Source organism: Coregonus lavaretus, assembly GCF_964263955.1.
Source record: "Coregonus lavaretus genome assembly, chromosome: 15".
Lineage (NCBI taxonomy): Eukaryota > Metazoa > Chordata > Actinopteri > Salmoniformes > Salmonidae > Coregonus > Coregonus lavaretus.
The window spans coordinates 10,239,438-10,527,795 of record NC_140002.1 but is presented as its reverse complement, the minus strand read 5'-3'; the positions used below and the strand labels follow the sequence as shown (position 1 = coordinate 10,527,795).

The following is a 288,358-nucleotide window of genomic DNA, read 5'->3' as shown; positions in this document are numbered from 1 at the left end:
CAGGTTCGCAGCATCATTACACATCATTAAACACACTGCTGATTACCTCGTGCCGTCACCTCGTTTGCATAATAACACATCTAATTATTCACTAAAGTCCTTCCCTCCTGTCCTCTCCGATTCTCATTTGCCTCATTGCCATGTGTTAATTAGGAACTAACTTATGGCCTGGTGGCACTTGTCCGCGAGTGTTGACAGGACATGAAAGCAATCTTGTCGACAGTTGACAGGATCATGGAAAGACGAGGGGGACTTTGGCAGGTCCCGAATCAAGGACCGCCTCAGACCTATTTATGGAAAATGCGCATTTAAGCCAATTATGCACTGCGCCAAATTTAATTAAATTGTTGACAACTATCTGTTATTATGCTATCAGCGAGGCCCCGAGACAAAGGTATCTTGTGATGGAACGGGGGACTTAGCTACTTTTGGCAATGTGACATTTTTTTATCTAGCTTCTTGTGAGATTGGAAATTCAATATATTGTGATGGAAGCGGGAAAGCTTGCAATATGAATACCCCAGAACATCCAGTTCGGTCTGAACGATTGCCTGTCAGTTTGAAATGGGGAATATTTCATGAAACGAGGCATGTAACTGTGTAGAACGTGGTATGATGCCGTGCATGCAGAGGTGCACGTATTTCCATGTGAGCAGCTCTTGACTGATGTTATTTAATTCCAAATGATGGGTACTACCATCTCACTGTCGAGGAGTGGTGGGAAGCCGAGATTTCCCTTCTCCCCTGCGACTGCTCTATTTGTTTATCTTTGCTGCCTGCAGTCTGGCATCCGATCTATCAAAAGTACACATCTCAGGGATTGCTTCCATCACTCAACCTTGTCTAGAGCTGATCTGAATACAGCTATCTCACCAGAAGTGATTTCTCAGATGAGGGAAACCGTAGCCAGAAAAAAAGATAAAGGATCCTTTTCAGGTTTCAGAACATCAAGGACGGAAGTCTTTCATATTGAAATCATGAAAGACACCCTGACATTTTATTTGTCCCTTTGTGGCTTAATATATGAAATAAAGCTTAAACATCCCAATGTATTGTTGGATCATTGCAAACAGCACAAAGGACTGTATGTAGGTACTGTGCAATATTGTATACCTTCACTGTATTTGTAATTCTACCTTCAGTCTGCAGTCCCACTCAGAAACCCTTAAAGCAAAACACAAAATATCCTGGAAAATCCAGGAGAAAAAATTGTTGTGTGAGGCAGTAAGCATTATACAAGGTCTTTCCGACCCAAAAGCAAGAGAGGCGGATAATATATGGCCCCTCTCCATTAAAACAGCACGATTCACAGTTAGCCTGAATTAATTCATCATGCTGCAGGGTCCTGATCTAAATGCAATTTGTTTTGAGCGGGTAATGTTCCTTGGTGAACATTCATCACTGTAGATTTCAGCACAAGTTTGTTTAGCTCTTTTAGGAACTTCATATTTCATCTGGCAGTATATATAACAGGCTTGGCTTAACATTAAGAGAAATAACTCCTAGCCGTTATCATTGATTAAGCTGATACAAATACAGTAACGCCTCACCAATGTCCACAGTGGCATAAAAGGAAAAAAGACTGATTACCTGGGAGAGGAATGTTTTCCTGTGATGTGCTCAGAGCTTTGAAGTGTATGGTTTTTATCACCGTCTGTGAGCGAGTTGCTTCTTTGTAACGATGACTTTTACATTTGTCTCCCTTCCTCATAATAAGACAAATAGGCCTTCCGTTTGGCTTTGTATAATCCATTGGATAGGCTCCGGAACCGTTCCAGAACTATTCCAAAGATAGATTATGGTCTCTTGAGTTGAACTTGGAATTTGGGCAATAAGTAGTATGGCATTTCAGGATCATGAGGAGACTTGACATTTGAATTTATCATCCTGACATCGAACAATGCATCTTATTACTTGAGTAGGCTATATTTGCCAGGTCTCATAGTATTATCGCTCAACCACGCTAGAGTTCAGGGAGGTTCAGCCCAAGAGAAAGTTATAGGGTGGTCGGAGGCCGCATCGGATTCCGTGGGAGCCTACATAAACGTTGACATTTCTTTAAACGAAGTGACCTATGTATGGTCGTTGGCGATGACAAATTGATTTAGCCCATATGATCCCATGGAAGGTTGAAAGTAAAGGAGTGCTAATACATTCTCTCTGGGGAGGAATTGTCTCTGCGTTACTTATGACCTCCAGAGTGCTTCCTGTAGCTTCAGACTATTTAAAGTCATACTGTTGGGGTAAGCTGTTCATTGGCGTTGTCTCTCTTCCTGCACTTATGATAGGTTGAATTTTTACATTAGATCAGATATATACTGAACAAAAATATAAACTCAACATGCAACAATTTCAACGATTTTACAGAGTTACAGTTCATATAAGGAAATCAGTCAATTGAAATAAATAAATTAGGCCCCAATCTATGGTTTTCACATAACTGGGCAGGGGCACAGCCGGGGGTGGGTCATGGTGACATGATGATCGATGCTTGAATGCCATTTGACAAATACAAACATTCTCGCTCTTATCCATAATAATCTCATCATGTAGATAGCGAACCCACATAGCCTACCCGCACTGTATATGCCAGCTTTTGGCTAGAGCGCAGGTGCCAAGACCAGAGTAGTCACATTTGCTATTTAACACAACAGTTTTTGTGACAAAACTATCGGTATATAGATTTTTATTCGGTAAATGAAAACTTAGTGCACACAAAATGTAGTTTTTTGCTTATGTCATCATGCACTGATTTTGATCCGCAACAAGTCCATTTGGTGAAAACATACCACTGCAGATTCTAGAATATTCGCATGAAAATCTGTCAATAATTGGATGGAAACCTAGCTACTAATTCAATGATTTGCTATCCATTTATTTACCGTAATGTTGGTTGAAACATTGTCATTTCAATATAAAACATGGGCAATGTTACAGTTTGACACTGTTCACATGCGTTCTGGAACATTAAGGGACTACTGGGACTTGTCATTGTCCAATAAAAATGTTCATTTTGTTTGTGTAATTTTTTTCCAAGTTTTTTGCACCAATGAACCGGTGGTGATCTTTTACATGGTGAAGAACAGGAAGCCACTAAAGCCTGTAACCTCCAGGTAGATGCATGTAGGCCACACCTCCCACCTCCAACTCAAGGACAACTGCATTAGATTTATACTCATAACCACCAGCAAACTCATAATCATATGAGCAGTGGTGTAAAGTACTTAAGTCGTTTTTTTGTCTATCTGTACTTTACTTTAATATTTATATTTTGGACAACTTTTACTCCACTACATTCCTAAAGAAAATAATGTACTTTTTACTCCATACATTTTCCTTGACACCCAAAAGTACTCATTACATTTTGAATGCTTAGCAGGACAGGAAAATGTTCCAATTCACGCACTTAAGAGAACATCCCTGGTCATCCCTACTGCCTCTGATCTGGCGGGCTCACTAAACACAAATGCTTTGTTTGTGTTTTTTTTATTTGTATGGATAGCCAGGGGCATACCCTAGCTATCCGTAAATAAATAAAAATAAGAAAATGGTGCCGTCTGGTTTGCTTAATATAAGGAATTTGAAATGATTTATACTTTTACTTTTGATACTTAAGTATATTTAAAACTAAATACTTTTAGACTTTTACTCAAGTAGTATTTTACTGGATGACTTTCACTTTTACTTGAGTCATTTTCTATTTAGGTATCTTTACTTTTACTCAAGTATGACAATTGGGTACTTTTTCCACCACTGCACATGAGAACATTACACTCTGGTCATTCTTGTACAATATCACAACCATTACATCTCTACCACTGGACTTGCAAGCAGTGAATCTGAAGTGTAGTAGCAGCCTCTCACTGGTGTGGTGAAGATACCTGCCTGAAGAAAAACAACAAATAATGTGTGTAAATGCTTGTGACAGTCTTCAAATGTCTCATTGCCGTTTTACTAACTCAAAAGTGTTCCCAGGCCAGATCTGCTCTAAGGGCAAAATTAATTTTAATGGCCTTATGAAAGGTTGGGCTTTATGAAAGGTTGACCAAGTCCCATGGACCCAGCTATACTGGAGTGGAAGCATTATTAATGGTAGAGGTAAAGCAGAGCATTGTTTGGCATTAGTCTAGAGGGAACAGAGGTATTTTCATTATGTCTGCATCCCAAATGGCACCCTATTCCCTATATAGTGCACTACTTTTGACGAGGGCCCATAGGGCTCTCGTCAAAAGTAGTGAACTATATAGGGAGCTATTTGAGACTCACTTTATGTGTAGCCATAAATACAACTCTTCAATCTCAATACGTTTAGCGGCACATCAGTATGTTTGCTCTCTGGTGATTACATCTAGATTAATGAATAAAATCTTTGGGATTTTCAGTTCATTACTCTGGTGAATGTCATTGTGAGGTAGGCAAACATTTGAGAGGTCTTCTATTGGCCCCTGAACATGTAATGTATTGCTCTAGCTGCATTGCCATTCCAGTTCTGTTTATAGTACCGGTAATTTGTTCTTTTTGTTCACTCTTTATGGTCAATCTCTAGGCACTTCTTGTAAATCAAAAGGCACAATTTGTCTTCCTGGATAAGGCAAACAATAAAAGGTAAATTGGTTGCTAGGCTGAAGCATGGCGCCACTTGAATCCAGATTAGTTACATATACACAGAGATTACTCTTGACACCTGCACATAATGTTGAGCCCAACAGGCAGTCTGGTGGCATTTCCAAATGCTCTCCTGAAGTCTTTGGATTCTGCCAGATGGCAACATTAAAATAACATAAATCCTCTTAACCACTCAATTACCTGTAAGCTACTGGCTTGAGGTATGTTTAGTGTGTGTGTGTGTGTGTGTGTGCGTACGTACGGAGGTCTAATTTCAACTACCTTCATCCAGACTCAATTTTCATGTTCTATTGCACATCAGCAAACAGATCAAATCAAGGCCCGGTAGGTAACGCGTTTACAGAGCATTCAATTCCACTGTCACAAGGAAAGTGAAGTGGGGTAGAAAAACAAACTACCGCCTTCACAGCAAATCTACTTATTCAGAAGGACGACGCAGAGCGCCAGTCGCTTGGCTCGCAATGTCTACAGAGGGTTCCATTACCTGAGGAGCGAGATTAAATGATGGATGCACTCAAGAAGGAGGGCCAGTAACATTTTAATAAGAGTTTAGAAATCCAGGAGTAGCTCTCAGGGAGAGGCCTTGCTCAGGGGAGAATGACCTCTTAAAGATAGTGGCTGCCAACTCCAACTGCAGCAGCTCACTACTTTGCCAAGAAGCAAAGTTCAATTTCTAAAAGCCCATGACGCATTTATAAATGCCCGGCCACTTATAGTGTGTAGACCTCATATTAGCTCTCCATCTCCCTCCCTCCCTTCTCTTTCTCCCTCATTTTCTTCACTCCTCGGTTTTGTGGCTAATAGCTTCATTAAAGCGAGGATCAATAAGTTAATTTCATTCACTGCACACATCTCTGAGTATTAATGGCTTAGTCTGGGCTATGACGGGAGCAGCTGTTTTAGAGATTCTAACCCGTCTGCTAAGCCCTGGTTAAAGGGTAGCACTCCTTCCCCCACAGTGGGGTTCGGTTTCCCACAATTACACAACACCGCTCTGTTGTGATTTAGGGGGTGAATGAGGGTAGAACAATGCATTGGCTCTTGGCCTCTTATGAACTACAACTGTGTGATGACCCAGTAGCAGAAGAAGCAGTCTGGGTTTATTCTGTGGCTAGGAGTCCCTGAGAAAGTATTGGAGAATGGATGGAAGGGGGCACACACTGATTATAAAAACAACCACAATTTTGGCTTCCAGAATACTTGAGAGGAAATGAAAGAATGTACATATTTTCATGTCATCTTTGGATGTATAGCTTGGTCAAATACATGGGGGAAGACAGTGGAGTTATATTATCTTGACAAGATCGACCAACCTTCTAAAAGACGCAATACCAACTAAGGCTACTATACAGTTGAAATATACAAGCGACTCGGGACGAAAGCACCAGCTCCCGAGTTTTCACCCATATGGCCGACAAGCAATTTACAGTGCCTTCAGAAAGTATTCACACTGCTGTGTATAGACCCATAAGTTTAATAAATTGTGACAATAAAATAATAACACAATTTATAAGCAATATAATGGCAAAAATCTTACAAGACTTGATACATATCAATCAAACAGGGTTTATTACAAATAGACACTTACAAACAAATACAAGAACATGTTTCAGTTTAATACAATATGCAAAAAAACGAGATATAGATTTATCAATAATGGCTGTTGATGCTGAAAAGGCTTTCGACCATCTTGAATGGCCTTTTCTATATCAAAACTTTGGAATCTTTCAACTTTCCAGCCGAAATAATACATTTAATAAGAATGTTGTATAAATGCCCTAAAGCAAAAATATACACAAATAATACATTATCTGATGAAATTGCTTTAGAAAGGGGCACAAGACATAGATGTCCCCTCTCCCCCCTCATGTTTGCACTGGCAATGAACCGTTTGCAGAAAGAATTAGACAGGACCAAAACTTAACAGGCATCAGTATTTTATACTTAATCCAGTTTAAGCTAATGCATAGTATTGATTATACAAGAGACAAAATTCACAAATTCTACAGCACAACGGCAGAGTTATGTCATAAGTGTAAAACTAATAATGACTCAATAATCCATGCTTTCTGGAATGGAAGTTGTGGGCGGAGCTAGAAAGTTGGCTGCCAGAAGTATTACAATATAAACATACTTTTAATCCATCTGTCTGCATATTTCAAGACATGGCATAAGGGGGTGTAGTGAGATACCCGATGGGTTGGACGATTCTCTTCTCATCACTTATCTTGAAAAAACGTATACTAAAAAGTTGGAAATCAATCAATCCACCATCATTAACACAATGGAAAAATCGAATGCTTTATTATTTAAATATTGAAAGTGCGTGGGCTACGGAGAGAAACAAAATGGTGAAGTTTCAGGCCATGTGGCAGAAAGTGATGCGGGCGCTGGAGATGGGGGTGTGTGCTAGTGGGTCTGGGCAGGTGTGATGTAGTTGATGTTGTATGATGTTGTCGTTTGTATGTTTTGTATTCTTTATAAAAGATAAAAAGGCCAGTGGAAAGGCCAGTGACAAAAATCTCAATTTAATCCATTTTAAATTCAGGCTGTAACACAACAAAATGTGGAAAAAGTCAAGGGGTGTGAATACTTTCTGAAGGCACTGTATTGTACACTGTACTGATTCATGGTCCCCCATGTCTGTCCATTAAACATTTACTTGAATAGGCAGCAATAGGCAGCAATAAGGATAGGCAGCAATAAGTATAGGACAGAGCAAACTGTCGGTTGAGCCAGACAATTCCAGAGACGACATATCAAACCAGTGGAAACAGCAGACAAGGAGGATATAAAGTAGAATTATGCATGTGCAATAATGAATGCAGTCATAAAGTTAGAATATTAATTGCTTGAATACAGAGACAATCTCAAGGTGACCCCACTCCAACTCATTCTAATTCCATGATTAAAGGTAGACTCAGTGAAATGACGTTACCATGAGCAGCACCACAGATATTGAGATGAGCGAGATGCAAGACTTTGCTCTTACACAGTCACACACAGTATCTGCGCATGTGCACTGGTTCGCTTCACGCTGTTAGAGCGCGGTAGCCAGGGCACCAAAACAGTGAAATTGACTCCCTAGGCTGTTTACGTTCTGCATCTACGTCACTTTCTGCATCTACATTCTCCTTTTTGCTCTACGACCTCCACAAGTGTCAGGTGACTCGTCTGAAGTCGGTACAGCCGATCTGCCCACTTCTGTCTGTAGCATCCGAACCGTTTGGGCTACACACTAATTTGACCCCTCTGTGCAAAACTGAGACTCTCACGACCATGTACATGTCGGTTGCCCTGTCTTACAAGACTCGTCTGAATGTCCCCCGGTACTAGTTGAAAACATTTATGGAAGTATATATGGAGACTGTTTAATGCCAAAAATATGGGGTTAAATACAGTGCCTTGCAAAAGTATTCAACCCCCTTGGCGTTTTTACTATTTTGTTGCATTACAACCTGTAATTTAAATGGATTTTTATTTGGATTTCATGTAATGGACATACACAAAATAGTCCAAATTGGTGAAATGAAATGAAAAAAATTACTTGTTTCAAAAAATTCAAAATAATAAATAACGGAAAAGTGGTGCGTGCATATGTATTCACCCCCTTTGCTATGAAGCCCCTAAATAAGATCTGGTGCAACCAATTACCTTCAGAAGTCACATAATTAGTTAAATAAAGTCCACCTGTGTGCAATCTAAGTGTCACATGATCTGTCACACGATCTCAGTATATATACACCTGTTCTGAAAGGACCCAGAGTCTGCAACACCACTAAGCAAGGGGCACCACCAAGCAAGCGGCACCATGAAGACCAAGGAGCTCTCCAAACAGGTCAGGGACAAAGTTGTAAAGAAGTACAGATCAGGGTTGGGTTATAAAAAAATATCAGAAACTTTGAACATCCCACGGAGCACCATTAAATCCATTATTAAAAAATGCAAAGAATATGGCACCACAACAAACCTGCCAAGAGAGGGCCGCCCACCAAAACTCACGGACCAGGCAAGGAGGGCATTAATCAGAGGCAACAAAGATACCAAAGATAACCCTGAAGGAGCTGCAAAGCTCCACAGCGGGGATTGGAGTATCTGTCCATAGGACCACTTTAACCCGTACACTCCACAGAGCTGAGTTTTACAGAAGAGTGGCCAGAAAAAAGCCATTGCTTAAAGAAAAAAATAAGCAAACATGTTTGGGGTTCGCCAAAAGGCATGTGGGAGACTCCCCAAATATATGGAAGAAGGTACTCTGGTCAGATGAGACTAAAATTGAGCTTTTTGGCCATAAAGGAAAATGCTATGTCCGGCGCAAACCCAACACCTCTCATCACCCCGAGAACACCATCCCCACAGCGAAGCATGGTGGTGGCAGCGTCATGCTGTGGGGATGTTTTTCATCAGCAGGGACTGGGAAACTGGTCAGAATTGAAGGAATGATGGATGGCGCTAAATACAGGGAAATTATTGAGGGAAACCTGTTTCAGTCTTCCAGAGATTTGAGACTGGGACAGAGGTTCACCTTCCAGCAGGACAATGACCCTAAGCATATTGGTAAAGCAACACTTGAGTGGTTTAAGGGGAAACATTTAAATGTCTTGGAATGGCCTAGTCAAAGCCCAGACCTCAATCCAATTGAGAATCTGTGGTATGAATAGTTATGCACGCTCAAGTTTTCTTGTTTGTTTCACAATAAAAAATATTTTGCATCGTCAAAGTGGTAGGCATGTTGTGTAAATCAAATGATACAAACCCCCCAAAAATCAATTTTAATTACAGGTTGTAAAGCAACAAAATAGGAAAAATGCCAAGGGGGGTGAATACTTTTTCATGCCACTGTACATGTAAAAAAAATATATATATATCATGTTTCCTGATCTTTCTTATATCTCTCAGATATAGGAGAGACACTTTAGAACAAACTTTTTGCGGGACTATCTGTTGTTCCATGTAGTGAATCTGTTATGCGTTGGTATTGGCTAATAGCAGTAAGGCCAAAACTATTATTTCATAAAATTATTTTTTTATATATTGTTTTTTTATACTTCAAGGGGTCTTAAAATTCTAAATCAAATAGCTAAATGATCCTTGCTATGACCTTCTTAAAACAATTCCATATAGCTTAGTAGAACCCCCCCTTAGACAGGGCTCAGACTCTGATGGGTTAACATTGTTTTCTCAAACATCCCAATGGATGTCAGCATTATGTTCACATTTTAGTCATATAGCAGACGCATACATTTTTGTACTATAATAGTTTTTTGTACTCGTCCCCCATGGGAATCAAACCCACAACCCTGGCATTGCAAGCACCATGCTCTACCAACTGAGCCACATGGGACGTTCAAATGTATTTTTCATCTGACTACCCCCATTCAAACAGGCTAAGTAGAAATTCCATCTTTGTCTGGGGAAGAGGAGCAAATGATATGATGAGCGATTGCAAACATATCTAAATGGCTGTTACCCTGGGTCCCAGCCCTGTATTGTAATTCATTCCAACATCGCCGAGGTAAATATGTGTGATAATGAGTTCAATGCGCCAATATTTGGAGGGAGACCAAATGTCTGTTTGCAGAGATGTTTGAAATCCAATCCAACAGCTATTCAAACTTTATTCTCTTCCCAAAACTCACGTATGAATTACGGGCCTTTCTCTTCTTTCTGAAGCATCGCTTGTGTGTTGGTTAAAGCTGATCTAGGTCTAATTTATGTAAACTTTTAGCGTTCTTTCTACCCCTCTTTGCTTACCCAGTGTTGTGCCTTATTAGCCACTCTCTGGGGACATGGGGTTCCAAGGACGGAGGGATTCGAAGCATTCATTACATTGATATCAAAGCTAAAGTGGGCAGTGCTCTGTTGAAGTGTTGTGCTGAGAGGAATGGGTAAACTCTCTGTTACCCAGTCTTCTCCAACCAGCCTACAGGGACAGGGAGAGGGAGAGAGTAAGAGAGACAGACAGACAGACAGACAGACAGACAGACAGACAGACAGACAGACAGACAGACAGACAGACAGACAGACAGACAGACAGACAGACAGACAGACAGACAGACAGACAGACAGACAGACAGACAGACAGACAGACAGACAGACAGACAGACAGACAGACAGACAGACAGACAGACAGACAGACAGACAGACAGACAGACAGACAGACAGACAGACAAACAGAGAGACCGAGGGAGAAAGGGGAATGTAAAGTCTGTGCTGTCCATACTTCCCGGAGGCTACAGACACAGAGAGAGAAAGAGGAGAGAAAGAAGGACAGAACGAGAGAGAAAGAAAAAGAGAGAGAAAACATTTTGATGGAGATATGGTTTCTTTGACCCTCAAAACGTAGGTGGACTTGAAACTGTGCTGAAAGGAGCCGGGGGCCTCAAGACAGGATATGATGAGAGGATCTGAGTCAAGGTCTTGGAGCTGTCAGAGTGAGGCGCGACAAGGCTCGGAGGAGATGAAACTCTGCTGTCGCAGCGTAATGTGTTTAGACAGGGACAGATGTGATGCCGGTCACCAGAGATTCAGTGACTTTAGTTGTTTGTGGTGCACATTGGCTCGTTGGAGAGCGTTCCTAGTACAATATGCTCTAGTTTAGAGCTGGTGATGGGGTCACGGACTCCAACACAACTCACTTGAATTGGGCTTCTATGTGTGACCACTTACACTTGATCATAAATGTCATGAATAAACAATTTTATAAGTTATAAATGCTAATGAATTGTAATGCTTATGTTTATAAATGTTTATATATGTTTGAATGTTTATAAATAATGCTTTTTTAAATGTACACCATTAACCAATATTTTCTTAATGCAGCTTCGTGAAAGTGATTAGCGTTACCAGTGCACCTATTGGTCTTGGTCCTTTGAGATTTTAAATGGCACATTCAGTAGCTTTTCTTGCCCTGTGGTAGCAGAATAAAGTCTACACTATTTAGATCCTCCAGTCATAAAACTCAAACTTCAATCAGGAAGCTAAATAATGATAACTCAGGTTAAAGACTGAATTATAAGATATATGCATCAGGTTTTCCATGCACAGCAGGGTGAGTAATGATCCAGTTGTGTCTTGTGGAAAATACATACTCCCCTAGACCCATCATACTAAACACATCGGCCGTGTAGCGAGAATCGAGAATAATTTAGGCAAAGTGAAATGTTTGACAGCAGAGGAGCTTGAATATCCTAACTGTCTTCGCTTGCTCCACAGAGTTGCCTTAACCTCACTAAAGCAATGTATTTTACCTTGTAATGAATCAATGAATTCCTTACATTGCCTAGCAACTCTCCAACCTTAACAGCTTTCTTACCATTGACATTCAGGTGTGTGCATTTCAGGAAAAAATCTATGTTATAGTACTCTGAGGTTCATGCCACAATTGCAAAGGTCTGCGAACCATGTCAAGAGCGCAAGTTCAAAGAGGGCACAGTTTCTGGTCTGACTACACCACCAAAGCAGAACACACCAAACTAAAGTGCCTAGATTGAAGCCACTGAGGCAGTGGAGTATACTTGATGGTACTAACGTTAAATCAAATCAAATCAAATCAAATTTTATTGGTCACATGCGCCGAATACAACAGGTGCAGACATTACAGTGAAATGCTTACTTACAGCCCTTAACCAACAGTGCATTTATTTTTAACAAAAAAAGTAAAAATAAAACAACAACAAAAAAAAGTGTTGAGAAAAAAAAGAGCAGAAGTAAAATAAAGTGACAGTAGGGAGGCTATATATACAGGGGGGTACCGTTGCAGAGTCAATGTGCGGGGGCACCGGCTAGTTGAGGTAGTTGAGGTAATATGTACATGTGGGTAGAGTTAAAGTGACTATGCATAAATAATTAACAGAGTAGCAGCAGCGTAAAAAGGATGGGGTGGGGGGGCAGTGCAAATAGTCCGGGTAGCCATGATTAGCTGTTCAGGAGTCTTATGGCTTGGGGGTAGAAGCTGTTGAGAAGTCTTTTGGACCTAGACTTGGCACTCCGGTACCGCTTGCCGTGCGGTAGCAGAGAGAACAGTCTATGACTAGGGTGGCTGGAGTCTTTGACAATTTTGAGGGCCTTCCTCTGACACCGCCTGGTATAGAGGTCCTGGATGGCAGGAAGCTTGGCCCCAGTGATGTACTGGGCCGTACGCACTACCCTCTGTAGTGCCTTGCGGTCGGAGGCCAAGCAGTTGCCATACCAGGCGGTGATGCAACCAGTCAGGATGCTCTCGATGGAGCAGCTGTAGAATTTTTTGAGGATCTGAGGACCCATGCCAAATCTTTTCAGTCTCCTGAGGGGGAATAGGCTTTGTCGTGCCCTCTTCACGACTGTCTTGGTGTGTTTGGACCATGATAGTTCGTTGGTGATGTGGACACCAAGGAACTTGAAGCTCTCAACCTGTTCCACTACAGCCCCGTCGATGAGAATGGGGGCGTGCTCAGTCCTCTTTTTTTTTCCTGTAGTCCACAATCATCTCCTTTGTCTTGGTCACGTTGAGGGAGAGGTTGTTGTCCTGGCACCACACGGCCAGGTCTCTGACCTCCTCCCTATAGGCTGTCTCATCGTTGTCGGTGATCAGGCCTACCACTGTTGTGTCGTCGGCAAACTTAATGATGGTGTTGGAGTCGTGCCTGGCCATGCAGTCATGGGTGAACAGAGAGTACAGGAGGGGACTGAGCACGCACCCCTGAGGGGCCCCCGTGTTGAGGATCAGTGTGGCAGATGTGTTGTTACCTACCCTTACCACCTGGGGGCGGCCCGTCAGGAAGTCCAGGATCCAGTTGCAGAGGGAGGTGTTTAGTCCCAGGATCCTTAGCTTAGTGATGAGCTTAGAGGGCACTATGGTGTTGAATGCTGAGCTGTAGTCAATGAATAGCATTCTCACGTACGTGTTCCTCTTGTCCAGGTGGGAAAGGGCAGTGTGGAGTGCAATAGAGACTGCATCATCTGTGGATCTGTTGGGGCGGTATGCAAATTGGAGTGGGTCTAGGGTTTCTGGGATAATGCTGTTGATGTGAGCCATGACCAGCCTTTCAAAGCACTTCATGGCTACAGACGTCAGTGCTACGGGTCGGTAGTCATTTAGGCAGGTTATCTTAGAGTCCTTGGGCACGGGGACTATGGTGGTCTGCTTGAAACATGTTGGTATTACAGACTCAGTCAGGGACATGTTGAAAATGTCAGTGAAGACACTTGCCAGTTGGTCAGCACATGCTCGGAGTACACGTCCTGGTAATCCGTCTGGCCCTGCGGCCTTGTGAATGTTGACCTGCTTAAAAGTCTTACTCACATCGGCTACGGAGAGCATGATCACATAGTCATCCGGAACAGCTGGTGCTCTCATGCATGCTTCAGTGTTGCTTGCCTCGAAGCGAGCATAGAAGTGGTTTAGCTCGTCTGGTAGGCTTGTGTCACTGGGCAGCTCGCGGCTGTGCTTCCCTTTGTAGTCTGTAATAGTTTTCAAGCCCTGCCACATCCGACGAGCGTCAGAGCCAGTGTAGTACGATTCAATCTTAGTCCTGTATTGACTCTTTGCCTGTTTGATGGTTCGTCGGAGGTCATAGCAGGATTTCTTATAAGCGTCCGGGTTAGAGTCCCGTTCCTTGAAAGCGGCAGCTCTACCCTTTAGCTCAGTGCGGATGTTTCCTGTAATCCATGGCTTCTGGTTGGGGTATGTACGTACGGTCCCTGTGGGGACGACATCATCGATGCACTTATTGATGAAGCCAGTGACTGATGTGGTGTACTCCTCAATGCTGTCTGAAGAATCCCGGAACATGTTCCAGTCTGTGCTAGCAAAACAGTCCTGTAGCTTAACATACGTTAGTGTTGCTAGCTGTGAATGCAGCATTCCATTCAATGCTTGGAACATGACAACTTAATATTCTAAACCATAAGATACTTTGTTTTTCAACAAATACCAGCAATACCAAGTCTTCTACACTCAAATTCACCAAGGGTTAAATATAATAGGCATTTCTTCAAACAAGAGGTATAAGCCTATATACAGTTCTTTGAGTTTGACACATTTTGTCACATAGGTGACATGAAATACATGCTCCATGGGGGCTATGCAAATCAAATGTCATGCCATGATGCATGTACGTTGAGGCTATGCAAATATCGGAGGAAGAAAAGCTCCCTATTTTATGACTGGAAGCCTTTGCGAACATATGAAAAGTATGCATTATAAATAATGCATCACAAATAAAAAGGAAATCCAGATCAAATCCCTGTAGGATAAGTGATGTCCCAAAACCTTGATTTGAGACTAGAAAAGGGAGACATGTCCATCATGTCACATGGCACACGGTCACTTTATGGTGTCTATATGCATCTGCAAACATTGGTTGTTAAAATGATTCACCAATGTTTGCTCTCATGTCTGCTTTTAGTTATTTTAAGGTTTTAAAGTTGTGGTAACGCACGCATACATCAATATTGTATATCCTTTCCTTAACAACACGACACGGGCACTTTGCACCATGTTATCTAAAGTAGTAACATCAAATCCAGCATCTCAGAGGAAAATAGAATATAGAATAGCATATAGCACAAGACATGTTCTCTCACCAATGCATTTGTGTGGGTTGAGGTGTGGTATGGGAGTATGGTATGCTTTTTTTGGGGGGTTGAATGGCGCCACGCCACATTTGACTCAAAAAGCCATTTGATATCACATCATAGTCAAGGTCTTGTGTAAAATCTCCTAGGCATTTGGATAAAAATGTATCTTTCCAGCACTTTTAAAATAAGATTTGATTCAATATCATAACAGTGAAAAAAAATTATCCAGAAAATCACAGATTATTTTATAGTGCTATTCTTTTTCCTAGATTTGTCACAGTAATGTGTGGTTCTGCCACAAACAGAATAATTTACAATAAAGGTTTGTAACACGTTACAATAAGGTTACATACATTAGTTAACATGAGTAAATTATTAACAAATACATTGACTAAGCATGTACAATACTTGGGCAGAATTTTTTAATAATAATGAAGTAATTATAATGTAGAATTAGTTAATAGTTAACAAACGAAATGGTGCATAATAACATGAATTAGCATTATTTGTGTATTAGTTAACATGAACTAATGATTCTCAACTACATTGACAACACATGGACAAGACTTATTTAGAATGTGTTAATAGTAAACGCAATGCAATCTCCAAAGGAAACACCTTACCTGGTCATAACTGCAGCCCCGTGTAGCTCAGTTGGTAGACCATGGCGCTTGCAATGCCAGGGTTGTGGGTTTCTTTCCCACGGGGGGCCAGTATGAAAAAAAATAAAAGAATGTATGCACTCACTAACTGTAAGTCGCTCTGAATAAGAGCGTCTGCTAAATGACTAAAATGTAAATGTAAAATGTAACAGAGATAATTATGGTGTTTGGGGCTGTCTGTGGTGCCTTCTGTAGATGACGGAATGTGTTGCCATTTAAATTATGGCATATTTTGCCATATGTTAACTGTCAGTCAAACTGTGCAAAAGTGAAACCGAAACTAACCTACATGGTTAAGTTTAGGTATTAATTCAGAGTGGTTTAGATAAAGGCTAAAGCTGCAATATGTGACTTTTTGGGCGACCCGACCAAATTCACATAGAAATGTGAGTTACAGATCTGTCATTCTCATTGAAAGCAAGTCTAAGAAGCAGTAGATATGTTCTATGTGAGCCATTTCAATGCTACCTGTTTTTAAGTTAAGTTTTTGCTTCTTTTACTTTTGGTTTTGTACACCAGATTCAAACAGCTGAAAATACAATATTTTTGGTTATGGAAAATATATTTCACAGCAGTTTAGATGGTACAATACACTATACTTGCTTGTTTTGTCACATAAACTGAAGTTAGGCGAACTATTCGAATTTTAGCAACCAGGAAATGGCAGAGCAATTTCTGCATAGTGCATCTTTTAAGAGTTGGGATAGTGTTAAAACAGAAAAACAAAAATTATAAAACAAGTGCCTAGCACTGGGATTGAACCTGTGGTCCTCTGAGCTGTAGTTTACAGCAATCAGAGAACTCAATTTATGGTGGGGAAAAATTAACATCAAATGATCAAAGCAAAATTCAGTGAATGATAACCAAAGTTATGCCCTTAATCAAGAGGGGCTGCCTCAATATTTAGTTTAAATGGATTGTAATCAGCATTTAAATCTTAACTGTGGAACGAGTAGGCATTAAAACATTTTCATGATCATTTTAGTTTGCATAAAAACGCTGCTCCGCTCTAATTCAATTTTATTTCATGACTCACGAGGCCTTAAAGCATTTCCCTTTCATTGCTGCCTATTTAGCCAATTATGTTGGATTTGTGACTTCTTTAACCTTAACTTACCTGCGTTTACATAAACATGTCTCAGAGAGCATTGCGGTGCCCAAAGAGTATGAGGTTCGCGCCAAGCATTTCAAGTATCTCGCGTCCCACAACAACAGACAGCTCTCAAATGTTGTAGAGCTTGAGATTGAGTTTCATTAACTGAATCTACATTTGGAGGGTACTCAACCCAAGTGCAGAGGAGGAATGATTCTGACACTGAAGTACAGGCTTTGCACATGGAGAACCATGACCTTGCAAATAAAGTTAACTTCAGACACAGAAAAGTATTTTGTCTGTAGTTTATTCAACATCAATTTGGAAAGCAAAGACTGAGGAGAAAAGACCGAAGGAGTCTCAATTGACCATAGCTAATGTTACAGGTCATATGCAATGCAAACAGCCCCAATCACATTAGACGAAGCACTTGTCAGGCATGGGAGATAGTCTTTGCACTTGAGATTTCTATGGAGCTATCCTAGTGTGTACGTCCCCACCATCTGTAGACAAAGACAGTCTCAAGACAATGCCCAAATGACACGTTTTTAAAATCCCCCCATCATGTAATTTTACTGCCAGACTTACAAGTACAGCACTCTCCAATTGAAATAAACTTGACTCCAACAATGCCTCTGCAGAACATTTAAATCTGAAACGGCCAATGCCACATGGGATGCACATAATATGTATATCAGTGTCAATGCAATATACAAGACCTTATTAGGTGGAATCATATCACATTATCTCATCCTTGAGATGAAATTGCACACACTGAATCTTGGAACAATCACTTTGGAGCTTGCATTGCATGCAAAATGTATTTTTCCTAACTTCTCTTGTTTTGACACACACGCCTACACTTGTCAGAGACTGTTCTCACCCTGAATCAGATTGAGGTAATGAGCATTGCAAAGAATGTTACGGGATAGGCTTACCAGTTGTTAGGGAGGATAGTGAGCTTCTCTAGAGAGAAAACATTGAGTGCCTGTTTAAGAGCGCTGGTCTCTGTAACCATGGTGACATTAGTTTCTCAAAGTGGAAACATTGGAGTTGGCGGAGACATCGCTCACCTAATTCTCTGAGTTCAGATAATTAAATAGAGTGCAGCCGGATTGGAAATGGTTCATGGTTTCGCAAAATGAGTTTACTTCTTTATTGGGCTTGAGTCAACATAATTGTTTGGAGAGAGCGTGCACAGGAGGTTACTTCCAGTCTAAATAGGAATCATAATTACTGTATCTCCCCCCCCATAGGGCGCTGGTCAAAAGTAGTGCACTATATGGGGAATAGGGTGCCTTTTGGGACAAACCCTTACAAAGTAAAACACGTCAAATTTTCACATGTATTCAATTTAGAGTTCACATGAAAACACCACCTTTTCACATGTGAGGAAAATAACATGTTTTCACCTCACTTGTGAATTGCAGTTTCACATGTTAAATGTGGAATTGCAAGTTCACATGTGAAAAACAATCACATGTAAAAATCTAATTTGCAGTTTCATTTGTGAAAAACTTTCACATTTTATTGTTTTTCACGTGAACTTGCAATTCCACGTGAAAGTGAGATTTTCACATGTCCGAAAACGACATGTTTTTTTAACGTAATTTTGTCATGTTTTTGGGGGGTCAGGGAAGCCACTGTATACTTCCTCTTGCTCTCCATAGAAACTAATAAGAGATAGAAGTCAGTTCATCCATAGGAGGTCATATTCTACCACTGAATTCTTCTTCCCACCACAATGAATGGCCTCTGTATGTATTTTCATGTTAAAGGGGATAGTAGTATTTTATTAGGATCCCCATTAGCTGTTGTGAAAGCAGCACCTACTCTTACTGGGGTCCACACAAAAAATGAAACATGACAAGCAAGTGATGTTTAGGGAAAGAGCAATGTAAAATTCCATTAGGGGGAAAAGAAACACGAAAATACATTAACATCCTTGAGAATCCAAGTACTCTGCATTATGAGTGGGAAAGCTATGTATTTGTGCACGGTTAGGTTAACGCACGTGTAACCGAGGTGTTTGATTTGTGATGATAAATGGCTGAATGATATCACTCACCGCTGATTCATCGCTGCGTGTCCCGGTACAGAGAGATGAGGTTCTGAAATCAATACCCTCCTAACAACCAAATGAGCAAAAATGTTGGGCAACTCGTTTGTCACCGTGGGCCTCCCCTTAATGAACCGCTCAAACACAAGTAGCGTTCCGCCCGTGAGTAAAACGCAGGTAAAGAAAGGAGCCTGATGAGAAATTAGGAGAGTCATAGTTCCTCCTCAACAGGCCTGATTGGATTTTCAGTATATTTTCGGGTCCCCGGTTGAAGCTTGTCGGCCATGTCGGCCATGTCGTCTCTGTCCCGCTGTGACCCTGTGTGTGGTCGAGCCAGAGAGACTCACAGTCCTTTTGCCTGGAGATGCAACGGTCCCGGCTCAGTGTCCACTGTTGATTTGCTGTCTCTTGGCAGCAGCACTGACTATTGGCAGGGAGTCTGAATTTGTCTCTCCTCGTTTGCTGTGTGGAGAGAGAAGCAAGACGGCATCTGCAGGAAAGGTCATGGCCACATCAGAGCAGGAGAAACCAAGTGTGTAATACAGGGCTATATACTGCATTTCGTCAAAAAATATGTTGTTTTGTATGGTTGTATCGTTCTATTTATGGATGTTAGACAACTGGGGCTTCAAAATGGCAGGTACACATCTCACTGAAGAGATGACCTAGCTATATAGTAGTATAGAGCCACTTAAGTTATTATCTTTGCTACTATGAGCAAGAAGTAAAAGATGCAAAGGGTTAAGTGACTGAACAGGTCAGGGTTATTCAGAGTTGGGCAGACATAAAGATAGAATTCAATCAAGTGGGTCATTGACTCAAGCCCGTTAGTGATCTAACCATGATGCCTTATCAGTAACCCTGTCCCCAACCATTTTCTACATACAGTGAGGGAAAAAAGTATTTGATCCCCTGCTGATTTTGTACGTTTGCCCACTGACAAAGACATGATCAGTCTATAATTTTAATGGTAGGTTTATTTGAACAGTGAGAGACAGAATAACAACAACAAAAATCCAGAAAAACGCATGTCAAAAATGCTATAAATTGATTTGCATTTTAATGAGGGAAATAAGTATTTGACCCCTCTGCAAAACATGACTTAGTACTTGGTGGCAAAACCCTTGTTGGCAATCACAGAGGTCAGACGTTTCTTGTAGTTGGCCACCAGGTTTGCACACATCTCAGGAGGGATTTTGTTCCACTCCTCTTTGCAGATCTTCTCCAAGTCATTAAGGTTTCGAGGCTGACGTTTGGCAACTCGAACCTTCAGCTCCCTCCACAGATTTTCTATGGGATTAAGGTCTGGAGACTGGCTAGGCCACTCCAGGACCTTAATGTGCTTCTTCTTGAGCTACTCCTTTGTTGCCTTGGCCGTGTGTTTTGGGTCATTGTCATGCTGGAATACCCATCCACGACCCATTTTCAATGCCCTGGCTGAGGGAAGGAGGTTCTCACCCAAGATTTGACGGTACATGGCCCCATCCATCGTCCCTTTGATGCGGTGAAGTTGTCCTGTCCCCTTAGCAGAAAAACACCCCCAAAGCATAATGTTTCCACCTCCATGTTTGACGGTGGGGATGGTGTTCTTGGGGTCATAGGCAGCATTCCTCCTCCTCCAAACACGGCGAGGAGGAGGAATGCTGTGTGGTGTCGAGACAACGATGCTGATATGCTGTGTAGACAAGAAATCCGCGGACACTACTTGATTATAAAGGTTTATTATATCAAAGGTTCCAGCGTCAATTTACAGATTTCTGCAGAAATCCGGAGAACAACTAACCCAATCTAAAAAGTATTATTCTCCCAGTCCTTTGTTGAAAACTTGATATGTATATCCTATGTAACATAAGATGGGTGTTTTGAATAGACCAATCCCTGGCTTCCATATATCCAAGTCTCCTCTGTTTCAGGGGGCCCCTATAGTAATGCTTTCCAGATGTTTCAGCAAGGCAAAGTAAAGTTCATCTAACACACCATTTGCAAACGTCAGCCAAAATTATAAACTGTTCAGATACTACATATTTCCCCCCTTCGAGACTAATTAAGTCTAGAAAACAAAAAGAATAGGATTATGACAAATAACAATTTTTCTTCTTGAGTAACTTTAGCAATAAAACAACATTTATGGAGAGTAAACACATTTTTATATAGACACATTTTTGTGGAGTGTAAACAAATTGTTATGGAGTGTAAGAGCGAAAAACCTGTCTGGCAGCTTTCATTCCAAATATCCATCAATCAATCAAGACAGGAAAATTCTCTCACGGCCCCTCTGCCCCAGGCGACCACCTAAGTACTCCAGATCAATTTATAAATCTTTATCAATGCTTTTTAAGCTATGATGCAATTGAATACACATGAAAACCTCAGAAAACAAAATACAATCAAAAATGTCCACATTCAGGCTGGTCGACCCATCGGACCCTCTTGTGGATTCTCTCTGTCCCTGCCTAGACCCAATATCCCTAAGCATCCACGAAAAAAACTAAAACATCTGAGGTCCCCACATGTACCTAACAACAGAAAACATCATTCTTAAAAAAAATTATACAGAAAGAATATGACACAAATTATGTATTACACATGCAAATATGTATATACAGTGGGGAGATAAAGTATTTGATACACTGCCGATTTTGCAGGTTTTCCTACTTACAAAGCATGTAGAGGTCTGTAATTTTTATCATAGGTACACTTCAACTGTGAGAGACGGAATCTAAAACATTGTATGATTTTTAAGTAATTAATTTGCATTTTATTGCATGACATAAGTATTTGATCACCTACCAACCAGTAAGAATTCCGGCTCTCACAGACCTGTTAGTTTTTCTTTAAGAAGCCCTCCTGTTCTCCACTCATTACCTGTATTAACTGCACCTGTTTGAACTCGTTACCTGTATAAAAGACACCTGTCCACACACTCAATCAAACATACACCAACCTCTCCACAATGGCCAAGACCAGAGAGCTGTGTAAGGACATCAGGGATAAAATTGTAGACCTGCACAAGGCTGGGATGGGCTACAGGACAATAGGCAAGCAGCTTGGTGAGAAGGCAACAACTGTTGGCGCAATTATTAGAAAATGGAAGAAGTTCAAGATGACAGTCAATCACCCTCGGTCTGGGGCTCCATGCAAGATCTCACCTCGTGGGGCATCAATGATCAGGAGGAAGGTGAGGGATCAGCCCAGAACTACATGGCAGGACCTGGTCAATGACCTGAAGAGAGCTGGGACCACAGTCTCAAAGAAATCCATTAGTAACACACTACGCCGTCATGGATTAAAATCCTGCAGTGCACGCAAGATCCCCCTGCTCAAGCCAGTGCATGTCCAGGCCTGTCTGAAGTTTGCCAATGACCATCTGGATGATCCAGAGGAGGAATGGGAGAAGGTCATGTGGTCTGATGAGACAAAAATAGAGCTTTTTGGTCTAAACTCCACTCGCCGTGTTTGGAGGAAGAAGAAGTATGAGTACTACCCCAAGAACACCATCCCAACTGTGAAGCATGGAGGTGGAAACATCATTCTTTGGGGATGCTTTTCTGCAAAGGGGACAGGACGACTGCACCGTATTGAGGGGAGGATGGATGGGGCCATGTATCGCGAGATCTTGGCCAACAACCTCCTTCCCTCAGTAAGAGCATTGAAGATGGGTCGTGGCTGGGTCTTCCAGCATGACAACGACCCGAAACACACAGCCAGGGCAACTAAGGACTGGCTCCGTAAGAAGCATCTCAAGGTCCTGGAGTGGCCTAGCCAGTCTCCAGACCTGAACCCAATAGAAAATCTTTGGAGGGAGCTGAAAGTCCGTATTGCCCAGCGACAGCCCCGAAACCTGAAGGATCAGAGAAGGTCTGTATGGAGGAGTGGGCCAAAATCCCTGCTGCAGTGTGTGCAAACCTGGTCAAGACCTACAGGAAAAGTATGATCTCTGTAATTGCAAAAAAAGGTTTCTGTACCAAATATTAAGTTCTGCTTTTCTGATGTATCAAATACTTATGTCATGCAATAAAATGCAAATTAATTACTTACAAATCATACAATGTGATTTTCTGGATTTTTGCTTTAGATTCCATCTCTCACAGTTGAAGTGTACCTATGATAAAAAATTACAGACCTCTACATGCTTTGTAAGTAGGAAAACCTGCAAAATTGGCAGTGTATCAAATACTTGTTCTCCCCACTGTAAATCATTGCAAACACTGGTATGTAGTCCACTACACTGCATCTCCTCAGCAGTGTCGACTTTCAATGTAACGTCGATGATGGAATCTGAACATTTCCACACCTTCCTTGTTCCACTTCCTCCAGTCCATTCATATTGTCCATGTTTGAGTATTTGAATCCCACTCTACACATTCCCCCATATGCTTCTGGAAGAAAAGAAAACACCAACCAGTATCTTTTGCAAAAGAACACATGCAAATTAAAACATCAATATCAAAAATAATATAAGAATGATATATAAAATGAATCACATTCAATTTCCCCCCTTTGATTCATAAGAAAATACTAAATATCACAATAATATGTAAAGAAATGTGAAAAATGATCGGATATTCAAAATTTTCTAGAGTTACTTCAACCCTAGTTTTCCTAACATTTTGGTCTGACTTTTTTATCCCCAATTTTTGAAAAATCAATTTCACTGATTTATCCACAAAACTCTTTCCCATTTTCTGAGGATATTAAATCGGGAAATCCCCACCTGCTTATGACTTTTTTACACAAAAACTTGGCAACCGATTGAGCGTCTTTTCGCTTGGTTGGACAGGCCTCCGGCCATCGTGAAAATCTATCTTTTCCCTTCAACTGGTTTTATCATATCAACAAAATCGATAACCAACTCACACATAGGACCTCTTGGTGTAGGAATGTGACCAGGAAGAACAGTCACACCCCTGCGAACATTATTTTTCAGACAGATTGTGCACCTGCCTATGACATAGTCAACCTTTTCAAGCAAATATGGTTCCCAAAAACCATATTCCTTTGTGATCTTTCTCCTAACCTCCCCCTTGCAACATTAGTTAACCCATGTGCTTCCTAAATCATCAGACCTAATAGGTCTAGAGTCGCTACTATCAACCCCTCATGGTTTCTCCAAAGACCAGTAGCATCTTTGACGGCACCTTGGTCTAGCCATAACTGTTTGTCGATCGTAGAAGCAGCTTCCTGCATCAAAATCACATCCTTAAGCGTAATTTTGTCTTCCAAGTCCACTCCATGAGTGACCAGAAAAACCTTGCCCAATTTGTCCGCTCCTGTGACGGCTTTTGCAGCTTCATCAGCAGCTTTGTTCCCTTGTGTGACTTTTGACACATCGGTTTTATGAGCTGCACACTTAGCTATCGCTATCTCTTTAGGCTTCATCATAGCATGCAACAATTTCATTATTTGCGCATGATGTTGTATTGGAGAACCATCCGTTTTCTTAAACCCTCTACCTTTCCACACTGCTCCAAACAAATGACATACACTATGTGCATATACTGAATCAGTATATATCGTCACTCGCTTTCCTTCTGCTAATAAACACGCTTCTGTTAGCCCCACAAGTTCAGCAAGTTGTGCAGACGCAGGCTGTGGTATTACTTCAGCCTTTTCAACAACAAATCCAGTTCCTTGGGCTTTAACTACTGCATAGCCAGCACACAATTTATCTCCCACACGATAACAAAATCCTTCAATTTGTGGTTCAATCCCTTGGATTGCTTCATCTTTCAATGGATACTGATTCTTCCAAGGAGGACTGGCTCCTGGTCGAAGTTCAACTTTCACCGGTTGGGCTGATTTCACAAGTCCAATATCGGTACTGTGTTGAGACCACAAACATTCTGGAACTTGTTGCAACATCTCCTCTTTCATAGGGTCTGAATCCATCTTCGCACTGCAAATAGATTCATGTGTCATCCGTACTGCTTGTGGCTGTCCTTGTCCTTGAGCCGAAATCATGATTTTGAGAAATCGCTGATCTTCATTCCTCCAAATCACCAAATTCTCTTTCATCGGTACAAAAACAGCTTTCTCTGCTTCATTTCTCCTATTTGCTTCTGCTCATAGCCTTCAGAAACCAACAAGGTCACATGTGGAACACTCTTCTCAATCTCAAATTCTTTATCTAGATAATCGTCTGTGTTTATCTTCATAGCTGCTCCTTGTGGTCCTAAAATTATGCAACATGAGCTGAGTTGAACTTTCTTTGGTTGATGACTCAACCATTCCTCTGAGTTTGATTGGGCAGCATTCTTGAAATACTTGAGCGTACAATGAAATGGATATTCTGGAAGCCTCGCACCTGGCATGTTTGCCACAATGAATTTCTCCCATATCTTAGCCTGCTTCAAAAAATCTGCACTGAGATTTCCAATCCAAAATACTGAAGAAGAATCCATCTCTGTCGTCATCAACAATTGGTAAACCTTTTCTTTTGGCACTTCTACCAGACAGCCGTCTGGCGTACATTTTATTGAACAGTTCAATCTACACAATGCATCTCTTCCCAACAATGCAATAGGTGTATGTTCCGATACCAGTATGGGTATTGTAATTTTCTGATTTTTATAGCAGAGCTCAATTGGTTCCGTAAGAGGAATCAGCTGTTTCACTCCCTCAAATCCGATTGTCCTAATTAGTTGATTGGACATGGGAAGATGTGTAGCATCTTCAGGCCGAACACAGGTGAAAGCAGCTCCGCTATCCGCCATCACCTCCAATGGTCGGTTGTTTACTTTCACCTCAATTGTTGGATCTTTTTCCGGTCCTGACGCTACCAGCTGACACCCCCCTTTCGGTTCTTCTGGGCACCTCTAGAATCCTTGCTCAGGGCCCCTATAAGGGTTCACCGGTCCTCCAGATGATCTTGACTGGCCCCTGTATCTTCCTCTGAAATTCCCTCTGGTGTTTCCAGAATGTTGTCAGGATGCACATTTGATGGAAACGTATCTTTCAGTGCTCTCCACAGCTGATTTCTACTTGCAGCTAACAACTCAGGATCATTCACCGCAGTCCCCACATATCGATGAAGTGCAGCTCTCTGAAAAATGTCTTCCAGACCTGGAATCCCAAGGAGATTAGCCAAAAGTATCTTAATGTCTCCTATGTCAGACTGTGTTCCCACCGTAATTTCTTCCAACTTTGAAATCCAAGGATATGCTCCATCTTGAAGAGTAGGCAGCTTCTGAAGTATATCTGACATATCGGTATTCTGCAAAGGCTTATACTCCAGGTTCTGTCCTCAAATTATCACTGGCATCATCTTCTTACTTGTGTTCCCTTTTCTTGGCCTCAATATGTACAGTGGGGAAAAAAAGTATTTAGTCAGCCACCAATTGTGCAAGTTCTCCCACTTAAAAAGATGAGAGAGGCCTGTAATTTTCATCATAGGTACACGTCAACTATGACAGACAAATTGAGAAAAGAAATCCAGAAAATCACATTGTAGGAATTTTTATGAATTTATTTGCAAATTATGGTGGAAAATAAGTATTTGGTCACCTACAAACAAGCAAGATTTCTGGCTCTCACAGACCTGTAACCTCTTCTTTAAGAGGCTCCTCTGTCCTCCACTCGTTACCTGTATTAATGGCACCTGTTTGAACTTGTTATCAGTATAAAAGACACCTGTCCACAACCTCAAACAGTCACACTCCAAACTCCACTATGGCCAAGACCAACGAGCTGTCAAAGGACACCAGAAACTAAATTGTAGACCTGCACCAGGCTAGGAAGACTGAATCTGCAATAGGTAAGCAGCTTGGTTTGAAGAAATCAACTGTGGGAGCAATTATTAGGAAATGGAAGACATGCAAGACCACTGATAATCTCCCTCGATCTGGGGCTCCACGCAAGATCTCACCCCATGGGGTCAAAATGATCACAAGAACGGTGAGCAAAAATCCCAGAACCACACGGGGGGACCTAGTGAATGACCTGCAGAGAGCTGGGACCAAAGTAACAAAGCCTACCATCAGTAACACACTACGCCGCCAGGGACTCAAATCCTGCAGTGCCAGACGTGTCCCCCTGCTTAACCCAGTACATGTCCATGCCAGTCTGAAGTTTGCTAGAGTGCATTTGGATGATCCAGAAGAGGATTGGGAGAATGTCATATGGTCAGATGAAACCAAAATAGAACTTTTTGGTAAAAACTCAACTCGTCGTGTTTGGAGGACAAAGAATGCTGAGTTGCATCCAAAGAACACCATACCTACTGTGAAGCATGGGGGTGGAAACATCATGCTTTGGGGCTGTTTTTCTGCAAAGGGACCAGGACGACTGATCCGTGTAAAGGAAAGAATGAATGGGGTCATGTATCGTGAGATTTTGAGTGAAAACCTCCTTCCATCAGCAAGGGCATTGAAGATGAAACGTGGCTGGGTCTTTCATCATGACAATGATCCCAAACACACCGCCCGGGCAACGAAGGAGTGGCTTCGTAAGAAGCATTTCAAGGTCCTGGACTGGCCTAGCCAGTCTCCAGATCTCAACCCCATAGAAAATCTTTGGAGGGAGTTGAAAGTCCGTGTTGCCCAGCGACAGCCCCAAAACATCACTGCTCTAGAGGAGATCTGCATGGAGGAATGGGCCAAAATACCAGCAACAGTGTGTGAAAACCTTGTGAAGACTTACAGAAAACGTTTGACCTGTGTCATTGCCAACAAAGGGTATATAACAAAGTATTGAGAAACTTTTGTTATTGACCAAATACTTATTTTCCACCATAATTTGCAAATAAATTCATTATAAATCCTACAATGTGATTTTCTGGATTTTTTTTCTCATTTTGTCTGTCATAGTTGACGTGTACCTATGATGAAAATTACAGGCCTCTCTCATCTTTTTAAGTGGGAGAACTTGCACAATTGGTGGCTGACTAAATACTTTTTTTCCCCACTGTATTTCCTCTCCAATTTTTGAGATTCTTTTTTCAGCAGTTTTTCCTTCTGTATCTTCAGCTTCGTGAGTTGTTCTTCCAATCCTCTTACTTCTTCTAAATTATTCGCCTTATCCAAGCATGATATGCATCGATCTATATCTCTTTCTATTTCTTCTGTGCTAGTCATTGTAGAATAAAATCCTCTTGAACATGAAGCACCTTTAATCTCCAAATCTTCATCGCTGTCTTCATCTTGACTTTCATCAGAGCTCGGATCTCTTGTATACTTCTCCTTCCAACTTCCATCACCCCTTCTTTCCGCTCTGGCCAACCTCTGTCTGATCACAGGGTCATATCTACCCATGATCTCTTCTGAATCACTCTGATCATCATCATCATCATCTTCAAATTCCATCCTCCTGAACCTCACTCTACCCTTAGTTTCCAGACATGTCGTTTTCTTCTTACTTTTGGAGTTTGGATTCATCTTTATGGTCGTTTTCTGCTTGTCCTCTCTCTTTTATTAGTTCATCTTCATCTCTGATGCAATAATCACCCTCCTGAATGATCATTGGAAGCTGAAGATAGACGTCCTTAAACTCTACTTCTTCCTCGTAAGGCGGGGGCCTCTTTGCTGAATCCGTATGTGAGAAAGGTGTATTGACTTATGCCATTAGTTTTTCTGTTACCTTCGCCTCTTTTGCCATTTTCTCTATACCTCTGTCTCTTTAAAAAAAAAGTTTTTATATCTTTTATCAGTTTTTGTCAATGTCAGGCCAACGTTTATTCCATTTTCCAGATATTCTTGCAATACCATTAACTAATGGATTACTATTTTGCACTACATCAACAGGAGTAATTACTTTCATAGTTTTGATGTCCTTTTTCCCCATTGTAACAACTCTTTTATATTCCTTTATTGTGAATTATTGTATTATTATTATTATTTTAAACTAATTAATTTGTAAACCAAAAAATACTTTAAGCTATGTAGCTTATCATTCACTCCTATTTCTTTTTTTTTTTTTATTATTATAAATTTCTTAATTAATATATATATATTTTTAATTAATTATTATATATATATATATATATATATATATATATATATATATATATATATATATATATATATATATATATACAGTGGGGGAAAAAAGTATTTAGTCAGCCACCAATTGTGCAAGTTCTCCCACTTAAAAAGATGAGAGAGGCCTGTAATTTTCATCATAGGTTCACGTCAACTATGACAGACAAAATGAGGAAAAAAAATCCAGAAAATCACATTGTAGGATTTTTAATGAATTTATTTGCAAATTATGGTGGAAAATAAGTATTTGGTCAATAACAAAAGTTTCTCAATACTTTGTTATATACCTTTTGTTGGCAATGACACAGGTCAAACCTTTTCTGTAAGTCTTCACAAGGTTTTCACACACTGTTGCTGGTATTTTGGCCCATTCCTCCATGCAGATCTCCTCTAGAGCAGTGATGTTTTGGGGCTGTCGCTGGGCAACACGGACTTTCAACTCCCTCCAAAGATTTTCTATGGGGTTGAGATCTGGAGACTGGCTAGGCCACTCCAGGACCTTGAAATGCTTCTTACGAAGCCACTCCTTCGTTGCCCGGGCGGTGTGTTTGGGATCATTGTCATGCTGAAAGACCCAGCCACGTTTCATCTTCAATGCCCTTGCTGATGGAAGGAGGTTTTCACTCAAAATCTCACGATACATGGCCCCATTCATTCTTTCCTTTTCACGGATCAGTCGTCCTGGTCCCTTTGCAGAAAAACAGCCCCAAAGCATGATGTTTCCACCCCCATGCTTCACAGTAGGTATGGTGTTCTTTGGATGCAACTCAGCATTCTTTGTCCTCCAATCACGACGAGTTGAGTTTTTACCAAAAAGTTATATTTTGGTTTCTTCTGACCATATGACATTCTCTCAATCCTCTTCTGGATCATCCAAATGCACTCTAGCAAACTTCAGACGGGCCTGGACATGTACTGGCTTAAGCAGGGGGACACGTCTGGCACTGCAGAATTTGAGTCCCTGGCGTCGTAGTGTGTTACTGATGGTAGGCTTTGTTACTTTGGTCCCAGCTCTCTACAGGTCATTCACTAGGTCCCCCCGTGTGGTTCTGGGATTTTTGCTCACCGTTCTTGTGATCATTTTGACCCCACGGGGTGAGATCTTGCGTGGAGCCCCAGATCGAGGGAGATTATCAGTGGTCTTGTATGTCTTCCATTTCCTAATAATTGCTCCCACAGTTGATTTCTTCAAACCAAGCTGCTTACCTTTTGCAGATTCAGTCTTCCCAGCCTGGTGGAGGTCTACAATTTTGTTTCTGGTGTCCTTTGACAGCTCTTTGGTCTTGGCCATAGTGGAGTTTGGAGTGTGACTGTTTGAGGTTGTGGACAGGTGTATTTTATACTGATAACAAGTTCAAACAGGTGCCATTAATACAGGTAACAAGTGGAGGACAGAGGAGCCTCTTAAAGAAGAAGTTACAGGTCTGTGAGAGCCATAAATCTTGCTTGTTTGTAGGTGACCAAATACTTATTTTCCACCATAATTTGCAAATCAATTCATTAAAAATCCTACAATGTGATTTTCTGGATTTTCTTTTCTCAATTTGTCTGTCATAGTTGACGTGTACCTATGATGAAAATTACAGGCCTCTCTCATCTTTTTAAGTGGGAGAACTTGCACAATTGGTGGCTGACTAAATACTTTTTTTCCCCACTGTATATATATTTTTTTATTCTACCAAGTTATTGATTAGTGGCAATCTTACCACATCCGATCAGGAAAAGGAAAGGGAACTAGTCAACTTCAGAGCAATCAAAAAAGAAAGACCTGCAATCCAGCAACACTACAGCACCCACAAACCAATTGCTTAATAAGCACCCAATCACTTTAATTTTACAGAATATTCTCAGTGCTGGATTTCCAACACAACTCTAATCAAAACAACTCATGCACAAAAAACCCTAATGTGCAATTCTCAATTACATCAATTGATCAGTCTGTTGCCAAGTCCCTGTCAAATGGTCACAACATGAAATATTCTATGCATACACAATGTATCTATTATATCCTGTAAGGGAAAGATAGAGGATAGAACAGTACTGGCCTTAATTGGACTGGATCCGGGGCAGCACACGCTGTCGCGTGACGCACTGGTCAGCACCTCCTCTCTCTCTGTCTCCTCCTTCTCGTTTTTCACATCACAGAAGAACAAAAGAAACAGACAAGAATTTAGTTATTTTTTATTTTTTATTTTTTTATCCGTCAACATAACTCTTATTTATAAATTAAATGGATCTCAATGAAATAGTTTCATAATTAAGCAACAGCCACTTAACAAACATAATACTTTATCCGTGTGTACTCAAAGTCTCCCCCTTTATTTTTTTCAGCTCTAAGTCTGCGTATCATAGCACACTCACTCCGCGCAACTCTAAATTCCTAAAATACCACACATGCGCAGCTCATTCACCAGTGCGATTTCATGGTGAGAGGAGCTCCCGCAAGCAACTTTTCTCTAAGTCAAACAGCAGACAGACCAGCTGTCCCTCCGTTTTTTTCCAACACAGACAAACAGTAACACTGAACAAAACGCACAAACCAACACAAAACATAGAACACAAATCCTACTTAGAAGTTTCTTAACTTTATTATCTTCACTTTTTCTACTCTAATCTGCAGATTTATAGTTATTTTCTTATCCATTACAAATCATCTCTATACAATCATAACGTCCTCCCGGGGGGCTCATAGTTTTTTAACAATGTTTAAAACGTTCTCTCAAATGGAGACTCATAAGGTTTTAACCGTAACGTCCTCCCGGGGGGCTCATATATTTTTAACAATTCTGGAAACGTTCTCTCAAATGGAGACTCATAAGGTTTTAACCGTAATTAACATATTTCCTTACAAAAAACTAAAACCCCTGTTCTCAACCAAAACATATATATGTATATATCTCTAACATAAATATTATCATAGCATGAGTTGACACACAGCTGGAACACAGCAGAGACCTTCCCATGTACACACATGCATAGGCTCTCTTTGTCTCACACACACACACATAAACTCCTCCTCCAAACACGGCGAGTTGAGTTGATGCCAAAGAGCTCGATTTTGGTCTCATCTGACCACAACACTTTCATCCAGTTCTCCTCTGAATCATTCAGATGTTCATTGGCAAACTTCAGACGGGCCTGTATATGTGCTTTCTTGAGCAGGGGGACCTTGCGGGCGCTGCAGGATTTCAGTTCTTCACGGCGTAGTGTGTTACCAATTGTTTTCTTGGTGACTATGGTCCCAGCTGCCTTGAGATCATTGACAAGATCCTCCCGTGTAGTTCTGGGCTGATTCCTCACCGTTCTCATGATCATTGCAACTCCACGAGGTGAGATCTTGCATGGAGCCCCAGGCCGAGGGAGATTGACAGTTCTTTTGTGCTTCTTCCATTTGCGAATAATCGCACCAACTGTTGTCACCTTCTCACCAAGCTGCTTGGCGATGGTCTTGTAGCCCATTCCAGCCTTGTGTAGGTCTACAATCTTGTCCCTGACATCCTTGGAGAGCTCTTTGGTCTTGGCCATGGTGGAGAGTTTGGAAGCTGATTGATTGATTGCTTCTGTGGACAGGTGTCTTTTATACAGGTAACAAGCCCTTTAAGCGTGTGCTCCTAATCTCAGCTCATTACCTGTATAAAAGACACCTGGGAGCCAGAAATCTTTCTGATTGAGAGGGGGTCAAATACTTATTTCCCTCATTAAAATGAAAATCAATTTATAACATTTTTGACATGCGTTCTTCTGGATTTTTTTGTTGTTATTCTGTCTCTCACTGTTCAAATAAACCTACCATTAAAATTATAGACTGATCATTTCTTTGTCAGTGGGCAAACATACAAAATCAGCAGGGGATCAAATACTTTTTTCCCTCACTGTAATAAGCAATTTATTTCAGGGGCATATTACCAGTTTTAATCAGAAAGTTCATGTCACAAATGTAGCTCTTCAATCAGTGGGGTTAACCTCTATCCTTATGCTTTTCATATTTTTATATATGGATATATGTCAGCCTTTTTACGTAACACCGTAACTGCATTAGAACTGTCAACACAAGTTTTGATGAAGTCCAACAATAATTATTACAAAAGGACATTTCTCTCTACCACCAAGAGGGGTGCCTCTAAAATGTTTTGCCCGCGAGGTGGGGGGTCCCCCAACCAAATCTCGCTTAAGGCCCCTAAAACGCTAGAAATGGCCCTGTTCACACACCTAATGTCTGCTACATTATTTCCCGAGATGTATTGATACAAAAACATTTGTGATTGCCAACAACAACATGAAATTGTACTTTCAGGGAAGACAGTCCCTACTCCATGGGTCGACAACAGGCTGCCAGCGTGCCAAAACTGCCTTGTGAGTGATTTTTTTTGGCCCTACAAAGATTTTAGTTTGGGATTTTTAAAGAAAAAATACTAAAATCACCAGGAATTGTTTATTTAGGAACTCTGTTCAAGTATTCCCACGAATAAAAAACAATACCTATGTGATTGTGTCTCAATGTAATCAAGGTATGAAATAATTGTCATTTTCAAATACAATCTCTTTTTGGGCTTAGTTGTGGTCAATTTGCAATATATTATGATAATTATGTTCCGCCCCCCCGACCATCCGCTCCAACAAAAATCGGCCTGTGGCAGAATCTAGTTTCCTACCCCTGCCCTAGTCTATGTGGATGGCAGTCGATTTGACTTGTGTTTGACTCACTGATGCACCATGTCTATTTTTAATGAGTGGAAACCCTAAAGCTTCCTGTATTTGCATATTTCCTATATTTGCATACAGATTGTTGCACTTTTTCGCAAGAGATTTTTATTACATAACGCTGAAAGCCTCAGACGGGAACTTCTGCCATCAGCAATATGACTGACTCCCAAATTGCACACTATTCAAGCCCTTTGAGATTCTATGAAAAGCACTATAGAATTGTAATAAATTATTATTATTGTTATTATTATTATTATTATTCAAAATGTAGTCCACAACTACCCTATGGGCCCTGGTCGAAAGTAGTGCACTACATAAGGACAACATGTAGTATATATGGAATATGGTGCCATTTGGGACCCAACCTTTGACCCGGAAACCATAATGCTGCAAACTGCCATCATTAATGAGAATTTTTAACCGCAATGTTTTAATGCAGTCCGAGTCATATTACTTGTGAGTTTGATGTGGGTTACTCCATCATGTTTGATGATGGTTTTAATCATGTTTTTAATGTATGTCTTCTGAGGCAATCAAATCTCACTCCGCAGCCACCAGCTAGATACTCTAATGTGCTATCCATCATTGCAGTGCAGATATCTAAATAATGTTTCTATCCACCAGCCATCTGTCCATTCATCCATTTTGTTTGATCATTTGGAAATAAGGGGAAAACACAAAACAGATTGACTATTTCTATTATGAGCACCTAATTTATTCAGATTCTGTCTAGTTATTCTACATTAAACTTCACCAGAAACAAAGAGAGAGAAGAGTAAAATCAACTTTAAACAGTTATTTGAAATGCAAAGCATATGTCCGATACTAATTTATTAGTGGATGAGCATCAGACCTCAATCAAGCTCAATCAATTGCAGCTAAAGTAGGCCTATTAAAAAAAATACGAAGGCCATTTGAACTCAGGTCTGATATGCACAAAAGCTTAAAGAAAACCACAAACATATGACCAGTTGTGGTATTCATTCTGTAGTTACAGGAGTTCTATTTTTATTAAACCATCATTGGGGCACCGGCTATCATCACAGCAAACTGGGGACATTTATCACAATATTTCACCTCCCTGCTCGCCCCTCCAAAGGTCCTGCTCTGGCTCCCTATTTCCCACATTAAAGCAGAAAGACAAGTTAATGCCCCTGCCAAGGATGTCTGGGAAAGGAAGGTTTCCGTACAATTTGAAGATGCCAAGGATCGATAGATGATTTGATGGATGACTCAAAACAGAGGAAGGTCTAGCTTATTACTCTTCAGGGGCCACTCATTGGAGATGAGGCTTTGTATTTGGGATTGACCTACTTATTACCACTGTGGTGGATCAGAAAGACAGAATAAAAAAATAATAAAGGACAAAGCATTTACAGTATGCTATAGTAAGAAACATAAAACTTAAGAAAACTATTGTATTGGTCCATTGCCCCAGAAAAGCTTAATCAAGCCCAGATAAAGTATTTGAAATTATTTCACATAGTATATGAACCCAGGTCAGGTAGGCTTTGCAGGCATTACCCATGGATTATCGTGAATAACCAACACCTATTAACAATTAGCATCCAGGATCCAAACTACCTGTTTTATAAGTGGACATTTTCTCCTCATATAGGGCCCAAATGTAGTATTTTGGGAAATCTGAGACATATTACAGAAACTCAGGTAAACCGTAAACTATACACAAGGCTTTCACGTAATGTGTAAATGTCAAACTCTCTACTCTGCTAATTGAATGAATTCTGCTCAGCTGCACTCAAATGAGCAGCCGAGACCCAATGCATCTGACTGTAGTAATGAGCTGACAGTGGTGGCAAAGAGAGGCACATTGATTCCATTTTGTGCTCGAGACAGGTGGATGTAGCTAGCCTGAGAGAGTTGTGAACACTGCTTGCCCATTTGGTTGAGTAGTGAGTCAACACTTATACAGATGAAACATGACACTGATGGATAATGCCAAAGTGGCCCAGCCAGCGAGAATGCTTAGTCATGTGGGAAGGTCCTTGGGTTTGTTGACTTGACATAAAAATATGACTCAACAGAATGCTGAGGCTACTTATCAATGGCGGTCCTCATATGGTTATGGGAGTCATTCGTCTGCCTTATTTATGACCCTGGATGCCTTCTAGGCCCTTCTAGTCTTTTTACCTTGACTCATCCTCACCATGTACCTTGGTGGGCATCGATTCTTGAGATTTTCGAGAGACAAATTGATTTAGATGGGAAAATTGAAGACAGAAAAAGAGAAGCAAAAGCTCCAAATTATTGGGCTCATAAAATATAGAAAGAGAGACTGGAACATTAGTGTGTGATTTTGTGGTCTCCAGCTAGGATCTCTATGCCAGAGCTCTAACTGACTTTGTATACAGTGCAGACTACTGTCTGCCTCACCACAACTACTTGAAATGGTAGTTGTGGTGTTTTTTAATTTTAATTTTTTATTTTATTTCACCTTTATTTAACCAGGTAAGCCAGTTGAGAACAAGTTCTCATTTACAACTGCGACCTGGCCAAGATAAAGCAAAGCAGTGCGATAAAAACAACAACAACACAGAGTTACATATGGGATAAACAAAACGTACAGTCAAAAACACAATAGAAAATCTATATACAGTGTGTGCAAATGTAGTAAGTTATGGAGGTAAGGCAATAAATAGGCCATAGTGCAAAATCATTACAATTTAGTATTAACACTGGAGTGATAGATGTGCAAAAGATGATGTGCAAATAGAGATACTGGGGTGCAAATGAGCAAAATAAATAACAATATGGGGATGAGGTAGTTGGGTGGGCTAATTACAGATGGCGTGTGTACAGGTGCAGTGATCGGTAAGCTGCTCTGACAACTGATGCTTAAAGTTAGTGAGGGAGATAATAGTCTCCAGCTTCAGAGATTTTTGCCGTTTGTTCCAGTCATTGGCAGCAGAGAACTGGAAGGAATGGCGGCCAAAGGAGATCTTGGCTTTGGGGATGACCAGTGAGATATACCTGCTGGAGCGCATACTACGGGTGGGTGTTGCTATGGTGACCAATGAGCTAAGATAAGGCGGGGACTTGCCTAGCAGTGATTTATAGATGACCTGGAGCCAGTGGGTTTGGCAACGAATATGTAGTGAGGGCCAGCCAACGAGAGCGTACAGGTCACAATGGTGGGTAGTATATGGGGCTTTGGTGACAAAACAGATGGCACTGTGATAGACTACATCCAATTTGCTGAGTAGAGTGTTGGAGGCTATTTTGTAAATGACATCGCCGAAGTCAAGGATCGGTAGGATAGTCAGTTTTACGAGGGCATGTTTGGCAGCATGAGTGAAGGAGGCTTTGTTGCGAAATAGGAAGCCGATTCTAGATTTAACTTGGGATTGGAGATGCTTAATGTGAGTCTGGAAGGAGAGTTTACGGTCTAACCAGACACCTAGGTATTTGTAGTTGTCCACATACTCTAAGTCAGACCCGCCGAGAGTAGTGATTCTAGTAGGACGGGCGGGTGCAAGCAGCGTTCGATTGAAGAGCATGCATTTACTTTTACTAGCGTTTAAGAGCAGTTGGAGGCTACGGAAGGAGTGTTGTATGGCATTGAAGCTCGTTTGGAGGTTTGTTAACACAGTGTCCAATGAAGGGCCAGATGTATACAAAATGGTGTCGTTTGCGTAGAGGTGGATCTGAGAGTCACCAGCAGCAAGAGCGACATCATTGACATACACAGAGAATAGAGTCGGCCCGAGAATTGAACCCTGTGGCACCCCCATAGAGACTGCCAGAGGTCCAGACAACAGGCGCTCCGATTTGACACATTGAACTCTATCTGAGAAGTAGTTGGTGAACTAGGCGAGGCAGTCATTTGAGAAACCAAGGCTATTTAGTCTGCCAATAAGAATGCGGTGATTGACAGAGTCGAAAGCCTTGGCCAGGTCGATGAAGACGTCTGCACAGTACTGTTTTTTATCGATCGCGGTTATAATATTGTTTAGGACCTTGAGCGTGGCTGAGGTGCACCCATGACCAGCTCGGAAACCAGATTGCATAGCGGAGAAGGTACGGTGGGATTCGAAATGGTCGGTGATCTGTTTGTTAACTCGGCTTTCAAATACTTTCGAAAGGCAGGGCAGGATGGATATAGGTCTGTAACAGTTTGGATCTAGAGTGTCACCCTCTTTGAAGAGGGGGATGACCGCGGCAGCTTTCCAATCTCTGGGGATCTCAGACGATACCAAAGAGAGGTTGAACAGGCTAGTAATAGGGGTTGCGACAATTTCTGCGGCTAATTTTAGAAAGAAAGGGTCCAGATTGTCTAGCCCAGCTGATTTGTAAGGGTCCAGATTTTGCAGCTCTTTCAGAACATCAGCTGTCTGAATTTGGGTGAAGGGGAAGCGGGGGGGGGGGGGGGGGGGGGGCAAGTTGCAGCTGATGGTGCAGAGCTGGTGGAAAGCATGGCCAGTCGTAGCTAAATGCTTGTTGAAATAGCCTCAGTGCAGTGGGCAGCTGGGAGGAGGTGCTCTTATTCTCCATGGACTTTACAGTGTCCCAAAACTTTTTGGAGTTAGTGCTACAGGATGCACATTTCTGATTGAAAAAGCTAGCCTTTGCTTTCCTAACTGATTGTGTATATTGGTTCCTGACTTCCCTGAAAAGTTGCATATCGCTGGGGCTATTCGATGCTAATGCAGTACGCCACAGGATGTTTTTGTGCTGGTCAAGGGCAGTCAAGTCTGAGGTGAACCAGGGGCTATATCTGTTCTTAGTTCTGAATTTTTTGAATGGGGCATGCTTATTTAAGATGGAGAGGAAATCACTTTTAAAGAACAACCAGGCATCCTCTACTGACGGAATGAGGTCAATATCCATCCAGGATACCTGGGCCAGGTCAATTAGAAAGGCCTGCTCGCTAAAGTGTTTTAGGGAGTGTTTGACAGTGATGAGGGGTGGTCGTTTGACCGCGGACCCATTACGGACGCAGGTAATGAGGCAGTGATCGCTGAGATCCTGGTTGAAGACAGCGGAGGTGTATTTAAAGGGTAAATTAGTCAGGATGATATCTATGAGGGTGCCGATGTTTACTGATTTAGGGTTGTACCTGGTAGGTTCCTTGATAATTTGTGTGAGATTGAGGGCATCTAGTTTAGATTGTAGGACGGCCGGGGTGTTAAGCATATCCCAGTTTAGGTCACCAAGCAGTACAAACTCTGAGGATAGATGGGGGGCAATGTCCAGGGCACAGCTGGGGGCTGAGAGGGGTCTGTAGCAAGCGGCAACAGTGAGAGACTTATTTCTGGAAAGGTGGATTTTTAGAAGTAGAAGCTCAAACTGTTTGGGCACAGACCTAGATAGTATGATAGAGCTCTGCAGGCTATCTCTACAGTAGATTGCAACTCCGCCCCCTTTGGCAGTTCTATCTAGACGGAAAATGTTGTAGTTGGGGATGGACATTTCTGAATTTTTGGTGGCCTTCCTAAGCCAAGATTCAGACACTGCTAGAACATCAGGGTTGGCGGAGTGTGCTAACGCAGTGAATAACTCAAACTTAGGGAAGAGGCTTCTGATGTTAACATGCAAGAAACCAAGGCTTTTACGGTTACAGAAGTCAACAAATGATAGCGCTTGGGGAGTAGGAGTGATACTGGGGGCTACAGGGCCTGGGTTAACCTCTACATCACCAGAGGAACAGAGGAGGAATAGAATAAGTATACTGCTAAAGGCTTTAAGAACTGGTCTTCTAGTGCGTTGGGTACAGAGAATAAAAGGGGCAGATTTCCGGGCATTGTAGAATAGATTCAGGGCATTATGTACAGACAAGGATATGGAAGGATATAAGTACAGTGGAGGTAAACCTAAGCGTTGGGTAACGATGAAAGAGATAGCATCACTGGAGGCACCGATTGAGCCGGTCTCCGCGTGTATGGGGGGTGGGACAATGGAGCTATCTGAGGCAGGTTGAGCGGGACTGGGGGCTCTACAGTGAAATAGTACAATAAGAACTAACCGAAACAGCAATAAGCAAGGCATATTGACATGGGAGAGCGGCATAAAGCAATCACAGGTGTTATTCGAGAGAGCTAAGACAACAGCTGGTAATATCGACGAAAGTTTGGGCTGAGGCTAAACAGATCAACAGGATGGGGTACCGTATAAAGGAACAGTCCAGCAGGCATCAGCTGTATAGCTGAGTGATCATAAGGTCCAGTGAACAGCAATCGGTGAGTCCGGGAGCAGTTCGGTGGCTGCTACGGCACAGGCGAGCAGGAGGCACGGCAATTGATTGCGTGTGCTAGCGGGCCGGGGCTAGCAGATTGACAGTATTGACATTAAAGCTAAAGTTTAGGATTTGTACATCTGCTTAATAACATGGTTACAACTGGTACATCAGCTTCATAACATGGTAACAACTATCATGTGGAGGTCGTGGACTGTCTATGAAAGTTGAGAGGGGTTACATTTAATTAGCCCCATCCCTCAGCTGCATACTTAAATAAGTGGTGGGCAGCTGATTTGCTGTTTTTCGAATCAAAGACTGTAGCTTTAAGACATCAGTGTTGTAATGCAGTAAATATTTCTGCTATTACATTAATTGTTGTATATTATACAATTATTATAAAAATGTATAACAATTTCCCATGAATGGAGAGCACAATTAATCCTCTGACGTGTTTTTGTCATGAAGTTTCAGTAATGTCCTCTTATATGAAACGGGAGAAAAACAAACCATTCTTCTTTCATATCTATTAAAATAATAATAATAAAAACGTGAAATATAGAGAGACAGAGGACATTATAACATTCTTTAATTAGGATAGGGGAAAACCTTGAGTCAGCATTAAGATCCCATCTTAGACAGATACTGTATGTGCCTCAGGGCGAAGCGAAGTTACCATCATCCCAGCTTTTCATTTTAACTACAGACAACAAACAGCATAGATGTTTCCTAATAAGATAGGTTCTCATCCCAGACTTATGAAAATGTTCATGGGAATGCTGAACCTGAGAGGATTCTGTCTTGTGGGCCACAGTATCTGTATATATATTGGAGAAGCTGGAGACTCATAGGGCAGGGGTTCTCAAACCTCTCCTCAGGGACCCCCAGCCATTCCATGTATTTGAACTATTCCACAGCTAGCACACCTGATTCAAATAGTCAACTAATCATCAAACCCTTGACTAGGAGAATCAGGTGAGTTAGTTCAGGGCTACAACAAAACTGTGAAACGTCTGGTGGTCCCCAAGGAGAGGTTTGTGAACCACTGTCATAGGGTATTTAATGACCGCAAGGCCCTTAAAGATGGCCCAGTCCATCACCGGGGCCATGCTCCCACCCATACAGGACATCTACTCAAAGCGGTACCTGAGGAAGACCTGCAACATCATCAAGGACCCCACACACCCCAGTCACGAACTATTCACTCCCTTACCGTCAGGCATACAGTATCCGAGCATTGGGTCTTGGACCACCAGGATCAGAGACAGTTTCTACCCACAAGCCATCAGAATGCTGAACACATTAACTGGACTGACCATCTGCACTGACTCTCCGCACCTTAGCACACATGCACTCACTCACACACACACACTTACATATACTGTACATTCATGCTATACACACATCACGACTGCTGCTACTAGACTTTTATTTATTATTGCTTTATACTGCACAATATAAAACATTTTGCGCTCCAAATCCCCTTCCCCCGACATGTGTAAATATTGTACTGTAAATAGTTGAGTGAGTAGCTAGCAATGAGAAGATTTTCCAGATAACAGTCTAAAAAACACTTGAGGCTAAATAAATCTGATTCGACCATTGAGACACAAGTTACATGGCCAGGAATCAGATTTGTATCTGATTTCAAACCACCTTTGAATGTGATTTGAATCTGACTTGAAAATATCCAATTCCATGTGCTTTCTGGCTCTTCAGACTGCAGGAAAAATAATTGGATATCACTTCAAACTGCCAGTGTGAACAAGGCTTATGAAGCCTGATAAGAGAGGCTATATACTTGGCTTGCGAAAGTATTCACCCCCCTTGGCATTTTTCCTATTTTGTTGCCTTACAACCTGGAATTAAAATGGATTTTTGGGGGGTTTGTATCATTTGATTTACACAACATGCCTACCACTTTGAAGATGCAAAATATGTTTTATTGTGAAACAAACAAGAAATAAGACAAAAAAACAGAAAACTTGAGCGTGCATAACTATTCACCCCCCAAAGTCAATACTTTGTAGAGCCACCTTTTGCAGCAATTACAGCTGCAAGTCTCTTGGGGTGTGTCTCTATAAGCTTGGCACATCTAGCCACTGGGATTTTTACCCATTCTTCAAGGCAAAACTGCTCCAGTTCCTTCAAGTTGGATGGGTTCCACTGGTGTACAGCAATCTTTAAGTCATTCCACAGATTCTCAATTGGATTGAGGTCTGGGCTTTGACTAAGCCATTCCAAGACATTTAAATGTTTCCCTTTAAACAACTCGAGTGTTGCTTTAGCAGTATACTTAGGGTCATTGTCCTGCTGGAAGGTGAACCTCAGTCCCAGTCTCAAATCTCTGGAAGACTGAAACAGGTTTCCCTCAATAATTTCCCTGTATTTAGCGCCATCCATCATTCCTTCAATTCTGACTAGTTTCCCAGTCCCTGCCGATGAAAAACATCCCCACAGCATGATGCTGCCACCACCATGCTTCACTGTGGGGATGGTGTTCTCGGGGTGATGAGAGCTGTTGGGTTTGCGCCAGACATAGCGTTTTCCTTGATGGCTAAAAAGCTCAATTTTAGTCTCATCTGACCAGAGTACCTTCTTCCATATGTTTGGGGAGTCTCCCACATGGCTTTTGGCGAACACCAAACGTGTTTGCTTATTCTTTTCTTTAAGCAATGGCTTTTTTTCTGGCCACTCTTCCGTAAAGCCCAGCTCTGTGGAGTGTACGGCTTAAAGTGGTCCTTTGGACAGATAATCCAATCTCCGCTGTGGAGCTTTGCAGCTCCTTCAGGGTTATCTTTGGTATCTTTGTTGCCTCTCTGATTAATGCCCTCCTTGCCTGGTCCGTGAGTTTTGGTGGGCGGCCCTTTCTTGGCAGGTTTGTTGTGATGCCATATTATTTTCATTTTTTAAGTAATGGATTTAATGGTGCTCCGTGGGATGTTCAAAGTTTATGATATTTTGTCCCTGACCTGTTTGGAGAGCTCCATGGTCTTCATGGTGCCGCTTGCTTGGTGGTTCCCCTTGCTTAGTGGTGTTGCAGACTCTGGGGCCTTTCAGAACAGGTGTATATATACTGAGATCATGTGACAGATCATGTGACACTTAGATTGCACACAGGTGGACTTTATTTAACTAATTATGTGACTTCTGAAGGTAATTGGTTGCACCAGATCTTATTTAGGGGCTTCATAGTAAAGGGGGTGAATACATGTGCACACACCACTTTTCCGTTATTTCTTTTTTAGAATTTTTTGAAACAAGTAATTTTTTTCATTTCACTTCACCAATTGGACTATTTTGTGTATGTCCATTACATGAAATCCAAATTAAAATAATTTTAAATTACAGGTTGCAATGCAACAAAATAGGAAAAAAGCCAAGGGGGATACTTTTGCACTGTATTTATGTTGCATGTACAGTATTACAAACCAAATCACATTTTATTCGTCACATGCGCCAAATACAATAACAGGTGTAGACTTCACCTTAAAAATGCTTACTTATGAGCCCTTTCCCAACAATGCAGAGTTAAAAAGTAAGACAATTGACTGCATGGCGGCACACTGACGCAGGAGGATCCTGCTCTCCAACTGGCTGCATGCCCTAATGGATGGCGCTGCCTACCTGTGAGCTACGTGGGAGAACTGTGCTACCAGCTACTGTTTGTGTGTGTGTGTGTGTGACTTTTTCTGTCAGTGTGACAATGGAACCAAAGGAGGCCTTTGTAGCCATTTGGCCTGTTCATTGTATAACAGTTTATTATGTTACTTCATTGTAATATTGTTAATTGCTATATCCAGATATTGTATTTTAATTACTAATCATTCCTCTTTATTATGTAATTTCAGAAGATTACACACACACACATTTAGAACCCCCACTGAATATAATTGTCAGTAAACATCATAACTGGAACTGGAGTTGCTGACATCTTTCTTACCGAAGATTGAGGCCAGCTTTTGTATGACTAGCAAAATGTACAAGTGGTCCTTGGAGTAGCCAAATTAGTACATCAGCTGCGCGATGGCATACTCCAGTTATTATGATGGACAACAACAGCCAACACAGAGTCCCCGTCCCAGCAGGGCCCGGCAGGTCCCGACACATCTGGAGGACTATGTGTTGAGCTTCCCTCCACATCACGATGTTCCACCAGCAATGATGGAGCCATCCTACATGACTACAACAGAGGCATCACTCCCCAGCCAGGGGACCTGCATCAACTATTCAACTCCCCAGATCCAGAAGAAAGAACACAAGGACAAGATATGGCGACGCATGGAGACATGCATTATAGACATGAGCAAGCAGATGAAGGAACTCTCAGTTGTTATGGGTAACACAGCATGAGTGCCCTACCCCCACTACACATATCTCAGCAGCCCATGCCAATACCCCTCAATACAGCAGCCTCCTTCACCTGGAGCCTATCCCCATCCAAGCCCAAACACAGCCCAATTCACTCCCCAGTGAGAAATCTTACTGCTGCACAAGTTGAGCTGACAGCTAGTTCCAGCTCCTCAGCCGGAGCCCCAGCCAATCAAGCATGTCCGGCCAGCATCACCGATTAGGCCACCTCCAGGTCTAGGTCTAGGTCCAGCTCAGCCTTCCCAGACACCTCCATGTCCTGTACCACAGCCCCTAGACCCAGCGCAGCCTGCCCAGTCACCTCAGTACGGGCCACAGCCAGCTCCACAACCCAGACCACAACGAGCCCCTCAACCTGGGCCACAACTAGCTCTACAGCCACAGGCTCCTGCACCATAGCCTGTGCCACTGTCTCCCTATCCAGTGCCTCCTCCTGCACCCAGCATGATGGACATGGCCATTGCGTCACACTACAGTATACCCAAGCTTAAACTCACCATCTTTAGCTCCGGCTACTGCTAGCTGTGTGGAAGAGGCCACAAGCCAGAGGATTGTACCATTAAGAAATCCTGTCTAGCCTGTGGTGAGTTGCACCTGACTATTCTACACGACATGGCCATGACACAGAGCCAAGCCCAGACTGTCGGCACACTCACCACTAGCATTCACCTTAACCAGTCCAGCCACTCAGGTCGAGTCCTGCTGAAGTCATCCCAGTCCGACTCTGGAACAACACAAAGTCAGTTGAAACCTTCGCCCTACTGGATGGTGGTTCAGAGAGAACCGTCATTTTGCCGGAGGTGGCCCACCAACTCTGTCTACAGGGACCACAAGAGAAGTTGCCCTACAAACAATACAGCAGGACATCGTCCAGCTCAAGGACTCAACCGTGACTTTCCAAATAGCAGCATATCTAAGGCTTTCACAGCGGACAAACCATCTCTAGCTGAGCAGTCCTGTCCAGCTGCTGCTCTGAAGCGCCGATATAGCCAACTGAGAGGACTCCTACTCCAAACCTTTGATAGGGCCAGTCCCGGCCTTCTGATAGGCTCAAACAACACGCACTAAAATCACTCCTACTCAGCCTGTGTGCCCGGGCCCACTAGAGAGTCCCGTCGCAGTGTGCACTGCACTGGGATGGGCCGTCCAAGGCACTACCGACCACCTCCATGACTCAAGCCCTGAGCACCGGCCTCCTCCAAGATGCACCACTGCACTACCTCCGGGTTCCTCCAAGCCTGAGGACTCCAGTGCTGCAGTAAGTGGGCCCACATTCTGCGACATCATAGTAGTGGTACCAGACCCCAGCTACAAGACCAGCCAGCAGTGCCGTCATCGGGCACCTTCATCCTCTGTTCCTCCCCAGCGTCTGCCTAAGGCAGGCAGGAGACAGCAACACCCACGCAGACAGTGTGGACTCCTCCCACTTAATCCCAGACTTCCTAACACTGTTGCTGATGGGGCAGCCGAGTTTGGGAACAAGTCCTCCCCACACAGAGGAACTGTTTATCACAGCCCTTACTTATACCTGACCAGCTCTTGCGTTGGTTGAGTTAACCATGTACAGCCCCCCAGAATTCTGCAGGGACTTTAAGTTAAATTCCAAATACGTATTTGGGGGCAGCTATACAATATTCCCTGCCATTCTGGTTTATACTTCACTCACCTGTTTCTGGCGGCCATTTGCATATTCTCCAGTCAGAACCTGCCCGAACTTGTTCAGTGCAGCAGCGCATTTCCCCCTGGTGCCCACATTGCTTTGGTTGTTTCCTTACCGATAACTTTGTACACATGTGCGTTCATGCAACAGTAAGTACTTCATCATAATGCATATTTCCTTGTTGTATTTTGTGTTATGTTGTTTCTACTTTAGCAATACTTTATGGTATTTTTGCTGGTGGCCTCATGCCAACCAACTGGTACATGTACAGTATGGAGAATATGTAGGCTGTGTTCTTTATTATAAACCGGGTCGTTTGAGTCGTGAATGCTGATTGGCTGAAAGTCATGGTATATCAGACCGTATACCACAGGTATGACACAAAGTTACTTTTACATTTACATTTTACGTCGTTTAGCAGACGCACTTATCCAGAGCGACTTACAGTTACATTACATTATTTTATTTTTCATACTGGCCCCCCGTGGGAATTGAACCCACAACCCTGGCGTTGCAAACGCCATGCTCTACCAACTGAGCTACATCCCTGCCGGCCATTCCCTCCCCTACCCTGGACGACGCAGGGCCAATTATGCGCCGCCCCATGGGTCTCCCGGTCGCGGCCGGCTACGACAGAGTTCTAATTACGTTGGTAACCTGTTTACATAATAACAATAAGGCACCTCGGAGGTTTGTGGTATATAGCCAATATACCACGGCTAAGGGCTGTATCTAGGCACTCCACGTTGCGTTGTGCCCAAGAACAACCCTTGCCTTGGTATATTGGCCATATACCACACCCCCTCAGGCCTTATTGCTTAATAATAACTGTGGACACGCAAGGTACCAATTTCATATCCTTTATGGTATCCTTTTCCGTTCATGTGCTTATGTACAGTCCCCAACTAGTTCTCTAGCTATAATCTGTATGCTAGTGACTACGGAGAATTGCTAGCTTGCTAGCTTGTACTGGTAAGACTGCCTCTTCTGAAGTTGCCATGATGGCCCTTTGGCCTGTGTAGCCATCTGGCGTGTTCATTGTATAGCTCTGCCCTGCCCCCTTGTGGAGCTTTCCAGTTACTGTTTCCTATGTAAAGCATTTGCGCATTTATATCTGTCAGTGGCAATGCGATTTATTTACTGTTATAGCAGTTTATTATGTTACTTCACTGTAATATTGTTCATTGCTATATCCTGATATTGTATTTTAATTACTAATCATACACACACATTTAGAACCCCCGGTGAATATAATTGTCCTTAAACATAACTGGAGTTGCTGACATCTTAACGAAGATTGAGGCCATCTTTTGTATGACTACCAACATTTAGTGACGGTACGCTCCTTTACAACGTCCAATATTCACTGCAACTGTTTCAAATACAAACAACTGTCTTTCAAATAGAACTTTCACTATCCATTTATCAATGAGGAGGTTCACACATGGCAGCCCAGCCAGTGAAATAGCCTAAATATAGTCATTTGCAGTCCGGACTTGGGTCAGTACAGTTGTAATGGAGTGTCCTTCCCTCAGCCAAGGCAAGGATTTGAATTGCTAATGCTGAAGTAGAGAACCTCATATGCCGCTGCCAGCGTGATTTGTGCTGCTGCGTCTCTTTATAACCACTTACTCCTCATGCATAACACGGCCGTGGAAAGAAAACCGATTAGTATTAATTAGGGTTTCAAAATTCCAGGAATTTTCTATAAATTCGGTTGGAGGATTGCCGCGTTCAAACCAACTAAGAACTCGGATTCCCGGAAACCTCCAACCAGGATTTCTGGAAAACCAGGGAATTTATTTAAAGTTCAAGGAATTTTACAACCCTAGTATAAATGTTTATCTCGAAAGTTTGGGGCTATGATGATAGGGTGGCAGCGTCAATTAATTGGCGCAACAAACAAGAATGGAGGTGACAGAAAAGACTGAAAGATTGAAAAACACCATAGAAACAGCATAGTTCATGATTCATTTGAAGTGAAAAGAAGCCCATCCAGATTCTCTAATCATTTTTTTCAATGACTCATATTCAGCCAAAGGGAAGACATTCTGATGATACGGGTATTCAACAACGGTCTATTTATATTTGCAAACGTGTAGCGGCAACAACGATACATGGAATGGTATCCATGATAATCTGAGCAGCATGTTGCATCTTTGATGTAAGGGAGGGAATGCATCTCATTGCTGGTATATTTCAGTCTTTGATACAATGCTGCCCTCTACAGAAGAAGTAGGACCACATCACATACTACAGTTTCAATTCAGAGAAAACAAGATTCACATAGGTCTATTCAAGATAGTTTGCATGTTCGAAACACAATAACTGCCGCAATAGTGACATATGCAGTTAGTCAGGACCACAATACCAAGGGTTGTGTCATGGTCATCGTGTGTCCTGTTACTAATGTCGCGTTCAAAACAACTGAGAACTCGGAAAAATACGAGGTCAAATAATGTCAGTGATCTTCAGGTCGGAGCTCTAGAAAGAGGCCCGAGTTGGAATACCGTTCAAATCAAATTTTCCCAGTCGGAGCTCGTTCACTGTTGTTTTGAACGCGGCATAAACATACTAGTCATTTTACGAATATAAGTCTACTCGCCATGTCTGATTACCTTTTCCATAACCTGTCTGAATGTATGCGTTTAACATGAAAAGGCAAGCAAGCTCACTGATTGCTTGCCTATCACTCACACCTGTGCGCAATCATCACTTACCAGAACCTGACCCAGTTGCTGCTGGACTCTAGGGATGGGATTTGTAATGTAGCCTTGGCACGAACTCCTTTCCTAACACCTCAAAGTAAAATTAATTATTTTCAACCGATTGCTAAAGAATAAGAACCAAAGATCATTTCATTTTCTTTAATGAAATTATGCTAATCAACACTACAAACAAATGAGTAAGATGGGATTCATTTATCAGTTCTTTATTGCGGAGAACATTTTCAATATGCTTGCATACACCTGAATACTGAGTAAAATGTCACCTAACTGGATGTTGGACAGAAGAGCAGTGGAATTGGACGATCTAGGTTAATATAGCCTAAGCATGCCAAAAAAGAAAAATCAGGACTGGTCTTGATGGCTATGCTATTTTGACCTGATTGTCAGAGTAAAAGTGAATTGACCTGGGGTAATGTCATTTATTCTTCTGTTTTTAAACTTCTAGGGCAAAGCTGAGTGGTAGGCCTATACTACGATTGAAGCTAGATCTACTCAAGGTTTTATAAGGGTCTTTTCACACTTGGTCTCCCCCTTTCAACCAATTTTTGTGAAATCGTGCAGTTCGCTTAATTTGTGCAGTGTGAACACTCAAAGGATCTCAGACCCCTCAAAAGAGCACCCGAAGAGAATCAAACACACCATCGAGAGGTGGTAAAAGTTTGGTTCGCTTGAATTCCACAGGCTGGTTCCCTTTTTTAGGGCAATGCGAACACATAGTTAGCCTCAAGTTAGACTGCCCCAGAGCTGGTTAGTTCTTAAGGATTCATTGCCATAGAAATTAACCTGGCTCAAAGATGAGCCACTTTTGTGGTACCGGTTATCCCGAGTTGACCAATGTTAACTGGCTAACTCCTCAAACCACATACTTAGTATTCGGCTCAGGTCAACAGTCCATGTAAGCTTTCCAAAAAATGCACAAATGCTTCCAAAGTTTGAGGATATCTCCATACCTCTAAGTGGGTGTAGCAAAGCATCAGGGTCTGCTAAATGACGTAAATGTATTCATAAAGCATCTCAGAGTTGGAGGGCTGATCCAAGATAGGTTTTGCCTTAGATCATTACATTTAAGTCATTTAGCAGACGCTCTTATCCAGAGCAACTTACAAATTGAATAAGATTATAGGCAGGGAGAACCTGATCTATATCAGCACTGCTACTTTGAATACAGGCCCAGCTTAGTCTGCATTAAGCGTGACAACTCCACTTGTTTCCCATCAAATTAGGTGAAACAAAAAATATGATTACAAATGGTTAAATTATAAATGCAGAAACAAAGGCAAACAGAAGTTTCTCTTCCGGGTTATGCTTCTTAATGAACTGGCATTTACGGACATATTTACGTTCCTTTACAGTGCTTTCATTACTGACAAATATGAAAATGACCAATTAAACAGACCCCCCCTCCCCCATTATAACACAATTAAGCAGGTACTCACTTTGCTACCATTTTGTATAGTATTTAATGTCTGTGTATACAGTGAGTTGCCTAAGTAGGACCTACATTGCTTTTCAACAGAAATATCACTAAAGTATTTGCATAATTTACCAATTTGAAAAACAAAATTCAACCACAGACATTAACCTGGTAATTACTAAAAGTGTTAATTAAATGCACTATCAAAACTAGTGCTCCCGACATCTGTTCCCCGCCAGAGCTGCCACTTTTCATGGAGCATGTCAAAAGAGGTGTGGACACATCAGGCTGCTCCAAAAGAAAAGCACAATGCTTTTTTCAAGGTAAGGGTTCTGTCTAAAATGGCACCCTATTCCCTACATAGTGCAGTACTTTTGACCAGAACCCTATGGGCCCTGGTCAAAAGTAGTGAACTATATAGGGAACAGGTGACTAAACCAAGAGCTGGTGGAGCGCTACTACAGCAAAAAAAGTCCACGACAAACCCCACATTATCAGTATGTGCAGTATTCTGCACACCGCACTTTGACATACTATCTGCTTCGCATTGAGTACTTAATAAGACCAACAACAAAAAATACCACATCCAAGTGGGAATGTGAATATGTTTGCTATGTTGAAGTAGTGACATTACGAGGAAACTGATTCAGGGTCAGTTTCACAGTCCAGAGTTTGACGCTCCTCCCTGGCTGGGGCCCTCCTGTTTGACCAGGCAGTCGGCGGTCACCCCCTGAGAGGACAGCTCGGACAGCACATTGTCCAGATAGTTGGGGTCCGGGTAGCCGTGGCCTGACACGTTGGACATCATCTCCGTCTTGTGGTGGATCTCGTTCCACACCACTGTGTCAGGCTCGCCCGTGGTGCTAGACGTGCCCACTGTGAAGATGAGGCGCCGTGTCCACGCTACCTTCAGCAGCTCAAGTACCTGACATGAAATAAAAAATGAAATTCGAGATGACATGCTCTGCATATTTATGATGTTTTAGATCTTCCTGAAATTAAATCCATAGAAAGGTCCTTTGGGGAAAGGATGGTTGGCATACCTTTGAAGTCTGTATCCAAAATGATGATTGAGAAATTGATTGAATTGGGACATTTTGGCATTACCCTGGCCTTATTTAAGACACTACAATTACGTAGACGCTACAAAGCCTGTCTTGGAGTCATTTGAAACCTTAACATGTCATCTGAAATATGAGTACTGTTTAGATTAAGAATAACAATTTATTTACATTAATTTATGGATAATTAAAAATACATCTAAAAAATACCCCTATTGATTGTAAATTCTTACACATTTAATGAGAACTAAAATATGTGCAACTAGAAAATATTGTAATTTGACGATCCCCAACTATCCCCATAGATATCCAACAGCAAACTAACTTTGCCAAGGTCGCACACTGGCTGAAGCTTATTGGTGCTAGCTAGACCTACTTCAGAATCACCTTTATTGTATATTTATTTACACATCCCTAGAATGACTTGGTCAAATGGTGCTGCTAGCATAAGACAATATAGAGACAGAATACAGACAGGAATTTATATGAAGTGTAGATATATTATTGAAAAAATAATTGTGAACGTAGAACTAAGACATTCAGTTATAAAATAAATAACTTTCCTTTAAGTTAGTCTGCATTGTCTATATGTTATGGTAGAGGTATGTGCATTTGATTTCACATTGACAGGGAGGAGATCAGATATAGAAATGGATTTCCTTTGCAAATATATTGTGATGCATTATCAATATACCCACCATAAACACTTACCTCATACTGTACAGTAAATAAGCATTTAATAAATTAAGCCAACAGAACAATTTTGAGTAGCAGATTTGGTCGCAACGAGTGGCAAATCAAATTGGTAATGAGGAATTGGCACATTACATTCAAGGAAGACGTGTCACTTAAATCTCACACTCAGTGTGTTTTGACTGAAACTGCTTAAATCAGACTTCCTAGACTGTTTTGAGCACATACGAGGATTGCGTAAGCAGAGCGGAGTCCGGGGCCATGTTCGGAAGAAAGTGGACTGAAACAGGGATGAACTACGTGCTTACCTTTCTGCCCTTGTCGTTGTCTGGGAGGAAGCAGAAGCGAGGGAAGCCTCTACAGGTGTATGGCTGCCCCGCGTTAGGGTGCTCTGGACCCTGGAGAGAGAAATAATATTTAGTCATTTATCCAGAGCGATTTACAGTCAATGTTTCATCTAAGCTGCGCAAGTGCGTGCAGTAGCCCCGGGTAGAACAGAGAAGCACAAGATTGAGTGAAGTTCAATGTTCTAGAGTTTTCCCTGTTAGTTAACACTATCAAGGTTTCCCTTTACTGTGGCAATTGTGATCGAAGCAACGCAATAGCCATTTTCAACGCAACATACCGAAACAAAACGAACTATGCAAGAGATTGTTGTAGGCAGAACGCATCGGAGTAGGATTATATTGCCCACGACTCAGCCCATACTCTACAAAAACCAGTACGGCATAACCAATCAGAGCTGCCGCAGGCCTATATGCAAATAGACCATTGCCAAATATGGATGTGCCATTTACTTTGAAATGGACTGTGTTTACAACTGACTATCCTACCGATCCTTGACTTCGGCGATGTCATTTACAAAATAGCCTCCAACACTCTACTCAGCAAATTGGATGTAGTCTATCACAGTGCCATCCGTTTTGTGACCAAAGCCCCATATACTACCCACCACTGTGACCTGTACGCTCTTGTTGGCTGGTCCTCACTACATATTCGTCGCCAAACCCACTGGCTCCAGGCCATCTATAAATCACTGCTAGGCAAGTCCCCGCCTTATCTTAGCTCATTGGTCACCATAGCAACACCCACCCGTAGTCTGCGCTCCAGCAGGTATATCTCACTGGTCATCCCCAAAGCAAACACCTCCTTTGGCCGCCATTCCTTCCAGTTCTCTGCTGCCAATGACTGGAACGAACTGCAAAAATCTCTGAAGCTGGAGACTGATCTACCTCACTCACTTTAAGCATCAGTTGTCAGAGCAGCTTACCGATCACTGCACCTGTACACAGCCCTTCTGAAATTAGCCCACTCAACTACCTCATCCCCATATTGTTATTTATTTTGCTCATTTGCACCCCAGTATCTCTATTCGCACATCATCTCTTGCACATCTAGCATTCCAGTGTTAATACTAATTGTAATTATTTTGCACTATGGCCTATTTATTGCCTTACCTCCATAATTTGCTACATTTGAACACACCGTATATATATTTTCTGTTCTATTTTTGACTTCATGTTTTGTTTTACCCCATATGTAACTCTGTTGTTTTTAATCGCACTGCTTTGCTTTATCTTGGCCAGGTCGCAGTTGTAAATGAGAACTTGTTCTCAACTGGCTTACCTGGTTAAATAAATAAAAACTATTTAAACAGCTGTGGTCGTGAGTAGATGAGCTTGTTTTGAGATCAAAGAGAGAGCTGTATGTACCACGTGTGCACATTTTGTTCATATCCTTTGCTAGTTAGTGAGTCATTAGCCCAGTTTTAGATAATTTATAGTCAGCAATAGGGGAGTGATTGCTTCCTACAAGAGCACAAAACGTGTACATTTCTAGACATCTTTGAAAAGGGAGTCAGGTAAAGAGCTTTTTTTTGTCTTAAAGGGGCAGTGTTGTATTTTGAGACAGATGAGAATACTGACATGAGGAGAAGGCACAGGTCCAATCCCTTGTCTGTATCTTTTGGCCCTTGTGAATCTGAAAGGTATGGTTTCAGTCAGAAAGAACCGCCAGAGTGGTAAGCCTTGTTTTTGTTACTGCTTCGCTGGGGCAAAAGCCTGCACCCACACCTGCCCTGGCAGGGGTAAGATAAGCCCACCCCAGACTCCGTGTGTTAATGAGTGAGTGAGTCTACCTGTATCCCAGGGGGTATGCTGTAAATTATCTGGATAGTTCCACAGTCTGGGTGGCCGGGGAGGGACTGGGCGATACTATAGATCTCCATCTTGCCCTTGGGCTGGGTCCCAGTCTTCTCGCCGTAGATCGTCTTGCATGAGGGGCACTGGAGGCTGCCATCCTGGAACAGAGTCAGAACCGCAGACTTTCATTAAAAATAACCAAAAGGCCCACGTTAGTGACTGTTTACACGCAAATGATAAAGAATCAAGTTGACAAATTGACCGTTTATTAAGTACTAGTACCGGGTCGGACCCACCATTGCCTCCAGAACAGCCGGAATTCGTCGGGGCATAGATTCTACTAGATATGGCGTTCAAACGTTTCACAATTGGTAACAAGGGACCTAACGTGAGCCAGGAAAACATTCCTCATACCATTACACCACCGCCATGGACTCTTGCTGCTTATGCCAAATCCTGCATAAAGCAACAAGAACCAGGATTAAATCGGTACAGGCTATGTTTTTCCACTCCTCAATTGTCCAGTGTTGGTGATCACATGCCCACTGGAGCTGCTTCTTGTTTTTAGCTGATAGGAGTGGAACCCGGTGTGGTCTGCTGTAATCGCCCATCCGTGACAAGGACCAACGAGTTGTGTGTTCCGAGATGCCGTTCTGCACACCACTGTTATACTGCGCAGTTATTTGCCTGTTTGTGGCCTGCCTGTTAGCTTGCACGATTCTTGCCATTCTCCTTTGACCTCTCATTAATGAGCCGTTTCCACCCACAGGACTGCTGCTGACTGGATGTTTTTTGTTTGTCTCACCATTCTCTGTAAACCCTAGACACTGTCATGCGTGAAAAGCCCAGGAGGCCGGACTTTTGAGATACTGGAACCGGCACCCCTGACGATCATACCATGCTCAGAGTTGCTTAGGTCACATGTTTTGCCCATTCTAACGTTCAACCGAACAGTAACTGAATGCCTCGATGCCTGCTTTATATAGCAAGCAACAGCCACGTGACCATAAACTAAAATGTTAGCCTGATTTCACCATATGTGATATTGTTTATTATGATATGTTGTGGGTAACACTTAACTTTTAGCCTGCAGGTATAATGCTTCAATACTGTAACTATTCCCCAGGTCTTTTTTTGTTTGTTTAAATGAGAATGTGTTCTCAATCAACTTATCTGGTCAAATAAATAGCATGTACAAGCCTTTATAGTCCTTATTATAAGGCTTATTTTACATTAACGTCTCTATGTAGGACAATATGTGGGCTCATGTTGTCCAGGCCACCCATTGAATTACATTTTATTAGGATCTCTGTGGCGCCCACCTTGGTTCCATTGTTGTACATGGCCAGCATGCAGAGCATGTGCAAGGTGTGTCCACACTTGGTGAACTTGCCCACGGCGCCGGGCGGGATGGACTTGGCTCCCTCGGACACCACAGCATAATCCGACGGACACGACAGCCGGTCCATACAGATGATGCAGTCCTGAAACCACAGGGAGGATATATATATATATATATTCAGGGGTGAAAGTATATTTAATTTATTCCCGTTACAGACCTACGTGTACTTGACATTTTTTTAATGGTCCTAAAAGTAAAGATTAAGGGTCGAGTTTAATGTGGGATAAACACAACCAGTCATGTCATCAGTTCGTCAAAAACAAAAAATCACTTCAAAAGACTCCTGTAGGCTACCTGCGCACGTTCGTCCACTCAAATAATTCAAGCATCCAAACATTGCACTGTGCACCCGCCACAAAACATCAAAAAGTGTAGGCCTAATGACATTCAGCGATTGTCATTAGGCCTTCACTTGTAGCCTGCCTTGGCAAAATGTCTGTGTTCTCTTCGAACCACACCGCATTGGAGTCCATTCACACATTTTTCATGTGGTAATAAAAAAATGAGGGTGTAATAGCCTACATTTTTCCTGGCATCTTAGTTATTATTGTGATCATTTTCCGGTACTGCGTACCCCCACTATTTCACTTGCCGGGAATCTGTACTGGGCCATACCTACTTTCACCCCAGGATATGTTATACATGTAATTACAAGATAAGAATTACAGGATCTGTATATGATATTATATCATGACTCTATAAATTGATGTTGGGATGACTTGGGGATATGGATGGAGTATTGTTTATATTTGTATACAAAACTGCAGTTGGCTTGCTCAAACTGCTTTAGAAATAGGTCTTCATTTTAGAGCAATCATATTTCTTTCAAATTGCACCTTCTTTGCAAAATAAAATGTTTCTTCAATACAAATAAAATTAAGAGTGGTTTTGTATAAAAATCACCTGTGTCATATGAATGTACCATCTTCATGAAATGTTTTCAAATGTCTGAGAAACTACAGTGAGGGAAAAAGTATTTGATCCCCGGCTGATTTTGTACGTTTGCCCACTGACAAAGAAATGATCAGTCTATAATTGTAATGGTAGGTTTATTTGAACAGTGAGAGACAGAATAACAACAAAATCCAGAAAAACGCATGTCAAAAATGTTATAAATTGATTTGCATTTTAAATGAGGGAAATAAGTATTTGAACCCCTCTCAATCAGAAAGATTTCTGGCTTCCAGGTGTCTTTTATACAGGTAACGAGCTGAGATTAGGAGCACACTCTTAAAGGGAGTGCTCCTAATCTCAGCTTGTTACCTGTATAAAAGACACCTGTCCACAGAAGCAATCAATCAGATTCCAACTCTCCACCATGGCCAAGACCAAAGAGCTCTCCAAGGATGTCAGGGACAAGATTGTACACCTACACAAGGCTGGAATGGGCTACAAGACCATCGCCAAGCAGCTTGGTGAGAAGGTGACAACAGTTGGTGCGATTATTCGCAAATGGAAGAAACACAAAATAACTGTCAATCTCCTTCGGCCTGGGGCTCCATGCAAGATCTCACCTCGTGGAGTTGCAATGATCATGAGAACGGTGAGGAATATCCCCAGAACTACATGGGAGGATCTTGTCAATGATCTCAAGGCAGCTGGGACCATAGTCACCAAGAAAACAATTGGTAACACACTACGCCGTGAAGGACTGAAATCCTGCAGCGCCCGCAAGGTCCCCCTGCTCAAGAAAGCACATATACAGGGCCGTCTGAAGTTTGCCAGTGAACATCTGAATGATTCAAAGGAGAACTGGGTGAAAGTGTTGTGGTCAGATGAGACCAAAATCGAGGTCTTTGGTATCAACTCAACTCGCCGTGTTTGTTGGAGGAGGAATGCTGCCTATGACCCCAAGAACACCATCCCCACCGTCAAACATGGAGGTGGAAACATTATGCTTTTGGGGTGTATTTCTGCTAAGGGGACAGGACAACTTCACCACATCAAAAGGGACGATGGACGGGGCCATGAACCGTCAAACCTTGGGTGAGAACCTCCTTCCCTCAGCCAGGGCATTGAAAATGGGTCGTGGATGGGTATTCCAGCATGACAACGACCCAAAACACACAGCCAAGGCAACAAAGGAGTGGCTCAAGAATAAGCACATTAAGGTCCTGGAGTGGCCTAGCCAGTCTCCAGACCTTAATCCCATAGAAAATCCGTGGAGGGAGCTGAAGGTTCGAGTTGCCAAGCGTCAGCCTCAAAACCTTAATGCCTTGGAGAAGATCTGCAAAGAGGAGTGGGACAAAATCCCTCCTGAGATGTGTGCAAACCTGGTGGCCAACTACAAGAAACGTCTGACCTCTGATTGCCAACAAGGGTTTTGCCACCAAGTACTAAGTCATGTTTTGCAGAGGGGTCAAATACTTATTTCCCTCATTAAAATGAAAATGAATTTATAACATTTCTGACATGCGTTTTTCTGGGTTTTTTTATTTATTCTGTCTCTCACTGTTCAAATAAACCTACCATTAAAATTATAGAATGATCATGTCTTTGTCAGTGGGCAAATGTACAAAATCAGCAGGGGATCAAATACTTTTTCCCCCTCACTGTATATGCAAACAAAAGCAGGTATAGTTTATTTCATGTTTACAGTGATTTCCAAAGTATCAGAATGGGGAAACATGACTGATTGTTCTGCAAGAGCCCTTCTTCAGTGATTGTTAAGTAAAAAGAGGGCGGGGAGAAGTTTTCCTAGGTACAGCTCTAAGGGAAACCTAACAGTAACCATTATGGAAAATGCAAAACTGACCGAAGATCAGCGTCTAGGGGCAACTTCACCCTACCCCAATAGAAAGAAGCGAGGGAGGAGGGGGTCTTTGACATTGAAATGCATACCTCGTCTTGAGCAGAGGCCACTTCCTCCATGTAGCGGTGAATGACATCCTCTGGTTTCTGGGCTGGGGCTGAGGGGACAGCAGACAATGAACAGAGTTGGAGAGAAACCCACCAGACTAAAACCACACTCAGGCCCTCAATATACAGACCGGACACACTATAAACAGTTAGGAGGGATTATAATAAGATCAATTGTATGGAAAATGTAGTCTCTAGTATTGCTTTTTTAATCAATTTCAGTGGATGAAATGGTGGTAGCCTAGTTGTTTTGCAGTTTGCTATTGTACACATTATGTTCACAAAAATTATTGGCTAGATTTTATAGCATAGTTCATCCTAAAACATTTTAACTGACACTACACTTTTTGTTATATTTTATATTTCTGCAGAAATGACCGACTCATCCTGCAGATGGAGCCTACACACTTCACTGCAGCTCAAACTTTAGGCCGGCTTCGTTGGCAAATCTGTACCACGCAAAAGCACTGCTCGAAGATGTAACATGAGTCGACAGATTGAGGCACACAGTATTAATGCATGACAGTTATGGATGAATGGAGAGAAGAGGGTTAGAGATTGACACTTATCTTCCAATGTGCCAATAGCACCCTCTTCCTTCGTTAGGGGCTGTGGTGTCCCAAATGCCACCCTATTCACTACATAGGGCTCTATTCAAAAGTAGTGCACTATGGGCCCTGGTCAAAAGTAGTGCACTATGGGGAATAGGGTGCCATTTGGGATGCAACTTCATTGTTAGATTTGTGAGTATCAGTCTGTTCTGGAACAGCTGCAGAGTAGGTCAGCAAATCAGTGTTGAGTTCAGGGGTTCTGTTTTGAGCTGCAACCTTTGTAAATGTAACCAAACTGGATCACAAAAAGCAAGATTAGGGCCTAGTTCTGAAAGAAACACACCAATGTTTGTTAGCTAATGAATACTGTATCGACTGCCAAGCAACATCACAACACTGATTTGTGGATATGATATGAATGAGTCACAGATTGGCAAATTATTCGTAGAGACAAGCGAGCGATGGAATACGATAAAAGAGCGAGGACACGTAAGAGGAAAAATAAAAGGAAGCTATACAAACCTGCAGAAAATCTAAACACTGCCTTTGATGCCATTCAGTTTGAGGACATTTTGAAGGACACAGTATTTGATTTTCAAGAATAAGTTTGATATTTGTACAACTTATTGATAGATGGTTCCTTACCCTGAAAGTAGTGTATGAGCCAGGAGAAAATGTAATCGATGGTTCGGGTTTCTTTAAACAGCCACTACAAAAAACTCTGCCAATTTTAGACACAGCTAGCTGAAAGTCAATGGGAGTGATAGGGACACCGTGCAATGTCCATGTTTTTTGCCAAATCACCTTTAAGTAAAGTCAAACCAAATCCAGTAGATTTCAGTTGCCCCAATCCCTCCCATTGATTCTAAGTATTGTGTATTGAATAGTGAGAGCCTAAAACTGAGAGAGAATATTAATTACTGCCTCAGATGTCACCAAAGTTTCACAAGGCAGGCATTCGTTTTTAAACACAAGGGACATTTTCTTTTTAATTGAACATACATAACAAGCCCAAGTATTCCAACTTTGGGATTTGGGACGACAACAATGGAAAGCATTGGATGTGACGAAGCACAGAGCTGGATGCAGGCCAATGGGGAGTTGGTGGGGGAAGGTGGCGTAGCTACCTGTCCTGTGCTGCCTCTTTGCCCTCCTAACCGAGCTGCTGCTGTGAGTTTTGGAGCCTGCGGGCCTGCTGGTGCTGCTGGGGGGAGGAGGAGCGGAAGAGGGATGTGGGAGGGGGGCACTCGTGAAGCGCACGCCGAGTCCCACTGCTGACATCAAAATGGAGGCCATGCCTGGAGTGGGAGGCCCCGGGGAGACATGCAGAGGGGGTGGGGTCGGGGGGGGAGAAACCAAACAGATGAGACATGGTGGATAAAGCAGTGCGTGACTGGGGGGGGGACCTACTCAGGGACAAGAGGGCATTGTATTGGGAAGTTTGGTAGGCTTCCAGCCCCATCCTGCTTGGTACAGATAGATACAATTGGATTCAGGAATAAGAAGAAGTCATCTGGATTTAGGGTTTGTAAAGACAATGTGTTGGACTAATATTTGGCAGTAATACATGTGGGCTGATATGTACTGCAATAACCGCACTGCTCTAATTGATTTCCTTTTAAAAAGCCCTATTGTTAGGTTCTGCCTCAATACTACATGGTATTGTATATATTAATATTTTACACAGTTATTTAATGATATGTAAAAATTAAAAAAGGAATATCAGCACAAATATGTCAAAGGAAAATCTTCAGAAAATGTCAAATTCACTTTACATTAGCCCTCCACAAAACATTTCAGCTAAAGCCCAACAAATATGTTCCTCACTGCTCAACACGACCCCTTGAACAGTCACTAACAAAAGAAGCTGAATTGCTGTCGGTATTGGTCAAACACACACAGATATTATCAATCTGACAGTCTCCATTGCTAGCCTATCTGCTGGCTCAATGGGATAGTCCACTTTTTTGTAAAGTTTTAGCATAAAAAGCTAAACTGCTAGCTAAGAGATTCTGGACGTTCCTAAATAACCAGCTAACAAATAAATAAAAAACGGTTTGGATGAAATGACAACACCCTAGGTGTAATGAAAATTCGCTAGGCTACAAATATATAAAGTGAACTGGGCCTCCTGGGGGGAGGAGGAGCGGAGGAGGGATGCAGGAGGGGGGCACTCGTGAAGTGCAAGCCGAGTCCCACTGCTGACATCAAAATGGAGGCCATGCCTGGAGTGGGAGGCCCCGGGGAGACATGCAGAGGGGGTGGGGGAGAAACCAAACTGATGAGACATGGTAGATAAAGCAGTGCGTGACTCAGGGGGACCTACTCAGGGACAAGAGGGCATTGTATTGGGAAGTTTGGTAGGCTTCCAGCCCCATCCTGCTTGGTACAGATAGACTTTCTGAATCCAATGTTATCTAAGGCACTGCATTGCAGTGCTAGAGGCGCAGCAGTCTAAGGCACTGCATCACAGTGCTAGAGGTGCCACTACAGACCCTGGTTCGATCCTGGGCTGCATCACAACCGGCTGTGATCGGGAGTCCCATAGGACGGCGCACAATTGGCCCATCGTCGTTCGGGTTAGGGGAGCTTTACGTGGCTCATCGCGCCCTAGCGACTCCTAGTGGCAGGCCGGGCGCCTGCAGGCTGACCTCGTCGTCAGGCGAACGGTGTTTCCTCCAACACATTGGTGCGGCTGGCTTCCGGGTAAAGCGGGCAGGTGTTAAGAAGCGCGGTTTGGCGGGTCATGTTTCGGGGGACGCATGACTCGTCCTTCGCCTCCCAAGACCGTTGGGGAGTTGCAGCGATGAGACAAGATTGAAATTGGGGAGAAAATACATTTAAATTAAAGCGAACTAGCCCCTTTTCACTAAGCCCCCAAACCCCTGAGACTACCTTGGCAAATAAACGCCATCATGGGCTGGGCAAACGACCAGAGCAAAACAGGGCCTGGTCTGTGGAGATTATGTACAGCGATAAACTGAGGTGCTAGGCTAGCTGTCCAGAGAGTCACAAATGACTTTCCCACCACCGACAGGAGCTATGGTCATTGCCATGAAATCAAAGGAGTTCTCTGCTTTAATGACTGATCAACAAAAGGTGTGCCTCTGAAATCTGTCAGGTCTATGAGATAAGCTAACTAAACCACACGGTTGCTGAACAGTGCTGTCAAATGTGTAGACCATTTCTGGTGTATCAGCCATCTTTGTTAAGACTTTAGCTTGCCATAGGCCACACATTTGGCTGAAACAAAGTAAGCTTACTAACATTGATTTTATAACCACCAAGAACAACAATGCTTTATCCAAACAGCTAGAATTCACATTGATGGTGACTGAAAAGAATCCAGGTAGTACCACCATGGTGGATGTTTGGATCAACTGTTTGGGACTGCTTTACCTGCAAGGGCTGAGCTCACACTGGTGGATCCATTCCGTTGCAGAGGGATGGCGGGGACACTGCAGCAGAGGAAACAGGAAAACAGACAATGAATCCATACACACCATTGCAGAAGCAATCAATTGAGAAACTGATGTGGTCGGTTCTCTGAAAGTTTGAAATCACTCTAGATCAGGGGTCTCCAACCTTTTCTAGCAGGAGAGCTACTTTTAAAAAAAATATATATATATATATATATATCTCTCAAATAGTCACACATTCTTCCTCTCCCCTGCAACTCGTCGCTGGGTCCTTAGTTGTTTAACCATTATTTTACCAGGTATATTGATAGAAAACACACTAAGGGGGACCATATAAAAATCAGCCCCAAATTCTGTTTAATATTTTCCCAGTTTCATTTTTCCGTGGTTTTAAGTTTTTCACTCAGAATTACAATTGTTCATAGAGAAAAAACTAAATTGGATGTTCTGAGTCCATGTCGATGCTTAAATCACATCAGAAGACCATTTTTTAGGTGGTAGAAAACTAACAAATTTAGATTGAGTGCAATTCCCCTTTCAATTGTGCATCTAATGAGTGAGGAATGTGCCGTCTAATGTGCCGGTCTAGCGATGGTTCTGTACTGTTGCTGCTCATTTCATGGCAAAGTGTGCAAATAACAAATAAGAGATACAAATGATATACTTCTGCCAGGCAAGCCTACTTTGCAGTTAACAATTAATTGAGAAGGTTTTGGGGAAAATAATAAATAATAAAAAGCATCTGTCAACCCACAAGACGGTTATCACATCAACTGGCTACACACAGAGTGATAGACAAATGTGCGCACAACACAGACAGACGGGCAATATTACAGGAAATGTATTGGCAGATATTGTGTTAGGTTTGGCTTTTTAAGCCAATAGTGGCCAAAAGAGTTGTGGAAAAGTTGCATTGATTAGAAAGTAACTGGGAACTTGCGGTGTCTGATACTTGTGAGATTTGTTTATGACAGTATGCGGCATGCTACTCATATGTGGGCTGCGAGCTAGAGGTAGCTTGCGATTGACCTGTTGGAGACCCTAGATACTGCAGAATCTTTCCACTATATCTCCTATTTTGAACAGTTCTGTGCCCTGAAGCTGCAAGTTTACATGAGTAAATCAATCACGATTCTAAAACGTGTTGTTTTGCTGCCATCTCAAACTAACTAAACAGCAAGACAGAGGGAGTACAAATGGCCTTACTCTTGATAAATGATGGATGGGGAGCTAGCATGGCCTTGCTAAAACAGGCCTGCCTTGGTTCAGAGTTTAACCTGGCTTATGATCCCTAAAATCAGGCATTCCTGCGGTTCACTGTGCAGTATCTTTCCTCCTGGTTTCCTTTACTGTCATGTTCTGCTGACGCCTCTGTTCAGCAGAGCCCAAGAGAGTGGAGCAAAAGCTGAGACAAGCTCTGCTGGCAGTATTCCAGAACACACGCAGAGAGGGCCTACCGCAGTTATGCACATCCAGTGTGTCAGATACTTTTCGGTGTGCTTTTTCTCCAAGTTGATAAGGCTTTGGAGTACAATGTGAATGTTACAGTATGTTCAACATTGCTCCATGCTGCCATCTTTTTCTCACTCAAGTTATTTTAGCGCTGTGTGGCATCAGGGCTGTGACGAAGCTTTCAAAAATAGTGCCACTAAGGTATTCTTTAAAACAAAAATGCAATTTAACTGTCACAAGAATGACATACCGGTACTAGTATGCACACTTTCTTCCCCGTGCTTTGTTCGTCACAAGGAGTGACAGCCTAGGCCTACTACTACCAGGAACCACATGGTGACACAACAATGAGAGGAAGTGTGTGAGATGCACCAGTTGATGTAATGTTACCCTTTCAACATCAGCTGGCTTTTTGACCGAGCAGAGCTTTGGGTCCCAAATCTGGTTTCCTATCCACTGCAAAACAATTCCGCGTAACCCCCACTTCCTCTTTAGTGGACATCAATAAAATATCTTATCCTGCCGTTTTCAGGCAGTGTTTTTGAAGTGTTCAGATTTGGGACTCTATGACAAATTGTAACCCCAAACTATACCAATGTGTCAATTAGCTCAACATAAAATGATACAACATACATAAATCTGTTCAAAACAACAATTTGGTCTAAGTCTGCGTTTACACAGACAGTCCAATTCTGATCTTTGCCACTAATTGGTCTTTTGACCAATCAGATCAGTAATAATTGGGCAAAATATCAGAATTGGTCTGCCTGTGTAAACGCAGCCTTAATGTAATTCAGAGCCCCTACCAGTAGGCTATGCCTTACTCAACACAGAGTTACTCAAGAATGTAGTATAAATGGATAGGCTGCTAAATGAGCCGACAATTACTTTTCAAACAAAACCAGCCTACCTTAAGCCATTGGCACTGGTGGGGTAGGACAGTGGAGTTCCAGGGAACTGACTAGCGGAGGTTGACGGGGGCCAAGGGCCACCCCACGCCATGCCCCCCACAGAAAGAGGCCTCCTGGGGTAGGGCGAGTACACCGAGGTGGGGTGAGCTCCAGCCGCCCTGCTGGGGCCCTGGAAGCTGGGCAGGCTCAGCTGGCCAGAGGAGAAGGAGTGGCGTGAGCGGCTGGGCATGGGGCCAGTGCAACTGTGGCTCAGACACTGGTGGCAGGAGCAGGCCGGGCCCGAGTGGATGACGGAGGCGCCAGACGCTAGCGGGTAGGGGAAGTTACCCTGCCGTCGGACCTGCCGCCTGAAGCCTGTGGCCTTGTTGACCTGGGCCAGCGCTGTGAGGTCCACTATGTAGTTATAGCCATGTGAGGCCATGTCCGCCGTGGCCTGCCGTGCCAGGTAGCTGTGTTCTAGTAGGATAGAAGTGCGAGTCTCGTATGGAGTCCATCCTCCTTCGTCATTCGCCCATTCCCAATATACTCCGCTACCCAAGCCTGAGGACTGGGCAAACAATTGGCGGCGTACAGACCGCGTTTTCCCTGGAAAGAGAAGAACACAGTGAATTCATACTGTACTCATGAGGCAAATGTGTTTTGCACAGAAAATCATGCAATAGACATCACACAGTGAATGGCAAACAGTTTATTATAGTAGTAGCTAGTGGTGTAGTTCATAGTGTCAGCTAAACATACCACACATCCTGTGCTATTGAGATAAGATTTCCTGCTGTTTTTCTCCCTTTTCCTCGCCACGTTTGTATCACAGGCTGCAGGTGTCAAAGGACATTTGGACTTCTCCAATAATCCCCACTTTCCAACCAAGATACTTGGCTGTATGACTGCCTAATATCATGTCTGGATCACATTCCAGTTAGCCAGGTAACGTTAGCTAGCCAGCCAACTAGTGACCCAAAGAAAACGTTGACATTGCAGGAAAATAGGCTGTTCCCTATAGATGTTAGCAAGATAAGTAATGCGATTATCTTTCGTTCACGGAGGCCAACAGCTGACCACAACAGCTAGCTAGCTAACGATGCGCTAGCTAGGGCACAACAAAGCCCGAAAGCTTCATTTGAGTTTTAATAGCTAGCTAGCTACATCACACACGGTGCAGTGCCAGTGGCTTAATTCCCTTACCTGTATCTTGGCGGAACTGGTTCAAGCTTGGTATGTCTATGAGATAAGGCGACAAGCTGGGGTCTGATTGTCCGAGGCTGATGCTGGTGGTGCCAGGACCCCCACCTCTGTGTCCCCGCGGAGAGGAGAAGTATTGTTCGATGTAGCCGCTCACCTGGCCGCTGTATGGTCGCCAGGAGCCAAGATCATCCTGCCATTCCCATACAACGACCATAGGCTGAGATTGTCCAGGTGCTCCCAAGGTCGGTGTAGAGATAGAGGGTCCATTTCTAGACCCATTTATCCCCACACAGGAGCTAGAGGCAGTGGCCATATCTTCCAGCTAGTAGCGATACGTCAAATTCAGTAAACGAAACGATAGCAAAAGCTGATGCTAGCTAATTCAGCTAACGTAGCAAGCTAGGTTAAGTAGCTATGTTAAGTCAGATGGACAAAACACGTTAACACTTCGCCAAACTACAGGACACCTTGCCAGCTACCCTATCAATAAATTGTAGCTATCAACCCTAGTTAAGTAGCTAACGTTACGCTATCAAAACATCTTCAGTTTACAAGCTGTAGCTAAAGTTAGCTAAACTAGCCAGCACGGCTAGCTTGGATTATTAAAATGCCCCATTTTTACAAGACGACTGATTCGAGATCAGGCTGCAAACATTCAAGCAAACTGTTTAAAAGCATTTTGGCAAACCTTGCGAAGCAATTAATCATTAGATGAGGAAATATATTGAGCTATGCTAGTTTGCTAATCATGCATTGCATTCCAACCAACTCAAACTGGCTAGCTACTAAACCAGCGATACACCAAGCTGTCTGAACAATCGTTGCTTAGCAAATGACGACATGTGAACATCATCGTATTTTTAAAGGTCCAATGCAGCCGTTTTTATCTCAATATCAATTCATTTCTGGGTAACGATTAAGTAACTTACTGTTATTGTTTTCAATTAAATTGATCAAAAAGATACATTTCTCAAGCAATAATTTAGCTAGGACTGTCTGGGAGTGGTCAGAGTGGCAGAAAGGTTTCGAACTCTCTTTCTTATTGGTCTATTAGCTAATTAACTGCCTGGTGATGTCACTACACAGGCCAAAACTCCATCCAACCAAAACAGGCTGAAATTTCATGTGGTCTTTTCAAACAGCTCTTAACACTAAAAGGGCATTATCATAATTTCACAATATTATTTCAACCTCAGTGTGGAAATATATATAAAACAAATTATGTTTTTGACTGCACTGGAGTGGTCTTAATAACTCTCAGTTGTCAAAATGGTCCTTTCAAACCTCAATCATTACATAATTTCATTTCTCTATGATACCATGACATTATGAAGGACACAATAATACGAAAGTAGTAGGTTTAAACTTTCTTTAGAATATATTTTTTAAAACTTGCATTCATAACACACAAAGTCACTGCAGTCCAATAAAAAGTGCAAGGCAACACATTTTATTTCAAAGGCCTAAATGGCATTAAGGTACAGCATATAAATACTGGTGAATCCAGAGACAGCTGTTACAGGATCACACAGACCATTCTTTCTTTAACACACATTACATTCATGTTGACTTAAAGATACATTTTACTTAGCACAGATGTGCTACAAACATAAAAGCCTAGCTGAGAAAATCTCAACTCCACGTACAAGTACTCAGCTAAAGAAAAGCTGTGACGAGTTTTACAAAATATGAAAATTTGTCTTAGATATAGTGCTATCACCTTGGGTTATTCCTATCACGGAGAATACCGGTATGCACACCTGAAGGCGAACATATTTCAGTTGATATACTTTGAGTTACATACAGTAGTAGTTAGTATTGTATTGTAGAGACATTTGATTCAGTACTTAGATTACTGAACATTTTAATTTACATCCCTGCACATGATGTTTGTTTTTTAATCTTCAAAATAAATAAATAAATAAATCATACAAACAAATATCTGAATGTTGTAAAGCCAGATTTATCCAAGACATTTGTGCTGTAGTTACACCCCATAACAAAAGTCTATGTTGGATCAGACAAAAATAGCCTAAAATGGTGAATACTTCAATGATTGTAAGTTCCATAAACTTAGTGCCATAACATAACCCCAGTTGGTTAGAATGACTTTTCTTTTGTAGAGCATTTTGAAAAAGGTGTATCAAGAAAGCACAATCAGGACTGTGGGGGAGAGCAACTGTATATAAACACTAGATTTCCGATGCAATGTATTGGCCAATGAGAGGCTTTGAAGCCACCGATCGGCCATATTGGTACACACCTCAGAAGAAGCAGTCCTTAATAGGTATTCAGTATTTCAATTAAAATGTTTAAAGGACAAAATTACATGTATTTAAGTATTTATTTTGTTGTTGTAGTGGGGACAGTAACAATTGTTCTCTCAAAAAATTATACTTTAAGGAAAATGTCTTTCTATATTTTGTTTAGCTCACATAATATAATTTAAAAGTATGCATTAAGGTGTCTGTAATAGAATAAACATGGGAAAAACGAATGTAGACATTCATAAATGCATTTATATCGCTTCCAAAATCTTTTTTACAATGGTGGGGGAGTAGTAAAATGGAGGCGCAATGGCTTCAAAACAGCGCCCCCTGTCAGTCATCTAGTGTATATAAATCATTGAAGGAAACAAAATCAAAGAAAGCACTTATCTTGCAACAAATTATGCACAGATTCTATTGTTCCTCCTCACATTTCCACCCAAGCCACCATTTAAAAACACATATCCAAACCTATATTTTCAATCAGTCAGTAAAGTTTTTAAGCAACAGCACTCGGGCAAAGCTGAAACTTGGCGATGCGATTATAAGTATTGGTTTGATAAAGTCCTCTCATTATATCCTCTTCCTGTAGCAGAGTATCTGTTTTCTTCTCTTCTAGTATTTCACCTTTCCAGGGACTTGCCCATTCACTCCACTGTAGTCCACCATGTACATGGGCCATTGCTAAAAGGAGACAGAGACAAAGCAAAAGGAGGATAAATTAGAGAGAGCATGAGGGAGGGGAGATCAGTTATAATGTTGCAGAAGCAAGTATTATGTATTTTTGATAATGAAAGGGATAGGGGGATACCTAGTCAGTTGTTCAACTTAATGCATTCAACTGAAATGTGTCTTCCGCATTTAATGAATCAGAGAGGTGCGGAGGGCTGCCTTAATCGACATCCACGTCTTCAGAGCCTGGGGAACCGTGGGTTAACTGCCTTGCTCAGGGGCAGAACGACAGATTTTTACCTTGTCAGGTCGGGGATTCGATCCAGCAACCTTTCGGTTACTGGCCCAACGCTCCTACCCGCCAGGCAACAATAACCACAAAATACTGTACAACAAACTGTTATATAATAGCTTTGTTATTAGTACCACGTACCATCACTGGAATCTGATTGGTTGATACCCCTGACTCGGAGGGTAAGGACACTCGGCTGCTCTCCAGGACTCTTTTGCGCTTGCGTCGATTGGTAGAAACCTCTTTCCCTTCTTAACCCACAAAAACAACACAGCCGTTTTGAACGTACTTCTAAAGCACGTGTCCTTATGGACCGCATTACTTTAAAAAAAAAAGAAATTGTCTACTGTAGAACAATCCTTACCTGTGTTACATGTTTGGGTGCATATTTCCGCAAAAGGCCTGTAGTAAAGAAAATTAATTAAAATAGGAATTTCAGTTCTGTAGATGGACAGAGAAGGGAGCCTGGCTTTTGCCCAAGAGTGAGTCTCCCTACTAGAATTTGAACTCGTACAGTTCTTCCATGTCCTTCTTTCACATTTTAGGCTTTTAATCCACAATCTGGGATATTTCTACAAACTCCAGATTGACACAATTATTACAATGACAAAGACACTCACTGTAGCTGGCTCTTGATGTTGATGGTGATATCATCTCGGGCTTGAAGGATCTTTTCCAGGCGGATTATGTCGTAAGTGTTGGGATTTCGGAAGGGAATATCATCCGGAAGGCCACTAACTTCAACAGAGTCGGGACTGGCACGGATCAGCTTGTATGGGACTATGACAGAGCGGTCCAGGCCCAGAGCGTCACCTGAACATGAAGCTATTCAGTCAGTTTGGGCCGGATCTTAACTCCCAATAAGTTAGAATTTTCACTAAGTTATGCATTGATGTCAATGGGAGACTAAGTGAATATTTAACTTATGTGTGCCCTGTAGCTCAGTTGGTAGAGCATGGCGCTTGCAATGCCAGGGTTGTGGGTTCGTTTCCCACGGGGGGCCAGTATGAAAATGTACGCACTCACTAACTGTAAGTCGCTCTGGATAAGAGCGTCTGCTAAATGACTAAAATGTAAATGTGTAAATTGGGATTTACCCCTTTAGGAATAAATCACTAGCTGTTAATACTTTAGGTCTATTTTTTTTTACTAAGGCTTATATAGACAAAGCAAACTGTACAAATGGAGGATATACACTGACCATATTTCTGGTTGAAGAGTTCTTTCACTTGCTCGCGGAGGATCACTTTCTCCCCCATGCGGTTGACCTCCTCGTCATCTGTCGGTTCAGAAGGAGAGGAGTCAAACAGAATTTGTGGGGACAGTTTAGCAGATTTTACAGTGCCTTCAGAAAGTATTTACACCCCTTGACTTTTTCCACATTTTGTTGTGTTACAGCCTAGTTTAAAATTGATTAAATTGAGATTTTTGGGCATTGGCCTACACACAATACCCCATGATGTCAAAGTGGAATGATGTTTTCATTTTTTTAAACCAATTACTTAAAAATGTATAGCTGACAGTGGTGTAAAGTACTCAAGTAAAAATACCTTAAAGTACTACTTAAGTCGTTTTTTTGTGTATCTGTACTTTATTTTACTATTTATATTTTTGACAACTTCTCCTGTTACTCCACTACATTCCTAAAGAAGATAATGTACTTTTTACTCCATACATTTTCCCTTACACCCAAAAGTACTCATTACATTTAGAATGCTTAGCAGGACAAGAAAATGGTCCAATTCACGCACTTATCAAGAGAACATCCCTGGTCATCCCTACAGCCTCTGATCTGGCGGACTCAGTAAACACAGATGCTTGATGTCTGAGTGTTGGAGTGTGCCCCTGGCTATCCGTAAATTAAAATAACAAGAAAATCATGCAGTCTGATTTGCTTAATATAAGGAATATGAAATGATTTATACTTGTACTTTTACTTTTGATACGTAAGTATATTTTAGCAATTACACTTACTTTTGATACTTAAGTATATTTAAAACCAAATACTTTTAGACTTTTACTCAGGTAATATTTTATTGTGTGATTTTCACTTTTACTTGAGTCATTTTCTATTAAGGTATCTTTACTTTTACTCAACTATGACAATTGGGTACTTTTTCCACCACTGATAGCTGAAATGTCTTGAGTCAATAAGTATTCAACCCCCTTGTTATGGCAAGCCTAAATAAGTTCAGGAGTAAACATTTGCTTAACAAGTCACATAATAAGTTGCATGGACTCACTCTGTGTTCAAAAATAGTGTTTAACATGATTTTTCAATGACTACCTCATCTCTGTACCTCACACATACAATTATCAGTAAGGTCCCTGGGTCAAGCAGTGAATTTCAAACACAGATTCAACTACAAAGACCAGGGAGGTTTTCCAATGCCTCGCAAAGTAGGGCACCTATTGGTAGATGGGTAAAAAAAAAAAAAAAAAAAAAAAAAAAAAAAAAACAGACATTGAATATCCCTTTGAGCATGGTGAAGTTATTAATTACACTTCTGATGGTGCATCAATAAACCCAGTCACTACGAAGATACAGGCGTCCTTCCTAACTCAGTTGCCGGAGAGGAAGGAAACAGCTCAGGGATTTCAGCATGAGGCCAATGGTGACTTTAAAACAGTTACAGAGTTTAATGGCTGTGATAGGAGAAAACTGAGGATGGATCAACAACATTGTAGTTACTCCACAATACTAACTTAATGTCAGTGGTGTAAAGTACTTAAGTAAAAATACTTTAAAGTACTACTTAAGTAGTTTTTGGGGGTATCTGTACTTTAATTTACTATTTATATTTTTTGACAACTTTTACTTTTACTTCACTACATTCCTAAAGAAAATAATGTACTTTTTACTCCATACATTTTCCCTGACACCCAAAAGTACTCGGTACATTTTAAATGCTTAGCAGGACAGAAAATGGTCCAATTCACACACTTATCAAGAGAACATCTCTGGTCATCCCTACTGCCTCTGATGTGGCAGACTCACTAAACACAAATGCTTTATTTGTAAATTATGTCTGAGTGTTGGAGTGTGCCCCTGGCTATCCATACATTTAACAAACAAGACAATTGTGCCATCTGGTTTGCTTAATATAAGGAATTTTAAATTATTCATACTTTTACTTTTGATACTTAAGTATATTTTAGCAATTACATTTACTTTTAATACTTAAGTATATTAAAAACCAAATACTTTTACTCAAGTAGTATTTTACTGGGTGACTTTCACTTTTACTTGAGTCATTTTCTATGAAGGTATCTTTACTTTTACTCAAGTATGACAATTGGGTACTTTTTCCACTACTGCCTAATTTACAGAGTGAAAAGAAGGAAGCCTGTACAGAATACAAATATTCAAAAACATGCATCCTGTTTGCAAGAAGGCACTAAAGTAATACTGCAGATAATGTGGCAAAGCAATTCACTTTTTGTCCTGAATACAAAGTGTTATGTTCAGGGCAAATCCAATACAACACATTACTGAGTACCACTCTCCATATTTTCAAGCATAGTGGTGGCTGCATCATGTTATGAGTATGCTTGTAATCGTTAAGGACTAGGGAGTTTTTCCAGGATAAAAAAAAAAATGGAATGGAGCTAAGCACAGGCAAAATCCTAGAGGAAAACCTGGTTCAGTCTACTTTCCACCAGACACTGGGAGATGAATTCACCTTTCAGCAGGACAATACCTTAAAACACAAGGCCAAATCTACACTGGAGTTACTTACCAAGAAGACAGTGAATGTTCCTGAGTGGCCGACTTACAGTTTTGACTTAAATCTACTTGAAAATCTATGGCAAGACCTGAAAATGGTTGTCTAGCAATGATCAACAACCAATTTGAGCTTGAAGAATAAAAAAAGAAAATGTTGCACAATCTAGGTGTGGAAAGCGCTTAGCGACTGACTCATAAAGACTCGCAGCTGTAATCGCTGCCAAAGGTGATTATTGACTCAGGGGTGTGAATACTTATGTAACTAGCGCCTAACAGTGCAGTAAATGTCAAGTACACAAATAATAAATAATCAAAAATTAGAAACAAAAAATCAAGAATGTCAGAACTAATCAAATTAACAACCCAAATAACACTATCAGTAATCCAAATGCAATATATGCGTATATACATATTTATAAAATAAATATACAGTGGGGGAAAAAAGTATTTAGTCAGCCACCAATTGTACAAGTTCTCCCACTTAAAAAGATGAGAGAGGCCTGTAATTTTCATCATAGGTACACGTCAACTATGACAGACAAAATGAGCATTTTTTTCTCTCCAGAAAATCACATTGTAGGATTTTTAATGAATTTATTTGCAAATTATGGTGGAAAATAAGTATTTGGTCAATAACAAAAGTTTCTCAATACTTTGTTATATACCCTTTGTTGGCAATGACACAGGTCAAACGTTTTCTGTAAGTCTTCACAAGGTTTTCACACACTGTTGCTGGTATTTTGGCCCATTCCTCCATGCAGATCTCCTCTAGAGCAGTGATGTTTTGGGGCTGTCGCTGGGCAACACGGACTTTCAACTCCCTCAAAAGATTTTCTATGGGGTTGAGATCTGGAAACTGGCTAGGCCACTCCTGGACCTTGAAATGCTTCTTACGAAGCCACTCCTTCGTTGCCCAGGCGGTGTGTTTGGGATCATTGTCATGCTGGAAGACCCAGCCACGTTTCATCTTCAATGCCCTTGCTGATGGAAGGAGGTTTTCACTCAAAATCTCACGATACATGGCCCCATTCATTCTTTCCTTTACACGGATCAGTCGTCCTGGTCCCTTTGCAGAAAAACAGCCCCAAAGCATGATGTTTCCACCCCCATGCTTCACAGTAGGTATGGTGTTCTTTGGATGCAACTCAGCATTCTTTGTCCTCCAAACACGACGAGTTGAGTTTTTACCAAAAAGTTATATTTTGGTTTCATCTGACATTCTCCCAATCCTCTTCTGGATCATCCAAATGCACTCTAGCAAACTTCAGACGGGCCTGGACATGTACTGGCTTAAGCAGGGGGACACGTCTGGCACTGCAGGATTTGAGTCCCTGGCGGCGTAGTGTGTTACTGCGTAGTGTGTTATTTGGTCCCAGCTCTTTGCAGGTCATTCACTAGGTCCCCCCGTGTGGTTCTGGGATTTTTGCTCACCGTTCTTGTGATCATTTTGACCCCACGGGGTGAGATCTTGCGTGGAGCCCCAGATCGAGGGAGATTATCAGTGGTCTTGTATGTCTTCCATTTCCTAATAATTGCTCCCACAGTTGATTTCTTCAAACCAAGCTGCTTACCTATTGCAGATTCAGTCTTCCCAGCCTGGTGCAGGTCTACAATTTTGTTTCTGGTGTCCTTTGACAGCTCTTTGGTCTTGGCCATTGTGGAGTTTGGAGTGTGACTGTTTGAGGTTGTGGACAGGTGTCTTTTATACTGATAACAAGTTCAAACAGGTGCCATTAATACAGGTAACAGGTGGAGGACAGATGAGCCTCTTAAAGAAGAAGTTACAGGTCTGTGAGAGCCAGAAATGTTGCTAGTTTGTAGGTGACCAAATACTTATTTTCCACCATAATTTGCAAATAAATTCATTAAAAATCCTACAATGTGATTTCCTGGATTTTTTCCCCTCAATTTGTCTGTCATAGTTGACGTGTACCTATGATGAAAATTACAGGCCTCTCATCTTTTTAAGTGGGAGAACATGCACAATTGGTGGCTGACTAAATACTTTTTTCCCCCACTGTATGTATGCAGTGATAAGTGCACTGTATACTTTATTTTTGCTTGCTCTGGGCATCTGCATGCTCCTATTTAATGGATGCAATCATGACAGTTTCAAAACCAAGTATTCTTACAGCTGTTACAGGCTTTGGTTTTTCCATTTATGTTTTGGGTTTGGACTTCAGCACGTATAGCTCGTTAGCACATAGGGCGCACCAATTGGTGTCACATCGTTGGTCAGTATGTGTTACACCTGTGCTGGTTGCCATCTGGTTAGTGGGAAGGTGTTTCACCTGTGCTGGCCCAGGTGCTATTTAAGAGTGGCTGCCCCAGAGCTCTAGTTGTCTTGATAGATGCGGAGGGTTAACACCTTTAGTTGGCTCTTCGTGTTTTGATTTCTAGACAAACAATCCTTTAGCGCTCACGGTGGGTGTCTTTCAAGTTCCAGTTGTTGTTGCTAGTCAACTTTTAGTGGACACCCCCATGAGTGTCTTTCAGAACCCCTCTTAAAACCCCACCTGTTTTGTTTTGGTTGTTGGTCAGATGCTGTTGGTTGTTAGTTCCCCCTTCTGTTTGAGCAACATATTTGGTTTTCTTGCTGGGGAACGTAACAAAACTTAACACACCATCAAAATGAACAGGCAACACAATTACAATGCTCACCACTTATTGAGGCGTAGGCCTTCTTCAATAAAGTGATCCGACGAGGTGCTAAGAGGGAGACAAATTTAATGTAATTTTTATATTATTACTACACTAGTAATATAAAACAAAGTTGGGCCTGAAACAAGATATCTCCTATCAAATCATGCTCTTTAATAGAAAATTCAGAAATATGAATTGAATATCCCATAAATATAGTGTTACCTGGTTTAGGGATGAGTCCTTGGAAAGGTCTGCAAGAGACAAACAAAGATGGAATCTTAACATCAGTAAACCAACTACCAGGGAGAAAAGAAAAGTAGCAGTATTTTGTCCCGAGGGTCGGTAGTTGAGTAGCCCTGCCGTATGCCTTATTTTCACAACCCCATGAAAAGGTGAAGGAAAACTACCCACCTGGTGATGGTGAAGCAGATCTTGTCAGCCACCGCCAAGATCCTCTCCAGGTTTTGCGAGCCAAAGGTACAGGGTTTCCTGAAAGGGATGCCAGGGGGCAGGCCCTCGATGATCACCGAGCCCGGGTTGCTCTTGATCCTCTTGTAAGGCACCTGGACTGGGTATTTGATGCCAAGTGCCTCCCCATACTTCCTGTTGAACAGGTCCTGGACCTGCTCTCTCAGGGTGTTGGCAATGTCAATCCTGGACAGCTTGGCCTCTAAGCTATCTGTCAACAGAACCATATGACGATATCAGATGAATGGATTAGTTTAATTTATTTCATAATATACACATTTGCAACATTTGGTATTTTTTGTATTTTATTAGGATCTCCATTAGCTGTTACAAAAGCAGCAGCTACTCTTCCTGGGGTCCACACAAAACATGAAACATGACATAATACAGAACATTAATAGACAGAACTACATAAAAAAATAAAAAAAGGCAAACGTAGCCTACATATCAATACATACACACAAACTATCTAGGTCAAATAGGGGAGCAGCGTTGTGCCGTGAGGTGTTGCTTTATCTGTTTTTTGAAACCAGGTCAGCTGCAGCTTAACTAGGTCTTTCCTTGCAGCACTCGACCGGACAATAATCAAGATAAGACTAAACTAGAGGTTGCAGAACTTGCTTTTTGGAATGTGGTGTCAAAAAAGCAGAGCATCTCTTTATTACGGACAGACCTCTCCCCATCTTTACAACCATTGAATCTATATGTTTTGACCATGACCGTTTACAATCTAAGGTAACGCCAAGTAATTTAGTCTCTTCAACTTGTTCAACAGCCACACCATTCATTACCAGATTCAGCTGAGGTCTAGAACTTAGGGAATGATTTGTACCCAATACAATGCTCTTAGTTTTAGAGATGTTCAGGACCTGTTTGTTTACTAGCCACCCATTCCAAAACAGACAACAACTCTTTGTTAAGGGTTTCAGTGACTTTATTAGCTGTGGTTGCTGTTGTGTATATGGTTGAATCATCAGCATACATGGACACACATGCTTTGTTTAATGCAAGCAGCAGGTCATTGGTAAAAATAGAAAAGAGTAGAGGGCCTAGAGAGCTGCCCTGCGGTAAACCACACTTTACATGTTTGACATTAGAGAAGCTTCCATTAAAGAAAACCATTTGAGTTCTATTAGATAGATAGCTCTGAATCCATGATATGGCAGAGGTTGAAAAGCCATAACACATACGTTTTTTCAACAACAGGTTATGGTAAATAATATCAAAGGCTGCACTGAAAAAATAAAAAAACAGTACAGCTCCCACAATCTTCTTCTTATCAATTTCTTTCAACCAATCAGTCATTTGTGTCAGTGCAGTATATGTTGAGTGCCCTTCTCTATAAGCATTCTGAAAGTCTGTTGTTAATTTGTTTACAGAGAAATAGCATTGTATTTGGTAAAACACAATTATTTCCAACAGTTTGCTAAGAGCTGGCAGCAAACTTATACAGTGGGGCAAAAAGTATTTAGTCAGCCACCAATTGTGCAAGTTCTCCCACTTAAAAAGATGAGAGAGGCCTGTAATTTTCATCATAGGTACACGTCAACTATGACAGACAAATGGAGAAAAAAAAATCCCGAAAATCACACTGTAGGATTTGTAATGAATTTATTAGCAAATTATGGTGGAAAATAGGTATTTGGTCACCTACAAACAAGAAAGATTTCTGGCTCTCACAGACCTGTAACTTCTTCTTTAAGAGGCTCCTCTGTCCTCCACTCGTTACCTGTATTAATGGCACCTGTTTGAACTTGTTATCAGTATAAAAGACACCTGTCCACAACCTCAAACAGTCACACTCCAAACTCCACTATGGCCAAGACCAAAGAGCTGTCAAAGGACACCAGAAACAAAATTGTAGACCTGCACCAGGCTGGGAAGACTGAATCTGCAATAGGTAAGCAGCTTGGTTTGAAGAAATCAACTGTGGGAGCAATTATTAGGAAATGGAAGACATACAAGACCACTGATAATCTCCCTCGATCTGGGGCTCCACGCAAGATCTCACCCCGTGGGGTCAAAATGATCACAAGAACAGTGAGCAAAAATCCCAGAACCACACGGGGGGACCTAGTGAATGACCTGCAGAGAGCTGGGACCAAAGTAACAAAGCCTACCATCAGTAACACACTACGCCGCCAGGGACTCAAATCCAGACGTGTCCCCCTGCTTAAGCCAGTACATGTCCAGGCCCGTCTGAAGTTTGCTAGAGTGCATTTGGATGATCCAGAAGAGGATTGGGAGAATCTCATATGGTCAGATGAAACCAAAATATAACTTTTTGGTAAAAACTCAACTCGTCGTGTTTGGAGGACAAAGAATGCTGAGTTGCATCCAAAGAACACCATACCTACTGTGAAGCATGGGGGTGGAAACATCATGCTTTGGGGCTGTTTTTCTGCAAAGGGACCAGGACGACTGATCCGTGTAAAGGAAAGAATGAATGGGGCCATGTATCGTGAGATTTTGAGTGAAAACCTCCTTCCATCAGCAAGGGCATTGAAGATTAAACGTGGCTGGGTCTTTCAGCATGACAATGATCCCAAACACACCGCCCGGGCAACGAAGGAGTGGCTTCGTAAGAAGCATTTCAAGGTCCCGGAGTGGCCTAGCCAGTCTCCAGATCTCAACCCCATAGAAAATCTTTGGAGGGAGTTGAAAGTCCGTGTTGCCCAGCGACAGCCCCAAAACATCACTGCTCTAGAGGAGATCTGCATGGAGGAATGGGCCAAAATACCAGCAACAGTGTGTGAAAACCTTGTGAAGACTTACAGAAAACGTTTGACCTGTGTCATTGCCAACAAAGGGTATATAACAAAGTATTGAGAAACTTTTGTTATTGACCAAATACTTATTTTCCACCATTATTTGCAAATAAATTCATTAAAAATCATACAATGTGATTTTCTGGAAATTTTTTCCTCATTTTGTCTGTCATAGTTGACGTGTACCTATGATGAAAATTACAGGCCTCTCTCATCTTTTTAAGTGGGAGAACTTGCACAATTGGTGGCTGACTAAATACTTTTTTTCCCCACTGTAGGTCTGCTGTTAGAACCGAGAACATTTTACAAAATTCAAACTTGCAATGCTTTTCTTTCATTATTCGTTTTTTTTATGCATGAATACGATGGCTCACTGTTCGTTGTTGGCATTTCCTGCCTAAGTTTGCCCACTTTGCCAATGAAGTAATCATTAAAATAATTGGCAATATCAAATGGTTTTGTGATGATTTGATAAAAGATGGAGTTGAATTTGTCTTTCTGCCCATAATTTCATTTATATCACTGATCTTGGCTTCATAATACAATATATGTTTTGTTGTTGTTGAGTTTAGTCACATAATTTCTCAATTTGCAGTAAGTCAGCCAGTCAGATGTGCAGCCAAATGTATTAGCCACTCCTTTTGCCCCATCTCTTTCAACCATACAGTTTTTTAATTCCTCATCAATCCATGGAGCCTTAACAGTTCTAACAGTCAATTTCTTAACAGGTACATGTTTATCAATAATTGGAAGAAGCAATTTCATAAATTCATCAAGTGCAGCATCTGGATGCTCCTTATTAATCACATCAGACCAACAAATATTTTTTATATCATCCACATAAGAGTCACAGCAAAATCTTTTACACTATTTTAGGCCCAGCTTTTGGAACTTTGGCTTTCCTGGATATAGCCACAATAGTATGATCACTGCATCCAATGGGTACAGATACAGCATTAGAACAAAGTTCTACAGTATTAGTAAAAATGTCATCAACACATGTGGATGATCTTGTTCCTGTAGTGTTTGTAAACACCCTGGTAGGTTGATTAATAACCTGAACCAGATTGCAGGCACTGGTTACAGTGAGAAGCTTCCTCTTGAGCGGACAGCTTGATGAAAATCAGTCAATATTCAGGTCCCCAAGAAAGTAGACCTCTCTGTTTACATCACATACACTATCAAGCATTTCACACATATTATTTAGATACTGACTGTTAGCACTTGGTGGCCTATAGCATTTGTCTCTTCTATAGATAGCTTGAAGCTGATTTGCAGCATACAAATAGCACTTCTCATTTTTTAGAAAAAGTGAACAAGCAAGAGGAAAAACAAATCCTAACCAGGACTCCATAGGTACTCCACTAAGGATTGCTCAAAGTATAGGAGGGCAAAGTAATGTACTGATATTGACTCAAGTATTTGGTCTCCCTATTACCTGAGAAGCCTGGTCTTTTCGATTCAGCCCCTGCATCTTCTGTCAAAGCATCTTTGGAGTCGAGGTCTATGGAAAAGAAAATCAGCAGAGTTGTCTAAACTTGCAGTGAATACTGCCAGTTCACCAGACCTATCTAAAAGCCACATTGAAAAAGATGTAATCCGAACCACTGGTTCAACCGTGGAATTACCAGTTAATTCTAATTAATTACAGCATTAATAATATGTAATTACAGAGTAAATTGTAATTCTATGGGCTCAACACTTGTAGGCTAAGGGTTGCTTGAAGAGGGCCTAAAGGACACAGTGGAGAACATTAAGGTCAAGATAAAACATTTAATCATAAGCAATTTCAAAATGATTTGGCTGCTGTACCCTGGGAGCTGATTTATCTAGAGGATGATTTAAATCAAGCTACAGAATGTCTTATTTGCTCACTGGGGTAATGGACCATCATGCCCCAGTAAGAAAGAGTACAGTTGGGGATCGTCCATCTCCATGGACTGATGATGAACTGGGTGAGGCATTTTCTCAAAGAAATATGGCAAAAGTCTTAGCAGCCAAATCTAAACTAGAAATTGATTAACATAATTATAGAACACTATGTAATTATGCAGTTAAATTAAATCGTAATAACTTTATTTTTACAACAATGCTTTTATTGATTGTAAAAATGATTCAAAAATGGTATGGAATACAGTTAAGGGCTTACTTGGTAAATCTATCTCATCATGCCCATCTAGTGTGGAGGTTGACGGGAGAACAATAACAAAATCAGCTGATATTGCCAATCATTTTGCTGATTTTTTTTTACAAAGAAAATCTATTTACTGAGCGATAATGTAAACACCCATTCTTCCAAACAAGCTATTGTCCAATAGATTGATGATCATATTATGAGCAAAAAACCCTGCTCTTTTCACATCAAATCAAATTTTATTTGTCACATGCGCCGAATACAACAGGTGTAGACCTTACCGTGAAATGCTTACTTACAAGCCCTTAACCAACAATGCAGTTCAAGAAATAGAGTTAAGAAAATATTTACTAAAGAAACTAAAGTAAAAAATAAAAAGTAACACAATAAAATTACATAACAATAACGAGGCTATATACAGGGGGTTCCGGTACCAAGTCAATGTACGGGGGTAGAGGTTAGTTGAGGTAGTTTGTACATGTAGGTTTGGGTAAAGTGACTATGCATAGATAATGGGCGGCAGGTAGCTTAGTGGTTAAGAGCGTTGTGCCAGTAACCGAAAGGTCGCTGGTTCTAATCCCCGAGCCGACTAGGTGAAAAATCTGTCGATGTGCCCTTGAACAAGGCGGGGGGGAGTCAATGTAAATAGTCCAGGTGGCCTACAAATGGTGTCAGTAGAGGAGGTGTTAAACCTATTGAAGTCATTACAAAATGGTAAATCTACAGCTTATGATCTTATGGAAAAAATTTTACTTCGCTATGCTTCTCCCCAGATTGCAGCTCCACTGAAATACATATTTAATTGGTCACTGGAAAAGGGGACATTTCCAAATGTATGGAAGCATGCTAAACTGTGTCCAATCCCGAAAGATAGCAAAGAACCCATTACTGTATTGAATACTCAGGGAGAAAAATATGTAGATTCACGCGCAGAGCGCGGCAGGTGTTTATTTCGCCTTCGCAAAAGGCAGGAATCGTGGTCACAGGCAGGCAATGGTCATGCAAACAGGCAGGAGAATCAAAAACTAGGACTGAAGGCTATAACTGCTTTTCACAAACGAGCTATGGATAATGGCAGGTTTGTGGGTTTACTATTTTTAGATTTTAGTGCAGCATTTGATTTAGTGGATCATTAAATTATTTTGACAAAATAATTGCATTATGGGATTAAGGAGGCAGCATTGAATTAGGTACAGTCATATCTAACAGACAGGAAACAGTCCACCTACTGTATATCAATGGGTCATTTTCTTCCCCTCATGCTTTAGACTGTGGAATACCGCAGGGCAGCTGCCTTGGGCCACTTCTTTACTTAATATATACCAACAACCTTCCTTATGCCTTATCTGAAACTCAAGCTACTATATTTGCAGATTATACTACAATTTATACAGCAAGACAATCGGTTCAACAGGTACAGCAAGCTCTACAAGTAGATCTGGGAAATATCAAGGAGTGGGTTTGCCAGAACAAACTTGTTTTGAACACCAAGAAAACCAAGCTTATGTTGGTCTGTTCCACCAGGAAAAGGCCAGAACAGCATGGGATACAATTAAGTATTGGGGGAGTATAAATTGAGGAAGTGGCAGAAACCAAACTACTAGGGGTGCAGCTAGACAACTGCTTATCATGGTCATCTCAAATAACTAATATATGTAAAAAATAAATAAAACTGCATGTATGATCAAAAGGATAGCTAAATATTTACCGGGAAAGATTCTTAAACAACCCATGCATTAATTGGGAGTCAGGTGAACTACTGTTCTGTGGTCTGGGGAAATGCATCAGCAAGTGAAATTAGGAGGCTGCTGAGTGCACAGAACAAAGCAGCAAGGATTGTTTTAAGGTGGAGATATGGTTCTTCTGTTGTAGTCATGCACAATGCTCTTGGTTGGTCATCAATCAACAAGATAATTGGAAAAAAAACATGCTTATTTTATTTCACATTGTACACCATTTAAAACGGCCAAACTCCATTCACAACAGTATTCAGTTGGTAAGAGACAGACATTCAGTAAATACTATGAATAGATTGTCCAGACAGAATGAATGTGTTATCCAGACAGAAAAGAGAAATAGGCAAAATAACATTTTGATTCAGAGCAATAAAGAAATTGAATAATTTATCTGAGTAAACCAGAAACCTTTCAATATATAAATTCAAACAATACTTTAGAACCATTTAAATCTAACAAATTGGAAGGTTGTGCAGGACTATGGTAGATGAAGGAATCAATTGTTAGAGAATTGATTTGGTCAATATGTCAGTGTATTATGTCTGTTTGTAACAGTGTGTTATATGTGAAAATGTGATCGTATTATGAATTGTATTTTAATGTTTAAGGACTCTTGGAAGATTAGTCCAAATGAGGACTAAAAGAGATCCTTATAAAATAAAATGGCTGGGCTCATTTACACTTCAGGAATGAACCGACATTTAACTAGTTTTGTTTCTAAACTTACTTACTGTTTTTAATGGTAAAACATTCTACTAATTGTGATATAATAATTAAATCAGCTGGCAAAATGGAATGAAGATGTATTTACCTGAATCACAGGCCAGGAAAGGAGGCGGCTCTAGCTTCACTTGATCCGTTAAAAGTTCTGGCCTGGATAGGAAACCACAACAACACATGGTTAGAACTTCATAAAGAAAGAGAAACCTGTACACAATATGCTGCTGTTGTCCTTTATTCCTGCACCAACATATACAACGTTTCACCTATATCCTCTTCATACAACAATAATACACAGACTAAGGCCATGTTCCAGGCTGACTACATTTTAGATGCCTTCCATATCTCACAACGCCTGGACAGGTGTTGAACATATCAGTTAACCACATCATATTATATAGCAGTCTGATGCCGACTGCACAGTCGATGACGCAACCGTTGGTTGATGTAATACAACGTCAGCAATGTAGTCAGCCTGGAACGTAGTCAGCCTGTAACAACGTCAACAATGTAGTCAGCCTGGAACGTCAACAATGTAGTCAGCCTGGAACGTAGTCAACCTGTAACAACGTCAACAATGTAGTCAGCCTGGACCGTAGTCAGCCTGTAACAACGTCAACAATGTAGTCAGCCTGGACCGTAGTCAGCCTGTAACAACGTCAACAATGTAGTCAGTCTGGAACGTAGTCAGCCTGTAACAACGTCAACAATGTAGTCAGCCTGGAACGTAGTCAGCCTGTAACAACGTCAACAATGTAGTCAGCCTGGAACGTAGTCAGCCTGTAACAACGTCAACAATGTAGTCAGCCTGGAACGTGACCAAGACCTTGGGTGCGTCACAATGATCCCTCCTTCCTCCTGATGTGTGCACTCGTTCACTACTCCCCACAAATGTAAAAGCATTGGATTGGTGTAGGCATTAGCTTGGGGGTTCCCATATACCAGTCACTTCCTTTCATTTCATTTTCATTTACGTCATTTAGCAGACGCTCTTATCCAGAGCGACTTACAAATTGGTGCATTCACCTTATAGCCAGTGGGATAACCTTTCAAATCAATGAAGGGACGTGAACAAGTGCAAGCTTCCGGAGAAAGGAGAGATTATTGGGATGCACCCCTTGATTGACTTGCAGAGGTTCTCCCCCCCATGTGACAATGTATGATCTCTGACCTTTTGATGACAAACTGAATCTGACTGCCGACGGCCAGGATCTTGCGCAGCTTGGCTGCTCCGAAACAGTTGGGCCTGCGGAAAGCCACACCCTCCGGTAGCCCTGTGACACACAGCTCCTCTGGGTACATCTGAAACTTGGAGTAGGGCACCTTTGCAGGTTCAGGTAGTCCAAGGGCCTCGGCTACAGAAAGACAAGGAGAGAAAGAAAGGGTGGGATGGAAAATGGAGAGAGGAATACAGGTGAATTATTTTATGCAAAAGACTTTGCGGTTTAGTACTTAACTATTCCCAGGATAGTCAAATTGATTTTTAGGAGAATCATTGCTTTCTCTGTGACACCTTAAAAAGGCTAGAAAATGACGTGGCTGTGTAGAAACGGTTGATTAAGTCTGTGTAATTTATGATTTAGTGCTTGAGTCAGTTGCTCTTGCTTGGCCAGAGTCTGAACATTGAGCGTGCAGGTAAGTGCATTGGGCAACTTACCGTACTTAGTGCTGAATATGCTTTCCACTTGCCTCCGAAGCTGGAGGATCATTTCACCTATGTCCTCAGCGAGATTTCCTGTCACGAAAAATGCAAATGAAGGGAAATGTTTATGAGGGTTTCATTCAGAGCTGAAGGAAAGAACATGATTAGTGAATGTGTAAAAGTTACAGATTCCAACTGCAGTCTGAATCAACAATGGGGCCTGAAAGGTTAAAACAGTTGAACTAAGCTAATGAGGCATTTACACTGAACAAAAACATAAACGCAACAATTTAAATTTACTACAGTTCATATAAGGAAATCAGTCAATTGAAATAGATTTATTAGGCCTTCATTTATGGATTTCACATAACTGAGAATACAGATATGCATCTGTTGGTCACAGATACCTTTTTTTTTTAAAGGTAGGGGCGTGGATCAGAAAACCAGTCAGTATTTGGTGTGACCACCATTTGCATCATGCAGCGCGACATCTCCTTCGCATAGAGTTTATCAGGCTGTTGATTGAGGCCTGTGGAATGTTGTCCCACTCCTCTTCAATGGCTGTGCGAAGTTGCTAGATATTGGCGGGAACTGGAACACGCTGTCGTACACGTCGATACAGAGCATCCCAAACATGCTCAATGGATGACATGTCTGGTGAGTATACAGCCCATGGAAGAACTGGGACATTTTCAGCTTCCAGGAATTGTGTACCGATCCGTGCGACATGGGGCCGTGCATTATCATACCGAAACATGAGGTGATGGCAGCGGAAGAATGGCACGACAATGGGCCTCAGGATCTCGTCACAGTATCTATGTCCATTCAAATTGCCATCGATAAAATGCAATTGTGTTTGTTGTCCGTAGCTTATGCCTGCCCATACCATAACCCCACCGCTACCATGGGGCACTCGTTGACATCAGCAAACAACTCGCCCACACGACACCATACACGCTGTCTGCCATCTGCCCCCTATAGTTGAAACCAGGATTAATTGTGAAGAGCACACTTTACCAGCGTGCCAGTGGCCATCGAATGTGAGCATTTGCCCACTGATGTTGGTTAAGACCCTAGTGAGTACGACAAGCATGCAGATGTGCTTCCCTGAGACGGTTTCTGACAGTTTGTGCAGAAATTCTTCGGTTTTGCAAACCCAGTTTCATCAGCTGTCCGGGTGGCTGGTCTCAGACGATTCCGCAGGTGAAGAAGCCAGATGTGGAGGTCCTGAGCTGGCGTGTTTACACGTGGTCTGCGGTTGTGAGGCCGGTTTGACGTACTGCCAAATTCTCTAAAACGACGTTGGAAGCGGCTTATGGTAGAAAAATGAACATTCGATTCTCTGGCGACAGCTCTGATGGACATTCCTGCAGTCAGCATGCCAATTGCGCACTCCCTCAAAACTTGAGACATCTGTGGCATTGTGTTGTGTGACAAAACTGCACATTTTAGAGTGGCCTTTTATTGTCCCCAGCACAAGGTGCACCTGTGTAATGGTCATGCTGTTTAAGCAGCTTCTTGTAATGCCACACCTGTCAGGTGGATGAATTATCTTTGCAAATGAGAAATGCTCACTAACAGGGACGTAAACAAATTTGTGCACAACATTTTAGAGAAATGTTTTTTTTTGTGTATGGAACATTTCTGGGATCTTTTATTTCAGCTCATGAAACATGGGACCAACACTGTTGCATTTATATTTTTGTTCAGTATATAAATTACATTAATCCAGAATCAATTGGAAAGTGGAAAATAAATTATGTAACCATCACAGATAACACCTTTTAAAAATCAATCATTTGAAATGGATGTTAGGCTTTGTCTATTGTAAGCCTACAGTGCATCCAACTGATAGATCTTAGGGAGAGGTTGTCCATCCTACTGTACCTTCAGAAGATCTTCGGAGGCCTTGGGAAGCTGGTTTAGGTGACAGTGCTTCAGTTTAAAGGAAGAGGGCAAAGAGGTGAGTAGGGTTGACAAGTTTCAAAGGTTTCACATAACTACTTTCAGTTCAGGCTACTGTATGTCGAGCCAAAATAGACTGTTTTTGAATGAGACAAAGCCCAAACTACAGTAGAACCTCAAAGATACAAACCTCAGAATTACAGACTGACCGATCAACCAAACCGGCAATATCAAACCAGGAGGACATGTATTAAATGCAAAAACAACACACTTCTGTAGGCTACAGACAAACGTAAATGTTGCTTATGCGCTAAAAACACATCTACAGTATCTGGTTAAATATTAGAAAACACATGTAAATACGCAATCAATTTTTTCTCAAGGGCTTTAAGTGAATTTTTAAGTTTCGAACATTTCAGTTTTTCAGAATGACCACTATTTCCAAGCTGTTCGTATCGCTGAGTTCATACGGTAGCTCATTCATTCTTGTTTTATGATTGAGTTTTTAAAAAAAGAGTACTACCAACTTCCAAAGTATGACTTCACATGTGCCATGGTGATAGGATGTTATCTGTATCTGTCTAGCATGACAATTGTGCATATTCATTGATAATAACTCAAAGATAATCTTATACATAATTTGTTTGTTACATATCTGGTAAAATGCTGTAGAAAAAATGGCATGATATTTAAATAAACACTGAAATCTAGTGTATATTTTCTGCACTTACCCGCGTTTTCTTCCTTCATGATCATTGATGGAAAAGAAAACTTTAACATAACATCAAAGCAACCAAATAAAACAATCTAGACTAGAGGTTAGTGTGGACACTTGAGTACCATTCCTTTTCTTTCATCTTCTCTACGAATCTTCAAATATTGAATAACTGGGTTATAACTCTAGCCTGGTGCCAGATCTGTTTGTTTTTGACAATGAGTGACAAGGAGTTGACGTGATAGCACAAACAGACTGGCACTCAGGCTAGTATATCTCTACAACTATAGCACAACTAAGAATTGAGGTTAAGAAAGAGAGTGGTCCTTTGTAGCTCAGTTGGTGGTAGAGCATGGCGCTTGTAACGCCAGGGTAGTGGGTTCGATTCCCAGGACCACCCATATGTAAAATGTATGCATGCATGACTAAGTCGCTTTGGATAAAAGGCATATATTATTATTATAGCATGTAGTGTACTCAAGTGTTCTAAGTTACCTCGTGCTACTAAACTACAATCAGGGCTTGGGGAAGGGTGTCTAGGCTGTGGGTGACTAGGGTAAGGGACATAATTATCTGTCTACTAAGCTGGGTGTTTAGGTGTCTTAAGGGGACTCTAGACAAATCACAGGACTGGTAGAGACAGGGAGCAGAAGAAACAGGCTAATTCTATAAAGGGTTGGGCTGAAAGGGGTTGAGACGAGAAGGTGTGTATGGTGCATATACTGTACAACCAAACCTGAGACAGAGTCCAGATGAAAAACATATCGCTTTAGAGAAACTCACAAACTGGACACAATAAACCCAGTTTTGGTAAATGCTCCAATTAAATAAATTAATACATTGAGGGTTGCTATTGCAGTGTTCTTACGAATAACATTTAGACTAGAAAACTGAAACTGCTCTGGATGTTTTGCAAAATGGTGTCATATGTTCCAATCCCAGTAAACAGATTTGATGGTGACCAATCTTTCTTTAAGCATGTTTTGTGGGAAAACAGGCTTGACTGTGAAAACTGTGTTTAATCCGAGGTATTGCTTATGGACAACAGCTCAAATATCCACCATCCATCAGATTCTAAAATCAAAATGACACATCCAATGATGAAAGCCAAATTAATATACCATCAAAAAGAAGATAAAAAAGAATAAATCAAACTGATGGACAGTGTGTCCAGAGCAGGGAGCCTATTACTTACTTACAGTGTGTTACAGGTTTGGCAGAGACTCTGTGGGTGGGAGGTGGGGCGTAAGGGGTGATACTGGGTACTAGTGACTCGGGGTGGAGTACGAAGTGTGAGAGGGGGGCAAAGAGGCAGGGAGAGGGGAGTATCTGTGAAAAGTGGTTTCATACGTGTGCTGGTAAACTAGCTCCCTAACAGAGGGAGAGAGCTTGTTGGCAGTGGTGGACCCAGGGTGGCGCCGGGCCTGGGCTGTCCTGATGCAGCCGTGAGGTGGAGGAGACGTGGACGGAAGGCGAGGCTGCAGTTACCTGCGTGGGTCTCCAGGGGGCGGCGGGGAGCAGCCTGGGCCGGGGTGGCCACCACCACTGCTGCTGCTGCAGCCGGGTCAGCATGAGGCTCACTCGGCTCCTCCACTGAAACACTGGCATCTGGGGGAGGAGAGACAACACATTGTTAGGGTACTGGGTGTCTTAGGGACAGACAGCACATTGTTAGGCTACTAGGTATCAAGACAGAGTCACCTGAGGGAGGACAGACAGTACCAGCCTGGTCCCAGATCTATTTGTGCTCTTGCCAACTCCACTGCTGTCATTGTCATGCCAAACATATTTGGCATGACAGTGAGCGACAAGGAGTTGTCATGACAGCACAATCAGACTGGCACTCGGGGTAAGACTGGGTTATGGTAAAAAGCTAGAGTACTGGGCACCGGGGCAGGTTAACAGAAAGCAACTGTAGAGACAAATTCGGGGAGGGGTGAGAGTATAGGGTCAGGCAGGCTACAGAGTGGACCTTAGGGACATAGCAGGTAAGGGGAACTATTAGAGGTCATTGTAAAGAGGAAATAACATGCGTCAGGATCACAGCAGGTGCATGCATGCACACACACACACACACGTCCTAGCCCACACAGTCAAATCCAGCGGTATTGGATTCCTGCTAGCACGCCGCCTCTACTGCCTCTCAAAACACGACTCGCAACTCCCCAGATTTAATCTGGTTTAACAGCTAAAGCTATTTCAAAGGTAATATAATGACAAAGGTGCACCACTTACCTGGTACAGTCACCTGGATGATTTCCCCATCTGGGGGCTCCGTTTTTATCTTTTTCAAGGGAATACAATCTCCCGAAGGCCCTAAAGGGGTAAGAGTAAAAACAGTTAATATGGCAAGATCCCAAATGGAACCCTATTCCCTATATAGTGCATTACTTTTGATCAGGGCCCATAGAGCTCTGGTCAAAGGTAGTGTACTATATATGGAATAGGGTGCCATTTGGGACATAACCAGATCTTCCTGACAGAAAGTGTGACATTTGAAATGCATCTATAAAAATCCAATGTCACACATTCTGGGAGGAAGATCTGTTCATTTTCAGACGGTTTAAGTTTTTCCTTTGCGATTCCCAAGGGGTTAAAGAGTGGATATTGATGTTAGACTACCGTAGAAAGGAGTGCCAACTTCAGTGTTCATGTCTTGGGTTCGCATTACAGTATTACTATAGTAGGCCATAGCATTGCCTTGTAGCTTACCTGTTCCGAAGTCAGCCAATGGACTCACACAAGAGCTTGTGGATCTAAAAAGGAAAACAAATCCTTTGAATGCACAACTTCGAATTATGACATCAAAATTAACTGGCATAGATAAATTGTGGTGTGTGTGACTTATTGTGATAAGTCAGGGTATGGCCTTCCATTACAAGTGCTGGACACATAGCATTTACTGAATGGATCTATCAATATATCAAAATGGGTTGAAAGGGTTGTTTGTATTGTCTTCTGATCTAATTGTCTTTTATATCTCTGGATGCAGATTGGGTGAGACAGGTGAGGAACAGATTTCAAATAACATATTGTGTCACTACACCCTCTACATTACTGACTGAGGCCTAGGTGTTGCATACAAACCTGCTGCTGTGAGGATTGGTGACCAGCTCCAGTGCAGCTGATTGGACCCGGAGATTGTCAGGGAAACCGTCCTCGGAGGTGGAGCCTATGTCATGCTTGCCCTCTTCCTTGGCCACCTTACCAGCAGCTTTGTGAAACAACGTAACAGAATCAAATCAATCGATCAGATTACCCATGATGTACAGCAAGCTATTACAGCTAAACATACATGATATCAAAAGAACAAGGACATGGCATTGCTAAATGGCATGCTAAGGGCTTCTTTGGATATACATCAACAATGCATGATGAAAAAAATACTCATAAACTGGGTGGTTCGAGCCCTGGATGCTGATTGGCTGAAAGCCGTGGTATATCAGACCGTATACCACAGGTATGACCAAAAATGACTTTTTACTGTTCTAATTACGTTGGTAACCAGTTTATAATAGCAATAAGGCACCTTGGGGGTTTGTGGTATATGGCCAATATACCACGGCTAACGGCTGTATCCAGGCACTCCGCGTTGCGTCGTGCATAAGAACAGTCCTTAGCCGTGGTATATTGGCCATATACCACACCCCCTCGTGCCGTATTGCTTAAGTGTACTCTAAGTATTACCTGTGAAAATCCTTTCGTCAAACATTCTGGAATGAGAACAGAGAGGGTTGTTATTGTTAATCAATGTGATTATTGACATTGGTCACAGTCAAGTAGAAAGGGCCCCTGTAGTAAACTGTTGGTGAACAACAGTGCACACGTCAACAAGGGAACGAGATCAAACAGACATCGCTGCACGGTCTGCAGGGTTCATGTCTGGGCCATCTTGAATAAACAACAATAACAACAACAAATATCAACAACAACACCAGGAGTGTATGGCTCTTAGATAAAAATCTAATCTTCAATCTGCTCGAATTGTATTAACATTAATGACATGCCCATGTCGCATTATGCATGGGCTATGCGCTGATGGCGGTGTTGACTCAAACTAAGCCTGTCGCCCCAATCTAAATGTATTTCATCACGGGTTGAACAACAGCGAGATGTTGGCTCAATATGCCAGAGAGCAGGGGGCACCATACCGTGTGGTTCAGGCGGTGGTTACCAGTCAGCGGGGCATTGTCTATTGGAGGAGGGCAGGGAATTTAACCAACAGATGGCCTGGGTTGACACTTCTCCCTTCGTTGATTCAGTTTTCAAAATAGGAAATTATAGATAGATGACAGACGCTGTGTTAGCTCATCAAACAGTGATTCTCCTTAAACAGGGTCGTTTTCATTAGGGCATGTTTCTTACTGGACATCTGGAGTAGTAGTAGTTCTTCCCTGTTTCAGTCAGTTTTTTTCATTTAGTGCCTTATGACGAAACCCTGGTATGATGTGTTATGCAGCCCTGATATGGGTTCCCTATACACAAAAGTGCAATCTCTTATTTCTGGAGGGAAGAATGAGAGACTTCGCCGACTGATCTCAGATCGTCTTTACCTTTTGACTACAAAGCGGACCCCATGGCGCTCCTCCAGGATGCATTTGAGTTTGGGCACTCCGTAGGTGCAGGGCCTCTTGAAGGGGATGTTGTCTGGGATGCCGATGATTTCCACGGCCTCTGGGTCGCAGGCTATCTTCCGGTACGGCACTGGAACCATGTGGTCCAAGCCCAGGGCCTCCGCTGAAAATACAGGGGTTGTTAGAAATCATTGATGGACTTCAATCATGTGACCCTACAATACTGTCTTAATAAGGATGTACTGAATGGATGGATGGGTGGGTGGGTGTGGATAGATTTATAAGCAGTCATGACAGCTGAAAACAGACTAAACACAATCATTCTATAGTAAAGAAATGACTTGTGAAAAAAAGTGTTGAGAAAATGACAAATTGTATAAGGGACATTTTCCCAGAGAATCTCCATTGGACGTGCTTTTTGGACTAGGACTAACCTTAATATGGGTCTGGGAAAACGGAAAGGTTTTAAAACCCTACACGATTTTATCAGCTAATGCCCTACAATAGGAAACCATGCTGAGAAAGAGCGGTTGACCATCTCACCATAGCGACTGTTGAACAGGATCTGCACACATTCTCTCAGTGTGTTAATGTCCTCAGTATCTCGAATGAACAAGTCCCATTTTTCTGTTGAGCACAAAAGAGAATAACGTAAACATACAAATGTGTGTAAAAAAACAGATAATAAAAATAAACTAAGTTTTTCCACATGTATACTAACAGGGTTTTTTCTGGCTTTAAAGGGGGCTTAGGTGGTGGGCATCAGGGTTGGGGTCAATTCCTATTTAATCTGAATTTCCAATTAAATTATTTAATTCACTCATGAAGTGGAGGATTTATGTTGAATTCCATTCGAATTTCAACAATCTTCAAGTTATGGTATGTAATTGGAATTAGACTGTTTGCACTGGAATTCAATTGAATTGTAAAAAATGTAATCTTTGGAATTCAATTGGAATTGAATATTTGTACATTTCCCAGTTAATGGAATGAATGCACTTAGTATCACAAATTGTCTGCATGATCTGTTTTAGGTAATTTCAACTTGTATTCCTATATTTCAAGTATAGCTAGGCTGTATGAACAGTGACATGATCAGCCTGACCGCCTAAGGAAATTGTATTTGAATTTGTTGGGGATAATATTGAATTGGGAATTACATTTTTGGAATTTACCTAACATTGGAATGGAATTTACAGGTAAAGGGAATTGAATTAGAATTGCATTTGTGGAATTAACCATGTCAGGGGGCAGGGCACTGGGTGCAATATGCCTGTGAGCGTGGCACGGGCTGAATTCAGTATTCACTGAGGTCCAAGGGGCCTTACTCCAAATTGGGTATAGAGTACCACAGTAAGAGTCATAATACCCATAAAACCTAGCGGTCAAACAGGAAAATGGTTCCAATCGTTTTTCCACCATTCATTTTTATCACAGGGGATTTTAGAAACACTTAAAATAAGGGCTGTGTTTTGTGTAGGCTTACACTGGCGTGACGATTTGATACCCATGTAAATCTCTCTAGGACAAGGTGACTTTTACATTTACATTTTAGTCATTTAGCAGACGCTCTTATCCAGAGCGACTTACAGTTAGTGAATACATTATTATTATTTTATTTTTTTAATACTGGCCCCCCGTGGGAATCGAACCCACAACCCTGCCGTTGCAAACGCCATCAACTGAGCTACATCCCTGCCGGCCATTCCCTCCCCTACCCTGGACGACGCTGGGCCAATTGTGCGCCGCCCATGAGTCTCCCGGTCGCGGCCGGCTGCGACAGAGCCTGGATTCGAACCAGGATCTCTAGTGGCACAGTTAGCACTGCGCCACTCAGACTTTTATCAATATATTCACCTGTATTTACCCCCCCCCCAAAATGAAAAGCTAATTAGCTGCTAATGTGGCTATCATAAAGAACTACAAATGCCATGATGATCTGGACGAGACTGCAGAAGAGGCAAAGGTAAGAATCTCTGGATTAGCTATCTGTTAGCTAAATGTAGTAATGAATAAATTGGCTAAATTTCTTTAAAATTGATAATTCTGTGAACTGTCTTGTGCAAGTTTTAAATTGACACAATACCTGTTAGCAAAGGTGTCAGCTAGAGATGACGTGCAGGAGCTTGCAGGGATTTGTAGTTTTGCATGATGTCTACTTTGACGCTAATTAGCATTGTCGAATCAGAGTAAATAGAGTCAAATATATTGATAAAAGTCACCTTGTCCGAGAGAGATTTACATGGTTATCAAAACGTCACGCCAGGCAGGGTAAGACAACACGAAACACAGCCCTTATTGTAAGTGTTTCTAAAATCCCCTATGGGTAAAATGAATGGTGGAAAAACGATTGGAACCATTTCCCTGGTTGACTGCTAGGTTTTATAGGTATTATGACACCTCCACTGTGAGGCTCTATAATGCCTCACTGCCAAATTCTCCCCGACTGTATAGCTTTTATTTTGGTGATTGTTAGTTCTCAAAGACTACATTATATTAAAATGTATTGGTCCATTATCTTTTCTATATACTTTCTACCTGGCTTTAGTTGTTTAAATACTGAATGCGTTCATTATTACACTGTATGGCTTTTTTTTTTAAGTCTTAGGCAGCCCCCCCAATAATTTACTATGCAGAAAAAACCCTGACAAAGTTGTATGAAAACATTGAAACTGCATTAAGAATATTGTGCACATTCTGTATTGACTCTTGGGTACCAGTCTTTCTGATTTAAAGGTAGAGTTGGGCCGACTTCCACAACAACTAAGATTAGGAGGTCGTGAAGCACACCCGTACACATTTGCAGATACTCTGTGTGAGTGTCTTGCATCACTCTAATCTGCAATATCTGCGTTTCATCTTGCTGCTCGTGGCAACGTCATATCACCGAGTCTCAGTTTGACCAAAGAAATGTAAAGTTTCAGCAGAAACGTTAAGTGCTTTCAAAATCAAACAATAACCTTTTATTACAGTACAACAACATGATAGTGTTTTTTAATTAGAAGCAGTCAGGTAATCAGGCTAAGGGGTTATGATGCTAAACCAAGGTCTTGACTCTCTGCGGTGACTGAATATCTCATGGAGTTTTTTCACAGGCACCAGACGTGGAGAGCAAAGGTGTCCTGGCCTTGGGCCTGCTCACTCAGACTGACTCAATCTGCCCCAGTGAACAAGCATATCACTCTACACATACCTGATTACCAAATACGCTACACCTTTTGAATTTCATGATGGAACAAAAATATAAACGCAACATGCAACAATTTCAAAGATTTTACTGAGTTACAGTTCATAGAAGGAAATCAGTCAATTGAAATAATTGAAATAAATAAATTAGGCCCTAATCTATGGATTTCACATGACTGGGCAGGAGTGCAGCCATGGGTGGGCCTGGGAATATGCCCTCCCACTTGGGAGGCAGATCCACCCACTGGAGAGCCAATCAGAATGAGTTTTCCCCCAGAAAAGGGCTTTATTACAGACAGAAATACTCCTCAGCATTTGTGCACAACATTTTAGAGAAATAAGCTTTTTGTGCATATGGAACATTTCTGGGATCTTTTATTTCACTTTACATGTTGCATTTATATTTTTGTTCAGTATAGTTTCATTTATGTAAGATCAGAAAAATGATGTCAAATGTAAAAAATAATGAAGTTAAAGTAAAAAATGAAATAGTAGTCATTTCTCCACCATGTCATACAACATGACAGTATTGCATTATTTACTCTGCTCTGAAGCATATGGGAATGCAGCATTTGAATTCGGGCCTTACAAAGGAGAGGAGTCTATAACATGGGGTAAAATCCATTGGTTGATTGATATGATTGTTGACATACCCCTCCCCTTTAATAAACTGCATTGTGGGATTCAGAGGAAAAAATAGCAGATAAGTGAGCTGACAAGTCATTCTCTTAGACTGAGTCTGTACCCAGATCTACAGAATATACATTGTCTGGCAGGGGGGTGAGGTGAACTCCCTAAAGACTGAACCCTGTTCCACACTATTGAGCTGAGCCAAACTGAGCCAAGCCAAGCTGTACCGGTTACACAACCACCATAGTTGCTGGAACCATGAACAATGTGAATGTAAAATATCAGAGCCGGCACAGACGGTTTGGGTCAAAACGATAGGCCTACAGGTGTGTGTCTATCTGTGTCCAGTCCCAGTTCAAGCCTACCTGACTTCTCATGTACAATGGAAAACAGGAGGCGCTTGGAGACGTGGATGCTGGGAGGGCTCTGGCCCAACTCCCCTTGGAGTCCTATCCACTCACCTGAACAGACAAAATGTCAGAAATTAAACATTGATAAACATCATACTCACGCTTTCACAGTCGAGCAAATCTTGAAAAATCTAAATCCCATAATCGAAAGAGATTCTCTATCAAATAAGTTATGTGAAATGACAGCCAGTAGTACAACCACTTACAAAAATGACAGGGAGAATAGTAACCACTCCCCTGCCAAATGAATGAAATCACAGACAATAATTAATGCGTAAAAAAGTGACTCAAAATGGTGAAGGGCTTGTCAGAAGTAACCTGGATATCCATCAACTGCTACCTCAGCAACAACTTGTTCCTGTGGGGTCACATATCTCTTACCATTTTCGGAACTGTCCTTGGCGGCCGTCCCTTTCTCCGCCCCTGCCGCCCAGGCCCCCAGGCGGTCTTTACCCAGGTTAAAGAGGGACGTGGGCTTGAGGTCCAGCTTGCCGTCGGGGTGTGGCTGGGAGGACATGGGCATTCCGTACAGGAAGCTGGAGAGCATGGAGTTGCTGGCTGAGACTGAAGCAGTGGACATTTCCTGGGCTGTGGCGGCAGGCTTGGAGGCCGGGCCGTGGTTGGCTAGGCTCTTGGTGGCGCCCGAGGAGGAGTTGTGGTTGCTGGCGCTTGACTTAGCCTCGCGCGAGGGCTCCTCTGTTGCTCTATAAACAGATGAAGAAGGTAACAGGAGAAGATAAATCTGTGTGTCCATGTGAAACCTAATTATGACACACCAATAGCAACTTGTCACAATGTGCCTTATTCTTGGCTATGTTCAAAAGTAATCTAGAATCAGGTCTCCTCCTATCGCCTAACCATGAAGTCAACAACAAGACCTGCCCTGTATCAATCCTAATTATGCTGCACACTTCTGCCATTTATGCATGGGAACAAGTCACGTAAGCGATTATATGTACGTTATGGAGTACTGTATGGAGTCTGGTCACCTTTTGACAGTGAAGTGGATGCGGTTGCTCTGCTCAAGGATCTTCATCAAGGTCTTGGTGTCATACTCGGCAGGTTTCCTCAGGGCGATCCCCTCAGGCAGGCCGTGCGCCACCACAGAGCTGGGGTCCTTCAGGATCCACTCATAAGGCACAGGGACCAGGCTACTCTTCCCAACGGCCTCGCCTGGAAAATCATCACATACATACAGCATATCAAATGACTAATGACTTGCTTTCAGTTGTGAGAAGGTAGAAATGAGAAAAGGACATGTCAAATGATTGACACATAGACACTGTAAAAATCAACATTCAATCACGTCTGAAATTTGATTTCAGTTATGAGAAGATTGAAATTAGAACTTTAAATGAGAAATTATAAATAATTCAGACGGCGCAGACCTATACAAATGATATATTTGTTTGGTGCGTTATGTTGAAGCCCTTACTGTAAAGCACACTGAAGACTTCCTCCACCATTTTCCTCAAGACAAAGATGTTAGAGTGGGCGTCTGTTGAGGCCCTCTGTTTGCCGTGCCTGCCCTCTTTGCCATGCTTGCTTGATTCATTTTCCTGGACTTTGACATGGGCATTCACTGTGGTCAGCCCTTGTAGACAGGGCATCTCTGAAAGAGTCAAGCATGAGAAACTTTTGGGATATATTTCTACTTTTCACCCTGTAGGTTTCACTCAAGGAAATTCTGGTTCTCACTTGCTTTAGAAGAAGTAACACTCTGGATAAGAGCATCTACCAAATGACTCAAATGTAAATGTAAAACTAAAGATCGTCTTATTTAATTCCAAACCTTAATAGGCTCAGATAAAAACTATGTTCAGCTCCAAAACAACAGCAGGATCTGTGAGCAAAATGTAGTTGCATTTTTGATCCAAGTGAAAAATCTAGCCTAATCGTTAACCTGATTCATTTATTTTGCCCAGTACACAAGGAAGCACTCACTGCAAAACTTGTGGAAGTCTGTTTGTATTTCCCTCCGTGAGTTGAGGAAGACTCTTCCCTTCTCTGTTCCCACGGTGATCACGCTGTCCTCGTGCACGGTGACGCAAGCCACCTCGGCGTTGAGCTTTGACATGGCTGTGCACTGGAACACAGGTTAAAGACAAGGTCATAGGTAATCCACCTAACGGTCAGTGAATAAAGTCAAAGATTTGCTATTGCGACTGTGAAGCTCAGGGTACACTTATTCATTCAACATTTAGCCTATCATCCTATACACAGGTTGGTTGTTTAGCAACAAAACCGTTGCGTGCGCAACTATGTGGCAAAACAGACGGGTCTGGCTTAGATTGTTGACAACATGTAAACTATATTTCTTCTCCAATGTTTATTGAAAACATAAATAAATGTGCACAGTGAGCATTTGTTGTCTCTCAAATACATAATTGCAGTTTTTGGTTAGCTAGCGATTTTTTTTGCCATATTATAGGGTGTCGTGAAAACGCACTTTGGTGTTGAAATTTTACTTCCATATGTAGTAATAAAATATATTTTAACCAAGGGAAATATGATTATTCATGTCCTGAATCATTCAGTGGGGTCTTTCTCTAACATATCATTAATATTATATTCAAAAAGTCGAATTTCGTAACCTAATACATCCGATAATAAGCACCGAACTCTTGACACAGCGGTGCATGTTTCTCGTAACAACGTTTGAGGATTTTACATTTTGTGGTCGTCTTCAAAGTTCCGCGGGTCACAAAAAGCTAGCATGATACAAGCTGAATTAAATGTAATAGGCTTTGAAAATAAAATAAAAGCTGGGTATACGCTCAGCGCTCCGTTGAAATTGCACAGAGATACGCTTGTTTTTGTGAGATATCTTCGAAAAATAACAGGAATTTAAAATGAATACGAAAAGCGTATGCTAAAATATCTCAATCGATAGCCATCTTACCTATATTGTTTTATGTCCTGCGGATTCGAGAAGAAAGATGACGAGTTCAACAGGAAAGTCAGCCTGTCAGGTAGCCAGTAGCATTAATTCTTGCACCGAATCCAGCCTAGCTGACGCAATGCAATATACCTGATTTTAGACCACTTTTTTTTCACTGGCCTCTATTCTTTAAGTCACCCTAATTCTGGTCATCCTACAATGGTAAAAACTCAAATAACTTTTGAATGGATTGTGATAGAGACATGGGGTTTGGACCATTGGTTTTCTTAGAGGATTATCTACACAATTAGATAATTTTACCCATTGGTCAAAATATGCGTTTTTGAAGAACAAGATAAAACTAGCTGAAACGAGCCACCTACGATTCCCCACATGGCAGCTTCTTGTCATTGTTGCTAGCTATCTGGCCATCTAGAATCACAACAACACAGACTTCTGCCCCATTGAAGCGTGCACATCGTTTTCGTGACGTTGTTTAGCTAACCCAGCTATTCAATTACTCTTCTTCCGGCTTCCTCAGTGGTTCACTTCACAATGTTTTCTAAGGTCAATTTGTTTTTGTAAGGATTTTTGTAAGGAGTACTAAGACTTACTAATCAATCTTTCATATGGTTTTCCGTGGCCAAATTAATAATGTGTGTGATTTGTCATACCACTGAGTCCAGCGCAGACACTAGGCTGGTGAGGATCTCCTGTCTGGCTGACACCTGTGGGACCCGCAGCTCAGCCCGGGAGTTTGTTCTTATCCCGTCACATTCCGACTTCCTCATCTGCGCCATTCCTCCACTTAGGGGACACAAAACAGAGAGCAAAGTTGAGTAATCAAGAAGATGAACCGAAACGGTCATTTGTGTGTGTCTGTGTAATATTCAATAAATGTGTATGGCGTCTCATCTGCATTCCACCAGTCGCTTATGGGAGCAGGGTGAAGTTGCCCATGACATTGATCTTGGGTCAGTTTTGCATTTTCCCTACTGATGGTTAAGGTTAGGATTGGGGAGGGGAACCTGATCCTAGATCTGTACCCAGGGGAAACTTCACCCTGGAGCTCGGTCTGAGTAAGACACTGAACAAGAATGATTAAGTTTTAACCCCGTCTGCAGAAAAGGAGGATGTGTATACATGGCATGTCCTGCCATTTAAGATAGCTAAAGCCTACAAATTAATGAGCAGTAATCAAATGCACATGACATTGATCTGGAGGGAATAAGGTGTCACTCTGCCATTCATTGCTTCAATACAACAACAACTAGCCCATTTTGTGTGATTCTGACAACAGGGTTAGGCTGCATTTTGAATTGTGATGAAACATGGCGGTTGGAGGGGGGAAGGGGTGTCATTGGGTTGGAGGGGGGAGGTTTCTTCACATTAAGAGGCTTTAAAAGTGCCGGTAATACCCTCCATGTTATGCTAATGCCCAAATCTGTCACAGACGTGAAAGTACCTAATTACGATAAGCCTTTGTCAGCCAGTTAAAGCTAGCTCAGATTATTTATTTTAATCCCTTCATCCTTAACTTGCTCTCCTTAGATGGCAAATAAATTCTGTTTGCCCCCCCCATTGGGCCTAATTTAAATGTCATTTGGAAAAAGGACGGCCGTGTAGGAGCGAACTTGTAATTAGCCTATTTGCAGGGGAATAACCTAACATTTTAATCACAAACATGTCAGCTGGCCACTACACACTCCGTGTCAATACAAAGTCAAGGAAAGATAGGGTAAATAAAAGAGGGCGGGAAAGAGTGGGGCATAAAAATAATAAAATCGCAATCCTAATTCCAGACCCTGCGTTCTCATGGCAACTGCAATCCGTCTCCTTGGAAACTAATCTTGAGGCATTTGAACAATGCAGCTCTGGCCTTTAATCTCTTCAGACACTGGGAGGCATTATCCTAGCCTCCGGGCAGCCCCAAACCACAGACTCAACACAGAGAGAGAGAGAGAGACTCAGCCCCCTCAAACGATTACGCCACTGAAATAGATGGCCTCTATCACTCCTATCTCTCTAACAAAAAATGAGACAAGGGGGCACCATCATTTTGTTAGCAGCCAGAGAATGCCACCACCAGTTAACTCAAAGGATGACATTTGTGGCTGCCAGTGGTTTGGCTACTTCAAATGCAATGTCACAAGCACAAACGTCAAAACAAAGAGCATAGACAATGACAAAAGCCACTGATGTTGACATTGAAAAATGCAAATGAACGAATATGGTTCCAGTTCAGCTACTAGAAGTCAACACAAATAACCTATTTATGTAAGTGCATGTGACTGAAAGATCTTAAGGTTTATTGCTTTGGTCATTTACAATATGTATATATAGGAATACAAAAAGGCTATTCTAAATAAAACTTTGCAGACTTTGACCATTGGCAAGGTTAAAACAAAAACAATGAAACTGGTTGCAATAGTAGCTTATCTCTACTTACAGCCAGTCATTTCAGACTGTAGGCTAAACATAGGCCCAAAATGCAATGATACCAACAGGCTACAGTACTTAAAATGTGTTGCCTGTGCCTTGATTGTAAGATGAATTAGCCTAGACCTAAGAAACAAAAGGAACCACAACAGTATGGCTACACTTCAGAACACTTCCGTGGTATGTGAGTACACCCTGATCTTAAAATGATACAACTCTGCTCTGGCTGCCATGCTTAAATGCTCCAGCTAATGACATCCTAAGTCCTAACCCATTTGAGTCTCCCCTGAGGAAGCCGGCACTGTTATTTTTTTCATGCCAAGCAAACCTCTCCAGGCTACAGGGGACAGAGCTTATCCTTTAGTTGTTGAATAATTGCCCAAGCGGTATTTAGCTAGAGATATTAGGCTACAATGTTCTCAGAAGAAGGGGTATCGTGGTTTTCTGAGCTGATTTTGCACTAAGAGGCTTGTGGCGCTCACTGCCATTGATACACAATACTTTGCTAATACCCCTTAAAAAGCCATTCTGGTCACAGACCTTTTGAAGACCACAACTGCATCTAAATCGTTGGGCTCAGTGCTGATCATTTACTTTTAATTGCATTGAACTCTGGGCATGCCAGGCATGATCCCAGAGGCTATAGGCCAGGGCTGCCCAACCCTCTTCCTGGAGATCTACTATCCTGTAGGTTTTCAGTCCAACCCTAATTTAGCGTATCTGATTCAGCTAGTTAAGTTCTTGTTGAACAGCTAATAAGTAGAATCAGGTGTGTTAAATTAGGGTTGGACTGAAAACCCACAGGATGGTAGATCTCCAGGAAGAGGGTTGGGCAGCCCTGCTGTATGCCTGCTAAACTGTATACATGCATCAGCTAGGCTATTATGCCTGCGTTGTGGGATAGGCCGAGCCATGAGAACATGTCCTCTGGTTGGGAGATCCAGCTAGTTCTGGAACAGTTCAACTACATGGAACGGCTTCAAACCTCTCCTCGGGGACCCCCAGTTGTTCCATGTAGTTGAACTATTCCAGAACTAGCACACCTGATTCAATTTATTAACTAGCCTAATCATCAAGCCCTTAAATACTTGAGTCTCCCCGAGGAAGCCGGCACTGTTATTTTTTTCATGCCAAGCAAACCTCTCCAGGCTACAGAGCTTATCCTTTAGTTGTTGAATAATTGCCCAAGCGGTATTTAGCTAGAGATATTAGGATACAATGTTCTCAGAAGAAGGGGTATTGTGGTTTTCTGAGCTGATTTTGCACTAAGAGGCTTGTGGCGCTTGCTGCCATTGATACACGATACTTTGCTAATACCTCTTAAAAAGCCATTCCAGTCACAGACCTTTTGACGACTACAACTGCATCTAAATCGTTGGGCTCAGTGCTGATCATTGACTTTTAATTGCATTGAACTCTGGGCATGCCAGGCATGATCCCAGAGGCTGTAGGCCTACTTAGCTGTATACATGCATCAGCTAGGCTATTATGCCGGCGTTGTGGGATAGGCCGAGCCATGAGAACGTCTCCTCTGGTTGGGCAATCCAGCTAGTTCTGGAACAGTACAACTACATGGAACGACTTGGGGTCCCCGTGGAGATGTTTGAAGCCATTCCATGTTGTTGAACTATTCCAGAACTAGCATACCTGACTCAATTCGTCAACTAGCCTAATCATCAAGCCCTTAACTTCAATCAGGTGTGCTAGTTCAGGGCTACAACAAAATTGTGAAACGTCCCGCAGTCCCCGAGGATAGGTTTGAGAAAGTCTGGCCTAGACATAGCCAGGGGTGTCAAACTCATTCCAAGGAGGACTGAATGTCTGCAGGTTTTTGGTTTTTCCTTTCAATTAAGACCTACACAACTAGGTGAGGGGAGTTCCTTCCTAATTAGTGACCTTAATTCATCAATCAAGTACAAGGGTGGAGTGAAAACCTGCAGATACTCGGCCCTCCATGGAATGAGTTAAGCTATGTCACGTGTCAATCTAGATTAATTTTACCCAATAAATTACTGGGAGGTTATACATATGGAGTGTGCGACTCTCTTTGTTTTTATAGCTTACAGTTTATTCACTGTTAGCCAGCACCTCTACTCTAAATAATTTTCTCTGGGTGTGTGCCAGCTCATGCTTTTTATTAGTCAATCTAGATTAATGACAGTAAGTATGCCTGCAATTCAACTAGCTAGGGCTAGGCTACATGAGGTGAAATAAAATATTGGGATCATTCAAAAATAGGAAAAATAATAATCCTAATAATTGAAATGGACCTGTGGCTTTCACAAAATACATTTAAAATCAGTTACTTTGTTGCAGACTTTAGGTTAATTATTTGAAGTGACAACCTGTAGTGGGGTGAAGATCTAGCCAAAACATTTTGTCCAGAAGGTATGCTCTCCTAGTTGAAATGTCCATATATGCAATTGCACCTCAGTGAGCTTCAATTGAAATGGTTTAAAAACGTACCTCAATCCAGGGATAGGAGGTGACGCTGTACTCCTAATAATCCCACAACAATTTATGGCAAATCGAGAAGATTGAAATACTGCTCGTTTTTTATAAACTTGCTTTTCCGTCAGCATGCTAGGCTATAGCTAATTTTAAAGCAGCTCATTTGATTTCATGAAAAATCATGAAAGAAAGCTACCTAGCTAATTAGTGGTGCAGTTACCTCCCAAGTGGCGCAGTGGTCTAAGGCACTGCATCGCTGTGCCACTAGAGATCCTGATTCAAATCCAGGCTCTGTCGTAGCCGGCCGTGACCGGGAGACCCATGGGGCGACGCACAATTGGCCCAGCGTCGTCCAGGGTAGGGGAGGGAATGGCCGGCATGTAGCTCAGTTGGTAGAGCATGGCGTTTGCAACGCCAGGGTTGTGGGTTCAATTCCCACGGGGGGCCAGTATGAAAAAATATAAATAAATAATGTATGCACTCACTAACTGTAAGTCGCTCTGGATAAGAGCGTCTGCTAAATGACGTAAATGTAAAATGTGACACTATAGTTGGGGTGAGTATCTGCCGGAAGTGTTGTGGAATTAAATGGGCTGCATTTGCATTAGCTACCTAGAATGAGGACGACAAAAGCAGTTTAAAAATAAATTGCAGTATTTCAATATTCTCCATTTGCTGTAAATTGTTGTGGCATAATTAAGAGTACAGCAACACCTTCCATCCCTGGATTGAGGTAAATGTTCATACCATTCCACTTCAAGTTCACAGAGGTGCAAATATTGGCATATGGTTATTTTAACTATGGTTATTTTAACTAGGAGAGCATACTTTCTAGTAAATGTTTTGGATAGTGAAAATCATTAGTGCACGTGCATAGGCTAGGTGTGTGATACAAATAAATAAAACAATTACTAAGTGTTACAAATGTTGAAGTTTGTATCTCGTTTTTAAATCAGTGGCAGTGGTCAGCTCCCATGGGGGAAAAACTTGGTGGACAAGATCCACAAAAATGTTTTTATTTTAGCGTGCAATTTAAATTGTATTTGATAAAGCTCCTAGCTAGCTACCTTCCTATCACCTACTGGATAATTAGTAGGCTATATGGAGTTACCCTTGTAACATTTACTGAGACAGCATGGGGATTGGCTACTGTCGCTAGCTGCCTTTCTATACGTCTCAGGTAATGTCAGAAGACCTTGCATGCACTGGGATGTGGCTCTTAGGTTTAGTCATTTAGCAGGTAAACTGCATTTGAAGCTTGGCTCTTGGGTAAACAGCATGTGAAGCTTGTTTCACATGAATTTCAGTGATGTGTTCATGACATGAAAGTTAGCTAGTTAAAGTAGTTCGCTACTAGCTGCACGCCCAACTCCAGATTAGCTAGCTAGCTACATTCATTGGTGAGGTTTGCACCCTGACTGTGTGTAGCTAAAAGTAGAACGCAAAAGAGTTACGTTAGCTAGCTAAATGAGATCGGAAAGACCAAACCACTGATAAAAGCAATATCTTTGGTAAAACGGAGCATGACAGTTGTGAAAGCGTTTTTCAACCAACAATGAATGTGGTCTGGCTAACTGCCGTTAGTTAACTAGATCATTTTGACAAGATTGAACAAAACGCTTGCTGCTGAGTCTAATTTAATTAACTAGTTACTGTAGCTAGCTAAACTAGCAAGCTTCCACCAAAGTAAAATGGTTGGCATCCTCTTGAATAAGGTCTTAATGTATCCTCAACAAACTGTAATATGCCAACTGCAGGCAACAAAAAAAATGACCGGAGGGCTGCTAGCTAAATTAGCTAGGTAGCTTTCTTTCTTGCTAACGTTAGCTATCAAGCTAGCTACGTTTAGCCAAAACAAGACTCCTCGTATCAGTCTGCAGAATTTAGTTGCACAGTTGGCTCGCTGTGAATATAACGCTGTAACGTTACACATATCAAGTGCACATTTTAGCTAACTACATAAATGTAAATGAGCCCATACCATTTGTTTGCATCTAGCTAGATATATAGCTAAAGAAATCGCGAGATGATTCAATCGACGAATTAGCTAGCTAGCCACAATAACGGGTTAGCTAACTGGCCCATCTCCTCCCCCAGAATTATAATCTGTAATTTCACAATTTGTACAGTCATGAAGTCACGTGCTCACAAAAAACACGGTTTTATGTTCGAAGTTCATAAATATTACAAAATCATGAGGCATACCTTACCAAAAACAACGTTTAAATGTCGTTATGATGTCAATCCCGTAATAGGGTTATTCCCCGTTTAATCCAACCGCAACTGTAGAATTCCCATCTAAAATGTAGCATTATCGTGTTTTCGAAACCTTGTGATCTGAAGCATTATTGCACAAAATCGCTTGCAAAACGTTATTGCCGAGATTATTTGTCCATTTTCCCCGTTTCTTTTTCTTTTCTTTAACAGTGGAGTATGTCCCCTTTCCCCTTTCTTTGTTCTGTAATCCAGTAAAATTGAAAGTCATTCGCCTCCGCTAATCCCAGCCCAACTCAACAACAGCATCTATTGGCTGTAATTTACATATAGGATTAAGCAACCTCTGGGAAACCATGGGGGGGAAACTCGTCCGGAGAGGGACGTGATGCGACAAACAGGATATTTCACTTTTCAGATTTAAACCTGTGTGGTAAAAACATACAAACAAATATCCCACTCAGCATTAAACATTTGACTAAATAGCCCTACAAAACATTTAGACTGGACTGCACCAAAATTAGTCTTACAACGAATTTATTAATATAATAATAATAATAATAATAATAATATTTATTATAATGCACAATGTATTAATTGCCAGGTTAATAATGTTGGTGCATTTTTGGAATTGACTCTCTACTATAGTGAAAAAGGGAACACCTAAATAATGCATTATGATAACAATACAATACCTCTGTATGATATCAAGAGTTGAATTGTGAACTATTTTGGTCAGCCACCTGAGCAGTGCCATAACTGTCCCTATGCATGTGATCCTGCTGGCTTTATTGGTTACATTGGCCAAGTGCATAAATCATGAATAGCAGTTTACTTTGCCCCTAGTGTTTGAGAGCAGAATTTTTCTCTATCTGGTCCCACTTGTAGAAATACATTTCTGAAAACCTTCAAACCATTTGTTGCTACACATTTTTACCCCCCTCACTTCACAGCCTCTATTTTGGAAAATGTTCCATGAATGATATACATCACTTCCACAAGTAAGCCAAATTATTTACACATTAGTCAGCAGTGGGAGCTTAGTGTAGCTATCTATAGCCTATTTATTGCCTTACCTCCATAACTTGCTACATTTGCACACACTGTATATATATTTTCTGTTGTATTTCTGACTTTATGTTTTTTACCCCATATGTAACTCTGTGTTGTTTTTATTGCACTACTTTGCTTTATCTTGGCCAGGTCGCAGTTATAAATGAGAACCTGTTCTCAACTGGCTTACCTGGTTAAATAAAGGTGAAATAAAATAAAAATAAAGTGTTCGGTGTGTGTTAATGTGCATGTGCAGCCAGATTTATTTGTGAGTGATTGTCCTTAAAGGTAAATAAGTGTTCAATAAAGGCCTAACAAAACATCAGAAAATACCATAAAATGTCCACTTTAAATAAAACACCACAATCCTTTTCCCACATTGTTAATATTTAATGACTGAATCTCAGAAATCATTACAGCAATCAAGGGTATGAAGTGTTTCCCATCTGAAAAAAGGCAATATACATTATCCAATGACAGTTTGTAGCTTCAGTTTCGCTGAGCGAGGGCCAGCCCAACACTTTGTTCATGCAATGTCAATCCCAAATCTTACATTCCACATTACTCACATCAAGATAATGTTCTCCCAAAAACAGTCTGCATTTCAAATGGCACCATATTCCTTATAGAGTGCACTACTTTTGACCAGAGCCATAGGGCTCTGGTCAAAAGTAGTGCACTCTATAGGGAATAGGGTGCCATTTGAGACGCAACCAGAATATCAACCAATATCCCGTAAATACAGTAATGGACTACACTTAGAATCTCCCTGTTGGCTTGTTAAATGGAGATAATATCATTTGGAAGACCGTAATGTATCAATTCTGTACATTGTGATTAGGATTTGTTTAAACGTCATCCAGATGTGTGTTCTCCAACCAAGGGAGGGAGCAGATACAGTAGGTTTGCGTCATAAATGGCACTATATTCCCTCTTTATTTCACTACTTTTGACCAGGGTCCATAGGGCTCTGGTCAGAGGTTGTGCACTATATTGGGAACAGGGTGCCATTTGGGATACAACCAAGAACATTCCATTGTTTGGCTTGTGCTCCAAACAGCCCTTGAGTGGGCTACTCTAATCAAAGGACAAAGTGATCCCAAGGCATGGTCAAATGTTTTTAGATAAATGATCAACAATAAGAAGTTAATACTGGTATTTTTTAAACCCCTGTTTACGCAAACACTACAAAGTGGTGCGGTTTCCCACTATCTAGTGAAGCCATAGTGGAATTAATGGATAACTCAGTTCAAATTAGTGAACCATTAAACTGATAGCTATTTGGTGCACATACAGTGCAGAGTTGGATTGGTTCAGTTGGCTAAATACACGTTTACAGTATGCACAGGTTCAGATAATGTAGCTATATTCACAACATCAGCCAAAATCCAGCAGCATAACCGTTTCATTCACGTTCGCTACAGAACAAGTGTCCTTGAACATAGAGGAGCTTGAGCAAATTGTTCTGAATGTCACTGGCCAAATCGAATCAGCTACAGTACTCTAAGAAGGATCAAAAGCAGTGTGGCAAATAAATAACAAAAAGTGGTGGATTGTGGCCAAATTCTTCTTCTTTGCTTTCAATCAGACACCAGAGTCATTTCATCCTCTGGAGTCACAATTCATAATTCACGAAAGAGTTTCTCATGATCGTAGGGTCATGAACTCTAATAAACTACCATAAAAGGTTATCCTATGTCCAATACCATCCTTGGAGGTAGTCTGCTGGGTAGGTATCAGTTTTCAAAAGTCGTACCGATAATTATTCACCTTCACGTCCATTTTACAGTATCTTAGATCTGTTTTAAGATTGGCTAATGGGAGATTTTATTTTTTGCAACAGATTAAATGTACATATTGAGATAGTCATTGTTTTGGTAGTAACTGTAAACAGAAAATGGTGTCTGGAGTCCAATGGAGTGCTAGTCCCAAGTCTTAACGTCGTATTTACTTATTTTTCTTTTAAAATGTAGCTCTGCATTTCCCCAATTCAAGATGGGCTCTTCTTCTCCAATATTAGTGTTGTTCCTGGGGAGGAAGCCATGAAATTAAATAAGAAAAAGTTCAAATAATATATCAAATACATATCAGTCAGAATATTAATTTAGGGCACAGACGAAATGGAGATTCTCTATTGAGCATGCTTTTAAGTCTAGAACGGGTAGGCAACCCTGTTCCTGGAGTGCCGCAGGTACTGCAGGATTTTGTTCCAACTAGGCACTACGCCTGACCAACTGAGCTAATTGATCAGTTCAGTGATTGCCTAAATTCAACACAACTGGTCTTCTAGGCCGGTTAAATCAAAAACATGAAGTGCTTGCGGCACTCCAGGACCAGGGTTGCCTACCCCTGGTCTAGAACTAGGCTTTATCTGTGTTCGGTAAACCAGCCATTAATGTTGTATTTATGTAACTCATTGTGGGAATGGCAATAAAGAATTAAAAAGTGCAGCATGCATTCAGTAAACCTCTAGACAGTGAGTCTATATTTAACTGATCTATGGAGTTAAGATAAATGTAATTGATGTGACATATAACATGCGTGATTGATATAGGAGGTGTGGTATATGGCCAATATACCAAGGCTAAGGGCTGTTCTTATGCACAACGCAACACGGAATGCCTGTTGGATACAGCCCTTAGCCGTGGTATATTGGCCATATACCACAAACCCCTGAGGTGCCTTATTGCTATTACAAACTGGTTACCAATGTAATTAGAGCAGTCAAAATAAATGTTTTGTCATACCTGTGGCTGTCAGCCAATCAGCATTCAGGGCTCAAACCACCCAGTTTATAATGTCTGATATACCACGGCTTTCAGCCAATCAGCATCCAGGACCCAACCTACCCAGTTTATAATTATGAATTAATACCTACATCTTGAGTAAAGGAAGAATCCTGTTGATGAATCCCATTGGCTGAATTTGCACCACCATGCACCTGAAAGATAATCATGAAAGAAAACAGCTTGTCAAGCTACCATTTTTATGTCTGTGTACAGTAAGAAGGAAGTTAGTTTCGCGAGCCAATGCTAACTAGCGTTAGCAATTGCGCTAGCGCTAGTTAGCAACTTCCTTGCCAAAGTCCCGGAGTATCCGTTAAAATATCACTAAAACCATGTATTTACGGATTTTACGTTTTAGTTACAAAAGGCAGGTACAGTGTTATTACATTGTTGTTAGTTAGTACTTTGTTACATGGTACATACACTGATACTTGTTTGCTGTAATGTTTTTTTAATTTGCCAATCAAACTCAGTTGCAGGTACTGCACACACATTGCAGCAATTGCCAAAACCAGAATGCGACTGCTGGTAAGATTTCTTGACTTAATTCATTTTTGCCAACACATAGCTAACCTTTGTTTAACCAGCTAAACAGCTGCTATTAGCAAAAATGTGTTTGGAGTTACCATTCTATCTAATAGGCTATGTTATAGTTTACACTTCCTCTTCCAATTATAATGTGGGGAGGTCAAATAATAATAAAAAATTATCTACCAAATCTATTCAATTTAAAATGTTGATTATTTATCCTTGCCATTCAATTGATGATAAGAAAATACATGTATAACATATATTTTTTGCTAACATATGATGGTGCGGTTTGCCTGGGCAGGGGTCCCTAGGCAAGAAAAGGTTGAAGCTGCCTGAAGTCGACTCTTTTTCATAATGGCCACTATCAACAAAATCAGTCCTAGGAAAGGCAAAACAAGTACTAGCTAGAGCTGGTCCTGTGCTTGTTTACCTGGGTCTTGTCTGGGTGCGTGCGCATGGCTTGCACCAGCTGGTCCACTTCCTGGTTGTGCTCCAGGGCTCCCCTCAGGGCCTCCTCGGTGCTCAGGAGCCGCTGGCGCAGACGGGTCACCTCCGAGTCCAGGGCCGACGGGTCCAGCATAGAGTAGCGGCGGTGGTCTGGGGACGAGCCCCTCTCCCTGCCCTGAGAACACACACATAATAATAATAATAATATGCCATTTAGCAGACACTTTTATCCAAAGCGACTTACAGTCATGCGTGCATACATTCATCACATGTAGGAATCAACTGGGTGTTCATTCGGCACCAAAAGAAAGAAAACGGATTGAAACAGGAAGGGGCTATCTTGACTTTTATAATGTGCCCTAATGAACACTGTTTAGTTATTCAAGCCCTTCCTGGAAAAATGTGGAGGGCTACATCTATCATTGCTAGATCTGCCTTTAGTATAAATACAGAGTCAAACATTTAAAAAATCATTTAGGATACAGACAAGAATGAAACAATAGCCATGTACTGTATCCACTTCTATTAAGAAACATGAAACGATTAAAATCTTAATCAAGTAGACTTTTCTACTGCTAGACAAGCTTTCATCTGTGTGTGAACAGAAAACACAACATACTGGGTCATATTTATTAGTGCACACCGTAGCAAAACGTTTTGCAACTGAAAACGTTTTGCAGCGAAAACAAGTGTTCCTCACGGTTTCAGCATGTTTACTTCCATTTGGTTACGAGTGAATAACCCTGGGTTGATGGACACATGATGTGATTCAAGACGGGCGGAACCAGCAATGTGATTGACATCTCCCAGCCCCCCCTCCCCTCTCACCAGCAGGAGCAGTTTGTCTCTCAGGGTCTTGATGTCATCCTGGAGTTTCTGCTCCTTCATCCTCCACTCTGCCTTGTGCACCTCTCGGCTCAGGTCTCGGTCCAGGCCAGGCGAGTGGCGAGGGGAGTCCAGCAGTAACACCCTCAGCTCGTTCAGACTCCTGAAACAAGAGGACGATACAGTAAAGAATACCGTTAAGATTTACCCTTGCCTTTCTGATTCAGGGTAGCTGGTCCCAGACCTGATTGTGCTCTTGCCAACTCCAATGCTGTCATTAGCATGACAATTCCATAAGTAGTTGGGAGGGGGGCAGAAAGAGACTGGCACCCAGGCTAGATTCAGAGTTGTTTCATCATCAATGACCCAAACCTATTGAAGATACATGGAACATGCTTTATTGAGCTGTGCTAATAAAACCTTGTATATACAGTACCACTCAAAAGTTTGGACACACCTACTCATTCCAGGGTTTTTCTTTCTTTTTATAATTTTATACATTGTAGAATAGTGAAGACATCAAAACTATGAAATAACACACATGGAATCATGTAGTAACCAAAAAAGTGTTCAACAAATCAAAATATATTTTACATTTGAGAATCTTCAAAGTATCCACCCTTTGCCTTGATGACAGCTTTGCACACTGTTGGCATTCTCTCAACCAGCTTCATGAGGTAGTCACCTGGAATGCATTTCAATTAACAGATGTGCCTTCTTAAAAGTTAATTTGTGGAATTTCTTAACTTCTTAATGCGTTTGAGCCAATCAGTTGTGTTGTGACAAGGTAGGGGTGGTATACAGAAGATAGACCTATTTGGTAGAAGACCAAGTCCATATCATGGCAAGAACAGCTCAAATAAGCAAAAGAGAAACGACTGTCCATCATTACTTTAAGACATGAAGGTCAGTCAATACGGAACATTTCAAGGACTTTGAAAGCTTCTTCAAGTGCAGTCGCAAAAACCATCAAGCGCCATGATGAAACTGTCTCTCATGAGGACCGCCACAGGAATGGAAGACCCAGAGTTACCTCTGCTGCAGAGGATTAGTTCATTAGAGTTACCAGCCTCAGAAATTGCAGCCCAAATAAATGCTTCACAGAGTTCAAGTAACAGACACATCTCAACATCAAATGTTCAGAGGGGACTGTGTGACTCAGGCCTTCATGGTCAAATTGCTGCAAAGAAACCACTACTAAAGGACACCAATAAGAAGAAGAGACCTGCTTGGGCCAAGAAACACGAGCAATGGATATTAGACCGGTGGAAATGTGTCCAGATTTGAGAATTTTCGTTCCAACCTTAGTGTCTTAGTGAAACGCGGTGTGGGTGAACGGATGATCTCTGCATGTGTAGTTCCCACCGTAAAGCATGGAGGAGGAGGTGTTATGGTGTGGGCGTGCTTTGCTGGTGACACTGTCTGTGATTTATTTAGAATTCAAGGCACACTTAACCAGCATGGCTATCACAGTATTCTTCAACGATACGCCATCCCATCTGGTTTGGGCTTAGTGGCACTATCATTTGTTTTTCCACAGGACAATGACCCAACACACCTCCAGGCTGTGCAAGGGCTATTTTACTAAGAAGGAGAGTGATGGAGTGCTGCATCAGATGACTTGGCCTCCACAATCCCCCGACCTCAACCAAATTGAGATGGTTTGGGATGAGTTGGACTGCAGAGTGAAGGAAAAGCAGCCAACACGTGCTCAGCATATGTGGGAACTCCTTCAAGACTGTTGGAAAAGCATTCCAGGTGAAGCTGGTCCCCAAGAACACAGTGGCCTCCATCATTCTTAAATGGAAGTAGTTTGGACCACCAAGACTTCCTACAGCTGGCCGCCCAGCCAAACTGAGCAATCGGGGAAGAAGGGCCTTGGTCAGGGAGGTGACCAAGAACCCGATTCTCACTCTGACAGAGCTCCAGAGTTCCTCTGTGAAGATGGGAGAACCTTCCAGAAGGACAACCATCTCTGCAGCACTCCACCAATCAGGCCTTTATGGTACAGTGGCCAGACGGAAGCTACTCCTCAGTAAAAGGCACATGAAAGACCACTTGGAGTTTGCCAAAAGACACCTAAAAGCATGAGAAACAAGATTCTCTGGTCGGACAAAACCAAGATTGAACTCTTTGGCCTGAATGCCAAGCGTCACGTCTGGAGGAAACCTGGCACCATCCCTACGGTGAAGCATGGTGATGGCAGCATCATGCTATGGGGATGTTTTTCAGCGGCACGGACTCTGAGACGAAGGTTCACCTTCCAACAGGACAACGACCCTAAGCACACAGCCAAGACATCGCAGGAGTGGCTTCAGGACAAGTCTCTGAAAGTCCTTGAGTGGCCCAGCCAGAGCCCGGACTTGAACCCGATTGAACATCTCTGGAGAGACCTGAAAATAGCTGTGCAGCAACGCTCCCCATCCAACCTGACAGAGCTTGAGAGGATCTGCAGAGAAGAATGGGAGAAACTCCCCAAATACAGGTGTGCCAAGCTTGTAGCGTCATACCCAAGAAGACTCGAGGCTGTAATCGCTGCCAAAGGTGCTTCAACAAATGTATCCTGAGGGGATCCTGAGTGGCGCAGCAGTCTAAGGCACCGCAGTGCTAGAGGCGTCACTACAGACCCGGGTTCGATCCTTGGCTGCATCACAACAGGCCGTGATCGGGAGTCCCATAGGGCGGAGCACAATTGGCCCAGCATCGTCCGGGTTAGGGGAGGGTTTGGCCAGGGTAGGCCGTCATTGTAAATAAGAAATAGTTAAATAAATGAATATTTATTTCAGTTTTTTTTATATACAGTGGGGAAAAAAAGTATTTAGTCAGCCACCAACTGTGCAAGTTCTCCCACTTAAAAAGATGAGAGAGGCCTGTAATTTTCATCATAGGTACACGTCAACAATGACAGACAAATTGAGAAAATAATATCCAGAAAATCACATTGTAGGATATTTTATGAATTTATTTGCAAATTATGGTGGAAAATAAGTATTTGGTCACCTACAAACAAGCAACATTTCTGGCTCTCACAGACCTGTAACTTCTTCTTTAAGAGGCTCCTCTGTCCTCCACTCGTTACCTGTATTAATGGCACCTGTTTGAACTTGTTATCAGTATAAAAGACACCTGTCCACAACCTCAAACAGTCACACTCCAAACTCCACTATGGCCAAGACCAAAGAGCTGTCAAAGGACACCAGAAACTAATTTGTAGACCTGCACCAGGCTGGGAAGACTGAATCTGCAATAGGTAAGCAGCTTGGTTTGAAGAAATCAACTGTGGGAGCAATTATTAGGAAATGGAAGACATACAAGACCACTGATAATCTCCCTCGATCTGGGGCTCCACGCAAGATCTCACCCCGTGGGGTCAAAATGATCACAAGAACGGTGAGCAAAAATCCCAGAACCACACGGGGGGACCTAGTGAATGACCTGCAGAGAGCTGGGACCAAAGTAACAAAGCCTACCATCAGTAACACACTACGCCGCCAGGGACTCAAATCCTGCAGTGCCAGACGTGTCCCCCTGCTTAAGCCAGTACATGTCCAGGCCCGTCTGAAGTTTGCTAGAGTGCATTTGGATGATCCAGAAGAGGATTGGGAGAATGTCATATGGTCAGATGAAACCAAAATATAACTTTTTGGTAAAAACTCAACTCGTCGTGTTTGGAGGACAAAGAATGCTGAGTTGCATCCAAAGAACACCATACCTACTGTGAAGCATGGGGGTGGAAACATCATGCTTTGGGGCTGTTTTTCTGCAAAGGGACCAGGACGACTGATCCGTGTAAAGGAAAGAATGAATGGGGCCATGTATCGTGAGATTTTGAGTGAAAACCTCCTTCCATCAGCAAGGGCATTGAAGATGAAACGTGGCTGGGTCTTTCAGCATGACAATGATCCCAAACACACCGCCCGGGCAACGAAGGAGTGGCTTCGTAAGAAGCATTTCAAGGTCCTGGAGTGGCCTAGCCAGTCTCCAGATCTCAACCCCATAGAAAATCTTTGGAGGGAGTTAAAAGTCTGTGTTGCCCAGCGACAGCCCCAAAACATCACTGCTCTAGAGGAGATCTGCATGGAGGAATGGGCAAAAATACCAGCAACAGTGTGTGAAAACCTTGTGAAGACTTACAGAAAACGTTTGACCTGTGTCATTGCCAACAAAGGGTATATAATAAAGTATTGAGAAACTTTTGTTATTGACCAAATACTTATTTTCCACCATAATTTGCAAATAAATTCATTAAAAATCCTTCAATGTGATTTTCTGGAGAAAAAAAATCTCATTTTGTCTGTCATAGTTGACGTGTACCTATGATGAAAATTACAGGCCTCTCTCATCTTTTTAAGTGGGAGAACTTGCACAATTGGTGGCTGACTAAATACTTTACTTCCTTATACATTTGCAAAATATTCTAAAAACCTGTTTTTGCTTTGTCATTATGGGGTATTGTGTGTAGATTGATAGGGGGGTAAAAACAATTTAATCAATTTTAGAATAAGGCTGTAACGTAACAAAATGTGGAAAAAGTCAAGGGGTCTTAATACTTTCCGAATGCACTTTGTGTGTGTGTATATATATATATATATATATATATATATATATATTATATAAACCACCGGTCAAAAGTTTTAGTACACCTAGTCATTCAAGGGTTTTTCTTTATTTTTTACTATTTTCTACATTGTGGAATAATAGTGAAGACATCGAAACTATGAAATAACACATGGAATCATGTAGTAACCAGAAAAGTGTTAAACAAATCTAAATATATTTCATATTTGAGATTCTTCTAATAGCCACCCTTTGCCTTGATGACAGCTATGCACACTCTTGGCATTCTCTCAACCAGCTTCATGAGGAATGCTTTTCCAACAGTCTTGAAGGAGTTCCCACCTATGCTGAGCACTTGTTGGCTGCTTTTCCTTCACTCTGCGGTCCGACTCATCCCAAACCATCTCAATTTGGTTGAGGTCGGGGGATTGTGGAAGCCAGGTCATCTGATGCAGCACTCCATCACTCTCCTTCTTGGTAAAAAAAGCCCTTACACAGCCTGGGTCATTGTCTTGTTGACAAACAAATGATAGTCCCACTAACCCCAAACCAGATGGGATGGTGTATCGCTGCAGAATGCTATGGTAGCCATGCTGGTTAAGTGTGTCTTGAATTCTAAATAAATCACAGACAGTGTCACCAGCAATGCACCCCCACACCATAACGCCTCCTCCTCCACGCTTTACGGTGGGAAATACACATGCAGAGATCATCCGTTCACCCACACCGCGTCTCACAAAAACACGGCGGTTGGAACCAAAAATCTCAAATTTGGACTCATCAGACCAAAGGATAGATTTCCACCGGTCTAATGTCCATTGCTCGTGTTTCTTGCCCAAGCAGCAAGTCTATTCTTCTTATTGGTGTCCTTTAGTAGTGGTTTCTTTGCAGCAATTCGACCATGAAGGCCTGATTCACACAATCTCTTCTGAACAGTTGATGTTGAGATGTGTCTGTGACTTGAACTCTGTGAAGCATTTATTTGGGCTGCAATTTCTGAGGCTGGTAACTCTAATGAACTTATCCTCTGCAGCAGAGGTAACTCTGGGTCTTCCGTTCCTGTGGCGGTCCTCATAAGAGCCAGTTTCATCATAGCGTTTGATTGTTTTTGTGACTGCACTTGAAGAAACTTTCAAAGTTCTTGAAATGTTCCGTATTGTCTGACCTTCATGTCTTAAAGTAATGATGGACTGTAATTTCTCTTTGCTTATTTAGCTGTTCTTGCCATAGTATGGACTTGGTCTTTTACCAAATAGGGCTATCTTCTGTATACCCCCCCCCCCCCCCCCCCTACCTTGTCACAACACAACTGACTGGCTCAAACGCATTAAGAAGGAAAGAAATTCCACAAATTAACTTTTAAGAAGGCACATCTGTTAATTGAAATGCATTCCAGGTGACTACCTCATGAAGCTGGTTGAGAGAATGCCAAGAGTGTGCAAAGCTGTCATCAAGGCAAAGGGTGGCTGCTTTGAAAAATCTAAAATATATTTTGATTTGTTTAACACCTTTTTGGTTACTACATGATTCCATACGTGTTATTTCATAGTTTTGATGTCTTCACTATTATTCTACCATGTAGAAAATAGTACAAATAAAGAAAACCCCATTAATGAGTAGGTGTTCTAAAACATTTGACCGGTAGTGTATATATTACGCACTATGCCCTTCAGCACTCGGCAGTCCCGTTCTGTGAGCTTGTGTGGCCTACCACTTCGCGGCCGAGCCGTTGTTGCTCACCACTTCGCGGCCGAGCCGTTGTTGCTCCTAGACGTTTCCACTTCACAATAACAGCACTTACAGTTGACCAGGGCAGCTTTAGCAGGGCAGAAACTTGACAAACTGACTTGTTGGAAAGGTGAAATGTTGATAGTCACTGAGCTCTTCAGTAAGGCCATTCTACAATGTTTGTCTATGGTAATTGCATGGCTGTGTGCTCGATTTTATACATCTGTCAGCAACAGGTGTGGCTGAAATAGCCGAATCCACAAATCCTTTGTTTGTATACAAGCTCACAGAAAGGGACTGCCGAGTGCTGAAGTGCGTAGCGTGTAAAAGTCGTCTGTCCTCGGTTGCAACACTCAATACTGAGTTCCAAACTGGCTCTGGAAGCAACGTCAGCACAAAAACTGTTCGTCAGGAGCTTCATGAAATGGGTTTCCATGGCTGAGAAGCCACACACAAGCCATGGCCAAGCTTTGGCTGGAGTGGTGTAAAGCTCGCGCCATTGGACTCTGGAGCAGTGGAAACGCGTTCTCTGAAGTGATGAATCACGCTGCACCATCTGGCAGTCCGACAGATGAATTTGGGTTTGGCGGATGCCAGGAGAACGCTACCTGCCCCAATGCATAGTGCCAACTGCAAAGTTTGGTGGAGGAGGAATAATGGTCTGGGGCTGTTTTTCATGGTTCAGGCTAGGCCCCTTAGTTCCAGTGAAGGGAAATCTTAACGCTACAGATATATATTATTTTTTCTCCATGAAAGTTCAGGTGACACGGTCAAATACTGCAAACTTAGGTGACCGAAGAGTCACTGAGGTACCTCATGTTGTGTTATTGTCCTTTCAATGAATTTTTGCTTATATTTCCAGGCCTAAGTTTCCTAAGCGCTGTGCATAATCTCCCTAAACACCTTAGAGTAATGGAACACTTTACAGTAACATAGCATTCTCAGCCTTGACAGTGCATTGATTTGAAGGGTGAAAAGGCCTTTTGGCCCTACTTTTAATCAGGCTAATTGTCTCCATTACATTAACAGCTTTTAACCTAAGTGGGTTGATCCTCATAAAACAGATGTCTAGTGTACATCTAGTGACTGCATATCAAAATTACGAGTTGCGACTGTTTTGTCAGTCTTTGAAAATGCAAGATTCTCGCATAAAATATTGTATATGTAAAGAGTCGGGGCGGTTTCACATGCTTTATCAAACATCTCATCTCCTTCAGAGGAATGTAAGTTATCTCTTGTAGCAGTGGGTGGGCTGCTGTGAAAAGTCTGCGCTGTGGTGTTTTTTTTTCTCTCTCTCTCTGTCAAATTACCTCTCCTTCTTCAGTAACTCCTGGCTAATGACGACCAGCTGTCCCGATGCATCATGGGACTTCTTGGTCATGGACTCGAGGTCGGCCTCCAGGCGCATCTTCTCCTTGACCAGGGTGTCGGCCTTCTTCTCACCTGAGCGAACTTTGCCCTCCAAGGCTGGTGGACCAAGACAGGTTGGAGAAGGATTTAGTTAAATGTTTAGTTTGGACCAACCAGTGCTGCAGTGTCGGAGCTTTCAAAAAGGGATATATATATATTCAGTCGCCAGTCTGTGACATTTTTTATTTGTTATTATTTTTCAGAGCTTGTTTCATTATTATTTAATTTAAAAAGTTTCATATTTCAGGGCATTAATTTTTTTCCATGCAATATGTTTGAGAGAACATTCAATCTCAGGCAACCAAATACTTACTGTACATGTAGTTGATAGAGAGTGAATGTGTCGTATTTGTCAAGACATTTATAGAGTGCAAAATATCATAAATAGAAAAGAGATTACATACGCACAGAGCAGGTGCTGGATATCAAAGAATGTTAAAGGGATACTTGCGGATTTTGGCAATGAGGCCTTTTATCTACTTCCTCAGAGTCCGATGAACTTGTAGATACCATTTTCATGTCTCTGTGTCCAGTATGAAGGAAGTTGGAGGTAGTTTTGCGAGCCAATGCTAACTAGCGTTAGCACAATGACTGGAAGTCTATGAGTATCTTGCGCATTGCCAAAATCTCGAAATATCCCTTTAAATAAAATGTGAAAATATACTCCAGACACTGCATTCTATGCTCCAATGGGAATTTATTTGACAATGTTTGGACCACTCAGGTCTTCATCAGTCATAGCAGCATAATTTACCAGTTATCTGTGATTTGAGGGCATCAACCTGGGACGTGAGAGTGGAGACCTCTTTTTCTCTTTTGGTCAGATTCTCCATAGTTTCTGAAAGAAATGTGAAACCACCATTGGTCAAAAACCTTGGAATCTAACTATGCAATGTCCTCAAAGTACAATCAAAAGCCTACAGAGGTCTGACATTTGAAATACTTTACTATAACACAGGTTTGACTTAACAGTCTTTAAACCATTCTCATTTACATACAAATATGTGTACAGTAACAACACAACTTAATTAACTAGGTTAACATTTACGATACCTTCAACATTCTGTTTTAGCTTAATCTTCTCCTCCGAAATGTCATTACTTTCTATAACCTGAGAGGGAGGCAGAATGGGGAGTTAAAAGGCAAATCCATTACAACTCAGTGCTTCATTTGTTTATTGAGGGCAAAGATGTGGAAACACACAAGGAACTAGAAAAGCATGGATATCATGTGGAAGTGATATTATTTGCATGTGTAAAGAGTGTTTCTAGAAAGTTCTTTCTAATACTATCTGTGAAAAGTAGCTAGCATTAGATCACATGAATAGGGGCTTTAGTTCCACTCTAAACGCAATCGTAGTTCATTTTATAGTTGGGTCAAAGGACTCTAATCTCATATGGACCACAGCATAGCATCTACAACTAATGCTACCACAGCTATCCCCTGGAGGACTCACGTTGGCGTCCTGTGGCATGTGGTGGTCATCCTGCACCGCCTGCAGTCGGTTCTCAGTCACCCTCAGCTTCTCCTGCAGGCTGTGGAGCTCGGCCCGGCTATGGGCCTCAGCCTTCTGCAGGGCCTCATAGTCCACCATCTTCTTCTCAGCCAGCTCAAGGCGCTCCCGGAGCTCATCCTGGGCCCCGTCCTGCTCTTCCTGCAGCCTCTCCACCTCGCCCACCCTCAGCTGGGCCTTCTGGAGCTCCTCCCGGGCCTCTCTCAACTCCAGGGTCAGCTGGTTGTTCCTGGCCTCCGTCTGGGCCTGGTTCTTCCCGTTCTGGCTGCTCTCGCCCAGCTGGTCCTTGGCGTCTTGCAGGCGGTAGCGCAGATCCTCACGTTCCTTGGCCAGCACAGCCGCCTCGATCTCGTGCCTGGCCTTGAGGTTCTCCAGCTCCAGCTGGTGCTCCATGCGCAGGCTCTCCAGGGTGGTCCTCAGCTCCTGAGGGTCCTGCTCTTGGCCCTCGGCCGAGCCGTTCTGGCTGGACAGCGAGGTCTTCAGGTCCTCCAGAGAGTGCTGGTGGTCATTGACCAGGGTGTCCAGCTTGACCTTGAGGAGTGGAGGGGATAAGTGATTATTAATACTAAAATACAGACCCATGCACGCACAAAGAGTAAAAGAGATGGAGAGCGAGAGAGGACAAATTGTTGGTGTGAGGAAGGTGAAAGATTACATTTTAATATAAAAATTAATTCTGAGAACAGTGCCTCTCACCTTCCAGTTGTCCATCATCTCCATGTTCTCTGTGGTGGCCTGCTGGACTCTCTGCTTCAGCTCGATGATCTCTTGGCTCTGTTTGTCCACCGTGGCTTTCAGTCTGTCTGTCTCCTCCTGGCCCGCCGCCACTGCCGCCTCGTACTTCTCCCTCAGCTGGCTGCTGTCCTTGTGGTGCTCACGACCTGCCGTCAGGAGCTGCTCCCGGAGCAGGAACGTCTCCGACTGGGCCACCGGCCCCTGGGTGGAGTACCCGTCCTCGGCCTTGTTGGGGTGGGAGTCTGGGTCCCGGAGCTGGACCTGGAGCTCCTCGATCTCAGCCCGCCGCAGGGACAGCTCCTCCTCCAGCTGCATTACGCGGCTCTTCTCCTCAACCGTGCTTTGCTGCGGAGGGAGAGGGAGAGAGCCCTTCATTGCCGTAACGTGGTTTGAGTCATCAACAAAACAGGGGTGTCATTCCCGTAAAGTGGTGATGTCATTCCAGGATGACACCATTCAAGCATAAATCGTTCTGATAAAATGCTTGAATAGAGCATGCATGCCAAAGGAAAAGAGGCATATTGAGAATCATATGAGCGTACAAGCTGGGCCAAATTAAATCCCTTGGTTTGAGAAAATCCTCTGCTCACAGACGTAAAAAAACAAGTAGCGCTTTTAAATTAGCAAGTGCAGTGCAACCTATGAGATGAAGTCTGTAAGGAAAATGAAAGGGAAAGCAATCCATTCTCTGCAGGTTTGTCACTCTAGAAGCCAGGCAGAAGCACAAAGCCCATAGCAAACCCCAGACATAACACTACACATAGATAGGCAATCACTAGGAGCACACATAGCAATTAAAGTGTGACATTTACAAACATCCAATTAAAATGACTGAACTCCATGTTTGACCGAGCAGACCTGATGACACGCAGTGCATAGTATGTTAATGCAGAACATTGAGAGAAACGCAACTCTACAGTTGATCGGTTTCTAGGAAAAGGAGTTAACAGAAAGTTCTCTAATAGCATTCAGACAATAATTAAGTCCAAGAAAAAGGCAAGATTGACTGCGCAAGATCGACGTCGTCAACAATAGACAACTGAGAATCAAACAGTTTAGATAGCTTAGCAGAGGAGCAGAGCCGAACGAAATGACGAGTCCATTTTGTTTCACCTTGGTTCTCTTATCCAACCTCAAGGGTGCCGCATCAAGTCTGCGTCTTCCCTGTAGGTAAAAGCAGTATATTTGTAGCTCTATATAACATTCATGACCCAACTGTGCTGTCTAAGTACTTAGCCTTGTGTCTCACCACAAAACGATTGTGTAACTATACACTCAGTGGCCAGTTTATTAGGTACACCCATCTATACTGAACAAAAATATAAACTGTTGGTCCCATGTTTCATGAGCTGAAATAACATATCCCAGAAATGTTCCATAAGCACAAAAAGCTTATTTCTCTCAAATGTTGTGTACTGAGCATTTCTCCTTTGCCAAGATAATCCATCCACCTGCCAGGTGTGGCATATCAAGAAGCTGATTAAACATCATGATCATTACACAGGTGCACCTTGTGCTTGGGACAATAAAAGGCCACTCTAAAATGTGCAGTTTTGTCACACAACACAATGCCACAGATGTCTCAAGTTTTACGGGAGCATGCAATTGGCATGCTGACTGCAGGAATATCCACCAGAGCTGTTGCCAGAGAATGTTATGTTCATTTCTCTACCATAAGCCGCCTCCAACGTCATTTTAGAGAATTTGGCAGTACGTCCAACCGGCCTCACAACCACAGACCATGTGTAACCAGCCACCCGGACAGCTGATGAAACAGAGGACTATTTCTGTCTGTAATAAAGCCCTTTTGGGAAAAACTAATTCTGATTGGCTGGGCCTGGCTCCCCAGTGGGTGGGCCTGTTCCCCAAGTGGGTAGGCCTAAGCCCTCCCAGGTCCACCCATGGCTGCGCCCCTGCCCAGTCATGTGAAATCCATAGATTAGGGCCTAATAAATGTATTTAAATTGACTGATTTCCTTATATAAAATAGTTGAAATTGTTGCATGTTGCGTTTACATTTTTGTTCAGTAGAGTACCGGGTCGGACCCCCCTTTGCCTCCAGAACAGCCTGAATTCTTCGGGGCATGGAAACGTTGGTCTCAAGGGACCTAATGTGTGCCAGGAAAACATTCCCCACACCATTACACCAGTCATCTGCTGCAATAGCCCATCTGTGACAAGGACCGATGAGTTGTGGGTTCCGAGATGCCGCTCTACACACCACTGTTGTACTGTGACGTTATTTGCCCGTTTGTGGCCCGCCTGTTAGCTTACACGATTCTTGCCATTCTCCTTCGACCTCTCATCAACGAGCGGTTTTCATCCACAGGACTGCTGCTGACTGGATGGTTTTTGTTTGTTGCACCATTCTCGGTAAACCCTAGACGGTGTTGTGCGTTTAAAGGCCGGCCGTTTCTGAGATACTGGAACCGGCGTGCCTGGCAACAACAATCATACTATGCTCAAAGTCGCTTAGGTCACTTGTTTTGCTCATTCTAACGTTCAATCGAACAGTAACTGAATGCCTCGATGCCTGTCTGCTTGCTTTATATAGCAAGCCACGGCCATGTGACTCACTTTCTGTAGGAGCGAACCATGAACAGGGTGTACCTAATAAATTGGCCATCAGCAGAACTCAATCGAAGTGTGACATTTGTGCTAATTCTAATATTATGCCACCAATCTAACTTCCTTGTAAACTAACGCAAAATGATGACCTCAACAGTGGAAGCGACGCTGACTACAGCTGACAACCGCTCCAGCAGTGCAACCCGAGAACTCCAACAAGATTTTGCAAGTGAGCAGCAAAAGGAATGAGGAGAAAGTGATCGCTGCAGATGAGTTGAAAACTCGACTCCGGCTGAGACTACAACCAGGGCCGAGTGAGTGGTCTCCAACACTCTACAGCTGATGGGAAACAGAGTGGGAGTGGGGCTGAGAGCCAAGAGAGATTAGATAGAGGCTGTGTCTCAGGCACCCTATTCCCTATAGAGTGCACTGCTTTTGACCAGGGCCCATATGGCTCTGGTCAAAAGTAGTCCACTATAGGGAATAGGGTGCCATTTGAGACACAGCCAGAGAGATAGGGAGTGGTTTTCCCATTACGATGACTCACGCTGCGATAGCAGAAAAATGTTAACATAATTTGAGCAATAGAGACCCAGAGGACAATTCAATTAGGGGGATTTACCAGAGTTGAATAATACAGATCTAGTATTCCACAATTTATATACATCTATCATCATGTCGTTTCTCAATTCTTATACCAGAATGTATGTTCATTCATTCATTAAATAATAGATTCAGTTAACACCTATGTAATTTGTTTCTCTCAACATGAAACCTAATGTCATGTTCTAAGCATCTGTACAGAACATCCTTGGCATCCTTGCTACATAAATCAGGGCAATGGCACCACATTCTGATTGTAGTCTATGCCGTTTGATGACATAACTGACATTGTATTTTCTGTATGAGTGACTGTGAGTTTGGAGACCTTTGGAGACAGGTGCTGGACAGGAATGACAAGGACTTGTGTTCAAGTCCCACTGCAACCAAAACAAAATATGCAATGGAGAAGCGCAAAGTAAAATGGATACAGGCAGGCGCTCTAGGCTGGGCTAGCAATTCCAGTTACCCGCTTCACCTCTAATTCTTTGTGAAGCTTTTCTGCTCTCGACTTTTCGAGGAACAGATTCTGCTCAAGCTGCCGAATACGGGCATGCTCCAATTTCGTCTGAGTCTACAGAGAGGGAGAGAGAAAGGAGAGAGACAGGAGGTGGAAAAAAAGACTCAGAAGGACAGAAACCTGTACAGGTTGAAGAGACGTGTGAAATACACGTCACATGGGATTCTCTGTAACAGCAGTCAACAGATTGAAGGATGAGACATTTTACAGACAGAAACACTGAAAATGTGAAACGTCCCTCTGTCTGTCTTTCTTCACTTACTGTTCGACTCGCTATATGTTTGGCACAGCCATTTGGTCACTCTAACATAACTGAGCATAATAGTGTTGTTACAAGCCTACTACTCTTTAATTAATAGCTTTCACATTACACTATAGGAAAAGTCAAATTGGATCACTTTTGCCAAAGTAATCTTATAAACACACATTCTCATCCCTTCAAAACACATTTATCAAATTGTTTATCTAAGCTTTTTACCAAACCGTAGATAAATACCTCAAGGTCTCCTTTGGTGATGGACTCCTCCTCCACTCTGAACTGAAGGTCTTCCACTTTCCTGTAATAACACGCCGGCCACTAGGTGTCAGGGAAGTCCCACAGAAGAGCATCACAACCAGACAAAGGCTCTCATCCAAAGCAATTTCCAGTACAGTGACTGCATACATTTTTGGCATGCATATTTGAGCCCTGTAGGAATTCAACCCACGACCTTGGCTTTGCTAGTGCCACACTCTTACCAACTGAGCCACAGGAACACACCTGGGTCAAATATACAGTACCAGTCAAAAGTTTCGACACACCTACTCATTCAAGGGTTTTTCTTTATTTTTACTATTTTCTACATTGTGGAATAATAGTGAAGACATCAAAACTATGAAATAACACATATGGAATCAATTTGAGATTATTCTAATAGCCACCCTTTGCCTTGATGACAGCTATGCACACTCTTGGCATTCTCTCAACCAGCTTCATGAGGAATGCTTTTCCAACAGTCTTGAAGGAGTTCCCACATATGCTGAGCACTTGTTGGCTGCTTTTCCTTCACTCTGCGGTCCAACTCATCCCAAACCATCTCAATTGGGTTGAGGTCGGGTGATTGTGGAGGCCAGGTCATCTGATGCAGCACTCCATCACTCTCTTTCTTGGTCACATAGCCCTTACACAGCCTGGAGGTCTGTTGGGTCATTGTCCTGTTAAAAAGCAAATGATAGTCCCACTAAGCGCAAACCAGATGGGATGGCGTATCGCTGCAGAATGCTGTGGTAGCCATGCTGGTTAAGTGTGCCTTGAATTCTAAATAAATCTCTGACAGTGTCACCAGCAAAGCACCCCCACACCATCACACCTCCTCCTCCATTCTTCACGGTGGGAACCACACATGCAGAGAAAATCAGTTCACCAACTCTGCGTCTCACAAAGACACGGCGGTTGTAACCAAAAATCTCAAATTTGGACTCATCAGACCAAAGGATAGATTTCCACAGGTCTAATGTCCATTGCTCGTGTTTCTTGGCCCAAGCAAGTCTCTTCTTATTATTGGTGTCCTTTAGTAGTGGATTCTTTTCAGCAATTCGACCATGAAGGCCTGATTCACGCAGTCTCCTCTGAACAGTTGATGTTGAGATGTGTCTTTTACTTGAACTCTGTGAGGCATTTATTTGGGCTACATTTTCTGAGGCTGGTAACTCTAATGAACTAATCCTCTTTTCCTGTGGCGGTCCTCATGAGAGCCAGTTTCATCATAGCGCTTGATGGTTTTTGCGACTGCACTTTCAAAGTCCTTGAAATTTTCCGGATTGACTGACCTTCATGTCTTAAAGTAATGATGGACTGTCATTTCTCTTTGCTTATTTGAGCTGTTCTTGCCATAATATGGACTTGGTATTTTACCAAATAGGGCTATCTTCTGTATACCACCCCTACCTTGTCACAACACAACTGATTGGCTCAAACACATTAAGAAGGAAATAAATTCCACAAATTAACTTTTAACAAGGTACACCTGATAATTGAAATGCATTCCAGGTGACTACCTCATGAAGCTGTTTGGGAGAATGCCAAGAGTGTGCAAAGCTATCATCAAGGCTAAGGGTGACTACTTTGAAAAATCTCAAAATATAAAATATATTTTGATTTGTTTAACACTTTTTTGGTTACTACATGATTCCATGTGTGTTATTTCATAGTTTTGATGTCTTCACTATTATTCTACAATGTAGAAAATAGTAAAAATAAAGAAAAACCCTGCAATGAGTAGGTGTGTCCAAACATTTGACTGGTACTGTATATGGTCAGTGCTTGAAGTGGAATGAAATAGGGTGACACCATTTTGGATGACAGTATTCATATTAGAGCGAATATTCTTTTAAAGATGCCGATACTCCTGCAGTAGAAAATTTGAGGAGTCGGACTGAGTACTCTGTACAGGAAAGCATTGGCCCACTTCAAGAACTGCATACAGTATGTAAATTCTATCTCTTGCAGTACACTTGATTGAGCATGACCAGTGCAATGGAACCAATGGAATAGTCCCAAAAGTGCAAAATCCTCCCACCTTGCAAACTGGACAGGCTAAATCAAGCGCACTTCAAGTATGTGAAAGTGTTTGACATACGTATTTGGCCCAGGTATGATCACAGCACAGACAACCATGGATGCCTCCCAAATGGCACCCTATATACCTTATTCACAGCTGAACATTCCATTGATGGCTAGTGCGGCTAGTAGGCTTGGGCGTTTTATACCGTATACCGGGGAATTTCGAAATACCGACGGTATGATTTTCAATACAGTTTTTTTGGGGGGGCACCCCCGCCTCTCGGGGGGTGCGTGCTACGCCACTGCTTATAACTATGAAATATAAACGCAACATGCAACAATTTCAAAGATTTTACTGAGTTACAGTTCATATGAGGAAATCAGTCAATTGAAATAAATTCATTAGGCCCTAACCTATGGATTTCACATTACTGGGAATACAGATATGCATCTGTTGGTCACGGATACCTTAAAAAAATGGGCCTCACAATGGGCCTCAGGATCTCGTCACGGTATTTCTGTGCATTGAAATTGCCTCGATAAAATGCAATTGTCCGTAGCTTATGCCTGCCCATACCATAACCCCACCTCCACCACGGGGCACTCTGTTCCCAACGTTGACATCAGAAAACCGCTCACCCACATGACACCATGCACGTGGTATGCAGTTGGGAGGCCAGTTGGACGTACTGCCAAATCGCCAAATTCTCTAAAAACTAAGTTGGAGGCAGCTTATGGTAGAGAAATTAACATTATATTCTCTGGCAACAGCTCTGGTGGACATTCCTGCAGTCAGCATGCCAATTGCACACTCCCTCAAAACTTGAGACATCTGTGGCATTGTGCTGTGTGACAAAACTGCACATTTTAGAGTCGCCTTTTATTGTCCCCAGCACAAGGGGCACCTATGTAATGATCATGCTGTTTAATCAGCTTCTTGATATGCTACACCTGTCAGGTGGATGGATTATCTTGGCAAAAGAGAAATGCTCACTAACAGAATGTAAACCAAATTTGTGCACAACATTTTAGAGAAATAAGCTTTTTGTGTATATGGAACATTTCTGGGATCTTTTATTTAAGTTCATAAAACATGGGACCACACTTTACATGTTGCGTTTATATTTTTGTTCAGTGTATAAGAAATCTAAGATGTGTCAAATAAATGATATCCAGCTCAGGGCTCCAGCTATGCCTTTAGTTTGCTAACTTGCTAACTAAGTGGCTAGATGTCAAGATCAAGCTTCTTGGTTACAGCAGAGACATTCAATCCCCTCCTGTAGCAAGATCCCTGTTGACTAAACAGTTTTGTGCACATTCGGTAATACCGTATACCCCGGTATGGTACAGAAACGGTATGACGGTATGAAAATCTGGATACCGCCCAACCATAGCGGCTAGCTAATAAACGGTTGTGTCTTTCAAAAACTGGGCATATGACAATGACAATGCGCAAGAAATGTTCTTCTGAGTACCCCAAATCGAATCTGTTTTAGAGTGTAGGTGTGCAGAAGTTTTTAATCTACAGGTCACAGGAAGGTTTTTGCATTGGTTTCAATAGCCGAGATGTGAATAAGGTCTATGGCAATAATAATATCCTGTCATAATATATTTTACTTTTATGACAACAGGATATTGAATTGGGATAGCTATATTAAAATAGGATATTCGATTGCTCTGAGAAATGTAGTATTTATATATTTTTGTGCCACTAATCTTGTTCACAAATGACTTGCCCTAACAAGGACAAACCAGCCAGATTACTCCATAGAAATCCCCAACACTGTACCTTTTCTCTTCTTCCAGCTGATTGGCTAGCTCTACTTTGTCCTTTTGATTGCTGGCCAACAGAGTTTTGACTTGCTGGAGGTTGCTCTCCGTCTCTGTGACATACTGTAATCAGAAGAATAAAAAAAACCGATATCAGTGTTATCACTTAGAGTGCATTGACAAGTTCTCAGTAAGTAGACAAACACTTGCCCCCACTAATTTAGGCCTGGTTCACGTGTACAGTGACAGTAGTAACAGAAACATCAATGAATTAATCATGTTTTCATTGTCAAGTTGAGTAGATTTCTTTGTCAAGTCTGTAGATTACACACTAAGGGTCGGTTTCCGGGACAAGTTTAGTCCTGGACCAAAAAAGCTATTTCAATGGAGAATCACTTGATGTACATCCCCGGGCGAACCAGAGCACATTGTAGATGCTTTCTTGACAGGTAAGTATCGCTATGAGTCTGGCAAGGAAGACTAAGTACAGTAACGGCTAAATGTGTGTGTGTGTGTGTGTGTGTGTGTGTGTGTGTGTGTGTGTGTGTGTGCGCGCCAGTCTGTTCCAAGGATGTACAGCACAGTCTACTACAATACCATTCTTTCATTGGAGCATCACCATTGAGAATGCTTTTTAGTCCTGGACTATGCTTAATGTATGTCTGGGAAACCAGCCCTATATGTTGTTGACTTCCATATCTAACAGATTCATACTGTATGTCTGACTTATATGTGAAAAATCTGTCTGTGGCCTTGAGCAAGGCACTTAACCCTAATTGCTCCTGTAAGTCATTCTGTTAAATGACTAAAATCGAAATGTAAATATGCATTTGCTTTTCTCATTGCAGTCAAGAGCCAAGCCATTGCGTGACTCATCAATATGGGCAGACTCATTTAGGGCAGTTCCCTGGCTGAGCCACAGAGTGGGTGACAGCATGCAGTGACAGTGACAGCATGCATCTGAAATGGCACCCTATTCCCTTTGTAGTGCACTATGTAGGGGAAATGGTGCCATTTCAAATACCCCTGTCACTGTTGCTGCACACGACGTACTCGCACCCATAGGGCTCTGGTGTAGCGTAGTGCACAATATAGGGGATATGGAGTCTTTTGGAAGCAGCCACACTGTCGTCACTGTACCATTGTTATCACACATTCTGAACAAAACCAAACAGAAACAATCTTTCTCGGGCCAACAACATCTGCTGGTCCCAGATCTCTTTGTCGTGTGCTGCCAACTCCTATGGCCATTGTGCAATAGCAGCTCAAACAGATCTGGAATCAGGCTCAACATGCAGTGGCCCCTGGGAAGAGTAGCTGTTGTTGCTAATGTAACATCTAATGGGGATCTGAATAAACCAATAAACCAAATACTTTCCTTGTGAGGCAACTCTGTTTCACACAGTAATCGCAGTTTTATTGTTTTCGTGAACCACGTACGAGAAAAGGTTTGTGTGGCATGCTATTTAATGCTTTGCCATTGCCACTGTCTTGCTATGGTCTTTCTAGGGAACATTTTGCAATTCTCTAAACTTTCTAGTGAAATAAATGCTCGTTTATTTCCTAGCCGTGTGCCTTTGACACAGCATGGTGGGAGACATAAACTTTGGTATGGCTAGCCCAAGGCCAAGATTCTCTCTGTTTCCGCTATAAACACTGTCACCTGATTGGTTGAGAGCGCTGGACTTGCTTCCCATGGCCACATTCGTTTTGCATCACGGGTGGGCGGAGTTTGCACATTTTAGCCCGTTCCATAAGTGAAATCTACAACCACCCGGGGCAATGCAAAACAATTGTGCACCTTGTCTAGCAAAGAGACATCATGGAAGATAACATTCCACATTGAATTGCTTCATGAATTTGAGGCTCGGGCTTGTTTATAAACAATGCAGATCTCCAGGCGAACCAGAGATGGTTTATTCACAGGCTAGTACCACTATGAGTCTAGTAAGCAAGGCTAAGTATAGTATAGACTAAGTAAATGTGTATATATATCTGTGTGTTTTGATTTGTTTGCTTGCATGAGTGTGAACATGTTTGTATGTGCATGCGCGTGTCAGTCAGTTCCAGGGATGTACAGTATTACACACAACTATTTTCAGTCCAAATAAATCCAAAACAGACTGGCACTCAGGCTACTGCCTACCTGCAGGTGCTGGGCCTTGAGGGCGCTGAGCTCCTTCTCTACCTCACAGATGTGGCTGGTGGCCTTGGCCACCTCAGCCCGCTCCAGGTCCCTCTCGGCCAGCAGCTGCTCGATGTGCTGCTGTTTCTCCTTCAGTGCCTCCTGCAGCGCAGTGGTGCCAGAGATCTTGCGGGCGTAGCGCGACGACGTCTCCGTGAGCTATGTAGGGGGAGTGGGGAGGGGAGGGAGGTGGTGAGGGAAGGGGGAAGGAGGTGGCAGAAGGAGAGAATGATGAAGTGAGAGAAGAAGGATGGGAGGCAGAGAAGGAGATAAGATTAGATGAAATGTGTCTTGCAGCATTACACATGAATAAATAGATACATACTCAATATAAAAATACAAGAAAAAGGAGGGCTGGCATTACCAGCATTATTTTTTATTCTGCATGGCTCAGGACTTTCATGATATGGTTGAATTATTATTTCATTCAGGTTGAGGGCATTAATTTAGTCTTGGAGCATTAGAAAAACAAATTATGAGAACTAAACCTAAATACAGATCTAGACCAGGGGTGGGCAACATACGACACCGTATGTTGCCCACAGGCTAATAAAATGGTGGATGTCTATGGATGCATTCGATTCCTTTTTATCCCCCAAAATATTTTTCAATGACATTATTTTGGATAAAAAATGACTTGAAGTTTACACTTGAAGGTCTACAACTAGATAGAAAGTATGTAGACATGATAATACATACAGTGGGGGAAAAAAGTATTTAGTCAGCCACCAATTGTGCAAGTTCTCCCACTTAAAAAGATGAGAGAGGCCTGTAATTTTCATCATAGGTACACGTCAACTATGACAGACAAAATGAGGAAAGAAATTCCAGAAAATCACATTGTAGGATTTTTAATGAATTTATTTGCAGATTATGGTGGAAAATAAGTATTTTGTCAATAACAAAAGTTTCTCAATACTTTGTTATATACCCTTTGTTGGCAATGACACAGGTCAAACGTTTTCTGTAAGTCTTCACAAGGTTTTCACACACTGTTGCTGGTATTTTGGCCTATTCCTCCATGCAGATCTCCTCTAGAGCAGTGATGTTTTGGGGCTGTCGCTGGGCAACACGGACTTTCAACTCCCTCCAAAGATTTTCTATGGGGTTGAGATCTGGAGACTGGCTAGGCCACTCCAGGACCTTGAAATGCTTCTTACGAAGCCACTCCTTCGTTGCCCGGGCGGTGTGTTTGGGATCATTGTCATGCTGAAAGACCCAGCCACGTTTCATCTTCAATGCCCTTGCTGATGGAAGGAGGTTTTCACTCAAAATCTCACGATACATGGCCCCATTCATTCTTTCCTTTACACGGATCAGTCGTCCTGGTCCCTTTGCAGAAAAACAGCCCCAAAGCATGATGTTTCCACCCCCATGCTTCACAGTAGGTATGGTGTTCTTTGGATGCAACTGCTTAAGCAGGGGGACACGTCTGGCACTGCAGGATTTGAGTCCCTGGCGGCGTAGTGTGTTACTGATGGTAGGCTTTGTTACTTTGGTCCCAGCTCTCTGCAGGTCATTCACTAGGTCCCCCCGTGTGGTTCTGGGATTTTTGCTCACCGTTCTTGTGATCATTTTGACCCCACGGGGTGAGATCTTGCGTGGAGCCCCAGATCGAGGGAGATTATCAGTGGTCTTGTATGTCTTCCATTTCCTAATAATTGCTCCCACAGTTGATTTCTTCAAACCAAGCTGCTTACCTATTGCAGATTCAGTCTTCCCAGCCTGGTGCAGGTCTACAATTTTGTTTCTGGTGTCCTTTGACAGCTCTTTGGTCTTGGCCATAGTGGAGTTTGGAGTGTGACTGTTTGAGGTTGTGGACAGGTGTCTTTTATACTGATAACAAGTTCAAACAGGTGCCATTAATACAGGTAACGAGTGGAGGACAGAGGAGCCTCTTAAAGAAGAAGTTACAGGTCTGTGAGAGCCAGAAATATTGCTTGTTTGTAGGTGACCAAATACTTATTTTCCACCATAATTTGCAAATCAATTCATTAAAAATCCTACAATGTGATTTTCTGGATTTTTTTTCCTCAATTTGTCTGTCATAGTTGACGTGTACCTATGATGAAAATTACAGGCCTCTCTCATCTTTTTAAGTGGGAGAACTTGCACAATTGGTGGCTGACTAAATACTTTTTTCCCACCCGCAAATTACTTTGATGAACAAATCTGAGTCCCAATATGGCCCTCGAACCAGAATTGCCTACCCCTGGCCTAGACACGTGATTTGAACAGATCTGCATTGTGATCAAAAAAGTATTTAGGGAGTAAGTGAAGAAGGAGACAGACGGAGAACCCAGGTGCATGTTCACACACACACACACACACCTGAGGCAACGAAAGGTCTAGTGACAGTGTGACTACAGCAGACTCTGTTTGATGACAATAGAGAAGGTGTGTCTGTATTGTACATTAGCCCTAGGGAACAGCACTAAGATGGCCGCCTGAGTGAGAGCATGCCAGACCGTTATAATTAAATTGTCCTAATGCTGGCTGAGGGGAAACGGCTAATTAACCCAATGTGGTACATGCACATCCTATGCCTACTCTTCCAAATATGTCACCTGACTGATAGGATGGGAAGGGGATTCAGAGTACACAGAGAGACATTTCCATCAATGCTCATAAGATACCAATACTATCTCTTTGTTTCTCTTGCGTATGTATGTGCTGTACCTCGATAATCGCGAATTGTGTCTCCGTGTTCTAAGTATTCTATGTAATGTGTCGCTCCTGTGTTTGTCTGTGATTTGTATCTTAACATGTTTCTCTCTTGCCAAATATGTATCGTATTGCATATCTCCTTTGTCTTTCATGCAAACATCCCTCTTTGTCCTTTCTAAATCTCTCTCCATCTCTTTCTCTCTGTCTCAGTCTCTTCCTTTCAGTCTGTTTGTGTCTGTCAGATTTCTGAGGGTCTGCAAAAATGTTTAGAATGCAGTTAAACACTTGTCCTAATAAACACTTTGGGAGCATTTATACCAGTGTGCTGATGTACTTTTTGTTCTACGTTGTCCTCTCTGATCCAGAACCTGGAAGAAATGTTTAATGGACGTGCTCATACAACCCCATTAGACTTGCAGTTATAGTCATGAAAATACATTGGTGTGTGTGTATACTTGTGTCTATGCATGCATGTGTATCTCTCACCAGGCCAGTGCGGCTGGGCCGCCCGCCCACCGAGGAAGCCACAGAGCTAACAGAGCTGATGGATGAGCTGCTGGGGCTGTGGGCCAGCGACGACACCCCCATGGCCATCCGCTTGCTCTTCTTGGCCTTGGCCGGGCTGGTGGAGGGGAAGCCGATGCGGATCACCTTGTGGATGGGTGCGAACAGGCCAAACCTAGGCGGGCACTGGAAGTACCTGGGTTAGAGGAGAGGAGGGAGGGGAGAAGAGATACCTCGGTAACACTTTATTTGAAAGCATTTCGCTACACCCGCAATAACATCTGCTAAACGTGTATGTGACAAATAAAATGTGATTTCATTTGATTTTGGATAGTCCATCTGTAGACTATCAGTAACATTTCAACTAACTATATACTAACCCTAACCCTAGCTCTAACTCTAACCTTAACCCTTATTCTAAACCTAACCATAACCTTAGGTAGGCAGTACACTTTTCGTAAAAATACCGTCTGCAACACATATTATTAAAATGTAAACTTGCGTACTTGCTACGTCTCGACCACTACCTCCAGAGGTAGCGCACGGCAGTTGCCCCCCTTGAAGCAGGGATGCGTAAACAGAATTGTCTAGTTGAGCCAACAGTCCTACAGTATAATTTGTATTGCAGAGCAATGTTTTTAAAACAGCTGAAATGTATAGACATTTTCCTAATATTTGAGACTTGTTTTATTAAGTTTGTACCTGAAATTGCAGTAACAGCCTGTTACATTCTAAAATTGTCACAGTAGCTGCTGGCTGCACTGAGCCACGTAAAACTATTGAAGGACATCCCCATCACCAAAAACATGTCAAATGTAGATCATACAAATAGGATATGTTTTTTCATTTGTAATATTATGTGGTGATTTCAGAGGTGGCACGACAGGTCCCAGAGTGGTGGGGGGGATATTGTTTTCCTGGGGCCCAGCGTTTTTCCTGATCTGCTAGTAGGCTAACCTAACCAACTCTGGATCCTAGTTGTAGCGTATGACATACTAATAAATCAGCTGTAAAAAACGGTTTTATATGGGCTATGATGGGACCAGATCATTTTTCTAATCAGGTCATATGGTAAAAAAAAATAAAAAATACTGGAAAAACTCCTGGCCCTAGGGAGGATGAAAAATGTAAACTCTTTACACAGACAGAGACAACAACTGCGATTGGCCAAAAACGAACAGGGCTGAGCTCGCTGTATGCAGGGTTGCATCGTGTAGGCCTTTGCATTTGTAATTAAAAAGATTCTCATACACTATGTCATCACTATTGTGTTGATTGATTAATTCCTGTCAATCATTTTGGATTAAAAAGGCCTAGGTAGCCTAGCCACCCGAAGTATGAATATAAACCAAATTTGATCAAATTCAAATTTTCTCCGAACACAAATAAATGTTGCCTATTTTAGGCTATAAATACATAGCTTAGGCTATAAAAACATGACATTACGTTTCCCCTGGCTGAGATGGGATCAGAACGCATACTGTAGGCTTCTCTAGGCTACCTGCAGCTGTGGTTGTTATCAGTAGGCTACAGTTGATCAGACTGAAGCACAGACTAACTGTGCATGTTGACAAATCATAAGGCTTACATTTTTTACTTTTTTGTAGCGAGTATGGGCTTCCATATAAAACAGCTTGTTGTGGTGAATTCACTTATACCGATGTTTTCATTCGCAATTTGCTTTTACTACATGTAATGATTTGCATGATATTGCTAAAAAGGAAGCCTGGCTTGTTGTAAGGTAGGCTTACTGTACGTTTATATTCGTATGAGAGGGTTAATCGTACATTTTTGATAGGCTAAAGTTACTTTGTGACGACATGCTGTTATACAGTATTATGGCATTTATTGATTTGTGACAAGTCATGGCTAGTTGTTGTTGAGCATTCCCTCACATCAACAGGTATTTTATTAGAAATCATTCACTTTGAGGGCAGAAACCATGCTTCTGGATAAGTGGGTTGCAATAACATTTGCAGTGGTGAAATCTTTCAAAAGCAGGTTTCAATAAATCAAATAGAAAGTGGAGGGAACTGGATCATGTTGCTGCTAGTTTATGCTAGCACAAATACTGTTCCATCTCAAAACAGAATGTGACATTAATTTTGTAATTAGAAGAAGAGTGAAGTCATATTCTGGAGAGTGAAGCCATATTCTGTTTGCACAGCGATTCATATTTCCACCATTTTGAAAATAATTCAGTTGAATATTGTGTTAGAGGGGAACGCCTAGCTCTAATCGTCTACCATACAGTGGAATTGCAGCTAAAAATAGAACGATGCTGTGTTGATAAAGAGAGCCACATACAGAGAGAGTCTGAGACATAGAGAAAGAGACAGAGGCAAATAGAGAGGCAGAGAGAGAGGCAGAGAGAGAGGGAGAGAGAGAGGCAGAGAGAGACAGAGAGAGATGGGTGACAGACGGTGTATACCTGGTTCCAGCCACTGCACCGTCGTTCTTCCCGAGGGGCTCGTCCAACTCCACGCCGCACCACTCACCCTTGGCAAAGTCAGTCTCCCCCACGTAGCGCACCACTCCTGTCTTAGTGCCCCCCACCTGACAAGACAAAGGAGCATGGTTAACAAGTGCAACATCTTGGTAATGATCACGTCCAAAATACACTGCATAGTAAGAGAAAATATAGAAAAACTGCAGCTGGGGTAGATGTGAGGTTGTCTTTCTTTTTCTTTTTGCTTGTTTGTTTTTGGCATATTATTTTTTGGCACGTTGCCCCCAAATGTTGTATACTTTATTAAAGTATTATAGTGTGCATATTACAGGTTTAAAAATAAGGTATGTATACCAATAACCAATAGGCTACTTTCAATGACAATGGAGTCTTGCCATTTTAGGTGGAAGCGGGTGTTATGCATTACTACTGTATCCCATAGTGACACTAAAGGACGTCAACACTTAAGGGTGAAATCAGACAGGCATCTTGGTGTTGCGAAGGGAGACTTCGGCGTTGACAATTCGGAGGGGACAATGGAGCGCATGACTGGAAAAGCTGACATGGCCTACATTCGGGCGCCTGAAAAGAGGTCAGAGCCGGTAACGCTAGTGCGATCAGACAGACTGAGGGATAGACAGAGAGCAGGTTCAGGGGGCTTGAGAAACACAAAGACCACCATGCAGCTTTGGGGGTGATCAGTCTCGGCTCAGTGCTGAGTCTCTCCCATGCCATAACATGAATGACTTCACCTCTAAATTATGCTTTGAACACACCACCAAGGGATGCAAATGCTGTAACAGTCCCAAAATACTGCAGCTGAGAATGGAAATGGCCAGTTCAAGTGTATAGATAATCTGTAAACATAAACCCTACTGCTTTACCATTTTTGCAATGCAATTAGACAACCTTGTCCTATGGTAAATAGTCTCAACGCGCCTTCAGACTGAGTCATCTCTTCCCCATCTCTTACTCATCTCTTTCCCAGGAGGGTAAGGAGCAGGAATGGATAGAAGGACAGGAAGGATGATAAAGAAACGTATTCCCTCTAAAGTTCAATCATATACAAACAAAGTGGACGGTTGCAAACAGAGATCCATTCTCATTGTAAACTGTCTTGGAATGCCTTGACGATTACAATATTGTGTCCTCTCCCAAACCCCCCAAAATACTAATAATCTAAAATCTAAGATAATCAGACATGGTATACAGTATATTGACATACAACTTTCCAAGCATCATTATGGCATACTTCTCCTATCATCTTGAGGCTATTTTCTCCTCATATAGGCTATGCAGTTTCATATAGTTTGATATTTGTATCAGCAAAGAACAATCAATAATACCAAGGTAAACCATATAAACTGCAGCCCAAAGTTTGATGAAACCAAGGTAAAAGGCAGTAACTGACGTGAGTGATGTTAGTTACTGTTTTTTCCCTTTATTTTCACTAACTTTTTACAGTTGCCAAAATTCTAATTTTTATTTTGACTAAATTAGCAAAAAATATATATATATCTGTTTTTGCTTTGTCATTATGGGGTATTGTGTGTAGATTGATGATGAAAAAATACAATTTAATCAATTTTAGAATAAGGCTGTAACCTAACAAAATGTGGAAAAAGTCAAGGGGCCCGAGTTGACTAGAAGGGGCGGCAGGCAGTTTAGTGGTTAAGAGCATTGTGCCAGTAACCGAAAGGTCGCTGGTTCTAATCCCCGAGCCAACTAGGTGAAAAATCAGTCTGTGCCCTTGAGCAAGGCACTTAACCCTAATTGCTCCTGTAAGTCGCTCTGGATAAGAGCGTCTGCTAAATGACAAAACATTTAAACGTAAGTAAATCCACTCTAACAGTGGAAAAGCACAGTTAGAGCTGATACCACCTCTGTCTGTGACAGTGGGACATTTTTTGCGCATCAATATATCCCTTTTTTATATTTATTTTGTACATTTTGGAGTATTTAATGTAAACCCACTGTTAGCACATACTGTATGTTAACTGTTGATTGTTAATAGAAAAAACTCAAACATTAAAAGAGGTTTCAATAACTTGATATTGTGTTTCTTTGTTCTTCTATTGAATATTAGGGGCACATTATTTATTAAAAGAATCTGGGTGATAGAAATGGAATTAATCCAAATGTAATCTGATTATTATTATTACTAATTTTGAGTAATCCAATGTATTATGTTACTAATACTTTCATTGTAATATAATCTGTAATCAGTAAATGATCCACTTTTTCTAGTAATCTGCCCAACCCTGATTACCCAAAACAATAACCTAACAAACAACAGGCCATATCATTCTCCTAGAGGCCAAACAATGACATCATCCATGCCAGCGTGTATCTCTTACCCAAAGCCCTGCAAGGAGCAGAACAATGAAATTGAGTCAAAAAAAATATTTTATCAATTTTGAATTCAGGCTGTAACACAACAAAATGTGGAATAAGTCAAGGGGTATGAATACTTTCTGAAAGCACTGTATATACTGGGAAAAATGAGCTCCATATCACAATTTGGTAACACTTCCTATTGATACCTTCTTCGTAATGCATTAAAATAATTATGAGCTATGCATAATGCATTATAAGGCTGTATAATGCCTTATGAAGCAAAGTGTTATAATGCCCTCATGCTGTTCTCATCGCGTTGTAATGCATTATAAAGAGGAAGAGGGAATTCATAGGGAATGTTATCCACAATCATATAAATAATACTAGAAGGGTTTTTTGTGTGAATATAGTAGCCTAGAGAGGGAAAATGTCTGTCAATGAAACGAGTTGGGGAGAACAGCTCTTTGTTCGCTTCACAACATCTGACTCATGACTACTGCCCCAGTGTTTGGAATCACATCTTCTCCAGACTGATCCCGGAACACAGAGGCCTTTTTGTGAGTGGGCTAGAGAAGAACCTACTGTAATTGCCTTAATGGAAAGAGCAAAGAGAAAAACTTATTTACGGCACACTGCCCTTATGTATAACATGTCATTGTCAGTACAGGGCAGTTTCTTTCCAGTGGATTACAAGGTTGTATTCATCAAATTCATACAAATCAGTTGCGCTGTAGGTTTCCTTGTCATGACATGTTTCAAGAACTAACTGCAGATGTTTGAGGATGAAAACTGCACAATTAATTTTGAGGATTGTGAATTGATCGATAAATAAATGTTAATAAAAATAATACATTTTTCAAGATAGCGTGATAGTCATTAACAGTGCCAATGTGAGTCAAAACAGGTTGAATATCGGATGAATGTCACTCCTTCACATCCACAGTAAAGCACTGAAAACAGTGACGCACATTTATATAGGGCGGCAGGTAGCTTGTGCCAGTAACCGAAAGGTCGCTGGTTCTAATCCCCGAGCCGACTAGGTGAAAAATCTGTCTGTGCCCTTGAGCAAGGCACTTAACCCTAATTGCTCCTGTAAGTCGCTCTGGATAAGAGCGTCTGCTAAATGACTAAAATGTCAATGTAAAAATATCACATATGGTGCGCATTTGTACGTGAAATACGAGTACCGTCACTGGAACATCCTCGCTTCCTGCCTCTGAGAAGAGAAGCTCCAGCTTGACAAGGCAGACGGACACATTCATCACTCATGAATCTACGCAGAGATAACAAAAAACACTCCCAAAGAATGTCCCGTCCTTTCCTCCAATCTCACGTTGTTTACGTAAACCTGTGACGCACTGCGTCCAAAACAGCCTTCACGCCAAGGAAAATATACAGCATGAAACAGACCACAACCTAGCTTGTCAAAACACAAGGAGAAGACATGGACCTCGGTTGTCAAAATAGTAGACCTTGTTGGTTTGCTGTTATCTGAGTGTTCCCTGGCGTTCCAGAACTTCCATCCCTAACCCGTCCATTTCCATGGACTGGGATGATAAAACCATGAGGGAAAACCGTGAGGCAAAGTCTGAAAGCCGTGAGGCAAAACACAGTAGTGGGCGGCTTGTGGTGCCAGTTGGATGGATGGATTCACATATTACAGCCTGAGTGTGCCTGCCAGCAGTGCCAAGACAGAGAGTCGGCAACATACGCCTCCACTTGGCTACTGCTTTCTCCAACTTCCTGTTTATCTGGAAGTTGGCCTGAGACGTGACTCAGATTTAATGCTAAGACACAGAGAGCTTCACCAGAGCATTAGGCTCTGATATCTTTGGCTATTATTTCAAATGCAGGTTAGACAGATATCTTAGCCCTTATGCTAGTCTCTCTTAAGACATCATATTGAGGATGTGTAAGACCAGTCCTATGAAACAGTTAGTTTGCCTCACAGGTCAAATAAATATAACTCCCTTTAACTGTGTTATTGTGCTATCAGAAAGTATACACACCCCTTGACGTTTTCCAAATTTTGTTGTGTTACAGCCTGAATTTAAAATGGATTAAATTGAGATTTGTGTCACTGGCCTGCACACAATACCCCATAATGTCAATGTGGAATTATGTTTTTAGAATGTGTTGAGTCAATAAGTATTTGTTATGGCAAGCCTAAATACGTTCAAGAGTAAAACACTTGCTTAACAAGTCACATAATAAGTTGCATGGACTCACTCTGTGTGCAATAATAGTGAGTGTTTAACATTATTTTTGAATGACTACCTCATCTCTGTACCCCACACATACAATTATCTGTAAGGTCCCTCAGTTGAGCAGTGAATTTCAAACATAGATTCAACCACAAAGACCAGGGAGGTTTTCCAATGCCTCGCAAAGAAGGGCACCTATTGGTAGATGGGTATGAAACAAAAATATAACTGTTTGGCCATAATGACCATCGTTACAGTGGGGGAAAAAAAGTATTTAGTCAGCCACCAATTGTGCAAGTTCTCCCACTTAAAAAGATGAGAGAGGCCTGTCATTTTCTTCATAGGTACACGTCAACTATGACAGACAAAATGAGGATTTTTTTCTCTCCAGAAAATCACATTGTAGGATTTTTAAAGAATTTATTTGCAAATTATGGTGGGAAATAAGTATTTGGTCAATAACAAAAGTTTCTCAATACTTTGTTATATACCCTTTGTTGGCAATGACACAGGTCAAACGTTTTCTGTAAGTCTTCACAAGGTTTCCACACACTGTTGCTGGTATTTTGGCCCATTCCTCCATGCAGATCTCCTCTAGAGCAGTGATGTTTTGGGGCTGTCGCTGGGCAACACGGACTTTCAACTCCCTCCAAAGATTTTCAATGGGGTTGAGATCTGGAGACTGGCTAGGCCACTCCAGGACCTTGAAATGCTTCTTACGAAGCCACTCCTTCGTTGCCCGGGCGGTGTGTTTGGGATCATTGTCATGCTGAAATACCCAGCCACGTTTCATCTTCAATGCCCTTGCTGATGGAAGGAGGTTTTCACTCAAAATCTCACGATATATGGCCCCATTCATTCTTTCATTTACACGGATCAGTCGTCCTGGTCCCTTTGCAGAAAAACAGCCCCAAAGCGTGATGTTTCCACCCCAATGCTTCACAGTAGGTATGGTGTTCTTTGGATGCAACTCAGCATTCTTTGTCCTCCAAACACGACGAGTTGAGTTTTTACCAAAAAGTTCTATTTTTGTTTCATCTGACCATATGACATTCTCCCAATCCTCTTCTGGATCATCCAAATGCACTCTAGCAAACTTCAGACGGGCCTGGACATGTACTGGCTTAAGCAGGGGGACACGTCTGGCACTGCAGGATTTGAGTCCCTGGCGGCGTAGTGTGTTACTGATGGTAGGCTTTGTTACTTTGGTCCCAGCTCTCTGCAGGTCATTCACTAGGTCCCCCTGTGTGGTTCTGGGATTTTTGCTCACCGTTCTTGTGATCATTTTGACCCCACGGGGTGAGATCTTGTGTGGAGCCCCAGATCGAGGGAGATTATCAGTGGTCTTGTATGTCTTCCATTTCCTAATAATTGCTCCCACAGTTGATTTCTTCAAACCAAGCTGCTTACCTATTGCACATTCAGTCTTCCCAGCCTGGTGCAGGTCTACAATTTTGTTTCTGGTGTCCTTTGACAGCTCTTTGGTCTTGGCCATAGTGGAGTTTGGAGTGTGACTGTTTGAGGTTGTGGACAGGTGTCTTTTATACTGATAACAAGTTCAAACAGGTGCCATTAATACAGGTAACGAGTGGAGGACAGAGGAGCCTCTTAAAGAAGAAGTTACAGGTCTGTGAGAGCCAGAAATATTGCTTGTTTGTAGGTGACCAAATACTTATTTTCCACCATAATTTGCAAATAAATTCATTAAAAATCCTACATTACAAAATTACAGGCCTCTCTCATCTTTTTAAGTGGGAGAACTTGCACAATTGGTGGCTGACTAAATACTTTTTTTCCCCACTGTATGTTTGGAGAAAAAAGGGGGCAGCTTGCAAGCCGAAGAACACCACCCCAACCGTGAAGCACGGGGGTGGCAGCATCATGCTGTGGGGGTGCTTTGCTGCACGAGGGACCCCAAGCATACTTCCAAAGTTGTGGAAAAATGGCTTAAGGACAACAAAGTCAAGGTATTGGAGTGGCCATCACAAAGCCCTGACCTCAATCCTATAGAAAATTTGTGGGCAGAACTGAAAAAGCGTGTGCGAGCAAGGAGGCCTACAAACCTGACTCAACTACACCTGCTCTGTCAGGAGGAATGGGCCAAAATTCACCCAACTTATTGTGGGAAGCTTGTGGAAGGCTACCCGAAACGTTTGACCCAAGTTAAACAATTTAAAGGCAATGCTACCAAATTGTCACGCCCTGGCCTTGAGAGGCCGGTCGTCTTTAGTTGGTTTGGTCAGGGCGTGAGAATCTATGCTAGAAATTCTATGTTTATGGTCTAGGTATTTTATTTCTATGTTTGGCCGGGTGTGATTCCCAATCAGAGACAGCTGTCGCTCATTGTCTCTGATTGGGGATCATACTTAAGTAGCCTGTTTGCCTACCTTAGTTGTGGGATCTTGTTCCGTGTCGGCTTGTATGTGTATCGCCGGAGGACTTCACGCTACGTTGTTTATTGTTTTGTTGTATGTTTATTGAGTAAATAAACATGTTCGCATACCACGCTGCACCTTGGTCTGACCCGTCTCTCAACGATCGTGACACAAATACCAAAATGAGTATTCCCAGTCCTGTACGGCCCGTCCCTGCTCCTCGCACCAAACCAGTGGTGCGTGTCGCCAGCCCGGTATGCCCCGTATCTGCTCCCCGCACCAAACCAGTGGTGCGTGTATCCAGTCCGTTACCGCCCGTACCTGCTCCTCGCACCAAACCAGTGGTGCGTGTCGCCAGCCCGGTACGCTCCGTACCTGCTCCCCGCACCAAGCCAGTGGTGCGTGTTCCCAGTCCAGTACGGCCCGTCCCTGCTCCTCGCACCAAACCAGTGGTGTGTGTCGCCAGCCCGGTACGCTCCGTACCTGCTCCCCGCACCAAGCCAGTGGTGCGTGTTCCCAGTCCAGTACGGCCCGTCCCTGCTCCTCGCACCAAATCAGTGATGCATGTTGCCAGCCCGGTACGCCCCGTACCTGCTCCCCGCACCAGGCCAGTGGTGCGTGTCTCCAGTCCGGCCCGGCCCGTGCCTGCACCTCGCACCAAGCCAGTGGTGCGTGTTCCCAGTCCGGTATGGCCCGTGCCTGCTCCTCGCACCAAGCCAGTGGTGCGTGTTCCCAGTCCAGTACGGCCCGTCCCTGCTCCTCGCACCAAACCAGTGGTGTGTGTCGCCAGCCCGGTACGCCCCGTACCTAGTCCCCGCACCAAGCCAGTGGTGCGTGTTCCCAGTCCAGTACGGCCCGTCCCTGCTCCTCGCACCAAATCAGTGATGCGTGTTGCCAGCCCGGTACGCCCCGTACCTGCTCCCCGCACCAGGCCAGTGGTGCGTGTCTCCAGTCCGGCCCGGCCTGTGCCTGCACCTCGCACCAAGCCAGTGGTGCGTGTTCCCAGTCCGGTAAGGCCCGTGCCTGCTCATCGCACCAGACCAGTGGTGCGTGTCCCCAGTCTGGCCCGGCCCGTTCCAGCTCCTCGCACCAGACCTGTGGTGCGTGTCTCCAGTCCGGCCCGTTCCTGCTCCTCGCACCAGACCAGTGGTGCGTGTCTCCAGTCCGGCCCGGCCTGCTCCACCGGTGCCTGATCCAGCTCCGGTCGGTTGCTCCACTCCGGAGCCAGAGTAGTCCGCTCCACCGGTGTCCAGTTCAGTTCCGGTCAGCGGCTCCACTCCAGAGCCAGAGCAGTCCGCTCCACCGGGTTCCAGTGCAGCTCCGGTCAGCGGCTCCACTCCGGAGCCAGAGCAGTCCGCTCCACCGGGGTCCAGTGCAGCTCCGGTCAGCGGATCCATTCCAGAGCAAGAGCAGTCCGCTCCACCGGTGCCCAGTCCAGCTCCGGTCAGTGGCTCCACTCCGGAGCCAGAGCAGTCCGCTCCACCGGTGCCTAATCCAGCTCCGGTCAGCGGATCCATTCCGGAGCCAGAGCAGTTCGCTCCACCGGTGCCCAGTCCAGCTCCGGTCAGCGGGTCCACTCCGGAGCCAGAGCAGTCCGCTCCACTGGGGGCCAGTTCAGCTCCGGTCAGCGGCTCTACTTCAGACCCAGAAGTAATCCCCTCTCCAGGGTCGGGGACTCCCACACCAGGGTCCAGACAGGGCTTGGTGCATCGCGGGGGGATTGCCGATCCAGACCATGACGTCAGCCCCTCTCCAGGTTCGGGGTCTCCCACACCAGGGTCCAGACAGGGCTTGGTGCATCATGGGAGGAAGGAGAGGGGAAGCATCGCGCCGAGGTCCAGACCAGACCAGACCAGGGAAGCAACGGGGAGGCAGAGAGGGAGAGGTCGTCACGCCCGGAGCCTCCGAGGCTGAATGCCCACCCGGACCCTCCCCTAATGAGTCAGGTTGGTGCGGCCGGAGTACGCACCTTTGGGGGGGGGTACTGTCATGCCCTGGCCTTGAGAGGCCGGTCGTCTTTAGTTGGTTTGGTCAGGGCGTGAGAATCTATGCTAGAAATTCTATGTTTATGGTCTAGGTATTGTATTTCTATGTTTGGCCGGGTGTGATTCCCAATCAGAGACAGCTGTCGCTCATTGTCTCTGATTGGGGATCATACTTAAGTAGCCTGTTTGCCTACCTTAGTTGTGGGATCTTGTTCCGTGTTGGCTTGTATGTGTATAGCCGGAGGACTTCACGTTACGTTGTTTATTGTTTTGTTGTATGTTTTGTTGAGTAAATAAACATGTTCGCATACCACGCTGCACCTTGGTCTGACCCGTCTCTCAACGATCGTGACACAAATACTAATTGAGTGTATGTAAACTTCTGACCCACTGGGAATGTGATGAAATAAATACATCTGAAATAAATCATTCTCTCTACTATTATTCTGACATTTCACATTCTTAAAATAAAGTGGTGATCCTAACTGACCTAAAACAGGTTATATTTACTAGGATTAAATGTCAGGAATTGTGAATAACTGAGTTTAAATGTATTTGGCTAAGGTGTATGTAAACTTCCGACTTCAACTGTATGTCATTATGGGTTATTGTGTATAGATGGGTGAGAAAAGATATATGTTTAATCCATTTTGAATTCAGGCTGTAACACAACAAAATGTGTAATAAGTCAAGGGGTAGGAATACTTTCTGAAGGCACTGTAGATTGTGAAATATACATCAATAAAACAGAATTAATAGAGATGTTTAAAATGCACAAAGTTACGTTCTTTACAGGTTATTTTGCACACAATCACTGACAGCATACAGTGCCTTCAGAAAAATTTAACATTTATTTTTGGCCTTGTGTTTTAGGTTATCGTCTTGCTGAAAGGTGAATTTGTCTCCCAGTGTCTGTTGGAAAGCAGACTGAACCAGGTTTTCCTCTAGGATTTTGCCACTGCTTAGCTCTATTCCGTTTATTTTAATCCAAAAAAAAAACTCCCTAGTCCTTACCTATGACAAGCATACCCATAACATGATGCAGCCACCACCATGCTTGAAAATATGAAGAATGGTACTTAGTGATGTTTTGTGTTGGATTTGCCCCAAACATAATGCTTTGTATTCAGGAGAAAAAGTGAATTTCTTTACCAAATTTTTTGCAGTTTTACTTTAGTGCCTTATTGCAAACAGGATGCATGTTTTGGAATATTTTTAGTATGTACAGGCTCCCTTCTTTTCACTCTGTCATTTAGGTTAGTATTGTGGAGAAACCAAAATGTTGTTGATCCATCCTCAGTTTTATCCTATTGCAACCATTAACTCTGTAATGGTTTTAAAGTCACCATTGGCCTCATGGTGAAATCCCTGAGCGGTTTCCTTCCTCTCCAGCAACTGAGTTAGGAAGGACGCCTGTATCTTTGTAGTGACTGGGTGTATTGATACACCATCCAAAGTGTAATTAATAACTTCACCATGCTCAAAGGGATATTCAATGTCTGCTTTTTATTATTTTTACTCATCTGCCAATAGGTGCCCTTCTTTGCGAGGCATTGAAAAACCTCCCTGGTCTTTGTGGTTGAATCTGTGTTTCATATTCTCGTTGTCTCTGATCGGGGATCATACTTAGGCAGCCTATTTGCACTAGTGGGTTGTGGGATCTTGTTCCTTGTAAGGTATGTTGTGTGTGCTACCTTGGACTTCACGTGTCGTTGGTTTATTGTTTTGTCGTGTGTTTATTCAGTGTAAATAAACATGTACGTATATCACGCTGCGCCTTGGTCTGACCCGTCCTTCAACGAACGTGACAATATCCATAGAGAACATAGAAGGTGGAGGCCATGGCAAGTGGTTAAAAACTGTGGTCAGACATGGGAAACCATATCAATTAGAGCTGCATTTATGCATGCAAATGGAATGCTTCTGATAAACCTTTAGGAATTCTCTAAAACACAATTGTTTTATTTTATTTTTGGAATTAGTTTTTGAGATTACCATTGTGCAATGTGTTTGTGTACTAAATCAGAATACAAGTCAGAGCCTAGCACAAAGCTTCAAGATTCAAAGCAGGGCACCAAAATACAAGAGAGGCTGGCGGTTTGGAGATGAGTTTCACAGCTCCCTATCCAGTATCCATATTGACCAACGCACTCACAGAATAGCTGTGAGTTAGAGCAGAGTGGAGAAGCACGGTAAAATGGTGTCAGCGGTGGGATCTCCTGACAGTAATCCAATGTGATTTACAATATTGACCAGAGGGAAAGCTTTTAGTCCAACGGTAAGTGGAATTCGACCCAAATGTTGTTTGGAGATTGTGGTTGGGTTGAAAGAATGTTGTGTATATGGCAGCCCTTTACCTTTTGTGAGAGTGCAAACAGAATCGGTCCAGGTCTGGTTTCTCAGACTTTCAGAACGGTAAGAAAAGCAGTTCCATTGTCATTGCTTTCATAGAACGAGGGTCAAAGCAAAGGCTTTTCGTGTGTGTGTGTGTGTGTGTGTGTGTGGACATGGACTCACCAGCACACGGTCTCCCACTCGAAGGTCCTTATCCCCACCTTTCTTGATCGAGCCGCTGTCGGACATGTTGGAACCTGACTCGTTACCCGTCTTCACAGAGCTGTTGAGCATGCCCTCCCTGAGTGGCATGACCACACGCTGACCAGCAGGCGAAGCACCATTGCCACCATGGAGCGTCAGGTTCTGAGCTGTCAGCGAATCAGTGGAGTGGCCTTCGCTTCCGTCGCCCACCGGTTGCCGGGTGAGCTTGGAGGGGCGCGTGAAAATGCCCTGGTGGGGCTGGCACTCAAAGTAGCGCACGCCGCCCACAGAGCCATCGTTTTTGCCCAACAGGTCGTTGAGGACCACCCCAGCCCACTGTCCTGGGGCGAACTGTGTCTCTCCCAGGTAGGCAATGACGCCCGGTTTGACCCCGTTGACCCAGACACGTTCGCCAACCACGTAGTCCCCAAGGACGTCATCCCCCACTTCGGATGTCTTGGAGCTTGACTTGTCTGAGGCATTGCTGCTGGGGAGTGGGGAGATCTGCTTGTGTGGGGAGTCTGTGGAGGTAGAAAGAGATAAGAGTATGGAATTCCTATTTACATTCATTTCTATGGTAGAGATAGAGTTAGGTTAAAATCACAGAATTCCTGTATTCATTCAAATGGCCATGGATCTACAGTATGGTCTTTGAATACAATGCTCTAAAGCAGTGTAGGCTATAGGAACAAATGTGCTGAAGTGGGGTGATAAAAGGCGATACATACAGGTCTACAAACAAATAATGTGAAAAATAATAAACAAAACAATGTAGCTAGTCTAGAGGATTAATATGTTGTGTTGTATGCAGGTTACAGTCCAGTATTCTCATGCACGCAACGTAAACTCCTGAAATAAGGAATTCAGGCATCATACACACAATGCTCAGTCTGAAGTAGTCACTTCTCCAGTAACCATTTATCCAATTTCATCAAATCACATCACATCACATCACAAAACAGATCGGCGAAGAATCTGCCGTGCTGCATCCAACACAACAGTGGAGTTAATGCAAGGTTAGGCTTTGCTCTACATCCTATTGAAAACTGGGTCAGTGAGATTGTCTCTAATGCACTGATGATTAACCTTGCGATGCTGTGCCACAGATGCGGTGCTTTGCTGTTTGGCACATGCTGTTTAGATGAGCACTATCCATTCTGGTGAGAGACACTGGAGCTGTTAACTGTAGCAGGGCACAATTAGCACGTGGTCTGCTGTGCTGGCTGCACTGTAATGTGTGTGTGTGTGTGTGTGTGTGTGTGTGAGTACAGTTGGTGCCAGGACTGTCTCTCTGACACCCCAGGAGTTGGGGAGAGGGCCCAATGCCTGCTTTTATGCCCCAATTGCTCCCATATGTTGTGAGACTGATAGACATGGTTGCAAAATGGTACTAGAGAGAACAAAATAATGTGGTTTTTAGTTTTACCAATATGCATGATAATTGAGTTTTTAAATTTAATGGGGTCTTACAATGGCATTTATGGAGGTATGTTCTCCCGCAGGAATGTAACATTCACCACTTAGAAACATTTTGTTTTGTACCACATAGGGTTGTACGATATGGGCAAAAAATCAAATTGCGATTAATTTTACAAAATATTGCGATTGCGATTTGACTTGGGTGAACTGTTGGAATCATTGAAATAGAATGATTTATATTAAGAAGCAAAGTGGAAAGCAGCATCTTTCTTGTTTGAAACAATCTGTTGACTGCATTTGACCTAACAGAACAGCATGCAAATGTATAGTGAATCTAACAGCGAGGAGGAGGAACTGTGCTGCTTGATTGACAGGGGGTGGGGCTTGGTGTATGTGGGAAGCAGACACAAGAGAAGAGGGAGAGAGACGACAAACATAGTAAACTATAAAAATTGACATTACACACGGCTTAGTGGCGTTTCAAAATATTGCATGCGATATGGATCTCTTGTGATATGGATATATCCTATGTAGTGCACTACTTTTGGCCAGGACCCATAAGTCTCTGGTCAAAAGTTGTGCACTATTTAGGGAATAGGGTGTCATTTGGGACGCAATCCCTGCTTCTAACAGCTACTCTCTCTGGCCATGACTAATGTGTGTTTGTACAGGCTTTAGAAAAGCCCTATTAAATCTCAACTTCCACTATATTTGGCCTGCTATAGAAAAGGGCATAGCATACGATTTTCAGTTGCTAGAGTCATTTAAATAAGATTTAAACCCCAAATACAGTGAATTAAAATGAGACGATGAAAGGCACTTGTACCCTTCTTATTTCAAGTTACTACACTGAACAAAAATATAAACACAACATGTAAAGTGTTGGTCCCGTGTTTCATGAGCTGAAATAAAATATCCCAGAAATGTTCCATACGCACAAAAAACGTATGTCTCTCAAATTTTGTGCACAAATTTGCTTACATCCCTGTTAGTGAACATTTCTCATTTGCCAAGATAATCCATCCACCTGACAGGTGGTATATCAAGAAGCTGATTAAAAAGCATTATCATTACACAGGTGCACCTTGTGCTGGGGACAATAAAAGGCCACTCTGAAATGTGCAGTATTGTCACACAGCACAATGCCACAGATGTTTTGAGGGAGCGTGCAACTGTCATGCTGACTGCAGGAATGTCCACCAGAGCTTTTTGCCAGATAATTTAATGTTCATTTCTCTACATAAGCCACCTCCAACGTCATTTTAGAGAATTTGGCAGTAAGTCCAACTAGCCTGACAACCGCAGACCATGTGTAACAATGCCAGCCCAGGACCTCCACATCCCGCTTCTTCATCTGCGGGATTGTCTGAGACCAGCCACCTGGACTGCTGATGAAACTGTAGGTTTGAACAACCAAAGGATTTCTGCACAAACTGTCAGAAACCGTTTCAGGGAAGCTCATCTGCATGCTCGTCGTCCTCACCAGGGTCTTGATCTGAGTTCAGTTCGGCAACGTAACCAACTTCAGTGGGCAAATGCTCACCTTCAATGTCCACTGGCACGCTGGAAAAGTGCGTCCTTCACAGATGAATCCCGATTTCAACTGTACCGGGCAGATAGCAGACAGTATGTATGGCGTTGTGTGGGTGAGCGGTTTGCTCACTCACACGACGTTGTGAACAGTATACCCCATGGTGGCAGTGGGGTTATGGTATGGGCAGGCATAAGCTACGGACAACAAACACAATTCGATTTTATCAATGGTAATTTGAATGCACAGAGATACCGTAAAAACATCCTGAGGCCCATTGTCGTGCCATTCATCCACCGCCATCACCTCATGTTTCAGCATGATAATGCATGGCCCAATGTCACAAGGATTTGTATACAATTCCTGGAAGCTGAAAATGTCCCAGTTATTCCATGGCCTGCATACTGACCAAACATGTCACCCATTGAGTTTGGGATGCTCTGGATCGACATGTATGACAGCGTGTTCCAGTTCCCGCCAATATCAGGCAACTTCGCACAGCCATTGAAGAGGAGTGGGACAACATTCCACAGGCCACAATCAACAGCCTGATCAACTCTATGTGAAGGAGATGTGTCATGCTGCATGAGGCAAATGGTGGTCACACCAGATAGTGACTGGTTTTCTGATCCATGTCCTTACCTTTTATTTAAGGTATCTGTGACCAACAGATGGATATCTGTATTCCCAGTCATGTGAAATCCATAGATTAGGGCCTAATTAATTTATTTCAATTGACTGATTTCCTTATATGAACTGTAACTCAGTAAAATCTTTGAAAATGTTGCATGTTGCGTTCATATTTTAGTTCAGTGTATAATCTATAGATACTATAAGATATTATACCTCCAAAACAAAGCTTTGCACATCCCTGTGAGGTCATGTGTGTCTGCAATGTCAGGGGTGTGTGCTTGTGTAGGTAATGTGTATACTATGCAGTATTTTTGTGCTAGTGTGTATGTGTGAGGTAATACAGTATGTGCAGTAGCAGTGTGTGTGTGTGTGTGTGTGTGTGCACGCTCCTGCTTGTGCATGCATGTGTGTGTGTGTGTGTGTGTGTGCACGCTCCTGCTTGTGCATGGATGTGTGTGTGTAACATGTGTGTGTGTGTGTGCACGCTCCTGCTTGTGCATGCATGTGTGTGTGTGTGTGTGTGTGTGTGTGTGTGCACGCTCCTGCTTGTGCATGGATGTGTGTGTGTAACATGTGTGAGCTTTGTCAACACCATGGCCCTGGGCCAATACAGAGAAGACCCCTACCCACCCCCTACCCAAGTCCCAGCCAGCCAAACAAGCGTGCACCCAAAAGACTGGTGCAGTGCTAGTTCAAGTGGCTGGGTTGCCGTGGCAACAGAATATCGAGGGGGAAATTAGGCAGGCAGGAGGAAGAGCAAGAACACAGGCCTCACTTTCACTATTGTGCCTGGCTACCTCCCACAACCATCTGAATCCCACTATTCACCAGCCCCACACAATGACGCCACCACAACTCCTTAGAACACCCCCCCTCCCCCTCACACTCCCTCTGTCTTCTCTCTCTCCCTCTCTCTCTCTCTCTCTCTGCCTCTCTCTTTCTCTCTCCCTCTCTCTGCCTCTCTCTTTTCCTCACTCTTTCTGACTCTTTCTCTCCATCTCTATCTCTCTCTCTCTTTCTCTCTCTCTGTCTGAGAACTGAAAGCTTTCAGACTTTAAGTCCAATAATGTAAGTGAAGTTGAAAAGAACTTTGGCTTCCATAATAATATACTGATGTTATTTCCTAATTAAAATACAACTTATGTGTAGCATTCACTGTTGTGGGGCTGTCACTTCAGATTTCAGGGACAGTCCAAACAGCAACAGGAGATACTAGAACTAGAACTAGGCCTTTAGGGGCGACTCATACCTAAACATTTTTGTCTCTGTAATGATGCTTTGATTCTCGACAGTCCACTAGGGCGTGACCTCTAAGGACATAAATTTTGGGAGCAGCTATGAGGTTATATAATGTACAATCTGAGATTGACATAAACATTTTAGCAGGGTTGGGGTCATTTCAATTTAATTCTCAAGCCAATTTTCCCCAATGTTTCTCTATGACAGAAAATTATAATTGGAATTTCAGTCTACTTCCTGAATTGACTGAATGTAAATGGAATTTACCCTACCCCTGATTTTTTTGTCACTAATATGTTGGTGCACCATCATGTACAATCACAACGGATTTCTAAATAGAAAAAGTCGCCTTTTGGTATTGAAATCCAAGGAGGATGAACATAGGGACAACAACAGGACATTATCTAGGCCTACTTTCTTATTATAAAATCTATTGGATCTAAATAAACGGAAGAGCATGTACTGTATTATATCACCAATCAACGACAGAAACAACAGCAATGGTCTTGAACTAAAAGGGAAAAAAGAGCAGGGCTTTTAGTTCACAATTGGAAATGTGCTGACCAAACAGCTATTCACTCAATGGCCCTATAGCCCTAACCTGATTCTTTGTGTGTGCACTACAGGCAGGCGGTTGATGAACACTGTGGGAAATGCTGACAGTCAATTAGAAGGATTAGGTAAATGACTATGACTACCAGCTGTTCCTGAAATGACCCTAATCTAGAAAATAATTATAGAGGCTATGTTTGGAAATGTTTGCAGGGGGGCCATGGTTCCAGATGTAAGCAGGAATCAGGAGGATAGAGTTATGGTCAGATTTGCCAAATGGAGGGCGAGGGAGAGCTTTGTATGCGTTTCTGTTTGTGGAGTTAAGGTGATCTAGAGTTTTTTTGCCTCTAATTGCACAGGTGACTGGTAGAAATTAGGTAAAACTGATTTGTTTCCCTGCATTAAAATCATCAGCCACTAGGAGAGTCACCTCTGAGTTACCATTTTCTTGTTTGATTATGGCCCTATACAGCTCGTTGAGTGCGGTCTTAGTGCCAGCATTGGTTTGCCTTGAGCAAGGCACTTAACCCTAATTGCTCCTGTAAGTCGCTCTGGATAAGAGCGTCTGCTAAATGACTAAAATGTAAAATATAAATAGACAGCTACGAAAAATATAGATGCAAACTCTCTTGGTAAATAGTATGGTCTACAGCTTATCAAAATGTAAATGTATTCTAACTCAGGTGAGCAGAACCTTGAGACTTCCTTAATATTTGAGATTGTGCACGTCTGTTGTTAACAAAGAGACACCGATCTCCCTTGAGCTTACCCAAAGCTGCCGTTCTGTCATGCCGATACATAGGAAAACCAGCTAGATGTACAGTGGGGAAAAAAAGTATTTAGTCAGCCACCAATTGTGCAAGTTCTCCCACTTAAAAAGATGAGAGAGGCCTGTAATTTTCATCATAGGTACACGTCAACTATGACAGACAAAATGAGAAAAGAAAATCCAGAAAATCACATTGTAGGATTTTTTATGAATTTATTTGCAAATTATGGTGGAAAATAAGTATTTGGTCAATAACAAAAGTTTCTCAATAATTTGTTATATACCCTTTGTTGGCAATGACACAGGTCAAACGTTTTCTGTAAGTCTTCACAAGGTTTTCACACACTGTTGCTGGTATTTTGGCCCATTCCTCCATGCAGATCTCCTCTAGAGCAGTGATGTTTTGGGGCTGTCGCTGGGCAACACAGACTTTCAACTCCCTCCAAAGATTTTCTATGGGGTTGAGATCTGGAGACTGGCTAGGCCACTCCAGGACCTTGAAATGCTTCTTACGAAGCCACTCCTTCGTTGCCCGGGCGGTGTGTTTGGGATCATTGTCATGCTGAAATACCCAGCCACGTTTCATCTTCAATGCCCTTGCTGATGGAAGGAGGTTTTCACTCAAAATCTCACAATACATGGCCCCATTCATTCTTTCCTTTACACGGATCAGTCGTCCTGGTCCCTTTGCAGAAAAACAGCCCCAAAGCATGATGTTTCCACCCCCATGCTTCACAGTAGGTATGGTGTTCTTTGGATGCAACTCAGCATTCTTTTTCCTCCAAACACGACGAGTTGAGTTTTTACCAAAAAGTTATATTTTGGTTTCATCTGACCATATGACATTCTCCCAATCCTCTTCTGGATCATCCAAATGCACTCTAGCAAACTTCAGACGGGCCTGGACATGTACTGGCTTAAGCAGGGGGACACGTCTGGCACTGCAGGATTTGAGTCCCTGGCGGCGTAGTGTGTTACTGATGGTAGGCTTTGTTACTTTGGTCCCAGCTCTCTGCAGGTCATTCACTAGGTCCCCCCGTGTGGTTCTGGGATTTATGCTCACCGTTCTTGTGATCATTTTGACCCCACGGGGTGAGATCTTGCGTGGAGACCCAGATCGAGGGAGATTATCAGTGGTCTTGTATGTCTTCCATTTCCTAATAATTGCTCCCACAGTTGATTTCTTCAAACCAAGCTGCTTACCTATTGCAGATTCAGTCTTCCCAGCCTGGTGCAGGTCTACAATTTAGTTTCTGGTGTCCTTTGACAGCTCTTTGGTCTTGGCCATAGTGGAGTTTGGAGTGTGACTGTTTGAGGTTGTGGACAGGTGTCTTTTATACTGATAACAAGTTCAAACAGGTGCCATTAATACAGGTAACGAGTGGAGGACAGAGGAGCCTCTTAAAGAAGAAGTTACATGTCTGTGAGAGCCAGAAATCTTGCTTGTTTGTAGGTGACCAAATACTTATTTTCCACCATAATTTGCAAATAAATTCATTAAAAATCCTACAATGTGATTTTCTGGATTTTTTTTCTCATTTTGTCTGTCATAGTTGACGTGTACCTATGATGAAAATTACAGGCCTCTCTCATCTTTTTAAGTGGGAGAACTTGCACAATTGGTGGCTGACTAAATACTTTTTTTCCCCACTGTATATTATCCATGTCCTTGTTCACCCACGACAGTTCTTCAGGTCCCGTTGATAGGATAGTATCGAACAGAGCTTATCCAGTTTGTTCTCCAGTGATTGTACGTTCCCCAATAGAACGGAGGGTAGAGGCGGTTTATCTACTCGCCGACGTAGTTTCGTCAGGGAGCCTCGGCCGTCTATTTCTCTTCCAAGTCTCGGGGATTAGGACCTGGTCCAGGGTGAGCAATATGTCCTGTGCCGCCGATTCGTTGAAGTAGAAATCTTCATCCAAATCGAGGATAGTGATCGCTGTTCTGATGTCCAGAAGCTCTTTTGGGTAATCGGAAACGATGGCATCAGCACCATTCTGATTAATTCAATGGCATTGTTTTGTATGCTCAGAAACTGAAAGTAGGCCGATACAGTAAGTCCTATCTCAATTAAAGTTGCCTCCTTTTTATGTAAATAAAGCATTGCTAATATTGCTTACAACATACAGTAACATTGTGTTACAAAACTGTGCATAGAGAGGCATTTTAGCAACATTCAATAACTAAGATCATTCACACAACTGTAAATTCAAATAACATTATTAGAAATTCCAAAACAATATTAGTCCTACACCCTTAAAATAACTATCTATTGATAGGCAATTATGCATAATCTATTGGTAGTTATACTTAACACATACACTAACACTTAGGGCTGACCTCATTTAGTCGACTGGTCCATTGTTTGGTCGATAGGCTGTTGGTTGACCGATAATGTTTTAGTCGAGCAGTTGCCAAAAAAATGTTTGTATTATGGCACGTCTTGATTGACGCCTTTCTCAGTGGACTAATCCATTGCGGAGGCTGTGGGGATGGCACACCAGTATCACCAGTAGTACATTTACAGTTAATTCCCATAATTGCTCATCTATAATGTTTGTTTGGTTACGGTAATTTCTGTTAATGCATTCAATATATTATTATTACAGTATTTTACACTTGTGAGAAACAAGTTTTGGTTTACAGTATTTCATTCCATTTACGAGTTGTCAATTTATTCATTGTGTTTTGTTTGGAGCGCTCTTGTCAATGTTGAGTAGGGACGCGCACCTGATTACGCATAGAAGTAGGCCTAGGCTACCTGGCCTGCGCGCAAATGTAGGCTTATAAATGTGCCCATTTGATAGTATTTCTGATTGTCTTAACTTAACACCACTAATGAGCTGTGGAGCTTCTCAAATATTTATTTTTATCAGGATATTTTCTACCTGCAGACTGCAATGTTTTTATTTGTTGGCTTTATTTAGGCAATTTTTACATTGTTGGCAATGGCAATAGAAGTTGCTTTTAATTTGTTATAATTTTCATTTAGATAGAATTTGTCACATGACAATGATTTTGAGATACAATTACTTTATTATAAAAGAAATGAAACTGTTCCACGAAAATGTGCATATGAAAGTCATGAATGGCACGCAGATCGGTAGAAAAGGGTAAGATAAATTGGCACTCCAAATGAAAAAGGTTGCCGACCCCTGGTGTAACCTATTACTGGCAACATCGGGAGCTTAATGGCAGAATCTGCGAAGACCAGCAGCAGCGGGAGGAGGAGGTTCAGGAACAGGTTGATCTCTGGCTCCTTCTTGAGTCATTTGTGTGTCTTAATTATTTAATTTATGCTTAAAGCATCAGACAAGCTCAGTAGCCTACATATAGTTGGTTTTATTAAAACACATAGGGTGTGTCTATATATGGAAAAATACATGTTTTAACAGTCGATTGGTCGAAAGAACAGATGACTCTTCGTCGACTAAGATTTTTTTTTAGTCAGGGACAGCCCTACTAACACTGCAAAATAGTCCTTCTGAAGGAGGCCCTCGAAAATAACAGCCATGTGCACTGCTACAAGCATTTCTGCAATGCCTGATTCTCACTTACCCGCAACTGCACTTCCTGTGTTTTTTTCCCTTTCCATTCCTTTCCTCACAGCATTCCACCGTCAACTTGAACCATGACATGGCTGCCTCTGATCCAACTCTCCCATACAGACTAATGCAAACAACAAGACAGCAGAAGCAGCCCAGACTCCCCCAGACTGTGTTTGGCCTCCTGTAGGCTCATATCAGCCTAGTGCAGCAGGAAGGGAAAGAGTCTAGCTGTAATTTAGCGGAAAGCTGCGCCAGTGTAACACACACGTCTGTGGCCCTAGGGTCCGGGCATGTGATCTAAAACCAGGAGAAATAACAGTGGGAAACGTGTTTGGGTGTCGTATTTCTGTTGGCTTTGCACACTGTAAACACTTGGGTCAATGGGGAGTAGGTTTCGGATTTGTCATAGAGGAACGCAGACAGTGGGGGATAGAAGATGGACACCGGATTGGCGCACATTCAACAAATCTGATCTAACACAGTGGATTTTCGTAAAATCCGTCATGATTGATGTATTGTAACAGGCCCATAATGTGGTTACTAAAGTCTGATTTGGGTATATTTGTCTGTTTTCGCTGCATAACATTTAGAAGTCCCTTTTCAGGTTTAGAAGAAGTGACTGCTAAATTGTAACTCCCGTTCGTATAAGCTGGTAGCATAGCTAGCATAGAGAAATCGGTGGTGGGAGTCAAAGTCATTTTTAAGTAATGCAGTTGATTGGTGACGATGACATGAACATTGGGGTTGACATCCATACAAGCATTATACTCCGATTTTTACCTCAACATAGTGTGAAATACTGTATATAAACAATAGCCTAATTGTAGGCTAATTTTGCTGGAGGACAATGAAGAGATTCAGGATCTTTCCCCCCACGGTATCTTTCCCCCACGCATTTCCATGGCATTTCCTTTGTTTTGGTTGAGTTCCATTGACCTCTTTACCACATCTATGGTGGTACATGAATATGGTTTAGTACTAAGACGTCATCTCGGTGAACCACAACAAAGTCACCTACAACAGTGATTCTCAACCTGGGGTGCTAAGAGGAACTTAAAAAACTTAAGTGAACAAGCTTTTTTACATTATCTTTATTTTAGTGACCTTGATTGTATCTCAGCTATCCCTGAACCTGATTTAGCTTTAAGCTTTTTTGCAAAATGTCTTCAATACTATTGTAGATAATCATGCCCTCTTCAAAACTTTGAGAGTTAAAGGTAGATCGAATGCCTGGTTCACTCCTGAATTATCTGAAGTCATTCATTAGAAAATGGGTCAAGGCCAGGAACACAGGCTTAGGCCCAGATTGGCAATCATTTAGGCAACTGAGTAATCAATGTGTAAGACTGATCAAAAAGGCTAAATCTGATTATAATGTAACCACTCTTTCTGATTGTAAGGGGAACCCAGCTAAATTCTGGAAAACTGTCAAATCTCTAAAGGATTGCACTTCCTCCTCCATGCCCCAACAAATTAATTCAAACTCTGGCCACATTACGGACAAAAATACCATAATTGATGCATTTAATCATCATTTTATTTCAACAGGCTATCTTTTTGAAAGAGTGTCTGACCCTTCTATCTCTAAGAATGGGCTAAACGCTGATTCGGAAACTTTGCAGAGTGACTCAGAAAATGGTAGTTAAGTTTTTACATTTCGGCAATTCACAGAAAAACAAGTCCTTGATGCATTACTTACTATAGATATCAAGAAATCCACACTGGCTGATCAATTGGAGCCGGGTATGCTCAGGTCTGCTGCTCCCCTCATTGCTGGCTCAATAACCCATATCTACAGAGGCACTACAGAGGGTAGTGCGTACGGCCCAGTACATCACTGGGGCCAAGCTTCCTGCCATCCAGGACCTCTATACCAGGCGGTGTCAGAGGAAGGCCCTCGAAATTGTCAAAGACTCCAGCCACCCTAGTCATAGACTGTTCTCTCTGCTATCGCAAAGCAAGCAGTACCGGAGCACCAAGTCTAGGTCCAAAAGGCTTCTCAACAGCTTCTACCCCCAAGCCATAAGACTCCTGAACAGCTAATCATGGCTACCCGGACTATTTGCACTGCCCCGCCACCCCCACCCCATCTTTTTACGCTGCTGCTACTCTGTTAATTATTTATGCATAGTCACTTTACATGTACATATTACCTCAACTACCTCAACTAGCAGGTGCCCCCGCACATTAACTCTGCACCAGTACCCCCCTGTATATAGCCTCCCTACTGTTATTTTATTCTCAACACTTTTTTGTTGTTGTTGTTTTATTTTACTTTTTTATGAAAAAATAAATGCATTGTTGGTTAAGGGCTGTAAGTAAGCATTTCACGGTAATGTCTACACCTGTTGTATTTGGCGCATGTGGCTAATACAATTTGATTTGATTTGATTTGATATCTTAAATCTAACATTGTTATCAGGAAATATTCCAAAAGTATGGAAAACAGCTTATGTTCTGCCACTCCACAAGGGCGGAGATAGTAGTGATCTTGATCATTATCGTCCCATCTCCAGGTTTCCATGTCTAGCTAAGATTCTCGAATCCTTGGTAAATAAACAACTTTGCTCTTTTTTATCTGAGCATGGTATTTTTAATATAAATCAATCTGGGTTTAGGCCAGGGCACAGTGCTATCACAGCAACCGCATTAGTTGTTAATGATATTGTCAATGCTTTAGACGCTAAAATGAATTGTGCTGCCTTGTTTGTGGACCTGTCAAAAGCGTTTGATACTGTTGATAATGCAATTTTATTGAACAAGTTGTCCTCGATTGGCCTGGGCTCTGACGCCTGCTCTTGGTTTCATGATTATCTAAGTGACAGAACTTAGACCATCGTGATTGATGGTCCGAATTTGTTAAAGTACATAAAGGTGTTCTGTAGGGGTCGATTATTTTGACTATTTATATAAATGCTATTGATCAATCTGTTAAAAGTTTTAAATTTCATCTATATACAGATGATACTATTATATACGCAATTGCCCCGACTGCTGTGACAAGGTTACAGTCCGATTTTTGCAGCTGTGCAGAAAGCCCTAACTGATTTAAAACTTGTGCTTAATATGGGCAAAACTAAATACATGTTATTTTCAAGTTCTCGTAAGATTGTCTCAGATGGATTACATCTTCACGAATCGAATGGTTCTATAATCGAACGAGTCTCTGCATACAAACACCTTGGTATTTGGATTGACAATGATTTATCGTTTTAAAAAACATACGAATGAGCTTGTTAAGAAACTACGATTTAAAGTGGGCTTTTTTTACAGAAACAGATCTTGTCTCTCTCTAGTCAGCAGGAAGCAGATTGTGCAGTCAACCTTTCTACCTGTTCTTGATGGGGGTGATACTATTTATCAAAGTGCAGCTGCTACTACTCTTAAACCCCTGGATGCCGTTTTTCATAACACCCTTCGTTTTATCACAGGAGACAGTTTTATTAATCATCACTGTATTCTTTACCAAAAGGTTGGCTGGACCTCTTTGAAGTCACGTAGATCACATTACTACACTATTTTCTTTTACAAAGCCCTGCTACACAAGCTTCCGACTTACCTAACTTCACTATTTAGATTTAAAATTACAAGTTATCAAACCCGTTCACAGGGTTGGTTAACTCTGGAGACTCCTTTGGTGTCTTCAGAGTTAGGTAAATCGGCCTTTAGTTTTTCTGCTCTTTATGTTTGGAATAATCACCAACTGACAACTAACAAACAATCAACTACAACAATCAAAGAATTGCTGGTAACTTCCAATGATGAAATGCCACCATGATTGATAGGCTAAGCGATAGGAAATCCGATCTCTTCCTGAGAGTCTAGAGGAAGTCTGAGGAATGAAGAAGTGACTTACTGTCTTTCTGGCCCACAGTGCCGGAAGCGGACCCCCCAGTAGAGGTTCGTCCCACAGGGCCAGGGGAGTGCTTTGGGCCCCTGCCAGGGATCTTCAGTCCACTGGACTTCAGCATGTTCATCATGTACAGGGAGAAGTGCAGGGATGAAGGCTTTCGGTTTAAGGCACTAGAAGTCGGAATGGTGGCAATACCTCTCCATTTTAGCTGTGGATATGAGTGGAGGCATCAAAATGTTATAGTGATGATGATAGTTTTATCAGTCTGTATAGGATGTTGCTTTGCAAAGGCTTCCCAGCTAACAAATGTTGTTTCCCAGAACATTCTGTGCTAGGTGGTTTTTCTTGTTGAACACTCCAGCCCTTTTAAAAAGCAGAGGGTCTATGCATTTTCGGTGTACAACTAAAGCCATGTCAAGGTGTACCAAGAGTAGTCTATACTATACTACTGTATACAAATTGAAATAATTGAGTGATCCCTCTTCAAACAAATAGCCTATCTATAGATAAGAAAACAATATTTGTGATTTGGGTTAATCATCTATGTTGTTGAGTCTACTAGACTCTGGCCAATATGCCTTAGTAAGTCCAGTTTATTATTGCAAGTGTGTTGATGGTGAATAAATACACAGGGAGTTAAATGTGTTTACTTTCACAGAAAGAGCATCCTTTTTGCCTCAAGGCTAAAATGTGTATTTCAAGAATATTCACTGACAGAAAGAAACACATTTGGTCTTGTATTTGGTTATGCATTCATTCTAAATGAATAACCTAGGCCTATGTATTAAATAGTGTTGGTTGGTTATTAGACTACTGTAAGGATTAGGGTGGCTAGTAGCTAGGCCTTGCTGCAACCTGGACTCAAGGATAGACATAGTAAACATAAAGCCCTGGTTGGTTTAAAACTTCTACTTAATGCAAGCAAGACTGAATATATGTTGTTCTCTAATTCTCACAAAAAACTAAATCAGATGAACTACATATTTATTAATTGGATGGTTCCCTCATTGATTGGGTGTCCGCCTATAAATATCTGGGCATTTAGATTGACAAAGACTTAATGTTTTAAAAAACATATGGATGAGTTAGTTAAAAAGCTACGATTTAAAGTGGGCTTCTTTTTTACAAATAGATCTTGCCTCTCCCTAAATAGCAGAAAGCAGATTGTACAGTAAACTTTCCTGCCAGTTCTTCACTATGGTGACACCATTTACCAGATTGCAGCAGCCACTACTCTTAAACCTGTGGATGCCGTCTACTATAGCGCCCTTCACTTTATCACAGGTGACAGTTTTAATACACACCACTGCATCCTGTAACAAAAGGTTAGCTGGTCCTCATTAAAGTCCAGTAGATTACTTAATTATTCCTTTTGATTACAAAGCTCTACTACACAAGCTTCCAACTTACCTAACTTCATTGATAACATATAAAAATAATGAGCTACCAAACCCGCTCGCAGGACTGGTTAACTCTTGAGGTCCCTCTGGTCTTGACCAATTTAGGTAAATCCTCCTTTAGTTTTAGTGCCCCCATTGTTGGAATAAACAATTCCTTGCATCTCGATTCCCTGGTGCAGTCTAGGACTCTGATGTTGAATGAGTTCATTAAGCATTGCAGTTATTTTGATTGATTGTAGTGGTTTATTTGTTGAAATTGTGGTGTTGAGGTTGTGCCTTCTGGTTTTATTTGTAATGTAATTTGTGTTCCTGTTTGTGAGAACAATTTGGTACTCAGGGCACCATTGGTCTCACTTGGGCTACCCTGAATAAATAAAAGTTAATAATAAAAAATAAAAACCTTTGGGTTGCTAGACGTTTGCGTTATACGCCCATCCATCCTCTCATACCGGCTTAAAGGGATACTTTGGGATTTTGGCAATGAGCCCTTTATCTACTTCCCCAGAGTCAGATGAACTCGTGGATACCAGTTTTATGTCTCTGCGAGCAGTTTAAAGGAAGTTGCTAACAAGTGCTAGCACAATTGCTAACTACAGTCTATGGGTATCGGCTAGTATGCTACCAGTCATTGCTCTAATGGTAGTTAATTTTGGCTCATGAAACTACTAACTTCCTTCATACTGGACACAGAGACATAAAAATGGTATCCACAAATTAATCTGACTCTGGGGAAGGGCCTCATCGCCAAAATCCCAAATTATCCCTTTAAGTAACCTTCTGTTTTATGTAACCATACCAAACATAACACATTATACTAATTCGAGTGTCACAGATTTAAATTTACTATGTTACGTCTAGTCTTTGAGGCCAGGCTGCTTGCCCGCACACTGAGACCTGATCAGCTGTATTCCCAATTGCATGCATGGCCTTCAAGACAAATATTTTACATCTCTCCAACCATAATATGTAATTCATGACAACGTTACATCACTATTCTAGAACCGCATCTCGCATTTATGCCGGGTTCGAGATGAGACGTCTGAAGAATGCAATGGTGCTTTCACAGTATCAACACCATTCAGTTGACTCATGTATCGACATAAATTCGTATGTTATTTTATGCAATAGGCCAAGGCCTAAATCCTTTTAGAATATTTTCTCTGGGCAGTTTTTATGACCGTTCTGCGAGGGGGCTATATTCTTGACAATGCAAAGTTGCTCCTTGTAGCCTGCTATATGACAGTGCAGTAGGGCTAGGCTACAATGTTACCATTTGATGCTCTAAACATAGGACAATTGGGCTATTGAATGACACATTGTTGTCTGCTAAGCCTGTTGAATACATTGTTGGTGTTTACACAATTATATTGCGAATTGATATATTTCCGTGACAGGGAAACATAAGGTGAATCTGAACACATACAACGCAAATGTTGATCTATTGTTATACCCACTGCAGCGCGGTGTGCATTTCTACTTCAGCTCAACAAATCCCTTAAACGATAAAGATGCAAGAACGAAACGCTTACCTTTTTATGTCCAATTTACGCATAAACGTGTCCAAAAACCGGCGAACTTATTTTTTTCCTAGAGGAGAGGGGTCCGCGGATCGGTTGATTTATCAGAAGGTTGCCACTCCCTACACCCCCACACAGGGATGCACAAAAAATATGGATGCTTAGATGGAGCTGGAAGGGAGAGTGTGGCAGGATGCGAGCCGCAGTAGGCTACAAGCGAAGATGCCGGTTTATTTTGAGAACGCGGTTTTCAGAAATAACATTAGGTTGTTGCTTCTGTTTGCTGTGAAGATTCAATGTAACTATATGCCAAATCCTCGGTCTCCCTTTTTGTTAGCGGTTTTGGGGTGCAAAGCAGCATCAGCAACTTCAACCAGCTTCAATCAGCCGTTCAGGAAGCGTAAAATCCTTCACCAGTACGCACATGTGGCGTATTGAACATAGAGGGAGGAGGTTTTCAATGTTTCGCTTGGGGCGCAATGGATTTTCGGTCTCTTTTTTCGCCTCTGTTGAGGAGCCTCCCCCTTCGCTGGTCAGCCAAACAAAGAGCTAAGGAAGTGGACGCTATTGCTGAAAGAGTTGTGAATAGAAAGAAGGCTACAATGCCAACTTTTAACCAAACCAAGCTATGAAGATACAATTTTGTTCTCCGGTTTGAAAGGAATTCATAAATAGTTGCATATTCTGTATAAAAATGTAAGGTGCAAGCGAAAGTAGGATATGCTAAAGGCATTTATCCAGATTATTCACTGGTCCAGCTGTTCAATTTGCTCAAAGGAATTGATGTGCATCCGGTGTTGAATCACTGAGAATGAGTTATCCTTCCTGGGAATCCATGGAATTCCCTCGCATCATAAATTAGTTCCCACTTTGCAATAGTCTAGTGTCCCTAATACCACTTACATACAGTTCTCACTTTTTTGCAATGCACACTTTAAAGGATTTTCAAATAAACATACAGAGATAATAAACTGACTATGTAATAGCATTGTAATAACACTACCTAATGGTATACTACCATACAGGCTAAAACCCAATGACTGTATATACACAAACTTCTATAGGAAAACGTATTAGGATAACCTTGCCCTTGCCTTGCCCTAGCCTATATTTTGTCATATTTATGGTAAAAGGAAACAAACGTATTCGGAGACATTTGAACAACTCTCAATCAGTTACTATTGGAATGTGATGTTGTGTCAAAGTTACATGTGCACTGGCCCATCAATATTCAACAATACCCATTAAAGCACTCAACAATCATTCCCTCAGGCATCTCAATGGCTGCCTGTGGCACAACGTTGATAGACTGAGGCAATTTGTCAGTGTCTGATCTTCATAGTGGCCCTCAGTGTCAAGGATGAGGTTAGCCCTATTGCATGCTTATAAAAAAAATCACATTTTCAAAAGCTGGTAGTGCAATGGTAGGCCAAAGATCTTGTTGAAGAGATGCCTCATGGTTAGTAATGTTTGGTCTACAAATTAACCTTGTCTTAGCGGTGGTGAATGATGAATGTAGTAGGTCAAACGGGTAGTTCACCTCCAAATCAAAGTTTGTCAGATGTAAATTGAGCTAAATCCATATTCCAATCCATTGATTGTGTAGACCCCCCTATACATGCATGTGGAAAAATCTAAAGTTCTCAATTCCAAATGAATGAGAATTGGGAAACATTGTCCCTGTTCTGAGTGAAAACAAATGGACTTATAGCTGATAACCAGAACCATTAATAAAGATTATGGATAGAAAAGATCCAATAACATTTTCCCATTGATAAAGCTGCATTATGGATAGAAAATATTTTTAAAAAATGAATGGAACATCCACATTACAGATTTACAAAAGTGGAAAGTGGATAACCTATCCAAAGTTTGGTTGTGGCATAAACTAATGTGTGATATTTCGTAAAATCAGTGGCGGCACCAGGAATTTTTTGCTTGGTAGTTGCGTAGGGGTGCTTGCCATCTATGGTGTACACATGAATGTACTAACACATTCATTCATGGGTGTGCTAGGTCTATTCTTGAGGGTGCATTAGCACCGGCAAGGCCCTCCCTCTGCTTGAGAGGTTTGAGGCCACAACAGGAAGTGAATTCTTTCTGTATGAGCTGAAGACTTGCACTATAAAGGGGTTTCTGTGAATTTGACAGTAATTTACAGGCAGCTAGTGGTAAGTAAGTTGCTGTATTTCATATTGCAGTACACCTACTGTAATCTAAATACAGTATCAAAACAAGTACTGTGTAATGAGACCGTAAATAACATACCTAAAATACCTTAATTGATTGTATTGTACTGCTACTGTAATTGTAATGAATTGATTAATGAAATTCATTGAGAGGAGATGGGGTTTGTATTTCACAGTATTTTAATGTAATTACATGGAATTGGTGCAAGCAGGTTGGCTGCAAGGTACTGTGTTTACACATTGCATATCGTGAGAATAGTGCTGGAAGGAATAGCAGCCGTTTTACGGTCTCCTTACCAATTGTGCTATTATTTATTTATTTTCGCTGATCTGAACAGTTTTTGTACATAATGTTTCCGCCATCGTTTCCTATGACTGAAAATAGCTTCTGGACATCAGAACACCGATCACTAACCTCGATTTGGATGAGGATTTCTAATTCAATGAGTCGGCGGCAAAGGACATACTGTTCATCCCGGACCAGGCCCAAATCCCCAGAACTCGAAAAAGGAAGAGGCAGCGTTATAGAGGCCGGCGTGTGGGATACCTGACGAGACAACGTTGGCGAGTGGATAAACCGCCTCTACCCTCCATTCTATTGGCGAACGTGCAATCACTGGAGAATAAACTGGACAAGCTCCGTTCAAGACTATCCTATCAACGTGAATTTTATATACATCGGCAGGACAGAATGGCAGCGTCAAGTAAACTCAAAGGATGGTGTGTCTCTTTGTTAACAACAGCTTGTGTGCGATCTCTAATATTAAGGAAGTCTCTAGGTTCTGATCGCCTGAGTTAGAATACCTCATGATAAGCTGTAGAACATACTATTTACCAAGAGTTTTCATCTATATTTTTCGTAGCTGTCTATTTACCACCACAAACCGATGATGGCACTAAGACCGCACTGAATGAGATGCATAGGACCATAAACAAACAAGAAAATGCTCACCCAGAGGTGGCTTTCCTGGTGTCCAGTGATTTTAATGCAGGAAAACTGAAATCCTCTACCAGAATGTCACCTGTGCCACTAGAGGCAAAAAAACTCTAAATCACCTTTACTACACACAGAGACTCATACAAAGCTCTCCCTTGCCCTTCATTTGGCAAATCTGACCATAACTCTATCCTCCTGATTCCTGCATACAAGCAAAAACTCAAACAGGAAGTACCAGTGACGCGCTCAATAGGGAAGTGGTCTGATGAAGCGGATGCTAAGCTACAGGACTGTTTCGCTAGCTGAGACTGGAATATGTTCTGGGATTCATCCGATGGCATTGAGGACTTTACCACAATAGTCACCGCCTTCATTAATAAGTGCATCGATGACGTCATCCCCACAGTGTCCGTACTTACATATCCCAACCAGAAGCCATGGATTACAGGCAACATCCGCACTGAGCTCAAGGCTAGAGCTGCTGCTTTCAAGGAGCGGGACACTAATCCGGAAGCTTATAAGAAATGTCCTTCGCCCTCCGACGAGCCATCAAGCAGGCAAAGCGTCGATACAGGACTAAGGTCATTTCCTACTGTGCCGGCTCTGACGCTCGTTGGATGTGGCAGGGCTTGCAAACTATCATGGATTATAAAGGGAAACCCAGCCACGAGCTGCCCAGTGACGTGAGCCTACCAGACAAGCTAAATGCCTTCTATGCTCACTTTGAAGCAAGCAACACTGAACCATGCATGAGCGCACCAGCTGTTCCAACTGTGTGATCACGCTTTCCATAGCCGATATGAGTAAGAACTTTAAACAGGTGAACATTCAGAAGGCCGCAGGGCCAGACGGATTACCAGGGCGCGTACTCAGAGCATGCACTGACCAGCTGGCAAGTGTCTTCACTGACATTTTCAACCTCTCCCTGACACAGTCTTTAATACCTACATGTTTGAAGTAGACCACCATAGTCCCTGTGACCAAGAACGCCAAGGTAAGCTGTCTAAATAACTATTGCCCCATAGCACTCACATCGTTAGCCATGAAATCCTTTGAAAGGCTGGTCATGGTTCACATCAACACTATCATCCCAGACACCCTGGACCCACTCCAATTCGCAAACCGCCCCAACAGATCCACAGATGACTCAATCTCTATTGCACTCCACACTGCCCTTTCCCACCTGGATAAAAGGAATACCTACGTGAGAATGCTGTTCATTGGCTACAGCTCAGCGTTCAACACCATAGTGCCCTCCAAGCTCATCACTAAACTAAGGACCCTGGGATTGAACACCTCCCTCTGCAACTGGATCTCCTGACGGGCTGCCTCCAGGTGGTGAGGGTAAGAAACAACACATCTGCCACGCTGACCCTCAACACGGGGGCCCATCAGGGGTGCGTGCTTAGTCCCCTCCTGTACTCCCAGTTCACCCTTGACTGGATGGCCGCGCACGACTCCAACACCATCATTACGTTTTCCGATGACACGACGGTGGTAGGCCTGATCACTGACAACGATGAAACAGCTTATAGGGAGGAGGTCAGAGACATAGCAGTGTGGTGCCAGGAAAACAACGTCTCCCTCAGCGTCAGCAAGACAAAGGAGCTGATCATGGAGTACAGGAAACGGAGTGGCCGAGCACGCCCCCATTCACATCGACGGGGCTGTAGTGGAGCGGGTCGAGAGCTTCAAGTTCCTCGGTGTCCACATTACTACGGACCTATCATGGTCCAAACACACGAACACAGTCGTGAAGAGGGCACGACAACGCCTCTTCTCCCTCAGAAGGCTGAAAAGATTTGGCATGGGCCCTAGGATCCTCAAAAAGTTCTACAGCTGCACCACTATGAGCATCTGTGACCAAAAGGCTCATGAACAGCTTCTACCCCCAAGCTATAAGACTGCTAAACAGCTAATCAAAAGGCTACCTGAACTATCTCCTGTTTTTGTTTTTTTGCATTGACTCTCTTGCACTGGCTCTATGCACACTCACTGGACTCTACCCACACACTCATACATACTACACTGACCGGGTTTAGACTGTTTAGTGCCAAAAATAAGGGGTTAAATACAGTTGAAGTCGAAAGTTTACATACACTTAGGTTGGAGTCATTAAAACTCATTTTTCAACCACTCCACACATTTCTTGTTAACAAACTATAGTTTTGGCAAGTCGGTTAAGACATCTACTTTGTGCATGACACAAGTAATTTTTCCAACAATTGTTTACAGACAGATTATTTCACTTATAACTCACTGTATAACAATTCCAGTGGATCAGAAGATCCAGTTGCAGAGGGAGGTGTTCAATCCCAGGGTCCTTAGTTTAGTGATGAGCTTGGAGGGCACTATGGTGTTGAACGCTGAGCTGTAGCCAATGAACAGCATTCTCACGTAGGTATTCCTTTTATCCAGGTGGGAAAGGGCAGTGTGGAGTGCAATAGAGATTGAGTTATCGGTGGATCTGTTGGGGCGGTTTGCGAATTGGAGTGGGTCCAGGGTGTCTGGGATGATAGTGTTGATGTGAACCATGACCAGCCTTTCAAAGGATTTCATGGCTAACGATGTGAGTACTATGGGGCAATAGTTATTTAGACAGCTTACCTTGGCGTTCTTGGTTGACTGTGCCTTTAAACAGCTTGGAAAATTCCAGAAAATAATGTCAATGGCTTTAGAAGCTTCTGATAGGCTAATTGACATAATTTGAGTCAATTGGAGGTGTACCTGTGGATGTATTTCAAGGCCTACCTTCAAACTCAGTGCCTCTTTGCTTGACATCATGGGAAAATCAAAAGAAATCAGCCAAGACCTCAGAAAAATAATTGTAGACCTTCACAAGTCTGGTTCATCCTTGGGAACAATTTCCAAACGCCTGAAGGTACCACGTTCATCTGTACAAACAATAGTATGCAAGTATAAACACCATGGGACCACGCAGCCGTCATACTGCTCAGGAAGGAGACGCGTTCTGTCTCCGAGAGATGAACGTACTTTGGTGCGAAAAATGCAAATAAATCCCAGAACAGCAAAGGACCTTGTGAAGATGTTGGAGGAAACAGGTACAAAAGTATCTATATCCACAGTAAAACAAGTCCTATATCGACATAACCTGAAAGGCCACTCAGCAAGGAAGTAGCCACTGCTCCAAAACCGGCATAAAAAAGCCAGACTACGGTTTGCAACTGCACATGGGGACAAAGATCGTACTTTTTGGAGAAATGTCCTCTGGTCTGATGAAACAAAAATAGAACTGGCCATAATGACCATTGTTATGATTGGAGGAAAAAGGGGGTGCTTGCAAGCTGAAGAACACCATCCCAACCGTGAAACACGGGGGTGGCAGCATCATGCTGTGGGGGTGCTTTGCTGCAGAAGGGACTGGTACACTTCGCAAAATAGATGGCTTCATGAGGAAGGAAAATTATGTGGATGTATTGAAGCAACATCTCAAGACATCAGTCAGGAAGTTAAAGCTTGGTCGCAAATGGGTCTTCCAAATGAACAATGACCCCAAGCATACTTCCAAAGTTGTGGCAAAATGGCTTAAGGACAACAAACTCAAGGTATTGGAGTGGCCATCACAAAGCCCTGACCTCAATCCTATAGAACATTTGTGGGCAGAACTGAAAAAGCGTGTGTGAGCAAAAAGGCCTACAAACCTGACTCAGTTACACCAGCTCTGTTAGGAGGAATGGGCCAAAATTCACCAAACCTATTGTAGGAAGCTTGTGGAAGGCTACCCGAAACGTTTGACCCAAGTTAAACAATTTAAAGGCAATGCTACCAAATACTAATTGAGTGTATGTAAACCTCTGACCCACTGGGAATGTGATAAAATAAATAAAAGCTGAAATAAAAAATTCTCTCTACTATTATTCTGACATTTTACATTACTAAAATAAAGTGGTGATCCTAACTGACCTAAGACAGGGAATTTTTACTTGGATTAAATGTCAGGAATTGTGAAAAACAGAGTTTAAATGTATTTGGCTAAGGTGTATGTAAACTTCTGTAAGCAATTGTTGGAAAAATTACTTGTGTCATGCACAAAGTAGATGGCCTAAACGACTTGCCAAAACTATAGTTTGTTAACAAGAAATGTGTGGAGTGGTTGAAAAATGAGTCTTAATGACTCCAACCTAAGTGTATGTAAACTTCCGACTTCAACTGTATCAGTTAAATTGGTAGAGCATTCTCACTAACGGGTTCAACAAATATAGCCTCTTACAAGGCACGCGTCAAAATATGTCAATGAGCCAGAACCGTAAAAAGCATGCACCCACTAGTTGTCAAAATATTTCCATTCTTTAATACACGTTTGTAACATTTCACAAAAAAATATCTGACTTGTGATACTGCATAGTTTCCTTCAACAAAGACTGATGACGATATTGATGTGATATTGATATGACACTGCAAGTCAACCCGCATTTGAGTGATAAGATACTGTAGGCATGCTGAAAGCACGATACAGAACTTAGTGTAGACCAACTTTTGAGAAGCAAATGTATTTGTACCAATGCTGGCCAGATGTTTAGAGGGGTTTCTTACATACCATACAAGTCATTTTAATGCCTTGCACACAGTTAATTAAGCATGTGCTCTGGTCACATGCAAAGCAGAATATTGTCTATCTACAGTATATCCACACACAGTCACTATTCAAGCCAGCACCAGCACCATATTGTTGTTCAATGTATAGGTCTATTTTTCTAGCTGGTTTGAATTACATTTCTATCATTTTCAAATAATTAGAGAGAAAAAGTTATTTCAAACTGTACTTGCAGGCGCTATATGAAAAATATGTGCTCATATGCCACATGAAGGTAGATACTGCAGAAAGTCCTCCGGTCCTGTGTAGTGCAGTTGGTAGCGCATGGCGCTTGCAACCCCAGGATAGTTGGTTTGATTCCCGGGACCACCCATACGTAAAATATTTATGCACTCATGACTAAGCTGCTTTGGATAAAGTGTTTGCTAAATGGCATATATTATTAAGTACCCCAACCCTGTACCGTACAGCTCCGGGTGAAAGTTTCACCAAGGATCAGCTTCCCTTCCCCCAATCATAATCTTAACCATTATTGGGCAAAATGCTAAGCTGACCCAATATCAGTATCTAGGGGCAACTTCACCCTACACCCTACTGTCTTGCATGGCTGTATAGCGCTTCACAAGTATACAAATGAAACTGAGCCACCTAGTGGTTAATAACAATAAACTATTTTAATGGTTGAACATTTTACATTCACATGGCAAAACAGATAGAAAATGCAAACTCAAATGCTCAATATCATATAAAAATGTACAATATAAATGAATAAGACTTAAAATAACATACTCACACATTGACATACAATATAAACCTAACACATAAAAAGGTTAGAATTGACACTGAATGGCAACATAAATAAAGGAATTACAATATATTCCTCTTCACATTTCTGAGAACGTATGAGACTAATCTTTCAGGGGTCTGTCCATTCATTCTCAGTTAACACATGCAATATTATATTTTATACATAACAATCTGTCTTTTGATATGCATTTTTCTCCTAGTCTGTCAATTCTTTGTGCATGTCAAAAGTCTACTGTTTACTTTAGATCATGAAAAAGTTAACACTGTTGTGCCAATTTGTGCTTGAAATACTGTAAAGAACATAGTCACTTTTAAATGGCACATAGAACACACAACAATAAAACACAGATGTGGCCCATGGCATTAAAAGCCTGTAAGAAAGACTTGGGAACATTACAGATGCACAAGTAAGACAAATAAAAAAAAATCAATTTTCTGACAATAAAATAAACTCCTGTGACAATGGTGTATTATCATTTCAATCACGCTTAACAAAGACATTAATAAACAACCACGGCAAAAGAAGATGCACCCTCATGGTGAGATAGCTATTCAGAACTCTAACTCTGTTTCTTGAACTGCATTGTTGGTTAAGGGCTTGTAAGTAAGCCTTTCACGGTAAGGTCTACACCTGTTGTATTCGGCGCATGTGACAAATAAAATTTGATTTTAATGTCAGTGTTGCCATCAGTTCATATGCTTTCAATAGGCTGATCATTTTACAAATACTTTAGCGATACTGCTCTTGGTCTCCATCTACTCTTTACTATAGCTGCATTATGCATGTACAGGATATAACCCTTGTTAACATAACATAATGTTAAACTTTCCACAGGTAACATTTACCATACATTCATAATATCTACATCTGCACTATGTATAGGGGGGGGGGTTGAACCTCAAACGCAATGTCAAACACAGACGCATCACACAATCCACTCCCCGTCAGTGCTTCTTAAAGGGATGTTGCTGGTAGCTCTGTGAGGTTAATGTGAAGAGCAGAGCATCACCCAACAGAACTCATCTTCATGAAGAAGTTTATGATGAACATGATGGTGTACTGACCAAAATGTCTTCACTGACGTTCCATACGGGTTTTCTTGACAAGGAGAAGTCAAAATTAATGTAAAGAGTTGAGTAAAAGGAGTAACACAGACTAGGGCTGTGTCCCTTTATAGCGCAATTACCCTATGTGCCTTGGTCACAAGTAGTGCAGTATAGAGGGGATTAGGGAGCCATTTGGGACATCATAGGCCTGAGAACTGCCTGTTGCGTTGACATTCTGTTACGTTTGCAGCTCCAGGAGAAAGTTTCTATTCTTTGACCTCTCCTCCTCCTCCACTGCAGTGTGGGAGTTCTGCAGGTCCTGTAGGACACTGAACAACCTTGTGACCCCGTCCAGCTTCTTCTCACCTGGGACATGAGAGGTCAGATAACAGATTACAGACTGGGACCAACCAGCACAGAAATACACAGACACACATCTTTCAAACACACTTTAGACTCAGCGATATGATGTTGCACGAGAAGCACCGCAGATGTTGCAGATGAACACGATGCAAGACGCTGCACTCAGAGTATAGACAGAGTATTTGCACATGTGCACGGGTGTGCTTCAAAAGCTATTACGTGAAATCTGCAGGACTGGAAACAGTGGAGAAGTTTAGCCTCGCACTTCAATGCTCTTAGTTGTTGCGGAAATCGACCCGATATTGCTGTTTACTTTGTGGATTGCTGACTCTACCTTTAAACTATAGGGTGGTAGGTAGCTTAGCGGTTAGAGTGTTGAGTCAGTAACCGAAAGGTCGCTGATTCAAATACGCGCACCGACAAGGTTATAAATCTGGCACTTATAACTTAGTAAGGAATATTAGGGTTAACAGTACAGTATATAAAACATTCTAGTTAACCATGACAATCGTGTGCCCTCTTCTAGGAAGTCATATAAAGGTATAGAAGGCCATATACAGTGGGGGAAAAAAGTATTTAGTCAGCCACCAATTGTGCAAGTTCTCCCACTTAAAAAGATGAGAGAGGCCTGTAATTTTCATCATAGGTACACATCAACTATGACAGACAAAATGAGATTTTTTTTTCTCCAGAAAATCACATTGTAGGATTTTTAATGAATTTATTTGCAAATTATGGTGGAAAATAAGTATTTGGTCAATAACAAAAGTTTCTCAATACTTTGTTATATACCCTTTGTTGGCAATGACACAGGTCAAATGTTTTCTGTAAGTCTTCACAAGGTTTTCACACACTGTTGCTGGTATTTTGGCCCATTCCTCCATGCAGATTTCCTCTAGAGCAGTGATGTTTTGGGGCTATCGCTGGGCAACACGGACTTTCAACTCCCTCCAAAGATTTTCTATGGGGTTGAGATCTGGAGACTGGCTAGGCCACTCCAGGACCTTGAAATGCTTCTTACGAAGCCACTCCTTTGTTGCCCGGGCGGTGTGTTTGGGATCATTGTCATGCTGAAAGACCAAGCCACGTTTCATCTTCAATGCCCTTGCTGATGGAAGGAGGTTTTCACTCAAAATCTCACGATACATGGCCCCATTCATTCTCTCCTTTACACGGATCAGTCGTCCTGGTCCCTTTGCAGCCCCAAAGCATGATGTTTCCACCCACATGCTTCACAGTAGGTATGGTGTTCTTTGGATGCAACTCAGCATTCTTTGTCCTCCAAACACAACGTGTTGAGTTTTTACCAAAAAGTTCTATTTTGGTTTCATCTGACCATATGACATTCTCCCAATCCTCTTCTGGATCATCCAAATGCACTCTAGCAAACTTCAGACGGGCCTGGACATGTACTGGCTTAAGCAGGGGGACACGTCTGGCACTGCAGGATTTGAGTCCCTGGCGGCGTAGTGTGTTACTGATGGTAGGCTTTGTTACTTTGGTCCCAGCTCTCTGCAGGTCATTCACTAGGTCCCCCCGTGTGGTTCTGGGATTTTTGCTCACCGTTCTTGTGATCATTTTGACCCCACGGGGTGAGATCTTGCGTGGAGCCCCAGATCGAGGGAGATTATCAGTGGTCTTGTATGTCTTCCATTTCCTAATAATTGCTCCCACAGTTGATTTCTTCAAACCAAGCTGCTTACCTATTGCAGATTCAGTCTTCCCAGCCTGGTGCAGGTCTACAATTTTGTTTCTGGTGTCCTTTGACAGATCTTTGGTCTTGGCCATAGTGGAGTTTGGAGTGTGACTGTTTGAGGTTGTGGACAGGTGTCTTTTATACTGATAACAAGTTCAAACAGGTGCGATTAATACAGGTAACGAGTGGAAGACAGAGGAGCCTCTTAAAGAAGAAGTTACAGGTCTGTGAGAGCCAGAAATCTTGCTTGTTTGTAGGTGACCAAATACTTATTTTCCACCATAATTTGCAAATAAATTCATTAAAAATCCTACAATGTGATTTTCTGGATTTTCTTTCCTCAATTTGCCTGTCATAGTTGACGTGTACGTATGATGAAAATTACAGGCCTCTCTCATCTTTTTAAGTGGGAGAACTTGCACAATTGGTGGCTGACTAAATACTTTTTTTCCCCACTGTATACCCTTCTATGGCTTGTTGTCTTTCTTTACAATATATATTTTTTTATGATATGCATTCAAAAGAATAATAACCATTATCTTGATCATATACTGTATATTGTTACAGTATCTTTATGAAAAGAAAAAAGCTTCAAGAACCCTACCTTCCAAAGTCTCTCTGTCATCCTCTTCTTCTGGCTTGATAATCTCTTGGTATTTTTTCCTGAAAGAAAACAGAAACAATCAAAAAGTCAAATGTGCATCAGCCTACAGTACCAAAACACAGGAACCTGCTTGACCTGTCAATGCATCTGTGAACAGACTTGGGTTCAAATAGTATTTGCTTTCTTTCAAATACTTTGAGCAATTGATTGAGCCCGAGGAGCGCCAGATGGGTGGGGTTTGCACTTTTGGGACTATTCAATTGGATCCATTGCGCCAGACAAGCTTGATCGAGCGCAGCTAAGTATTTGAAAGTAAACAAATACAATTTGAACCCAGGTCTGTCTGTGAGAACAAACAAGGGGGATATAGGTTTCTGCAATGAGTTTTGAACTGTACCTCATAGCCTGTCGGACTCCAATAAGGTGCCGATAGATGAGCTGGGATTCCAGATCCGGGTCGAGGGGATCGTACCACTCCTGTAATGTCACCCCGTGTTTGGTCTTGTCACATCCTGGGTCTGGACAGACAAGAGCAAATATTGACTCAACCCCAACTACCTTATTAACCACCTGTCCAGCATTTACCACATTGTATATCAGGGGGTGGCCAACCCTCCACCTGGAGCGCTACTGGGTGTGCAGGACTTTGTTCCAGCCCTACTCCAACACACCAGATTTAACTGATCATCTGGAGTTTCATTTCCTGAATCAGGTGTGTTAGAGTAGGGCTGGAACAAAAACCTGCAACCAAGTAGCTGCCCAGTAAAGCGGTTGGTCCCTTGTTTTATTGTACTGTATACAGTTGAAGTCTGAAGTTTAAATACACTTAGGTTGGAGTTATTAAAACTCGTTTTTCAACCACTACACAAATGTATTTTTAACAAACAATTGTTTTGGCAAGTCGGTTAGGACATCTACTTTGTGCATGACACAAGTAATTTTTCCAACAATTGTTTACAGACAGATTATTTCACTTATAACTCACTGTATCACAATTCCAGTGGGTCAGAAGTTTACATACACTAAGTTGACTGTGCCTTTAAACAGCTTGGACAATTCCAGAAAATGATGTCATGGCTTTAGAAGCTTCTGATAGGCTAATTGACATCATTTGAGTCAATTGGAGGTGTACCTGTGGATGTATTTCAAGGCCTACCTTCAAACTCAGTGCCTCTTTGCTTGACATCATGGGAAAATCAAAAGAAATCAGCCAAGACCTCAGAAAAAAAATTGTAGACCTCCACAAGTCTGGTTCATCCTTGGGAGCAATTTCCAAACGCCTGAAGGTACCACATTCATCTGTACAAACAATAGTATGCAAGTATAAACACCATGGGACCACGCAGCCATCATACCGCTCAGGAAGGAGACGCGTTCTGTCTCCTAGAGATGAACGTACCTTGGTGCGAAAAGTGCAAATCAATCCCAGAACAACAGCAAATGACCTTGTGAAGATGCTAGAGGAAACAGGTACAAAAGTATCTACAGTGGGGAGAACAAGTATTTGATACACTGCCGATTTTGCAGGTTTTCCTACTTACAAAGCATATAGAGGTCTGTAATTTTTATCATAGGGACACTTCAACTGTGAGAGACAGAATCTAAAACAAAAATCCAGAAAATCACATTGTATGATTAAAGTAATTAATGTGCATTTTATTGCATGACATAAGTATTTGATACATCAGAAAAGCAGAACTTAATATTTGGTACAGAAAGCTTTGTTTGCAATTACAGAGATCATACGTTTCCTGAAGGTCTTGACCAGGTTTGCACACACTGCAGCAGCGATTTTGGCCCACTCCTCCATACAGACCTTCTCCAGATCCTTCAGGTTTCGGGGCTGTCGCTTGGCAATACGGACTTTCAGCTCCCTCCAAAGATTTTCTATTGGGTTCAGGTCTGGAGACTGGCTAGGCCACTCCAGGACCTTGAGATGCTTCTTACGGAGCCACTCCTTAGTTGCCCTGGCTGTGTGTTTCGGGTCGTTGTCATGCTGGAAGACCCAGCCACGACCCATCTTCAATGCTCTTACTGAGGGAAGGAGGTTGTTGGCCAAGATCTCGCGATACATGGCCCCATCCATCCTCCCCTCCTCAATACGGTGCAGTCGTCCTGTCCCCTTTGCAGAAAAGCATCCCCAAAGAATGATGTTTCCACCTCCATGCTTCACGGTTGGGATGGTGTTCTTGGGGTTGTACTCATCCTTCTTCTTCCTCCAAACACGGCGAGTGGAGTTTAGACCAAAAAGCTCAATTTTTGTCTCATCAGACCACATGACCTTCTCCCATTCCTCCTCTGGATCATCCAGATGGTCATTGGCAAACTTCAGACGGGCCTGGACATGCGCTGGCTTGAGCAGGGGGACCTTGCGTGCGCTGCAGGATTTTAATCCATGACGGCGTAGTGTGTTACTAATGGTTTTCTTTGAGACTGTGGTCCCAGCTCTCTTCAGGTCATTGACCAGGTCCTGCCGTGTAGTTCTGGGCTGATCCCTCACCTTCCTCATGATCATTGATGCCCCACGAGGTGAGATCTTGCATGGAGCCCCAGACCGAGGGTGATTGACCGTCATCTTGAACTTCTTCCATTTTCTAATAATTGCGCCAACAGTTGTTGCCTTCTCACCAAGCTGCTTGCCTATTGTCCTGTAGCCCATCCCAGCCTTGTGCAGGTCTACAATTTTATCCCTGATGTCCTTACACAGCTCTCTGGTCTTGGCCATTGTGGAGAGGTTGGAGTCTGTTTGATTGAGTGTGTGGACAGGTGTCTTTTATACAGGTAACGAGTTCAAACAGGTGCAGTTAATACAGGTAATGAGTGGAGAACAGGAGGGCTTCTTAAAGAAAAACTAACAGGTCTGTGAGAGCCGGAATTCTTACTGGTTGGTAGGTGATCAAATACTTATGTCATTCAATAAAATGCAAATTAATTACTTAAAAATCATACAATGTGATTTTCTGGATTTTTGTTTTAGATTCCTTCTCTCACAGTTGAAGTGTCCCTATGATAAAAATTACAGACCTCTACATGCTTTGTAAGTAGGAAAACCTGCAAAATAGGCAGTGTATCAAATACTTGTTCTCCCCACTGTATATCCACAGTAAAAAAAGTCCTATATCGACATAACCTGAAAGGCCGCTCAACAAGGAAGAAGCCACTGCTCCAAAACCAGCATAAAAAAGCCAGACTACGGTTTGCAACTGCACATGGGGACAAAGATCGTACTATTTAGAGAAATGTCCTCTGGTCTGATGAAACAAAAATAGAACTGTTTGGCCATAATGACCATCGTTATGTTTGGAGGAAAAAGGGGGCAGCTTGCAAGCCGAAGAACACCATCCCAACCGTGAAGCACGGGGGTGGCAGCATCATGCTGTGGGGGTGCTTTGCTGCAGGAGGGACTGGTGCACTTCACAAAATAGATGGCATCATCAGGAAGGGAAATTATGTGGATATATTGAAGCAACATCTCAAGACATCAGTCAGGAAGTTAAAGCTTGGTCGCAAATGGGTCTTCCAAATGGACAATGACCCCAAGCATACTTCCAAAGTTGTGGCAAAATGGCTTAAGGACAACAAAGTCAAGGTATTGGAGTGGCCATCACAAAGCCCCGACATCAATCCTATAGAAAACCTGTGGGAAGAACTGAAAAAGCGTGTGCGAGCAAGAAGGCCTACAAACCTGACTCAGTTACACCAGCTCTGCCAGGAGGAATGGGCCAAAATTCACCCAACTTATTGTGGGAAGCTTGTGGAAGGCTAGCCGAATCGTTTAACCGAAGTTAAACATTTTAAAGGCAATGTTACCAAATACTACTTGAGTGTATGTAAACTTCTGACACACTGGGAATGTGATGAAAAAAATAAAAGCTGAAATAAATAATTCTCTCTACTATTATTCTGACATTTCACATTCTTAAAATAAAGTGGTGATCCTAACTGACCTAAAACAGGGAATTTTTACTAGGATTAAATGTCAGGAATTGTGAAAAACTGAGTTTAAATGTATTTGGCTAAGGTGTATGTAAACTTCTGACTTCAACTGTGCATACGGTAAGAGATCAATGGAACGCAGACCGTGGGTGATAGCACCGTGGGTGGTGCAGGCGGCAGCCTAGCGGTTAAGAGTGTTGGGCCAGTAACCGAAAGGTTGCTGGTTTGAATCCCTGAGCCAACTAGGTGAAAAATTTGTCGATGTGCCCTTTACCAAAGCACTTAACACCAATTGCTCCTGTAAGTCACTCTGGATAAGAGCATCTGCTAAATGACTAAAATGTCAAATGCAAATGTGACAATGACATGAACATGTATTGGGGTTGACATCCATACAAGCATTAAACTCCTGATTTTTTCCCCAAACAGAGTGAAAGACACATATAAATCGTAGCCTATATTTAGGCTTATTTTGATGGGCGGCAAATGAGGAGATTCTGGATCTATACCCCACTCTTACCTGATCTATTGTAGCATTGTATTGCATTGCATTGCGGGCACGTAAACAACTGCAGTACCTGCTTTGTCCTTCTGGTGGCAGCAGCTCCATCGATCTCCTTTATAAATCCCTGGGTGGTAGGAGCTCATGGTGTCTGTGTTGTGGCTGCAGGCTTTCCTCAGGGCCGAGAGCCACTGATTCAGCTCATTCACACTCTACGGGGGAAGAGAGAGGGGGTAGAGACCCAAGTTCAAATGGCCTAATCACCCAAGTGGGTGCTACACATTGGTGATGGTGGTGGATGAGGTGAGCTTCCCGCTAACTATGTAAAGTGCTTTGGGTATCTAGAAAAAGCGCCAAATCCCAAAAATTATTATACCAATTAATTATTATTAATCCCACAATTGAAATCTGGGCCCGTATTCATAGGATCATTTCTGCCTTTTAGGTCATAATGAATAAGACTACATGGACAAGTCGGACCTGATCCTAAAAACTTTATGAATACAGGCACTGTACTACCACTGACCTGCAGCAGTGCTGTATGTGGTATGTGTTGTGTATTGTGTGATAGTCACGTGTTCATCTTGCGAGTGTTACGTTATGTATTCTGTATTTTTTATTTTTTTATTTCACCTTTATTTAACCAGGTAAGCCAGTTGAGAACAAGTTCTCATTTACAACTGCGACCTGGCCAAGATAAAGCAAAGCAGTGCGATAAAAACAACACCACAGAAATACATATGGGGTAAACAAAACATAGTCAAAAATACAACAGAAAATATATATACAGTGTGTGCGAATGTAGTAAATTATGAAGGTAAGGCAATAAATAGGCCATAGTGCAAAATAGTTACAATTCCGTATTAACACTGGAATGATAGATGTGCAAAAGATGATGTGCAAATAGTGATACTGTGGTGCAAATTAGCAAAATAAATAACAATATGGGGATGAGGTAGTTGGGTGGGCTAATTTCAGAATGGCTGTGTACAGGTGCAGTGATCGGTAAGCTGCTCTGACAACTGATGCTTAAAGTGAGTGAGGGAGATAAGAGTCTCCAGCTTCAGAGATTTTTGCAGTTCGTTCCAGTCATTGGCAGCAGAGAACTGGAAGGAATGGCGACCAAAGGAGGTGTTGGCTTTGGGGATGACCAGTGAGATATACCTGCTGGAGCGCAGACTACGGGTGGGTGTTGCTATGGTGACCAGTGAGCTAAGATAAGGCGGGGATTTGCCTAGCAGTGATTTATAGATGACCTGGAGCCAGTGGGTTTGGCGACGAATATGTAGTGAGGGCCAGCCAACAAGAGCGTACAGGTCACAATGGTGGGTAATATATGGGGCTTTGGTGACAAAACAGATGGCACTGTGATAGACTACATCCAATTAGAGTAGAGTGTTGGAGGCTATTTTGTAAATGACATCGCCGAAGTCAAGGATCGGTAGGATAGTCCGTTTTACGAGGGCATGTTTGGCAGCATGAGTGAAGGAGGCTTTGTTGCAAAATAGGAAGCCGATTCTAGATCTAACTTTTGATTGGAGATGCTTAATGTGAGTCTGGAAGGAGAGTTTACAGTCTAACCAGACACTTAGGTATTTGTAGTTGTCCACATACTCTAGGTCAGACCCGCCGAGAGTAGTGATTCTAGTTGGGTGGGCGGGTGCAAGCAGCGTTTGGTTGAAGAGCATACATTTAGTTTTACTAGTGTTTAAGAGCAGTTGGAGGCTACGTAAGGAGTGTTGTATGGTGTTGAAGCTCGTTTGGAGGTTTGTTAACACAGTGTCCAATGAAGGGCCAGATGTATACAAAATGGTGTCGTCCGCATAGAGGTGGATCCGAGCGTGACCAGCAGCAAGAGCGATATCATTGATATACACATAGAATAGAGTCGGCCCAAGAATTGAACCCTGTGGCACCCCCATAGAGACTGCCAGAGGTCCAGACAACAGGCCCTCCGATTTGACACATTGAACTATCTGAGAAGTAGTTGGTGAACCAGGCGAGGCAGTCATTTGAGAAACCAAGGCTATTTAGTCTGCCAATAAGAATGCGGTGGTTGACAGAGTCGAAAGCCTTGGCCAGGTCGATGAAGACGGCTGCGCAGTACTGTCTTTTATCGATCGCGGTTATAATATCCTTTAGGATCTTGAGCGTGGCTGAGGTGGACCCATGACCAGCTCGGAAACCGGATTGCATAGCGGAGAAGGTACGGTGGGATTCGAAATGGTCGGTGATCTGTTTGTTAACTTGGCTTTCAAATACTTTCGAAAGGCAGGGCAGGATGGATATAGGTCTGTAATAGTTTGGATCTATTGATGTTTTTTAACGCTTGTGTGACACCAAAATAAAATTCTGATTCAGAAATACAGTAGGCCTGCATGGCTGTCTAGGGTCATTTACACATTCTGGGGTAGTCCCAACCTGCACCGCCACCATTCCGTGCCTGATAGGGTGGCATTTCAGATGCACACTATCTATTCCCTATATAGTGCACTACTTTTGACCAGAGCCCTATGCTGGCCCTGGTCAAATGTAGTGCACTATATAGGAAATAGGGTGTTATCTGCTTTGGGGGTCTTGTGAAGAAGCTGACCTTACAGTCCAGGTACAGTGTCTCCACCTGGCCATTGTCTCGGCTGGAGATGATCTGCATGACGTTGGCACTGCCAAAGCTCTTCTCCTCTACCTTCTCCACCGCTCGGATCCTGGGCAGGGAGATGAAGAAGCTCTTCTGTGATAGCAGGGAAAACAATTTAATTAAATATAACTTTATCTGTCACCTTACCTTAGAATTACTACAGCCCGAGTTCCAGTCTGTTTGTGCTATCATGCCAACCCCTCGTCACTCATGTTCATGCCAACCATGACAAATAAATAGTTTGGCTTGACAAAGACAGCAATGGAGTTAGCAAGAGCACAAACAGGAAATGGGAAAAGGCTAGAATGACTATACTACAGTGGTGTTTTAGACACATACAATACAAAGGCACAGAAATAATAGACAATAGGACATGAAAACAGTAATAAAATGAATTCCTCCGTGATAGTGGGAAGACAAGAGGGGATGTGGGAGAGATTGTGTTTCATGTAGCGTTTTTCACTCAAGAGCTTTGTAGTAGCTGCCATTGGATGCCTGGAAACAAATACCTGCGTAGTGTTCATTATTAACCAAAAGGAAGATAACGGACTGAAACAGAACTTATCCAATAAAAATAAACTTCACAAAAATAATAAAAGGGCTACAGTATCAATAAATGTCAATGATTGACTCTAACTACAAAAGGTGATCTTGTCAAGCTAATAAGGCACCCACCTTGGAGTGCTGGGTCCGGGCGTAGGACAGGGTGTCTTTGCTGAGGGTGACATAGTACTTCTTAAAAGGCGACGTCATCAGTATACTCTTGTCCTTGGTCCTGTGTAGGAGAATGAAGCCCTCCTTCTCCATGGAGCCACACTGGAGACTCATCCTCTGCTGCAGGCCCAGGTCTGGAATACACAGTAGTGTCAGTGTCAAGTCATAGGGAATCACTCACAACTAGCTAGCATGGCTAACATCTTAGCATCCCTAAACATAACAGTAGCGTTTGACTTAACCTCTACTATAGGTCCAGGTCTGGAACACACAGCAGAGTCAAGTCAGCCCATTTGGAATCACAGCTAGCATATATGGCTAACTACTTTAGCTTCCCTAAACACACAGCAGTGTCAGTCCATAGGAAACCACACACAGCTAGCATGGCTAATTTCTTAGCAACCCTAAAGGTAACATATTGTTTGATTTGATCTCTACTATCAACATAGATAAGCTAAAATAGTTGAATTATACTGAACAAAAATATAAATGCAACACGTAAAGTGTTGGTCCCATGTTTCATGAGCTGAAATAAAAGATCCCAGACATCTTCCATACGCACAAAAAGCTTATTTATCTTACATTTTTTGCACACATTTGTTTACATCCTTGTTAGTGAGCATTTCTCCTTTGCCAAGATAATCCATCCACCAGACAGGTGTGGTATATCAACAAGCTGATTAAACAGCATGATCATTACACAGGTGCACCTTGTGCTGGGGACAACAAAAGGCCACTCTAAAATGTGCAGTTTTGTCACACAACACAATGCCACAGATGGCTCAAGTTTTGAGGGACCGTGCAATTGGCATGCAGACTGCAGGAATGTTCACCAGAGCTGTTGCCAGATAATTGAATGTTAATTTCTCATTAGGCCCTACCATAAGCTGACTCCAACATCGTTTGGCAGTACGTCCAACCAGCCTCAAAACCACAGACCACGCGTAATCACGCCAGCCCAGGACCTCCACATCCGGCTTATTCACCTGCGGGATCGTCTGAGACCAGCCACCCGGACAGCTGATGAAACTGAGGAGTATTTCTGTCTGTAATAAAGCCCTTTTGTGGGGAAAAACTCATTCTAATTGGCTGGGCCTATGCCCAGGCATGTGAAATCCATAGATTAGGGCCTAATGAATTTATTTCAACTGACTGATTTCCTTATATGAACTGTGACTCAGTAAAATTGCTGAAATTGTTGCATGTTGCGTTTATATTTTTGTTCAGTATATTGTATTAGTCAAGTCAGTGATTTCAGTTAGTGGCATGGCAAACACTTCAAAGCAATCCTGAAGTGAAAGTTGTTCACATTAAATGACAGTCAGATACATTTTCTTTCTAACCACCAGCTAACCATATAGAATTAGCTAATAACATTATAAGAGCATGGGAGATATCTTGTTGAGTTTACCCTCTGATGACTACATATATGCTAAAGATAGCATTTGGCTAACTTTAATTTTGCTAGGGAATTTGCTTACAGCTAACCACATATTATAAGAGCATGGAAGATATGTTGTAGTGGTTACCCTGTAAAGTATTGGAGATATATTGTAGAGTTTTCCCTTTGAGGACTACAAATATGCTAAGGATATACAGTACCAGTCAAAAGTTTGGACACACCTACTCATTCAAGGGTAAAAGTAGTCCAGTGTAGCTCAGTTGGTAGAGCATGGCGCTTGCAACACCAGGGTTGTGGGTTCGATTCCCACGGGGGGCCAGTATGAAAATATATGCACTCACTTTTTTTTTCTTTTTTTTTACTATTTTCTACATTGTAGAATAATAGTGAATACATCAAAACTATGAAATAACACATATGGAATCATGTAGAAACCAAAAAAAGTGTTAAACAAATCAAAATATATTTTATATTTGAGATTCTTCAAATAGCCACCCTTTGCCTTGATGACAGCTTTGCACACTCTTGGCATTCTCTCAACCAGCTTCACCTGGAATGCTTTTCCAACAGTCTTGAAGGAGTTCCCACATATACTGAGCACTTGTTGGCTGCTTTTCCTTCACTCTGCCGTCCAACTCATCCCAAACCATCTCAATTGGGTTGAGGTCGGGGGATTGTGGAGGCCAGGTCATCTGATGCAGCACTCCATCACTCTACTTCTTGGTAAAATAGCCCTTACACAGCCTGGAGGTGTGTTGGGTCATTGTCCTATTGAAAAACAAATGATAGTCCCACTAAGCCTTAACAAGATGGGATGGCGTATCGCTGCAGAATGCTGTGGTAGCCATGCTGGTTAAGTGTGCCTTGAATTCTAAATCAATCACAGACAGTGTCACCAGCAAAGCACCCCCACACCATAACACCTCCTCCTCCATGCTTTACGGTGGGAACTACACATGCAGAGATCATCCGTTCACCCACACCGCGTCTCACAAAGACACAGCGGTTGGAACCAAAAATTTCAAATTTGGACTCCAGACCAAAGGACACATTTCCACCGGTCTAATGTCCATTGCTCGTGTTTCTTGGCTCAAGCAAATCTCTTCTTATTATTGGTGTCCTTTAGTAGTGGTTTACTTGCAGCAATTCGACCATGAAGGCCTGATTCACACAGTCCCCTCTGAACAGTTGATGTTGAGATGTGTCTGTTACTTGAACTCTATGAAGCATTTATTTGGGCTTCAATTTCTGAGGCTGGTAACTCTAATGAACTTATCCTCTGCAGCAGAGGTAACTCTGGGTCTTCCATTCCTGTGGCGGTCCTCATGAGAGCCAGTGTCATCATAGCGCTTGATGGTTTTTGCGACTGCACTTGAAGAAACATTCAAAGTTCTTGAAATGTCAGTATTGACTGACCTTCATGTCTTAAAGTAATGATGGACTGTCGTTTCTCTTTGCTTATTTGAGCTGTTATTGCCATAACATGGACTTGGTCTTTTACCAAATAGGGCTATCTATACTAACCCTACCTTGTCACAACACAACTGATTGGCTCAAACGCATTAAGAAGGAAATAAATTCCACAAATGAACTTTTAAGAAGGCACACCTGTTAATTGAAATGCATTCCAGGTGACTACCTCATAAAGCTGGTTGAGAGAATGCCAAGAGTGTGCAAAGCTGTAATCAAGGCAAAGGGTGGCTATTTGAAGAATCTCAAATATAAAATATATTTTCAATTGTTTAACACTTTTTTGGTTACTACATGATACCATGTGTGTTATTTCATAGTTTTGATGTCTTCACTAATATTCTACAATGTAAAAAATTGTAAAAATAAAAAACCCTTGAATGAGTAGGTGTGTCCAAACTTTTGACTGGTAGTGTAGCTATTGGCTAACTCCAATTCTGCTAGGAAACATTCTATGTTATCAATAGCAGCGAAGGCTGAATTACCATTTTAATTGCATACACTATATATACAAAAGTATGTGGACATCCCTTCAAATTAGTGGATTCATCCATTTCAGCCATACCCGTTGCTGACAGGTGTATAAAATCAAGCACACAGCCATGCAATCTCCATAGACAAACATTGGCAGTAGAACGGCCTTACTGAAGAGCTCAGTGACTTTCAACGTGGCATCTAGGCACCTTTCCAACAAGTCAGTTCGTCAAATTTCTGCCTTGCTAGAGCTGCCCCGGTCAACTGTAAGTGCTGTTATTGTGAAGTGGAAACATCTAGGAGCAACAACGGCTCATCCGCAAAGTGGTATGCCACACAAGCTCACAGAACGGGACCGCAGAGGGCTGAAGCGCGTACAAATCGTCTGTCCTCGGTTGCAACACTCACTACCGAGTTCCAAACTGCCTCTGGAAGCAACGTTAGCACATGAACTGTTCGTCAGAAGCTTCATGAAATGGGTTTCCATGGCCGAGCAGCCGCACACAAGCCTAAGATCACTATGCGCAATGCCAAGCATCGGCTGGAGTGGTGTAAAGCTCGCCGCCATTGGACTCTGGAGCAGTGGAAACGCGTTCTCTGGAGTGAAGAATCATGCTTCACCATCTGGCAGTCCGATAGATTAATCTGGGTTTGGCGGATGCCAGGTGAACGCTACCTGCCCGAATGCATAGTGCCAACTGTAAAGTTTGGTGGTGGAGGAATAATGGTCTGGGGCTGTTTTTCATGGTTCGGGCTAGGGCCCTTAGTTTCAGTTAAGGGAAATCTTAACGCTACAGCATACAATGACATTTTAGATGATTCTGTGCTTCCAACTTTGTGGCAACAGTTTGGGGAAGGCCCTTTCCTGTTTCAGCATGACAATGCCCCCATGCACAAAGCGAGGTCCATACAGAAATGGTTTGTCGAGATCGGTGTGGAAGAACTTGACAGGTCTGCACAGAGCCCTGACCTCAACCCCATCGAACACCTTTGGGATGAATTGGAACGCCGACTGCGAGCAAGGCCTAATCGCCCAACATCAGTGCCTGACCTCACTAATGCTCGTGGCTGAATGGAAGCACGTCCCCGCAGCAATGTTCCATCTAGTGGAAAGCCTTCCCAGAAGAGTGGAGGCTGTTATCAAATCACATTTTATTGGTCACATATACATATTTAGCAGATGTTATTGCGGGTGTAGCGAAATGCTTGTTATAACAGCAAGGGGGGACCAACTCCATATTAATGCCCATGACTTTTGGTCATGTAGTGTATGTTGTAGTATTTACCTTCAGAGTTGTCACAGCTGACCAGTCTACTGATGAAGTCTTTGAGCTGGGTGATGCCCAGCTGGATGGCTGGCTGCAGTGGCACCATCCAGGGCTCTTTGGAGCAGCAGGTCAGAGTGTCCAGGTTACCAATGGTCTGAATGGCCTGGAGGGGGATGGCGGATGGGAGAAGGAGAGTTGTACCACTAAAAGTATATTTATAACACAGATGGCAACTGGGAACTAAATCCACAATTTTGTGCCTACCGTAGCCTGTAGCAGTGTGCGGCCTCACCATTTTGTGCCTAGCTTAGCCAGTAGCAGCAGTGTGCGGCACCACCATTTTGTTCCTACTTTAGCCAGTAGCAGCAGTGTGCGGCACCACCATTTTGTGCCTACCTTAGCCAGTAGCAGCAGTGTGCGACTGGTGCGGGCGTCCGCGTGTTTCTCCCGGAGGTGGAAAAGCTTGGGGGACATGATAGCCGGAGAGATGAAGCGCAGACACAGGAAACTGGTCACGGCTATAAACTTCACCTTCTGCAAACACAGGCCACACAACAGTGATTCCACTGAGAGTGGGGGAGTTATCATTAACAGCAACCTGATCAACTTAAAGTTAACTTTTTAAGCTTAATTTTGATTTACTTTGTTGTCCATTGGACATTGCTAAATAACCAGCTTACTTCAAAACAGTCTGAATGAAACAACAACATCCTAGGTATCGAAAATAAACCAACACTTTAAAAATTGAGTAATCCCTTTAAGGATGGGATTAGGGCTGTGGCAATCAACCGGTGATTGTCATGCAAATAACTGCCGGTTTACTGTAATTTACAGGTAATTAACATAAACACATTTAGCATCTCCTGGCTTCCACGCATTTCAGCAGAGTAGGCTACCCTGTAATTTGTCATATTAAAAAAGATTCTGATAATGTCTGCAGTCATATAAAGTGTAGTAGAACTACATGAAATGTGTTTATAAAAAGGCCACATTTTCCCCATGCAAAGAAAGAACATATCTGATATAGCCTAGGACTAGTCTACGCGATACGCGCTCAGCCATGCATTGAACAGTATTTTTTGCAAACAGTGATTGAGTTATCTACTGAACTAAAATATAGTTACAGTTTATAAGGAAATCAGTCAATTGAAATAAAAAAATTAGGCTCTAATCTATAGATTTCACATGACTGGGCAGGCGGCGCAGCCATGGGTTGGCCTGGGAGGGCATAGGCCCACCCACTGGGGAGCCAGGCCCATCCAAACATAATGAGTTTTTCCCCATAAAAGGGCTTCATTACAGACAGAAACACTCCTCAGTTTCATCAGCTGTCCGGGTGGCTGGTCAATCCCTCGGGTGAAGAAGCTGGATGTGCAGGTCCTGGGCTGGCGTGGTTACACGTGGTCTGCGGTTGTGAAGCCGGTTGGACGTACTGGCAAATTCTCGAAAACGACGTTGGAAAAATTAACATTCAATTCTTGCAGTCAGCATGCCAATTGCATGCTCCCTCAAACACCTGTGGCACCTGTTCGCTGCTCTGGCACCCCAATGGTGGAACAAGCTCCCTCACGAGGCCAGGACAGCGGAGTCACTCACCACCTTCCGGAGACATTTGAAACCCCACCTCTTTAAGGAACACCTGGGATAGGATAAAGTAATCCTTCTACACCCCCCCCCCCCCCCCCCCCCAAAAAAATAAAATAAAAAAAAGTATAATTGTAAAGTGGTTATCCCACTGGCTATAGGGTGAATGCACCAATTTGTAGTCGCTCTGGATAAGAGCGTCTGCTAAATGACGTAAATGTGCCCTTGAGCAAGGCACTTAACCCTAATTGCTCCTGTAAGTCGCTCTGGATAAGAGCGTCTGCTAAATGACTAAAATGTAAAATGTAATGTAAATGTGTTGTGTGATAAAACTACACATTTTAGAGTGGCCATTTATTGTCCCCAGCACAAGGTGCACCTGTGTAATGATCATGCTGTTTAATCAGCTTCTTGATATGCCACACCTATCAGGTGGATGGATTATCTTGGCAAAGGAGAAATGCTCATTAACAGGGATGTAAACAAATTTGCGTACAAAATTTTAAATAAATCAACTGGAACATTTCTGCAATCTTTTATTTCAGCTCATGAAACATGGGACCAACACTTCACATGTTGCGTTTATATTTTTGTTCAGTATATTATTAGCCTAAATTATGACTATCCAATCTACTCATCACATTAAGAATAGTAGGCTATCTTACATAAGTCTGCAAATGCGATGATGCATTGAATGCTTTATTATACAGTGAGGGAAAAAAGTATTTGATCCCCTGCTGATTTTGTACGTTTGCCCACTGACAAAGAAATGATCAGTCTATAATTTTCAATGCCCTGGCTGAGGGAAGGAGGTTCTCACCCAAGATTTGACGGTACATGCCCCCGTCCATCGTCCCTTTGATGCGGTGAAGTTGTGCTGACCCCTTAGCAGAAAAACACCCCCAAAGCATAATGTTTCCACCTCCATGTTTGACGGTGGGGATGGTGTTCTTGGGGTCATAAGCAGCATTCCTCCTCCTCCAAACACAGCGAGTTGATGCCAAAGAGCTCGATTTTGGTCTCATCTGACCACAACACTTTCATCCAGTTCTCCTCTGAATCACTCAGATGTTCATTGGCAAACTTCAGACGGGCCTGTATATGTGCTTTCTTGAGCAGGGGGACCTTGCGGGCGTTGCAGGATTTCAGTTCTTCACGGCGTAGTGTGTTACCAATTGTTTTCTTGGTGACTATGGTCCCAGCTGCCTTGAGATCATTGACAAGATCCTCCCGTGTAGTTATGGGCTGATTCCTCACCGTTCTCATGATCATTGCAACTCCACGAGGTGAGATCTTGCATGGAGCCCCAGGCCGAGGGAGATTGACAGTTCTTTAGTGTTTCTTCCATTTGCAAATAATCGCACCAACTGTTGTCACTTTCTCACCAAGCTGCTTGGTGATGGTCTTGTAGCCCATTCCAGCCTTGTGTCGGTCTATAATCTTGTCCTTGACATCCTTGGAGAGCACTTTGGTCTTGGCCATGGTGGAGAGTTTGGAATCTGATTGATTGATTGCTTCTGTGGACAGGTGTATTTTATACAGATAACAAACTGAGATTAGGAGCACTCCCTTTAAGAGTGTGCTCCTAATCTCAGCTCGTTACCTGTATAAAAAGACACCTGGGAGCCAGAAATCTTTCTGATTGAGAGGGGGTCAAATACTTATTTCCCTCATTAAAATGCTAATCAATTTATAACATTTTTGACATGCGTTTTTCTGGATTTTTTTTTGTTATTCTGTCTCTCACTGTTCAAATAAACCTACCATTTAAATTATAGACTGATCATTTCTTTGTCAGTGGGCAAACGTAAAAAAATCAGCAGGGGATCAAATACTTTTTTCCCTCACTGTAAAGGTGCTTTTTTTATGGTGAAAATTAGCTTCCCCAAACTTGAAACTCAAGCTACGCCTATGTATCCCAGGTAGGCTACACTGTTGTAAAGTGGATTAATGTGCTTAATTTTAAGAATTGAGCAATAAATATAGCAGCCCGACCAAGCTGGGATCCTCTTTTAAATGGTTGCCAGTCAAAAGTCACATGCGATTGTGCAATGACTGGGATTATAGGAACACGTTTCACTAGGCTCTGTAGGCTACGTGCTCTCCAACCGTGTTCCAGGAGTCCTAGGCCTATAGGCTATGTTTGGAGTTATTTGGCCACTTTAGTTGTGATACAAACCTTATCAAAACATATACAGTGGGGAAAAAAAGTATTTAGTCAGCCACCAATTGTGCAAGTTCTCCCACTTAAATAGATGAGAGAGGCCTGTAATTTTCATCATAGGTACACGTCAACTATGACAGACAAAATGAGAATTTTTTTTTCAGAAAATCACATTGTAGGATTTTTAATGAATTTATTTGCAAATTATGGTGTAAAATAAGTATTTGGTCAATAACAAAAGTTTCTCAATACTTTGTTATATACCCTTTGTTGGCAATGACACAGGTCAAACGTTTTCAGTAAGTCTTCACAAGGTTTTCACACACTGTTGCTGGTATTTTGGCCCATTCCTCCATGCAGATCTCCTCTAGAGCAGTGATGTTTTGGGGCTGTCGCTGGGCAACATGGACTTTCAACTCCCTCCAAAGATTTTCTATGGGGTTGAGATCTGGAGACTGGCTAGGCCACTCCAGGCCCTTGAAATGCTTCTTACGAAGCCACTCCTTCGTTGCCCGGGCGGTGTGTTTGGGATCATTGTCATTCTGAAAGACCCAGCCACGTTTCATCTTCAATGCCCTTGCTGATGGAAGGAGGTTTTCACTCAAAATCTCACGATACATGGCCCCATTCATTCTTTCCTTTACACGGATCAGTCGTCCTGGTCCCTTTGCAGAAAAACAGCCCCAAAGCATGATGTTTCCACCCCCATGCTTCACAGTAGGTATGGTGTTCTTTGGATGCAACTCAGCATTCTTTGTCCTCCAAACACGACTAGTTGAGTTTTTACCAAAAAGTTCTATTTTGGTTTCATCTGACCATATGAGATTCTCCCAATACTCTTCTGGATCATTCAAATGCACTCTAGCAAACTTCAGACGGGCCTGGACATGTACTGGCTTAAGCAGGGGGACACGTCTGGCACTGCAGGATTTGAGTCCCTGGCGGCGTAGTGTGTTACTGATGGTAGGCTTTGTTACTTTGGTCCCAGCTCTCTGCAGGTCATTCACTAGGTCCCCCCGTGTGGTTCTGGGATTTTTGCTCACCGTTCTTGTGATCATTTTGACCCCACGGGGTGAGATCTTGCGTGGAGCCCCAGATCGAGGGAGATTATCAGTGGTCTTGTATGTCTTCCATTTCCTAATAATTGCTCCCACAGTTGATTTCTTCAAACCAAGCTGCTTACCTATTGTAGATTCAGTCTTCCCAGCCTGGTGCATGTCTACAATTATGTTTCTGGTGTCCTTTGACAGCTCTTTGGTCTTGGCCATAGTGGAGTTTGGAGTGTGACTGTTTGAGGTTGTGGACAGGTGTCTTTTATACTGATAACAAGTTCAAACAGGTGCCATTAATACAGGTAACGAGTGGAGGACAGAGGAGCCTCTTAAAGAAGAAGTTACAGGTCTGTGAGAGCCAGAAATCTTGCTTGTTTGTAGGTGACCAAATACTTATTTTCCACCATAATTTGCAAATAAATTCATTAAAAATCCTACAATGTGATTTTCTGGATTTTTTTTCTCATTTTGTCTGTCATAGTTGACGTGTACCTATGATGACAATTACAGGCCTCTCTCATCTTTTTAAGTGGGAGAACTTGCACAATTGGTGGCTGACTAAATACTTTTTTCCCCACTTTACGCCTATGGGCTAGGCTACATGGTGTGCAACTATGATTTGAAAAAGTCCCCCAAAAAAAGGCATGCACTGTTTCTTGCCTTAGACTGCACACACTGGGAATTATTCACAAATGATAATACATCATTCACAAGTGATAATACTGTCACCCATCAGACTATTCTCAATTTAATATTGTCTTTACATATACTAAATAATATATACAGTAAGTGTGAAATTAGTTTTGATTTAGAATGGACCATTATCATGTACCTGTCGGAACAGGGGCAGGAGAAAGAAATAGGTAATCCGTATGCTCTTAAATAGCGAATGGAGGGCGCTTTTCCCGCGGTTCATTTTCATGCCATAAAAGTAGGCTACTTTTGTTGTAAAGCCTGTGGTGGTCCCGTGTGGCTCAGTTGGTAGAGCAGAGCATATGAGCGGAGTGGAGCGGTGAGAATCTCAGCTCCTCGCTCACGGAGCTGTTCACCCCTCCGCTGCCCCCGCTCAAAGCCACATCAGGCCAGTCCGCTCATTATCGCTCAGCGCTCAACGCAGTTTGCATCGCGCTCCACTCAAATCGCCCCCCGCTCACTCCAAAAAAGGAAAAAAATCTGCATGTATTTCACTTTTAGCTTAAACCACAGCCTTACCTTATCTCCCCAAGTTTGTTGCATACAGACTCACCTCGGATTATCCATTCTGTCTTGAAACGGGTATCTAACACTGATGCTAAAATGAGATGTTTATCAGTATAGTATATTCCATAGCGAATTGACACGTTGTTTGCCAATGTTTCTGCAAAAGCAGCGATGCCCATTGGAAGTGCAGCGTGAGTGTCATCGGTGAGCAGGGATCTGATTTCTGTGACAGCAGGGAGGATCATCCCCAGCTCCTTCTGCATTTTGTCTGTGAGGTCTGCCAGTGGTGTCAGCACACTGACAAGGTGTGTCAGCTGCCGTACTTGATTCAGGGTGATGTTAGCAACATTAGACTTGAGTTTGTTTTGCCATAACGGATCTTTTTGGAACAACCGGATGAACGACTAAATCATCCGCAGCTGGCTGCTCCATCGAGTGGCGCAGGCATTTGTGGGGCGGACACCTAATTGGTCGGTTTCCTCTGTGTTCAGGGTGCTCTTGCGTACACTTTTCACCAGGTGCTCGACTTTCACTAACAGCCTATTAATGTTGTCGTGCTCGTTAACAGCGTCTTTGATCGCCAGCTGAAGCATGTGAATGGGGCATCTCAGATGTAAATTTGACACAGTAAAGTACTGATTTATCATAGTTTCTACATTAGTGGTTATCACTTCCACATGGACTTGCGAGGGCGCAGGTGGTCCCTCATCCTCCTCTTCATGTTCTGCGCTGCTGCTGGCATCCGCGGTCACTTCACCCTCCGCCTCCTCTTCAGTGCCAGGGAGGAGGTTAAACGCCTTGATCATGTTGCTGGCACTGTCAGTGACGACCCAAATCACATGTCGTTGCACGTTCCAATATTTCAGTACACTTTCATACTTTTGGTAAATACGATCTGCGGTATGGTGCCCCTGTATGTGCTCACAGCCCAACAAAACCGTGTGCCCCCGGAACGTCCCATCAATGAAACTGGCCACGATGCCAAGGAAGCTGTGCCCTCTTCTACTGGTCCAAATGTCCGCTGACAGAACGAGCCCATCACCATTTTGCAGTAGGTCTTGCAGTTTGGCTTCCATCTCTTCCAGGGCATGTGGCATGAGCGTGTCCCTTACGGTGTAGCCCGGTTGAGCTGCGCTGGCGAAGTGTTGCATCTCTTCACGTTCTCCTTTACTCAGCGGTTCATAGTCCATGTATATCATTTTTAAAAATGCTACATCCAGCTCTCTTTTTCTCTCCCTTGTTATGGTTGGGCCTTTGCGTGCAGTGAAGAAACTTTTGAATTCCTCAACCCTTTTCTCTTGTTGCTGCTGCTGCTCCTCTCGCTCTATAAAATACAAATTCATGGACGACACAAATTAAATTAAACGAACCATATATTAGGCCTACTTTGAATGACAAAACAAATTTGTTTGAATATTAGGCTATATTTACTTTACACTTTTGTTACAAGTTACCGTATTCAACTTGCTAACCTTTTGCTTTCTTCCCAGCGTGTTCACGTAGCACACTTTCGTGTTTGAGAGATGTGTCTTTTTAGATTCCAAAATGAATCTTTATTGACTGAAACGATGTCACCACATTCTTTTTCTAGTACCACATTATCATTGTTAATTAGTTTGATATTAATAGTACACCTGTATGACTTCTCATTTTCCTTTTTGAAGTACTTGGTGAACTCCATTATTGAGCCGGGTTTTGACTGAAAATAGTCTACTGTTGATGACTGTGCAAGACACAGATGGATTCTGGGTCAGGCTTGAGCATGCTTCAGACTTGTGTTGTGAGCGGAGCGAAATTGGAGCGGGACATAGGGCGACGCTCTACCGTTCAAAAGTTTGGGGTCACTTAGAAATGTCCTTGTTTTCGGCAGCTTCATTAAATAGTACCCGCAAAACACCAGTCTCAACGTCAACAGTGAAGAGGCGGACCTTTTAGGCAGAATGGCAAAGAAAAAGCCATATCTCAGACTGGCCAATAAAAATAAAAGATGGGCAGTCTGAGATATGGCTTTTTCTTTGCAACTCTGCCTAGAAGGTCAGCATCCCGGAGTCGCCTCTTCCCTGTTGACGTTGAGACTGGTGTTTTGCAGGTACTATTTAATGAAGCTGCCAGTTGAGGACCTGTGAGGCATCTGTTTCTCAAACTAGACACTAATGTATTTGTCCTCTTGCTCAGTTGTGCACAAGGGCCTCCCACTCTTTCTATTCTGGTTAGAGCCAGTTTGCGCTGTTCTGTGAAGGGAGTAGTACACAGCGTTGTACGAGATCTTCAGTTTCTTGGCAATTTCTCGCATGGATTAGCCTTCATTTCTCAGAACAAGAATAGACTGATGAGTTTAAGAAGAAAGTTATTTGTTTCTGGCCATTTTGAGCCTGTAATCGAACCCACAATTGCTGATGCTCAAGATACTCAACTATTCTCAAGAAGGCCAGTTTTATTGCTTCTTTAAATCAGCACAACAGTTTCCAGCTGTGCTAACATAATTGCAAAAGGGTTTTCTAATGATCAATTAGCCTTTTTAAATGATAAACTTGGATTAGCAAACACAACGTGCCATTGGAACACAGGACTGATGGTTTCTGATAATGGGCCTCTGTACGCCTATGTAGATATTCCATTAAAAATCAGCAATTTCCAGCTACAATAACCATTTACAACATTAACAATGTCTACACTGTATTTCTGATCAATTTGATGTTATTTTAACGGACCAAAAAATAGGTTTTCTTTCGAAAACAAGGACATTTCTAAGTGACCCCAAACTTTTGAACGGAAGTGTAGGCCCCGAACTATACAATGGTAGGGGAAACACTGCTGTTGTACTAACCCTATACTCAGGCTCAGGAAAGCGCTTGTTGACGCACTGGTAGAGCTGTTGGAAGGCCTGGCAGAGTGCAACGGGGCAGTAGGAGGCTGACTGGTTAATCGCATGGAGCAACTCAGAAAGGTAGGACTGCAGGAGGCTGGTGCTCTGCTGGATCACCTCAGCCTCAGTGTGCACCCGGTGGAGGCCCGTACACCTACACACTCACACAAACACACACACACGTACGCAGATGCAGACATAGACATGGGCAGGCACACACAAACAGGCACACAAAGATTGACATACAAGTCATCTACCAAGTCAGAAACAGTAAGAGACGGAATAATTAGATGTAGCATGTGTGGCTAAGTATGAAAATTAAGATGCATATTATCTTGTGAAAAATAGGAAAAAGACTCCGCACACTTCCAATCAAGGCACATTTTTTTAATTTTACCTGAGCTTTTCGGTCAGTGGACCTTCATCAGAGCATCGAATGACTGAAAGGTCAGCTACTATTAATGAATGTGTATTTGACTGGAAGTGTAGGGACTTTTTCCTATTTCTCCAGTTGCCTTTTGCCTCCAGCACCTTCATTAATCAACACTGGGTGGGAGGTAGATTCTGCCTACATCTCATCTTGAAATATGTTCTTACCCAGCCTCCTTCAACTCCACTTTGTTAGGGTCCAGCTCCACATACTTTTTCTCTTCAAAGATCCTGTTGATCAAGGGGCCCAGAAGCCTGTGCAGATACTGCATGCCTGCCACCTGTGGTAGTCAGATGGCAAAATGGCCGCCATGCTACAGTATTTGTGGGAAAACATTTTAAGTATCTGTCCAATGCTCCAGTTTTCAATGAAAACATGGCTTATAATGAATTAAAATCATAGTAAAATGGATATCCTTCCATACACACACACACACTATATACATATATATATATATATATATATATATATATATATATATATATATATATATATATATATATATATATATATATATATACACATACATACATACATACATACATACATACATACATACATACATACATACATACATACATACATACATACATACATACATACATACATACATACATACATACATACATACATACATACATACATACATACATACATACATACATACATATATATATATATATATATATATATATATATATAGGGTTTGCCTTTATTTTTACAATTTTTTACATTGTAGAATAATAGTGAAGACATCAAAACTATGAAATAACACATATGGAATCATGTAGTAACCAAAAAAGTGTTCAACAAATCAAAATATATTTTATATTTGAGATTCTTCAAGTAGCCACCTTTTGCCTTGATGACAGCTTTGCACACTCTTGGCATTCTCTCTACCAGCTGCATGAAGTAGTCACCTGGAATGCATTTCAATTAACAGGTGTGCCTTCTTAAAAGTTAATTTGTGGAATTTCTTTCCTTCTTAATGCGTTTGAGCCAATCAGTTGTGTTGTGACAAGGTAGGGTTGGTATACAGAAGACAGCCCTATTTGGTAAAATACCAAGTCCATATTATGGCAAGAACAGCTCAAATAAGCAAAGAGAAAAGACAGTCTATCATTACTTTAAGACATGAAGGTCAGTCAATACGGAACATTTAAAGAACTTTGAAAGTTTCTTCAAGTGCAGTCGCAAAAACCATCAAGCGCTATGATGAAACTGGTTCTCATGAGGACCGCCACAGGAAAGGAAGACCCAGAGTTACCTCTGCTGCAGAGGATAAGTTCATTAGAGTTACCAGCCTCAGAAATTGCAGCCCAAATAAATGCTTCACAGAGTTCAAGTAACAGACACATCTCAACATCAACTGTTGAGGGGACTGTGTGAAGCAGGCCTTCATGGTCGAATTGCTGCAAAGAAACCACTACTAAAGGACACCAATAAGAAGAGGAGACCTGCTTGGGCCAAGAAACACGAGCAATGGACATTAGACCGGTGGAAATGTGTCCTTTGGTCTGGAGTCCAAATTAGAGATTTTTGGTTCAAACCGCTGTGTCTTTGTGAGACGCGGTGTGGGTGAACGGATGATCTCCGCATGTGTAGTTCCCACTGTAAAGCATGGAGGAGGAGGTGTTATGGTGTGGGGGTGCTTTGCTGGTGACACGGTCTGTGATTCATTTAGAATTCAAGGCACACTTACCCAGCATGGCTACCACAGCATTCTGCAGCGATACGCCATCCCGTCTGGTTTGGGCTTAGTATCATCCACAATCCCCCGACCTCAATCCAATTGAGATGGTTTGGGATGAGTCGGACCGCCAAGTGAAGGAAAAGCAGCCAACAAGTGCTCAGCATATGTGGGAACTCCTTCAAGACTGTTGGAAAATCATTCCAGGTGAAGCTGGTTGAGAGAATGCCAAGAATGTGCAAAGCTGTCATCAAGGCAAAGGGTGGCTATTTGAAGAATCTCAAATCTCAAATATATTTTGATTTGTTTAACACTTTTTTAGTTACTACATGATTCCATATGTGTTATTTCATAGTGTTGATGTCTTCACTATTATTGTAGAAAATAGTAAAAATTAAGAAAAACCCTTGAATGAGTAGGTGTGTCACACACACACACACACACACACACACATACACACACACACCTGTTGCCGGAAATAGGGTTTACCTTTAAAAATGACTCCATGGACTTCGAAGCCAAGGAGTTGCTGCGAAACAAGGTGTTGGGTTCACCTGAGGAAAGAGATCAACGACAACAGCCAGCAATGAAATAAGGAAGTCCATAAATATAAAGTGCTATTATCATTTTACTACAGATGATCAACCACTAAACGTTAAAGAGTGCAACTACACTGAACAAAAATATAAAACGCAACATGCAACAATTTCAAATATTTGACTGAGTTACAGTTCACATAAGAAAATCAATTGAAATAAATTAATTAGGCCCAAATACATGGATTTCATATGACTGGGAATACATATATGCATCTGTTAGTCACAGACACCTTAAAAAGGTAGGAGCATGGATCAGAAAACCAGCCAGTATCTGGTGTGACCATCATTTGCCTCATTCAGAGCGACACATCTCCTTCGCATAGAGTTGATCATTTGCCTCATACCCCACCGCCACCATGGGGCACTCTGTTCACAACATTGACATCAGCAAACCGCTCGCCCACACGACGCCATACACGCTATCTGCCATCTGCCCGGTACAGGTGAATCTGGGATTCATCCGTGAAGAGCACACTTCTCCAGCATGCCAGTGGCTATCTAAGGTGAGCATTTTCCCAGTGAAGTCGGGAACGACGTCAAACTGCAGTCAGGTCAAGACCCTGGTGAGGACGACGAGCACGCAGATGAGCTTCCCGAGACGGTTTCTGACAGTTTGTGAAGAAATTCATCAGCTGTCCGGGTGGCTGGTCTCAGACAATTCCGCAGGTGAAGAAGCCGGATGTGGAGGTCCTGGGCTGGCGTGGATACACGTGGTCTGCGGTTGTGAGGCCAGTTGGATGTACTGCCAAATTCTCTAAAACAATGTTGGAGGCGGCTTATGGTCGAGAAATGAACATTCAATTCTTTGGCAACAGCTCTGGTGGACATTCCTGCAGTCAGCATGCCAATTGCACGCTCCGTCAAAACTTGAGATATCTGTGGCATTGTGTTGTGTGACAAAACTGCACATTTTAAAGTGGCCTTTTATTGTTCCCAGCACAAGTCGCACCTGTGTACCCATCATGCTGTTTAATCAGCTTCTTGATATGCCACACCTGTCAGGTAGATGGATTAGCTTGGCAAAGGAGAAATGTTCACTAACAAGGATGTAAACAAATTTGAGAGAAATACGCTTTTTGTGCATATGGAACATTTCTGGGATCTTTTATTTCAGCTCATGAAACATGGGACCAACACTTTACATGCTGCGTTTCTATTTTTGTTCAGTATAAGTAAGGGATAATCAACGGGTGGCTATGCGTACTCTGGAAAATAGTGCACAACGCATAGAGCCCTGAGTTGATTATCCCTTTTATAACATGGCTATAAATTAACATTTTCTGCTAGAAATGTATTCATTTGCCAGTAGAAATATGACAACATCCACTGAAGTAGCTAGCAAGTGTACTAGCTACTTCAGTGGATGTTGACACATTTCAAGTTTACTAGCTAGCTAGCTACAGTAGTTGCCCTGGTAACCAAACAAACAGACTTGCTAGCTTAGCTAACCAAATCATCCTCCTACCTTCCTTTTATGAAAATCGAATTCAACAATGCCAATAATGTTTTCAATTCGACTTTTGCTTTCAAAAGCAGCTCAAAAATAGAACATGTAAGAATGAACTTCATAGCCATTGAATTATACCGTGCAATTATACTGTGCTTTATAGGGAATTATACAACGGCTGGGTCTAATCCTGTATGCTGATTGGTTAAAACCGCATTCCAGCCGGTGTGTATTCCACAAGTTACCAGCAGCTAAATTTATGACGTTGAACTGCCTATTTACTCTGTTCCATCTGACTGCGCAATCCACTGTCTCATCAGCTCAGCAACAATCAACAATGAGCTGATCATGCCAGATTTTGCCTGGTATAGACAATATACCACAAACCCTGAGGTGCCTTATTGCTATTAAATTGGTTACCAATGTAATTAGAGCAGTACAAATAAATGTTTTGTCATACCTGTGGTATACTGTCTGATATACCATGGCTTTCAGCCAAATCAGCATTCAGGGTTCGAACCACCCAGTCTATAACATTGGATAACAATCATTCACTAATGTTGCAGATCGAAATGTTACAAATAGAGCTGATATGATTCCTTAGTGTAAATGTCAGAGAGGCATGTCCATTTAACATAATATATTTAAATCTAAACATTCCACAACATTGGGCTGTGGTGAACATGAGTCTTGTCCAACTTGTCCAACTCCAGTTTAGGTGTGTGAAGTCTGACTTACTAGTCTTGTCCAACTCCAGCTTGAAGAGAACATCCAGGAACTCCTTGGCCAGTCCCTGACCCAGGAAGAGCTTCACCAGGTTGGAGGCCACTTCCTGTCGACTCTCTGCTGTAGTGGTCTCATCGATGAGCATGATCAAATCTGGCCAGTTGCCCTATGAAACCAAGCCAAGATTTATCATCACAAGCGCTTGTGGTCCTGTGTGACTCAGGTGGTAAGAGCACGGCTCTGGCAACACCAAGGTTGTGGGTTCATTTCCCGCAGAGGTCACACCTACTAAAAATGAACTCTTTACTGTAAATTGCTCTGGATTAAAGCATCTGCTAAGAGGCATATTTTATTGTGCCACATACCATGCAGCAAATCAACACAATATAGGATTCATTAATCAGGATTAAGACCAAGCATATTATTTCATGTACTTAAAATAGCTTTGAAAAACTGTTCATTCAGTTTCTGGTTAAAACGCAAAGGTTGAAAACCAGCATACATGGCCCGTGGCCCTCGAGGACCGGAGCTGTTTACCCCTGAATTTACGCAACCCAGGCGACACTTGAGAGACTGAGGAGTGGCATTGACTTGGTGCTCACATTAAGATGGGGGCCCACGGATTGGCACAGCAGCTCTGTAAGTGGTTGGTAGTGGCCGGAGGGCAGGACCGTCTCATCTCGGAGGCGCAGCTGCAGGCGCAGAGATCCCAGAGTGCCCCTGGAGCAGAATAGAGAAGAAGAACATAACAGGAAGTCATATAAAAACAAAGTAAAACATTTTTGGGGCAAACCTTTGCAGAAAAGAGAATCTTGCCTATGACAAAAACACATTAAGGGAACCAGTATACCCAGCCAGTACCAATGCATAAAACAAATAAAAAATTTAAAGTATCTTTGGTGTGTTAAAAACAGACAGTCAGACAATGTTTTGAACACACCCTACTATATTGGTACGTTACAGACAGTCGGACACCATGTAATGTACCCATACAGCACGACAATACACAGTCAACCTTTGTGTGTGTCCAAAAGAGGTGTGGAAAAAAAAATCTGAGTAACACTTTTCCAATAAAGTGGTAAGAATGGCCCAGACTGTGGAATGCAGTTATATTAGGGAAAGTTACTCATCAAGCCATTTGGAACAAAAATGACAGTCTTACTAGCATTGTGAGTAGAACCAAGTTCATTTTATTGGAGCTAGGGTGCTTGGTGAAGCTGAGGGAGTAGTACAAAGTGGTAAGAAGTCAAGATCCTAAAGGCCACAAATGCTTTTTTGCAGCTCAACCATTTAAAGTCATCCACAGGCCCACACAGCACTGCATTAGGGTTTCAAAATTCCAGTAACATTCCCAAAATTCCCAAGTTTTCCAGAAATCCTGGTTGGAGGATTCACAACCCTCTACTGAGGAGCTGGCACTTAAAGGATTGGATGAGTGATCCGGACTTGACACTCGTCATTTCCTGGCACAAGCCACACACACGACTAGTCAACAAGATTGCAGGCCCCAGATGGCAACCGCCTGTCAGAAATCTAATCAAGAGGAAGGGCAGAGGCAGGATATTTTTTTTTAAAGAGACAATATAAACAACAACAACAGCTTGACTGGCTGAAAAGAGTGGGAAGAAAGAGGATCATTTGAGAAGACAAGGATTACGTGGGCTTAATCTGAGAATTTTACCACAGAGTTGATCAAAGTCGTCTGATGAAAACCGACTTTCAATAGGTTGCCATGCCGACACTGCCCAAAATAAAAAATAGATAATAACTTTCATGACTAAGCATTAATAAACTATTTATTAATAGTTTATGAATATTGTATTATCTGTAAAAAAAGCATTTTAAACATGTATCATGTATTTTTCTTTTTTATTTTACCTTTATTTAACTAGGCAAGTCAGTTAAGAACAAATTCTTATTTACAATGACGGCCTACACTGGCCAAACCCGGACGACGCTGTGCGTCGCCCTATGGGACTCCCAATCATGGCCGGTTGTGATACAGCCTGGAATCGAACCAGGGGGTCTGTAGTGACGCCTTAAGCACTGAGATGCAGTGCCTTAGACCGCTGCGCCACTCGGGAGCCCATTATAAGAATGTAATGGCTTATTCATGAACATTATTATATAGTGTAACCACGGTTTGACATTTCAACAGTACCAGTACTCGTCATGGCATTTGATTTAAATTGTTATGATTTCATAACTAAGGGTGACATCATGAATATGGAGGTAAATCTTGTTAGAGTTATTACTTGGAGAGCAGCACAGACACCGCTAAATAATCCTTTGTTTGGGATTGGCGTGACATTTTAAACAGCCCTCCCTTCTTTCCCGGTTATGAAAATAGAAAGTGAGACAGAGCAGTGACAGACAGATGTCCATCAATAATCGTGACCGGCCAAAACAATGTTACGCATCGCCTGAGAGGGAAATGTAGGATTTTCTCATATCAAAACCTAATTCAATATCCCCAGAATGTTTTTAAATAATTTATTTTCCTTTTGTACTTGCCATTACATCATCGCTACAGATTCAACTGTACTACTTTCGAGAACCAATTTGATAAATAGAATCCAAAATAGAATATTAGTATAACAATTTTAAAAAGGACAGCAGACATTAGAATGAGGCCATTCGGGAAACATTAAGTTGGTGGGGTCATACTGATTAATTGGAGGAGAAGAGATGGTGGTTAAATCACTGTCTGCATCATAAATGCCAACCTATTCCCACAAAAGTACTGTACTATAAAGGGAATTGGGTGCCATTTGGCATGCATCCACTATGTTCATACTGTACAGTAAGAGGTTTGGCTTTATAATCTTACAATTACAACCACTTCCTGACGTATGCAGCACTAAATATATTATACACTGACCTATGGTCCCTGTGACTAATACAGTGAGGGAAAAAAGTATTTGATCCCCTGCTGATTTTGTACGTTTGCCCACTGACAAAGAAATGATCAGTCTATAATTTTACTGGTAGGTTTATTTGAACAGTGAGAGACAGAATAACAACAAAAAAATCCAGAAAAACGCATGTAAAAAATGTTATAAATTGATTTTGATTTGAATGAGGGAAATAAGTATTTGACCCCCTCTCAATCAGAAAGATTTCTGGCTCCCAGGTGTCTTTTATACAGGTAACGAGCTGAGATTAGGAGCACACTCTTAAAGGGAGTGCTCCCAATCTCAGCTTGTTACCTGTATAAAAGACACCTGTCCACAGAAGCAATCAATCAATCAATCAGATTCCAAACTCTCCACCATGTCCAAGACCAAAGAGCTCTCCAAGGATGTCAGGGACAAGATTGTAGACCTACACAAGGCTGGAATGGGCTACAAGACCATCGCCAAGCAGCTTGGTGAGAAGGTGACAACAGTTGGTGCGATTATTCGCAAATGGAAGAAACACAAAATAACTGTCAATCTCCCTCGGCCTGGGGCTCCATGCAAGATCTCACCTCATGGAGTTGCAATGATCATGAGAACGGTGAGGAATCAGCCCAGAACTACACGGGAGGATCTTGTCAATGATCTCAAGGCAGCTGGGACCATAGTCACCAAGAAAACAATTGGTAACACACTACGCCGTGAAGGACTGAAATCCTGCAGCGCCCGCAAGGTCCCCCTGCTCAAGAAAGCGCATATACATGCCCGTCTGAAGTTTGCCAATGAACATCTGAATGATTCAAAGGAGAACTGGGTGAAAGTGTTGTGGTGAGATGAGACCAAAATGGAGCTCTTTGGCATCAACTCAACTCACCGTGTTTGGAGGAGGAGGAATACTGCCTATGACCCCAAGAACACCATCCCCACCGTCAAACATGGAGGTGGAAACATTATGCTTTGGGGGTGTTTTTCTGCTAAGGGGACAGGACAACTTCACCGCATCAAAGGGACGATGGACGTCAAATCTTGGGTGAGAACCTCCTTCCCTCAGCCAGGGCATTGAAAATGGGTCGTGGATGGGTATTCCAGCATGAAAATGATCCAAAACACATGGCCAAGGCAACAAAGGAGTGGCTCAAAAATAAGCACATTAAGGTCCTGGAGTGGCCTAGCCAGTCTCCAGACCTTAATCCCATAGAAAATCTGTGGAGGGAGCTGAAGGTTCGAGTTGCCAAACGTCAGGCTCGAAACCTTAATGACTTGGAGAAGATCTGCAAAGAGGAGTGGGACAAAATCCCTCCTGAGATGTGTGCAAACCTGGTGGCCAACTACAAGAAACGTCTGACCTCTGTGATTGCCAACAAGGGTTTTGCCACCAAGTACTAAATCATGTTTTGCAGAGGGGTCAAATACTTATTTCCCTCATTAAAATGCAAATCAATTTATAACATTTTTCACATGCGTTTTTCTGGATTTTGTTGTTGTTATTCTGTCTTTCACTGTTCAAATAAACATACCATTAAAATTATAGATTGATCATGTCTTTGTCAGTGGGCAAACGTACAAAATCAGCAGGGGATCAAATACATTTTTCCCTCACTGTAGTGCATCTGGTCACCTCAGGTCCTTATTTGGTAGTTATGTCCGCAGGTTTCTACAGTCTCAACCAATCTTCCTCCAGTGAAAGCCCCTAACTGGTTAGGGTAGAGAGCCCAATATTTTGGATTTCCCTTTATTAATGGGAAACATCAAGTAAACGGTGAGAATGAAAAGCAGCACCCACGATCAGCACCACCACCAGTCAAGATCACGATCAGCACCACCACCAGTCATGATCACGATCAGCACCACCACCAGTCATGATCACGATCAGCACCACCACCAGTCATGATCACGATCAGCACCCCCACCAGTCATGATCACGATCAGCACCACCACCAGTCATGATCACGATCAGCACCCCCACCAGTCATGATCACGATCAGCACCCCCACCAGTCATGATCACGATCAGCACCCCCACCAGTCATGCACTGGTCTATAATACAACCATTTATGAAGTACTTACATGCATAACAATTAGCATTTGCTTACAAACACATTAGGGCCAGATCATAAGCTGTATGCTTGTAAGCTGGTAATGATGATTAAAGACGCTTATGGAGAAGCATGATGACATGACGTTAGTTATACATCACGTCATTCTTTATTGCATTCACGACGACGGCTTTATGAATGGCTGCACAACATGACCTAAAGCAGTGTGATGTCCATAGAAATAGAACTTTAGTCCTATGGGTACACTCAAAATGACCGCCAGTTCACCCATTATGGCATTCACCCATTAGGATTATCTTTCTATGGCTATGTACTGCACCAACCAGGAAGAGCATGCCCTCTCAAATCCTCCCCAACCATGATCACATTCAGAGGTTAATGGAGGTTCTTCTTGTCCCTCAATACCAGCCACCAGCTGAGAGAACAACATCCAATGCCCGCCAGTGCCAGCGAGCCATGTAGCTGGCCCAATCGCCCTACATTGCCCTTGTTTCTGGCACTAATCTGGGTTCCCGTGGGGGCATACTGCTTTTGTCCCCTCCTGTCCAAAAAGGATGCATATCCTGCTAGAGCCCTCTTCCTTTTACATAAGCCCCACTCCTCCTCTCCTCACCGTTTCCCTCCCTCTCCATCTATCTCTAATCCCTGCCCAGAGTCCACATGGCCAAATTATCCTTTATGGAGGAGAAATAAACCAGGGATTTAGCCCGGGAAAAGGATTAGCACTTCCTGTCGGCACATGGACCAGAACAGATGCACCCACCCACACGCTCGCACATACATGCACGTACACACATGCGTACATATGCACGCGCACTAATACACACGCACACAGACACAGACAGACACACACACTACACTCTCATATACATAAAAAGCTAACTGAAGCTGGCTAGCTTCAGAAAACCCTGAGTAGATCTAGCTTCCATCTTAGTGTACCCCTTTGGACTGTGAGATACAAAACAAATTACCTGAGCCTGCTTCCGCCACCTAATTTACAACACTACTCTTTGAGGATACACCAATACTCTGAGGATACTACACACGTCATTCTTCTTTACCTATTGTGTTTCATTACTTATTTATTGACATTGGCCAATACCAATAATAATGGATTTCAATGTCTATGACTGCCATGTGGGTATAGAAAAACACAAAAAAACTAACTTGGATATTGAGGAGCTTGCATGTCACTTCAAGCCATTTCTATATTGTCAGCTAACGGTTGTTTCCTTGGTGCAAAAAACTTGTTTGCATTTATAATAATGGTGGCAACCCATTGATACTCACTCATGCTGACTATGTTTGGGCTTATCAGGGACCAGGCGAAACCAGCCCTCCTCCTGGTGGGCTGACTGCAGCCTGTGGATGTTGAACAGAACCTGAACAGAACAGAGGAGAATAAACATCAACACATTTGATTTGGGAATTACAATACGTCGTAAACTAATTGTATTCAATGTAAATGGAGAGTAGTGTTTATCATGTTGTGATCCAGTGTGTCTGAATCTGACGTCTACAGAACAGGGCCTGTATTTATCAAGCGTCTCAGAGTAAGAGTGCTGATCTAGGATCAGGTCCCCCCCGTCCATAATAATCGTATTAATTATTATCCAACAGGCTAAACTCAGCACTGCTACTCTGAGACTCTTTTTAAAATATGGACATAACCAGGGTTCCAATTATCCATTCAACATTCATATTTATAACACTTATAGGGGTGCCCACGTTAATATTGTGTGACTGACCGGGCTTCAAACCCCAGGTCTCCTGCACAACATAATATCATACCTTACAAAATATGCCTACTGAGTTAAAGCCTAGGTATTAGCTTAGGGAGATGACTAAGACCTGCCGACTTGCGTTAAGGTTACACGACCAAACCACCTATATTACAACGTGAGTGCCTCTCACACCACTGTTATTCAGACTTGGGACTAGGACTACAAAATTCCAGTAACCTTCCTAAGGTTTTCCTGCTTATTCCTTTCTGATTCAGGGAATCTTCCAACCAGGATTTCTGGGAAACCTGGGAATATTTGGAAAGTTACCAGAATTTTGGGAAAGTTACCCCAACAGGACTCCTCACCTTGCCCAGGAAGTCATTCTTGCTGACCAAGTCCCAGTCCCACACCTCGACACTCAGAGGGGTGTCCAGGGGGGCATCGTCCAGCTCAAACTCAAAGCTCTCATTCCAGCGTGGGTAACAGGACTTCTTGACCACCTGAAACCACAGAGACATCCATTCCCAGGTTCCTATATTCAATTCACAAATCAAAAGGGCTGTTTCAAAAGGTTTTTCCAATGAATGTATTAAATGATTAAATATCTTCATGTAAGGACCATGGGTGTGGGCAGGTCCTTGGCTTACCGCACTTTCGTGGGTTTTGCCGTTGTATCGTACTCTGACAAACGGGTCCGACGCTCCGTTGCGATCCTTTTTTGCAAGGTCTCTGAAGCACAAACCCACACAAAAAGGAAAGTTAGTTGACATTGCAGACATTGTGTCTCCACTCTCCATCAGATCTGGGTCACTCAAAACAGTATCTGTTTTCTTTTAAACACATCAGGTGCGTTCGATTAAGTTCTCTCCGGTGCAATGGGATCAATGGAATAGTCCCAAAAGTGCAAACCCACCCACCTGGCGCACCAGGCAAGCAAAATCAAGTGCACCTAACGTAATTATAAGAAAAACAATGTCTAGTCTCAATCACAAAAAACGCCCTCCCACGCACTATTTGAGATTTACATTTTAGTCATTTAGCAGACGCTCTTATCCAGAGCGACTTACAGTGCATACATTTTTCATACTGGCCCCCCGTGGGAAACGAACCCACAACCCTGGCGTTGCAAGCGCCATGCTCTACCAACTGAGCTACACGGGACCTGACAGACAATGTCATTATGACAGTCATACATAGTCCAACAGTCCATGAGGGAGTAGATGGGGAAATAAGTACCATAGAAACATCAAGCATCTGTGTTTTATATCCCAGGACAGTGGGGCTATAACATAGAGGAGGGACATTGGACAGTGTGATATATACGAGATGAGGTCAGTATGAGATCATTGGGGATGAGCTCAGAGAAAGTAATCAACACTCCTAGTTGTAGTATCTAGAGTCAGCCGGGCGTATGGCTGTCTGTGTGAATCCAGCTGCTCCGACAGATGGGCTGAAATACCCACAGCACAGACGACGCCCCATATCCCACAGAGCCCTAGGTATTTATGAAGAATGAGTTGACGGAGTTGAGGCTGTGTGCCCAGTGCACCTAACGCTCAAACCTGTGAACAATACATAGATGGAACTGTGTTTGTAGTAGCCTAAACCAGACTATTGCTGATTTATCAAAGCTATGTTTATAGCGCTAACTCAAACGAAAATCATATTTAAAAAGGCCCAGTGCAGTCAAAAACGTGATTGATCCTTTTTATATACTGTACAGTGCCTATAGAAAGTCTACTCCCCCTTGAACTTTTTTCACATTTTGTTGCGTTACAAAGTGGGATTGAAATAGATTTAATTGTAATTTTTTGTCATTGAGCTACACATAATACTCCATAATGTCAAAGTGAAAAGAAAATTCTACAAATGTTTACCAATTATAACTAAAATATAGTCATTGCATGAACATTCACAACCTTTGTTTAGGAAAGTCTAAATTCATTCTAAAGTAAAATTGGGTTTAACAAATCACATAATAAGATATATGGACTCACACTGTGTGTGAAATAATAGGGGTTGACATGATTTTGAATGAAAATCCAACACATCACTGAGTAACTGCCTCCTTATTTTCAAGCATGGTGGTGGCTGCATCATGGTATGGGTACGCTTGACATCGGCAGGCTGAAAAGAAACAGGATGGAGCTATCCACAGGCAAAATCCTAGAGGAAAACCTGCTTTAGTCTGCTTTACACAGAGACAAAGCCAAATCTACACCGGAGTTGTTTACGAAGAAGACCGTGAATGTTTCTGAGTGGCCAACTTCGAGTATTGACTTAAATGTAATTGAAAATCTATGGCAATACCTGAAAATGGTTGTCTAGCAATGATCAACAACCAATTTGACAGAGCTTGAATAACTTTGAAAAGAATAAAGAAATGGGCAAATGTCCAGGATGGAAAGCTCTTAGACATACACATAAAGACTCATACAGTGAGGGAAAAAAGTATTTGATCCCCTGCTGATTTTGTACGTTTGCCCACTGACAAAGAAATGATCAGTCTATAATTTTAATGGTAGGTTTATTTGAACAGTGAGAGACAGAATAACAACAACAAAAATCCAGAAAAATGCATGTCAAAAATGTTATAAATTGATTTGCATTTTAATGAGGGAAATACGTATTTGACCCCCTGTCAATCAGAAAGATTTCTGGCTCCCAGGTGTCTTTTATACAGGTAACGAGCTGAGACTAGTAGCACACTCTTCAAGGGAGTGCTCCCAATCTCAGCTTGATACCTGTATAAAAGACACCTGTCCACAGAAGCAATCAATCAATCAGATTCCAAACTCTCCACCATGGCCAAGACCAAAGAGCTCTCCAAGGATGTCAAGGACAAGATTATAGACCTACACAAGGCTGGAATGGGTTACAAGACCATCGCCAAGCAGCTTGGTGAGAAGGTGACAACAGTTGGTGCGATTATTCGCAAATGGAAGAAACACAAAATAACTGTCAATCTCCCTCGGCCTGGGGCTCCATGCAAGATCTCACCTCGTGGAGTTGCAATGATCATGAGAACGGTGAGGAATCAGCCCAAAACTACACGGGAGGATCTTGTCAATGATCTCAAGGTAGCTGGGACCATAGTCACCAAGAAAACAATTGGTAACACACTACGCCGTGAAGGACTGAAATCCTGCAGCGCCCGCAAGGTCCCCCCTGATCAAGAAAGCACATATACAGGCCCGTCTGAAGTTTGCCAATGAACATCTGAATGATTCAGAGGAGAACTGGGTAAAAGTGTTGTGGTCAGATGAGACCAAAATGGAGCTCTTTGGCATCAACTCAACTCGCCGTGTTTGGAGGAGGAGGAATGCTACCTATGACCCCAAGAACACCATCCCCACGTCAAACATGGACGATGGACGGGGGCATGTACCGTCAAATCTTGGGTGAGAACCTCCTTCCCTCAGCCAGGGCATTGAAAATGGGTCGTGGATGGGTATTCCAGCATGACAATGACTCAAAACATGGCCAAGGCAACAAAGGAGTGGCTCAAGAAGAAGCACATTAAGGTCCTGGAGTGGCCTAGCCAGTCTCCAGACCTTAATCCCATAGAAAATCTGTGCAGAGAGCTGAAAGTCCGAGTTGTCAAACGGCAGCCTCGAAACCTTAATGACTTGGAGAAGATCTGCAAAGAGGAGTGGGACAAAATCCCTCCTGAGATGTGTGCAAACCTGGTGGCCAACTACAAGAAACGTCTGACCTCTGATTGCCAACAAGGGTTTTGCCACCAAGTACTAAGTCATGTTTTGCAGAGGGGTCAAATACTTATTTCCCTCATTAAAATGCAAATCAATTTATAACATTTTTGACATGCATTTTTCTGGATTTTGTTGTTGTTATTCTGTCTCTCACTGTTCAAATAAACCTACCATTAAAATTATAGACTGATCATGTCTTTGTCAGTGGGCAAACACACAAAATCAGCAGGGGATCAAATACTTTTTTCCCTCACTGTAGCTGTAATCACTGCCAAATGTGATTCTACAAGTATTGACTCAGGGGTGTGAATACTTATGTAAATGAGATATTTCTGTATTTCATTTTCAATAAATTAGCAAACCTTTTTAAAAGCATGTCTTCACTATGTCATTATGTGGTATGGTGTGTCGATGGGTGAGAAAAAATAACATTTAATTCAGGCTATAACAACAAAATGTGGAATAAGTCAAGGGGTATGAATACTTTCTGAAGGCACTCAGTGTAAAAATTGTATTTTGTGTAGACAATTTTTTAAAACAATTAAATCCATTTGAATCCCACTTGTATCACAATAAAATGTGAAGAAATCCAAGATGGGTGTAGACGTTCTATAGGCACTGTATATTTCCACACTATGATGTTGGAATAATACTGTGAAATTGTAAAAATGATGAAAAAGACCGCCTGAAATCTCAGCCTGTTTTGGTGGGATGGAGTTTTGGTCTGCTTGGTGACGTCGCCAGGTGGCAAATTAGTTTATAGACCAATAAGAAAGAGAGTTCTAAACCTCTCTGCCAATAACAGCTAGTTTTCCGTTTTCCCCTCCCCACTCAGACCACTCCCAGACAGTCCTAGCTAAATTCTTGCTTGAGAAATTGCTCTTTGCTAAAAAGCTATTTTTGCTTCTTTTTGACCATTTTAATTGAAAACAATCACAGTATATAGGTTTCCATCCAATTGGCGACAGATTTTCAGACGAATATTCTAAAATCCACATAAAGAAAATACGGACATTTTTCCCCCAGTGGTGCGTTGCCCCCAAATTCACTTGTTGCAGATATAAATCAGTGTGTTTTCGCTTAATTTTTTTATAAAATATAAAGTTCAATGTGTTTCCATTGCATTTAACTCTACCGATAGTTTTGGCAAAAAAACTTGTGTTAAATAGCAAATGTGCCCCTACTCTGGTCTTGGTACGTGTGCTCTAGCCAACAGCTCGTAGCTACAGTGCGGGTAGGCTATGTGGCCAGGTAGGCTAGTCTACATGATGAGATTATTATGGATAAGAGCGAGAATATTTTTACTTGTCAAACGACAGTCAAACGGCAGTCGATCATCATGTCACCAGAATAAGACCCTCAATATTTATTGGAAAGGAGCATCAAGATCACCGTGCACTTTCACCACCCTGTGAAGTTCATAACTTACTTAATCTGTAGCCTAATAAACTGCATAGTTTTCCGAGTCGTAGTGGGATGACCACACACCATATCATCGCATGACTCCAAATGTACTTCGATACGATGGTTGTTATATCAATATTTGCGCATTAAAAAGGTGTTTTCACCGCCATTTCTCGCATAATAAATTTAACAGACAAAACGATCCCACCATGTCCAACGAACAAATGATCTGTCGGCATTTCTAAAATTGTACTGAAACTTCCTGTTTCCATCACAGCTGTCGTGATTTTATTTTATACGGTATTACTTTATTCGCATAAAAACTGTGGATGGAAACGTGGTTAGTAAGGTACTTAATTGTTACCCAGAAATGATTTGATATTGAGATAAAAACGGCTGTACTGGACCTTTAATGCAAGAAAAGTTACATTTTACATTTTTGTCATTTAGCAGACGCTCTTATCCAGAGCGACTTACAGTTAGTGAATACATATTTTATATATTTTTATTTTTTTATACTGGCCCCCCGTGGGAATCGAACCCACAACCCTGGCGTTGCAAACGACATGCTCTATCAACTGAGCTATATCCCTGCCGGCCATTTCCTCCCCTACCCTGGACGACGCTGGGCCAATTGTGCGCCGTCCATGAGTCTCCCGGTCGCGGCCGGCGGCGACAGAGCCTGGATTCGAACCAGGATCTCTAGTGGCACAGTTAGCACTGCGATGCAGTGCCTTAGACCACTGTGTCACTCAGGAGTACAAGTTGATGCAAGAATTATACTATATATATATATATATATATATATATATATATATATATATATATATATATATATATATATATATATATATATATATATATATATATATATATATATATATATACACAGTGGGGAGAACAAGTATTTGATACACTGCCGATTTTGCAGGTTTTCCTACTTACAAAGCATGTAGAGGTCTGTAATTTTATCATAGGTACACTTCAACTGTGAGAGACGGAATCTAAAACAAAAATCCAGAAAATCACATTGTATGATTTTTAAGTAATTAATTTGCATTTTATTGCATGACATAAGTATTTGATACATCAGAAAAGCATAACTTAATATTTGGTACAGAAACCTTTGTTTGCAATTACAGAGATCAAACGTTTCCTGTAGGTCTTCACCAGGTTTGCACACACTGCAGCAGGGATTTTGCCCCACTCCTCCATACAGACCTTCTCCAGATCCTTCAGGTGTCGGGGCTGTCGCTGGGCAATACGGACTTTCAGCTCCCTCCAAAGATTTTCTATTGGGTTCAGGTCTGGAGACTGGCTAGGCCACTCCAGGACCTTGAGATGCTTCTTACGGAGCCACTCCTTAGTTGCCCTGGCTGTGTGTTTCGGGTCGTTGTCATGCTGGAAGACCCAGCCACGACCCATCTTCAATGCTCTTACTGAGGGAAGGAGGTTGTTGGCCAAGATCTCACGATACATGGCCCCATCCATCCTCCCCTGAATACGGTGCAGTCGTCCTGTCCCCTTTGCAGAAAAGCATCCACAAAGAATGATGTTTCCACCTCCATGCTTCACGGTTGGGATGGTGTTCTTGGGGTTGTACTCATCCTTCTTCTTCCTCCAAACACGGCGAGTGGAGTTTAGACCAAAAAACTATATTTTTGTCTCATCAGACCACATGACCTTCTCCCATTCCTCCTCTGGATCATCCAGATGGTCATTGGCAAACTTCAGACGGGCCTGGACATGCGCTGGCTTGAGCAGGGGGACCTTGCGTGCGCTGCAGGATTTTAATCCATGACGGCGTAGTGTGTTACTAATGGTTTTCTTTGAGACTGTGGTCCCAGCTCTCTTCAGGTCATTGACCAGGTCCTGCCGTGTAGTTCTGGGCTGATCCCTCACCTTCCTCATGATCATTGATGCCCCATGAGGTGAGATCTTGCATGGAGCCCCAGACCGAGGGTGATTGACCGTCATCTTGAACTTCTTCCATTTTCTAATAATTGCGCCAACAGTTGTTGCCTTCTCACCAAGCTGCTTGCCTATTGTCCTGTAGCCCATCCCAGCCTTGTGCAGGTCTACAATTGTATCCCTGATGTCCTTACACAGCTCTCTGGTCTTGGCCATTGTGGAGAGGTTGGAGTCTGTTTGATTGAGTGTGTGGACAGGTGTCTTTTATACAGGTAACGAGTTCAAACAGGTGCAGTTAATACAGGTAATGAGTGGAGAACAGGAGGGCTTCTTAAAGAAAAACTAACAGGTCTGTGAGAGCCGGAATTCTTACTGGTTGGTAGGTGATCAAATACTTATGTCATGCAATAAAATGCAAATTACTTAAAAATCATACAATGTGATTTTCTGGATTTTTGTTTTAGATTCCGTCTCTCACAGTTCAAGTGTACCTATGATAAAAATGACAGACCTCTACATGCTTTGTAAGTAGGAAAACCTGCAAAATCGGCAGTGTATCGCGATCGATAATAGACAGTACTGTGCAGCCGTCTTCATTGACCTGGCCAAGGCTTTCGACTCTGTCAACCACCGCATTCTTATTGGCAGACTAAATAGCCTTGGTTTCTCAAATGACTGCCTCGCCTGGTTCACCAACTACTTCTCAGATAGAGTTCAATGTGTCAAATCGGAGGGCCTGTTGTCTGGACCTATGGCAGTCTCTATGGGGGTGCCACAGGGTTCAATTCTTGGGCCGACTCTTTTCTCTGTGTATATCAATGATGTCGCTCTTGCTGCTGGTGACTCTCAGATCCACCTCTACGCAGACGACACCATTTTGTATACATCTGGCCCTTCATTGGACACTGTGTTAACAAACCTCCAAACGAGCTTCAATGCCATACAACACTCCTTCAGTAGCCTCCAACTGCTCTTAAACACTAGTAAAACTAAATGCATGCTCTTCAATCGAACGCTGCTGGCACCCGCCCACCCGACTAGAATCACCACTCTCGACGTGTCTGACCTAGAGTATGTGGACAACTACAAATACCTAGGTGTCTGGTTAGACTGTAAACTCTCCTTCCAGACTCACATTAAGAATCTCCAATCCAAAGTTAAATCTAGAATCGGCTTCCTATTTCGCAACAAAGCCTCCTTCACTCATGCTGCCAAACATGCCCTCGTAAAACTGACTATCCTACCGATCCTTGACTTCGGCGATGTCATTTACAAAATAGCCTCCAACACTCTACTCAGAAAATTGGATGTAGTCTATCACAGTGCCATCCGTTTTGTCTCCAAAGCCCCATACACTACCCACCACTGTGACCTGTACGCTCTTGTTGGCTGGTCCTCACTACATGTTCGTCGTCAAACCCACTGGCTCCAGGCCATCTATAAATCACTGCTAGGCAAATCCCCGCCTTATCTTAGCTCATTGGTCACCATAGCAGCACCCACCCGTAGTCTGCGCTCCAGCAGGTATATCTCACTGGTCATTCCCAAAGCCAACACCTCCTTTGGCCGCCATTCCTTCCAGTTCTCTGCTGCCAATGACTGGAACGAATTGCAAACATCTCTGAAGCTGGAGACTGATCTCCCTCACTAACTTTAAGCATCAGTTGTCAGAGCACCTTACCGATCACTGCACCTGTACACAGCGCATCTGAAATTAGCCCACCCAACTACCTCATCCCTATATTGTTATTTATTTTGCTCTTTTGCACCCCAGTATCTCTATTTGCACATAATCTCTTGCACATCTAGCATTCCAGTGTTAATACTAATTGTAATTATTTTGCACTATAGCCTATTTATTGCCTTACCTCCATAACTTGCTACATTTGCACACACTGTTTATATATTTTCTGTTGTATTTTTTTACCCCATATGTAACTCTGTGTTGTTGTTTTTATCGCACTGCTTTGCTTTATCTTGGCCAGGTCGCAGTTGTAAATGAGAACTTGTTCTCAACTGGCTTACCTGGTTAAATAAAGGTGAAAAAAAAGGTATCAAATACTTGTTCTCCCCACTGTGTATATATATATATATATATATATATATATATATATATATATATATATATATATATATATATATATACAAAAGTATGTGGACACCACTTAAGAGCTCAGTGACTTTCAATGTGGCACAGTCATAGGATGCCACCTTCACAACAAGTCAGTTCATCAAATTTCTGCCCTGCTAGAGCTGCTCCGGTCAACTGTAAGTGCTGTTATTGTGAAGTGGAAACGTGTAGGAGCAACAACGGCTCAGCCGTGAAGTGATAGGCCACACAAGCTCACAGAACGGGACCGGCGAAAAATAAAGTAGTAAAAATAGTCTGTCCTCAGTTGCACCACTCTACCGAGTTCCAAACTGCCTCTGGAAGCAACGTCAGCACAATAACTGTTAGTCGGGAGCTTCATGAAATGGATTTCCATGGCTGAGCAGCCGCACACAAGCCTAAGATCACAATGCGCAATGCCAAGCGTCGGCTGGAGTGGTGTAAAGCTCGCCGCCATTGGACTCTGGAGCAGTGAAAACGCGTTCTCATAGTATGCTACAGCATACAATGACATTCTAGATTATTCTGTGCTTCCAACTTTGTGGCAACAGTTTGGGGAATGCCCTTTCCTGTTTCAGCATGACAATGCCCCCATGCACAAGGCGAGGTCCATACAGAAATGGTTTGTCAAGATCAGTGTGGAAGAACATGACTGGTCTGCACAGAGCCCTGACCTCAACCCCATCAAACACCTTTGGGATGAATTGGAACGCCGACTGCGAGACAGGCCTAATCGCTCAACCTCAGTGCCTGACCTCACTAATGCGCTTGTGGCTGAATGGAAGCAAGTCCCCGCAGCACTGTTCATCTAGTGGAAAGCCTTCCCAGAAGAGTGGAGGCTGTTATAGCAGCAAAAGGGGGACCAACTCCATACTAATGCCCATGATTTTGGAATGAGATGTTTGACGAGCAGCTGTCCACATACTTTTGGTCATGTAGCGTATATAACATCCAAAACATCTGTGAATTAATACTTTTGATGATAAACAATTGGTTTTACATAGAGAAGTGCTCATAAAAATGTATACAGTGATGGTAGACCCCACCTCATCCACTACCAATGAGCAGCACTGGCCTTGTGTGATGTAGTTGCTATACAAAGCGATGCCATCGGCATATCTAGAGTAGAACCTGAGAAGTAGGTCCACCCTAGATCCCACAGGTAATTTGTCATCTTCTAGGTAATTAATTTCTATTTACTATGACATTTAGCAGACAATTTTATCCAACTTCCTGTAGTGCATGCATACATTTTGGTATGGGTGGCCCCAGCGGGAATAGAACCCACAATTCCTGGCGTTGCAAGCGCTATGCCTCAACAAATACAGGACTAGCCAACATCCTCCATGTCTTACCTGGCCTCCAGTACTTGGCAGCGCAGTATTCTGGGGACGTCCCCGTCCCCTAACACTGATATCTGGAGGTGAATCTCCCCTTGTACCTCCTCATCTGGGTCAATCTCAGTTAGGTTCACCCAGCCGTCCACCCCTTCAACACACAGGAAAGTTAGTGTGGGGACACGTGAGCAATATATACAGTACCAGTCAAATGTTTTGACACACCTACTCATTCAAGGGTTTTTCTTCATTTTTACTATTTTCTACATTGTAGAATAATAGTGAAGACATCAAAACTATGAAATAACACATATGGAAAAAGTGTTAAACAAATCAAAATATATTTTAGATTTTAGATTCTTCAAAGCAGCCACCCGTTGCCTTGATGACAGCTTTGCACACTCTTGGCATTCTCTCAACCAGCTTCACCTGGAATGCTTTTCGAACAGTCTTGTAGGAGTTCCCACATATGCTGAGCACTTGTTGGCTGCTTTTCCTTCACTCTGCGGTCCAATTCATCCCAAACCATCTCAAATTGGGTTGAGGTCGGGGGATTGCAGAGGCCAGGTCATCTGATGCAGCACTCCATCACTCTCCTTCTTGGTCAATTAGCCCTTACACAGCCTGGAGGTGTGTTTTGGGTCAATGTCCTGTGGAAAACAAATGATAGTCCCACTAAGCACTAACCAGATGGGATGGCGTATCACTGCAGAATGCTATGGTAGCCATGCTGGTTAAGTGTGCCTTGAATTCTAAATAACTCAGACAGTGTCACCAGCAAAGCACACCCACACCATAACACCTCCTCCTCCATGCTTCACAGTGGGAACCACATATGCGGAGATCATCCGTTCACCTACTCTGCGTCTCACAAAGACACCGCGGTTGGAACCAAAAATCTCAAATTTGGACTCATCAGACCAAAGGACAGATTTCCACCGGTCTAATGTCCATTGCTCGTGTTTCTTGGCCCAAGCAAGCCTCTTCTTATTATTGGTGTCCTTTAGTAGTGGTTTCTTTGCAGCAATTCACGCAGTCTCCTCTGAAAAGTTGATGTTGAAATGTGTCTGTTACTTGAACTCTATGAAGAATTTCTGAGGCTGGTAACTAATGAACTTATCCTCTGCAGCAGAGGTAACTCTGGGTCTTCCTTTCCTGTGGCGGTCCACATGAGAACCAGTTTCATCATAGCGCTTGATGGTTTTTGCGACTGTACTTGAAGAAACTTTGAAAGTTCTTGAAATGTTCCGTATTGACTGACCTTCATGTCTTAAAGTAATGATGGACTGTCGTTTCTCTTTGCTTATTTGAGCTGTTATAATAATATGGTCTTTGGTCTTTTACCAAATAGGGCTATCTTCTGTATACCACCCCTACCTTGTCACAACACAACTGATTGGCTCAAACGCATTAAGAAATTCCACAAATTAACTTAACAAGGCACACCTGTTAATTGAAAAGCATTCCAGGTGACTACCTCATGAAGCTGGTTGAGAGAATGCCAAGAGTGTGCAAAGCTGTCATCAAGGCAAAGGGTGGCTACTTTGAAGAATCTCAAATTAAAAATATATATTGATTTGATTAACACTTTTTTTTTTTTTACTACATGTGTTATTTCATAGTTTTGATGTCTTCACTATTATTCTACAATGTAGAAAATAGTAAAAATAAAGAAAAACCCTTGAATGAGTAGGTGTGTCCAAACTTTTGACTGGTACTGTATATATTTTTTAAAAATCTGATTTATTTTACACATTTATAAGCACAATACAACCACACGTGGATATACTGCATCATTCAAATCATCAATGATAACTTATTTCCATTGTGGTCCTCTAGCAAATGCACTTTACACGCTCATAAACGCACACTTTCCTGTTTGGATGGCCTGTGTATTGTTCCAATGAGATAAGGCAATTCATGAGGGGAATACAGTATGTCGTGCGCGCACACACAGACACGTCGTGAATAAATCCCACCAATAACATCCTTTCTCTTTGTCTCTGGCTTTTGGAGGCTTAATGTAAAAGACCTAATGCCTGTGATACATTCGCTTCTGCTCGAGTAGATCTTGAACCTGCTTTAAACCCACACTTAACAGCCTCCAAACTGGAAGGGATCTAATACATGCCCTGCATTTTGGACTCAAATATACTGTACTCTGAATTAATATCTGACATGGAAAACCTCTGGATAATACCAATGACTGTAAGGATAATAACAGATTTAGTCAACCATGCACAAGCAATAAATTGACGATTTATCGGGAAATAAACCACAGGTAATAAGTTCCTTGATGAAAGGAAAACATTTAAAATGTACAGTGTCCACATTAGGACAGCTTGTCTCACTAAATCTGTTATTATCCTTACAGTCATTGGTATTATCTAGAGGTTTTCCAGGTCTGATATTGATTTCAGAGTACAGTAGCTATTTCACATTTATTTCCTACATATGGCTCGACTCATGTATTTTGTCAGAATTCTGCTCATAATAAAGTCAATGCATAAAATACAGAAGCTGAATGATACAAACAGTGAATTGACCATTCATCCCTCCAGATAATTTCCAACTGCATTCAACCAGAAGACCTATTTCTTCCAGCTTCCCAATGATTTATGAAGTGTCCTATGAAGTCGGCAACATTTCCCAGAATCGTTCTGTGTTTACCCTTGTGGAACACTTGAAGTAAGTGTTTTTTCTCCTGATTGATATTCCAGGGTATGTCTCTAGTCAAGCAACATTATTCTTTATTGTCGGCTGAGTGTGGGACAAAAATAAACCACACCGACGTTTCCACAAAGCAGGACGGAAAAAAGCTTTGCAGCTTGTTTCTAAGGCACACACAGATCATTGGTTCAGCGCACTGTGCGTGGGTTACAAACAGTCTGATCATTGGTTCAGCGCACTGTGCGTGGGTTACAAACAGTCTGATCATTGGTTCAGCGGACTGTGCGTGGGTTACAAACAGTTGGAACATTGGTCAATGGTCTGTGCTGATAGCTACTTGTGGCTACATATTGCACTACTTTTGTCAAAAGTAGTGCACTATATAGGGAATAGGGTACCATTTGGTACATATCCATAGAGGCCTTAAACTTCACGAGACTGACAGCAGTAGTTTTCATCGCCTCTATTTTGAGGGCTGTATTGATTAACAGTTACTTTTCAATCTCCATCTTAGAAAGTGGTGAAAAGCTGAGTCAAATTCCCGTTGCGCTGAAAATGTACAATGAACTATCTATCTATTCCAGAACAAACAAGAGACCGAGCTTCGTTACGATCATTGGTCAGAGGGAGTGAGAGGAGGAAGTTGTGTTGTGACAAAGGCATTTCTCTGAGCATTGTGGGATCTTGTCTGGCATTCAGCCAGGGAACAGAAACTGGAGGAAGGGAGACTCCTGTCTACAATGGCCACAACATTGATGAAGTCATTTCAGAAAAAGTGAACAGAAACGAGATTCGAGTTTCCATTTTGAGCACTGCATGAAAAGTAATGTCAGTAGTGTTAGAGTAGAAAAATACAACAGTAACACACTCTCTGAATAGTTCATATACTTTATGTGTCCCATATGGCACACTATTGCTATAGTGCACTACTTTCTACCAGAGCCATATGGGCCCTGGTCAAAAGTAGTGCACTATAAAGGGATTAGGATGCTATTTGGGACAGAACCCATGTGAAGGCCATTCTAAGGAAACATCTCCGTCCTGTCTGTGGTAGATGATATCTCCACAAACATGTACAATGAGGGAAACTGAACTAAAAACTAAATCATATCAAATATGGATGAGTACAAGTTGACTTGACTTAAAACATTTTAAAATCAAATTTATTTTATAAAGCCCTTTTTACATCAGCAGTTGTCACAAAGTGCTTTACAGATACCCACCGTAAAACCCCAAAGAGCAAGCAATGCAGAAGCACAGTGGCTAGGAAAAATTCCCAAAAAGGCAGAAACCTAGGAAGAAACCCAAGACGTTCAAACGCTCCTTACTCTAAGGAGCATAGGTACACAAATGTTCTCCACAGCATTCTGTTTAGGATTAGTATACACTTGACCAAACCTCTTTTAATGAATCAGACCTTGACAGAGGCCAGTGGGCATCAGTGAAAGGTCTCATCCATGAAAGTGTTCAAACAGTGACTGGCAAATACACAGACACACTAGGGGTTTCTAACCTTTCAAGCCTTGACCTGCCTGCTTCAAAAGGTGATTCTTTGTGCTCACAGTCCTCCCTCTCCCACCCCAGTCCTCCCTCTCCCACCCCAGTGTTCATCTCCTTTAATGTTTGGCCTACTGTTTAAACAGGGATGACCAATGAAGTCACAGTTCATCCCCTTTAATTTAAACCTTGGCCTCCCCTTTAAAACTGTTGTCTCTGACCAACCAGGCTAAGCCTTTGTTTCCAAAGCAACGCATTACAACGAGGAGACAAGAGGGTATGAATATGCTTGCCCGACTCTTGTTATGTATAAGGACTTCCCTTAATTAAAACAACGAGAACACAATAGACCCTGAAAAAGTGCTCCTTCTTGCCTTTGTGATTATGAGAAAGAGATGTTCTTGCACTGTTTGTAAATGATTACCAGTCCACAAAACTGTGAGATCCAATGACATATACAGGAGATGCAATATAAAGAAGCTAACGTTTATGTTGTCTTGTTGTAGTATACTGTACTGTGTGTTTGGTAATTTTTTAAAATCTTAACGTAGACTACACCAAACTGGTATATAATACAGAACAGCAGGCCTGTTTTAAGCATGCATGATGCCCTATGAATATTCTGTCTAAACAACATATATCATTCATATTACAGGAAGTAATAAAACATTATACCGGTTGGCTTGCTACCATGTGAATCATATCAGAGTCGATCAATCAGCTCGGAATTATCTAAAAGTATCTTTGGAATTTAAATTAGCTCCTACAGCTTACAAATACACAATGCTCCTTTGAGTTATTAGCCAAACATTCAGCAAGTTCCAGCCACCGAGACTAATGAGTGATCCCACCCTCATCTTTGTGAGCGCCAGAAAAATCGACAAACAGCAGGAAGTCACCATCATCCCTGCATGGGAGAAAATTGTGAGTAAGACTGACCCCCCCCCCCCCCCCCCCGACTAGCATCGGTGTCACGATAATGGACGTGTGACTCAGGCCCCCCACCCCCATGTCACTCTCGTCACAAAGCTCTGTAGTCACCCCTGTGTTTTGCCCAGTGAGTCAGCCTGCCAACACTAAGGTAAGCCAGCAGGTAGAGACGGTCAGACAAGCAATGGCTCAAAGCAGCTCTAGTGGGATAAGTGTTATTCTAACCATATGACCTTAAGTCACTGAGAAAAGCCCACTTGAATTTTATGGGCCGGTTTACCGGACACAGATTAAGCCCAGTCCTGGACTAAGAAGTTATTTCAATGGATATTGATCATGCTTTTTAGTCCAGGACCAGGACCAGGCCCAGGCTTGATTCTGTGTCCGGGAAACTGGCACATTAAATTCCAGTGGCTCAGAATAAATTAGACGAAAAACAAAAAGAAATGGAGAAACTTATTCAAGAAAGATCAAGTGTAATATATTATAAAAAATTAAGCTAACTGGATGGAATATGGCGGAAAATGCACCAAATTATTTTTTAATCTTCAACATAGAAATGCTACCAAAAATAATTTACTGAAACTAGTTACAAATGACGAAGCAAAGTACTTTAAGCTTATGTTTTCGTTTCAGTCGCCTCCATCTCCTCTAACTGAAGCTAATTGTAGGGATTTTTTTTCTATTGATAATGTAAAATTAACAGCCATACAGAAATACTCATGTGAAGGTGAAATTACAGAGGAGGAACTTATGGATGCAATTAAATAAATAAAGTCCGGGAAAACTCCAGGGTTGGATACCAGTCGAGGTATACCAAACCTTTTTTGATATACTCAGAGGACCGTTATTAGCATTTTTTAACCAGTCTTTGGTAAATGGTAGATTATCAGACACTCAAGAAGAAGGTCTGATTTAATTACTACTGGGAAATATAAAGATCCAGTCCATTAAAAAAATTGGAAGCCCCTTACACTTCAGTGTTGTGATGCAAAAATTCTAGCAAAATGTATAGCGCATAGAATTAAAAAAGGTATTGTCGGACATTATTAATTCTAATCAGACAGGTTTTTTACATGGACGATACATTGGAGATAATATACAGCAAGTACTGGAAACAGAACACTATGAAAAATCTGGGAAACCAGGCCTGCTATTCATAGCTGACTTTGAAAAGGCATTTTATAAAGTACGACTGGAGTTTATATATAAATGACTGGAGCATTTTGATTTTGGAGAATCTCTTATAAAATGGGTTAAAATCGTGTATAGTAACCCTAGGTGTGAAAGAGCACAGTTAGAAAGATATGGCATATAAACTCAGCAAAAAAAGAAACGTCCCTTTTTCAGGACCCTGTCTTTCAAAGATAATTTGTAGAAATCCAAGTAACTTCACAGATCTTTATTGTAAAAGGTTTAAACACTGTTTCCCATGCTTGTTCAATGAAAAATTGTAGGCCTGTTGTACGGCAGGTCCTCACCAAATGAACATGCACCTGTGGAACGGTCATTAAGACACTAACAACTTACAGACGGTAGGCAATTAAGGTCATAGTTATGAAAACCTAGGACACTAAATAGGCCTTTCTAATGACTCTGAAAAACACCAAAAGAAAGATGCTCAGGGTCCCTGCTCATCTGCGTGAACGTGCCTTAGGCATGCTGCAAGAAGGCATGAGGACTGCAGATGTAAATTGCAATGTCCGTACTGTGAGACGCCTAAGACAGCGCTACAGGGAGACAGGATGGACAGCTGATCGTCCTCGCAGTGGCAGACCACGTGTAACAACACCTGCACAGGATCGGTACATCCGAACATCACACCTGCGGGACAGGTACAGGATGGCAACAACTGCCCGAGTTACACCAGGAACGCACAATCCCTCCATCAGTGCTCAGACTGTCCGCAATAGGCTGATAGAGGCTGGGCTGTGGGCATGTAGGCCTGTTGTACGGCAGGTCCTCACCAGACATCACCGGCAACAACGTCGCCTATGGGCACAAACCCACCGTTACTGGACCAGACAGGACTGGCAAAAAGTGCTCTTCACTGACGAGTCACGGTTTTGTCTCACTAGGGGTGATGGTTGGATTCGCGTTTATTGTCGAAGGAATGAGCGTTACACCGAGGCCTGTACTCTGGAGCGGGATCGATTTGGAGGTGGAGGGTCTGTCATGGTCTGGGGCGGTGTGTCACAGCATCGGACTGAGCTTGTTGTCATTGCAGGCAATCTCAACGCTGTGCGTTACAGGGAAGACATCCTCCTCCCTCATGTGGTACCCTTCCTGCAGGCTCATACTGACATGACCCTCCAGCATGACAATACCACCAGCCATACTGCTCATTCTGTGTGTGATTTCCTGCAAGACAGGAATGTCAGTGTTCTGCCATGGCCAGCGAAGAGCCCGGATCTCAATCCCATTGAGCACGTCTGGGACCTGTTGGATCGGAGGGTGAGGGCTAGGGCCATTCCCCCAGAAATGTCCAGGAACTTGCAGGTGCCTTGGTGGAAGAGTGGGGTAACATCTCACAGCAAGAACTGGCAAATCTGGTGCAGTCCATGAGGAGGAGATGCACTGCAGTACTTAATGCAGCTGGTGGCCACACCAGATACTGACCCCCCTTTGTTCAGGGACACATTATTCAATTTCTGTTAGTCACATGTCTGTGGAACTTGTTCAGTTTATGTCTCAGTTGTTGAATGTTGTTATGTTCATACACATTTTTACACATGTTAAGTTTGCTGAAAATAAACACAGTTGACATTGAAAGGACATTTGTTTTTTGTTGAGTTTAGTATGTATAAGCTGGAAGTAGAGGCCTAAGCGTTGTTGTTCACTAGTTTACTCCAATTAGGGGAGGGGTGGTGGGGTTGGAAAGTAATAAAGGGAAATATATATTTTTAAAGGATATGTATGTACAGTTGAAATCGGAAGTTTACATACACCTTTTTCACAATTCCTGACATTTAATCCTAGTAAAAATTCCCTGTCTTAGGTCCGTTAGGATCACCACTTTATTTTAAGAATGTGAAATGTCAGAATAATAGTAGAGATAATTATTCATTTCAGCTTTTATTTCTTTCATCACATTCCCAGTGGGTCAGAAGTTTACATACACTCAATTAGTATTTGGTAGCATTGCCTTTAAATTGTTTATCTTGGGTCAAATGTTTCGGGTAGCCTTCCACTCAATCATCAATTTGCAGACGACACAACAGTAGTAGGCTTGATTACCAACAATGACGACACCGCCTACAGGGAGGTGGTGCGGGCTCTGGGAGTGTGGTGCCAGGAAAATAACCTCTCACTCAATGTCAACAAAACAAAGGAGATGATCGTGGACTTCAGGAAACAGCAGAGGGTGCACCCCCCTTTCCACATCGATGGGACCGCAGTGGAGAAGGTGGAAAGCTTCAAGTTCCTTGGCGTACACATCACTGACAAACTGAAATGGTCCACCCACGCAGACAGTGTGGTGAAGAAGGCACAACAGAGCCTCTTCAACCTCAGGAGGCTGAAGAAATATGGCTTGGCACCTAAAACTCTCACAAACTTTTACAGATGCACAATTGAGAGCATCCTGTCGTGCTGTATCACCGCCTGGTACGGCAACTGCCCTGCCCGCAACCTCAGGGCTCTCCAGAGGGTGGTGCAGTCTGCCGAACGCATTACCAGGGGCAAACTACCCGCCCTCCAAGACACCTACAGCACCAGATGTCACAGGTAGGCCAAAAAAGATCATCAAGGACATCAACCACCCGAACCACTGCCTGTTCACCCCGCTATCATCCAGAAGGCGAGGTCAGTACAGGTGCATCAAAGCTGGGACCGAGAGAATGAAAAACAGCTTCTATCTCAAGGCCATCAGACTGTTAAATAGCCATCACTAGCACATTAGAGGCTGCTGCTGCCTATTGAAATCACTGGCCACTTTAAGAAATGGAACACTAGTCACTTTAATAATGTTTACATATCTTTCACTACTCATCTCATATGTATATACTGTATTCTATTCTATAATATTCTACTGTATCTTAGTCCATGCCTCTCTGTCATTGCTTGTCATATATGTATATATTGTATTGGGTATATGTTGTGAAATTGTTAGATATTACTTGTTAGATATTAATGCACTGTCGGTGCATTTCGCTACACCTGCAATAACATCTGCTAAACACGTGTATGCGACAAATAAAATTTGATTTGATAAGTTGGGTGATTTTTGGCCCATTCCTCCTGACAGAGGTGGTGTAACTGAGTCAGGTTTGTAGGCCTCCTTGCTCGCACATGCTTTTTCAGTTCTGCCCACAAATATTCTATAAGATTGAGGTCAGGGCTTTGTGATGGCCACTCCAATACCTTGACTTTGTTGTCCTTAAGCCATTTTGCCACAACTTTGGCAGTATGCTTGGGGTCATTGTCCATTTGGAAGACCCATTTGCGACCAAGCTTTAAATTCCTGACTGATGTCTTGAGATGTTGCTTCAATATATCCACATAATTTTCCTTCCTCATGATGCCATCTATTTTGTGAAGTACACCAGTTCCTCCTGCAGCAAAGCACCTCCACAGCATGATGCTGCCACACCTGTGCTTCACGGTTGGGATGGTGTTCTTCAGCTTGCAAGCACCCTCTTTTTCCTCCAAACATAACGATGGTCATTATGGCCAAACAGTTATATTTTTGTTTCATCAGACCAGAGGACATTTCTCCAAAAAGTAAAATCTTTGTCCCCATGTGCAGTTGCAAACCGTAGTCTGGCTTTTTATGGCGGTTTTGGAGCAGTGGCTTCTTCCTTGCTGAGAGGCCTTTCAGGTTATGTCGATATACATTGAGGGAAAAAAGTATTTGATCCCTTGCTGATTTTGTACATGTCAAAAATGTTATAAATTGATTTGCATTTTAATGAGGGAAATAAGTATTTGACCCCTCTGCAAAACATGACTTAGTACTTGGTGGCAAAACCCTTGTTGGCAATCACAGAGGTCAGACGTTTCTTGTAGTTGGCCACCAGGTTTGCACACATCTCAGGAGGGATTTTGTCCCACTCCTCTTTGCAGATCTTCTCCAAGTCATTAAAGTTTAGAGGCTGACGTTTGGCAACTCGAACCTTCAGCTCCCTCCACAGATTTTTTATGGGATTAAGGTCTGGAGACTGGCTAGGCCACTCCAGGACCTTAATGTGCTTCTTCTTGAGCCACTCCTTTGTTGCCTTGGCCATGTGTTTTGGGTCATTGTCATGCTGGAATACCCATCCACGACCCATTTTCAATGCCCTGGCTGAGGGAAGGATTTGATGGTACATGGCCCTGTCCGTCATCCCTTTGATGCGGTGAAGTTGTCCTGTCCCCTTAGCAGAAAAACACCCCCAAAGCATAATGTTTCCACCTCCATGTTTGACGGTGGGGATGGTGTTCTTGGGGTCATAGGCAGTGTTCCTCCTCCTCCAAACACGGCGAGTTGAGTTGATGCCAAAGAGCTCCATTTTGGTCTCATCTGACCACAACACTTTCACCCAGTTCTCCTCTGAATCATTCAGATGTTCATTGGCAAACTTCAGACGGCCCTGTATATGTGCTTTCTTGAGCAGGGGGACCTTGCGGGCGCTGCAGGATTTCAGTCCTTCACGGCGTAATATGTTACCAATTGTTTTCTTGGTGACTATGGTCCCAGCTGCCTTGAGATCATTGACAAGATCCTCCCGTGTAGTTCTGGGCTGATTCTTCACCGTTCTCATGATCATTGCAACTCCACGAGGTGAGATCTTGCATGGAGCCCCAGGCCGAGGGAGATTGACAGTTATTTTGTGTTTCTTCCATTTGAGAAATAATCGCACCAACTGTTGTCACCTTCTCACCAAGCTGCTTGGCGATGGTCTTGTAGCCCATTCCAGCCTTGTGTCGGTCTTTAATCTTGTCCCTGACATCCTTGGAGAGCTCTTTGGTCTTGGCCATGGTGTAGAGTTTGGAATCTGATTGATTGATTGATTGCTTCTGTGGACAGGTGTCTTTTATACAGGTAACAAGCTGAGATTAGGAGCACTCCCTTTAAGAGTGTGCTCCTAATCTCAGCTCGTTACCTGTATGAAAGACACCTGGGAGCCAGAAATCTTTCTGATTGAGAGGGGGTCAAATACTTATTTCCCTCATTAAAATGCTAATCAATTTATAACATTTTTGACATGCGTTTTTCTGGATTTTTTTGTTGTTTTTCTGTCTCTCACTGTTCAAATAAACCTATCATTAAAATTATAGACTGATAATTTCTTTGTCAGTGGGCAAATGTACAAAATCAGCAGGGGATCAAATACTTTTTTCCCCTCACTGTATATATATACAGTGGGGAAAAAAAGTATTTAGTCAGCCACCAATTGTGCAAGTTATCCCACTTAAAAATATGAGAGAGGCCTGTAATTTTCATCATAGGTACACGTCAACTATGACAGACAAAATGAGAAAAAAAATTCCAGAAAATCACATTGTAGGATTTTTAATGAATTTATTTCAAAATTATGGTGGAAAATAAGTATTTGGTCAATAACAAAAGTTTCTCAATACTTTGTTATATACCCTTTGTTGGCAATGACACAGGTCAAAGGTTTTCTGTAAGTCTTCACAAGGTTTTCACACACTGTTGCTGGTATTTTGGCCCATTCCTCCATGCAGATCTCCTCTAGAGCAGTGATGTTTTGGGGCTGTCGCTGGGCAACACGGACTTTCAACTCCCTCCAAAGATTTTCTATGGGGTTGAGATCTGGAGACTGGCTAGGCCACTCCAGGACCTTGAAATGCTTCTTACGAAGCCACTCCTTCGTTGCCCGGGCGGTGTGTTTGGGATCATTGTCATGCTGAAAGACCCAGCCACGTTTCATCTTCAATGCCCTTGCTGATGGAAGGAGGTTTTCACTCAAAATCTCACGATACATGGCCCCATTCATTCTTTCCTTTACACGGATCAGTCGTCCTGGTCCCTTTGCAGAAAAACAGCCCCAAAGCATGATGTTTCCACCCCCATGCTTCACAGTAGGTATGGTGTTCTTTGGATGCAACTCAGCATTCTTTGTCCTCCAAACACGACGAGTTGAGTTTTTACCAAAAAGTTATATTTTGGTTTCATCTGACCATATGACATTCTCCCAATCCTCTTCTGGATCATCCAAATGCACTCTAGCAAACTTCAGACGGGCCTGGACATGTACTGGCTTAAGCAGGGGGACACGTCTGGCACTGCAGGATTTGAGTCCCTGTCGGCGTAGTGTGTTACTGATGGTAGGCTTTGTTACTTTGGTCCCAGCTCTCTGCAGGTCATTCACTAGGTCCCGCCGTGTGGTTCTGGGATTTTTGCTCACCGTTCTTGTGATCATTTTGACCCCACGGGGTGAGATCTTGCGTGGAGCCCCAGATCGAGGGAGATTATCAGTGGTCTTGTATGTCTTCCATTTCCTAATAATTGCTCCCACAGTTGATTTCTTCAAACCAAGCTGCTTACCTATTGCAGATTCAGTCTTCCCAGCCTGGTGCAGGTCTACAATTTTGTTTCTGGTGTCCTTTGACAGCTCTTTGGTCTTGGCCATAGTGGAGTTTGGAGTGTGACTGTTTGAGGTTGTGGACAGGTGTCCTTTATACTGATAACAAGTTCAAACAGGTGCCATTAATACAGGTAACGAGTGGAGGACAGAGGAGCCTCTTAAAGAAGAAGTTACAGGTCTGTGAGAGCCAGAAATCTTGCTTGTTTGTAGGTGACCAAATACTTATTTTCCACCATAATTTGCAAATAAATTCATTAAAAATCCTACAATATGATTTTCTGGATTTTTTTTTCTCAATTTGTCTGTCATAGTTGACGTGTACCTATGATGAAAATTACAGGCCTCTCTCATCTTTTTAAGTGGGAATACATGCACAATTGGTGGCTGACTAAATACTTTTTTTCCCCACTGTATATATACACACATACTACCATTGAAAAGTTTGGGGTCACTTAGGAATGTCCTTGTTTTCGAAAGAAAAGCAATTTTTTTGTCCATTAAAATAACATCAAATTGATCAGAAATACAGTGTAGTCATTGTTAATAGATTAGAGTGTCTAGTTTGAGAAACAGACGCCTCACAGGTCCTCAACTGGCAGCTTCATTAAATAGTACCCGCAAAACACCAGTCTCAACGTCAACAGTGAAGAGGTGACTCCGGGATGCTGACCTTCTAGGCAGAGTTGCAAAGAAAAAGCCATATCTCACTGGCCAATAAAAATAAAATATTAAGATGGGCAAAAGAACACAGACACAGGACTTTTTCTTTGCAACTCTGCCTAGGTCAGCATCCCGGAGTCGCCTCTTCACTGTTGACGTTGAGACTGGTGTTTTGCGGGTACTATTTAATGAAGCTGCCAGTTGAGGACCCGTGAGGCGTCTGTTTCTCAAACTAGATACTAATGTATTTGTCCTCTTACTCAGTTGTGCACCGGGCCTCCCAGTTTGCGCTGTTCTGTGAAGGGAGTAGTACACAGCGTTGTACGAGATCTTCAGTTTCTTGGCAATTTCTCGCATGGAATAGCCTTCATTTCTCAGAACAAGAATAGACTGATGAGTTTCAGAAGAAAGGTCTTTGTTTCTGGCCATTTTGATCCTGTAATCGAACCCACAATTGCTGATGCTCCAGATCCTCAACTAGTCTCACGAAGGCCAGTTTTATTGCTTCTTTAATCAGCACAACAGTTTTCAGCTGTGCTAACATAATTGCAAAAGGGTTTTCTAATGATCAATTAGCCTTTTAAAATGATAAACTTGGATTAGCAAACACAACGTGCCATTGGAACACAGGACTGATGGTTGCTGATAATGGGCCTCGGTACGCCTATGAAAATATTCCATTAAAAATCAGCAATTTCCAGCTACAATAGCCATTTACAACATTAACAATGTCTACACTGTATTTCTGATCAATTTGATGTTATTTTAATGGACAAAAAAATCGGTTTTCTTTCGAAAACAAGGAAATTTCTACGTGACCCCAAACTTTTGAACGGTAGTACATATATATATATATATATATATATATATATATATATATATATATATATATATATATATATATATATATATATATATATATATATATATATATATATATATATATATATATATATATATATGCGAGAGAGAAAAAAACATATGGGGGATTTTTAACAAAAATGAAAATAAATATATATAAAAAAACATACAAATACACTAATTGAAAATAAAATGATTTTAAAAAAACAACATTTTATACAAAAAATAATAATAAAAAAGATTACCAGTGGGCCTTTTCTAAGTGCAAACCCAGACTTATGAACCGAGTGAGTAAGACTTTGTTTAAAGACCTCATTCAAGGCCTGTCCATTTGTGAACCAATCATGTGATTGTCATGTGTCCGTTATTTAGACCAAAAGTATGCTCTAGGGCTACGTGATGACTCACCACACCAGCGTCATGGCAACAGTAGAATGCAGGGATCCTTGAATCAATAGTCCAGATACTGACTAAGCTCACAAGATGACATGAACTCATCTGAGCCCTCTTACTCTTACAGGGTAGAGGGAATTCCTTTACTGGAGGGACGTGGTGAGACATAGGCCAACAACATGGGCCCATTTGATCCGACAACACGCTAAGATCTGAGCTATGGTTAGCTAGCTGCCTCTTACTCCCGTCTCCTCTCTCGGTCGTCATTTCTGAGAACACGGAAGTTGCTAAAACTCAAAGTAAGAAATTGGTCAGGGTTAGGGTGAAGGCAAGTGCACATGGTTAAATCGTTTTACATGTTTTGGGCAAAGAAACACAGCTTGTATTTTGCCTCAGACTGTGATTTGAGGAAAACACTGCCGAAGGGAGGTCTCACCTTGTGGTTTGGCAGCCAAGGCTTCCTTAGTGATGGATACCTTCCCGATGACGTCATCACGGCTGGAACGACACAAGGGCAACAGGTTAGGTAGATTCCACTGAACTTGCTCTTCAAATTTGTACCACTGTGTCAATAATGAACATTTTTAAGAGTCTGCAGTGTGTATGTTTACCACAATGCAGGCTAGCAGTCACAGGTTTTTCTTGCATAATACTGTAGTTTTAGTATCTTCTCATGTCCAAAGGTATTATGATGGGTTGTCCTCAACAGAATGAGCCTGTTTGTCCATTATTAAGAAAATTTGCTGCAGAACACGCACCTGAATGCACTCATGACTCCTTTCTATGCGCACCAAAATTACAATCGGGTTCTCTGAATTGCCTTATGAAAGCCTAACACTGTAAGATCATATTTTAAAACTTAGCTAGTCATGTTGGCAATAGAACAAGTTTTCAGATGATGCCCACTTGACCCAGATTGCAATTTATAATGGGCTGTTTTTGGATTGCATAAACAACAGTAATTGTGTGATGGCAGGGATGCAGGGTTGTGTTCCAAACAAAACAACTACAAGTGTGCTTGCCTTAGTTCCTCAATGGCACAGCAAGCAGAGCTCTTTGAATCATAAAAGTGTATTGAAATTACTTTGGAGAGGTGTGTGGCCACTTGGAGACACCAGTTAGTCCTCTCACTCAAACCCTTGTCATTTTTTTGTCTTATGTTGCATCTACCCCACATTTTCCAGGAATATTCTTATCACGTTACCCAATGTATCCAGAGTATTTTCAGACTTCGTTATTAACAAATGTAGCGATAAGCATAGTAAAAATCTACAGTGTAATGTTTGGATTCAGTCTTGTGTCCTCAACTTTGGTCTAATAATTTTCCCATAATCTCAAAACTGTTCTCTTTCAATTGCCACCATGCTTATGCATTTTCATATTTCTTCTGCAAGAAACATTTCAATTTAACCCTATCCATATAGGCCAATTCCCATGAGTGTAAGGGGTTAATGTACTGTAAAGCTTTGAATAGAATTTTAAAAAGGACCTAAATATATTTGAATAGGGTCCATAATGGATATAAACAATATCAAAATATGAAAATTAAAGTACAGTCCTGCAATTGTGTAGTAAAAGCCTTATGGGTGGCAATGATATAAAAGCTGACTTTGAGAAAAGAGGCAACCTCCTCATTACCTGAGTGAGTCCTCATCCAGTACATGGAAGGAGATGGTATGGAAGGACGGGGGCAGGTGAACGTTATACTCCTCCCCCCAGAAGGGAGAGAGCGTCTTCCATATCGTAGCCGTCCTGGGAGAGAGAGATAAGGTCATACTAATATCAACATTGTAAAGGCATATTGAGATAAGGTCATAAGACAACACCATAAAGGCATATTAATAACGTGATGCATGCATAAATAATACACAATAATCTATACCAGTCCCCATATTGATCTAGTAGCACATCGGAGTCATTCAGGAGCCCTGAATTTGAGTAATGATATGTGTTTTCCAATGAAAGAGATGTATCTTAGTTTGCGTCATTGACCCAACACAATAAACCTTGATTGTTTGTTGCTAATAGGTATCCCTCAAATAATTTGACTGTCATACATTCTGCTGGCTAGCCAAGGATTTATATTCCTGCTAAATGTCTTAAAAACAACAGGACCATCCAACGCTAAGAATGGCTGAGGTATTTATTTATTTACAAAAGAAAAGGCATTACATATATCTTTAAAGTAACTATCCAGTGTTTCCAGATATCTATGAAATATGACCTATAATGAATTACAATATGAGTGAAATAGTTTTCCTCCCCAAAAATTGTAATTAAGAATGTTAAAATCAGCTTTTATGTTTTGGAATGGTGTGGACGTACCCCAACAGAATGGTGTGGGTATATACCGGTTATTACAAATATGAATGCGAGTATAACACTGATTGGCTAGCTCAACCAATGAGCCAACATGACATCATGTTCTATGAGGAAATAGAAAGCATTTTTGAAACGGCCAGTTTGAGATACAAGTTTGAGGTGGGGTCATAGAGAATGATAGAGAAAGCATCCCTATATCGTTCCCATTAATGGCGTCTGTGAGCGAACGGGCAGCGCGATTGAGGCCATCTCCATTTTGAAGTAGTCAATTTTAAATATTCTACTACTTCTTAAATGAGCTGGCAAAAAAACTGAAAGGGTACATACTGCCACCTGTAGTGTGTTGTTTGAACACTGCTACTGCTCTCTCCTCGTCTGACCATGTGTTCTCGCATACCCCGAGAGCATCTGATCAGCGGGATGGTGGCACAGGAATCCTCATCTCTCCCAAGTGGACATTCTCTCTTTTTCCCCTGACCCATCTGTCTATCTCCTCATTTGAATTCCATGCTGTCACAGCCACTAGCCCATTCAAGCTTAACATCCTTGTCATTTATCGCCCTCCAGGTTCCCTTGGAGAGTTCATCAATGAGCTTGACGCCTTGATAAGTTCCTTTCCTGAGGATGGCTCACCCCTCACAGTTCTGGGTGACTTCAACCTCCCTACGTCTACATTTGACTCATTTCTCTCTGCCTCCTCCTTTCCACTCCTCTCCTCATTTGACCTCACCCTCTCACCATCCCCCCCTACTCACAAGGCAGGCAATACGCTTGACCTCATCTTTACTAGATGCTGTTCTTCTACTAATCTCACTGCAACTCCCCTCCATGTCTCCGACCACTACTTTGTATCCTTTTCTCTCTCGCTCTCCTCCAACACTACTCACTCTGCCCCTACTCAGATGGTAATGCGCCGTCGCAACCTTCGCTCTCTCTCTCCCGCTACTCTCTCCTCTTCCATCCTATCATCTCTTCCCTCTGCTCAATCCTTCTCCCTCCAATCTCCTGATTCTGCCTCCTCAACCCTCCTCTCCTCCCCTTCTGCATATTTTGACTCTCTATGTCCCCTATCCTCCCGGCCGGCTCGGTCCTCCCCTCCTGCTCCGTGGCTTGACAACTCATTGCGAGCTCACAGAACAGGGCTCCGGGCAGCCGAGCGGAAATGGAGGAAAACTAGACTCCCTGCGGACCTGGCATCTTTTCACTCCCTCCTCTCTACATTTTCTTCATCTGTTTCTGCTGCTAAAGCCACTTTCTACCACTCTAAATTCCAAGCATCTGCCTCTAACCCTAGGAAGCTCTTTGCCACCTTCTCCTCCCTGCTGAATCCTCCTCCCCCTCCTCCCTCTCTGTGGATGACTTCATCAACCATTTTGAAAAGAAGGTTGACGACATCCGATCCTCGTTTGTTAAGTCAAATGACACTGCTGGTCCTGCTCACACTGCCCTACCCTATGCTTTGACTTCTTTCTCCCCTCTCTCTCCAGATGAAATCTTGCGACTTGTGACGGCCAGCCGCCCAACAACCTTCCCGCTTGACCCTATCCCCTCCTCTCTTCTCCAGACCATCTCCAGTGACCTTCTCCCTTACCTCACCTCGCTCATCAACTCATCCTTGACCGCTGGCTATGTCTCTTCCGTCTTCAAGAGAGCGAGAGTTGCACCCCTTCTCAAAAAACCAACACTCGATCCCTCTGATGTCAACAACTACAGACCAGTATCCCTTCTTTCTTTTCTCTCCAAAACTCTTGAGCGTGCCGTCTTTAGCCAACTCTTTTGCTATCTCTCTCAGAATGACCTTCTTGATCCAAACCAGTCAGGTTTCAAGACTGGTCATTCAACTGAGACTGCTCTTCTCTGTGTCACGGAGGCTCTCCGCACTGCTAAAGCTAACTCTCTCTCCTCTGCTCTTGTCCTTCTAGACCTGTCTGCTGCCTTTGATACTGTGTACCATCAGATCCTCCTCTCCACCCTCTCCGAGTTGGGCATCTCCGGCGCGGCTCACTCTTGGATTGCGTCCTACCTGACCGGTCGCTCCTACCAAGTGGCGTGGCGAGAATCTGTCTCCGCACCATGTGCTCTCACCACTGGTGTCCCCCAGTGCTCAGTTCTAGGCCCTCTCCTATTCTCGCTATACACCAAGTCACTTGGCTCTGTCATATCCTCACATGGCCTCTCCTATCATTGCTACGCAGATGACACACAACTAATCTTCTCCTTTCCCCCTTCTGATAACCAGGTGGCGAATCGCATCTCTGCATGTCTGGCAGACATATCAGTGTGGATGACGGATCACCACCTCAAGCTGAACCTCGGCAAGACGGAGCTGCTCTTCCTCCCGGGGAAGGACTGCCCATTCCATGATCTCGCCATCACGGTTGACAACTCCGTTGTGTCCTCCTCCCAGAGTGCGAAGAGCCTTGGCGTGAACCTGGACAACACCCTGTCGTTCTCCGCTAACATCAAGGCGGTGACCCGATCCTGTAGGTTCATGCTCTACAACATTCTGAGAGTACGACCCTGCCTTACACAGGAAGCGGCACATGTCCTAATCCAGGCACTTGTCATCTCCCGTCTGGATTACTGCAACTCGCTGTTGACTGGGCTCCCTGCCTGTGCCATTAAACCCCTACAACTCATCCAGAATGCCGCAGCCCGTCTGGTGTTCAACCTTCCCAAGTTCTCTCACCTCACCCCGCTCCTCCGCACACTCCACTGGCTTCCAGTTGAAGCTCGCATCTGCTACAAGACCATGGTGGTTGCCTATGGAGCTGTGAGGGGAACGGCACCTCCGTACCTTCAGGCTCTGATCAGTCCCTATACCCTAACGAGGGCATTGCGTTCATCCACCTCTGGCCTGCTGGCCCCCCTACCTCTGCGGAAGCACAGTTCCCGCTCAGCCCAGTCAAAACTGTTCGCTGCTCTGGCACCCCAATGGTGGAACAAGCTCCCTCACAACGCCAGGACAGCGGAGTCACTCACCACCTTCCGGAGACACTTGAAACCCCACCTCTTTAAGGAATACCTGGGATAGGATAAAGTAATCCTTCTACCCCCCCTTACCCCCCCCCCAAAAAAAAAAAACGTATTGTAAAGTGATTATCCCACTGGCTATAAGGTGAATGCACCAATTTGTAAGTCGCTCTGGATAAGAGCGTCTGCTAAATGACGTAAATGTAAATGTAAGGTTGCCTATTTACTGACACCTGCAGTTATGGAATATTTTCTCACGAGTATAGTTCATTGGCTGATCCTCCTGATGACCCGGATGGAATCACATGATCCTTCCTTAACCCATAGGAAGTCCCACCCAGTTGACTTCTTCAAAATGGTGAAAGTGCTCAATGGTGCTGCCCATGTTAAAACAGGCTTTTGGCCACTACATGCCTCGATCATTCTCTATGGGTAGGGTTTCTGAAGTATTTTTTCTCCAATTTATGCTTTGGCCACAAATACGAGTATAGGACAAGTCAACAACATTTGGGTATGAGTAAACAAAATATGAACTTTTTAACTCTTCTAAGTAATTCCCCTATCACCACTCCACATCCCACTGAATCTCACTAATTACACTATGGAGAGACAGCGGGCTCAAATTCCACAATTAAGGGTTTTACTAGCGACAGAGAGCATGTAGCCATTGACTTCAGCTTTTTACAGTCAGCTCCCATTCAGCAAGCCAGGCGAGAGGTCACACAGTTAAACATTAACAAGTAAAGCTGGCCTTCCCTTACTCTACTGTTCCGTCTACAGCAGATTGTCAGGCTGAGGCGACCAACAGACTTTACCAGCAGATTGCTCATAACAACAAACGCTTGGTTAAAGATAATGGCTGAATTGTCCTAATCCTTTTGGATAACACAGTCCTAAATTAAAAGGCGTTTCTATTCTATGCAGATAAACCTCAGCTAAAAATGCTTTTTGTCCATCACAATTGCCAAACAAGACATTGTAATTCTAGATATAATACGTTGATTAAAACACACTCTTGGCTTTCATCAAAACACACCCAGGTGGATCAGCATATAAAGCTTTAGCCAGCTGAGATTTGCCGAACTAATTGAAAGTAAGTGGCGCTCTATGGAAATTATGATCTAATTAATCATCTGTAAAATGTATGATAATCGCCGAAGCGCAAACAAAGCAGGGCGGCAGAGAGGATCTTCAGCCGGCTTAATGGGTCTGCCAGAGACAGGAAACACACACACACACATACATACCTAATGATGGCCTCATTGTCAATCCTCACGATGCAATATGGATCACTGCTTCCAGTTCTGCAATGGAAATCAGAGAGAGCATAACAAACACATTCACTGATGAAACTCAGAGGAGAAGATGACAGTCACACGGTAAGTCATACCTACATAAAGACTTCATAAAACATTATTACTATCCCAAAACGCATTCATAAGCAGTACTAATACTTATGCCAACAACCGCATGTTGAAATTTCCATTATGACACGTACGCTCACTCATATTCATTACCTATGTCAGTAATGTCACTTATAATGCGGACATAAGATTTGATGACATGCTCATGTACTGCTTATGTGTGTTATGAGTAATGAATGTATTATGACATCCTTATGTAGGTACCCTTCAAATAAAGTGTTGCCCAAATGTCCATAGACACTCAATAGTGTGCCCGAGGCAGAGGCTACATAGAATTATTCATTTCTAAAATTATAAATAAAATAACATTACGGATGGATGGATGGGTAAACCTAGTTGTACTGATGCTAAGTTCTACAACCACAAGGTGTGAGGAAATATTAAACAAAGGATTGAGCCAGCATAGAAACATTTAACATGCTTTCTTATCATTGTGGTACAAACTCAGCCTCTGGGTGTGTGTGTGCGTGCACGCTTGTGTGTACACGTCCATGTCCTTTGGTGTAAGTCAAAGTCTATGGCGAAAGGGCACCCGATGCGTAGTCTAGCCTTTGCAGCTTCCCAGTTCAAAAGAGCCATCCTGGGTACCGGCAGACATCACAACCGGTCCGGGTCCGCTGCTGGCCTTTAAAGCCTCAGGCTGCTTCCCAAATCAAATCAAAGTTTATTGGTTGCGTACACAGTTTAGCAGATGTTATAGCAGGTACAGCGAAATGCTTGTGTTACTAGCTCCTGACAGTGCAGTAAAAAATGTCAAACAAAATAATTATTCAATAATAGAAGCAAGAAATCACAAATGTCAGGACGAATGCAGTAAAGAATCCAAATAAACACTATCAGTAATCGAAATGCAATCTATGCGTATATACAGTGGCTTCAGAAAGTATTCACCCCCCTTGACTTTGTCCACATTTTGTTGTGTTACAGCCTGAATTTAAAATTGATTAAATTGAGATTGTGTCATTAGCCTACACACAATGTCAAAGTGAAAATTGTTACGAATTAATACAAAATGAAAAGGTGAAATGTCTTGAGTCAATAAGTATTCAACCCTTTTATTATGGCAAGCCTAACTAAATACAGGAGTAAAGATTAGCTTAACAAGTCACATAATAAGTTGAATTGACTGCATGGACAATAGTAGTGTTTAACATTATTTTTGAATGACTACCTCATCTATGTACCCCACACATACAATTATCTGTAAGGTCCCTCAGTCGAGCAGTGAATTTCAAACACAGATTCAACCACAAAGACCAGGGAGGTTTCCCAATGCCTCGCAAAGAAGGTCACCTATTGGTAAAAATAAAAAAGCAGACACTGAATATCCCTTGAGCATAGTGAAGTTATTAATTACACTTTGGATGGTGTATCAATACACCCAGTCACTACAAAGATACAGGCATCCTTCCTAACTCAGTTGCCAGAGAGGAAGGAAACCACTTAGGGGTTTCACCATGAGGCCAATGGTGACTTTAAAACAGTTAGAGTTAATGGCTGCGATAGGAGAAAACTGAGGATGGATCAACGACATTGTAGTTACTCTACAATACTAACCTAAACGAGAGTGAAAAGAAGGAAACCTTTACAGAATACAAATATTTCAAAACATGCATCTTGTTTGAATTAAGGCACTAAAGTAAAACCGATAAAAATGTTGCAAAGAAATTAACTTTATGTAATGAACACAAAGCGTTATGTTTGGGGCAAATCCAACACAACACATTACTGAGTACCAATCCTCATATTTTCATATTTTCAAGCAAGCAAGGGACTAATGGCGCCGGAGAAGATGGCTGCCGTTTTACAGCCCTCTAACCAATTGTACTATTATGTGTTTTTTCGCGTTATTTGTAATTTATTCTGTACATAATGTTTCTGCCATCGTCTCTTATAAGCAAAAAGAGCTTCTGGATATCAGGACAGTGATTACTCACCTCGTATTGGACGAAGATTTTTCTTCAACGAGTCGGACGTGAAGGATATCCTACAGACACCCGACAAGGCCCAAATCCCCGTCATTCGCAGGAGAAAGAGACGGAGATATATATATATATATATTGTTTTTTTTTTTTAAGTCATTTAGCAGACGCTCTTATCCAGAGCGACTTACAGGAGCAATTAGAGTTAAGTGCCTTGCTCAAGGGCACATCGACAAATTTTTCACCTAGTCGGCTAGGGGATTAGAACCAGCGACCTTTCGGTTACTGGCACAACGCTCTTAAACACTAAGCTACCTGCAGCTCTGCAGATATCGTGGACGTAGGTCGGGGTGCCTCGTAAGGATCCGACGGCGAGCGAGTAAACTGCCTCTTCCATCAATCCTATTAGCCAATCTTCAATCATTGGAAAATAAATTAGATGACCTAAGATTACGCTTATCCTACGAACAGGACATTAAAAACTGTAATATCTTATGTTTCACTGAGTCGTGGCTGAACGAAGACATGGACAACATACAGCTAGCGGGCTATACGCTACATCGGCAGAATAGAACGGCTGACTCCGGTAAGACAAGGGGTGGCGGTCTGTGTATATTTGTAAACAACAGCTGGTGCACTAAATCAAATACTAAGGAAGTCTCGAGGTTTTGCTCGCCTGAGGTAGAGTATTATGATAAGCTGTAGACCACACTATTTACCAAGAGAGTTTTCATCTATATTTTTCATAGCAGTCTATTTACCACCACAAACCAATGCTGGCATTAAGATTGCACTCAATGAGCTGTATAAGGCCATTACTAAACAGGAAAACGCTCATCCAGAGGCAGCGCTCCTAGTGGTCGGGGACTTTAATGCAGGGAAACTTAAATCCGTTCTACCTAAATTCTACCAGCATGTTAAATGTGCAACCAGAGGAAAAAAAACTCTAGACCACCTTTACTCCACACACAGAGACACATACAAAGCTCTCCCTCGCCCTCCATTTGGCAAATCTGACCATAACTCTATCCTCCTGATTCCTGCTTATAAGCAAAAACTAAAGCATGAAGCACCAGTGACTCTGTTAATAAAAAAGTGGTCAGATGACGCAGATGCTAAGCTACAGGACTGTTTTGCTAGCACAGACTGGAACATGTTCCGGGATCCTTCAGATAGCATTGAGGAGTACACCACATCAGTCACTGGCTTCATCAATAAGTGCATTGATGATGTCGTCCCCACAGCGACTGTACGTACATACCCCAACCAGAAGCCATGGATTACAGGCAACATCCGCACTGAGCTAAAGGGTAGAGCTGCCACCTTCAAGGAGCGGGACTCTAACCCGGACACTTATAAGAAATCCCGCTATGCCCTCCGACGAACCATAAAACAGGCAAAGAGTCAATACAGGACTAAGATTGAATCGTACTACACCGGCTCTGACGCTCGTCGGATGTGGCAGGGCTTGAAAACTATTACAGACTACAAAGAGAAGCATAGCCGCAAGCTTCCCAGTGACACAAGCCTACCAGACGAGCTAAACCACCTCTATGCTCGCTTCGAGGCAAGCAACACTGAAGCATGCATGAGAGCACCAGCTGCTCCGGATGAATATGTGATCACGCTCTCCGTAGCCGATGTGAGTAAGACTTTTAAGCAGGTGAACATTCACAAGGCCGCAGGGCCAAACGGATTACTAGGACGTGTCCTCCGATCATGTGCTGACCAACTGGCAAGTGTCTTCACCGACATTTTCAACATGTTCCTGACTGAGTCTGTAATACCAACATGTTTCAAGCAGACCACCATAGTCCCCGTGCCCAAGGACACTAAGATAACCTGTCTAAATGACTACCGCCCCGTAGCACTGACGTCTGTAGCCATGAAGTGCTTTGAAAGGCTGGTCATGGCTCACATCAACACCATTATCCCAGAAACCCTAGACCCACTCCAATTTGCATACCGCACCAACAGATCCACAGATGATGCAATCTCTATTGCACTCCACTCTGCCCTTTCCCACCTGGACAAGAGGAACACCTACGTGAGAATGCTATTCATTGACTACAGCTCAGCATTCAACCCCATAGTGCCCTCAAAGCTCATCACTAAGCTAAGGATCCTGGGACTAAACACCTCCCTCTGCAACTGGATCCTGGACTTCCTGACGGGCCGCCCCCAGGTGGTAAGGGTAGGTAACAACACATCTGCCACACTGATCCTCAACACAGGAGCCCCTCAGGGGTGCATGCTCAGTCCCCTCCTGTACTCCCTGTTCACCCATGACTGCATGGCCAGGCACGACTCCAACACCATCATTAAGTTTGCCGACGACACAACAGTGGTAGGCCTGATCACCGACAACGATGAGACAGCCTATAGGGAGGAGGTCAGAGACCTGGCCGTGTGTTGCCAGGATAACAACCACTCCCTCAACTTGACCAAGACAAAGGAGATGATTGTGGACTACAGGAAAAAAAAAGAGAACTGAGCACGCACCCATTGTCATCGACGGGGCTGTAGTGGAACAAGTTGAGAGCTTCAAGTTCCTTGGTGTCCACATCACCAACGAACTACAATGGTCCAAACACACCAAGACAGTCGTGAAGAGGGCACGACAAAGCCTATTCCCCCTCAGGAGATTGAAAAGATTTGGCATGGGTCCTCGGATCCTCAAAAAGTTATACAGCTGCACCATCGAGAGCATCCTGACTGGTTGCATCACTGCCTGGTATGGAAACTGCTCGGCCTCCGACCGCAAGGCACTACAGAGGGTAGTGCGTACGGCCCAGTACATCACTGGGGCCAAGCTTCCTGCCATCCAGGACCTCTATACCAGGCGGTGTCAGAGGAAGGCCCTCAAAATTGTCAAAGACTCTAGCCACCCTAGTCATAGACTGTTCTCTCTCACTTTAACTCTACCCACATGTACATATTACCTCAGCTACCTCAACTAGCCGGTGCCCCCGCACATTGACTCTGCACCGGTACCCCCCTGTATATAGCCTGCCTACTGTTATTTTATTTTACTTCTGCTCTTTTTTTCTCAACACTTTTTTGTTGTTGTTTTATTTTAGTTTTTTATTAAGAAATAAATGCATTGTTGGTTAAGGGCTGTAAGTAAGCATTTCACGGTAATGTCTACACCTGCATGTGGCAAATCAAATTTGATTTGATTTGGTGGTGTCTGCATCACATTATGGGTATGCTTGAGTTTTTTAGGATACAAAGGAAACGTAATAGAGCTAAGCACAGGGAAAATTCTAGAGGAAAACCTGGTTCAGTCTGCTTTCCAACGGACACTAGGAGACAAACTCACCTTTCGGCAGGGCAAGACCAGATATACATAAGGCCAGATATACACTGAAGTTGGTTACCAAGACGACATTGAATGTTCCTGAGTGGCCTAGTTACAGTTTTGACCTAAAATGGCTTGAAAATCTATGGCAAGAATTCTTCAAGAATAATGTGCAAATATTGTACAATCCAGGTGTGCAAAGCTCTTAGAGACTTACCCAGAAAGACTCACAGCTGTGATCACTGCCAAAGGCGATTCTAACATGTATTGCCTCAGGGGGTTGAATACTTATGTAATGAAGATAGTGTTTCTTTTGTGTGTAGATCGTTGACAAAAAAAGACAATTAAATCCATATTAATCCTACCTTGTAACACAACAAAATGTGGAAAAAGTCAAGGGGTGTGTATACTTTCTGAAGGCACTGTACACCAAAATATATACTAAGAATGAAATGTACAGTAGTAGATATATTAGAATGAGCTATGTGACGAATTAAAGTATATGAATACACAGTGTGAAAAACAGTATAAAAGAAATGGTCCAGTGTTTAATAATGTCTATGTACAGCGGTGTCCAAAAATTGACACCCTCGATAAAGATGAGCAACAATGACTGCACAAAACAAATAACTCAAACAATGAGCCATATTGTATGCTACAAAAATTGGGAAATCACATTCCTTTTTTTTCTTTTTTTATTCTTTTTTTTCTGGGGGAATGGATCAGCTTAATATTGCAGATAGATTGTATCTTCTATCAATGTAATTGTCTGCATCACTTCCAATCCCCCATGTTTTAAAAAAAATATATATACTCCCCTTTATTACTTTTGAACCCCACCATCCTTTCCCTACTTGGAGTAAATTAGTGAACAACAATGCCCAGGCCTCTACTTCCGGTCTATACTTACTATCTACACCTTATGGACAGAGTTAATTTTACAATAATTCTATTATATATATATATATCTTTTTTTTTTGCTCCTGAACTTCTTCTACTCTCAACCTCTCCGATCATTTTCATGATGTCCATCCGGTTTGCTTCTATATGCCATATCTTTCTAACTGTGCTCTTTCCCAAAAGCTTCCAACATACAACCTATATACTTATTATGGACACAGTATGCTTACATTATTAGCTATCTTTGTTATTATTTGTTGTTATTTGTTATTAGTCCCATCCTTCAACTCTATTCAATACCTCCCATCTATCTCTTAACACCATCCATATAGGATTTCTATTTGCCATATATATTTCAACCGTACTGTGATGTTTTACAAAAGTTCTGAACCTTTCTATTCTCATTGCTTCTACAGATTGTGAATTAAAAATAAACATTTTTGCTAAAAGTATTATCATATTATTGATTGATTGACTATGACTTTTCAGATCACCCAGTAATGCTATCTGCAAGGTTAGCTCCAGGTAAATATTGCAATCCTTTAGCCATTCCTGGACCTGTGTCCAAAAACAAGCTACAAATGGACAGAACCAAAACAAATGATCTAATGATTCTGTCTCTTCACAGCAAAATCTGCAGAGCTGGGAAGATTGTATCCCCCATATAAATAACATTCTATTGGTAGCAAGAATTTTATATAATAATTTAAATTTAAAGATTCTAATTTTTGAATCCGGTGTCGTTTTGCGTGTCAGTTCATAAACACTATGCCATGGGATCGGTACGTCAAAGATCTCTTCCCAACTATTTTGCAATCTATATGGGACGGCTGTCAATCCTTTGGTCCTTAAGTGAAACTGATATACTTTTTTATTTATCACAGTTTTCCTTAACCAATTATGTTCTTTAATGCAAGGCCGACAGACAAGTTCCTTACTTTCTCCCCCTTCCACTTTCCTCTTTCACTTTTGCGGTAAGGCTGCAATTATTTGGTTGTAATTTTGGGTAGAGCAGACATTTCCATATGTTTTTGTTAGCTGCATGTGCGACATAATTCCACCAGTCCTACCGATGATATCATTTACGAAGATTATACCTTTTTTTAACATTCTGTCAAAAAATAAAGGTTTTTTGTCAATTAGTATATTTGAATTTAACCACAATATTTGTTGCATTATTTGTTCTGTCGTTTCTGGAGGATTAAATTGAAATTGCAACCAACTTTCTATTGCTCGTTTTAGAAATAGTGATATTTGGGAGATTATTTCCTTTTCAAATAACTGAAAGTGAGAGGTTGTAATCTGAATAAAGGGAAAAAGGCCTTTCTTGAACATTGGGTGAGACAATCTTACTAATTTGCTTGAGAACCAGTTCGGATTTAAGTATAACTTTTGTATGACTGAAGCTTTTAGTGATAGGTCTAATGCTTTAATATTTAATCATTTCTGTCCTCTGAATTCATATTCATTATATAAATATGCCCTTTTAATTTTGTCTGGCTTGCCGTTCCAAATAAAATTGAATATTTTTTTCTCATATAATCTAAAAAAACTGTTCGCTAGGCGTAGGCAAGACCATAAGCAAATAGGTAAACTGGGATAATACTAAAGAGTTAAATCAGGGTGATTTTTCCACAAATTGACAGGTATTTTCCTATCCATGGTAGTAAGATCTTAGCTATTTTTGCTAACTTTCTATTAATATTTATTGAAGTGAGATCATTTATTTCCTTTGGGATATGTATTCCGAGTATATCCACATCACCATCAGACCATTTTATTGGTAAACTACATGGTAATGTAAAAATTGTATTTTTTAGTGATCCAATACGTAATATAGTACATTTGTCATAATTTGGTTGTAATCCAGAGAGGTTAGAAAATGTATCTAGATCCTCTATGAGGCTGTGGGGGGATTCTAGTTGTGGATTTAAAAGAAAACATGAATCATCAGCGTACAATGACACCTTTGTTTTTAAGCCCTGTATTTCTAATCCTCTGATATTATTATTGGATCTGATTTTAATAGCTAACATCTCGATGGCCACAATAAATAGATATGCCGATAGTGGACAACCTTGTTTCACTCCTCTTGACAGTTTAAAACTTTCTGAGAAATAGCCATTATTTACTATTTTACACCTAGGGTTACTATACAGGATTTTGACCCATTTTATAAGAGATTCTCCAAAATTGAAATGCTCCAGGCATTTATATATAAACCCCAGTCGAACTTTATCAAATGCCTTTTCGAAGTCTGCTATGAATAGCAGGCCTGGTTTCCCATATTTTCCATAGTGTTCTATTGTTTCCAATACTTGCCTTATATTATCTCCAATGTATCTTCCATGTAAAAAACCTGTCTGATTAGAATGAATAATATCCGACAATACCTTTTTAATTCTATGCGCTATACATTTTGCTAGGATTTTTGCATCACAACAATGAAGTGTAAGGGGCCTCCAATTTTGTAAATGGACTGGATCTTTATATTTTCCACTTGTATCCTGTTTCAGTAATAATGAGATCTTCTTCTTGAGTGTCAGATAATCTACCATTTACATAGGTGTGGTTAAAACATGCTAATAACGGTCCTCTTAGTATATCAAAAAAGGTTTGGTATACCTCGACTGGTATGCCATCCAACCCTGGAGTTTTCCCTGACTTTATTTCTTTAATTGCATCCAGAAGTTCCTCCTCTGTAATTTCACCTTCACATGAGTCTTTCTGTGTGGCTGTTAATTTGACATTATCAATAGAAAAAAATCTCTACAATTAGCTTCAGTTAGAGGAGATGGAGGCGACTGAAAAGAAAACATATGCTTAAAGTACTTTGTTTCTTCCTTCAAAATATCATTTGGTGAATTATGGGTGACTCCGTCAATTGTAACCAGTTCATTAAGTTCTTTTTGGTAGCATTCCTATGTTGAAGATTAAAAAATTATTTAGTGCATTTTTCCCCATATTCCATCCAGTTTGCTTTATTTTTATAATATATTACACTTGATCTTTCTTGAATAAGTTTCTCCATTTCTTTTTGTTTTTCCTCTAATTTATTCTGAGCCTCTATGTTACAGTTTTTATTGCCATCTATCTGTTCTGTTAGACTTTCTATTTCCTTTCTTAGTATAAACTCTTTTGACCTAAATTGCTTTTGTTTTCGAGATGAGTACTGAATTGCATGGCCTCTAAAGGCACATTTAAAGGTGTCCCATACAATAAGGGGATTCGCTGTACCTATGTTATGTTGGAAAAAGTCAGTTATAAATTCCTTTGTTCTAATTATAAATAAATTATCATCCAATAGGCTTTGATTAAATTTCCAATATCCTCGCCCACGTGGAAATTCAGTAAGAGTAATGTATATGCCTATTATATGATGGTCCGACCGCATTCTGTCCCCTATCAACACTTTTTTTTAACTTTTGGTGCCAACGAGAATGAGATAAGAAAGAAGTCAAGACGACTAGCTTGATTCAGTCTCCGCCATGTATATCTCACTAGATCAGTATATTTAAGCCTCCATATATCTACTAGTTCTAATGTATCCATGACATTCACAACTTCCTTAAGAGCATGTGGGTGATTGTTTGTGGTGTGATTTCCTTTACGGTCCATTGAGCTATTTAAAACAGTATTATAATCCCCCACCATAATAATATTGTCTTGAGTTGCTTGCAGGCTTGATATAATTTATTATATACAGTGGGGAGAACAAGTATTTGATACACTGCCGATTTTGCAGGTTTTCCTACTTACAAAGCATGTAGAGGTCTGTCATTTTTATCATTGGTACACTTCAACTGTGAGAGACGGAATCTAAAACAAAAATCCAGAAAATCACATTGTATGATTTTTAAGTAATTCATTTGCATTTTATTGCATAACATAAGTATTTGATACATCAGAAAAGCAGACTTAATATTTGGTACAGAAACCTTTGTTTGCAATTACAGAGATCATAAGTTTCCTGTAGGTCTTGACCAGGTTTGCACACACTGCAGCAGAGATTTTGGCCCACTCCTCCATACAGACCTTCTCCAGATCCTTCAGGTTTCGGGCCTGTCGCTGGGCAATACGGACTTTCAGCTCCCTCCAAAGATTTTCTATTGGGTTCAGGTCTGGAGACTGGCTAGGCCACTCCATGACCTTGAGATGCTTCTTACGGAGCCACTCCTTAGTTGCCCTGGCTGTATGTTTCGGGTCATTGTCATGCTGGAAGACCCAGCCACGACCCATCTTCAATGCTCTTACTGAGGGAAGGAGGTTGTTGGCCAAGATCTCACGATACATGGCCCCATCCATCCTCCCCTCAATACGGTGCAGTCATCCTGTCCCCTTTGCAGAAAAGCATCCCCAAAGAATGATGTTTCCACCTCCATGCTTCACGGTTGGGATGGTGTTCTTGGGGTTGTACTCATCCTTCTTCTTCCTCCAAACACGGCGAGTGGAGTTTAGACCAAAAAGCTCTATTTTTGTCTCATCAGACCACATGACCTTCTCCCATTCCTCCTCTGGATCATCCAGATGGTCATTGGCAAACTTCAGACGGGCCTGGACATGCGCTGGCTTGAGCAGGGGGACCTTGAGTGCGCTGCAGGATTTTAATCCATGACGGCGTAGTGTGTTACTAATGGTTTTCTTTGAGACTGTGGTCCCAGCTCTCTTCAGGTCATTGACCAGGTCCTGCCGTGTAGTTCTGGGCTGATCCCTCACCTTCCTCATGATCATTGATGCCCCACGAGGTGAGATCTTGCATGGAGCCCCAGACCGAGGGTGATTGACCGTCATCTTGAACTTCTTCCATTTTCTAATAATTGCGCCAACAGTTGTTGCCTTCTCACCAAGCTGCTTGCCTATTGTCCTGTAGCCCATCCCAGCCTTGTGCAGGTCTACAATTTTATCCCTGATGTCCTTACACAGCTCTCTGGTCTTGGCCATTGTGGAGAGGTTGGAGTCTGTTTGATTGAGTGTGTGGACAGGTGTCTTTTATACAGGTAACGAGTTCAAACAGGTGCAGTTAATACAGGTAATGAGTGGAGAACAGGAGGGCTTCTTAAAGAAACACTAACAGGTCTGTGAGAGCCAGAATTCTTACTGGTTGGTAGGTGATCAAATACTTATGTCATGCAATAAAATGCAAATTAATTACTTAAAAATCATAGAATGTGATTTTCTGGATTTTTGTTTTAGATTCCGTCTCTCACAGTTGAAGTGTACCTATGATAAAACTTACAGACATCTACATGCTTTGTAAGTAGGAAAACCTGCAAAATCGGCAGTGTATCAAATACTTGTTCTCCCCACTGTATATTGTCAAAGAATTGTGGATCATCATTATTTGGTCCGTAAAGGTTAATGAGCCATATCTGTTTATGGTCCAATAACATATTTAAAATAATCCATCTACCTTGCGTATCTATTTGGACAATTTGCACATTCGGATCGAAATTACTATTAATTAATATCATCACCCCTTTTGAATTTCTTTGCCCATGGGAGAAGTATATTTCCCCCCCCCATTCTTTTTTCCACGCTACTTCATCTCGAATTGTTGAATGAGTTTCCTGTATACAATAGATATTATATTCCTTCTCTTTGAGCCATGTAAATATTGTTCTTCTTTTGTTATTATCAGCTAAGCCATTACAATTTTAACTGGCTATACTTATTTCACCATACACCATAATGAGATACAAGTTTCAAGTCTATTTATCATTATATATGTTTGTAAATTTACCAATAAAAAATATCGTAATGATTAAGTGTCCATATAGCTGTACCGTGATATTTGCATTGCTACGGAGTAACCCTTCAATTGTTCTCCACTAATTCCCCCACTAAAGCCCCTCCCCATCCCAAGTTGAGCCGTCATCCCAGTGATCAGCATCCCACCCACGTCCCTCCGGATCCCTAAGGCCCCGAGAGGCCAGGACCCATCCATCGAAAACAGCACACAGTGCCACACACAAAATAGAAGCAGATTAACCACCAAAAGCATTTCCAATGCTTTCACCTCATATATATATATATATATACAGTGAGGGAAAAATGTATTTGATCCCCTGCTGATTTTGTACGTTTGCCCACTGACAAAGACATGATCAGTCTATCATTTTAATGGTAGGTTTATTTGAACAGTGAGAGACAGAATAACAACAAAGAAATCCAGAAAAACGCATGTCAAAAATGTTATAAATTGATTTGCATTTTAATGAGGGAAATAAGTATTTGACCCCTCTGCAAAACATGACTTAGTACTTGGTGGCAAAACCCTTGTTGGCAATCACAGAGGTCAGACGTTTCTTGTAGTTGGCCACCAGGTTTGCACACATCTCAGGAGGGATTTTGTCCCACTCCTCTTTGCAGATCTTCTCCAAGTCATTAAGGTTTCGAGGCTGACGTTTGGCAACTCGAACCTTCAGCTCCCTCCACAGATTTTCTATGGGATTAAGGTCTGGAGACTGGCTAGGCCACTCCAGGACCTTAATGTGCTTCTTCTTGAGCCACTCCTTTGTTGCCTTGGCCGTGTGTTTTGGGTCATTGTCATGCTGGAATACCCATCCACGACCCATTTTCAATGGCCTGGCTAAGGGAAGGAGGTTCTCACCCAAGATTTGACGGTACATGGCCCCGTCCATTGTCCCTTTGATGCGGTGAAGTTGTCCTATCCCCATAGCAGAAAAACACCCCCAAAGCATAATGTTTCCACCTCCATGTTTGACGGTGGGGATGGTGTTCTTGGGGTCATAGGCAGCATTCCTCCTCCTCCAAACACGGCGAGTTGAGTTGATGCCAAAGAACTCCATTTTGGTCTCATCTGACCACAACACTTTCACCCAGTTCTCCTCTGAATCATTCAGATGTTCATTGGCAAACTTCAGACGGGCCTGTATATGTGCTTTCTTGAGCAGGGGGACCTTGCGGGCGCTGCAGGATTTCAGTCCTTCACAGCGTAGTGTGTTACCAATTGTTTTCTTGGTGACTATGGTCCCAGCTGCCTTGAGATCATTGACAAGATCCTCCCGTGTAGTTCTGGGCTGATTCCTCACCGTTCTCATGATCATTGCAACTCCACGAGGTGAGATCTTGCATGGAGCCCCAGGCCGAGGGAGATTGACAGTTATTTTGTGTTTCTTCCATTTGCGAATAATCGCACCAACTGTTGTCACCTTCTCACCAAGCTGCTTGGCGATGGTCTTGTAGCCCATTCCAGCCTTGTGTAGGTCTACAATCTTGTCCCTGACATCCATGGAGAGCTCTTTGGTCTTGGTCATGGTGAATAGTTTGGAATTTGATTGATTGATTGCTTCTGTGGACAAGTGTCTTTTAAACAGGTAACAAACTGAGATTAGGAGCACTCCCTTTAAGAGTGTGCTCCTAATCTCAACTTGTTACCTGTATAAAAGACACCTGGGAGCCAGAAATCTTTCTGATTAAGAGGGGGTCAAATACTTATTTCCCTCATTAAAATCAAATCAATTTATAACATTTTTTACATGCGTTTTTCTGGATTTTGTTGTTGTTATTCTGTCTCTCACTGTTCAAATAAACCTACCATAAAAATTATAGACTGATAATTTCTTTGTCAGTGGGCAAACTTACAAAATCAGCAGGGGATCAAATACTTTTTTCCCTCACTGTATATATATATATATATATATATATATATATATATATATATATATATATATATATATATATATATATATATATATATATATATATATATATATATATATATATATATATATATATATATATATATATATATATATATATATATATATATATATATATATCTATATAACTATTTTTTTTTAATTATGCACACGCACATACTCACATACTCCAACACACTCAACCCCCCTCCTCCACAATCCACCATAAAATCAGATACTCAACGGCTGTTATATCCCAGAGCCCAACTCGAGAAATAACTTGATTTACGAGTGCACATACAGTTAAAGCTGATTGAGAAAGCATGCAGATTGAGCAGAAATTGATAACAATGTGAGATTTGATTAATCTACTTAATCTATGTCAAGTCCTAGGTGATGGAGATCAGATCCACCCTCTTCACCTGAGACACAAACACTCTGATCCCCTGTTGTAACCATTTCCCCAAGCATCTCCATGCGGTCAGACCTTTGATTATTTTGTGCCACCTGGGCCACAATGATAAACCCCCTCTCTGATTGTCCGAGTGTGACCCCCTCCCCATGGGTTACTACAGCCAGTGTTGCCAGCACTGCCACTACCTGGGTGGGCGTACCCCACCGGAATCCCCACCGGCTAGGTAAAAGGTCGTCAAGGTTCTCATTAGCAGCTTTGAGAATTTCCTTGTATATTATGCTCTCCCATCAGGGGGCTCTGGCTTTGTAGGACCAACCCTGCCAGGCAGGCTCAGAATCTTGAGGGGGCGGTGCTGCTCAAGTAGGTCTCTGACCGCATTTATTTCTCTGTTTAGGCTGCATATTCACAGCAGGTCCATAAAAGAGATGGGAACTTCTCTTTGGTGTATGGGTCGCTCAGGTGGGTGTCCAGGTTATAGGGTTAGGGATCTTTCCATCATGATAGGACAATGAAAAATTTGATTAGATGTATACTATATTTAAAAATGTATATCCCTCATCTACACAAAATTGAAAGCTCTCTCTCACTACCCCTGCTCATAGACCCCCGGTCGGCTCTGGGATATGCAACCATTTCCCCTCTCACTCACTTAACGCCGCACCTTTTCAAACACAAAAATGCACACCACATGGTTGACTGCGGAAGAAATGGGCCGAGTGTGCAAACGCACCCGCATCCACATCTGCCGCAAGGGGGAAAGGACACCAGAGAGAACACAGGACCAACCACAACAACCATCCGCCAAAACAACAACCTCCCGCCAAAAAAGCCATGTTCTAATTATTTGTATTTAAAGATGTATTATTCTGCTTGTTATATCATTTTATTCTTTTATAAAATACTATACTTACTATAAATGTTATTTAATATTACAATCCCTATCATTGCTAGTATCAGGTGCTCCAATATTTGACTCCTCTATTACAACTTTTAGAATAGCCATGGAGTAGTCTTTGTGTCTCTGAACATTTGGTTGTCAATATACAGTTTATCGACAACAAGTGCAACACGTTTCCCTTTTAATCTATTTTCCTTGAAGATTGGATACAGAACTTTGCGCCTTTCTACAATCTCCCTCGGGAACTGATCATTCATGCCTATTTTCGTGCCAGCAAGTCTTTTTCCTAGGCTTTTCACCATAGCTTTATCCTTAAAAAAAGCAAATTTGGCAACGATTGGGCGCTCATATTTCTGTCCTCTTTTTCCGAAACGATGTACACGTTCGAGTTGGATTTTATCGACAGCCTCGAGTGGGATTTGTAGCGCTGTATGCAGGAAGTCCTTCATAATATTCTCTGTTATTTCTCCCTCCTTTTCCTGAATACCCGTAAGTACTAGATTTTCCCTCATCGATCTAGTTTGGATGTCTAGTAAGGCTTCTCTCAGAAGGTTGTTCTCCTTTTTTAGTTCCCTAACGTCCGTTTCCATTTTAGAGACTGTCACTTTTAATTCTTTGGTTTCTTTCTCCATTACCAAAGCTTTGTCGTCACTCATTTGAAGACTCGCTTTCAACTCTTTTACGTCTTTACTGACCAATTCTAGTATGCCCAATTTGTCATTTATCGACTTCAACAGGTCGCTTTCCACACTTACCATACCAAGTGGTGAAAAGCATATATCATCTGTATCAGTCGATGAGTCGCGTTTCCTTTTGGGGATCGGCTCTCCACGCTTGTCTTCAGTCATGTTTGGGTGTTGCGTGTTGTTGTAATATTTGTCGATATATTTCTCTAGCCTTATGATCTGTTTTGTGTTATTATCCAGATTGAATTATATTAACTGCGAATATATGAAATGCTAATATTTAGTCTAAGTTACTGATTTTGAATATTATGTTTTTATCTTGAGGTGTTTTGTACCGATTTCTATTCAATACGCCATCTTGTCTACGCTTGCCCCGCCCCGTCTAACCCGTCTAAATCACATTCCTTGCTTGTCAGATCTAGACTCAGAGTGTCTGTGGTTTGAGAAGGTATCTTCTGAAGCCAGACTCTATTGCAAAGCTATGGGCCCTCTACAGCTCAGCTCAGCTCACCACCCCTTAGCGCTAGCAGCTGGGCCAAGCCAGTTTGTGAGTATCAGTGGGTGCTTCCCAATAATATAAGTGTACAGGTGTATGATAAATGCCGAAAAAGTAGTTTACTACTTCCCACAAATCTAAAAGTATGGGATTGGTGGAGGGCGAGGCATGGGCTAGTGGGAGTTTATCATATTTCTTATACCAGTAATTTATTTTCAAATCAGTGAAGGGAAGTGAACAAGTCCACATTTTTGGAGGAAGGAGAGATAATTGGGACATAGCCATTGTTTTTCTGTGAGTCAGACATTCTCGGCAGATCAGATCCTTCTCGTTTGTGCCAAGGAAGGAACACTCACAGTCAGTCTTCTAAGAGCCTGTTATCTAAGGGGTCGTGGCTGGAGAGAAATTGTGCAAGTCACAAATATAGAACACTCTGGTCAAAACCAGTGCACTGTATAGAGCAGGCCTGGCCAACCCTGTTCCTGGGGTGCTACCATCCTGAAGGTTTTCGCTCCAACCCTAATCTAGCGCACCTGATTCTAATAATTAGCTGGTTGATAAACTGAGTCAAGTTAGTTACTACTGGGGTTGGAGCGAAAACCTTCAAGAGTGTAGCTCTCCAGGAACAGGGTTGGGCAGCTCTCGAGAGAATAGGGTGCCATTTTGGAGTGGTGTCAACAAGTGTCAACAAGAGGCTGTAGAGCTAGGGTGGGCAATGTTTTAGAAGTTTGGTCGGATAACACTTTGGCCAAAATGGTGATGTGATATAAAAGGTTCTCAGAATTTCAACCAAGCCAGCCATATGACTGGAGGATAGGCTCCTTCTCTGAAGCTATACTGAACAAAAATATAAACGCAACATGTAAAGTGTTGGTCTCATGTGTCATGAGCTGAAACAAAAGAGCTCCGAAAATGTGTTTACATCCCCGTTTGTGAGCATTTCTCCTTTGCAGAGATAACCCATCCACCTGACAGTTGTGGCATATCAAGAAGCTGATTAAACAGCATTATCATTACACAGGTGCACCTTGTGCTGGGGACAATAAAAGCTCACTCTAAAATGTGCAGTTTTATCACACAACACAATGCCACAGATGTCTCAAGTTTTGAGGGAGCACACAATTGGCATGCTGACTGCAGAAATGTTGCCAGAGAATTGAATGTTCATTTCTCTACCATAAGCCGCCTCCAACGTCGTTTTAGAGAATTTGGCAGTATGTCCAACCGGACTCACAACCGCAGGCCACGTGTAACCCCGCCAGCACAGGACCTCCACATCCGGCTTCTTCACCTGCGGGATCGTCTGAGACCAGCCACCCGGACAGCTGATGAAACTGAGGAGTATTTTTGTCTGTAATAAAGCCCTTTTGTGGGGAAAAACTCAATCTGATTGGCTGGGCCTGCTCCCCAAGTGGGTGGGCCTATGCCCTCCCAGGCCCACCCATGGCTGCGCCCCTGCCTAGTCATGTGAAATTTATAGATTAGGGCCTAATTTATTTATTTTAATTGACTGATTTCCTTATATGAACTGTAACTCAGTAAAATCTCTGAAATTGTTGCATGTCGCATTTATATTTTTGTTCAATACAGTTCCTCTCAAGGTTTCTTCCTACTGAAGGAGTTTTTCCTTGCCATTGTCGCCTCTGTGTGCTACTTGGAAACATTAGTTCTGGCTTGCTGTTATACTACGCAGTTTGTGACAAATGTGTTTATTAAAAAGTGCAACACAAATAAAATTAGATTTTAATTTGATTGATTAGATAAAGGTTCTCTGTTTCTCTTCCCTCGTTTGCTACTATTCCCTGTAGCGGCCAAAAGTGAGACAAAACAATTGGACTCTCGTGCTCAGGTAAACAACGCTAATCAAATAAACTATTGAATTCTCCAGGTCTTGACGTTTTGTTTTGTGCTATTTGGCTCTTTGTATCGCACCATCCAAAGGAAAATTGTTTATCTAAGACACCGTGAAAGAACAGGTTTCCTCACCTTGAACAAGAGATAATCGGCGCTGGGCTCCAACGAGGTGATATAGCCTAGTCAGGGTAGATATTATCTTAAAAGTGTAGATTGTTTAGTTTGAAGGGAATTTAATTATCTGTCATATGCAGGATTAGTGACACATGTAGTACAGTCCCGTGTAGCTCAGTTGGTAGAGCGTGGCGCTTGCAACGCCAGGGTTGTGGGTTCGTTTCCCACGGGGGACCAGTATGAAAAAATGTATGCACTCACTAACTGTAAGTCGCTCTGGATAAGAGCGTCTGCTAAATGACTAAAATGTAAATGTACGGCAATTAGCGGGCTGCGGCGTCGTTGAGCGGTGAATACTGCTGCGGGTGATTTATTTCAGCACGCCTTTGACTCTCTGTGATGGGGCGAAGCAGTGCCGCCAAGCGAGACATTTTTTGCGCAAACGCTTCCACCACGGCGCACTTTCCCACAGTGCTCTCTCACCGCAGCTACCCCAGCTTGCATGGAATTGCAAACAATCGCGGGGAAACAGCTGTACACTAATTTGTGTTAAACACACAAAAGGTCATATCTACCCAAAATAAATACCATGTAGTTTTATCAACCCAAAATCACAATTTAAATCAATATAATTAAGTAGATAGAGCCCAGGAACCACTACATGTGGATCGCTATTTTTTTTAATTTGGTACGCAAATGTAATATTATTTCACACCTTTGTCTATAAAAAAAATCTGATTGAACAAGTCAAAGGAAGCATGAGCTACATACAGTGATGGGGAAACTGGGGGCTGTCGGAATCAGGTGTTACATTAAACATGGTTCTACTTTTGTCAGTTTAACCACATAGGCAACATTTAGTGTGAACCACCTGCAGTACTGTGATAGCACCAGTAACGTTTGTTTGTTAGTTGTTTTTTTTACCCATGAGCCTCTTACAAAGAGCTTCTTCCATTGTGAGGTTGACACTTCTGTATTTAGAGGATGTGTCATGGGTAAATGTAGACAAGATAGTTGCTAACCATGCTAATCAATAGCGTCTGGTCACACACAGAAGACAGATTAGTCACGCAGGCACGCACGCACAAACACAGTGTGTATTGATAGGAAGAGGATCTGAGAGTTTTAGAGGCGGCCTGTTCCCCATGAGAAATGGATGGGGTTCAAAGTCATTTCATGTATCATTTGACAGACAAGCAGTGTAAATCCATTCTCCATCTGTTTCTGTAGAGTGAAGGAGTGAATATTCTCTACCTCCATCTACTTTACTGTAGCAGCACTTAGAACCCATTGGAAAACATGCATGTCCAAAGAGCAATTCTCTCTGTCTCCCACTGCCAAATACTGAAAAGTTGAAGTAAAAACCTTTAAGACACAGTCATGTTGTCAGGTTGACCGTCTTAGAAAGTTGACCTCAAATCATGTGAAAAGAGTGCAAACAAGCAGTCAACACTTTACACAATGCCCAGCCAATGAATGTCAATAAACACATTAAATCCAGGATGTGGAGGCAGCTCTTGGTTTCCACTGTCCCATGCGTCTGTATGTGATAGACCAGGGTTTGACTTTGAACCCAGATCTCCTGTAAACCACAAGACTGTTAGCCCTCTGAGCTAAAGCCTGGGCATTAGTTTAGGGAGCTAATGCAAGTCTCCAGGTCTCAGGGGAAGGTTACTCATCCCACAAGTGTTGTCCCGTGTAGCTCAGTTGGTAGAGCATGGCGCTTGCAACGCCAGGGTTGTGGGTTCAATTCCCATGGGGGACCAGTATTTTAAAAAAAAATTATGCACTCACTAACTGTAAGTCGCTCTGGATAAGAGCGTCTGCTAAATTACTAAAATGTAAAATGTTGTTCACTGAACCACCTCTGTTACAGCATTGAGGTGTTAAAGTGGAGTCAATGTACATACTTGACACCACAGCTGTGTATCCTAACGAGTGTTAGCCCTCTGAGCTAACGCCTAAGCGTTGGGGAGCTAATCCAAGTCTCCAATCCTCTGGGAAGGTGTTAACAATAAAGTGAATTCAGTGTACATACTTGACACAGCAGCTGTGTATCCTAGTGAACCAGTGCTTACCACCAGTGAAGAAAAGGACAGAATTAGCATATTAAAGTGTCATTCTGAAAGAATTTCGGTAGACCGATTTCACAATTAATTAGTATGAAATGCCAGTCTTTCTATCAACACAGCACCAGAGAGGTCACACTATAACCAAGCAAAGAACTCCTGTGGAATATCTGGCATTTCACCGGATTAATCATTCTCACATTTATTTTTTCACATTCCTGCATCATGACCACAACCTAGCCATTTATTATGACTCTCAGTTCAGTTACATTACACATGAGTCATTGGACGAAAGTGTCTTTCGTATGGGGGAGTTTTGTTAAGTGCCCCAATGCTAGGTCTTAACTTTAACACACATCACTTGTGGTACAGTTTAAGAAGCATAAGGACCTTATCTTTTATATCAGCGAGAAATAATTTTCTAAAAACAAAAAGGTTAAATTGATACACACCTTTATAGGGTTAGTGTTCCCACATGGCCATATCTCCATGTTACAGCGAATACTTATGGAAAACAGACCTGTGCTAATTAGCTATCTGCATCTCCTAACAACTGGGTGTAAATGTAAGACGAACGCTACGAACGTGTCGTCATTGAAAAATACTGATGGCTGCAAGTGTGTTAAAATCGGTTAAAACAGTGTACAGTAAGTGTATATTTTGCATTTGTGAAATTATTTTGATGTGATGTGATATGAAAGTAGAGGGCTTTATGTTTCTAGAACCCTACCGCATTTGAGAATAGATTCACGTTTAGATGGAGTATTTGGCTGTTTTTGCTGCAAGAGACAATTCCCCTCTAAACAGAACATGTAAGGTCCTTGGACTATAAGGAACAACGTTAGCCTCCTGTAGTCCATTATTGGGTTAGACCACAACCATGGCTCTGTCCCAAATGGCACTCTATTCCCTATGTAGTGCACTATTTTTTACCACAGCCCCATTCAAAAGTAGTGCGCTACATAGGGAATAGGGTACCATTTGGAACGCTCCCCATATTGGATTATTAATGAATGACAGTCGACAGGATTTTCAGAGACGCAAGAATGTTTAGAATACTTGAAATGGAAAAGCAGAGTTGATGAAACCCCAATTAGTTTAGATTTGATATCAAATCAAATCCCAACAATGCAGAGAGAAGGTAAATAGAGAAACAATAGAAAAGTAAAACGTAATAATACAAGTAACAATACATACACAATGAGTAACGATAACTTGGCTATATGTATCAGAGTAAAGGAAGATGTGGAAGAAGTATTGTGAAGGAATGAATTAAATCGGGGGGGGGGGGGCACAGAGCAACAGCTTCGTTTGCCAATTAGCAGTGAGCTGAGTGGGAGATGCTTCTGTTTTTTGAATTGTCCCATGCACTGTCATACTATGTTTAGTTCAGCTTCAGAGTCTGCTTGTTTCTATCCAAAGCATGGAATTCTGTAAACAGATAAGAGATGTGGAGAGTGATAAGAGATGATACACTACACTATTGGACTCTGGAGCAGTGGAAACGCGTTCTCTGCAGTGATGAATCACACTTCACCATCTGGCAGTCAGACGGACAAATCTGTGTTTGGCGGATGCCAGGAGAAAGCTACCTGCCGAATGCATAGTACCAACTGTTAAATTTGGTGGAGGAAGAACAATGGTCTGGGGCTGTTTTTCATGATTCGGGCTAGGCCCCTTAGTTTCGGTGAAGGGAAATCTTACACATTCTAGACGATTCTGTGCTTCCAACTTTGTGGCAACAGTTTGGGGAAGGCCCTTTCCTGTTTCAGCATGACAATGCCCCCATGCACAAAGCAAGGTCCATACAGAAATGGTTTGTCGAGATCGGTGTGGAAGAACTTGACTGGCCTGCACAGAGCCCTGACCTCAACCCCATCGAACACCTTTGGGATGAATTGGAACGCCGACTGCGAGCCAGGCCTAATCGCCCAACATCAGTGCCCGACCTCACTAATGCTCGTGGCTGAATGGAAGCAAGTCCCCGCAGCAATGTTCCAACATCTAGTGAAAAGCCTTCCCAGAAGAGTGGAGGCTGTTATAGAAGCAAAGGGGGGACCAACTCCACATTAATGCCCATGATTTTGGAATGAGATGTTCCACAAGCAGGTGTCCACATACCTTTGGCCATGTAGTGAGATATATATATATATATATATATATATATATATATATATATATATATATATATATATCTCAATCATTTATTTTTCCAACAATTACTTTCTTTGAAGTCATGTTTTCATGGCAGAGCAGGTTGTGTTTAATATGATTGTGGACATACCACCTCCTTCGTCTTCTTTATGCAGGGCTGTTTACTTTGATGTTTTTTATTATAATCATATTTTCACAAAATCAAGGATACGTGTTTGAAGAAATAACTTTGTAGTCTATACAATGAACACATTTGCCAATAATGAAAATATAACCAGCGTTTTTTTTCTTTTTTACATTATCAAAAGGTTTGTTTGGTGAGTTTAGCCTATCATTGAAATGCCCTAAAGTAGCTGATTCAATTTACATTTAAATATCATAAACATAAGTCCTCTCCTAAGCAAATTGACAAGCAAAGTCTGGTCAATCGTAAATCGGTGAACAAAAACAGGAAGAGTAAAACATGTTATTATGAGTACAGTAACAGTACTTACATGTCTTTAATTGGCAAATTTTTCCCCTCCACAATTCTGATAAATAAAGTGTTTCGTTTTGCCATTTTTCCAAGTCCCAGCGCCCAAACGGTGATGACTATGCTGTGATATCACGCGCAGATTGTTCCTCCTCAAAAACAGCTGTCAAACAGCATTTTGGCGTTTCGCGCCTGACAGCAGTCAATTGAACAAACAGAAAAACCTCGTCATTATTCTTTTTGCCACGTATCATACACCTATCTGCAATTCATTTCACAAGACAGGTCGGTGGGTTGTATTTTTCAATGCACTTGTGACCCACTCGCTCTTGGTTGGAACGAAAGCGATTGTGAGTATTTGATTGTAGACTATGGTCTTCTTCTTCTTCTTCTTCAATGAGGTTTAACGGCGGTTGGCATCCAATTTGTTGCATTACCGCCACCTACTAGACTGGAGTTCAACTCCCTTATCTTTCCTTGAAAAATAAAATAACCCAAAGCAAAGAAATATCCTACCATCTAACACTACACTCACACCTTCAACACTACAACTAATAATTAACCCCACCCTTCTCCACTGTTTAAATACACTCACTCCTTCCTCTTGCCCTCAACCTGAATTGATGGGACATCACCACTTAACACTCCCTGTAACTCTTCTGCTGTCAAGTCTCGCACACCCAAATATCTCTCTGCAGCTGCCACCACCACCTCAATTTTCTTCGATTTGCGTTCCATCCCTGCAGTACAATTAATAACCATTGCTATAAACGCTAAAAATCCAATCTTGCTGAACCATATATCACTTTTTGGTTTATCCCTCTGTACTGGTACATCTCTACTACTCACACCATTTCTCTCAGGATCCCTCCCCCTTGACCCATCTTCCTCTACTTTCTTCACTGCCTCCGCATATGACAACTTCTTCTCTACTCTTACTCTGGATACCTCAACCTGCTTCTCTCGCACTGGACATGTCTGATCCCCAGCCCCATGGCCACCCCTATAATTAGCACACACCACCACTTCCCCCACTGCTTCACACTGCTTTGTCTCATGCCCTTCTCACACCTTGGAATCTCCCTCCTACACAATGCTGCCACATGCCCATAAGTTTGACACCTGTAACATCTTAAGGTGTTCGGCACATATGCTTGCACTGGATAACTTATATATCCTAACTTCACTTTCTCAGGCAAAGACTCAACTTCAAAACTCAAAAGAACAGACAATGACTCTTCTGTTTCCCCACTCTCGCCACCATGTTTACGTCGCACCAAACAACGAGCATCACACACACCGGGAATCATCTCCTTCAGTTGGTCACCTTTTACATTCACTGCTACTCCAGTAATCACTCCTCTCAATGGCGCCCTTTTCTTAAGAGCGAAACAATTCACAATTCCTTCCCCCATTTGTTTAACTCTGAGCGCATTCTCCCTCTGCCCAATAGAAACACAAACAATTATCACTAGACCACTTCTGGTTACCCTCACCGATTACACTTTACCCAATGATCTTTTCACCCATCTTGAAACCACAATTGCATCAGCCAAAATGCATGGATCCATTTTTTCCACCAACTTCACTCCTACTGACTCATCTTTATCCTGACCCGCTGTGCAATCCTCGGGCTCCGAGTACTTCACCACACCTTCCACCTCCAATACATCACCCTCATTCACTTCCATTTCTACTCCTGTCTTCAGTTCACTTTGCTTACATTTCCTACCACTCTTCTTTATCAAACCTTCTCCCTTTTTCCCGCCATTTTTAACTGACTCAAACTCACAATCTTCCTCCATCTCTCTCTTAGACCTCCTCTGCCTCTCTTTTTCCCTCCATTCCTCCTCATTCATCCAAGTATATGTCTCCTTATGATCATTGTTCGGATTTTTCGTTATTTAGCCCTCCGAAAAGGCTCACCAGGAAGCACACAATGTCATGACTCGTGTTTTGTCCTTAATTTTATTTTAAATCATATGACCACAGGTCATAAACCTGAATTACAACAAACAAATAATGACAATATATTATTCAAATATATAATGTAAATATTATTCAAATAATATAATATAATAATAATGTAAATAATGAAAATCAAATAAGCCTACAACACCATCAAAAATGTGGCTAATCAGGCTTAAACCAGCATTGACTACATCACCCAGAATGCCTAGCGCCAGAGGAGCATGCGCACAGCGACTCCGCCGTTGCCACGGATGCTGCCACAGGACACAGAACCCATGCCACCACATGCCTTGTCCAAAGGACCCACCCATGCACAAACGCAACACAACGCGGCGCTCCACCATGGATCACCGAACCAAACCACCGCTATCACCACCGCCACCAGAAACCAGCAGAGTGCTCTGAACAATCAGCACAACGCAAATGGCTGATAATGATAGCCTAATGCTATACAGCATCTGGGTCGCTGAGCTACCGCACCCAGCGAGCCACAAGTTACTCTCGGCCAACTAACACCGACACAGTGAGGTAAACGTTCAGTGCTCAAACATATAAGTGACTTAAACATTAATACTAGACTGTGAGTAGTTCGCAGTTACATACCAACGGGCTGTGTGCTCCTGATGATTGTCTGTCGTGAAATGATTACCAGGTGCCATAATTTAAGTCTCTAGTGAAGCTGCGCATGCGCACATAACGTAACATATCCGAGCATCTAAGAAACTTAAAGAAATCACTCATTCCCCATTTAATTGAACACATCAGACCCATTTGCTTCTCTTTTATCTATTTATATATATATATATTATTATTTTCTCTTTTTTCTTTTCCTGAGTGAGCTAGAAGTCTCAACACCTCCCACTTGGCCGACTGATCAAAGATCCAAGGAGGGCACAGTCTCTTGAGTCTCTCAGTGAGAATTTCAAACTAAAGGCATTTACAAACAAATATGTATTAACTAAGGAGGTAGGCTCCACCACCTTTCCTCCTACTGAGTGTAGGTTTGCCCTTGAAGCACTCAGTTGCCTTCCAGGGTTACCCGCTAGCTAAGCAAAGAACACGGAGTCACAGTCTTTGGGTACTCATGGCGAGGACTTATCTTACCTCCTCTTGGTCTTCAGCAGGAATCAAGATCACCAACCTCCGCACATCCCTGCGAATGACGATTGTCGTGTGCATGTTAGAGTCCTTTCTCCGGGCCCTGGGAACCATGGGAGCAGGAAGACCCATGCAAGTTGTTATGTCCGCATCCCGGACAACCCCCTTCTCGTCTGGATATGTTGTAGCAACCCGGCCGAGCCGGAACTGCCCCCTTAGGGCGTTCTGGTCCGCAATCCAGACTACGTTGGACACTGTGTTAACAAACCTCCAAACAAGCTTCAATGCCATACAACACTCCTTCAGTAGCCTCCAACTGCTCTTAAACACTAGTAAAACTAAATGCATGCTTTTCAATCGAACGCTGCTGGCACCCGCCCACCCGACTAGAATCACCACTCTTGACGGGTCTGACCTAGAGTATGTGGACAACTACAAATACCTAGGTGTCTGGTTAGACTGTAAACTCTCCTTCCAGACTCACATAAAGAATCTCCAATCCAAAGTTAAATCTAGAATCGGCTTCCTATTTCGCAACAAAGCCTCCTTCACTCATGCTGCCAAACATGCCCTCGTAAAACTGACTATCCTACCGATCCTTGACTTCGGCGATGTCATTTACAAAATAGCCTCCAACACTCTACTCAGCAAATTGGATGTAGTCTATCACAGTGCCATCCGTTTTGTCTCCAAAGCCCCATACGCTACCCACCACTGTGACCTGTACGTTCTTGTTGGCTGGTCCTCACTACGTGTTCGTCGTCAAACCCACTGGCTCCAGGCCATCTATAAATCACTGCTAGGCAAATCCCCGCCTTATCTTAGCTCATTGGTCACCATAGCAGCACCCACCCGTAGTCTGCGCTCCAGCAGGTATATCTCACTGGTCATTCCCAAAGCCAACACCTCCTTTGGCCGCCATTCCTTCCAGTTCTCTGCTGCCAATGACTGGAACGAATTGCAAAAATCTCTGAAGCTGGAGACTCTTATCTCCCTCACTAACTTTAAGCATCAGTTGTCAGAGCACCTTACCGATCACTGCACCTGTACACAGCCCATCTGAAATTAGCCCACCCAACTACCTCATCCCTATATTGTTATTTATTTTGCTCTTTTGCACCCCAGTATCTCTATTTGCACATAATCTCTTGCACATCTAGCATTCCAGTGTTAATACTATTGTAATTATTTTGCACTATAGCCTATTTATTGCCTTACCTCCATAACTTGCTACATTTGCACACACTGTATATATACATTCTGTTGTATTTTTGACTTTATGTTTTTTACCCCATATGTAACTCTGTGTTGTTTTTATCGCACTGCTTTGCTTTATCTTGGCCAGGTCGCAGTTGTAAATGAGAACTTGTTCTCAACTGGCTTACCTGGTTAAATAAAGGTGAAATAAAATAAAAAATAAAAACGTCTCCAACCTTGATACTTCTCTCTGCTCGGTGCCACTTGTGTCGTATGAACAAGTTTGGTCCTGCCAGTTCACTCCATTTCTTCCAGAACCTGTCGACTCCAGCCTGGACAGCCCTCAGTTTGCGCCAAGAGCGGGTTTCCATGTCGATTCCGTGTATGTCTCCTCCCTGTCCGGTGCGCCCCAGGATAAGAGAGTTGGGGGTCAAGTACTCCACTGAGTCCTCTTGTTCCTGTGCCCTGGCGTCGATGGGTCGCTCATTAGTCAAGTTGGCTGCAGAGTAGAGAAGGGTCTGGAACTCCCCCCAGGTATAGCAGCCAGTTGTTCCGCCAAAACTGTTAAGAGCTCTTTTAAGGAGCTTGACAGCTGCCTCTGCTGCTCCATTCCTGTGTGGCGAGTCTGCAGGATGAAAGTCCCATTGCCACTCTGTACTATTTCTGGCAGCCTTGTCTTCAACGGATGCCTTCTGCAAACAGGCCAGGTGCTTGTGTAGCTCCCTCAGAGCAGGCCTGGCGCCCACGAAGTTTGTGCCTCTGTCTGACCATAGCTTTTTGGGATGCCCCCTCAGAGCAGTGAACCGGGAGTAGGCCTGAAGAAAGCTCTCAGAAGACTGGTCGTCGAGATCAGCATGGACGGCTCTGGAAGTCATGCAACAATACACGACTCCCCAGACCTTTTTCTTGGTTCTTTTCTTAACAGCGTCCCTCACTTCAAAGGGTCCAAAGAGGTCTAGTGTAGTATACTCGAATGGGTTCGCTCTACTGGGACGTTCCTGAGGAAGAGCGCTCATCACTTGCTGGCACAGCCGGGCTCTTTGCTTCTTGCAAGTGATGCACCTGTTAACCACCTTCTTCACTGTCCTCCGACCTTGCACAACCCAGGCCTTTCTTTTAGTGTGCAGCAGTGTGGCAGCCACCCCTTAATGATTCGCTTCGTGAGCTTCCCTCGCAAGCAAGGTCCCCAGCCATGACCGGAACGGGATTAAAGGTACAGCGGTTCCGTCTTCATTCCAAGACTGGACTCTACCACCACAAAGTAAGAGTCCATTGTTGTCATCTTTAATCACAACAAGGCGGTTTAAGGTCGTACCCTGAAAGTTCACGCCGTCTTGGGCCGCAAGGGCTAGGTCTTGGAAAGCCGCCGTTCTCTCTCCCACAGACAGCCTGGGGCCCCTCACCTCCCACTTTGCTGAGCTCGAGGCTTGGTAGCTTGTCCTCAGCCAGGATTCTGCAGCCCTTCGAACCCAGGTGATTGTTCCACACAATTCAGACAAGCTACTGAATCGTTCGGGCCCAACAAGGTGCACTAGAGCTACACCCCAGGGCTTCCTCGTTGGCCTCTCTACTGCTGGAGTTGGACCTTGGTCTTTCATCTGCGGTTGCGGTGCGGAGTCTTGCAAGTTTGCCCCAACATCAGTATTGCTGGGGCCTGAAAATTTCTCTGCCTGAGACCTGGTGACTACAGCTGAGAACGCTCTTCTCTGCAACCTTTTAACGTCATCAGCCACGCTGGTCACGATCTCACTGGCCGTTTTCACAGGCCACTCAGCCTCAGGCCAACTCAGGAACTCTGGGCCTTGTTGCCACTCTGACCCTTCATCGAGTTCCTCAGGAGTTGCTCCCCTTGTGATGATGTCTGCTATGTTCAGGTTGCCCTCAATCCACCTCCAGTCTTCCACTGGTCCAGCCTTCTGGATTTCTCCGATGCGGTTAGCAAATAAAGTTTGGTAGCCATAGCTATCCTTGTGAATTGCTCCCAGGATTGTTTGGCTATCCACAAAGTGGTCCCAGCGTGCGACCTTGATGCGGAAGTGCTTTACAAGGTATTTTCTCAGGCGGATCGAAAAGACAGCACCACATACCTCTGCTTTAATCAAGTCTCCTTTCTGGTTGAGAGGGGTAAGCTTTGCTTTTGACTCAACCAGCCTCACTACGACCCCATTCTGCGTCTTCCAACGGAGATAGAGCACCACGCCGTAGGAAGCCTCACTCCCATCTGAAAACGTGACTCCCATTGGATGGCCTATGGTTCCGGTTGGTGTGAGGCTTCTTTCGAACCTGATCTGGGCAAGTCTCACATATTCTTCGAGGAGTCTTATGGAAGCCTCCCGTAGTTTTGGTGAGAGTGGGTCATCCCAAGTGTCCTTAACTGGACTGCTTATACTCGCTTCTTGATAAGCTTCTCTCACAAGCATCACCCCTTTCTGCTTTGCGGGTGTGGCAAGACCAATGGGGTCGTAGAATCCAGCGATCTGGCTTAGCAGCATCCGACGGGTCAATGGGTTTGGAGTTTTACCTCTGACTTCCTCTTCGCGCAAATCGACTCCTGTCCTCATCTTTCCTCTCTTCTTTGAGAAATTTACGGAGATCATCACACGAAGTTTGTCAGTCTCTGGTTCATAGCCGACTCCAAGTGCTTTGCTTTCTTCGTCCCGTATCTGGTTGGGTAACACCAGCGTTTTGGGCACACTCACAGTTGTCTTACTGATACTGGCATCAGTTGTGGTTGCAGACCTCCCACTTTGGCCTGATAAAACCCATGGCTTAAGGGAGAAACCTCCAGCCTTTAAGATATTTTCCACTCCTTTGGTGATTTTCTCCAGTATCCGCAAGTCATTGTGGGACGTCAAGATGTCATCCACATAACTATCTTCTACCACAACTCTGCGCTCCTCAACCATGGCTGCAAACTGGGGCAGGTTGGCTGTTTCTCTCATTGCCACCTGGGCGATACAACCAGCAGGTTTATCGCCAATGTTGACCCTGACGACAGCAAAGACTTCGATCACCTCCTCAGGATTGTCTCTCCAGAGGAATCAATGGAGGTGTACTTCTTTGTCTTCTAGCCAGACAGAGTTGTACATTTTTTTCACATCGCCCAAGGCGGCGTACAACCCAGTCCTGAATCTCAGAAGCACGCCCCTTATCTGATTTAGAACATCAGGACCCTTGTACAGTAGGTCATTTAAACTTATTCCCATGAATTCTTGGCTACTGTTCCAGACGATTCTTACAGGGGTAGTGGTTGAGTGAGGATTAGGAGCAACTAAATGACTGATATACCACTTAGGTCCCTTACAGCTATCGATTTCCTCTTGGGTGACTTTAACGGCAGCCCCTCTTGAGACCATATCGTGGATTTGCTCTCTGTACGCAGCCTTCCATTCCGGCTCCCTCTCCAGTCGTTTCTCAGTGTTTAAAAAGGTCGCTTCCACTGCACGTCGATTGTCAGGCAGCGTTGCGGGGTCTCCTTTCCACGGGTAAGCTGCGTCCCAGTGAGGGGATTCGCTGTGCTTGTCAGCTTGCACGTAGGTGAGACATTCCTTTATTTTCTCCAAGTCTCTTTCCTCTCCTAGGGTCATTTCCTTGCCTCCAAGGGGGCACCTACCGCATCTGCAGCCACCACACTGAGGGTCACAGGCAGCGCCAATACTGTCCCACTTGAACCATTCAAAAACGTCTTTGTTGGTAGTTGCAGTGTTTCGGAGGATTGCGTCTTCTCCTTCCACCGAAACTCCACTGGGTCCTTCCGTCTTCACGTGAATCTCTTTGTACGCCCTTGAAGCGGTTCTCATTGACCTAGCGAAATGTGTTTCAGACCTGTGCACTGCTAGGTCTATCACTTCAAAGAGGTCAGGATGCGTTCCACCAACAGTCTTCCCAAGGGGGCCATCCCAGAGGACGAGGTCTCCAACTACTCTGACTGGCTGTGGGACCAGGCGACCCTCCCTGTGGCTAATCAACAGGTCGATCTTTTCGGGCCGGACCAAGTCCTTGAGTGGAACATTTGGAAAGAACTTCTGCAGTTGCTGTGGCGTGACAGCCTGGTTCACCTTCGTAACATCTTCCAAGCCGTAACAAAGGAGTTTGTGCTCTGCTATTGTACCTTTGGGAGTTTTTACTCTCAGCCTCAGGGTATACTTCTTGGTAGTAATGGTTTTCTCCATCCCTCCAACACCTTGGACAATCAACTTAATGTTCTCACCATTTAGCTTAAGACGCTCTGCTGCTTTATTAGAGATATAATTAGTATCTGAAACGAGATCAATCAACGTACCGACTACCTGGCCAGAATTTGTCGTCACATCCAACAGCATCATAATGACAGGGCACTCTTTTGGCTCACAACCAGTGCTAGCACACACTTTTGTCGTGATCTTATTTGAAAAGGCTTCTTTGAACTCTGCTCGCAGCTCTGGAGAAAGTTTGGCAAAGAGCTCCTCCTGTTTGTTGGTTAGTCCGAGCCCCCTTTTCCCCAATTTTGCCTCGCTCTGCTCTCCGCTCTTTTCCTCTTTCTTCTTTATCTTTGGACAGAGCAAGTAATTGTGGTCTGAAGAGCCCTCTTTCTGACAGTCATCCTTTGAGCATAGATACTTTTGTGTGCAGCCGCCATCGTCACCATGAAGGCGCAAGCACTTAAAGCATGCTCCTGCTCTCCTAAGCTGAGCCTTCTTGCCTGTCAGATTGAGCTTCTTGAAGACCTTGCAGGCGAACAGCCTACCTCCGTGCTCGTTGTCTCCACATGTGATGCATGAGCTTGGTTGAGAGCCCTTTAGGGTGTTTCCTGATGTGGCTCTGGTGAATGCCCTCCTTTCTTTTTTCTTTTCGCTTGACCTCTCAGTATTGTCCGCCGGGCTAGGCTGTAGCTGGTCTAGCTCCTCGAGAATGTCCTCCTGCTTTTTCAAGTATTGCAGTAGACAGTCGAAGTGGTTGCGTGGTGAAAACCCGCTTCCAGGGTCATTTTTGTGTGTTATCCACTTTTCTTTCAGGGAGTCAGGAAGCTTACTTTCAATCGACTGCACAACCACTCGGTTCTTTACAGCATCTTCCTCCCCTAAGACTTGTAGGTCACGAAGAGCTCTCTCCACGGCTTGAATCAGTTCGATTGTCTTCCTCGGATGGTTTCCTTTAATGGGGAAAAGTCCTTGCACTTCTTGTGCAATCAGCAGCACTATTTTCGGCTTATATCCGTACTTGTTGTCCAGGAACCTGAACACGTCGTTGGCGGATCCACAGCTGGACAATACGAGGTCCCTCTTGACTTTTTCATCTAGGCTTCCCAGGAGATGGAATTTCCTCACATTTTCCAATCCATGAGGGTTTCCCAGAAGTTGCAAGTCCTCCCATTCAGCTTTCCAGCGGTAGTAATCCCTCATATTACCAGCAAACATGGGCAAGCGTGCACGTTCTAGGCTGATCTGGGGCCTGTAGTTGTAAGCCCCAACTGGCTCCTCCTGCTCCACAATTGGTTCTCTTCCCAGTTTCTCTTCGTTGTCAGATTGAGAACCGCCTTTCCATGCCCACTCATCCCACAGTTTTTCACGCCTTTTCTTCAACTTCCGGATCTGGTCCTTTGACTCTGTTGCCTTGGACCGAGGGATCAAATCTTTCCACTCATCCAATCCTCGTTCGAAGTTGTAGACCTCCCGTTCCAGGTTCCTATGAATCAATTCACATTCCCTCCTGGTCATATGGTGGTGATCGGTTGCCTCGGCCTGGTCCATGGCTGATCCAGCCTCTTCAGTGAGGGTGGTAATTTCCGCCTCAGCGAACCTTGTCCAGAAGTTGATCAGGATGATTTGTTCAGTTTCATCAAACTTACAGTCACATTCTGCTGTTTTTCCGTCAATGTTTTCCGCCTTCTTTTTGACTTCATCGTCGTCCACTTCTCTCAGGGCCGTGGCATACTCAAACCCTGCATCTCTGACTCTGGAGTGATCCACTTTAAAGTTCCTCCACTCACTTCTCATTTCACTTTCCCCCAGTGCACTAGCTCTGGAGGCGAGGTAATTGGCTCTTCTAGTGAACGCAGTCTGGGCTGCTGACCGCTTCTGTTTTAGCCTCTCCAGCTCCTCTGATGCTGCCATCTTGCCAACTTTTCTAGCGTTTAACTCAAGTTCAAGTGTTTTCCGCCAACTGGGTTTTAAGTAGTCCTTTAACTGTAGACTCTACCCTCTTCTTGGCTTTCACTCATTAATGATTTGCCTAGTAAGTCAGCAGATGAGCAGACAGCTTTATGGGTGGACTGTTAGCTTATCAGAAGTTAGTCTCATGACGAATGTTCTAGTCCTTGCATTATCCATGTAAAAGGAGAACCATGGTTTATGACTGTTCGGATTTTTCGTTATTTAGCCCTCCGAAAAGGCTCACCAGGAAGCACACAATGTCATGACTCGTGTTTTGTCCTTAATTTTATTTTAAATCATATGACCACAGGTCATAAACCTGAATTACAACAAACAAATAATGACAATATATTATTCAAATATATAATGTAAATATTATTCAAATAATATAATATAATAATAATAAAAATAATGAAAATCAAATAAGCCTACAACACCATCAAAAATGTGGCTAATCAGGCTTAAACCAGCATTGACTACATCACCCAGAATGCCTAGCGCCAGAGGAGCATGCGCACAGCGACTCCGCCGTTGCCACGGATGCTGCCACAGGACACAGAACCCATGCCACCACATGCCTTGTCCAAAGGACCCACCCATGCACAAACGCAACACAACGCGGCGCTCCACCATGGATCACCGAACCAAACCACCGCTATCACCACCGCCACCAGAAACCAGCAGAGTGCTCTGAACAATCAGCACAACGCAAATGGCTGATAATGATAGCCTAATGCTATACAGCATCTGGGTCGCTGAGCTACCGCACCCAGCGAGCCACAAGTTACTCTCGGCCAACTAACACCGACACAGTGAGGTAAACGTTCAGTGCTCAAACATATAAGTGACTTAAACATTAATACTAGACTGTGAGTAGTTCGCAGTTACATACCAACGGGCTGTGTGCTCCTGATGATTGTCTGTCGTGAAATGATTACCAGGTGCCATAATTTAAGTCTCTAGTGAAGCTGCGCATGCGCACATAACGTAACATATCCGAGCATCTAAGAAACTTAAAGAAATCACTCATTCCCCATTTAATTGAACACATCAGACCCATTTGCTTCTCTTTTATCTATTTATATATATATATTGTCACAAGCCGGGCTAGAACTCCGGTCTCAGATGTGGAAAGCTGGGGGTACTACCCCTTAGCCACAGAGGAGGTGTTGTAGGACCCAAATGAAACACCCAAGGCAATACTCCAGGTAAGTTGATTTAATGTTCCAAAACAGGAGGCAAAACAAAACAACTCCACGAGGGGAGAAAAACAAACTAAAGATAACTTCGAACAGCTTACTAGGACAGACACGGTGGGACACAGCAGGAGACACATAGTCAGGACGCAAAAACCAAGTGAGAAACAAGGGGAAAACACACAGCTAAAATACTAAAGGGCAAACAAGGCACAGGTGACCTGGATCAAACTAATGAGGACACACGAGGAAGAACTAAGGCAGAGGGGAACACAGCTGACCTCTAGAGGCCCGGAGACAAACAGGAGAAGCAGGAAGCTGACAGGACCCCCTCCTCTAGGAACGACTCCTGACGTTCCTTCCAGAACACCCTGGCCCCCGGGTGCGAAAATCTCGGATCAACCCTGGGTCCAGGATGTCCCTGGCTGGAACCCAGGAGCGCTCCTCTGGCCCGTAGCCCTCCCAGTCCACCAGATACTGCAGAGAGTTCTGGACCCTCCGGGAGTCCAGTATCCGGCGGACTGTGTAGGCTGGCTGGCCGTCAATGATCCTGGGAGGTGGCGGGGGTCTGCGTGGGGGGGCAAAGGGAGAAGACAAGACAGGTTTAATAAGTGAAACATGGAAAGTGGGGTTAATTCTAAGGGAACGAGGGAGAACCAAACGATAAGACACAGGGTTAACCTTTCTAGCAATGCGGAAAGGGCCGATGTATCTCTGGGAAAGCTTCTTGGACTCGACCCGGAGGGGCAGGTTCTTGGTGGCCAACCAAACTCTCTGACCAGCTCGGAAACTAGGGGCCGTCCGGCGGTGGCGATTAGCCTGACTTTGGTATCTCTGGGAGGTCCGAAGGAGGGCACGCCTGGCCTTCTTCCAGGTCCGCCTACAGCGTTGGACAAAGCGCTGGGCCGAGGGAACACCAACTTGCGCCTCCTCCTCTGGAAATAATGGAGGGTTGTAACCGAACTGGCATTCGAAGGGGGACAATCCGGTGGCTGAGGACTGGAGGGTGTTGTGGGCATATTCAGCCCAAATGATATAGGTGGCCCAAGACGTGGGATTACTGGCCGCCATACACCGCAGGGTGGTCTCCAGATCCTGATTAATCCGTTCCGTTTGACCATTAGACTCTGGATGGAACCCTGACGATAGGCTGGCTGTGGCCCCAACAAGCCTGCAGAAGGCCCCCCAAAACCGGGACGAGAATTGGGGACCTCGGTCAGAGACCACGTCCAGGGGAATACCAAATATCCGGAAGACATGGTTCATGAGGAGCTCAGCAGTCTCCTTAGCCGAGGGCAGCTTGGGCAGGGGAATAAACCGGGCAGCCTTAGAGAAACGGTCTACCACCACTAGGATGACGGTGTTGCCCTGGGATAGAGGAAGTCCCGTAACAAAGTCCAGAGACAGGTGTGACCATGGCCTTCGAGGAACAGGTAAGGGATGGAGCAGTCCCTGGGGTCGCTGGCGTGTCGACTTTCCCTGGTTGCACACCGGGCAGGCCTCCACATAGACCTGCACGTCCTTCTTGATGGACGGCCACCAAAACCGCCGTCGGAGGAACTCCAGTGTGCGAGCACTGCCTGGATGGCATGTCAAGGGCGACTCATGACCCCACTGCAAGACGCGGGCCCGAACAGAGAGAGGAACGTACAGGCGACCGGCAGGACCACCGCCTGGATCGGGCTCATGGACAAGAGCTTCTCGTACCCCTCTTTCTAGTTCCCACTGAAGAGGTGCGACGATCCTAGACCTCGGAATAATCGATGCCAAGGGCTTCTCTCGTACCTCGGGAGAATAGACTCGAGACAGGGCATCCGGCTTGACGTTCTTGGTGCCAGGTCGGTAAGACAGGAGGAACTGGAATCGATTGAAGAAAAGGGACCATCGTGCTTGCCGAGGGTTCATCCGCTTAGCCTGTTGGAGATATTCCAGGTTCTTGTGGTCTGTGAGAACCTGGAAAGGGTGCTGAGCCCCCTCAAGCCAATGGCGCCACTCCTCCAAGGCCAGTTTTACCGCAAGCAACTCTAGATCCCCCACGTGGTAGTTGCGCTCGGCCTCAGACAGGCGGCGAGACATGAAGGCACAAGGGTGTAATCTCCCATCCGCACCCCTCTGTGACAGGACGGCTCCCACCCCCACCTCTGAGGCGTCCACCTCCACCACGAAAGGTCTTTCTGGGTCAGGGGTCACCAGAATCGGAGCAGAAGTGAAGCGGCGCTTGAGATCCTCGAAGGCCCCTGCTGCTTCCGGACCCCAGTGAATCCTGGTCCCTCCTCCCTTGGTAAGCGTCGTCAAGGGGGCTACCACCGAGCTGAAATTCTTGATGAACTTCCGATAGAAGTTAGAAAAGCCAATGAACCGTTGAACCTCCTTGACCGTGGCAGGTGTGGGCCAATCGTGGACCGCCTTGACCTTCTTGGGATCCATCTCTAGGTGCCCAGGAGTGACAATAAACCCGAGAAACTGAGTCTGAGAAACATGAAATTCACACTTCTCAGGCTTAACGTAGAGGTGATTGTCAAGGAGCCTCTGGAGAACCCGGCTAACATGCCCCTCATGCTCCTTCAGTGACCTCGAGAAGATGAGGATATCGTCCAGGTACACGAAAACGAACAGATTAAGCATATCCCGGAGAACATCATTAATCAGGGCTTGGAATACTGCGGGGGCATTGGTGAGCCCGAACGGCATCACCCGATATTCATAGTGCCCCGTGGGCGTGTTGAACGCCGTCTTCCATTCGTCTCCTGGCCGGATCCGCACGAGATGGTAAGCATTGCGGAGATCCAGCTTAGTAAAAATGGAAGCCCCTTGAAGCAGCTCAAAAGCAGTGGCCATGAGAGGAAGGGGGTATCGATTCCGAACCGTGATCTTGTTGAGTCCCCGGTAATCAATACAAGGCCTAAGACCCCCGTCTTTCTTTTCAACAAAAAAGAAGCCCGCCCCAGCCGGGGAAGTAGAGGCATAGATGAGGCCGGCTGCCAAGGACTCCTTAATGTAGGTGTCCATAGCTGCGTGCTCGGGGGAGGACAAGGAAAAGATCCGACCTCTAGGAGGGCAGCACCCAGGGAGTACATCAATGGCACAGTCATACGTGCGATGAGGCGGTAAGGCAGTAGCCCGGGCCTTGCTGAACACTGCCTTGAACCGATGGTAAACACTGGGGACTCGGGAGACGTCAACAGACTCTTGAAACTGGGTACCAGGGGCTGAGGGACTCTGAAGCATGCAGGTGAGTTGGCAAGTGGAACCCCAGCTTAGAATGGTGCCAGTAGGCCAGTCGATCTGGGGATTATGTCTGCATAGCCAAGGGTGACCCAGGATAATAGGATACTCGGGAGAGTCAATAAGATAGAAGGTCTCCTCCTGCTGGTGTTGAGAGATGGTAAGTCGCAGGGACTGAGTCGCCTCGGTAACCTTTCCTGGTTCCAGAGGTCTGCCATCTAAGGCTGTAACGGCCTGGGGTTGAGGAAGTAGTTGGGTAGGGATCTTAAGTTCCTTAGCCAAGGTTACATCCAGGAAATCACCTGCGGCACCGGAATCGATCATAGCCTGGACCCGATGCTGGTGGCCCCCCCAGGACAGAGTGGCTGGAATAGCCAGGACAGCGTTAGTAGGAGGCGCTCTAATTCTCCCCATCACAGCCCTCCTGTAGCTGGGCGGGGACAGGAGTTTCCCGAAAGCTCGGGGCAAGTGGAGCGGAAGTGGCCGGCAACCCCGCAGTAGAGGCACCGACGCTCCCTCATGCGACGTTCCCTTTCGTTGGGAGAAAGCCTGGAACGGCCTAACTGCATGCTCTCCGGGGAATCCTGGAGCAGTTCAGGAGCCGGGGAAGCTCTGAATGACGGAGTCCAAACAGGAGAAACAGAGCTGCTCAGAGGAACTTGGGACTGAGACACCTGACGGCGAGCCGTTCTCCGCTCTCTTAGACGATTGTCCAGGCGGATGGCCAAGGCTATGAGGGACTCGAGATCTCCAGCTGGTTCCCGGGTGGCTAACTCATCTTGAAGGGGCTCAGATAACCCTCCCTGAAAGCAGACCCTCAGCGCTTCATCATTCCATCCGCTCCTTGCTGCTATGGTCCGGAACTCAATGGCAAAATCTGCCGTGCTTCGGGGGCCCTGACGGAGAGACAGTAGGCGCTTGGAAGCCTCCCGCCCACTGACAGGATGATCGAACACCCGCTTGAACTCTTCTACAAATGCAGCGTGGGAGTCACAACAGGCCTCCTGGGACTGCCACACCGCAGAAGCCCAGGCGAGCGCCTTGTCTGAAAGAAGGGTAATGATGTAGGCAATCTTGGAACGGTCTGTGGGAAAACTTGAGGGTTGGAGCTCGAAGGTGAGGGAGCATTGGGTGAGGAAACCCTGGCAAGAGCTTGGATCCCCAGAAAAGGGCTTGGGAGGTGGTAGTCGGGGCTCCGCCAACCGAGAAGGCCGGTCGTCACTGGGGGGTGACCTGGGGGAAGGGAGAGGACCAGGGAGGCGTTCAAAGAGCTGGCGGAGGGAACTCATCATTTCGGCCAGGAGTTGAGAATGACTAGCCATCAGCTCCTCTTGTCGGCTGAGAACGGCTTCATGGCGCTGGAAAGAAGCCTCATGTCGAGTGATCACCGCCAACAGGTCCTGGGAACTGAGTGTTTCTGGGTCCATGAGTGACTTGGTTATTCTGTCACAAGCCGGGCTAGAACTCCGGTCTCAGATGTGGAAAGCTGGGGGTACTACCCCTTAGCCACAGAGGAGGTGTTGTAGGACCCAAATGAAACACCCAAGGCAATACTCCAGGTAAGTTGATTTAATGTTCCAAAACAGGAGGCAAAACAAAACAACTCCACGAGGGGAGAAAAACAAACTAAAGATAACTTCGAACAGCTTACTAGGACAGACACGGTGGGACACAGCAGGAGACACATAGTCAGGACGCAAAAACCAAGTGAGAAACAAGGGGAAAACACACAGCTAAAATACTAAAGGGCAAACAAGGCACAGGTGACCTGGATCAAACTAATGAGGACACACGAGGAAGAACTAAGGCAGAGGGGAACACAGCTGACCTCTAGAGGCCCGGAGACAAACAGGAGAAGCAGGAAGCTGACATATATATTATTATTTTCTCTTTTTTCTTTTCCTGAGTGAGCTAGAAGTCTCAACAATCATACTGCATTTCTCCAAACCTATATCTGTTTCTTGCCTTCTCTAAGGACTCCATTTTCCCCCTCCTTTCCCTTCCGGCATCTATTCTATCCTCGGTCTTGACCTCTTCATTGCTCTCCTCTTCTGATCCGCTGTCCTCCTGAATCACCATCGTCTTCCGATCCCTCATCCAAGCTGTTATCCTCACTATCATCGGGACTTAGTCCCTTTCCAACTGCTCGTCTTTTCGCTGAAGACGCCATGCTCCACCCCTCAGTTGGTCAAGACCTCCGAAACAAGAAAATGTTGAGATCCAGTAGGACTGTAAACTTACGTCCCTGATGCCTGTCAAAACAACCATGATCGACTATGGTCTTCTTCTTCTTCGTTGGAGTTGTACGGGCAGACTACATCCAAAAGTTATATTGCCGCCACCTACTGTGCGTGATGAAAATAAAATATACCAAAATACAAAAATCATGTGACTAAAAATACAGTAGTAGCTGTAACTCTGAGCTGGATACTGCATGCTGGATGTGACATCCAGTATAGCATCCGGCTCAGACTTACATCCAGCATCCGGCTCAGAGTTACATCCAGCATCCGGCTCAGAGTTACATCCAGCATCCGGCTCAGAGTTACATCCAGCATCCGGCTCAGAGTTACATCCAGCATCCGGCTCAGAGTTTCATCCAGCATCCAGCTCAGAGTTTCATCCAACATCCGTCTCAGTTACATTTAGCATCCGGCTCAGAGTTACATCCAGCATCCGGCTCAGAGTTACATCCAGCATCCGGCTCAGAGTTTCATCCAACATCCGTCTCAGTTACATTTAGCATCCGGCTCAGAGTTACATCCAGCATCCAGCTCAGAGCTACATCCAGCATCCGGCTCAGAGTTACATCCAGCATCCAGCATCCGGCTCAGACTTCTATCCAGAATCCAGCTCAGACTTACATCCAGCATCCGGCACAGAGTTACATCCAGCATCCGGCTGATAGTTACATCCAGCATCCGGCTCAGAGTTACATCCAGCATCCGGCACAGAGTTACATCCAGCATCCAGCACAGAGTTACTTCCATAATCTGGCTCAGTTACATCCAGCAGGATGTAACTATGAGCTGGATGTAACACACTTCAAACTAAGAGTCCCTTCTTTAACCTGTCTCCTCCCCTTCATCTACACTGATTGAAGTCGATTTAACAAGTGACATCAATAAGGGATCATAGCTTTCACCTGGATTCACCTGGTCAGTCTATGTCATGGAAAGAGCAGGTGTTCTTAATGTTTTGTATAATCAGTACATTAAACACAATGTCATGCTGTTAACCCATCCATTTGTTTGTGTTAGCCCAACTCATGTTATGTTGCCTCTGACCAGAACGGACGCATCTACGTCTGCATGTATGTCATATCGTTGACTCTACCTTTAAAAGTTACATTGTCTGAAATAAATTCCACCAAGTTATTCCAGTCTCAGCCGCTTCCCTGGGTGAAACAGTGTGAGCTCTCATCAGTCTGTACTGTATTAATAGGCAGAGATCCCCATGCTCTTGTTTAAACCTGCGGTGGCATAGGTCAAGACACTTATCCCTTTACAGCTATATATATATATATATATATATATATATATATATATATAGATTATTATTATTTTTAATTATTTGTTTTACATCATATGATTTCCTTTTCATCAACAAGTAATATTATAGAGAGAAAACCCTACAGAGTACACAATTTATGACGTGGGAACTGGTACCTACACCAAAATCAAAGAAATGAAATATGAATAATGAAGTATAAATACATTTGTAATGCTTGTTATTTTGACCATTGCAACTGTCAACACAGAAACAAATACAACAACGGAGCACACAAACATTTATGTAAATAATTATTGAGACACAGAATGAAACAGCATGGGAATGGCAATGTTTTTGGGGCGGTATTAGCAATTCATTCAGCTACAAGTGTTTGTGTCAGACAAGACTAACCTAGAGACAGCAGTCAGGATTTATAAAATAATATCGGGAAAGGGTAACAAAATATGTAGTTAACATGTAATTAATCATTAATTTATGATAAAATGGTTTCAATCAAAATCACTTTATTCACGGTTTTTAGTCTATCTTGTGAGGGATAGTGTTCTGGTGGTTTCAGTTTGATAAACACCTGTCAAACAGACTCTTATGTAATTGTGCCATTTGATGCATTTGGGTCGGGCAGGACCCTTCACAGCAGTGCATGTCTTACTGTCAGTGTGGAGACTGTTGTAGACACAACATGGACCATAGCTGCAGCCACCTGCAGCAGTTCAGCTTGAGTTAGTGGTGTGTGGCATCCATCCAGCTCACCCATCCATGCAAAGGAATTTAAAAAAGCAGTATACAGTTGAAGTCGGAAGTTTACAAACACCTTAGCCAAATACATTTAAACGCAGTTTTTCATTCCTAGTGGGTCAGAAGTTTACATACACTCAATTAGTATTTGGTAGCATTGCCTTTAAATTGTTTAACTTGGGTCAAACGTTTCGGGTAGCCTTCCACAAGCTTCCCACAATAAGTTGGGTGAATTTTGGCCCATTCCTCCTGACAGAGCTGGTGTAACTGAGTCAGGTTTGTAGGCCTCCTTGCTCGCACACGCTTTTTCAGTTCTGCCCACAAATGTTCTATAGGGTTGAGGTCAGGGCTTTGTGATGGCCACTCCAATACCTTGACTTTGTTGTCGATATAGGACTAGTTTTACTGTGGATATAGATATTTTTGTACGTGTTTCCTCCAGCATCTTCACAAGGTCCTTTGCTGTTGTTCTGGGATTGATTTGCACCAAAGTACGTTCATCTCTAGGAGACAGAACGCGTCTCCTTCCTGAGCGGTATGACAGCTGCGTGGTCCCATGGTGTTTATGCTTGCATACTATTGTTTGTAGAGATGAACGTGGTACCATCAGGCATTTGTAAATTGCTCCCAAGGATGAACCAGACTTGATTTCTTTTGATTTTCCCATGATGTCAAACAAAGAGGCACTGAGTTTGAAGGCAGGCCTTGAAATACATCCACAGGTACACCTCCAATTGACTAAAATGATGTCAATTAGCCTATATGAAGCTTCTAAAGCCATGACATACTTTTCTGGAATTTTCCAAGCTGTTTAAAGGCACAGTCAACTTAGTGTATGTAAACTTCTGACCCACTGGAATTGTGATACAGTGAATTATAAGTGAAATAATCTGTCCGTAAACAATTGTTGGAAAAATTGCTTGTGCCATGCACAAAGTAGATGTCCTAACCGACTTGCCAAAACTATAGTTTGTTAACAAGAAATGTGTGGAGTGGTTGAAAAACTAGATTTAATGACTCCAACCTAAGTGTATGTAAACTTCCGACTTCAACTGTGAGTCAACACATGTGAGACATTCAGTGATACTGAGAGCATCAACATGTTTTGCAATATTGTCCAGATAAACAATATTGTGTTTTTGGTTGTCTCAGACTGGGTTTTCGCAGACTGGGCTTCGATGTCCCCTCCTTTATCCAGCAGGATCTTCACCTCAACACGACCCGCTGTAGCAGCCAGGAATAGAGGAGTGAAACCTGAGGACAGTCAGGAGGGTGGGGACAATGTGTCAATGGGCCACTGTGCTGTGGGTATGGGCGAGGTTGTAGTGTTCAACATAGACACTCTGCTGCTCACCGCTATTGTCACAGGGAGAGAGAGAGCTGTTAATAAGAGTCTACCTTCAAATTATAATCATATTACATTACAATTTAAGATTTAAATTAAAACCAGTTGTGAACTATGTTGAAAATGTATTGAAACCATGTTCAGTATTAGGAAAAGGATGGGGGACAGAACACTGTTTCTATTTTTTGTTATTAGAAGAATTAAGCAAAGTAAAGAACCAGCTTCTACTGTAACACCTCACATACCTTCCATGACGTTGTCCTGAGCAGGGAAGGCCACTACGAGTCAGTTGGGGGCCTGGGTGAGATGGGCCGGTCCCAGGACTATCAACTGCTGCCCCAACATCTGCTGCTGGCTCACCATCAGCCTCAGCAGGTCAGGGCTGGAGCTGTCAGGGTAGTCTGCCATACTAAAGTCTGGACTGCTGGGTGGCCAAGGTACAAAGCTGGTCTGCAGGGGTTGCCCCTGGTCACCCTTCAGGCCTTTGACCTTCATTTATTCTTTGATGAACTTCTCCTTGATGATCATCTTCTTATTCTGCAGCTGGGCCTTCTCTATGGCTGAGATCCTCTGGCCCTGCTCGTTCAACTTGCCCTCTGTCTCTTTCACAAACCACTCCAGGGGCTGGTACGGGGGGAAGGGGGGCAGCAGGCCTGTCTGGACCGTCTGCAGCGACGGGGTTATCCTGTAGACGGCTCAGCCTCTGCTTGGAGATGCCTGAGACAGCCACACAGGACAACACAACCAGTTAGCTACAAGGTTGTACCATACAATATTACAGTAATAATTACCTGTAATGCTTTGAGGCCTTGTGAAGTCAACTGGTGTCTAGTTGTCTTCTTGGTCAGGGAATTAACAAAGTTAGATCTATATTTACTGTTGGACTGACCTTTTGTGATGACTGGTGGAGTTCTTGTGATGTTGGAAGGTACTTTGTCTGGCTTTTGGGGAGGCACCACAATGGCAAGGGCTTGGAATGGAACTCATGGAGCCTGGTAAGATATTGCAAAAGTATTTGGTATCAAGTTGCTGTCAATATAACTCAATCCAGACAAATAAACAAACATGCTTGTAGAAGTATAGTAGTTGTTTGTCTGTTAGTAAACTAGCTGTCCCTACCTGAGAGGTGTCATGGGAGGGGGTGTAAGCTGAGACAGGTCTGGCGTGGGGACTGACAGGATGTTGCTGGGGTAGTCGAGGAGGTAGGACACCACAATGGTGTGACCACCCTTAGCACCTCCTTCTTCTCTTCACTCTCCTTTCCTTCCGTGTCCTCCTCATCGCTGCAGGATGCTTCTCAGATCTCGCTCATCTTCCAACTGTCAGGGGCACCCTTTGAGGAAATGCACTGCCCCGTCCAACCCTGGGAGTAGCCAGAGCAAGTCAAGAGTTTCAGATTAATTTGATCTCAATTTAGTTGACTAAGACATTTGAGTTCTCCATAAGAATGCCCATTCAGGTCCTGAACTAAGTGGAATTGTGAGTGTAGAGCTCCCTAGGTGAGCCACCCTTACCTTTGCTTAACCAGAACTCTGGCTTAGAGATGCTGTCCATGTTAACTTCATGGATCTCTTTTCTTGCCACAGTGTGACTGAAAAAACAACAACCGCGACCCGTCTGTCATAGTCCGTTATTAGTGGACAACGGGTCGCAGTCATAGCAGTTATTTAGTTAAATAAAGGAGTTATTATACACCCAGTGTATTATGTTTGTGTATGCCTATGTATGCTATTTAGGTTATTATAGCACTTAAGTGTGCCTTTTCAGTGTAACAAATCACATTTTATTTGTCAAATACACGTGTTTAGCAGATGTTATTGCGGGTGTAGCGAAATGCTTGTGCTTCTAGCTCTGACAGTGCATTAATATCTAACAAGTAATATCTAACAATTTCACAACATATACCCAATACACACAAATTTAAGAATATATACATATATGGACAAACAATGACAGAGCGGCATGGACTAAGATACAGTAGAATATTATAGAATAGAATGCAGTATATACATATGAGATGAGTAGTGCAAGATATGTAAACATTATTAAATTGACTAGTGTTCCATTTCTTAAAGTGGCCAGTGATTTCAATAGGCAGCAGCAGCCTCTAATGTGCTAGTGATGGCTATTTAACAGTCTGATGGCCTTGAGATAGAAGCTGTTTTTCATTCTCTCGGTCCCAGCTTTGATGCACTTGTACTGACCTCGCCTTCTGGATGATAGCGGGGTGAACAGGCAGTGGCTCGGGTGGTTGATGTCCTTGATGATCTATTTGGCCTTCCTGTGACATTGGGTGCTGTAGGTGTCTTGGAGGGCGGGTAAGTCGCTCTGGATAAGAGCGTCTGCTAAATGACTAAAATGTAAATGTAATGTAATGTAGTTTGCCCCCGGTAATGCGTTCGGCAGACCGCACCACCCTCTGGAGAGCCCTGCAGTTGCGGGCGGTGCAGTTGCCGTACCAGGCAGTGATACAGCCCGACAGGATGCTCTCAATTGTGCATCTGTAAAAGTTTGTGAGGGTTTTAGGTGCCAAGCCAAATTTCTTCAGCCTCCTAAGGTTGAAGAGGCTCTGTTGCGCCTTCTTCACCACACTGTCTGCGTGGGTGGAACATTTAAGTTTGTCAGTGATGTGTACGCCAAGGAACTTGAAGCTTTCCACCTTCTCCACTGCGGTCCCGTCAATGTGGATAGGGGGGTGCCCCCTCTGCTGTTTCCTGAAGTCCACGATCATCTCCTTTGTTTTGTATTA

General features: G+C 42.7%; 4 protein-coding genes across 10 annotated transcripts; all 4 read right to left on the bottom strand.

Annotated features, from left to right (window-relative positions):
* Window positions 1-48,818: 48,818 nt before the first annotated feature.
* dtx2 (deltex 2, E3 ubiquitin ligase) lies at window positions 48,819-66,710 on the bottom strand. Of its 4 annotated transcripts, none has more exons than XM_084178135.1 (9): window positions 65,717-66,710; window positions 64,534-65,119; window positions 62,152-62,210; window positions 59,880-60,050; window positions 58,184-58,251; window positions 55,263-55,424; window positions 53,937-54,098; window positions 52,108-52,197; window positions 48,819-50,970 (listed from the first exon to the last, which is right to left on the bottom strand). In XM_084178135.1, exons 1-9 carry the CDS (start codon window positions 66,027-66,029, stop codon window positions 50,704-50,706), a joined length of 1,878 nt encoding a protein of 625 aa, XP_084034261.1. In that variant the 5' UTR covers window positions 66,030-66,710; the 3' UTR covers window positions 48,819-50,703. The 4 variants fall into 4 exon arrangements, with proteins under 4 accessions (XP_084034261.1, XP_084034262.1, XP_084034263.1 ...); XM_084178136.1 differs by having other exon boundaries at window positions 58,184-58,245; window positions 65,717-66,105; XM_084178137.1 differs by lacking the exon at window positions 59,880-60,050.
* A 435-nt stretch (window positions 66,711-67,145) lies between these two features.
* Window positions 67,146-106,488, bottom strand: gtf2ird1 (GTF2I repeat domain containing 1). 4 transcript variants are annotated; one of them, XM_084178991.1, is made up of 28 exons: window positions 106,187-106,488; window positions 99,761-99,893; window positions 98,150-98,291; window positions 97,641-97,817; window positions 97,195-97,378; window positions 96,587-96,909; window positions 96,161-96,256; window positions 92,523-92,606; window positions 91,959-92,142; window positions 91,093-91,118; window positions 90,493-90,619; window positions 90,118-90,161; window positions 89,641-89,721; window positions 88,894-89,013; window positions 86,673-86,720; window positions 84,801-84,878; window positions 84,315-84,498; window positions 83,235-83,296; window positions 80,703-80,729; window positions 79,992-80,057; window positions 75,729-75,996; window positions 75,540-75,568; window positions 75,336-75,383; window positions 70,149-70,226; window positions 69,568-69,760; window positions 69,312-69,349; window positions 69,089-69,198; window positions 67,146-68,667 (listed from the first exon to the last, which is right to left on the bottom strand). In XM_084178991.1, the coding sequence occupies exons 2-28, from the start codon at window positions 99,884-99,886 to the stop codon at window positions 68,599-68,601; spliced, it is 3,012 nt and encodes a 1,003-aa protein (XP_084035117.1). In that variant the 5' UTR covers window positions 99,887-99,893; window positions 106,187-106,488; the 3' UTR covers window positions 67,146-68,598. The 4 variants fall into 4 exon arrangements, with proteins under 4 accessions (XP_084035117.1, XP_084035118.1, XP_084035119.1 ...); XM_084178992.1 differs by having other exon boundaries at window positions 106,182-106,316; XM_084178993.1 differs by lacking the exon at window positions 80,703-80,729.
* A 1,128-nt stretch (window positions 106,489-107,616) lies between these two features.
* Window positions 107,617-165,587, bottom strand: clip2 (CAP-GLY domain containing linker protein 2). Its single transcript, XM_084178766.1, has 18 exons — window positions 165,494-165,587; window positions 162,568-162,772; window positions 148,999-149,540; window positions 137,563-137,687; window positions 135,114-135,327; window positions 131,922-132,119; window positions 129,795-129,898; window positions 125,960-126,020; window positions 122,889-122,939; window positions 121,737-122,120; window positions 120,984-121,571; window positions 120,581-120,638; window positions 120,282-120,365; window positions 119,428-119,584; window positions 111,836-111,995; window positions 110,991-111,182; window positions 110,122-110,184; window positions 107,617-109,271 (listed from the first exon to the last, which is right to left on the bottom strand). Exons 2-18 carry the CDS (start codon window positions 162,689-162,691, stop codon window positions 109,260-109,262), a joined length of 3,117 nt encoding a protein of 1,038 aa, XP_084034892.1. The 5' UTR covers window positions 162,692-162,772; window positions 165,494-165,587; the 3' UTR covers window positions 107,617-109,259.
* An 8,232-nt stretch (window positions 165,588-173,819) lies between these two features.
* Window positions 173,820-265,525, bottom strand: rasa4 (RAS p21 protein activator 4). The gene is made up of 21 exons (XM_084178654.1): window positions 265,221-265,525; window positions 242,080-242,136; window positions 237,176-237,289; window positions 235,974-236,035; window positions 221,013-221,145; window positions 211,167-211,248; window positions 210,885-211,019; window positions 210,086-210,177; window positions 204,444-204,561; window positions 203,854-204,007; window positions 201,559-201,623; window positions 199,547-199,659; window positions 198,911-199,103; window positions 190,480-190,617; window positions 190,102-190,246; window positions 185,431-185,603; window positions 184,711-184,848; window positions 182,194-182,329; window positions 178,077-178,197; window positions 177,680-177,738; window positions 173,820-175,382 (listed from the first exon to the last, which is right to left on the bottom strand). The coding sequence occupies exons 1-21, from the start codon at window positions 265,283-265,285 to the stop codon at window positions 175,255-175,257; spliced, it is 2,421 nt and encodes an 806-aa protein (XP_084034780.1). The 5' UTR covers window positions 265,286-265,525; the 3' UTR covers window positions 173,820-175,254.
* Between the last annotated feature and the right edge of the window lie 22,833 nt (window positions 265,526-288,358).

What these genes read in the sequence shown, in the direction of transcription:
- gtf2ird1 (XM_084178991.1), bottom strand. Translation starts at nt 99,886, where the DNA reads ATGGCGCAGATGAGGAAGTCGGAATGTGACGGGATAAGAACAAACTCC. An exon ending in ATCCACTTCACTGTCAAAAG is followed by an intron (nt 96,910 to 97,194) that starts GTGACCAGACTC and finishes ATCTGTTTATAG; the next exon opens with AGCAACAGAGGAGCCCTCGC. An exon ending in GGCCTACGCCTCAATAAGTG is followed by an intron (nt 70,227 to 75,335) that starts GTGAGCATTGTA and finishes CTGAACCGACAG; the next exon opens with ATGACGAGGAGGTCAACCGC.
- dtx2 (XM_084178135.1), bottom strand. Translation starts at nt 66,029, where the DNA reads ATGGCCACTGCCTCTAGCTCCTGTGTGGGGATAAATGGGTCTAGAAAT. An exon ending in ACCAGTGCCAATGGCTTAAG is followed by an intron (nt 62,211 to 64,533) that starts GTAGGCTGGTTT and finishes CCTCTGCTGCAG; the next exon opens with TGTCCCCGCCATCCCTCTGC. An exon ending in AAAGAGGCAGCACAGGACAG is followed by an intron (nt 58,252 to 59,879) that starts GTAGCTACGCCA and finishes CTGTCCCCTCAG; the next exon opens with CCCCAGCCCAGAAACCAGAG.
- clip2 (XM_084178766.1), bottom strand. Translation starts at nt 162,691, where the DNA reads ATGATGAACATGCTGAAGTCCAGTGGACTGAAGATCCCTGGCAGGGGC. An exon ending in AGATGATGGACAACTGGAAG is followed by an intron (nt 121,572 to 121,736) that starts GTGAGAGGCACT and finishes CCACTCCTCAAG; the next exon opens with GTCAAGCTGGACACCCTGGT. An exon ending in CGCACCCAGACAAGACCCAG is followed by an intron (nt 110,185 to 110,990) that starts GTAAACAAGCAC and finishes ATTATCTTTCAG; the next exon opens with GTGCATGGTGGTGCAAATTC.
- rasa4 (XM_084178654.1), bottom strand. Translation starts at nt 265,285, where the DNA reads ATGGCAAAACGAAACACTTTATTTATCAGAATTGTGGAGGGGAAAAAT. An exon ending in AATTTGCCAATTAAAGACAT is followed by an intron (nt 242,137 to 265,220) that starts GTAAGTACTGTT and finishes TTTCCATTGCAG; the next exon opens with AACTGGAAGCAGTGATCCAT. An exon ending in CACTGCTGCTACTGGCTAAG is followed by an intron (nt 190,247 to 190,479) that starts GTAGGCACAAAA and finishes ATCCCCCTCCAG; the next exon opens with GCCATTCAGACCATTGGTAA.